The 247,132-nt window shown below is 40.1% G+C and overlaps 5 long non-coding RNA genes and 1 other non-coding gene across 6 annotated transcripts in view; 3 read left to right on the forward strand and 3 right to left on the reverse strand.

The window, feature by feature from the left end:
* Nucleotides 1–46,287: 46,287 nt before the first annotated feature.
* On the reverse strand, nt 46,288–49,017 carry LOC144365839 (uncharacterized). Its single transcript, XR_013424572.1, has 2 exons — nt 48,824–49,017; nt 46,288–47,693 (listed from the first exon to the last, which is right to left on the reverse strand). It is a non-coding gene; the product is annotated as an uncharacterized LOC144365839 (long non-coding RNA).
* A 13,443-nt stretch (nt 49,018–62,460) lies between these two features.
* Trnap-ugg (transfer RNA proline (anticodon UGG)) lies at nt 62,461–62,531 on the reverse strand. The gene has a single exon. It is a non-coding gene; the product is annotated as a tRNA-Pro (tRNA).
* A 28,193-nt stretch (nt 62,532–90,724) lies between these two features.
* On the forward strand, nt 90,725–234,222 carry LOC144365842 (uncharacterized). Its single transcript, XR_013424575.1, has 3 exons — nt 90,725–90,836; nt 230,083–230,229; nt 233,974–234,222. It is a non-coding gene; the product is annotated as an uncharacterized LOC144365842 (long non-coding RNA).
* On the reverse strand, nt 93,661–100,963 carry LOC144365840 (uncharacterized). Its single transcript, XR_013424573.1, has 3 exons — nt 100,829–100,963; nt 96,719–96,939; nt 93,661–93,844 (listed from the first exon to the last, which is right to left on the reverse strand). It is a non-coding gene; the product is annotated as an uncharacterized LOC144365840 (long non-coding RNA).
* On the forward strand, nt 97,597–111,286 carry LOC144365841 (uncharacterized). The gene is made up of 2 exons (XR_013424574.1): nt 97,597–97,715; nt 111,143–111,286. It is a non-coding gene; the product is annotated as an uncharacterized LOC144365841 (long non-coding RNA).
* Nucleotides 234,223–245,263: 11,041 nt separating the features above from the next.
* Nucleotides 245,264–247,132, forward strand: part of LOC120889170 (uncharacterized) — a 6,213-nt gene continuing 4,344 nt past the window's right edge. The window contains exon 1 of the long non-coding RNA XR_013424734.1: nt 245,264–247,132. This exon is cut by the window's right edge and continues 45 nt beyond it. This is a non-coding gene — a long non-coding RNA (uncharacterized LOC120889170).

Consider the following 247,132-nt stretch of genomic DNA (forward strand, 5'->3'; position numbering starts at 1 on the left):
ATCATCTGGTGGGACTGACCGTACTGAAGATCCAGGGTCAGGTCAACTTGATAGCAAAGTTTCCAGAGAAGTGTGCCTTGGAAATTCTGAGCAGAAGGAATGAGTAGGACTTTGCTGGTTAGTGTAGACATTTGAAACACCAGTGACGGTTTGGTCTCAAGATTCTGGTCGTGAATCTAAGTCTGGGGAGGAAGTGCTCTTACTACTTAATTGACGTATTTTTGTTGTTGTTGTTACAGGGTTCATCTTTTTTTTAGAGCACAGCTCTACTGGCAGCTATATCATGAACCTCTAGTTTGACAGTGAGATGTGTGTGTGTGTGTGTGGTGTGCATGCACACGTGTGGCATCGGTTGGCTTGGTGAGGAGAGAGCAAGATGGAGAACAGGTGATCATTTGAACTACAATTTTAAATCAAAGAATGCAAGGCTTAGATCATGAGACAGAAGATGAAGAATGGTTGTTTTCCCACCCCAAACCTCTGGCAGGCTTTTGTGAAGTACGTCATAATAGATGTCTCAATTATCTGAAGGACATATTTGGAAAACTTCATACCACCAGCATTCCTCATTTTTCCTTTCCGTCTCACACTGTCTAAGAGAATGGCTCGAAGTAATGGTTGTTTTATAACTATGGGCTGCCCACATACGCTGTGTCCAAACCCTTTCTCCAAACCACGTCATCTTTTCCAACTCTGTATAAAATCCTTAGCGTAGACGTCACTGTGCTCCCCGTGGGTTCTGGAAGATATTTATTTGCTAATAGTGTTCACTGTTGATGGAATATTGAAAACTCTAAAATTTCCCTCTCTCTGACACGATGAGCTAACTAATAAATCAGTAAAGCATTTCAAATGGTGCAGTAGACGCTGGGAGAAGAAAATGGGATTCAGTTCAAATTTATGCCAAGTAGTAACTTGGGGTGCTCTTGGGGAACACAGTGTGTTCATCTGGAATTTCTTGAAACTTTTGAATGATATTAATAGGAAGACAAGGAAGGAGAGATGATCTCTCCGTAAATGGTTATCTTTTTGCCTTGATAAGATTTTATAACTAGAAATAAGAAAGATTTCTCATGGGTGTTGAGATAAAGGTTTATGTCAACATAATCTGTTCAGTTAGTCATCATAGTAGCTGTTAGAGACTCAGGCTTCCTGCTAGGGTGGCTGAAATGGTCTGTATGGGCCTCTCTTCCGAGAGGAATTTGATCATGATACCTTAGAAAAATGAATTTCCAGAAAAAGAATTAAAGGAGTTCCTCTTTGGCAGCAACGAGACTGACTAGCATGTTGATTTTAATATAAAGGCACCGATCGCACTGCTAATTGATTTGGATGTCATTTTTCGTCAGGCCATTGTTCTAGGTGCTAGGGGTGGACAAAGATAACCAGGATAGACCGTTGCCTGCAAGGAGCTTGTAGTCTGGAGAGCAAAGTGGGCCTGGCATGTGGGGTATTTTTATATAATACAAAAGTAAGTGGTGTAAATGCAAAAAAAAAAAAAAAAATGCACTGTTCCAATTGAGTGCCCAGAGGTCCATGTAGGCCATGGTCCTCTTGCTTTCAAAAATTAAAATCCAGTGGAAGAAATGACAAATTGATATTCCGTTCTTGAGCAGCAAAGGCCATGCAGCTGGCATAATAGTAATCACAGTGGGCATTCCCCAAAGAAAAATGTCCCTTCCACCTGGGGTGATGAGAGAAGACCTTGTCACTGAGAAAGACTTGAGTTGATTCATAAAGTTTATCTTTTCCATATGTGGAGGTAACAGAATAAGGGGTGCGTCTTAAGCAGAGTGGAGGCAACAGCAGCATATGCTGGGCTCAGTGTCTCTGTTCCCACAAGGACGCCCTCACGGCTGGCCAAGCTGACTGTGCACAGTTATAGAGTATGAGTGGGTAGGTTCCTTGGATCCTCAGGACGAGTGGGCACTTTTGCAAGTATTCTCAGCCCTGCTTCCCAGGCCTTCAGAACCCTTAAAGGAGGCGTTTCGTAGGGGACTGAAGAAAGTGAGATGACAGAGACCAACTGGGGCAGGTTTGAAGAGCCTTGGGAAGTAGCCTGAAGACTTAGGTATGAGAACTTGCTGATCCCTCTTTCCAGAGGCCTGACTGGGCCCGTCATGATGGGCTGGACCAACATTGACTTAATTTGGAGAGGTAATAGAACATTGCCCAGCTCTGGGAAGCTTGGGGACATACCTGGGGATTTTTTACTTGGTTCCTGAAATGGGTGTTAGGGAGATTCAACCCCCTTGCAATCTCCTGTCTTGCTGAGTTGCTTCCTTAGCCAAAGACCTTCAGCCAGTTGCCTGAGGATCTCAGGTGTCAGGTTCAGGGTCACTGTGAACCACACTGGGCATTCAGGAAGGGGTGAATGTTTGAACCGGCCCAGGGTTTTGTCCCAACCAGCCGGATAATGGCCACCACGTCATATCTGAATTCTTTTATATTCTCTTTCTTCCCCTCCAGCCTCCCCCTCCCCTGCCAACCCCTTCCTTCGCTTCTATGCCTCCTTTTGCAGTAGCGCTCACACAGTCACACAGAGACACCTCCCCTCTCTAATACAATGAATGTTGCTGTCAGTTCAGATAAGAGCACCCGCTGGATAGAATGGCAATATTTTCAGTCCTGGCAAACACCATCATAAGTTCAGTTTATTAATATTGCAACAGTTGCACTAAATGAGATCACTTGGCTAACAAAACATTTATCAACAAAACGCTGCCACCTACTGAAGTTTTGCAAACAGCCCAGATGATTGGATAAGATCACAAATTCACTCTGTCACCAGCTTATGGTCTTTTCTGAAATCGTTCTGAAACAAGAATGATAACCAGCCAAAGCAGACAAGACATCCCTTTCACGCAGTCTGTTTAGAAAATGTCAGGGTAGATCCTGCAGAATGGCATCCGCACAGGGAAGGGAGTGTGGGCCCCTGATGTTTAGTTTATCATGGAATCTTCTAGCAGGGTTTGGGGATGCTCCTGAACAAACACAGGAGACAGCTGTGCCTATTAGGACCCATTTTTACAAACTGATTTGCAACACTGGTGTTCCACGTAGAGTAGAGGCACACAAAAACAACGGGATTTAAATTTTTATCTTCTAGAAAATGAATGTATTTGATACCAAAAGACATGCTATGAGACCTATGATGAAAAATAGCTGTTTTCTATGTAAATCTGTAGGTGTTGGAAATACACTTTCATTCAAAGACTCCTTGAATTGTGGAAACCACTTTAGAAAGGGACAATGAAATTCTACTGTGTTGATAAGTTCAGACTACTTTAGTCAGTCATGTGAGAGCTCATCTGTAATGCCCAGGAAAAGTTCAGGGCTGGGGGGAAACAAAATAATGATGATTTATGCATGATTTTCTTGCAAAGCCAATAGTCCCTCTCCTCCAAACCATCTTTGGATCTCATTTTGAAATGCTGGATGACAAAACAGGGTTTTAAATACCACCCCTCGCCTCCCCCAGCTCAGTTCTGCAGCAAGCTCTGGTAGACTAGGGAAGACAAGAAAACACGCAACACTCCCGCAGGGCGAGGGGCCGGCTGTTCACTCCATGCTATAAATGCCTCAAAATACCATTTCCCCCGTAGTACTGTAAGGTTCTGGAGAGCAGGGCCTCAGCTGCAAGGGTCTAGGATAGCACCTTGCTTATTGGAATGAAGTGAGATGCCTGAGTTCATAGTCTGAGATGTGGTTGACGGAGCTACAGTAATGTTCAAAGATGAATGTTCCCCAATCCCAGCAGAAGGGGTTTTTTAAGGATTGACTTTTTCCCCTCCTGGAAATCTCAGTACTTCCCCCACAACCATGGGCAGGGATTGGCAGCTGAACGACCTTTAGTGGGTGAATACAGCCTTTCCCATGTGAGAGCAGAGGGTGGGGGGGGAGGGAACCTGGCCCCTGAGCATGTTTATGACAATGTAAGAAAATTCCCATCCTGGGCTTCTCTTCTCCATGTCCACACCCCTGTTCCGCCCTCTTTCTAAAGTCATCCAGTAAAGTGGGCTTGGGAGAGAGGAAATGGTGGGGTAGGGATAGGAGAAGAGAAGTAGGCCTGATGTTGGGCTTAGGGCCAACCAAATACGAAGCAACAAATAATGCAATTTATCGAACATCATGCAGGTGCTGAGTAAGGTAAGTCATCTTACCTGTGTTCTATCCCATACAATCCCTCCAGGTGGATGTCAATGGACCCATTTTATTTTATATTTTGGGTACCGGTAATTTAACCCAAAGGTACTTTACCACTCGGCTACATCCCCCAACCCCTTTTATGTTTTATTTTGAGATAGGATCCCAGTAAATTCCTCAGGGCTCACTTAAACTTGGGATCCTCCTGTCTCAGCCTCCCAAGTCACTGGGATTACAGGTGTGCACCATGCCCAGCCACTGTAACCACTTTGATGAAGAAACTGAGGCCCCCAAAGTTCCCACGACTTGGCCAAATTTACCGAGATGAAAAGTGGCAGAGTAAACCCAGATCTAAGAAGACGTCTGCTGGCTTGAGAGACCCTGATGTTTTTAGGACACCTTTGGGCCCAGCCAGCATCTTTTCTTCTGAGCTTGTACAGAGATGGTTAAACAGAGAGGGCAATAGAGGAAGTTCCTCTCTCTCTTCTACCCAGGGAAGTTGCACTTCTGTTGCACGTGGGAGAACAGAGTTCACAGCGTGCTAGTAAATGAGATCGTGGGGAGGAAGCCCTTGGACCTTCTTAGAAGTAAGTGACTATAAAAAAATCCAAGCCATTTGTATTACTCTTGTAGGTGATATGATTTCAAATGGACAGAGAGCACAGTTTGTCTCCTGTTCAAATTGGCATCCCTTCATGCCATTCTGGGAATTAGTTCAGAACTGACTACAGGAAACATAAATCACCTTTGATACCCTGCACTATTTCCTAGCAGGCCCATATTTTCCCAGGAGGTTCTTTCTCTGTAGTAGATAAAAGTTTGCCTGCATTTCATGTGATCTCATTTCATTTTCCTCTTCAGTAGATTCCAGCCTATGTCCATCATTCTTGGCAAAGCATGATCCTGTCCTGGGCACTTAAATTCAAGGTGGTCCTATCGGAAACGTTCTTTTTTCTACTGAATACCTCCATCACTTCTATTGTTATTGGGGGAATAATTCTCAATATCATTGAAAAGAAAAGCACATTCTGAATATGTAACAATAACCTGCATGCAGCTCTCTGATTATAAATATCAAGTGTTATAAAAGCCCCATCGGTGTAGTGATCAAAGGCATACGGGACTCACTGCTGAAGCAGCAGGTGACCCAGTACAACTGGAATAAAGGGAAATGCTGAGCAGACGCGGGGTCCCAGGAAATCCACATTAAAGATTTTTGTCTGATGTATTTTCAGTTGTGCTTATGAAAGGATTTAATGAAAAGCTAACAAAGCAGTTGATTTTGCAATGCTACCTGACAATTAAAAATAAGTTTGAGATTTACTGATCAGGAATAATTCCTATTTTTAACCACTAATAAAGCCAATAAGTGTTTGTTATAATAATTAGTTTCGTCTCTGGGGGAGAGAAAGTTACTGAAAGTGTTCCTGTTGACCCCTTTCCTCAGACAGAGACTGCTCCCCAAGTCTGGGAGAGACAGATCAAAGAGCGGAACCCAGGAGGAGCTGGTGACCAGCCAGCCACTGGGGGCATGTGCCTGGGCCATAAATTCCTTTTTCTTTCTGAAGATAAATAATTCAGGCTGACGAACCATTGACCACTCAGATGGAAGGTATCCATTGTTATCTCTCCAACACAAGTTTGGGGATGCATCTAACATGGGCAACGCTGTCTTCAATTTTTTTTTTAATTTCATTGATTAAATTCTTATTTAAAAATAAATTTGTCTCTTACTAAAGCATTTTGCAGAGAGAAAAATTCACTAAGGACTGACCACGTTAGCTCCAATCCAAGGGAGTTCCTGAGGAACCTGAGTCAATTTTTGACCACTTTATGACGTGCATGTCCTCTGGAGGCTAGGAGAGTATCAGATTAAAATAAGTGAGGAATAAAGCAGAATAAAGGAACATAATCTAACCTAATCATGAAGTATAACTTTCACGTTTTTCTTGAAAGAAGCAAGACTGTGCATATCGCTACTTAGTATTCAGGCCATTTTATATTATTAAGTCACATTGGTGTAATGTACCAGTACATATTAGTAGTCACATGTATGACTCCTTAGTCACATTGTTGGTAATGTAACCTATTACAATATAAAACATTACATCTCAAAATCTTAATTTGGTGAACAGTATTGTTTCAGTTCTCCTGAGCGCAAAGTATTACAACTATTTCCCAATGAGCGAAGAAGGCTGGCAGGCTCTGTGCTGCTCTCTGGCCTGCCCCTCCCCTCCCCTCCCCTCCCCTCCCCTCCCCTCCCCTCCCCTCCCCTCCCCTCCCCTCCCGTGCTCTGGATGATTGGGAGCCCTGTCCCAGGTCTCTCCTGCCTTCTGAAGGCTGGGGAGGTTCAACCAATGAGTGGCCCTGGTGGGAGATTGGTGGGTGGGATCAGGGAGAGCCAGGTAGCCCCTCCTGGCTTCTTTCATCTTTGGCAGCTTCTCCAGTCACAGCTCTGCTTCCTTGGAGGCCTGGCATATGCTGGCCAGCCTCTCCCTTGGTGGGCACCATATTTTCTTTGGCCTTCTGCTTCTAGAAGTGACATGAACTGTCTGTCCTTGTCCATGTCCGAGGTGCTTCAATGTCCCTGGTTTGGCTTTGTGGTTCTTCCATTATCTAAGCAGCTCAGTCTCTGTGTTCCATTCCCCATGTTTGGCACACCTAGGGTGTGACCTATTGTGACCCGTTTCACTGTTGAGACACTGGCTGAAACAGTGTCATACCAGGTTGGTGCTCTATTAACTCAGTTTATCCTCTGTGATGGTTAATTTTTGGTGCCAATGTGACTCCATTAACACCCAGAGAACTGGTCAAGTGTTCCTTTTGGGTATGTCTGTGGGGGCCTCTTCAGAGGAGACTAGTGTGCGGGTTGGTGGATGGTGAGGGAAGGTCTGTCCTCAGGGTGGGTGGGCACCAGCTGGGAAGGGAACCCAGATAGGATAGCACTAAAAGAGGGAATAAAGGACTTCTTCTCTGTCTCTCTTTCTCTGCCTCCTGGAGCTGGGATACCCTCCTTTTCCTGCCCTTAGGTCTCCAGGCTCCCTGGCACTTGGACTTCAGAACTCAGACTAGCAGCACCCTATGTTTTCGAGTCTCCGATTGAGAGTTATACCATTTGCTTCCCTTGTTTTGAGGCCTCACACTTAGTCTGAGGTACTCTGTTGGAATCTTAGGGTCTCCAGCTTGCAGACAGCCTGGTGTGGGACTTTTCAGCTTCCATAGTTATGTGAGCCAATTCCCCTAAATCGCTCATCCATCTACCTACTTACTCTATCCATCTATCTATCATCTATCTATATATCTACCTGTCCAAATATATATCTATCTATCCTATTGGTTCTTTCTCTTCTTACAACCCTGGGTACTGTAACATCTGAGTATTCATTATGTTACTATGATCTAACTTTTACTCCTCAAATGGTAGTTGTTGTTATTGTTGTTATTATCATTGTTATTTTTCTTGATTGCATTATAGTATCTCCTTATTTCTCTTCAGGATTATGTTTCTCAGGTAGAACACCCAGAGATGTTCTTATTTTAAGAATCACGAGTCTAACATCTTGCAAAATTTTAAATCCTGAAAAACTAAGAAAATTCCAGACTCCACACTCCCTGTTTTCCAAACTAAGGTCCACAAAAGGGATCTGTGCATTTTTTCCCCTGTCTTTGTCAATATTTTCCCCCATCAAGTGCAAAGTATATACTCAACTCATAGTACATTTTCTTCCTCTTGTAGCAACAGAAACCTGTGGAGCACTTGCTGGCCAGATATAGTAGTAAATATTCAAAAGTAAAAGAAGAAAGAATGTTTGCACATGTTCTTTCTTCCTTCCTTCCTTCCTTCCTTCCTTCCTTCCTTCCTTCCTTCCTTCCTTCCTTCCTTCTTTCCTTCTTTCTTTCTTGGGAAGATACCAGGGATTGAACCCAGGAGTGCTTTACCACTGAACTACATCCTCAGAGCCTTTTTTTTTCTTTTAAAATTTGAGAAAGGTCTCATGAAGTTGCTTAGGGCCTTGCTAAGTTGTTGAGGCTGGCCTCAAACTTGCAATCCTCCTGCCTCAGTGTCCTGAGTGACTGGGATTGCAGGAGGGCACACCACACCTGGTTGCACATGTACTTTCTACTTGTTCACTGAAAGGTGAAGCTTTTTAAATATACAGACCAGGGAAAACCTGTGAATCAACCATGCTAAAGCAGACAGGGTGGCTTAATTAATAATCCAACAAGACCATAGAAGAGTATAAGTGTTATTTGTCAGTTGGGGATCATGTAGAAACAGGGTCCACAGATAGCTTTAGTGACTAGGCTACAATGGAAGATCCATTTTTGATTTGGAAAAACAAAAACAAGTTAGTTCCTAAAAAAATGTGGATATGAACTCTGGGTGTATATTGTAATTTAGAAAAGGTATAAATAAACAAAACTCTAAAGCTGTATACTTGCTTCTTTTTATTCTTTCATTGTAGTGTCAGACACAGTATAAGGTTTGCAGAGAGGTTTGGATTTCCAATGTGGGTATGTCCTTAGGGCTCATCTTAGTTACCCCAAGGGTAAGGTCAAGGATAGCAGCTGTGTCAGCCAATCACTGAGCCAGTGTCTGTTCACTGCTACAAGGGACAGGTTTTATGGTCCTGGGGCTTCAGAGCCAGACTGGATTTGAAACACTGCTCTACCTATCCTATCAGTGTGGTCAGAGGTGTCTCTTTTTCTCCTTACATTTCATTTTCTTCTGAAAACTGAAAATAATAATCACAACATAGCAGTGTTGAAATATTAAATTAAATAATTCATCTAAATGTTCCGCATGGTTCTTGGCACGAAGTTGGTGTTGAATAACAGGTGAGTTGCAGGTCTAGTGGGCTCTGGTGCCCTCCCCCCTCTCCGGCTGGCCTCCATAGCTATTGCAGTCTCTTGTGTCCTTTTTGTTTCTTTAAGCCAAAGACACCTGTCGTGGTTGGCATTTGAGGTGAAGGAGGCCCTGATAATCCCAAAGTTTCCCTGGACGAGGTGTGCGAAGCCGGGACTCTCAGCACACCTGCTACAAAGCTGCCGGAGAGGCACATTCTAAGGGCACATTTATGTCTCTCTGGGAAAAGGCCTAGTTTGAAATTCTCATTTTGGACTCAATGTTCAGTATTTCAAAACCCATTCTTTCTTTAACTCTATTGCCAATTTTAGGGTACATGTGGTATTTTTTCTACTTGGTGTCGGCTAAAGTCTTCAAGCGTTACTGGCCCTTCAGAAGGTCCCCTTGCATTTAACGAACAGATGTCAAAGGCAGCACCGTTGGTCCTGAACTGACAGCGCATCCCTGAGGATTTTCACAGGCCTGATGGGATGGTCCCTTCTCTTGCTTTTCTCAGGACTGAATCTTGTGGGCTGCTTAAGGATTTAAAAAATAGTTCATCCCGAGACTTCAGAGACCAAGGGAACAATCAGTAGAAATATGGCGCTTGGTGTTACACGGGTTGTTGAGTTGGCCTGAGGACAGAATCAATTCTCGAGAAGTCGTGAACAAGCCATTCTAATGGCATGAAGGAACCAGGGAGCCCAGGGGTGGGACGGGAGCTAAGAAGGGCCATCCCTTGGGTGAAACCCAGCTTCTGTCCCCTTCTGGCTGAAGGTCCTAGCCATAGTCCCTTGAGGGGAAATGAGAGGGGGAGCACATTTCCCTTTTATTTTCTGTTGCTTTCATTGCCTGGTTCTTCTAACTACTCTATTTTCCCTAATGGTATTTTCTCTTCTATTCCTGTCAGGTTCTTTTCTTTCACCTACTTTTGTGATTCCAAGTTTACCTGTTATTACTTCTTTCTGTCATTTCTGCTTCTCCCTATAACTTTTCCTTGGCCTGAACAGCTCTTTCACTTGCAGGCTGAGCCGGTGCCTCAGCCCTTCCTGACCAGAGAGTCAAGGTCCAGCTTAATTGAGGGTCTTTCGTTTTGATATTGGTGAGCACTCAAGAGTCCTGCACTGAGTGTGTGTCCCTAATGTCATTCCATTAGAGAACTCCGTGTCCTTTGTACCAGGGAAGATGCACTTTGGCTGTCTTGCAATCCACTAATAGCCTTTTACTGTAGGGAAACCATCTACAGCAGCATCTAAAAGTGCCCGTCCATCCGATGCCTCCCAAGAAAGAACAAATAGGGGAGCTAAGGGAAGGATAAACGCTTTGGTCTCCCACTGTAATTGCAGTAAAGTAAAGTCATTGATTGTCTGCAGAAGTGGTGGGCCTTCCACTCACAGGTTTCCATCCGTGGTCTTGTAACCGCGGCAGACGTTGGAATAAGTGCAAAGCCGGGCACATCCTATTTCCCTGACTTTCATGTCCACTAAAGATATAGGACATTTCATCGTCAGTATCGTTAATAAAATCTGGCATTTAAACTTAGAAAAAAAATCAGGCCAGAGACATGCAGTGTCTAAAGGTATTTATCATGGTTCTATTATATGTGGTGGGACTGATGTTACATGGAAATGAGCTTTCATCTCAAAAGAAAATGTAGTTTCCCTAACTTTCTATAACTCATTTCCTCTTCTGTGTGGCTCCCCATCCTTCTGTGGTTGGAGAAAAAACTGCCCCTGAAAGGTGAATCAATTTTGTTCCTGGAAAAAGATATCTTCAGAGTTCATTTGGTTTCTCTAGGGTAAATGTGTAGGCTCTGCAGGTCCCTCTCCTCTTCGCTTCTCCTTGCCCCGGTGGCACCTGTTCTCACAGCATGGAGTCCTCACAGGAGAGCCGGGCCCCACTGACCTGGCCACCGAGAAGCTCCCACGCTGGCATCTCTGCTGGGAAAACAACATGAACCTCAGGCTCACAGCACCCTTGACCTTGGCTTGGTCAGTTCTCCTCTGAATCACAGCCAAGTACTCCTTGCAGTTCCTAGACTGGGACCTCCCCAGGGGCTCGCCTTGTAATTGGCAGGGCTCCTACTGGCAGATCCCTGGCACCTCATCTCTGTATCTTTTCTCTTTTCCTACTTGGAACTCTTAGTACAATTTGAGAATGGAGGGTGACAGGAGTGTTGGAGAGAAACATTAAGTCCAGAACAAGAATTTCAAACCAGGAGCAATTCCTCAAGGCACAAATGTCCTAGAATAAGCCATTTGTAGCTTCATACAAACACAGTTTTGTGTCAAATACACTAAGAGTTTTCAGTGTGCACATCAAGTCCTAGGGAAACTTGCACACTTTTCACACTGAAAAACATGGCAAGTGTCTTTGGCCCAAAGAACCAGATCCCTTCCATTCTGCATGGGAACTGGGAGATACAGGGGAACCTATCTCAGGTCCTTGCTATGACAAGATTCCTCTCTTAGGCTGTTTGGCTACTGTGTGGATGGTGCCATGTCCTACATGTCCTACTCATCAAAGGACACTTAATGTCAAAGTTTGTGCCCAGGAAGTGATATGCAACTCTGAGTATCTCCCACTGCCCCATCTTTAACTCCTCCAGCCACAGAAACCACACACTGGTCTTTCACCTTTCCTCCAGTTCTTCCTTTCCCATCCTTTTTCCACGTCCAAAGCTAGGAAAACTCTTCTTTCCCAGGTAGGATGGACACTTCTGGGCATCAAGTTCTTTCATCCAGGTGAGTCAGGTGTCCTCTAGATAAGCAAAAGGGAGATGTGGGGACCTAGATACCACTCCTCTATTTACAAACTCAGTTCCCAAGATGATTAACTCATTTTGCACTTAAAGGTCTATTTTGAAGCCAAAGCTGAGAATAAATGCTTGTTTTTTTTTCTTTTTTAATATTCCCTTTATTTTTATACTGCATTCAGGTTTTTTAAATTTATATATGACAGCAGAATGCATTACTATTCTTACATATATACAGCACAATTTTTCATATCTCTGGTTGTACACACAATGTAGTATATTCACACCAATTCGTGTCTTTATTCCTGTACTTTGGATAATAATGATCAACATATTCCACCATCATTAATTACCCCATGCCCCCTCCCTTCCCCTCCAACCTCTCTTCCCTATCTAGAGTTCGTCTATTCCTCCCATGCTCCCTCTCTCTATCCCACTAAGAATCAGCCTCCTATATCAAAGAAAACATTCAGCATTTGGTTTTTTTGGGGATTGGCTAACTTCACTTAGCATTATCTTCTCTAACTCCATCCATTTACCTGCAAATGCCATGATTTTATTCTCTTTTATTGTTGAGTAATATTCCACTGTGTATATATGCCATATTTTTAAACTCATTCATCATTTTAGGGTATCTAGGTTGGTTCCATAGTTTAGGTATTGTGAATTGTGCTGCTATAAACATTGATGTGTCTGTGTCCCTGTATTATGCTGTTTTTAAGTTCTCTGGGTATAGACCGAGGAGAGGGATAGCTGGGTCAAATGGTGGATCCATTCTCAATTTTCCAAGAAATCTTCATACTGATTTCCAGATTGGCTGCACCAATTTGAATCCCACCAGCAGTGTATGAGGGTATAACGTTTTCCCCCACATCTCGCCAACACTTACTGTTGTTTGTATGTGTAATAGCTGCCATTCTGACTGGAGTGAGATGAAAATTTAGAGTAGTTTTGATTTGCATTTCTCTAATTGTGCTTGTTCTAATGGGAGTTACCCATTCCTGGAGTCTGCCCTTTTCCTGAACCTGGGAAGAACAGCAGTTGACTACCTGGGCACTTTAGGGCATTGTGATTTTAAGGGGAATGAAGGATGCATTGAATTATTTTAGTCCTTAATGTGAAAAACACAGTGAAACTTACATAAGAAAATATAAAAAGATATTATTTTGTACATTATTCTACAATAAATAATTTTGGTCACTATAGCAAAATACCTGAGGTAATTAAAATATGAAGAGGAAAGGCTAATTTGGGCTTCCAGTTTTGGAGGTTCTAGTTCAACATCATATAGCTCCACTTTGTGCCTCTGGGGCCATCCAGGATGGCCAAGACGTGTAGCACGTAACAGAGCAAAGTGATCACTTTATGGCCAGGAAGCAAAAGAGAAAAAGGAAGGATCTGGGATTCCATAGTCCCCTCTGGGGACATATCCTCTGTGGCCTAAGTAGCCCCCACAGGGCCCTCCTCCTAAAGATCTATGGCACCTCCCAACAGTATTACTGGGGACCTGGTCTTTGTACTTGAACCTTTGGGGGATATTCAACATCTGAACTAGAGCAATAAATATAACATCAGATTGGGGTAAGGTAGACTTTCTTATCCAACATCCCCAAAATCACACTAAGAGGAAAGCTGAGGGTTATAAAGAGGCCAAAGTAGGAGGACAAACACCCCCCCACCCCGGCTTTCTGACTTTAAGCCAACTAATGGAGCCACTTGAATAGTCTGGCATGTTCCCTTGAAATGGGGGGGAACCCAAGTGGTTGCTGTTTGAATTGTGTCTGAGAAGTAGAAAGATTTTAAAAGATTCCTGTAGGAGTGAGGAGCGGTGGGTTCATTGAGAGGAAGCACTGCTTTTTCCAAAGAAGAGAAAGGGGCATGAAGAATGCATTCATTTATTTGTTTTATTTATTATTGGTTATATTGTTTGTTTCATTGGTCGCTTTGTACATTCTTTTACCTGTGGGTCAATTAGATCTGCTGGCTGGTCTGGAGCTTAAAAGGGACTTTGCCCTGGAAGTCCCCCTAGACAGCAAGGGTCCGAAGAAAGAAAACCTGTGTGAATGCCCCAGGTCTGGGGGTTGGAGTCTTCAGCTGTCTTTCTGCATCAAAGGAATTACAGGCAGAGGCTTGCAGTAGGAACTCCCAGAGGACCCTACAAAGGGCCCGTGCATTAAAAACTCACCGTGGGAATATACCTCATCCAGAGGGCACCGTCACCCGATCACATTTGTGCTGATGAAATTAAACTCTTGCTTTTAATATTTATTCTTTTCTGCACTACTGCCCCCAAGCCTCCAACAAAGGTGTTGGAACTAGACTAGGAATCCTGGCAGGGGGTGCCTAGGACGGGTTGAGATTAAAAGAGAAATGCCAATCGCATACCTCTTTTCCTCTAAGATGAACTCGCCCATCGTCACAGATGAAGTAGCAGGGAATTTCAAATATGAGATAAACAGACAAACAAGAATTACAATCACTAAAGCAGAGGCACAGAACACAATGAACGGAAGAAGAAGCCCAGGGAAACGGAATTCAGGGAGAGTGAGCTCCCCAGAAACAGACCCTGGGACAGGGATTCGAGTTCATTTGGAAAGTGAGAAAGGGATAAAGGGAAGGAACCACAGCCACAGGGGCTACTGGACCCCAGTCCCACTGGGAACCAAGAAGGAACGAATGAGTCAGAGATATCTGGCCTGAGGGTGAGGGAGGGAGAACCCATTCCCATTAGTCACCAGGGCTGCTGCCACAGAATAATCCCTCATTACTTCCACCCTCTATTTTGGTAGCAATGTGGGCTTCAGAGCAAGAGAAGGCCCTTCGGCAAAGATATGCAGGTACTGATGATTGGCTTGGGTCCATGCCAAGAATGAGGAGCGAGATGGGCACAGGGACAGGGCATGGTGCAGAGGCATGCCCGTGACTTTTACAATGAATTAATGTCCTCAGAAAGATGTGAGAAGACATTACAGTCACTCACTTGTAAAAAAAATAAAAATAAAAAAATCAAGTAAAGGATTTGGAATTAGAAGAAAAAAGGCACAAACGAACAGTAAATTAGTGTAAAGATTAAATTGAAGCTCTTTTCCCAGAAAATAATGGGAAATCTCAAAGAGTTAGAAAGCATGAAATGAAAATTGAGGTTTAAGGGCTAGATCCCAAAGTTCCAATACCTATCTCTTCTAGAAGAGAATAGAGATAATGGGGGAGAGAAAAAATTTTATTGTTGAAAAGGGACCGAGTTCCTGGACCAATATGTCATATTACCTGTTGACATGGATGATGTTGCAAAGACAAACTCTTGGAAGAACATTTTCCTAATGGGATTCCTAAACAGGATCACATAGGAGAAAAACGTATATGACAAAGTGAAATCCAGAGACAGCTATTATTCAGCCATTATACTGTAGCAATTAACTATCTATTAGAAAATAATAAAGCAGAATTACCCTACATCATACTCAACATAAATCTAAGTAAAAATTTTTTAAATGTATAAAACATGAAAAAACATAGGGGTCTTGTGTCACTTTAATGTTTAGTCGTTTCCTACGAGGCTGCTAAAACAATTCTATGAAGAAAGGATAACCTTTTCGACAAATGGTACTGGGGCAAATGGGCATTTACGTATGGAGAATGAATTTAGACCTTTACTTCAACAAACTTACAAAAATTTATTCAAAATGGATCAAAGACATAAAAGCTACAATGAAAAAACTCTTGGAGGAGATCATAAATCTTCACAACCCTGGATTTAATAATGGTTTCTTACTGTGATACCAAAATGCAAGTGACAAAAACCAAACTAAACCAATCCAAATCCCAGATATGCTGAACTGAATCAAAATTAAAAACCTTTGTGCATCAAAGGACACTATATAAGAAAGTGAAAAGACAACTCAGTGAATGGGAGACAATATTTGCAAATCATGTATCTAATAAGGGACCGGTGCTTAGAATGTACAAAGAACTCTTAAAACTCAATAGTAATAAAAAACAATTAAAAATGGGCAAAGGACTCAAATAGACTCTTCTCCAAAGAAGATACAGAAACGATTAATAAGCACATGACAAAAATTCTTGACACCATTACTCATCATGGGTAGGTAAGTGAGAAACTGCAATGAGATATCACCTCACACCCACCTGGACAGCCAGAATCCAAAAGCCAAATCATAAGAAGGGTTAGTGGGAACATGGAGAAACTGTAAACCTCATACACTGTTTATGGGAAGGTTACATTTGCAGTTACTTTGGAAGACATAAACTGGCCAGGCTTAACTCTTAAACCTAGAGTTAGAATTTGACCCAGCAATTCCTCAAATACATGCAAGAAAATTGTAAACAGTATCTATCCACATAAATACTTGTGCACAAATTTCATAGTAGCATTATTCATAAGAGCAAAAAGCCAGAAACAACCCAAATGTTCTTCAATTGCTGATTGCCCAGATGGAATGTGGCCATCCACACAATAAAATATCAACCAGCCTAGAGAGTGATAAAGGACGGCCAGGCCCTGCACTTGGGTAAGCCCTGAAAACATCATGCTACGTGGAAGAAGCCAGTTGCCAAACATTTATATCCTAAGGTTCTGTTTGCATTAATTGTCCACATCAAACAAATCCATAGAGACAGAAAGTAGAGCAGGGGCTGTTCAGGACTAGCAGGCATGGGAGAATTGGGGATATACCTGAAGGGTTTATTTTTAAGGTGATTAAAAATTTATTGTGTCAATGATTGCACCCTGTGTGACTATATAGTTTGAATATCCCTTATGCAAAATGTTTGGGATCAGAAATATTTCAGATTTAAAAAATAATTTTATAATATTTGCACATATGTAATATGATGTTTCGGGGATAGGCCCCAAGTCTAAATATAAAATTCATTTATGTTTCAGATATAACATATACATATAGGCAGAAGGTAATTTTTATACAAAATTTTTGAAGTGCCTGAATCTTACTGTGCCCTGTCACACCAAGTCAGGGGTCTTCAGATTTTAGAGCATATCAGATTTTGGGGTTAGGTATGCTTAACTCATATTAAAACCATTGACTCGTATGCTTTGTTGAGAGAATTGTAACATTTGTGAGTTATATCTCAATAATGGTTTAACAAAAATAAAAATGGGAGTCTATTTCTGTCATCTCGAAGTATAGAAAGCTTTGCTAAGCACACAAACTACAGAAGTTAAGAACAGCTTGATAAATCAACATTCCAAAATCTACATTTGGTAAAAGATATAAAGTCAAAGACAAGTGAAAGGCTGGGAGAAAATATTTGCTATATATACATATATGTGTGTGTGTGTGTGTGTGTGTGTGTGTGTGTGTGTGTGCTCTCTACATATTCTCGATATTAATTCTTTGAAATATGCATATATGTGTGGGTATATATATTCATATACATATATATGCATATATCAAAGGATTAATATCGAGAATATGTAGAGAGCTTCTATAAGCACTGAAAACAAAATCCCAAGTGTTAAAGAGATGGGGAGGAAGGTACCAGCTTCTCCAGGGAAGATGCTGAAGCGCTGGAGGCGGGGCTGGAAGACAGACCAGCTTTAATGGAATGAAGAAAAGCATTTTGTGCTTATGAGTCTGGACTTGATGTTTTAGTTCTTGAAACAAGATTGTTCCTGTGACTGAAAGAGATTGGATAACTTGCACTTTCTGTCAGTCATTGGAAACACAAAGGGATATTCTGGGATTTCATCTGAAAGTGAAGACATGAAGAAAATGTGGAAAAAAAAATAGAGATCCAGTTGTTTGGGTTTGGTTTGATTTTTTGAGATGGGGTCTGCAATATGGCCAGGCTGCCCTAAAACACCTGGACCCATGGGTGCCTCAACTCAGCCTACCACTGGGACCACAGATGCCACCATGTCTGGGTTTTGAATGAAAGATTTGAGAATGGATAAGGTGTCTACTGCTTAGCAATTGTAGTAGTTCTATCCTAGTGAAAACAACAACAACAAAAACCCTCTCAACTTCAGCAGTTACTAGGAAAACAAATTTAAATGATACATAATGAATCCAGGAAGCTGGCCTTAGAAGCTTGGCAAAGGGGTGGCAAATTAATGATTTTCATATTAGGTGGTAATATAGTTTGATGAATTCTTCTTGGATGGCAATTTGGTAGTCTTTATCAAAATTAAAAGTCCTCATTCCCTTTGGCCCGGCATACACTACAGCCATGTCATACAAAGAAAAACTGTGGAAAAAAAATAACCCTTAAATTCTCCAAATAAGGGAATGCTAAGTGCATCTGGGGGTGCTCATGCAGCATCCATACAGCAGTGACACACGTGTGCCAACACTGGACCTTCTCCTAGACAAGGCGCTAGGTTAAAAACAAAGCCAACTTCAGTGAAATAGGTATAACATATCTTTGCTTTTATTTGTATGCATATCAGAGAAAGTCTCTGTGAATCAATGAAATATTGTGAGTGCTTTTTTGGAACAGGAATGCTGAAAGTGAAGGGGAATTTTATTTTGTCTTCCGTTTTGATGCTGCTCAAAGGAAATGCAATGAAAGCCACAAATCTGAGCCACATATTTAATTTAGAATTTTTCTCATAGCACATTTAAAAAAGGAAATAGAAGGTGGCATTAATGTCAATAGTATATATTCTTAGTCTAATATACACTACATATCATTTGAACATATAAACCATGTAAAATGATTGTTGATATTTTGTAATCTGATGTCTTTCTTGCCTTTCTTTCTTTCTTTCTTTCTTTCTTTCTTTCTTTCTTTCTTTCTTTCTTTCTTTCTTTCTTTCTTTTTTAATTCAGAGACTTTGAAATCCAGGTGTATTTTAGACTTATAGCACTGCTCAACTCAGAATAGCCACATTCCATGTGCTCAAAAGCCACCTGTAGCTGGAGGTCAGAGTCTTAGCTAGTACCATTCTATAATTTATGTACTTATGCCTATCTTTTTCATTATTGATGACTTATTTTTGCATTTATTTTATTATTAAAAATACTTCCCCTGGGCTGGTATTGTGGCTCAGTGGTAGCGCGCTCGCCTAGCAAGCGCGGGGCCCTGGGTTTGATCCTCAGCACCACATAAAAACAAATAAAGGTATTAAAAAAAATACTCCCCCCCCCAAAAAAAAATTCAAACAAATGCAAAGAATCAGGCTTTAAACTATTCCTAAGGAAAAGAAGAATAAGTTCCTGCAGCACAGAGCTGGGCCCACCCTCTGCCCAAAGCGGAGCTTTTTCTCTTCCTGCTCTGGGATGGTAATTTCTGCACTGACCGGCAGAGGCTGCCTCCGTGGGGCCAGCCATGGAGCAGAATGCCCTCCTGACCTGTGGGACTGTGACTGGGGGGAGTGGTTGCTCAGGGGGTTGGGCAGTTCTCTCTAGGGCCAGGGTCTTGCCCTCCTCCCCCCAGACAGCAATCAGATCATCTCTACCTAGTTGATGGGTTCCCCCAAGAACAGGTGATAACTTCTGAACCAGCATGAGCCAAATTCCTGCCGGACCCTTTCAGCCTGTCCATTTGTCCGTCCCTCCTGGCTCCTCTTTATGAAGCTGACACCTGGACTTACAACCGTCTCTTAGCTTTCTCCACGCAGCATAAACATCCCCAGTTGCTGGGACCTTCAGAACCCCAGCCTGTGTCACCAGGGCCTTTTCTAGTTTCTCCGCACCTCATTTTGGTGCCAAAAGCCAGCAGTGTCATCTGACTGGTGGGAACCTCATGGCGGTAGTCCTGGGACTACTCGAAGTTCCCACAGTCCGAGCCCTCGTTTGTATTTTAGGGCACTGCCTCGCTTGGTTATTTTTTCCCACATAGCCGCATTGTACTCTAACGCCTACTGCCATGTTATATTCAGAAACCTTTGAAACCAGAGTTCCTCTGTTCTTAGGCTAACTGACTCACCTGGCAGAAATAAGACCAATCGTCCTTCCTTGAGTTATCCCTCACTCCTTAAAACTTCCAACCTGACCAAAATTGGAATTGGATTTTGAGAGAGGCCCTGGATAACTATTCAGATGAGAGAGAGCTGCCCCAACTTGAGCAACACTTGTGAAGGCCGTGAGCATGAGGTTGGGCAGGAACTTTTCTAGGGGGGAGGGGGAGGGACAGCTACTCACTGGCGCTGTCCTTCTTGACCTTTAAGTACCACATCTTAATTGACTGTTCACCATATTTTCTTCTGGGGTTTGGGACATACCCAAAAGGTACATGGTGTTAGTCACCTTTTCATCACTGATCAAAATACCGGAGAAGAACCACTTAGAGGAGAAAAAGCTTATTTCTTATTTTGGTCTCATCATTTCAGAGGTTCAGCTCCCAGACAGGCAACTCCATCGCTCTGGACCTGACTTAAGGCAGAACATCATGGCGGAAGGGTGTGGAGGAGGAACGATGCTCAGCTCAGGGCAGCCAGGAAGCAGAGTGAGAGAGAAAAGCCAGGGTTACAAGATCTAGTCCACAAAGACACACCCCCAGTGACTGACTTGTTCCAGCTATGCCACACCTGCCTAGTTACCGCCCAGGAATCCATTCACATTAGGAACCCATCAAATAGATTCAGCCACAGGTTGGATTATAGCTCTCAAAATCTAATCATTCGCCTCTGAACATTCATGCAACATTGCTAGCATGAGTTTTTTTAAATGGGTCATCTCATATTTAAATCATGGCATGCACTGAAGCCAGATTTTGGTTTAGAGACTGTTAAATGAAGAGGTCTTTTGAAATGACCTGCTCCACTGTTAGTCATGATGAATAGCCTCTACATTTGGAAAAAAAGACAAGAGAACCAGCCTCACACCTAATCCAACCACATAAAAGGACCCCAGAAGTCTCTTGGGCTGCATATGAAGAAACACAGAAATTAAACATTTCATGTTTACACCCATACTGAGTTGAGACTCAACCACTCTGAGTAATGATATTTCTCTTACTAGAACCACTATTGATAAACTAGCAAAACCTGTGGATATTCCACTGAGCTCCTGGCTCCTGAAAGGTAGGGCTTTCTTCAGGTACCCTGTTGGACTGCAGTTCCTAACATAGTGCTTTGAAGTTAGTGCTTAAAATACGACTGTTGAATAAAAGATGTGTTAAGTGAAATCACAGTGGGAAAGGAAACCCTTGTTTTGGAATCCTATTTTAGACTATTGAATGCCACTTGGTACATTTGGTGGTTTTACTCACTTGGCTGTTTGTTTTCCAGGTGCAAAAGAATAAAAAAATAATAATCAGTGTATATGTTTATTTATTTTACCAAAGTGTTAGCAGGATATGTGATATTTACACTTACGAAACTTATTACAAATGTTTGTGCTGCTAATGTTTTATTACAATAATTACTAAAAATGTTGGTGCTTTGTACTCATATGGCAATTTCAATCAGAGAATTTCAAAAGCCTGCGAGTCAAGGTGTTTTCAGGAACAAATGCATATTATACTTGAGTCTTATTTCAAGAATGCTCTCGGACATTGTTCATTCTTTCCTGTTTCATTTATTTTAAAGCTTCCTGTTGTTTCTTTCCACAGTTCAATTGAATAACCTTTTCCCTTTCCAGGAATTACGCCCGATGGCTGTACCTCAGTGTACATGATGCTGGTCAACTGCTTCCTTCCAGACATGACCTTGAAATCGCTCTTAATAAGCACATGATCATTTCAGTTGGAAATGCCAATTTACCTTCCAAACGAAGCAAATACTGCACAGGGATTGAAAAATAAGGCCCAATACACACACTGGATGCAAACCTGCAATCTGATCAAGTCTCAGACACCAAGTTGCTGTTAGTTTTAACTGGAATCTTTAATTATAGAAGCCCTTATAATTCCAATGAGTGATTTTAGGTAGGCACTTGCAGTCAGTGGAAACTGGATATGATCTAATGGGTCTTAATAACAATCAGGGTAGATATACATTTGTCTTACAATGAGTTTGCTTTTCCACATAATGTATGTACAAAATATGATTTTCTAGAAGACTCCAGCTGGATCTCAAACAAGTTTGGCTCTTTCTATATTGACTCAGTTTGGAATATGAAAGGGTATTTGGAACTGAAATCATCACATGCATATTAAGGGTTATTTTATGTTAGCATTGCTGAGATTTGCCTGTCCTGTGCCCTCTATAGAACGGGAACTCAGAGTTGGAGAGAGAGAGAGAGAGAGAGATTAGTTAAATGACAGAGAGGTGTTTTTACTGTGATGATAAATCAAATCAAAGCATGCTGTGTGTAAGTATCTTTTAAAAGCCCTGCTTCTCCTTTAAACGTGGCTATAACTTTGAGTAAAAACATTTAAATTAGAAAAGAAAAATGTAGCTGGTCATCCAGATGCTTTATTTTTACAATGCCAAGATGACTGAATGCGGGGAAGTGGTTGGGAGACTAATTGGCTCGAGTGTGTGAAATAGTGAGCTTTTCAGACCAGCCACTTTATTATTTTTACTGTTACAATTATGAGTTATCATTCATATTCCTGTTTTAAAGTTTGGCAGACTCTAATCAAACTTCGTTTTCCTCATTTTTCTGAATCTAAATTTTTACCTTTCAAAATATTATTTCAGGAGGAGAAAAAAGAAGTAAATTATTCAGGCAGCATATTTGCCCCATAGTGATGAGAATAAAACACTTTTATTGAAGGATCAGTATAGTTATTTACACATCTGCATTGATATATTAATGCTATAGAGCCTCACACATTCACATTTATGAAGGGGTGTGCCATTATGAATTATCTGCTTTATGAATTAGCTTGTAAAAATAATGCGATTGCTATTGAAGCTATAATGCCGCCTGGAATTTACTTTGCTTGTTTGTTTTGACAAGTAAGGTTTAGTTTTATGATAATATTTCAGAGCACACAAGTAAATGCCCTGTAGTCTGTTTTGTAAAGGTAATGAAGCCTTAGTGATCTGCAATCTTACTGCTGCTTCCAGATATTAAATCTTTGCTTGAGAGTAGAGTGAGATTGCAGGCGCATTCGTGAGAATTCGCAGGCCATGTGAAAATGATCAGAACCCCCACCACAGATACTGTTTCAGTAAATTTACCCTGGTCATTATCCCGGTGTGTTAAAGTAAACACTTCAAGAGCATTAGCCAGGGAGCTGAGGATCTGACAGAACAATAACAACAAATATTTGTTGAGTGTGTCTCTGCATTCCAGGCGCTGCCGGGCCCTGGGAGCACAGTGGTGAGCCACAGCAGTCCGGGGACTTCCCTGGTGGAGCTTACATTCTAGTGGGAGGGCCGCCAAAGAAAACCAGGCCATGAACACACAGGGTCCAGGACACAGCCTCTCTCCCCTCGGCAGCTCCCAAATGGCATCTCTGAGCCACACTCTTCTCAGCAGCAAGAACAATCTTCCAAAGATGCAGATCAGATCTGGTTACTTTTCTGATTATATGAAACACACACACACATGCAACTAATAAGAACCCTGAAACTCATTGCCAAAACCTAGAAGTCTTCTGCCATGTCACAAACCTCACCTTTCAATCAAACTCCTCCAGCCAGTGACCTTCTGTGATGAGGGCCAAAACCAAGTTAAGATGGCGCCTGGCAGTTTGCTAGGAGGAGTGGTTTCTGAGCCATTAAGATGATAAGGATTCCTTAATGACTGACTGCTGTATCTAGTTTCTGTTAATTAAGTTAAGCTGTGTGTAATTAGTTGGGTATATGTACCTCTGCAATCTGGCAGAGAGGCGGTGCCTGCTACCTAGGGTACCCGCTACTTTGAGTTCCCTCTCAGTTCCCGCTGAGTTCACTCGTAATAAAGTAATTCCCGCTTCAACCTTCAAGTTGCTTGTCATCTCCCAGTTATTTCGCCCAGCCGGACTGCGGCACTTCTGAAGTCATCCTTGACTTTGCTTGTACTGTTCCTTTTGGTCACAATACTTTTCCTTTCATCTTATTAGACAATCAGCTCATTTTCATCTTTTCTGATTCCTCTTTGAGGTTTCTTTCTCAAACAAGTTTTACCTGACTGCCCTAGTGGACAGTGGTTCCTCTGTAGGAGGTTCTTAAAGTGGTTCCTCTCAAAATGTGATTCACTGTTTCAGCCCTAGTAGGTTCCTCTGTAGCACCTACAGCATTTACCATTATTTTCTTTGTTTTACTTTTTTTTTTTTTTGATTCTTTATTGGTGTTTTACTGCATTTCTCCGATAGGATGTAAGTGTCATACAGGTAAGGGCCAGGTTTATCTCGTCTGTCATTACATTGTTAGTGACTAACACTGTGCCAGGAACACAGTGAATGTTAAGTAAAATTTATTGACTGACTTAATCTGAATGTCTAAATTAATAAACGTAAAGGAAGAAAATGGGGATACCTAAACCATCTCCCTCCATATGGTGCTGCATTCCCCTCCCTCCTTGCTCATTACTGCCCACCCCAACCCCCACTACGTCAGGCCCCCTGCTATTTGCTCCTGGGCCTTCATACTCTGGTCACCACTTTGATTTCACCTGGCCTATTTTCATGTTGCAATTTTACATTACTTTAAATACTATTCACTTAATAGCTGACCTGTTAGAATTTTTGAGCATCACAAGGCCAAAATCATAAAAGTTTTTGATCACGTTTGTATCCACAAAGCTGTTCCAAAGCTTTACAAGTTACAGGTACTTGATAAAAATGTGTTGAATGAATTAGTTTAGTTTCTGTCAGGGTATGGGAGGTACACAACTTGCCAGTTTGACCACATTTGATGTGTATAGAATAATCCAGGATTTAGAAATCAGAGGAGAAAGCCCCTCCACTCCACCTATTAAAACCTCAAAGGCTTGAGCACTTTGAAGAATAGATGTTTTTCTTAAATGTTTACTAAAAGTAACTAGAGGTTAAGTAGAAACTCCTTCTATGATTTCATCCTTGATTTCTAATATGGATTATCCTTGTCCTTGCCTTAGCAAGGAGAATATGATCTGCCTTATCTAATCTTCATTGAAAGGCATGGACAGGTGGGCAGAATGGTAATGCGGGGGGGAGGAATCAAAAAGGGGGTGAGGACTAAAGAGGTGAAGATCTATCCCATCTAAAGACATCAAAGTGAATCAAAATGAAACAAATAAGCAAAAGATCCAAGAACAGAACAAATCATCAAAACAAACATGACCCAAATATCCATGGACAGATGAATAGATAAAATGTGCTATGCACCTACAATGGAATATTATTCAGCCTTAAAAAGGGAGGAAATTCTGACATGATTCAGCCTACGTAGAATTTGAGGCAATTAGTCACAGTAAGACAAACACTGTCTGAGCTCATTCACATGTGAAATCTGCTTGACTTCACTCAAGGGAGGTACACAGAGTAGACAAGATCGTAGAGACAGAGACAGGATGGTGGTGGCCAGGCCTGGGGGAAATGGGGGTCAGGTGTCTAATGGGCACAGAGTTTCAGTTTTGCAAGATGAAGAAAGTTCTGGAGGTGGATGGTGGTCACACAATGATGCCACTGAGCTGTGTGCTGAGAAATGATTAAAATGGTGACTTATATTATGATATGCGTATTAAGAAAAACAAGCACAAAGAACACAGTGTCTGAGGGGCAGCTGGCGCCTGGTGACGTTTCTCACTAGGGGTGGATTTCCAGTTCAGCGGGAGGCACCGAGCTCTGGAGACACACAGCTGGATTCTGAGCCGTTGTGAAGAGGCAGGCAGCCGTGGAGGCCAGCCAAGCAGCAGAGGCAGGAGAGGCCAGGCCTCCGTTTCCAGAACATGCCTTCTCACCCATCAACAACACTGTCAACCAGAAAATAGCTGCTAGTTGCTCAGGGCTCAGAAAGTTAACTGTACCCCACATTCTCGCTGGTTTCTTGCGATTTTTACTTTTCCTGATAAAAATATCCTCTTCGTCTCTTTCACACACGTACATATGTGCACACACTCGCCCTTGTTACATTTGGGCTGCGCTCAGTTAACCCACCTTTTACTGTAAGTGGTCTAAATTGTGGCAATGTTGATATTTTGCAACACATGTCTTGTTGTTTTGGTTATAGAAAATAAGATGCATGAATAATAAATTAAAGTGTGTAATAATATAACGAAATCACATTTATGTGATGCTCTTTGTTTTGCAAATTAAAATGCACAAACAGCTGAATCCTTTTGTCTTTATTAAACAGTTTGCTGGATTGCCTCAACTTGGAGCATGTACATAAATATTCAAATTGAGTTTTTCACTCTGAGGCAATTTTGACATTTCCATATTGGGTTCCTCGGTGTTTTATCTAAGAAAAATTAACCACATGTGACCAAAATATGATGGCTTATATTTGTATTACAGTTCCCCCAGTTTATACACCTAACAAAGTGGGTGATTTTACCAAGTCCTTCTAAATGAAAGCATGGTTAAGGGCTTCATGTTAACCACTTACAGAATTAATAATAAAATGTTTATAGAAAGACAAAGTAACCATTAGTTCAAATAGTCCAACTGACATCTTTACAGCTCTGTGTCTCTCTTCTATCTTCTGAGTGTGAAGGACATTTATTCAAAAAGAAGGCCGGGCTAGCCAGCAGCACAGGGATTTCCACCGGGCGCATGAGCAGCCATGGGAAAGGCCACTTGGCAGCCCAGGGGACACAGGACTGGAACCTGGTGCGTCCTCCTGCATTGTAGTCGATCCCTCAGGGCCCAGCAGCTCCCTCTCCACGCAGGGCCTTTACTGCTTGCAGGTAATGCTGGAGGAAGGAGCCATTGCATGCAGACAGGGCAGGGATTTTCAAGTGGGCAGCAGAATTGGACCCGAGTGACAAGGTGCAGCGTGGAGGAGAGGGAACGCAGGAGATTCCCCAGGAGGGGGTGGGTAGCCTGGTTTGGGGCCTTGATCCACCACCTCCCCGGCTCTGTAGGAGCAAGCCCTCATCCACCATTCTGGGCTCCCTCGTCTGGAAGACAGATAAGGACAATGACGTTTCCCCCCACAGTGTCCTGGTGAGCAAGTGGGCATCGGGCATAGGAGAGTGCTCCACAGGTGCTGGTGGGACTCGGAGCCTGCTGGGGTCCTCTCTGTTACCGGGGTGAGTGGCCTCCTCACAATGCTGCGCTCCCTCTGCTGTTGTTTTTTTGAAACCTCACCCAGACTTCAGCGGAACCTGCCTGTGGATTCCTGCAGAAGGGCGGGTCCCTGGAAGGCCCAGGAAAGTCCAGGGAGCACCGCCCACGGATACAGCAGAGAAAGCCCCAAGTGAGGTGAGGTTTATTTGCATAGAAGAAGCATCTTTGGGTAGGAAACACACACACACACACACACACACACACACACACACACACACACACGGCACCTCCAACCTGTTGTGAATCTGCGCCTCCACACATTGGAATGCATTCTGTTTTCAGGGATTCTTACTATAAAGCTAGGTCAAGTTCTCCCTTGCTGACGGCCTTTTTCTGAGCAAACCCAAGGGCAGCTTTGGACCTGATGCTATTAACTCATCATGACTGAAAGATTCATTGTACAGTGTTAGATCATGGGATCTGAGTTATGGTTATTTGTGTTCCATGTCCCTGTGGCTGTCTGACTGTCTGTCCCTCTGTGTTTAAAATATTCATGCCCCCAAAAAGCACTATTTATTTCACCTATAAGGACTAAATTTTTAGGCTATAAGTTTGGCTCTTCTTGGGTTTAATGTTGCCTTAATGCATTTTTGTTTGCCTGAGTGAGTTATCCTCAGCCTTCACTTGAATCTGCTCATTAAGATTTCATGAAGTCAGCTCCTGATGAATTCACAAGCCGAAACTGCAACTTTCTCCCTGTTTTTTTTTTTTTTTTTCCTTTTCTTTTGGTCGTAGGTAAAAAGCATAGCATCCGCTTTTCATACTGGTGGCTGTGGAGATAAATCCTACCGTGCCAGCCTATCACCTGGGGATGACGGAGCCCTGCTGCATTTACATGAATCCTTTATTATGGGAAGTGATTTGAGGGAAACAAATGGGTGATTTACTGTGCAGCAGACTAAGAACTGATCCTTTTAAAATGGTAAACATTACAGTACATCATATCTGGAAAGGTTTTTTTTTTCCCTGTGTGTTTATCTGAGATTTCTGCAGTTGATGTGAAAGCTGCAAATGGGAGGCACAGATTTCTTCAGAGGGGAGAGAAGGAAGGGGGGAGGAAAGCATCCCTGGGGATGTGGGGAGGATGTGGCCCGTCACTGGTCTTGTTCCTGTTGAGAAGTTATTTTCAGGCATTTCCTCACTGAGGGTTTTAAAGCCACAGAAATCCGATTTGGGGGATCATGGAGGCATTGCTTTGTCTTCAGTGTGTAGCTTCTTGATCTAAAGGGAAAGTGCCTGATTTGAGAGCAGGAGGCAGCGTGTTGTCACCGAGGCGCCTGTGAAGCCATGCATGCTGGGGGTGGAAAATACCTTGGTTTAGGTAAGGTTAAGGGCTGGAAGAGGCCCAGGGGAGCCGTGGAGACTGCCCTCCTGACCTCTAGACAGCCCTCCCAGCTTGGCGTGAACGCTTGGTGGCAGGAACTGAGGAAGAAGGGTGTGACAATGGGGCAAGTTGACCCAGGGACTGTATTCCTTCCTGAATTGTTCAAGTCCTATCACTTCTGATAGGCATTTGTGTGTGGCCAATAAAATCAATAATAAGCGTATCCCATTGGCTGAGTAGATGCCAAGGATCCGCCACTGCAAAGCTCCCCAAACTGTAAACACACGGCCTTCAAGGTGTGAGGGACAGACAGACAAGGACGGTGGGAACATGAGAGTAAGAGAAGAGGCCCCCTGGGCTGACCCCCACATGCTTCCTTTGCCAAAAAGCAGTTTACCCATAGCCCTGCCTGGCCTGAGTGGACAGGAAAGGTCCTATTCCTCAGCAAACTACCTGATATCTGCAGGAGAAATTCAGGCCCAAGATAATGCTGACGGGAGGAGCCCAGGAGAGTTTTGTGACCAGATCCTGGAATTCAGGGAGACAAGAAGAGTTTCTCCCAACAATAAGATTTATAAGAATGTACGGTTAGGTATCCAATGAGAACTGGTCAGCATGAGCCAAAGTGACCTAGAGTTGTCATGGCAGTGGATACTTGGAAGCCTGATATCATCTTGCTGTCAGCAAAAGTTAAGAGGTGGACCTGGGCAGGACTCTCTGGAAACATCTCTGGGATCCCAATAAAACTGGATGCTGGAGAGGCACCTTGTCCCTCTCCTCTCTGAGAGGACCTCTCTTGAGAATATCCCCTTCCTCTTATCCTCTCCCTTCAATAAACTCATGCTGTTACTCTGAGTGACATGTGAAGGGTATGTCAAGTTTGAAGGACCCAGCCCTGCAACAAAGGAGGATCTTAATATGGTTTTCACTTTAAGGAAACACAACTGGGCCACACAGGCCCGCTGAGTGGTCAGTCCGGGCCGTGAACTTGGGGTTTTTCTGACTCCAGTCTGCACTTTTCCTCTATGCCATTGTGCATCACAGCATGCAGGACACCAGCACCCAGCTGTGACGGAGACACGAAGGAGGAAGCCCATCTGTCTCATGGACCAGGCAGAGTGGGTCATAGGGATCCAGCCTGGCTCGGGGACTTTGCTGTGCTCCACGCAGCAGACAGGAGCCGGTCCACAGCAAGCACACCTGAGGTGGCCAAGGAGGTGAACACACCGGCCACACTGGACCCCCGGGGCCTGAACCCAGTCACCAGGCATCCCTGCCATCAGTGGGTGAGCAGCACTGCTCTCTGCAGCTGGGTGGTCTCTCACCAAAGGGAAACCCCAAGGCTCTCCAGTGAGAGGGACATTGGGAGACAACTGCTCCCCTCAACCGAGGTACCTGCTTGGCGCCTTTGCCTCCTAGGTTAGAGGGGGAGTCAGTAGAGGGATAGCTGGGGCTTCAGGAAGAAAGGTGGTGGGGAGAGCAGAGCTGAGGATGGCTTCTGGCATCCAGGGTTTCAATGTCATTTCACTTTTAATGACAACTGCACAGTTGTCAGGATATAACATGTTGGCCCCCAGTTTCTCATTTCAGATGAGATACTTCACTCTTCCACATGACTCAACTGCTCTGCAAGGTCACCCCCCAAGTTAGTCAGCTTTGGTGTCATCAGGGCGCCCACGGGTGGTACCAATGCTGTCCCTGGACTCTCTTCCTTGTGTTCTATTCGGGTTCTTCTCAGCAGAGCCACACATGTAGAGTCAAGGCTTCATGGGCAGCTCTAGACCTTGGACCTTGGGACATCCAATGGGATATCTCATCAGTTCTCAGCCCCCAGCTGTGAGAGACTCTTTATGTCTCACCCAGACTGTGCCCTGGGGCCACGGAGGCGTCCCCAGGGCCTTGTGATCATCCCCTATATTTTTTGCACCATTTTCCTTTTCTTCTTGTATTTCTTTTGTTTCAAATTTCAGTATCATTTTAGCTCTTCTTGGCTCTCTGTCTTTCCAGTCTGATAAAGTACAGGGATTTTTGTTCATTCAACACATTTAATGAGCACATAGCACATGCCAGGCACTTTTCCAGGCACTGGGGATTCAGCATTGATATGACTAGAACAAATCACTACATTCACAGACTTGACCTTCAAGTGTGTAGGGCATTGGTGGGAGCAGGGGGGGGGGAGGTGGCAGGTCATACTCACTGTGTGCCACTTGGTAACATGTGTTATAAGAGAAGCAAGGTAAGGGGTAGTCTTCAGTGTTGTGGGGTTGGGTGATTTTAAACAAGTAGTCAGGACAGACTTTGTTCAAGTGACAATATGCGATCGGCGAGGTAAAGGGGCAAACCAGGCTGATTTCAAGATCAAGGCAGATTCAAGGAGTAAGAAATCAATGTGCCCACAAGGTGGGGAGAGAGGTAGAAGGTGAGTTCAGCATGACATTCGTCAAAGATGTTACTAAGCCAAGGTAAGGACTGTGGATCTTATGGAGTGAGCCAGGAGGGTTTTCAAAGGATCTGATCTCCAAACTATGAGGACCACTCTTACCTGGACATCATATTCTCTCTTGTTTTGGTTTGGATATGAGGTGTTCCTCAAAAGCTCCTGTGTCACTGCAGGAAAGTTAGGAGGAAATGATTGGATTGTGAGAGCTGTCACCTAACAAGTCCATCTGAGTTTGAATGGACTCACTGGGCGGTGACTAGGCAGGTGGAGCATGGCTGGAGCAGGTGGGTCACTGGGGGCAGGCTCTGGAAGGGTTGACCTTTCTTTTGCCTCTTCCCCCCGCCCCCTCTCTGCTCCCTGGCCACCATGAGGCGAGCAGTGCTCCTCCATCACATCCTTCTGTCATAATACGCTGTCTCCCTGTAGGCCCAGAGCAATGGAGAAGGGCAGCCAGGGACTAAAGCTCTGAAACTTGGGACAAAATAAACATTTCCTCTTCTAAGTTTTGCTTCTTGGATATTTTGTTCACAACAAAGAAAAGCTGATTAACACACCTCTCTTCTGCTATGTACTGTTGGTCACATAAACCAGTTCCAACTCAAGGGGAGGGATCTACATAAAGAACTCAGCACCAAAAAGAAGAAAAAATACTGGGATTACCTTGAAGGCTGGCTAGTACCTGGGTTTATTATTGTCTCAGCACCTTTCGTTGATTAAAAACTATCCTTTCCTCCATTGAATTACATACTCACTCCTATAAAAGTTTATTAGCCATACACTTGTAAGTTTATCGCTGGAGTTTCTATTCTGCAATATAAATCTATATGTCTAAATGATGCCAAAATCCACTGTCCTGAACAAAGTTATAAAATAAAGTAGCACAAAACCTGTAACTTCATTCTTATTTTTTAAAATTTTTGGAGGTTAGTTTAGGTTCTTTGCATTTATACATTTATAATTTAGAATCAGCTTGTCAGTTTCAACAACAAAAGTGCCCATTAGAATTTTGATTGAGAGCGTATTGAGCCTACAGATCAATTGGGGAGAATTCACATCTTAATACTGTTGAGCCTTCTGATCCATAAACATGATGTATTTGTTTAGATCTTTTAAATGTCTCTGAGACATGTTTTGTAATTTATAAGCAAAGGTCTTTTCTCATGCTTTGTTAAGTTTATTTATAAGTATTTTATGGTTTTGACTTTACTCTAGATTTTTCTTCATTTCAATTTTCAATTTTGTGTTGCCTACATATGGAAATATGATTAAATTTTTATACTGACACTTTATCTTGTGAGCTTGCTAAATTCATCTATTTGTTCTTTTAACTTCTTTTTTAGACTTTTTTTTAAAAGATTGTGAGTTCGTACAATCATATCTACAAGTTAAGACAGTTTTACTTCTTTCTTTCCAATTTGATGCTTTTTATTTATTTTTCTTGCCTTATTGCACTGACTAGGTCCTCTAGCACAATGTTGAATACAAGAGGTAAGTGCAATTCACCTTGTTCCTATCCTCAAGAGGAAAGCCTTCAGCCTTTTACCATTTAGTATGACTGTAGGTATAGGATTTTCAAAAATACTCTTATTTTTTTCAGATTTGGGAAGTCCCTCTCTGTTCCTAGCTTACTGAATTGTATTGTATTGAATTCTTTTATTACATAGATTGAAATAAACATATATTTTCTTCTTTTTGTAGTCTCTTGATGTAGTAAATGAAGTTCACTTTTTAAAAATGTTAATCAATCTTCAACACCTCAAATAAACCTCAACTGATATTTGAATTTTCATTTATTGCTGAATTGAAAGTTTTAGAAATTCATTAAGAATTTTTTATCATTATTTTTGCTATAATATTTGCCTAGAGTTTTGATTTCTTTTAATATCTTCATCTAGTTCTGATAGAAAGCCAGCGGGTATAGACCGAGGAGAGGGATAGCTGGGTCAAATGGTGGTTCTATTCCCAATTTTTGGACACAGCCACATCAATGTTTGTAGCAGCACAATTCACAATAGCTAAACTGTGGAACCAACCTAGGTATACTTCAATAGATGAATGGATAAAAAAAATATATGGCATATATACACAATGGGAATATTACTCAGCATTTGTAGGTAAATGGATGGAGTTAGAGAAGATAATGCTAAGTGAAGTTAGCCAATCCCAAGAAACCACATGCTGGATGTTTTCTTTGATATAAGGAGGCTGATTCATAGTGGGATAGTGTGCAGGAGCATGGGAGGAATAGATGAACTCTAGATAGGGCAGAGGGGTTGGAGGGGAAGGAGGGGTCAGGGGGTTATTAATGATGGTGGAATGTGATGATTATCCAAAGTACAGGAATGAAGATAGGAATTGGTGTGAATATACAACCAGAGATATGAAAAATTGTGCTCTATACGTGTAATAGAGTTGTAATGAATTCTGCTGTCATATATAAATTAAAAAAAAAAAGCCAGTGGGCTTCATGAAATGGGTTGGTAAGTGTTCTTACCTCCTGACTATTTTCCAGAAGACACTGTGTAGATATATGTTCTGTAGAACTCACCAATGAAGTCATTTAGATCTGGAGTTTGCTTTGTGAGAAGTTTTTTAACAATAAATTCAATTCATTCAATAGATGTAGGACTATCCACTTTATCTATTTCTTTTTGAATGAGCTTTGGTAGTTTGTGTTTTTCTGGAATTTGTTGCCATTTCACCCAGGTTATCAAACCTATTGACATTAAATTATGTATGGCATTCTCTTATTTTATTTTTTTTTACAAAATAAGCAAAATTGTTACAGTAGAAATTGTTGTAGTAATTTTCTTTCAGTTGGTATTGATAATTTTTATTTTCTCCTAATTACTCATTGGAGGGGTATCAATTTTATTGCTCTTTCATATACATGTACAAAATCAACAATGAAAATCTCTGAAATCAATTATTTGAACTTACACATATAGACATTGGAACAAGAAAGACAATTGAGGGGCTGGGGATGTGGCTCAAGCGGTAGCGCGCTCGTCTGGCATGCCTGTGGCCCGGGTTCGATCCTCAGCACCACATACCAACAAAGATGTTGTGTCCGCTGAGAACTGAAAAACAAATATTAAAAAAAAAAAAAAAGACAATTGAAACCTAACGTAAGCAGAAGAAAAGCAATACTAAAACTAAGAACGTCAGAAAGATATAGGAATCTACAAAAGGAATGATATTGCCCCCTAGTAAATACGTATGTGAATATAAGACCTTTCCTTCACTGTTTTTAGATTTATTTAAAAGATAATGGATTGATCAAAGAAAAGCAACAAGAATGTACTGTGGGACTGTCAGCTATGTAAATATCTAATAACAAAGAGGGAAGAGAGGGGCTTCAAGGTACTGTTGGGAGCTAGGCCATAAGTGAAGGGGTGCAGTATCAACCCTTTTGAAGGTTAAACTCTGGTAAATTAAAGGTTTATTGTGAACCAGTCCTGAGCATTTTTAGTTCAGAGATTTTGCCTGGTGCTAAAACCTGGGTTTGTGTACTTTCTGTGCCTCTTCTCTTTTTGGTCATGTTCTCTTTGATAGCCTTGAACATGTTTTACCATTTGTGAGCAGAGCAGAACTCCACCAGGCGCTGGGTGCCAATGTCTTGGCTTGGCACTGAATCACGAGCCACCACACAGCTTTGTAGGTTCAAACAGCAATTCTTTATTCCCGAACTCACACCAGTCTCTACAAACACGTTCTGGGGAAATCCAAGTTCTGCCGCCAATTCACGTCCCAAAAACTTTCTCCCCAGGAGAACTCAGCAGGAACTCAAGGAGAACTCAGCAGGAACTCAAGGATGGGGCGTGCCTGAGGCAGCAGGATACACCCTATTCCCCCCCCACACACACCTTAAGCTTGGAACTTCCCTAAACCCAAGGACAGGATACTCCCTAAAACCTGATCAGCTCTAAACCTGGATCCGCCCTGGTCTTTGAGCAAGGTCACCTTACTAAAGCATGCATGCAATGTCCCATTGAATGTCCTCTAAGCAGCATGGGGTACGCTGGCAAGGAGATTTCGATGCATCATTCCTACTTGGCAATGGCCCTCAGCAGCTGGGTCCTCCCATCCCAACACCCACTTTCTCTCTGTGGCGCATCCTTCTCTCTGGCCCTCAGTCCTCCGAGTCCACACCTGCCTTGGTGTGTGCTGATGCCATCCTCCATGGCCTTCACTCAGAGAGGCCTCTGAGCTCGGAGCTGTCTCTTCCTCTGCTTTGACCTGAATCTGCCGTGTGGAGCATTAGGCAGATTAGGGCAGTCACAGGATCATCTTGCTTTCTTTCTCTTTGAGATCACAGGTCAGTGTGGGTGGTTACCTGGTGTTTGAAAATCCCTGTTTCATAGATTTGGTCCATTTGTACAGCTGTCTAGGACCCGTGGGCAACTTGGGTAGCAGGTGGTCTTTTGCCGAAGGAAGTGGACTCCCCCAGACTCTGTTCTCCCTTTCTGCTGGCGAACTCGTTCCTCCTAATGCTCTCCCAGCTCTGCCATTGCACCTCTCGTTCAGCTTTCTGTCTGCAGGCCCATGTCTCCTTCTGGTCTGTAAGCACCGTGAGAGTAGTGGCCACCTTTTTCATCTTTGTATTCCAGCACTTGGAATAGTACCAGGCTCACAAATATGCTCAAAAATGGTTTTGCAACATTTCTGGTCTTCCCATCCCTTTGCTTGGGTCGGGACATGTGGCGTTGCAAACTCTTATGCATACCAAGGAACGGTAGAAAAGGGCCACAGTCTTGCCATTTCCCTTTTCGGAGCCCATGGCAGACATCACCAATCACCGGTTTTCAACTTTTCACCCGAATGCTCGTGTGGCTTTCAACTGTTTCCTAGCACAGTTTCTGGTATCACCTGCGGATGATTGTAAAGTTCACTCCTAGGCTGAAACTTCAATCGTAGTACCCTTTCTTGGAGACGGCATTTTTACTTATTCTGTAAACATTTATGTAATATTTGTTGTTTGCTGCCACCATTCTCAGTACCTCAAAATAATAACTATTATTACAATTATATACTATATAAACTTGCATTATCTCCATTTTACACATGAGAAAATTGAAACAGAGAAGTTAAGTAACTTGTCCTTCATTGCACAGCTGCTAAATGGTATGCAGGGATGTCTTCCCCCGGGCATCCAGCTCCCTCATCCATGCTCTCGTTGTTAGCACTGTGCTTCCTCCCAGGCATAAGCCAACTAAGATGTGTCTGTTTAGAAGAAGCTGAGAAAATAGTTAACGCCTCCTTTCTGACAGGCAGCAGTAAGGGACAGGCAGGAACAGATGGGCTTGGAGTTAAAAGCACCTTGGGCCTCTTTGTACACACGGGAATGATACCAACCATGCTCTTGATTTATTTAACAAATATCTGTTTTGTCCTTTCTGTGTTCTGGGCACTACTGGGAGGAAAAAGCAAGTACTAAGCCAAACAGAGCTGCAATCAGTTACATAGCACCAGGTCTCTCCCAGACACACAAACAAGAGTGTGTGAGAGAGCAGAGCTTCAGTCCTGACCTGCAGCCACCACCACATGCACCACATGCCTGGGATGGAGTTTGGGGGAAAACAGAATTGGGAAAGTCCTAGCCCTGCTGTGGGAGGGGCTGGGACATTCGGAAGGTGACCAATACCTTCATCTTCAAGCATCAGTTGACTTGTCGTGGGGGACATCTTTATGCAAGGGGCCTCTCTGCCTCTTTCAGCTCTTTCCTAGGCACACAAATGGTGTCTGATCCCCCAAAGACCAGAATCGAGAGTCAGCACAAGACTGAGCAGCTCAAGAGGCGAGTATCCCATGTAGCACTTATGGTCAAACAGAAGAGTCAGAAAACAGACTCAACACCTCTGCAGGAGGACAAGAGGCCCTTCTTTCTGTTGTTTTAAACACTCAGCTGCCTCAGGGATATGGATTAAAACAGTACTGGAGGAATTTGCTCTTCCATGCAGGAGATACTTTGGGCTTTATCATGGGAGACTGGAACTCTTTGGATGAAAAGACTTTCTTAACCATTCACATTTTGAGAACTGGCTTGGCAGCCTGACCCTTGTCCACGAGTCACCCCTGGGTGCCCCACAGAACTCTACAGAAATGCTGAGCATAAGTTTAGACCACATGCTTAATTATTAAACATGGCAATTATCCAGGCTGACTGGGAGGGGTGTCATATTGTTTGTCATTGCCCAAGGTCATTCATGCTGTGCTCTGGTAGAGGGCCACTGCTCCATCAGATACTTTTGGGGGAAAAAAAATCTCATTTCATAGGAATTCTACTTCTCACTTCAAAGCCTATTAGAGGCTATGTTTTTCAGCAGCCGAGAGCAATATATTGTCAGAACATAGGTTTTTAATGGGTTGCTCTTCTCCTCCTTGATTTCCTGTGCTACAGAACGTTGCCTGTGCGTGCACGTGCCTTCTCGGAGCAGGAAGTGTTGGGAGAGGGGTCTCTGCTGACAGAGCCTTGGTACCCTTTCTGCCTGCGGACATGAGGTGAAGGAGGGAAACCTCCATCAGCCCCATTAGGTGCTGGACCCTAGAATGTGAGCTTTGCTTTTGGAAGCACAACAACTGGTTGACTTCCGAGGAAGCTCCAACTTGCTCCATTTTACCTTTTCAGAAAACAAATTAAAATGTAGAATGAATGTATGCTCACATCTGTGTGTAAGAAAAGATTAGTGGAGCCTAAGTAAAAAAAAAAATTAGATTTTGTTTTTATGTTTTATTTTCTAATTTTTAAAAAAACAAGAAAGACAAAATAAAGTGAAAACAGCTTTCCTTCCAGAAAATAAGTCCTAATATCTGTTATGCCTCAGAGATGATCATTTGTGTATAATTGATCCTTTTTGCAACTATAAACACATAGGCATATATGAAATTTAACTCATTTATATTAGTGTGAGTGTTTATTTTGTGCAAAAGGATATGAACCTTGTTGGGGAGGTGCCGAGAGGTAACCTTACATAGGACCACTGGTCAGGAAGTTGGCTTACTAAAATCAAGACAAAAATCTACTGGCTTGGATTTTATACTACTACCCTGAAGGGTAGGAGGGGGTAGTAATTGTGTCTACAGTGCAAAAGCATCATGCAAAGAATATTGTGAACACAGAACCTACTGCAAAATTTAGATGACTCAATATAAAAGTAAAACTATAGGTCTTCTTGTTCAAGAGTAAGAATTTTAAGACAAAACAGCAAAGCAAAGGCTTTTTAGTATAAGGTGCAACAGTTCAGGGTGCATACCCATGACGCCAGCCCTCTGTGTATGTTGTCAAATTCATCCATGAAACAATGGAAATGTCACCGCTTTTGCTGGGCAGATGGAGAGCTGAGATGTAGGAGTTTCCATCCTCAATCTTCTTTCCAGAGCATTTACCTGTAGGATATCATGGTTTGGAAATAGCATCTATACGAAGACAATATCAATTCCCCAAAGAAAGAAAATATTTGACCCTGATATTGGTCATCTGGACAATGTGAATTTTCTATGTTAGAGCTGTTCCAACTCCCAGCTACCAGATGTCTGTAAAAATTCATAGCAGGCTATTAAATTTAGCAGATCCTGTCTTAATTAGATTAGCTTTTGCACAGCACGACGGCTGAATGTCTCTCTGATGGAGGGTTTATAAAGATTTCTGGTGGGAATTCTTTATGGAAGATGGAGTCTTTTATCCACAGAGACTGCCGAATAGAGAAGAAGGGGGAAAAAAAGACACCCCACCTCATAATAGTATAAAACTGTGGTCACGGCGTGTCAAAGCAGAAACACGGGTCTTTATTTCATTGATGTTTCCTTTTTATTTGGCTTCAGAACAGGATGGTTGGGGATAAAGATGGGGGAGGGGTGTTCGAAACGACCAGCTAGGAAAATAACATAAGGGAGGTGGAAATCTACAAGCAAATCTTGTCATCAAATCCTCCAATAAATCCTGCACCAAAGGGGTGCTCAGTGTTCAGTTGCCTGTTACAGGCTGAGCTTTTTGGTTTTTTTTTTTTTTTTTCTTTCCTTTTCAAAGAGGAAACAAAACGGCACGGTTTATCTTGAGCTGGTCTTACGTAATTCAACTCATCATCTATTCTTGCCCCCTGTTTAAGGTCACCGCAAAGGCTCACGCGACACAACACCAGCAGCCTGAAGCCCCCTCTTAATTTTCCCCTCTGCATTCTGCCACGGGCAGAGGACCTGGCCTGCAGTGTTTAATGGACACATTTCTTGCTTATTGATATGGGTGCACACATGGTAACCGTTTTGAGAGCCAAGTGTCTCTCCTCAGCGCCTGGTGTGCAGACCATTCTGTAAAGGCAAAGGATGTGGGTCATTTATCTTGTCTTAGCATGCATCAGCTGAAAGCCCGTGTCCAGGCCGACCTTCCCTCGGCGGTGGGGTCTGTGGAAGGAGACAGAGAGGACAAGAGGAAGAAGACACGCATTTGTTTCCACCCCACAACCCCCCTCATAGTGGGCATGGGGGAATCCGGGCTTTCCAAACCCCAGAGCACATGAAAGCGGGCTGGGAGCGAGGGTGGCTGGGAGAAAGAATGGCCCATCACGCTGATCAGATTCCCATCATACACAGGCAGGGTTACTAGGCAACTGATTAAATAAACGTGCTGGTCCGACAAGCGAGCTTGCAATTAATTAACTTAGCCATTTTCATTTCGACTGTTTTCTTCCCTTCTCCACCTCAACTCGCTTTGAGATTCTGAAATGGGAGAGGCATTGGGATCTTCTTGCATGCAGGAGGCGGCTGGGAACCATTTGCCTTCCTGCCCGATTCCTTCCCAGGCTCCCAATGGAAGAACCTGCTTAGCAGGTGATTAACGCGTTAAGTAAATAAAGCATGTGTGTAAAGGCCAAAAAGTGCTGCACATACATGGGTTCAAAATCCGTTATGCTTCCTAGTCCTGCTATTGCTGGATAGGACAAGGTGAAAAGGAGCATATGCTATGGAAAATCATTTAAATAGATTGTTTCAATTCAATATGGCAGAGGCTGGGGAAGAGCCCTGCACAAGCCACAGGCACATCCCCTTCCATGCTATGGGACAGAGATGCTTCCAAACCTGAAAGAATCTTGGAGGGGAGGAGGCCTAAGCCATGTCTTGAAAACCCAGAGGGTGAGGAGCAGGTCTGCTGTGAACAAAGACCAGGTCAGGCTGGTACCATTGCAAGCAGCTTGGTTCTGTGACCATGTATTTGAAGTCATCAATGAACGGTTAGGAGAGGAGTTGGAGCAATTGGTGGGGCCAGACTGCAGTGGCCTATTCATGTCTCTGGCTTTATCCTGTGAGTAATGGCAGACACTGAGGGATTTGACAAGGGGTGACATGTAATCAGGATGTCACTCTTCAATCGTATAGTATTTGGTCACATGGCATGAGGACTGGAGAGGGCACCAGGACAGAGAAGCAACTGAAGATGCTTTTGTAATAGTTCACAAGAAAGACTAGGGGATTAAGCAGGGGAGGGGGGATTTGGTGGGAGAGACGGCGTGAGAGTGGTTTGGCCCTTGTCCCTGGATTAGGAGTGGGTAGGAGGGCGGGAAGGATGGCGGTCAGGTCAGCCAGATTTGAGGCAGAGCCTATGGTGGGAGCCTTCACAGAAACCAGAGAGGAGCAGAAAAGAGGGAGGGAGGAAGGAACGAAATGAATTCTGCTTTGTACTGGTTAAGTGTGAGGTGTCTGTGTCCAGAAGGCTATTCGATTAAATAAAGCAATTCCTTAATAATTCCCTAAAGACAGGGAATCTCCGTTGCAAAACAAACCCCCATATAGGACTCTATGAATTTCCATCGCAATTTTCTAGAGTAGAGAATGGGTACGGAGAAGGGATGGGGCCAGACCTTCTGAGCCTTCTCCACTTAAGTGTCTGACAGTAACAGCCAAAGAAAATAATGGCTGAATCGACCTTTGACGTCATGGTTCATCTCGGCTCCTCCATTCACCCTCCCCTGTGCTTCTAACTGCGGGACACAGCTGACGTTCAAGGTGGCGTAGGCAGAATTAGCTACAGGAAAGGGATCACCCTGAGAGATCTGATGCGCACAGTCAAGCTCTGCCACCAGCCCCTACGACAGCCCTGCTTCCTGCTTCTGATGACAGGAGGCTGGTGGCAAGTGGGACCAGGGGAGAAGGTCCTGGCTGCCCCACTAGGGACAGATCACTTCTCCTGGCCCTGGGAACCAAAGTTCTGTTTCCTTTGACAGAAATCAGATTTACATCCTTGCTTTCACCTTTGCCTTAAACATTCCAGCTCTCTGTGTAGCCACCACCACGTCAGGCATCTTCAGTGAATGTGAAGATACACAAAGTACACAAGCACAGTGGGCTCCACAGAAGTTTCTTTGGCATTTAGAGGTAACATGGGACACAGAACTGTCACGGTCAGGTGTATACCTCTTCTCCCTCGTTAAAAAAAATTATGTATGTATTCATAGATTACTTCATAAGGTTTAGTGGTTTCATCTGTGGACGTGGGCATGAATGGCCCAAGGCTGGGCTGCTGTGACAGAATGCCCTAGACTGGGTGGCTTGCCTACATTGTATGTATCTTGATTATATATGTACATATACAGACATATGTGTGTTTGTGTATATGTGTGTATGTATATATATGCATACACACATACGTGTACATAATCAATACTTATTTATCTTCTTGGTGGTGACTATTTAGGTTGTTTCAAGTTTTTCACAAATGCAAACTATACTGAATGTTTTAAGTTTCACCTTAAAAGTTCTGTTGTCTAAACCAAGCTTGGTGGCACATGCCTGTGATCTCAGCAGCTTGAGAGGCTAAGGCAAAAGGGTTCCACTTCAAAGCCAGCTTCGGCAACTCAGCAAGGCCCTACGCAACTTTGTGAGACCTTGTCTCTAAAACAAAACAAAACAAAATTTAAAAGGTGGGAGGTGTTGAGGATGTGGCTCAGTGGTTTAGCACCCCTGGGTTCAATCCCTGGTCCAAATTTTTTTTTCCTATTGTCTGATATTAATATGACTGGACCAGTTTTGTTTTGCTTGTTTTTTTTCCTTATATTTTCCAGCTTCCTGTGTCTTTATGTTTTAGTGGACATTTCTATAAAGAGAACATAATTAGAATTTATTTTCCTAGTTTTTGGTTTTGTTTCTATAATAATCTATTGTGATATCACTAATCTTTAACTACAGAGTTTATTCCATTTATATTTATTATGATTGTGAGTTTTTGAATTTATTTCTACCAACTTATTTTGTTCTTTTTATTCTTTCTTTCCTTTTTTCTGTCTTTTTGAACTGTGTTTTTTTTCTGATGGTTACTCTCTAAATGTTAACATGAATCACAGAGCTGAGAAGGTCTCAAACAGTATCTCCAACTTTTCCTGAGTCATATGTACCTTGACGTATTTTCTTTTGTATGAACCCTTTCCATCCTGCATGCTATTAAAGTGTTTTGTGTCTACCTTTTGATACCACTCAAAATTAAATACTGTTTTTATTTTAGTCAATTTTTACTAAGAATTATCTACATGTATGTCAATTTCTTTGTTCAGAGTTGCTCTGTTCTATGAGATAATTTTCATTTTTCTTTAAATATATTCACTAGGAGTTCCTTCAGTGAGGATAAATTTTTTTCTGGGGGTAAATTTTTTTTCCTATTTTAGACATGACTTCAGTCCACTTTTGATTTTTTTCAATGCAATTTTTAAGTTTTTTAAACAATTATGGATTTGCAGAAAGTTGCAAAGATGTGGGTCTGTTCACCTCGACCCCCAGCCTTCCCCAAGGGGAACATCTTGCCCAGGTACAGTACAGTATCAAGCATCAGAAATGGGCATTGGTACAGACCAGAATTCATTCAGATTTCTCCTCACACCTACATTCATCTCCCTCTCTCCAATCACATGTATGGCTTTGAGCAACACCCGGTGAAGATACTTAACTGGACCACTGCTCAGGTTCTTGCTGTGCTACTTTTTATAGAAACCCTGCCCCATTCTCCCTCCCTCCTTAAACCCTAATCACCAGCCACTAATCTGTTTTTCCTTCTGTTTCCATGATTTTCTCATTTCAACAACATTATATAAATGAAACCATGAAATATGTAATCTTTCACGGTTGCCTTTTTCTACTCGGCACGTTTCTCTGGAGAGTCATCCGGGCTTTTGTGTGTAACAATGCTGCATTTCTTCTTGTTGTGCAGCAGCATCCTGTGGCCTGGATGTGCACGAGTTTAACCACTCACGCTCTGAAGAAGGTGTGTGAATTAACAGTCTGGGCTCCTGTGCATGACAGAACATTCACATGATGCTCTAGGATAGATGCTCCAAAATTTCATTGCTAGGTCGCATTCACACTTGATTTTTTTAAAAGAAATATATAGTTTAGCTGTTTGTTATTTTTTGTATGTAAAATTTAGATTTTTTTTTTGTCTTTATCTTCATTGTTGCTGTTGAGAAATCATTTTTCTTTGAAGTACCTTTCTGTTTTAAGTAGAGTGTTTTTCCTCTGGCTGTTTTTAGGAACATTTTGCTTTGGTGATCTCAAGTTAGTTATTCTTGGATGATGCTGTGGCACATGCTTAAAATCCCAGCAACATGGGAGGCTGAGACAGGAGGATCACAAATTTGAGGCCAACCTCAGCAACTTAGTGATAGACCCTGTCTCCAAACAAAAAATTAAAAAGGGCTGAGAAGAGGATGTGGCTCAGTGGTTCATCCTGATTTTGGTATCAGGGATTGAACCCCCTGGGTACAAAAAAAAGAGAGAGAGAGAGAGAGAGAGAGAGAGAGAGAGAGAGAGAGACTTTTTCCCTTTTGGGAATTTTAATTCCATGAATCACAGGATTAATATGTTTCATTATTTCTCAAAAATCCTCTGTCATTATCCCTTTCAGTTTTCCTACCTCATTTTCTTGTAGTCTCTCCTACTTGATACATTATGAACTTTTCTTTTCTAGGTCCTTTAATTTCTCTTTCGAATTTTTCAACTTCTCATTCATTTTGGATTACTTCATAAATTACATTTTATAGTTTCCAAATGTTCTCATACCCTGTATCCAAACTCCTACTTAACCTGTATATTTTGAAAGTTGTTTTCATATATGGTGATCCCTGTATTAGTTTCTCTTGACTTACTCCTATTTTTAATTTTGTAAATTCTTCCTGTTGTCTTCTTAAGTAACAACAGATCCGTCCTTAAGTAACAGAAGATCCGTCCTTCTTTGTCTATTTTTAATAACTTGGTGATGTGGATTGCTCAAGCACCTGATTCTCCTCTTTGTTGTTTTTGCTTGTGGAGGATGACTCTCCCAAGTCTCTGTCAGCTTGAGCGCAGGCTTTGGGGGGCCTTATCTCTGGGCTCTTTTGCTGCCTGGATTGAAGAGGTACCCCTCCCGGGAGACCGTCTGTTTGCTGAAGCCAGATTCCCCAGGGCATTGCTAGTTTGAGACTGCTTTTGTACCGATTCCTTTGCCTGGGAGTTCCCAGACCAATTAAAGAGTATGAATTCAAGCCTGAACCCCATGTGAAGTCAGACCTTCTTGTTAATAATTCTGGGGATGTCTTTTTATTTTGCGGTTCACCCAGGCTGAGAGAGACAGACTGTAACAGTATAACACATGCTGCATCTGCCCTACCACCCCAGGAAATTGACATTGATAGAAACCATGAAGTTGAAGTCAGATTTCTCCACTTACATGTCCACCTTTGGGCCCAAGGGATTAATTCTTCCAGCCACTGGGAGTTCTACTGCTGAGGAATTGTCCTCAGTGCAAGTTCATGCCCCTTTCCCAGGGGCAGCCTGCCCCTAATATGGTACAAAAAAAAAAAGCTGGGCCCCCTGTGGCCCTACTGAAGACAGCTGTCCGTGCTCAGAATTCCCTGTGGGGTGGCCCAGACCTGCTGTGACTACGTGGCCCTTCAGTTTCTCCCTCTGCCCATCCCGCTTTCAACCCTCTCCCCACAGGCATGGATCCTGAGAACTTGCACAGATAAGCCATCCTGCATGCTAAGTGGTGTCTCTTTCTGATTTTCATGGAGAGCAACCTGTGACAACCTGCGTGCCATCCTCCCTTGACCCTGTCATCCACCCGGGTCTGGATTACTGCAGGTGTCTCTGGTTACACTTCCCACATCATGCGACCATAGTTTCTGTCTTAGCCTGGCTGATAAAGCCCCTGGTAAAGTTTTGGAGGCGACATCTAAAACCAGTGCCACTGAGCTAAGATCAAGCATCAGTAGGGCCACGTTGGTTCTGGAGGCCCAAGAGGAAGGTCTGTTCCTCACCCCTTCCCGCTCCTGTTGGCGTTCACTGGTTGGTGGCTGCACCAGTCCAGGCTTCAAGCCAGCATCTTCAAATCTCTCAGAGCTCTGCCCTCACATGGTCTCTCCTCTGTGCATGTGGTCATATGTCTCTCATTCCCCCCACTTCACTCTCTCTCTCTCTCTCTTGAGTTTGCTTATGTGCATTTGGGGCCCATCTGAGTGACCCAGGGAAATCTTGCCATCTCACCATCCTTAAGTTAATCCATCTTCAGAGACATTGCTCCATCTCTCCCTCCAGTCCTCTTTATATAAAGAGCTTTCTACAGATTATAGGAATCAGGATGTGAAGATTCAGGGAGACATTTTTGGCCTGCCATGGAGGGTAATTTAGATGATTTTCAACGAGAGAGAGGAAGCTTTGGAGAAGCTTCTCGGAAGCATGATCAAGGTTATCAAAGCCTGTAGAGATAACAAGAACGAGGAAAAGGTCAAGTGGACCACATTCGGAACGGCTGGGAGGCCCCTAGGGACATGGTCAGAGCACTTCTGTGAGATGCTGCTGGTGGGAGCCCCACTTGAGCATGCAGAAGTGAAGAGGAAGTGGAAAGAGAAGGACCCCCTTCAAGTTCCCTTTCTATGACTCAGTGCTGACTCAAACTACATTTCCTGCATGTAGCCATGCATCTATAATAGATTTCATGTGGCCTTTTCAATATAAACAAGAGACAACCCACTGGACTAGATTTATGCTTCTTCTTTACTTGTTAGTATCTGATTATATTTCCCCAGGCCTACTGCCCTCAGTAGGCACGAGAGCTTTCTACCTGTCCTCTGATTTGGGCTCATTTCCCTGAGTCACAAAGCCCTGCCTTCATCCTTTCTGTCTCTCACATTCGGTTCAGTGTTCTCTACACCCGGCCTCCTTCAGCACCCCTGGCCTCCTTCAGCACACCCTTCAGCACACACTTCCTTCCCCACACCTGGCCTCCTTCTGCAGCACACCCGGCCTCCTTCAGCACAGCCGGCCTCCTTCCCCACATCCGGCCTCCTTCCCCACACCTGGCCTCCTTCCGCACACCCGGCCTCCTTCCCCACACCCGGCCTCCTTCCCCACACCCGGCCTCCTTCAGCACATCTGGCCTCCGTCACTACACCCGGCCTCCTTCCCCACACCTGGCCTCCTTCTGCAGCACACCCAGCCTCCTTCAGCACACCCGGCCTCCTTCAGCACACCCGGCCTCCTTCAGCACACCCGGCCTCCTTCCCCACACCTGGCCTCCTTCCCCACACCCAGCCTGTCATTTGCCTCCCGATGAGGAGCACTGAGGCACGGCCCTCATCTAAGCACAGCCAAGCAAGAGTCATGAAGCCAGGGAGGAGGGAGTTTCCAGGACTGGGAGAGACCTTCTGAAACTTTTGTTGGAAGGAATAAATCAGTCAGAAGTCAGAAGAAAATAGTTTCAAAACCATTTCACATCAATCACAGATATCCACGTGTTATCAAATTTGTAAAAACATGACAGAGTTAGCTAGAAACAAAACAATCAAAATAATATTTGTAGGCTTCTTCTCAAAAGCTCATGTTTGTTGTTTCTTTCTCCCATACATGGCTTAAATATTTGCTCTTAGATAAAATGAAAACTCAGTGATGTAGCATAGTCTAATTTGTCTCATCTCAGAAATACCCTAGGGGGTTCCAAGAGGTTGAGGCTTCAGAATCCTGATTATTTTGAAATAGGAAAAAAAAAAGAGTTTATGGTGAAACTTAAAGTTATGTGTCTTTAAAATACGCGTTTACAGCAGCTTTTATTCATAGCCCAAATCGTAAACCACTCAAATGCCCATCAGCTGGTGAGTGGATGAACAAACTCGGTGCATTTATATGCTCCACAACAACCCAGCCAGAGAGCAGACGACCCATACATCCAGCATGGATGGACCTCCAAAGCATTATGCTAAGTGGGAGAAACCAGGCTTGAAGGTGCACTACAATCTGTACAATTTCATTCACACGACAGATGCAAAAGATCAATGGAATCAATACTGATAGAAAGCCTATGGTGGTCACCCATGGCTGGGGTGGCAGGGCCTGGGTGAGGAGGAGCACAGCCTGGGGAGCCTGCAGAGAGCTGGAATGTCCCCCCTGACATGGTGTTGGCTACACAAGGTATGAAACATTCTTATTTTCTTCTCTTATTTTCTTTTAAGCCATCCAATTTATGGTCATTTGTTACAGCAGCCACAGGAAACTAATACACACTCAGATAGCTCCTTTTCTCCATTTATTTTTCTCTTCTTTGTGAGGACACCCAAAAGGCAATGAGAATTCAACTTCCTGATCTCATCCAACTTTTCTTCTACATTTTCTTAGTATCTATGTTTCATCCTGGGTACCCTGATGCCGTGTGGAGTCATGCACACTCGGTTCCTAAGCCAAGTCTCTGATTGCCAGTGGGCCAGCAAGTGGATCTTCCATATTCTAAACCCTGTGCTTCTGGTTTCCACTGACTGAGTTCCCTTTGGAGTTGCGCGGTTGAGCACAGTGAGAAGATGTCAGTCCTTGACCAAAGGCCTTCCCCTGCAGCACATCATGGGATTCTCCTGGGCACTGGCTCCTAGGGCAGTGACGCAATGCAGGCGAAACCCCAGTTCCTGTCCTAAAAGCCTGCACACCCAGGCTTTTCCTGGAGAAGCCTGTCCCCCTCCATACTTCTCTGTCCTTGTCCTCTGCAGAGCTCTTCCTTTCCTCTCCATGCTGGCCGAAGACCATGGCCTGTGGTGGTGTCCTGCAAGGAGCTGTCTCCATTCTTTTCCACGCCAAATTCTAACTTCCACTGGAGTCCACGGTCCAGTCTGTGAGGCTATTGGGGGTTGAAGACAGGAAACATTTTTATTTTCTTCTCATCCCAGTGCACAGGGAACGATCAAATCCAGGGTAGGAAGAGAGAGGGTCCAAATTGAGAAAGTAGCAATGGCAATCTTATATTAAATCCCCAGAGAAATGCTAAGTCACCTTTTCTTTAAAATCAAAACACCATCCTTTAAAATGTGAATGGCTAAGGTGACAGTAGGAAAGGCGCGAAGGGTAGACGTGGGCAGTAATTTAAAAATGAAGCTCAGCCACACAGAGGTAGGTCCTCAACCTCTCACCAGGTAGACCTTCTCAGCCCCCCTGCATGTCTGCCAACACCCACAGGGACTGTGAGACTTTCTGGGGACCCATAAGTATCTTCCCCTGAGCAAAATGACCTCCTTCAAGACCAGCATGGCGTGGCCTGAGGCTGCCTTCGATGCCCTCAGGTATTCGTGGCTGCTAGAGTCTCTGCTAGGAGCATCCCAGCATGTCTGTCCTAGTGTCCCTGCACCCCCGGGGACTTGGGTAGTGATTGGACTCTTGCACTGTTTCCAACACTTTTCAAAGCTTAGCGGGAGCCTGCTGTGAGGACAAAATACAAAGACCCCATCTTTGGCGGTGGGAATCTTTTAAAATCAGTTATGCTAATTTAAGTTAGTTCACGACAAGATGAAAAACTCTGGCCACCCTGTATGTTGCCCGTGAACACCGACGACGACGCACATTCATCAGCAAGCAATCAATGTTGTGTGGTTTGCAGACAAAAATCTGTGACAATGTGCTTCCTACTGGGAGCCGTAATAAAGGTGGCCTCGGTGGCGAGGGAAATTAGAGATTACGACTGTAAATCTTTCCAGGGCTGTCTTTATACAAAATCTCTCTCAACCTAATTACTCACTTTCTGTTTTACTTATTTTTTTTTAAATCCTTTCATAAATATTATACTGCCAGCCATCTACTCTCCTCCCCCTTCTCCCTTCTCGCCACACAATGGGAGCCCAGTGAATGATTCACAGCGCGGTTCTGGAGACCTCTTAAAAATGATGACATAAAGGAATGACTCCTACATTACGGAAGTGACTCAGCGTACAGAGACCCAGTATGGGAAAGGACCTGTGTCTTGTCATCTCAGCTCACCTCCTCGATTCTTCTGAATCTGCTTCTCCATCCCCACTCCCAGCAATAAGCTGCCCCTTAGTGGACGGATATGGCCAAGGGCAGGGACTCATCTCCTTCTATTTCTCAGGTCTCCTGCAGTACCCAGAGCCTCCTGAGCACCTGGTAAGATAGCCAAGGGCTCCTGGAATGACGGGAAACTGCCACCATGGAACTTAAGATGCTGTTAAGTAAGCCAGGGCGATTAATAAATGATGAAGATGGGGCTTGATGACTACACGGTCACTTGCCCAAGGTTTGACCTTTGCCTGGGTGGCTTGAAAAGGCTGCGGGGAACAACCAAGTGTTCTGGTACAAATCTGGGGACAAGGTGAGAGACTGTGAGAGAAGGAGAGGGTCTGAATTCAGTTACATCTGCAGGCGCAGCTGCAGGCCTGGTGGTGTGCTTAAGAGGTCCTTACTGTGGGTTTGAGGAAATTTCAGTTCATGTTCAGCTTACAGCCCTGGTCACTTTAATATGCAGCCTGGCGTGACCGGACACCTCATTTGTTTTTCCATGTGGCACAAATAACATTCTATGTTAATGAAAATCGAAATGAAAGAAAAAATCTCGCCCCGGATTCACCACAGAAATAAATGGCCGTTTTCATTCTTTCATGTTCTGTGTTCTTTTACCCAAATGAACAACCTTCTGTGTGGTTATAGCTGTCATGTCGGCACAGTTCCGCATTCTGGTTTTTGTTGGACATTTTTATTCCATCCATTTTTCTCTGTTGTTGTGAGAGCTCATCGCTTTGCAGGCTGGAGTGTGGGTTGCACCCGACTTTGTCATTTCCCTTGAGGAGGTTCTGGTTGGAGCTGGTGAAGTCTGTTGTTGGGGGTCAATAGGGTCCACTCTGGCAGAGAGCTTGGTGGGGGCCTGTATGATCATGGGCTGGGAGAAGAGGGTCATTGAGATTGCGCAGAAAGGTCAACCCCTTCATCTTCTTTCCAGCCACAGCCTTGCTGGGATTTGTAGGGATCATGGTGCTGGTGGGCCTGGTGGGCAAGAGGTGGGCAGGCCCTGCAAACCTTAATCGCCAGACATGGGCCTTGGGAGTCTACAGCCTCGTCACAGGCCCAGGAAGTAGGTCTGAATGGCCGGTGATCTATGCAGCCAACTGTGGTAGCACAGGCTGGCTAGCCCTGCTCAACACAGGAGCCCCGAGGGCCTGGCCTGTGTCAAGAATTGATAGGCTTGAAGAAGCTTGGGAATCATTCCAGTTTTCGCTTATTTATCCTGATCTCAGTTTACACTGCCTAGGCCATTCGGTCTATTTATTCTGGATTCTTACTCTGCCTCCTTCCATAAAAGATTTGCAATGTCTTGCCCAAGACGCCACAGACTCTGATATTCCACCTTGTATATTAGCAGTTGTATCCCTTTGACTTAGACCTGCAAGGTGCAGGGCACATAGAAAGAAAAAGAAGAGCTGGGGGAAGACAAACAAAGCTTAAGGAGGGTTGTAAAACACGCAGAAGTAAACAGGTGAGCATGGCCATTATTTCTGAGACGGGACACACCAGGAATAAAAAACACTCAGCCTCCTATTCCTCTGAGGAAATGATGCATGAAATAAATGTTATTAGAGGCCCAGGGGGGTGCTTTTCCTTATTTGTTAATGTACCTCGTGCTGAAAATATGCCAAGGGCTGTCAGCACTGGGCAGCAGAATTATAAGAAGCCTTTCCTCCAGATCCCGTTCTGTGCAAGGCACGCTCACTCCTCTCTCACCGAGAGCCTGCGCCAGGAGGAATTTCTGATTCCCCTTTCTCTCTCCATTTCTTCTGACCCTCCTCCTGGCTGGCGGATCTTTGAGGAGGGAATGCCAAGGTTAAATACGACACTTGCCTCCACAGCCTAGAACTCCTTCAGTGGACCCCCTGGAACATCTTTCTTGCCCTGAATGAGGAGGCCTCATCCTCCAGCTCCCTGGGTTGTGGTCATTGTGCAGGGAAATGTGCACACAGCAGAACCCTGGCAGTGCAGGGGATGGATCTGAGTGTCCCGGATCTCCTGCACGACACTGCTGAGCAGCAGCAAGCCTGTCAGAGCGGAAAGTCGCGAGTGATCCCACCCAAACACATCGAAAAGATCTGGAGGTGTCTCCTCAGGCTCATTAAATCCAGCAGAGGGGGGGGGGGGCGAGGAGGGTGGAGGCGCTGAACACCTGGGATCTGCGCACTTGGGCTGACAGGTTGCAGCCTGCTCCTCAGCTCCCCTCTGATAACTAACGCTTCCTATTTAATACCCTCTAATTGCACTCGCGCTTCCTCTCCTCTTTCATCTCTCAAGGTTTGTGCCCAAATATGGCTTGATTTCAGCCCTGATTTTCCACTTCACTTCAGATTCTCAATCCTGTGGGTTGGGCAGAAAAGGCAGTTTGCCAAGTCTGGGGTAGGACTTGTGGTCTAAGGGAACTGATGAGCACCTTGCTCGTGTGTGTGTGTGTGTGTGTGTGTGTGTGTGTGTGTGTGTGAGAGAGAGAGAGAGAGAGAGAGAGAGAGAGAGAGAGAGAGAGAGAGAGAGAGAGAAAGAAATAGAAGAGACCCTCTAGTAAGGAGACCAGAGCTTGCATCTTTAACAGTGATGCTAGTGATCCCGTCCATAGATGCGTTGATGGTCTAAGACTCACCGTATTTACTTGGGCATTCACCTATCCATTTATGCATTAATTCAACAAATATTTACTGGGCGCAACTGTGTACAGCAAGCTGTTCTTGAGGATGAGTTTTCTCTTGGTTTTTCTGTTTCTGCCCAGAACTTACTATGGTACTACGCTCAACAGTGGAAAGTCACCAGGTGATGGCTGTTGACTTTCAACCATTTGGTCCCTTTCTTTGCAACAGGAGCTACACAGCTATTATAACTCCATATCCGGAGCAAGTTCTCATACAAAAAAGGGCCTCAGGGCTGGGGCTGTAGCTCAGCGGTAGAGCACATGGTTAGCACATGCGAGGCCCTGGGTTCGATCCTCAGCACCACATACAAATGAATAAACTAAAAGTGTTGTGTACAACTAAGAAATAAATAATAAAAAAAAAAAGGCCTCAGCCTTCCACAGCACAGAGCATCTTAACTTGTCATATGCAAACATTCCTTTTGGGGTTGACCAATATAGATTTGAATCCTGCATCTGCCACATTTTGTGTGGGAGCCTTGGACACCTCCAGGACTCTGGCCTTGCACCTATACTGGCCCTGACTGTTGTTGTTTGTGCTGCTCTGTCTGGTAACTTCTCCGCCTCCTTCTCTTCATTTCTGACCACGACACACGTCCTCGGGTTATCTTTGGCTGTTGCCATGAACTTCTGCTCTGAGGCATGGTAACTCATCAGACAGGTACTCAGTCCATACTTACTCACGAACACACTCTGACCCTTGTAGAGTTTTGACTCTTCTAGGAGTTGAGAGACACAGCACCACCCTCTTGGCTCCTCTCCATGAATCTTTGAGGGTCCGTGGAAGGCCCTTTACAGAATTAGCAAGAGATTGGCTGAGTGTGGTACGGCTTGAGAGGGAACACTGAAGAGCCTATTTTTTAATATGATAGGAAAGTGCTGACTTGTTTTGCAATTAAAATTCTCTTCCCTTGAAGTATTTGTTTTGAGACTTAAAAATATTTTTAGAAAATGAACTATTCTAGTTTGAAATAATTTTCCCAAGTGGAGAGTTTTGTTTTTCTTAAATAAAAACACAGGAATACGTGGTTGTGGAGAATGTGGAATGTATGGTTCTGGTGGTTGAAGTACTTTAAGTGCTATTTTGATATTTCCATCAGTAGTGATGTATTGTTTGGGGTTTCAACCTATCGGAAGATGTACGGAAGAACTGTGTGTTCTCAGAAATAGCCAGTTACTCAGGCCTTATTTCTATATTCAAATTGGAAAGAAATTCACTGGTTTATGTGTTTTTCCCCCCGATGGTCTTTTTACTACAAATGTGGGGGCAAAATGACCAGCTCTATGTATCTATCTATTGTTTCTTTTTCCTCTTTTCTAAAGCCAAAACCACGACCCAGTCTTGTTAATTGGAAAGTCAGAGGATCTAAAACTCAATTTTATAGGAATTAATATGTGGCTGGTGGGAAAGCAGAGAACTTGAACTTGGTCCTGTTTGAGAGCTCATAGGAATCACCAGAAGGTGTAAGCAGAGGAACGATAAGATGAACACATGGGGAAATGCTGCCTTGGTCCACTTGTGCCCCTTTGTCCCTTCTGTTGATGGCTGTTTTTTTAATGGACAGGAGTTTTCCATTGATTGCTGACTGAGGGGCTGGAGCCAATGCAAACATTTTGCAGGCACAGCCCAGGAAGACAGCACCTCTGACCAGCTCTACCTGGGAAGAGTCTCTCCAGGTGCAACGCACAGTGTCTCCAGTTTGGAGTCAGGTATTTTGTGTTGAGTTTATGGTGTGCTCAGTTCCCCCCAGGACAGCACATCTATTTCTATGATTACATGAGTCATCCTTTTCAGGCTAATTCTGAGTTCTGCCGTGTATTACACAAATTGGCCTAGCTAAAACCTAGCCCTTGGAACCAAGGTGGACCGTGGTTTTCCTACACATAATGACACCTACCCAACAACTCATATTCACTTTAAAGGATTTGGGGATAATTATTGAAATTGAGTCCCAGAGCAGCATCCCTCTCTCCTTAGCTAAGTTTTATGTCACATTTGTGACTTATTTCTACCCTCCTCACAATTTCTCCTAGCTTTGACAAACTATGCAAATTATATTTTATCAGCACATTTTACACTCTTGGGTTGTTAATAAATATACTGAAGGAAATTAACATTAGAGGATTTGCTACAATCAGATTCTTAAGGCAGTGACTATTAACTTTGTTTGAGGTTGAGAAATGACTGTTGACTTCTGCTCTTTATTTTATGTTTTTTTTTTTTGACCAGTTCAAAAAATCCACCATGGGGTTTTACATTTTGCTTTATGAATTAACTTAGTTCCCCTAACAGTTCACTAAAATCTTTGGTAGGCCCAAAATTATTTTGTAGACTTATTTTTTTCTTTATCAATTTTTAAAAATAGACCTTGGTAGAAAATTCACCAACCTAAGCAATCACAATCTTCCTAATACAAAAATGAGTACATCTTTATTTTGGGAACTTATTTCACACAGGTGTGCTATAGGATCTAAGTTATTATCCCTCCATTCCTAGACCCTCCCACTGTAGAAATTAAGGCAAAGACAGGCCTGTTTTGTGACAATCATCTAAGGGGGTAATTTAAGCCTTACTGAATCGTGAGCTAAGGAAGGAGACAAGGCAGTTAACAGGCCCCACACTTTTCTCAAAGATCTTTAGAAATAAATGCAACCTAGGGTATTTAGACTGTTGGATATACTAGACTTTCAAAAAGGTTTCTGAAAAGCCTTGTCTACATAATTTCAAATTCTGCAGCATCAGGTCCATTTGTAAATCTCTACTCTCTGTCACTCTTTATGTAAAGACCCAAACCCAAACACAGGTCCCTGGGTTTAGAAAAAGAAGTATTCAGGTTGGTGGCAATCTCCGTGTGGCTTTCTGACAAGTAATCACCTCTTTCTAGGCATCAATGTGATTTCAAATTGGAGCCAAAAGACAATTCCAGTGAGAGATCAACCCAGGGACAGAGACCAAGGGTGGCCCACTGGTGCTGGTCAGCAGCAGGAGTGGGGAAATTGGTTAGGATGTGATAAGAAACCCCTTGGACCTGCTGTCAGGGCTTCCCTGGAATCATTGTTCTCCCTGGATTCTGAGTGTGTCTGGTCAGTCCTTGTTTAAGGCATGCCAAGAGAACCCCCCCACTCTGACTCCCATTCTCTCCAGTCAGAGGAACCCCCACAGACCTGGTAAGAGCAGCTCCCCTCTTGTCTGCTGTGTGTGGGGGTCCTGGATCCTTGCCCTGTCTGCTATGTGTGGGGGTCCTGGATCCTTACCTGGTTTTACTAGAGAGCATTCATGAACTGATGCCTGTGCCTTTTCTCGAGGCCTACAGGTTTGGGATCCTCTGGGACTGACTGTGGACCTCCATCCCCAGCAGCTGGGATGGCAATGATGACACCTTGTCCGCCCATCAGTCTTTACTTCTTCCGAGCTAATAACCCTCCTTGTGAGACTGCCATGGCAGGCCCGGGACTTTCCCTGGGGCAAGTCTATGGGAGTAATTAATTTTATTTTTTTTTTTGAGGTAAGAAAAGAAAGCAAGGCTAGGAGAATTAAGGGATCTACTCCACAAATCACTGCACTCTGTCCTCTCCGTCGAGTCTTAGGAGCCTACCACGGGTCGCCCTGGGCTTCCCTCTGAAGGATTTGTGGTGACTGTCCCTTGGCAGCTCTAGAACTGTGGTGATCCAACCTGATTGGCAGGGGAACGGGGCTTCAGAGGGATTACTAAGAGCCAGGGAGGCCCTCAGCAGGATCTGCACAAGTCTCATTTCTGGAAAGTAGGCACTGAGGCCCTAGAACCTATTTTATTTCTTTTCTCTTATGTGCAACTTCCATCAGAAAGGTTTCTTTGGAGGTTCTCATCTGAACTGTAACAACTCTGCTCTCCCTTATGACTATCAGAGCCTTCTGCACGTTCACTTTTAATAATCAGATATGCTCTTAGGGACTTGGGGATGCATATCGGAGATGAAGAATTGTTGCTGCTTTGGCTTCCAGATCCCTAAATAGACAGGCTGGCCTCCCTCCTCCACTCTCTCTTCCCACCCCTCCCTTTTTATATCTCTCTAAGTGAGAAACTAAATGGCCATCGATTCGATATACACTGTTAATAAGGACATCAAAATAATTCAAATGATGACGAGCCTTGCAAATTGTCAGCCCTCTATTATGTCAGTCTTGTTAGATAAGGTTAGGAATGACAGAGATGATTTCTAGCATGTAGTAGATAATACATATTTGTGAAATTAATTGAAAATGCCCAGTTTTGATGGATTAATATGTATATTTGGAAGTTTCTGGTTTTTGTTGTTGTTGTTATTGTTCATTCTATATACATCCTTATTCCTAAATCATCAGATTTATAGATCAAGGGAAGCATCATTTTTAAATTTTATGGACACAATACCTTTATTTATTTATAAGTGGTACTGAGGATCAAACCCAGTGCCTCACACATGCAAGGCCAGTGCTCTACCACTGAGCCACCTCCCCAGTCCTGGAAGCATTCTCTCTTGATCTGTGTTGTTGGTGGGAGTGAATGGCTGCCACAGTAGACACTGTGGACTTATTGGCTCAAAAGTCTGTGAAGTCTATGTTATTATTCATGTTTTAAAGATAACGAAGTGTGGTCAGAAACCACTTAAGAAATTATAGATAAGAGGCCATGGAAATGTGAATCAAGTCTAAATTGGTATCATCCCAGGGTCCCTTCTCCTCCAACTTGGTGGCCATCCCTCTACTGGTCTAACCCCAACATCTCACGTGTATGTATGCATATCCATAAGGGTGGTGGTGATGCCAATGGTGGGAACAGGGAGGAAATTAAGAGAGGAAGTCAAGGAGAGGAGAGGACAGTTCTTTCTTCCCCATTTCGATTCTATGTTTTTTCCCACCACCTGCAGGAGTTGATTATAGGACCTACATGGCGTTTCCTGTGTTGTCATCTACATCAGACTCTCAACCAATTGCCGTAGAGATTTCTTTAGCATTTGTTAGTATTCTCCATGTGGATATACTGGAGCACCTTATTTTGAATGATGAGTGAGTAGACATGTAAGGAATAATATATATCTAGTTTCAGTTCTTCTGCCCATTTATCATAGGGTACTTAGCTCAAGCATATGCATAGATTTATGCGTTTGCTTTAGAAAGTGTTGGTTTAATGGTATTCATCTCCCTGTGGTTATAACAAGATCTGTCCTGTCACATCTTTCTGTGCCATTGCTTTTAGATTGTATTTGTTCTGTTTAAAATATTCTAAAAATGTTCAGACAAACTTACCAGGGTTGCAATGCTATTTCTGCCTCTTATTTATTTATTTGTTTATATATCTTATGCTGTCACTCTTTTTCTCAAGAGGAAGGTACAGTGTAAAGTGTGTGACAGGATGGGGGTGGGGGAGGAACACTTAGCCTCTGTAAAGTTTCAGTTCAGGAGGAAGGAGAATTGCTTTAATTAATGTGTCTCCTAGGAAATCTGAGCTGGAGTGGGACAATCTCATCACAATCAGAACTGTCCCCTACCTAATTAGTGAAATATGAAAGCAGAATTGCTTAAGTCAACTAAGCTCACATTCATAATCAAATGTGCACCCCAAATTTGCATGCATTCTGAACCAGTCTTTTTGTTCTTAATTTATTCTGGGGTCTGGGGGTGAAAATTATTTCAAAAAGAATTGCCCTCCCCAAGAAATTTGCGAGCAGTCCTCATGCCACATTAGTTAGCTGAGCAAATTTGTGCTCTTTGGGGTCTTATCTTTTCCTCAACATCAATCCAAAATGCTTTCATCAAAATCCTTTTGTTTGTTTTCTTAGTTTAATCTTTAAAGCAAGAGCTAGGATCTCATAAATTTAGAAATTTTTTAACATACAAATCTGACATAAGAAGACATAAATAATTTTTCTTCATGATTTTTTTTTGCCCTTTGACATAATTTATTATTCACGATAGAAATCTGTAGTTTGAGTACAGTCTGAGCATGTTCTCAATGTTCACACACTGTTGTTTCGGTTAGAAAGACAGATATCTCATGATAGTGGAGTCCTCTGAGATTTTGAATTGAATGACTTTCTTCCACAACATAGAGATGCTCAAAGTGTGTCAAATTTTAATTTCACAGTGCTTCTGGTTTTAAAAGCAAAAATCATCAAAACAGACAAAAATAAAAAGTGCAATAGAAATAAAAATAGTAATGTAATTTTATGTAATAACTTATAAAGTATACTTTAAGACCTAATGTGAATATATTATATCACAAAACAAGACTTAATAAGGCTTAATAAAGTTAATAAGATTGAAAATCATATGAAGCTTCTTTTGCTCCCAATGTTAGGAAACTAAAAATCAGTAACAAGGAGGTAATTGGGAAATTCACAAATATATGGAACTTAAACAATGTATATCTTTTACAACCAACGAGTCAGAGAAGAAATCCAAAGGAAAATCAAAATACATCTTGAGACAAATAAAAATGGAAATACAATATACAAAAACTTACAGGATATAGCAAAAGCAGTTCATAGAGGGAACTTAACAGTGATAAGTATGTACATTAAGAAAAAAGAAAGATGATCTCAAATGAACCAACTAATAGTGTACTTCAAGTAAGTAGAAAAAGAGGAACTAAGCCCAAATCAAGCAGAAGGAAGGAAATAATAAATATTAGAGCAGATGAAAATGATATGAAGACAAGAAATAAAAAGAAGAAATTGGCAAAACTAAGGGTTGGCTTTTGCAAAGCAAAACAAAATTGATAAAATCGCAGCTACACTAAGAAAAAGAGAAGACTAAAATCAGAAATGAAAGAAGAGACATTACAATTGATTACACAGAATTACAAAGAATCATAAAACTGCTATGAACAGCTATAAGCCAACAAATTAGATGACCTAGAAGAAATATATGAGTTCCTAGAAAAGTATAACTTTCCAAGACTTAATAATGAAGAAATAGAAAATCAGAACAGACCAGTAATGAGTAAGAAGATGGAACTGGCAATCAAAAACTTCCCAATAATGGAAAGCCCAGTATCAGGTGGCTTCATGGGTAAATTCTGCTAAACATTTAAAGAAGAATCAACACCATTCCTTTAAACTCTGAAAAAGATAATGACAAGTAGATAACATTTCCAAACTCATTTTATAAGGCCAGATTTACCCATTTAAGATCAGAGAAGGATATCAGGAGAAAAGAAAATTAAGAGTCCAAATCCTTAACGAACATAGATACAAAAATCTTTAATGAAATGCTAGAAAACTGAATTCAATAGCACATTAAAAGTATCATATGCACTGATCAAGTTGGATTTATCTCTGGGATACAAAGATAGCTTAACATAAGAAAATTAATAAATGTGATATGCCATATTAATAGGATGAACAATAAAATTCATGTATCTCAATAGATAGAAAAAAAAGCATTTGATTGAACTCATTAACCTTTATCACAAAAATTTTTAATGAAGAACGTGTAGAAGGAAGGTACTTCAACATAACAGGGCAATATATGACCAGCCCACAGCTAACACTATACACAACAGTGAAAAGCTAAAGTTTTCCTCTAAGATCAGGAACAAGGGAAGAAGGTTGCCCACTTTTACCACTTCTATTTAACATAGTCCAAAAAGTCCTCACAATTAGGCAAGAAAAAGAAATAAAATGCATTCACATAGTCAGGAAATAGTTTACTTGTTTCTGTTTGCAGATCATATGATCTAATGTATAGAAAACACTAAAACCTCTATAAAAAATCTCTTAGAACAAATAAACTAATTTAGTAAAGTTGCAGGATAAAAAATTAGCCATGTTTCCATCACTAACAACAAACTATCCCCAAAAGAACTTAATAACATGGTGTCATTTCCAATAGTATCAAAAAGAGTAAAATATGTAGCAATAAATTTAATCAAGGAGATAAAATAGTTGTACACTGAAAACTATAATATTGATGAAAAGAATTAGAAAAAGACACAAGTAAATGGAAAGATATCCCATTTTTATGGGTTGGAAGGATTGATATTGTTTAAATATCCATACTACCCAAAGTAATTTGCAGATTAAATGCTGTCACTATTGCAATTCCAATAACATATTCATGGGAATAGGAAAAAAATCCTAAAATTCATATATGACCAAAAGCTAACTTTGACTATCCTTAATTGTCAAAGTAAGTTTGAGAGAGAAGAACCAAGTGGGAGAAGCCAGGCTTCCTGATTACATACTGTGTTTCAAAGCTCTTGTAATTAACACTGTTCCAGTACTTGTATAAAAACAGACACATGAACCAATAGACCAAAATACAGCCCAGAGCCCAGAAATACACATATGTGGTCAAATAGTCTTTGAGAAGGGTGCCAAGAATACACAACAGAGAAAGGACCATCTCTTCAAAGGGAAAACTGGATATCCACAAGGAAAAAATGAAATTGGATTTTTATATTGTACTATACACAAAAATGAACTCAAAATGGATGAAAGATTTATATGTAAGGCCTGAAACTATAGAACTCTTAGACGAAAAGATAGGAACAAAGATTCTTGACATTGGTCTTGGCAATGATGTTTTTGATATGACACTAAAGCCACAGACAACAAAAGCAAAGATTTTTAAAAAATGTATCTAACTGAAAAACTTCTGCACAGCAAAAGAAATAATAAAATGAAAACGCAACCTATGGAATGGGAGGAAAAAAATCACAAACCACATCCTGTGTCTGATGGGGGTTCATATCCAGATATATGTTAAAGAAATCTCAAAAATATTAAGAACAAATAATTAATTTAAAAACAGGCAAAAGTTCTGAACGGACATTTCTCAAAAGAAGACATATAATGCACCAACAAAGCATAAAAGAAAGGAGACACATAAATAGCTTACAAGTAATACCCACCAACACTAATTATCAGGGAAATGCAAATCAAAACTGTTAGAGTCTGTAAACAAGTCTGGATGGCACCTGGCATTTTGCCAGGGGGAGTGGTTTGTGAAGTAACGCCAGCGAGCCATTAAGTGTGGAGATTCCTTATTGGTTGACTGCTGTATCTAGTTTATGTTAATTAGATAAGCTGTGTGGAATGTATATATACCCCTCCTGTCCTTCAATAAACGGCTCCCACTCCTGCTGTATCAATATACACAAGTTGTTCGTCACCCCCCGGCTATTTTGCTGCAGCCGGACTGCGACACAAAACCACAATAAAAATCACTTGGGGTGGCTATGATCAAAAAAGCAAGAGATGACAAGCTCTATCCAGAATATGGAGAAAAAGAAACCTGTGTACCCTTGGTAGGAGAAATGGAAAACAGAAAGAAGGTTACTCAACCTATTAAACATGGAACTACAATATGACCCAGCAATCCCACCTCTGGATGTGTATCCGGAGGAAATGAAATCAGTATCTCCAAGAGGTATCTGCAGTTCTACCTTCATTCCAGCATGTTCACAATCACCAGATTATGGAAATGAGAAACGTGTCCATCGACAGATGAATGGATGAAGAAAAGTGGTATCTAGAAATAATCCAATCTATTCAACCATAAAAAGAAAGGAAAATCCTACTGTGCTAAGGGAAACGAGGCAGGCACAGAAGGACAAAGACTGTATTATGTCACTTTTACAGAATATAGAACGTACAGTAATGGGACTTACAGAAGCAGCAGAGTAGAATGGTGGTTACCAGGGAATGGGGATGGGAAATAGATGTCAGACGAAGAATACAAACGTTTGGGTATAAGATAATAGGTTCTGGGATTTGCAATGTGTTGATTCTTGTTAAAAATATTATATTGTCTACTTGAAATTTACTAAGGAATCAGATCTGAGGTATTCCCACCATACAAAATGTTGGAACCCATGTAAGCTGATGCATGTGTTAATCAATTTGATTGTGGCAATCCTTCATGATGTGGACAAGTTACATGACATCAGATACCTTGAACATTGACAAAATTTATCAATTGTATCTCAGTCAAGGTGGAAAAAGTCACCCTAAAATAAACAAATACCAACCCCATAAACAATAAAATGTCCAATGTAGAATATGTTTTGTATTCCTTGTTAAAAATGCTATTTATTCTAGGTTTGTTCTAGGTGTGAGTCTAAGTGCCAGCAGTTCCACCACAAATAAAATCCAAGTCTTGGACCTCCTGATATTCACTTCTGATTGGAATGGAGGGGCTCCGACAGCGACTGAACAGAATGATCTCTCCATCAGGGGCAATAAATTTGTAAGTCAGAACCATGCTGAGAGAGAGGCATGGGGAATGAGGGGCTGCTATTTCATGAAGGGAGATCAGAGATACCTGAGAAGACCCCTATTAAACAGAGTTAGAGTCACATTCATGGATGCTTGGTTTACCAATTGGAGGCACCTATGTTCAGTAGCACCTGTCACTCTACCAGGGTAAACAAACAGCCACCCTCTCCATTCTTACCAAAGGGGCAGCTAGTTGCCTCTTCTACATTGAACCTGAGGTCATCTTCCTATGCTGGAGATCCATGAAGTTTCCCAGAATCTGTCCCCTCCAGCACACATCTCATCTCTCAGAGGAGTCTGATGGAATCACAACTCACGCCTTTGGCCCTGGAGTTGATCAGAGTTCATGTAAAACATTGTTCATTATTGAATTCCAGATTTGAAATTCCTGGTAAATTTCTACTTCCCATGGGGTTTCCTATTCTATTGAATCTTACACATTATTTCATGTGTTTTTCTGTAAACTTTTCATGAATTAATCACTAAACCATCCACACAACTGTGAACTCTTCTCAAAACCTCAATCTGTTTCAGAAAGTCTTCCTGTCTCTCTGGACTGAGGGTTCCCTGGGTCTGGTATGTGGCTGTCCTTTTGAGTCTTCCTTGAACATGTTGTCTGGAAATTCCTGGTACCTCTGTTGACATTCATTGAATCTCACCAGTGTCCTCCTTTCTTTCTTTTTTTTGGGGGTGGTGGTGGTGGTGCTGCTGGGGTTTGAACCCAGGGCCTTGTACATCCAAGGCAAGCACTCTACCAACTGAGCTATATCCCCAGCCCTTTGTTTTACTTTTTGTTTGATAAAGCACAAGTTCTAGGAACACACTAAGACCCTACTAATAAATTTGTATCATCTAAAAATCCGTTTATGCTACACTCCCCTTGATGGGTATTTTGGATAAATTAGAATTCTACATTAGGAATACTTTCTCATAGAAGAAGATCTTTAAGGTCTTCCAGTGGTCTCTTTACATTCCAGGTGCCTTTTCCTGGTCTGTTTTTATTTTGTTCCCTCCTCCCTACCAAATCGCTAAGATTTCTTTTCAAAATAATTTTTAAAATATATGAATTAGTGGGGCTATTTTAAATTTAGTGGAATGGACACTGATGGTATTTCTAAAGGGAGAAACGAATACCAAGATCTTTTATGAGGTCTTCCCTAATTTTTCTTTATTCTTTCTTTCTAAAATTTCTGATATTTAGATTGTTGGACTTCTAATTTTATATCTCTTCATGTTGGTAATTTCCTTGTCTTTTTGTCTTACTTTTTGTGAGATTTTCTTAGCTAATTTTTCATACTTCTAATTGATATGTTTTCTAATTTTCTAACATCATAATTTGACATCACATGCATTTTTCTTACTCACTGAATAATAATTTCAGAGCTTCCCATTCTTATTTGATGGGTGAAGATCTTATCTTGGTAAGAATATTTTTGGAAGATTTTCCCTCTTCCTCTCCGTAGTCATTATGTCTTTATGTCCAGACCCTCTCAGCTTGTTTGGCTTTGTGTCTGTCTTTCTTTCCTGTTGTAGCTTCCTTCAAATGTGAGGTTATCCTGTGTGTCTGTTTATCTATAAGTGTGAGGTACAGAAAAATGCAGAGTTGCTGACTGGTGGGCCCTGGGGCGCTGGAGTAGAGACCTGAGCTTTCCATGGGTGCCACTCTAAATGTTAGCTTGTCTTTTTTCTTGGGCTCATCAGTCCCTTGTAGAAGAACCTCCCAGGCATCTTCCTGCACAAAGTAAGTTTCTCTACCAGTATTCTGGAAGGCATCTGGGGAAGGGGCAGGGACCCTTGTGGTTGGTGTACAACTTCCACTTGAACCCCACTTCTGAGATGACCCCAAACCTGGTCCAAGAGGTGTCTGGTGTCCCTGAGCCCAGAGAACATTGTTCCGAACCCCTTCTAAGAGTGTGTCTTCAGCCCTCCACAAGGTCTCGAGGCCAAGGGCTGGGTGCTTAGGCGTAGTCTTCTAGGTTAAACACAACCCCTTTGGAACCGCCTAGTCTGAGTTCCAGTAGGTTCTTGACACCGAGTTCCTGGTGAGACAACAGATACTGATCTAATTCCCATTTCTGTGGCCTGTGTTTCTCCCCGTGGAAGGTGCGGGCACGGTCTCCTTGTCCTTGGTGTTCAGACGAGGCTACCTATGACTGTGGAGATTCATTGTGTTGGGGCTCCTCCTGGGATCCTGCTATCTGGAAACCCCTGTCTTTCTACAGCTCTGTCTTCTGGTTTTACAAAGGCGTGGACTTCAATGGCTGGCTGTCCGACAGTCCACTTGCCAGAGTACCAGTAAGGGGTAAGAAAATCCAGTGTTGCGTATCGTCTTTCATCTAATCTTCCAGTCTGTTCTTGGGGTTCAGGACTGTGGGGCACTCTGGGGTTTTGCAAGGTTGTCCTCTGTCTGCTATTCCAGCCTATTTCTATTTCATCTTATTTTTCTGAGGCTTTTACTTTCACTGCTAAATTAATGGAATGCTTTATTTTATCACACTTTCTTGTCATCGTGACACTAGTTCTACTGCTTTGGGGTGAATAATTTTGATTTCCTTGGTGTACAATCACATACATACGCCCTTATCACCTGGGAACAATCTAGATGCCAATGGATGCCTGAAACTGTGGGCAGCACCATAGCCTACCACTTAATACCTTTCCCTTTTACACTGAGCACTTACCACACGCTGTGGCCATCATTTTTGTGGCATGGGGTGTGTCAACCATGCTGTCATACATTTTTTTTTGCTTCTTCACTATATTGCTGTTAGAAGATTTGTTCTTACTGTAGGTCTTAGCAACTTCAGCTTATACTGTTTTTATTTTTATTTATTTATTTATTTATTTATTTTAAGTCAAGAGCTTCCAGGTTTTCACTTGAAGCACTTCATTATTTTTCCTGGGCATGTCCAAGTTGCCAGCAACACTACTGTTGTGTTTGGGGGTTATTATTCAGCAAAATAAGGCTCCTTGAACACAAGCCCTGTGATATAACAGCAGCACATGTGGTGACTATCTAATGAAAGGACAGTGTATATGGTGGGGACAGGTGGACAGTTGTCAACCTAGGCGGGTGGAGCAGGAAAGCCCAGGATTTCATCACCCCACTCAGAACTGCATGCAACTGAAAATGTATACATTGTTTATTTCTGGAATCTCCCATTTAATAATTGTACCACTGTAACTTATACACATTATCTCCCTTATTGATGTTTATACCTACTTGAGTTTTTCTGTTTCATTATATTAGCTATAATTTCCAAAACAATAATTATTAGCAGTAGAGTAGGTGCCTTTCTTATTCCTGATAGTAATGTAACATTACTAGTATTTCACTCATTGGTCAGGTGTGGGTTTAAAGTAAGTATTGTTTATCTAACCAGCTACATTATGTTCATTATAATTTCTGCGACAACATTTTCTTGGGGAACGTTATTGTTGATGTGATTATAGAGTCAGGAGGAAAAAAGCAGCTTAGATTCAATCCTTCATTGACTCCATTTGGAGACGAAAAGGCAACTCTTATATTGAAGGACCACTTGGTGCATGTCAGTGGGAAGAGATGCATCTGCAGAGATACGTTGTCGACTTGTTGATTCATCTATGGAATTTAAATTTTCACTGATCTCCTGGGGCTGACAAGCATAACTTGAAAATTAGGGCACCATGTTTTGATCAGCTACAGAATAAATAAGGAACTGAAATCAGTTGTTTGAAGGAAATATGACTACCGGGCTTGCGTTTGATCAGCAATCTTCAAGTTTTTAGGTGAATGTAAGTTATCTGCATAAAATTCCTGTTTGCTCTTTAAAAAAAAATTTTTTTTTCTTCAAGAGTAGCAATATTCTTTAAAGGGAGATGATCACATCTTGGTTGATTAGCAGCTTAACCTCTGATAATCCACGTAAGATCTTGTCTCAAGAGGATTGCTAGAGTTTCCTAAGGGACAAGAGATACGAGACTGGTCCAGTAGCCGTCTCCATTCAGCACCACTCACGTTTGTTATTTCTGGACAGAGAGTTTGGATTCCCAGGGTGAATAATCAAAGCTGCTTCTCCTTCCCCTGTCTTTAAACTTTCCGGTACCTTCCTTGGGTTTCCTTCTCCATTGTTATAACCCAGGCTTGCTCTGCGGCCGCCCTCGATAACCTAAAGCCTGCTTGTGTTGGATGCATGCCAGAGAGAGGAAGCTCGCTGTGATGCCAACTTAAAATAGGCAAAGATGCTATAGAAGAGATTTCTGGGCTCTGGTGAAATTGTTTTTATTTGATTCAACCAAATAACCATATTTACATTCTGGAACATTCTGAAATGATCCAGAATATTTTCAGCCCGAGAAAAGAGGGAAGAAAACAAAACAAAACAAACCTCATTGCTAGAGTGAGTCCCAAATGGGAGCCAGGACCTCAGCTGTACTTAGACAAGGCTGGGACACAGTGTCCTCTGTGATCTTCCTGACCCTCCAGCACCACACATTTTACCAGGGTCATCTGGCTGTGGGTGATTTCAGCAGGGGTCCACAGCAGGGAACCAGCACACTGGCCTACCTTTGTGCCCTTTCTGCAAATCTCTTTTGGGTTTCCCAGCTTGCCATGGGCTGAAGGGTGGCTTGGGTGGACGTGATGGGGAGCCAGGCTGTTCCCACACAGGTTTTCCTTGGAGGAGCCACAGGTCCAAAGATGGCACTTGTTATTCTGTCCCCATGCAGCCTCTGCCTCCCACTGCCCTACACCAGGAAATGAAAGCCAAACGCTAACTCTGCATGTCATTGGATTTTCTTCCCCTTTCCACATTCCTCAGGGGCACAAAATGCTGATGCAGTTGAGATCTCGAAATAAGTGATTTATAACTAAAACGGCCCTCTGCAGTGAAAGGTCTATGAGAGACGGGAGAATTTATTTGCTGAGTTACTATGCAAATTTCACAATTAAATCTTAACTCAGCTCCTGAGGGAATATCAAGGATTACTGAAGGAAAGGGGCTTTGACGCGATTTTTAAAAAGGAGAGAGAGAGAGAGAGAGCAAAGAAGTAGCAGCGCACCCCACCGCTTCTCAGCTCTGCTCCCCCACGCCTGCCTCGCAGTGGGATCACCATGGAGAGAATCAGGGAGAATGGAGAACAGGGAAGATGGAATCAGGGGAAATGAAAGAAACCCACTTTCTTATTTGTAAAACTGAATTAATGAATTTAAAAAATATATATGCATCTCCACAGCACGCTCTCCAGAGGGAAATGCTTTTGGAGACACAGAGCCACGTGAATTCCTTTATTCCTTCCCTCTCTGCCCTCATCTGCCTCCCCTCTTGCTGTATTTTGGTGGAGGTGAGTCAAACCTTCCTGCGACTCCCCCTTTCTCCAGCCTCGGCCCCCCTGACTCCCCCAGCTTTCTCGGCGAGGTGGTTTTAGCAACAGACTTCTGTTTGACAGGCAGTCTCTTGGGTCCCTCCACTGAAAAGGCCAAAGCTCCCAGTGCAGCTCAAATCTTTGCCTTTAACAGCTTCTCCTTCTCCTGAACTGCATGCAAATAGGAGGCAGCTCAGGGCTCCATGGCTCACCCAGGCTTCCTGGGGATTTTCTCATCACTCGCTGGAAGGCTTTTGAAGGACAGTCAGTCCTCAGCCACTGGCCCGGGGATGACCGCAGGCTGCCCTCAGAGTCCAGTCACAGTGGTCTCTGGTGGGTCTCTGTGTTCTGTCCATGCAGGAGGGAAGGCCTTCCTCCTCTGGCTGAACACCAGATGCCCTGGTTTGTCCACACGGGCTGGTAACGGACAGCACCATGACAATGCCCTTGCTCATTAGTTCTGCATCATCTGTAAGAGGGAAACCTATTTCCTCTTCCAGCCAAGAGCAAGTGTCTGGGCAGCCCCCACAAAGGCTGCTCCTGAAAAGCCCTGCAGCCTGAGCATGAGCTCTCCGGACCTTAGACGATTAGGGAAGGGAGGGAGGTTGAAGGTTCCCATGACTCAGGAGCACTCATTTGTGGTTTCTTCCTTGGAGCCCCCTCCGCCCATGGGAGAACCCACCCCAGGGAAGGCAGTTGGAAGTAGCTGGAGTCTCGGGGCTTTTCTACGCCTCTGGCTCCTCGGTTGTCTCTGAGAGTAGACAAGAAAGACAAGAAAGCAGCAAAGAGCAATAGAATGTCAGGAGTGAGTTTTTCCTCCAGACCATGCAGGCCAAGAGGGAAGAGAGCGTTTGCAGACTTGTGTCTTAGAGTATCTCAGAGTTTCCTGGTTGGTTACATTTGGTGGCATGCGCGTCTCAGAATAGCTATTCTGCCTCCTCGAAGTTTATTTCAGTGGGGAAAAAATATACATATATACATATATATGTGTGTGTGTGTGTGGATGTGTATATATATATATGTGTGTGTGTATATATATATATATATATATATATATATATATAGAGAGAGAGAGAGAGAGAGAGAGAGAGAGAGAGAGAGAGATGTTCCACCCCCCCCATGTAAAATTAAGTTTGAAAATCTTGTTATAGTTTCTCAAGATTGATACTAATAGTATATTGGTATTAATCTGATATTGAGGAACATTAATTCAACTGTCACTATGTTTATGACAACAGCAATGAACTACCATTGTACCTTTTCCTCATCCCAGGGAACAAATCAGAACCTTTGTTTTTAGCATAGCTTTGGTATAAAAAAAAAAAGTACAATTGTGCCCTGGTGCCTCATAAATGGAGGCCTCATTCTGTGGTATTGCTATAAAGAGGTTGTGTATTTTTTTAAAAGGTGCTGAGCAGAGGGCTCATTGCATAGGAGGGTTTTCATGCCATATCTATGTTACATTTCTGCTGAGCGTGTTATTCTTTCAAAGTGCTTTCATAAGTATCTTACTTGATGGTTCCCACAGCCTTTGAAGCAAGGGGGATAGGTAAGAGGTAGCTCATGTGGTAGAGGACATTTTCATCATAACATAACCTCTTACATGTGCTACTAAGTGATCAAAAGAAAATGGGGTTCATTCTCGTTCTTTCCTAGAAATGAATGCAAATGGTAAGGCATCTAACATAAATAGTGAGAAGCGTGGACTTCCATTGTAGGACGGCACCTTGGGTATCCTTTATCCTTGGTGCTCTACCATGTGCCAGTACCCCCACCACAACACCTCTTTGTGGTTGGCAACTCTCCTCCCCCCCCAAACACTTCCAGTTACAGAGAACTTTCCTGTCTCCCCAAACACCTTGCATGACTGGTTGACTATTTCTTAAGTGGAGCCTCCTTGTGACTTCTTATTCCTCTGTTTGACAAAGAGACCAAACCCTTACTTCACTTATTCAACAAATATTTATGACTCAATAAGTTCTATCCCAGGCATTGTCCTAGGATCCAGGGTTACAGCAGTGAATAGGAAAGGGGAAAAAGAAAAATCCTTGTCTTCAAGGGATCATATTCCAGTGGAGGAAGCTGGTAAACAAAACAAGAAACACATAGGAAGACACATTAGGATGCTATTGAGAAAAATAAGGCAGCAAGGGGATTGGCAATACGGGAGGAAGGTGCTCAAATTTAAATAGTGTGCTAAGAAGGTGACATGTAAGCAAAGACCCAGGGCGAGTGACAGAATAAGCCAGCCATGCAGGTGCCTGGGTGAATCCCATTTGGTGAAGGGGTCAGTTCAAGCAGAACCTTTGGGAGAAAAGGTGAGGGATGGCCAGGGCCCTGGCAGTGCTGTTGGGTGGCCTGAGCCAGAGGAAGAGTAGTGGGTATGTCGGCAGAGGGCTGTGTAGGCTGTGTCCCTCTTACTCAGAATGGGTGGGAAGCCACTGGAGGGGCAAGGACAAGTGCTGTGATCTGTTACAGGAGCGTTATAGGCTCCTGGTTTTAAAGTAGCCTTAGGCCAGGATAAGCAGAGGAAGAGGATGAGTTTAGAGGCCACTGGAATAATCCAGGACTTGGACCCACGGAGATGTTGGCAGGTGGATGTGTTTCGAAGGTAATCATCAGGAGATGAGGTCAGATGAGGAGGAATGGAGGATAATTGCTGGGTTTTCAGGCTGAGCAAATGGAAGGATGGAGACACCAATGAACACAGGTGACAAGAATTGTGGTGAAACAAATTATGGGGAAATAATCAGAAATTTAGTTCTGCGAGCATCAGATGTAAAATCCTCAATCTATGGTATTCCAAATATTTGAAGACCATGGCCACCTACCCCCCCCCCCAGCTAATAATCAAGTCTAGTCAATTCTGCTTTAATGAACATACATGTCCTGAAAAAAGAAATCATTGTGCTATGCGAAACTGCACAATAAAAATCCCAGGGCTTAAGGAAAGGATAACACTCAAAAAAGTTTTCATGGATACATCAAAACTACAAGCACAGATGAACTTGTGTTAAAAGCTTATGGAATACACAATTCAGTCATGTAATAAACATGGCTCTTTGCCCTGGAAATAACCAGTAGTTCGCCCGTGGAAGTGGGCTTCAGAAGCACTGCTTCTGGGAGTTCTCGTGAAAGGGTGGAAGGAATTATCTGAAACTGATTGGAAAATTGTAGGGCCAGATGTGCTGGAGTGTGGTTCAGTGTTCTACGTTCAGAATTGGCACTGAACATCACAGTTAAGCCATCTATGGCAACCTTAAATCCCGGGGCATATTTTTCTGCCTTTCAGATGAAAGTCCTTCAAGGCATGCCTTTATAACAGATACCTGTTTCATCAAAATTGGAAATTTGATGCTGTGTGTGTCCTTTCTTTAATTAACTTCTGTATCACCGCTGGAAATTCTTTTATGGATTTGAAGTTGTGGCAGTGTTTCCGAAACCACCAAACCAGCCACCACTGGCATCAAAAGGGACCACTGCTGGATGTAGCAATCTCCACTGAAGGCCTTTGAACAGAGGGTTTTCTTTGTTGCATGCATTGCTTGGCACCTTGAACCAGGACACACCGAAAGCTTTGGCATGTGGAATGAGTGTATGTTTATTTGTTGTGTCCTGCTTTTGTGGTTTTTTCTAAATAATAAAGTTCACAAATGTGAAAGGATTGTGGGTATAGCATATACTGCGAGACAGAGTGGCCAGTAGGGTATTTGAGGGATGCGTGTGCATATTCTTTTTATATATATATTTTATTTAGAGACAGGGTCTCACTGAGTTGCTTAGGGTCTTTGCTAAGTGGCTGAGACTGGCTTTGAACTTGCAATCCTCCTACCTCAGCCTCCCAAGCCACTGGGATTAGAAGCAAGCGCCACTGCATCAGGTATCAGTATTTTATGCAGCTCAGCTCAGCTGCATGCTGTTTTCTGTTTCTCAGAGACAAAATTGAGCATCAGCAAATGAAAATTCACATTGGACCCCAACTTGTTCCCTAGTGTATCAATTGCGCTGGAACGAATCTACCATTTCAGGACAAATTCATGCAAGGCCCAATGGTACACATGATAACACAAGAAAATTTCAAAATACTAGAAAATTCTGTCCTGTAGATGCAAATTCAAGAGTGCTTTGCATCTCTGGTATAAGGTTGATGTACAGTAGTGGCATCTGTGGTCTAAAGCCCAAGGTGGGTTGTCAGTTTGTGGGAAGGCAGGGTTGCAAGGAATCTGCATCTATGTCATATGTCTATGGCAAGAGAGCTCCATAACTCTCCATCTCACAGACTCTGGAACAGAGTCCTGGGCAGCTGGGAAACCCCTGACCCCTCCTTCCAGTGAGATCTCATGGCCTTCCAGCTCAGCCAGGCTGAGGACTAGGGATTGCTTAATAATTGCTTGCCCTGTGCAGAGCTTTCCCTTGACCCTAACCAGACACATTACCATGGGCCCAGAGGCCCAGCACCAAAATGAAATGTAGCTCAACTCACAAGGAACCTGGGTCTCTGCAAATCAGAATCACATATAAAAATGAAAACTTGGTCCCATACGTCTTTAAACCCATGACGGTTACTGCTGATATGATACTGCAGGGGAAAATGACTTAGATTTTTGTTGGGTAGATGGATTTTTGGGGTCTCTCTGTGCAATTTTCTTTAACATAGTGGGGTCTTTGTCACTGTAATGAAAGCTGCCTTCAGCTGGAAGGAAGAAAGAAGAGAGTGAGAAAGAGAGAGAGGAAAAAACTACAGCCTGGAAGCAAAATTTTCCAAATAAATTAAACACTTTTGAGACACAAGATTTATATTAGAAACACTGATAAAAGCTTATCCTTGAAGGTGTGAAGATCTAGGCTCTTAAAATTAATGTAAATAGCAGTATGACTGCCGAAGGCATTAATCGAGATCTTTGAGTATATGAGAAGACACGCATGAAACGGGGGACAACAAAGGAAAGGGTCACATCTAATAAAGAATGTTTGCAAAATCTTGGGGAAATTTGTGCAGCTTTGAATAATAGCACCGTTCGCTCTTGCAAAAAGAAAGGAGAAACAGAGTCGAGTTCGCATGTGTTTCACTGACATGAGCAAATTCAGATTTTTCAGCGTGTGTAAGCACTAGGTTCTGTGGTTCAGCTCACACCCAGGGCCAACCATCCGGAGGTCTGAGATCTATTCTTAGCCAATCCTAGATGTGACCTTCCAGGAGTCTGCTACTCGTAAATATAAAAACCACTCACTGCTCTGTTTGTTGGTAAGATTGGATGAATTGATGCATATGAAAATATTTTTGAAGCAATAATATGCTGATCCAAGATTAAGTATAATTAACATGGGAATAGGGGAGGAGGAAGAATGGTCAGAAAAAGCAGAAGATTGCTTCGGTTCATCCGGCTCCCGTGGGAAATGCATGTTTTGCTAGTGGGGAAACTGGGGCAGCTGGATATGTGAAAAACAGAGAAAGACAGTGTGCACATGTTCAAATGTTTGCGAATGCAAGGGGGACAGCCCTTTATTAGGCAGTGGATATGCTGAGTTTCAGGTTTGCACTACCAGGAGACTCGGAAAAGTTGAAACTCAGCCTAACTAGGGCTGCCAATGGCCTCTAATGAAAATTTCCATTTGGAGAGACTAGATGTTGACTTGGCATGACACCAAACAAGCAGCCTGCTGCAGAATTTTACACCAATTGTATTTCTCCTAATTAAACCCTGTCTGACCTCAGCATTAAGAAACAATTTGTTTCAGGATATAACCAGCACACATAAGCAATTACATTCTGTTTGCCCCATTAGCGTTATTTGGCTCCTTTGCTATCCGGGGCTGCTACTGCAGGGAATGCTGCCCAGGAGCCAGAGCTATAAAAAGCCCAGAGTGTTCAGAGGCTTTTTCCACCCCCCATACTAAGAACTAAGAATATCATCATATTTCAGCCAAGCCAAAGATTCTGGGAACAGTGTGCTTGCTTCTGTGTTTATTATAAGGGAGTGTCTATAAATACATATATGTATATATAAGAATATTTCTCATGAGTTAAAAATGCTCTACTTATAAAAAACCTGAGGAAGCTATAATAATCTAGGTTTATAATAATCTAGGCATCTTTGATAGGCTGTGTTTCATGTTCCTGTTCAACTATAATTCTTTTACTTTTTTTGTAGCTGTCAGACTGGGGGAATTTGGGATTTTAAATGGAAAAATGTGAGGCCCTGCTAAGCTTCTGCAGTGGGGGTGAGGGACAAATGCTGTTTTGCAAAAGAAGCATCCAACTCATATAATTGAGAGACTAAGAGGGAAGGACCCTCCAACCCGAGAACCTTCTCCAGAACCACTGGGAAGCTTATTCCAGGATGGGAACTCTGGGATCAAGCAGAGATTTGGCCCCTCTCATCTGCTGGATCTCAAGTGCATCCCTGACCTCTTTGATGAAATGGGACAGATGATACTGGAGATATTTATTGTGTAAGATTATTGTAGAGATTAGTTCAATCAGGGGTTGTCTTTCTACTTGGCCCTTGAAAGCTACAGAGCACTAAATAGATATTAGACCATTCTAACCTCCTTCTGATTGTTTTCCTTTCGGATTTCCATTCTGCTGCCATCCTTGATTTGAGAGCTCAAGTGAGAAAGTTAGGAAGGAGGGTCCAATGTGCTTCACACAGGAAGGAGAAAGCTGGGAATGAGGAAGGAGTCCCAGGAATTCCAGGAATTCCACTCTTGGAGTTAGCCAGGAAGTGGGGATTTGCTCTCATTTGGGACTAATGTTTATCTCTAGTGCCTCAAAAGAAAACTTACTCATCCTTTCTGTCTTGGTCTTTCGACCTGCAAAATGGGAATAAAGTCCTCTCCTGCTTCCGATATGATGGGGAAAAGCAAATGTTGCCAGTGAAGAGCCAGAGCAGCTCCCAGCGCAGGTGCTGTTGAAGGGAGCGTGATTTTCCTTCCGTGTGTAGTGGCAAGGTGTGTCACCGTCTTCAGAGCAGAGCTCTGTGCATCAAGAGCACCTTCTGTTGGCAGCTGGGTCTCAGGAGCCTTAAAATAGAGGCACACACCAGCATCAGATCAAGCTCGCAGAAGACTGAGAATAAAGCACTGGTGCTTATGGACAGGCACTCTTCTCTGCTGGCAAGGTTCAGCCCATCATCATACAGCTCGTGGTCACAGGGTCTCTGCTAGGTGCCCAGCGCTGACTGATACGTGCGCATGCGCACATGTACTTGGAGCAAACACGTGTCCACAAGCGGACATCTGTGTACACTCATACACTCATGTTCCGGGGCGGGGGGGGGGGGGTGTTGAGGTTCTGGAATGACCAAGTTACAGTGGAATGAGAGCTGCACTTTGAAATAGAAAACGGATGCATGTCCCATCTTAGACTTCCACAAGCCACGAGGCGTAGGCCAGGCCTTTACCTTCCCTGGTACCAGCCTAACCACATTTAGCGTTCCACACGTCATGGGCACATGCTGCTTTTCTCCTACTTACTTCTCATAAGTCAAGGACACTGACATATCTACTCACATTACACAGTTGATAGATCAGTGATTCTAAATCCAAGGACCATCAGAAGCACTTAGGAAAATGCAAATATCCAGATTCCCTTATGGGCTGGCCCACCCCCCTGCCCCTGAATTGAAGCCAGGGGTGCTCTATCACTGAGCCATATCCCGAGCTCTTTCCATTTTTTCTTTTGAGACTAAGTTGCTGAGGCTAGCTTCAAACTTGAGATTCTTCTGCCTCAGCCTCCTGAGCTGCTGGGATTAGAGGCTGGTGCCAGAAGTCTGCATTTTAAGAAGCCATTTTAGTGTATTTGATGCAGGGGGGCTGCGTCCAACATACATTTGATAAGCATAAGCATGTCTGCCCTGAGAACACTGATGCATAGCAGGCACTCCATAGATATTTATTGAATCAGTGCATAAATCATTACCTAGACTATCCATATCAAGAAAGGCTACCTGCAGAGTAGGAAGTACCAAAGCTTACCAACTGGGAAAACTATCTAAATATCAAAGTGTCCATTTCCTGTTAGGAGGAGAGGGAGGATGAGAATTGCTGAGAATCAAGGTGGAAAGTTTCAGAACTTCAAGAGGAACTCCAGATAATAAGAGCCTCTGGCTGGCTTTAGGGTGAGACATCCTCCTGGCACTTAGTGATAGGAAACACTTCCTGTTCTCTAACTTCCTTTCCTGGGTCTTTGTTTTCACTTCATATTCACAGTTCTAACATGGGTATTTGCTCTTGGCACCTCCAACCACAGTGGATCTTACTTTTCTCTTTGATGCTGCAAACCCCTCCTAGCCCCTGCTTTTTCTAACATCTCATTGATAGGAATCTAGTGTTGCCACAAACTACCAAATGGCTAGTGGATTAACCAGACAGGGTCACTGGTAAAATATAAGCTATCCAATTAAATCCAATTTCAGGTGTACTACAGATATCTTCTCAGTATAAATACTTCCTAAAAAAACTGCACAGGACATATTTATATTAAAAATATATTCAGTTGATGGGAAATTCATGTTTAACTCTGAGTCATGTGTTTTTATTTGCTAGATCTGGGACTGCTAATTCCAGGCAATCTAGCTTTCCACCTCTGGTTCTTGTTCATCTCTTGAGACTGGAGTGCTAAAGTTAGCCTGGTCTTCTGTTAACTCATTTAGCATTTTTTTTCCTCACATCTGTGTGGATCCAAAGTTTTTGTGTTTTATGTTTCTAGTCTTGCAACTTATGTTTTCATGGCTCTTGTTACCTTTTGGTTTTCGTCTGTCATGTTTCTCTTACTGGTATTGCCTGGATAGACTGGAGGCTTCTCCAGTTCTGAATTTCTAATCTGAATATAGTCTCTGATGGGTCTCTGGGGTAGGTTTTACCCCTGAAATTCCTATCTGGCTCCTACTTCTGGAGAAAAGGTCGGGGAGCATTATGTAAGTTGCCAGAGAGAGACATAGCACTGGTACTAGTTTGGGTGACTCGGGGCTTCTCCTGACCAGCCGTGCTCCTACCTGGGAAGAAGGATGCCAGTTCTGCAGTTGTATTCCCTGTGTGTGAGGAATCAGGAAAGGGGAACCTGGGCCTCAGTGGGAGACTCTGAGGATGATTCTTTTCAATCTTTCTCATTCCTCTGACCTCTTCTGTTGCCACATTTCCTTAATTCATCACAGTCTAATTATCTTTCATAATTTCTTCTTCATTTTCAGTGTGTGCCATGTATGTGATCCATGCATCACTTGCTGATTGTCTGTTTTCTTGATGTCAGAGACTATTCCCCTTTTAATAGTAAGAGTGCTAGTCAGTAGTGATTCAGTGTCTCTAAGTGCATATGCATGACCTCATTTCAGTCTTGCAACATTTTTATCTTCATGGTACAGAAGAAGAAGTAGATGCACAAAAGTTAAATTACTTGTGCCGATGTATACCAATGTGGTGAAGTCGAAATTTGTACCCAATTCTGTTATGGCAGTCCCGTTTGAACATCGTGCTGTATTTCCCTCCTCATGAATAGATTCTAAGAGGGTTAAGAATTACTGGATATTTAAACTACTTACAACACTTCTTTATGTTTGGAGTTTTTAAAAAAAATCAACTGCACTCTAGGTTTGGAAGTCCAGGCAAGAGAGACCCCACTGGGAGGTCTGATATTCCTTGATTTCTGTCACAAACCTTTCCTGACTCCTTGACCTAGCAGTGTCCCCAGAATCCTTCACTCATACTTCCACCTGTGAGAGTATGAGCTGCTGTCTCCTCACTGTCAGGTATTATCATATGTAACTGAAATGAACCCCTTCCCCAAGAAAATGACGCCCCCCCCATCCACAGGATTCATAAAATTCTTGAGGATCAGACCTAAGTTTGGAGCCTGCTGAGACAGATCATGTAAGTCTGGAATGTTCCTAAGGTAAATGGTATTCTGTTGTAATTCTACCAAAGTCGAAAGGAAAATACTTTTCTCTGTTTTATAAACAGAAGTTCAAATTGACCCCAAGTCTACCCTGACAGGGAGCCTGATGGCAGCAGGTGTGGGCCAGACTCCTATTACTAAGGAATTGCCCAAACCCACATCTGTAGGCGTTTGCCCGCTCTCTGCTCAGAGTGTTATCTTACTTCCAAGAAACTGTGTGATCTGTTGACTTTATTAGAATCAAGGAAGGGTAAGGAACATCTAAAGTCACAAGGATATTTTATTTTTACTATTAAAAATTTATCAGTGAAAAATGCTGCTATTTTTTTCTCAAAATCTTGCATATTTTCCACGGAGTATCTTCCTATCTGGGGTACTCACTATCTAAAAGCTAAGGGACTTCTATTCTCAAGGGACCGCATAGTATGTACTTTTAAAATCCCTTTGCACTCAGCCTTTCTGGTTAGCTCTGGGTTAAGATATTGAAACATGAAGGCTATGTGTGGGTTGTGAAAACCAGGATGAAGGAAGCCTTCAGGAAGCAATAGTGTCTTCCTAATTAACACACACACACACACACACACACACACACACACACACACACACACACAGAAAGAGAGAGAGAGAGAGAGATTTCTCAAGAGGCAGCTAAAGCCAGGCCTCCCCTATGGCTACTATGTGGGCACCTCACGCTGAGATCAGGTCTACAATCTGAAGACTGGAAGGTGGATCCTCAGGCTTGTAAGCTCACGATCTGAATAGGATGGAAATGTGTCAATGTCCGAATCCCTGGTGAGGCAGCAGGTGACAGCTGGACTTTGGGTGACATACAGAAATGTCTGTCGCATCCAGGGATGTTACTCCCACCCAGACATTTTCTTTCTTTTCTAGTTTATTGTGACTCTAGCTCTTGGACAAGAAAGAACTAAGCAAGAGTTGGTCTGGAAAAGGCCATGATCCCATGAGGCCAATAGAGCAAGGAAAGAACACTCCCAGCTAGAACCTGCAGAGGGAGAGCTGTGTGAGAATCCCTGGGGGACCCGAGGCAGGGGAATTGAAGGAGGTAGAATCCCGGTCCAGACTGGCCTAGAGTCAGGCTGCCTGGATCTGAATTAATCTTTTACACACACGCACAAACACACACAATCTCTGTAATCTCTGGGCCTACAGAGTATTGGGAGTATTCTTTCTTTCCTCCAATTGCCTAATTGGATCATGGCCTGTCCCAGATCAACTCTTGCTTAGTTTTTGTTGTTGTTGTTGTTCTTCAAGATATATATATCTTTATATATATATATAAAACAAGATGATGATGATGATGATGATGTGTGTGTATGTGTGTATCATCTATCCTCTATTAACTTCACCCCACGGCCTATAGAATCAGGGTATTTGTATTATCCAGCTTGTGGCTGGTGTCAGGATTAGATGAGATGATCATATAAAGGGCTCAGCACAATGTGTGGAATTTAGTAATGATGAAAGTGATGGCAATTGTATTAGTTTTCTCTTGCTGTGTAACAGTTACCACAAATGAAGTAACTTAAAGCCACATGAATGTATTACTCACTATTCTGTGGCTCAGCTGAGTTCTCTGCTAAAGGTCTTGGAAGGTGGAAATCTGGGTGTGGACTGGGCTGAGCTCTTATCTGTAGGCTGCAGGGAAGTCTTGGCACCTGAGCTCATTCAGACGCCAACCAGATTTGGTTTGTTTTAGTAGGATGAATATCACTTGTGTGCTCTGAGTGGCCCTCTCTCAGTTCAAGGTCATTGCACGCCTTCTCAAGTGTGAGATTCCATCTGCAAGCCAGCAACAGTGTGTCATCTCTCCTCTGTGCTGGAATCTCTGGCTTCCTCTCCAGCTCCGAGCCAGAGAGAAGATTCTAATTTGAAAGGACTCGCCTCATCGGGTCAGGGTCACTACACCCCAGATGACCTCCACATTTTAAGGCCAACTGACTCAGGGCTTTATCTACATCTGTAAAACCTCTTCCCATCACTGCCATCACGAGTGGTCGACTGGGTAACAGAGGACAGGTATCTTGGGGAAGCGTGTGTGGACTTTGCTGCCGAAATGATGGAGGAGGCTCAACCTTTGACTGGTCGTCATGTACAAAGAAGGGCCTGCAGCTATATTTGGAGGCAGACAGTAGTAGATAGAAACTTCTTACTTGTTCTGCATCAGAAAGCAGAATTTATTTCTTTGCTCCTGAAAAGGTAGGGAAGAACTGTCAAATGAGAAATAGATGGAGTAGAGAAAGGAAAGAAGAGCTACACTTAAGGATTTGTTGCAATCTTGCCTGGTCTGAAGAAGCATAGCAGTCACGAATTTTGGTTTCCCACAAGGCATAGAGCTCTGCAGGACATGTAGAAGTTTTCTGTCTTAGACACCTATGTTCTGAGATCAGACAGTATAGGGATTTCTTCTTCCCCTTAACAAGTTCATCCATTCATCCATCCATTCAGTCCTTCAACAAACATCTACGTAGTGCCTGACATATCCAAGGCGTGGTTCTGGGGGGTACAAAGTTGTTGGCCTCCTTGAGCTTATGGTCCACTGGAGGAGATGGACAATAAATACATACATACATACATATTTAACAATATAAGTTTAGTTTTAACAAGAAAAAAGAAATAAAGCAGGGTAAGGGAAAAGATGCTAATGGCAGATACTACTTTAGATGAGGTGTTTCGGAAGGATATTCAACAGTGACAACAGGACAAGCCCTGACTGAGGATGGAGAAGTTCATCATGTGTCTGAGAGGCTCAGCAGTGCTGGCCCCAGGAGAAAGGTGAATACAAGGGAGCTCCAGACACTTTGGGGACTTATATTATTTCCTTTCTTGCTAAGTCTGCTTTGAAATCACTTAGGTAAATGTGTCAAGGACCCTTAATTTTGAATAAAACATGTTCTCAATTAGGTGCATGGAAAAACAAAACAAAACACAAAACAACTGCTGCCATTTCCAGATATCGCCAGCATTGCCTAGGAGATCAAAGTGGGCTTGTCGAAGGCCTGCTGAGAGCAATATTTCTGAAAAGGTCTCTCACCAAAACTGCCTGGTGCCTGAGTTTAGCCCCCTCCAGTGGTATTGGCAAAAGGGGATTGACTGTATTAATCAAATCCAGCCCTTCCTCTCTCCTGGCTGTGTCCCTCCCTTTCTTAGTATTTAGGAACAAGAAGAAATGGGTTTCCTTAAACAGAAATGAAATCTGCAGACACTAGTGTTCCCTGCCAATGCTAGAAGAAGCACAACAGGGCATAATGTCAAGATCCGTTCTCTCTCTCTCTCTCTCTCTCTCTCTCTCTCTCTCTCTCTCTCTCTCTCTCTCTTTCTCTTTCTCTCTCTCTCTGTAGTGCCTGTCACTGGCACCATGATAGAAGAGTCGTGCAGAGGGTAGGAGGAGGATTTTTTTTTTTTTTTACTTTAGGAAGCTTTGAAGGACATGAAACGGTTGATCTCCAGAGGAGCAAATGAAGGGAAATATGACATTTAGCATCGTTGTCATTTCTCCTCCCTGAATTCTGAGGTCTGTGAGGATAGGGGCACCATCATCTCCATCACTGCGGCTCGGCTTCCAGCCCAGATCTGGCCGAATGTCAACGCTCAATAAATATTTGCGGAATGTATGTGTGATGAGTAAGCAATAAAAATGCCTGGTTTTCTAAGTGGGAAGAGCTATTTTTGTGAGGAGTGAGTAATTGTCTTTTGCTTTAAATGATATGCTGAAATGATGAAGTCCTAGGAACAGAATTTAACTCCAGGAAGCAAGAATTGTGTAATAACTGTTGCACAAAGGAGAAGGCTGACTTCCAGGCACCGAAGGTATTCGAATGGAGGACGACCCGTATCAGTTGAGTACTAGAGGGCCGTCCTCCAATGAACGTGGCACTTTCCGGAAATATTTAGGATCACTTTAATTGCTGATATTGAAGGTGGGCAGCATGTATTCTGGAAGGTGGAACTCTCCCCAGGGGCGGCCTAGGGATCTTATTATTGCAAAGATGAGAAATAAATTAGAGTGTTCAATGTGGCCATCTGGCATCCACAAAATTCATGTTTCCCTCATTCCTTTCCTGAATCCTTGGATGTCACTCTCTTCATGTGATTTCTGTTCTTGGGGTCCCAAAGCCTGGCCTACTAGGATCAGAATGTGCCAGCAGGTAGCCCTGGCTGTAGTCTGCCATCCCTCTGGATGATAGAAGGCCCTTCCTATCCCTGGCTCTTGGTCCATGAATGAAGAGCTGATGAAATGAGTTTGGGGGCAGATGAAGGCCCTAGAGGTGCTGTGGCCCCGTCCTCTCCCTCAGACCATTTTCCTTGAACTCTCTCTTGAGCGACCGTTCAGTAAAGTTAATAGCTACACGCTCTTCAGGGGAAGGTTTGTTAAAATCGTGTCCAAGAAAATAAATATAATGAATGAACAATCTCTGGAGAAAGGCTTGACATTTAAAAAAAAATGTAAATTAGTCTCAAAAGGATCTGCTATGAAATAGGCAAAGTGCATTAGTACAAATGAGATATTTTTACAGCGATTATAGAAGCCATCTCCTGGGGACCACACCTGAACTCTTAAAAGCTGAACCAAAAACCAGTTGTGTACCCAGGAATCTAGCGTGACAGATTTGAATGTATTCCACTAATAACTCTCCTCACCCCAGGCCTGCATTTCAGTGCACGGTTCCCCTGTTGCTCAATGAGCTTTGATACAAGGATGCTGGAGCATGGCTTTGAACTCCTCTGAACCCAATTATATCCAGCCATTTGGAAGTGCCATGGTGGGACGATGGTAGAACAGTGCTCTCTGAACTAGCACACAGAGAGTTCAAGAAGGAGTTGACTGCGGCAGGTCTGGCAGCCAATTCAGACATGGAAGTCGGCTGCCAGTGGCACCGCTGTCTGCCAGCCTGAAACGAGGATGGAGGATATAAAAGGAAAATTCAATTAGTTAACCAAAAATGGACTGAGCAAAGTGGAGGGGCAGCTGGTGGCCGCTCCTGCGCTTTGATTTGCAGGAGAAATGCCTTGCTCCAGCGCATGTTCCTTGCACCGGGCAAGCAGGTTAAAGGGGAGCTCTTCCCTGCAGTGAGGGGGAGGCGTCTCCCCTCCCCGAAGCATTTCTCAGCTCTTCAGTCATCATCGAAGTCAACCCTCCAGGTGAGGATCCCAGTCTCTTTCTCTCTAAATCAGCTTGGGACCAATTAAGATGACCCCCATAGAAAAAAGAGGAGCCAGCAGGCAGTCTATTGCTTTTTCCCATTGGGCAAGCGGGGACGCGCTTTCCTTCCCCACAAAGGGCATTGGCCCCAAAGAGTAAAGTACCCAGGATAAAAAAGGAAGGCTTTTTGTGATCAGGCTCCAAGGAAAGGAGTTGTCTTTTATTTATATCATAAATCTGTTTTGTTTTATGGTCAGACCATAAAACCTTAAAATGACATTTTAAATCTAGACTCTGCAACACGGATCTGCTTTCGTTGATTGAAGCAGACATGACCCCCAGCCCCTGACACTGGGCGGCCATTCACTCTCGTCATCTTTAAAGTTTGGAGGGGGTCATGAGGTGAGGAGCTAGAATGGTTAATTTCTCCGTTCTGCTGGTGGTAGGAAATCATCAAGCCTTTAACATTCTGCACTGTATTGTTGGACTCTTCGACACTTCCAAGAATGGCAAAGGGTTGCTCTTAGGCTCCCCAGGTAGGTACGAGTAAAGGTGGTTTCTCCATCTTCACAGGGAGTGAGTTGAGGCTTTCAGTAAAGTGACCCCCTACTCCTGCCCCCCAGGGTCTGTCCTGGAGGATGTGTGGTTTCCAGGATACTGGGACTGAATTGGAGGGACAGCACCGCTCCCAGGCCCCACTCTTGGGGTGTAAGAGATCCAGGGATTAGACACTCTTTCCTGCTCTGTCATATTGGGGTTCCCCCAGGCTCCTCTCTCTGCCAGGACCAAGCCTACTGTCTGGCCTCTGTGTTCAGCACCCCACCTCCAAGTCTGGGCAATATTGGTCTCTGATTTTGTGTCAACCCAGAAGAAAACCCTTTAGCTTTTGGGGCTATGGGAGGAGGACTTAGGTGCCACCCCTCCTAGAACCACCAGTACCCAGGTGGCCTTGAAACCTGCCCTCTGTCCTCTTTCCTCTTCTTGGCCTTTTATCTCATTCCATACCCAACCTAACCCTAACTTCCCCAAGCCACAGCCTGAGTGGGAGACTGCCGTGTGTTCTAAATCTGTGCTTTTAGCCCTACAACAAAACGCTGTGAAATTGCCCCATGAAAGTTCAGAGAGGCCAGACTCAGAGCACAAAGAATTCTTGCTTTGGTGGCTGGAAAACACCTCTCACTTGCTTCTGCCAAAGTTAGAACAAAACGCAAATTAATATATTCATGAAGTTTCCTGCCACCCTGACATCAGCGTTTCTCTGTGACATGATCAGAACGAGCATCATTGGCTCTGCCATCCCCTCCCTTCCTGTGTGTGCAAAGCAGCCCGTTCTTTTACTCGTCTGGTGGCTCTTACATGTTTTCTGTTAAGATGATGAAAACCTTCCTTTCATCCAGCTTGCTTCCGGCCTGCTTTTCCTCTCTGCACTCAGCAAAAGCCTCCTAATTGGGCTCCCTACCTGCATTCCTTCTCCCTCTCAGTGTATCTTATAATAATGGCATTCGCGCCTCTGTGCCAGGAACTGGGCTAAGCACTTTGCACAAATTATCTCAGTGTGTCTTCACCAGGGCCCTGAGGTTAGAGATTGTTACTGTGCTGACAATTTATTGATTTTCCTTTAATTCTTTTGAATTTTCAGTAGTGTTAGTTTGTCTAGTGTATAAAATCCAAATGCCTGTAACTCCCACATAGTCTGACTTCAACTACCCTTCTCAATTTTTCTAACAGTGACCCACTCCTAGATCTGAACCCACTTGGATGACAGAGACTTCTCTGACTACCCCAGTTCCTTTTTGAATACCTGTGGTTTTGTTTTTGTCGGTGTTTCCTTTGTGTCTTCTCTTTGTTCTTTGGAGTGATTTTGCTTTCCACCCATCCATGCCTGTGTAAGCCCTAACAATCTATGGTTGGCATGGGTCAACCATATATCAACCAAGTATCATTTCTATTTTCCTTCTTTCTTAAAATACAGCCCCCACTTTCTTTGTAGTTAAAATGGACCAGTTAGAGATATGTCCATCCTCAGAATCTCTTGCCTCTGGATTAGTGATGTTGTATCATTCAGGTACAAAAGATCTTTAGGGACTTCTGTGAAATTTTGCTTTTCCAATACAATAAGCCACACTCCTTCTTCTGAATTGTTTCCTTATCCTGTCCACCTGGAACGTAGTAGTTGCTATGTCAGAAGGTGGATCTGCCATCTTGCAACCAAGAGGATGAGAGGCACGTGCTGAAGGCGGGGGTGTAGGAAACAAAAAGGAGCCTGAGTCTTTGGTGACTTCTTTGAATCCTGCACTCTAGAGCTTCAGACTTGTAACTTCACAGAAAAACAATCCCATTTCTTGTGTGGTGGGTTCCTTAAGTCCTTGTAATCTCATTTCTACATTCCGATGAATGTAACCCGGACACCCCATCCTTCAAGGCTGTGTTCAAATGCTACATAATTTATGAAGACAGCCACCCTCGCCTAGTCACCAACATCTCTAATTTAGAATAGAGAAGAAACCTCTTAATCTCCCTGCTCAGCTCATCTCGCCAATATTTACATTATGTAGTATCTACTCCACAGGAAGAATAATGCTTTAAAAATATATACCAGGTCTTACCGTTCTCCAGTTAGCAGTCCAATCCTGTATTCACACCCTCTGGTCATATTAAGATAACACCCAAGCTCCTTTCCATGCATGACTAGGCCCTGAACCTCTCACTTCCATTCCCCTTGCTATTTTATAGTTCCTTAAACTATCCAAACACGTTTTAACATCAGAGTCCTTGCCCTGGTTCTCCCTTCCCAGTGTGAGATTCCTCACCTCCTTAATTCCTTCAATTCATACTCTCCCTTGATCATCCCTGCTAAAACCACAGGGACCTATACTCACTCTCTCTCTGGTAACATGATAATATATTTTTCATAGCAGTTGTCACTACTTCCACTTGTGTTCTTTATTCATTTATACTTATTATCTGTCTTCCTTATTGGAACATGAGCCCCATGAATCAGGGATCAAGTCGGCTTCACCCACCACGCTATCTCCAGCACTTAAGACTTTCCACCCTTCTAACACATAGTAGATGGTCAGTAAATAACTGGGAAATGATGGATTGGAGGAAAGCAGTAAGGAAGCAAGGTAGATCCCAGATAGGGACCTCATAGCCAGGGTGCTCCTTAAGTAAGAGAAAACAAAGGACTGATTTAGGAACTACAATTCCTCGGAGAATGTTTTTCCAAGAAGCAGCCGGCAATTACTTGAGATAACATCTCCCTGGACTCCCCCTTCCATCAGAAGATGGTAAAATCACTAAAGCATGTTATGTCGACACCTTGCTCTTACAGTTGCTGGAGGGAGTGGTGCCGTGTTGCCATGGCAACAGCACAGCCTATGTGAATTCTCGGGCTTGCTGCAGATGTGGTAGCCAGTTCTAAAGTTTTCCTGGAGATTCAAAAATATATGCTGCTTTTCTAACCACTTGCTAATTGTTAACAGCAAACTAAATGTGGTGCGAAAACTGCTTTTGCGCCTCGTTCCTCTGAGGGAAGAGTAAAGAGGACATTGCCATTTATATGCAATCGTGTCCAAATATAAATTGTTGTTATAAGTTCTAGTGCCATCGAATTAAGATTGGGAGGTTGAGACTTATAGCGCGCTACAGAGAGGATGACCTTGTGTCTGTCCATGTGCTACTTACTTCTCACTAAGCCCTGCCTATCCCGACACCCGTCGACCTGCTTCTACCCGGGAGGACTGTCTGTTTACCTCCTTGGGGTCTTTGAACTTTCTGTTTCCTCTCCCAGATACACACAGAAAATTGCTGGGTTTACTCCTTTTCTTCTTCCATGTTCCTGCTCAGTAGCGATTTCTCACAGTTCACCTAAGTCGTCTTACCTGCCTGTACCCTAAACTTTCCATGCCTCGATCATTATAATACAGTTTACTGTCTGCCAATATCCATATATGTTTATTAGTTACTTGTCTCACTTTTTTTTTTGAGGGGTGGGTGGGTACCAGGGATTGAGCTCAGCTGCATTCAACCACTGAGCCACATCCCTAGTCCTTTTTTTATTTAGAGACAGGGTCTCACTGAGTTGCTTAGTGCCTGGTCTTTGCTGAGGCTGGCTTTGAACTCTCGACCCTCCTCTCTCAGCCTCCTGAGCTGCTGGAATTACAGCAGGTTTTGGATGTGCACCACCACGCCCGGCACTGTCTCTTGAAAACATAAACTTCAAGCAGGTACAGATGATTTTTGTCAACCATTTATGAATAATGTTCCATTGGATAGATTCTTTAAAAAAATTTTTTATTTTAATTTGTTACATATGACAGCAGAATGCATTGCATTTAATATTACATACACGGAGCACAATTTTTCATATTTCTGGTTCAACACAAAGTAGAGTCACACCATTCATGTCTTTATACATGTCCATCTCATTCCACCATCTTCCCTACCCTTATGTCCCCTTCCCTCTCCTCCCTCCCCTTTTTGCTTTTGCCCTATCTAGAGTTCATCTAATCCTCCCATGCTCCCCCCACCACCACCATATTATAAATCAGCAGCCTTAAATTAGAGAAAACATTCATCATTTGTCTTTTTGGGATTGGCTATCTTCATTTAGGATTATATTCTCAAACTTCATCCGTTTATCTGCAAATACCATGATTTTATTCTCTTTTAATGCTGAATAATATTCCATTGTGTATATATATAGCACATTTTCTTTATCCATTCATCTACTGAGGGGCATCTAGGTTGGTTCCAGAGTTTAGCTATTGTTGTGCTGCTATAAACATTGATGTGGCTGTGTCCCTAAGTATGCAGTTTTTAAGCCCTTTGAGTATAGACCAAGGAGAGTGATAGCTGGGTCAAATATTGTTTCCATTCCCAGTTTTCCAAGGAATCTCCACACTGCTTTCCATACTGGCTGCACCATTTTGTAGTCCCACCAGCAATATATGAGTGTACCTTTTTCCCCACATCCAACACTTATTGTTGTTTGTCTTCATAATAGCTGCTATTCTGACTGGAGTGAGATGAAATCTTAGAGTAATTTTGATTTGCATTGCCCTAATTACTAGAGATGTTGAACATTTTTTCATACATTTGTTGGTTGATTATATATCATCTTCTGAGGAGTGTCTGTTCAGTCCCTTGGCCCATTTATTGATTGGGTTATTTGTTTTGGGGGTGTTAAGATTTTTAAGTTTTTATCTACCCTAGAGATTAATGTTCTACCTGACATGTGTGTAGTAAAAATTTGTTCCCAAATTGTAGGCTCTCTATTCACCTCACTGATTGTTTCTTTTGATGAAAAGAAGCTTTATAGTTTGAATCCATCTCATTTATTGATTCTTGATATTAATTCTTGTGCTACAGGAGTCTTATTAAGGAATTTGGGACCTAATCTGACATGATGGAGATTTGGACCTACTTTTTCTTCTAATAGACACAGTAGCTCTGGTTTAATTCCTAGGTCTTTGATCCACTTTGAGTTGAGTTTTTTGCATGGTGAGAGATAAATTTCATTTTGTTGCATATGGATTTCCAATGTTTCTAGTATCATTTGTTGAAGAGGCTATCTTTTCTCCAATGTGTGTTTTTGGCACCTTTTCTAATATAAGATAACTATGAGAAATATCATTAGGATTTTGACTGGAATTGTATTAAATCTGGATAGTGCTTTTGGTAGTATGGTCATTTTGACAATATTAATTCTGCCTACCATTGGATAGATGTTGAACCATTTATTTATCCCTTTAACAGCTGATGGACAATTACATTTTATCCATTTGGGGTTCTGTTACAAAGTTAGTAACAACGTTTATGAACAGGTCTTTACATAGGCCTAATTTTTCATTTCTCTTGGGTAAATTACCCAGGAATGGAATTTCTCTGTCACATGGTAAGAGTATTTAAAATTATAAGGAAGCATCAAACTGTTTTCAAAAGTTCTTCTACCATTTTGCATTCCTACTAGCAAGGCATGAGAGTTCAAGTTGTCGCACTCCTGCCTATCTTTGGAATCTCAGTCTTTAAACCTTTGGGATGGATGTATAGCAGTATTTCACTGAGGCTTGCATTTGTACTTCCTTGATTACTAATGATGTTAAGTGTCTTCTCATGAGCTTATTTACATTTGTACATGTTCTTTGAGGAAATCTCTGTTCATGTGTTTTGCCCATTGTTATTGAATTGTTGCCACTTTCCAAATGTTGATTAAGACTTGAGGTAGGAAAAACTATATGAAAATTCCTACAGACTTCAAAAAATCATTTAAACTATATCCTTTATATTGTTCAAATATAGTTTCTTATAGAAGGAGATTTTATCACACCTAAATAATTAATATAAGACATTCCATTATGAAATGGGAATTGTATTCTTATCACATTTCCAATTTTGCTTTGGACAGAGAGAATTAAGTGCTTTATTTAATGCTTAATCACAGAAATCATGTTTTTCCTATATTTCTGATATATGTGTTACTATATGCTTTTCTGTTTTTCTATTAAATAATTATGGTTTTATTGTATACTTGCTTTAATTTAAGAAGCTCCAAATTTGTTTTGAAAATAAATGGCACTTTTCTCAGCGTCTTTCTATTTGAATATGGTTAATGCTGCTTCTGACCCAACTCATGAGGATGCTAGAAATTTCATTAGTGTCCTGGCATCGTTAGAACACATTTAGTCTTATTGGATGGATTTAATCCCAAAATGACTTTTATACAAAACACAGGCACTGAAGTAATTATTCTCCTATGTTTCTCTAAATAATTACTTTTTACCTTTACTATATGGAAGTATTTATACTTGGAGCAGAATTTTTCAATAGGGTGTATAGTTTTACGCTATTTCGGAAGGCATGGCATTTATTTTCTGAAAGAGAATACATAAACTCGTTCCTGTTTAAATTCATATTTGTGTGTTTTCATGTCATGGCCACATATTACACTTCTTTACATTTCTCCTATTCTCCAAGGAACTCCCTGTGTGTATAGTAAAGCATTTAATCAGCATTGGTTAAATATGTGTTGGGCAAAGGAGTCACAGGAGCTTGACTTTAAAAAAAATGTTTTTGTCGCTGTAGATGGACAGCCTGCCTTTATTTTATGTGTTTATTTTTAATGTGGTGCTAAGGATCGAACTCAGGGCCTTGCACATTGGCAAGCGCTCTGCCACTGAGCTACAGCCCTAGCCCCAGGAGCTTGATTTCTGTATGTCATTTATTCGGATGCTCATCTGTCCGTTGTAAGTAGACATGTGAGCTGGCCTCAGGCAGCTGAGGTGGGCTGCAGAGCTGGAAGGTATAACCATACTATTCTTCAAAGGGAGTTTTATTTCTAGAAATTCATGTCCACTTAGTGACCAAAGACATGAAGTTAGCGAGAGGGTACAAAGGATGTAGAGGGAAGCTGGGCTGGGGTGGAGGAGGAGGGGGCACGGGGACCCTCAGCCCTCCACCCCCAGGGTGTCTTGGAGCCTCCAGCAGCTCTGAGCTCTCTCCAAGCCGGACACCACGGGTTAATTTGCCATCATAAAATCAGCATGAACACTGCCAAAGAGGCCTGAGCAGACCCTCAAGTAAGTAATTAATTCTGGCTGCTTTCCGCTCTCTGGCTTTCATCATCCTTAATGTCATCTAATTGTAAAATTATTCTTCCAACCTTCCTGGCATAAAGGAAGAAAATGCCCAGATCTAGCCTGCTTCTCTTGAGGGCATGGGTGCCTCCTGCATCTTGGTGGAAGTACCCACTAAGCTACTAATTAAGGATGTGCGAAGACTTGAAAACTTTTGATCAACTTTCATAAAGCAGCTTACAAAATAGTCGGAGCAGGGCATTTCCTGTGGGCCGGAAGCTGCTCCTCCGAGGGAGGCGTGGGGCTGTCTTCATAGCTTCTCTGGCCTTCAGACCCTCACAGTGATTTTCGGGAACCCAAGATGTGGGAGTATCTAAGACAAGAATGTGCAAAGCAGGAGGAAATGCCCGGCCTGCCCTCCAGTGACTGCCGTGTTGTGACTGAGACTAAGGATGATCTGGGGGACTCTCCCATCACTACATACCAAGACTCCCCTTGCCAAAGGTTTTAGTTGATGGAAAAGCAACCAGATGAGTCAAGTCCTCACCTTCCAAGGACATTCCTGTATCCTGTATGTCGTTCTGCTTTAAACATGGCAGCCCTTCTGCAGTCCGATGGTTCCCATGGGCTCTTCCCATGACCTTGACAGGGGGACCAAGCTGTCTTCCATTGTGATTACCTGCAGAGGCCTTGGGCTTTAGGGTCTCCAGGTAACCTTAGCAACAGAAAGGCTATTAAAATAATGACTATTTTCTTTAGTTAAAAAAAAAATAGAAGGGACAGATTTGGACGGCATCCTGGTCCTGGGGGAAATATTTCATGTGTCTCTGGGGTGAGATATAAAACTGAGGGCTTGACCCCTTTGGGCCATTAAAGACCTTTGAGTCCTCTCCTGTCTCTTTGTTTCCTACAAGAGTAGTGGTAGTATTAATTCTGTGGCTGGTTAAATTCTGACTGGGATAATTATACTGTCACCCTATGTTCCCCTGGAGATTCAGTTAGAAAAGTTACTCTTTGATCATGCTCTTAAATCCTACTGTGCTGGGCTTTGTAACGTGGCAGGTGAAGAATGGCTACTGGATCCCACTGCCTCCCTCCACTGGGTGAGTGATGCTAATTCTATGTATATATTCTGTCGAGCGCTTGGGGATCTTTCTGGGTGAAGTTGCTGCACTGAATATAAGCTATTATTAGTTGAGTCTCAAAAAAAAAAAAAAAGAATTTGTTGTTGTTCTAGGCTATATGTCTTTGATGAATTTAGTTAAATTTCCCAACAAACAATTGTCAAAATAATGAAGAAGCTGGTTAAAGTCTTGGGAGTTTGTGTAGTGTGTGTATGTGTGTGTGAGTGTGTGTGTGTGTGTGTGTGTGTGTGTGTGTGCGCGCGCGCGCGCGCGTTCGTACATGTGCATGCGCATGTTGGGATACACACACGGGGCTGAGAATAAATCCTTTATACATGCAACCCTTTTCATCATAGATATTCCAGCAACCTCTCTGGTCACTGTTAGGTTTGGATTAAGAGTTTCATGCTGACCTGACCAGGGAAATGTTGGTGTTAGTGGTGGTACATGAGCTTGGCACCTTTCAGAAGGTTGTTTTTTAGAGCAAGAAAAAAAAAATACAACTGAAGATGCTTTAATATTATGGGGAGGGAATCGTGGAGATGGATTATTATAGAATTCAGTGAAACTTCCCAAATGCTCCATTATTAAACTCTGAAAAGGAACAACCTACTCTACAGAGAGTATACAAAGCTTAAGGGACTCATGTGTATTGATTGCATAAATTAAATGAATGGCTTGAATTGGACCCATATACATAACTTCTCACTTAGAGCAAAAGACACACCCATGTGTATAATTTTAGGAGCAAACCTCAACATATAAATGTTTGTAATTTTCAGTCTATTCTTTTAAGTCTTTTCTTTCCTCATATTTACTTCCGTATCTACGTTCAGAGTAATATGTTGGCAGTTTTTATAATCCTGTGTGGAAAGAAATCTAAGTGTTCAAGAAGGGATTTGTTTTTATCACTCAGAATATACAGCAAATAATGAAGACCCCTACTTGTGGTCATGGAAGTATGCTGATTAAGAGATCCAGTGACAAAATATTACTTTTATATAATTTCATATTTGTGAGAGTATGTATTTGTGAATGCAGAATGGTACAAGACATAATTCTTGTCCCAAATTCAACTGCGATTATCTTTGGTTGGTTTGGCCATTTTTATCTTTTTTTTTTAGTTTTGCTGTTCATTGTAAGTTACATTTTATAATTAACATCAAAAACTTTGTAATATCCATTAAAAACAAGACTATACAAATATAATCCCAATTATAAGGTACTCTATCACAAAGAATAATTCACTTTAGAGGGCTGAGTGAGCAACATTTTGTCAAAACCGGTGTGAAAAATTGGTTTATTCTGAATACTACTTTGGGGAAAACATGCTGAAATATTGCTCTGAGGTGATACTCGATTTCAATTCTGAGGTTGGCAGCAAAACCCTCCAATCTGATGATACCTTTAATGACCAGAAGACAAATGCCCTGAGACCGTGGCTGCAGGTGACCATGGCTGCTCTTCAGGTTCAGGACACCTGGAAAGGGCTGGGGAGGACTAAGGCAGAGACCTCAGAAACCTTTGGTTCTGAGGTCTTATGCTGCTGGCAGAAAGTAATAAATGAAATATCAAAGGAATGATCAAATGTTAATCAAATGGATGTTACTACATAGAATCTTATCTATACTTTACTGTGAGAGACCAAAAAATATTTTCAGATGATGCTTTTTAAAATATTCCCTTCCTTGAAGTCTGCAAATGATTCCAACAGTTGGAGTTCAATGAGTGCTTATTATTGCCAAACATTCTCCCAGGACCTTCACATGTACTGACTCATTTAGAGCCACAATGAGCAGAGAAGGGAGATGATGTTGTTATTCCCCAGATAGGAGGACTGGGGCACATGAAAGTCAACATATTTCCCCAAAGTTAGATGCATCACATAAATACAAGAGTCAGCCCTGATGCCTTTCCCTTCTTAACCCTGATCCCCTGAACTGCACTGGATTCCAGAAATTGTAGAGAAGTGCCTTTGACAGTCGTCCTGAGATTCTTTGGTACCTTTGTGTGTGCGTCGAGTACTAGGATGGCAGCTGCGGAACCGTGAAGGCTTATCTTGGTAAACATCCAAAGCAGCAGAGGTGCTTCTTGCCTCATGTCAAGGTCACATCCTGATAAACCCTTCGTAAATTGAAAATACTAAGTTGGAAATGCGTTTAATACACCTTGCCTCCAAACATCATGTTTAACTGAGCCCACCTTTAAAATGCTTAGGAAACTAAGTTTTTGCCTAAAGTTGGGCAAAATTATCTAACACAAGCCTATTTGATAATCGAGTGTCGAATATCTCCTAAATTTGAATACTGAACTGACTGTGAAAACCAGGACTGGGTCATTGTGTAGGTGTGCTTCTGCATTATCAATAAGTTGAAAAGTCATTAGGTGGGACCATCATAAATTAGGGACCATTGACACTGGCTCTGTTACTCTAGATAGGTGTCCATCTGGAGACCAGGCACATTGTGGCTACTGGTTGTAGAAACCTATCTCTATCTTCCCAGTTTCTCTCTGCAAAAATTGAAATGGGTATATGTACCTGAATAGGCTTCCAATCTGTTTTCCACACATATAGCATGGTTCCTACCAACACCATGACCAATTTTTCCAAATAACAAAAACTGAATGCATAATCTAATAAATTACCTTTTCAGATTTTTAAAGTTATATATACATACATGTCTACATATGTGACTATAAATCTCTTAATTTTACATCATATAGAATGTTATAGAAGGACATTACATTGAATTATTTGTAATATTTGAATGAATCATATTTATTAAAAATAATAATATGGCATAACGTTTACAGTTGCCCTGGATAATCCACCAGACCTTGAATGGGTATTCTTCATTATGTAACAGGACTGGGGTACGTTAGTAGCTGGCATCCGCCTTCCTCTTGGCATCTTTCTGGGGAAACTTTGAGCATGGATTGTCCCTGAGGAGGTGAGAAAACACCCCGAGACATCAGGGAAGTGGCTCCTGCAGGAAATAGATTGGTGTCACCTCCCAGAAGAAAGGGGGAAGACGATGACTCGTCCTGAGCATGAGGGAAGAAGACAGAGAACTAAGGAACCCTGAGAACAGTCCTTCCCGTCTTGCCCTGGTGCTCTTCACAAAGGCATCTTCGTATTGGGCTTTGTGTGAGTGGAGGGACTTGAAAACTACCCAGGGGCTGGATGAAACCCTGGTGTCAATCAGGGCAGAGCAGAACACAGAAGCAGCAGAAGCCCAGGGGGCAGGATTCATAGAGGGCCTACCTTCCTGTCTCCTTGCTTGGTGGATTCTGGGAAATACGAGGGAGGCCTCAGGCAGTGGAGTCCGTGCTGAGTGGGAAGCCTAGAGGCCAGATGGCCTGGATCAGAGGGTAGGGAGGCCCTGGAGACACTGGAATCGCATCCCTGAGCTCACTTTGTTTAGGGGTTGGCAATGTTTAAGATAAAAGTAGGAGGAAAAAGGACTCCTTGTCTCGTGGCCTGGGGTCTGAGTTGGTGTGATTTTATGACTTCTGTGTAAAACAAAACATAGCACGCTCGACTCATGAGCAGAATATTGGTCTCATTTGGAATAACTTTTTAGGTGACTGGAAATTTGTTTTTTAAAATATGGCAATATGGCTTCCTTATGATATAACCCTAATATAGAGTCAGTTTCTAAACTAAACATTGTTTCATAATGATCAACCTGGATTTTAGCTGTAAATGGCAACATAATATAGAACATATAATATAAATGGCACAAGTAATTTATAAAATCCATCCATCTTGCAGAGCCCTTGACTTTCTCTTTTAAAAAAAAAAACCCTCTTTCTCACTCTCTCTTCTCCTCCCCACAACTCCCCCTTGAACTATAGCTGTCTAGAATAATAAGTGGTTTCTTGGGACAGGGGTTATAACCAGCATGGAAGCTTATCCTCCAGCTCCCAGATGCCTGGCTGGGCATGTGACCTTGGGACACCAGTTCTAGGTGGGCAGCTCCATCCGCCTCAGTGTTCACAGAGCCACATGGATAGTAATAACTTGTATACTAGAGGCTGCTGGGGTCAGAGAATCTTAAAAAAAGTCAGAGAAGCAGCATTTCTACTTCATTACATCCCATTCATTCCAGTTCCTTGTAATTTGTTACCATCCCCCAAAACTCCACTAGCAAATCCAAAGAGTATCATTGACCTCCTGATTACCAATCTCAATGGCAAATCTTCATCTTTATTTTACTTGACTTCAAATATAACAATACTGATTTTTCGGTTTCTTGATCATATTCAGAGTTCCCAAATGAGACTATTTCATTTGGTTTTATGTTCCTAATTATTCACACTAACCTATTTGGATGGTTATTTTGCTTTTGTTTTACTAACCTAATGTATTACCCTGCCTTTATCTGTCATTCCCAAAACATCACCTCTATTTTTGAAATGCCCTAGACTGATATGTACAATTTTTCTATCCCTGTTTATCCTTAATTTGTCTCGTACTCCCTCACCCCTCACCAAGTTTTATTTATTTGACCCTGGCAATGGTTCTAGTCCATATTATTCTGTGTTTGAATATGCTTCCTCTTTACCTTTTTCCTGGAATATAATAACAGTTATTTAATAATATCCTTCTTGACCCTTTCATAAGGTCCTCCATAGTGTGGTAAGGTATCTTGTAGGCTTCACGTCAGCAGCTCAATATGTCATGTCCCCCCGGTATTCATGCCTTGAATCTTCATGACTGACATTGACTCTGGGATTGACCAGGCCTATATCAGCAATCACGGAGCAGCTGGAGATTAAGTGCTAGCACATCTGGGTTTCTCTTCTAGAAACTTCCCTTTTGGAATCCTGCCACCATACTGTAAAGAGGACGGCCTAGAGTTCACAGTTGGAGGAAGAGGGGTCACGTGGGGAACAGACCCTGGGGCCAACAGTCAGCACGCAGGCCCCAGGCTCGCGTGAGGCCTCTTGGATTTCCAGCCCCTCCTGGCTTCCCAGTTGGATGCAGCTGCATGAGAGACCCCAGCCGAACCCCCCCGGGAGAACTTGTCTGTTGACCATGAAATCATTACAGATTAGACATTGCTGTTATTTTTAGCTCCTGAATTTTGAAGTGTTCTGTTATGCAGGAATAGAAAGCAGAAAGGTTGTGTGTAAGCTTAAAATCCTTTGTTGGTCTCTAATTTCCCCAGAATGAAGTTAAAATCCCTCTCCACATCCAGCCACCCTTTCAACACCAGGACGTCCCTGCCCTGCGGCCTCATCTCCCATCTTTCTCTCCTCACACCCCGTACTACACCAGTGACCAATCGGTCGTGGCAGCTTCACAGGGCAACTCTGTGTGGTCAACACCTCTCCTCCAAAACACGACCCAACTCCCACCTCCAGAGTGGCTTCTTCCCGGGGAAGCCAGTCTCTGACCTTGGTGCTCCCGCAGCGCCTCCTTCATGGGTCTTTCTTGCATTGGACACGATTGTTTATATTTGCTTTGATCCTCTCTCTGTGCATATCTGCATTTCTCCAACTCAATTTAGAGATTGAGGGATCTCTACTGGCTTCCTGTGCCTTAGTTTTGCTCTTGCACTCTGGATACTGCAGCCACCTTGAGTCCTACCTCCCCGCGCCCTCCCAACCTGGGTCACTCCTTCTGTCTCCCTTCCTCCCACAATCTTATTTCCTGGACCTCTCAGATGTCACTTCTTCAGGAGAGACTTTTTGATGCCGCCAGACTATGGCACTCACTTCTTCTAGAACTTCTTTTTATAGCAATTCCACTTAGCCCAGAAGCTATCTTTTACCTCCCTTGCCCTAAGTGCTGCTTTATTTGTACCTTGTAATAGAACCAAAATTCTCAGGATCGGAGAGTGATCCTGCCTTACCTTTGTATCTAGAACAAAGCCTGGCACGGAGTGTGTATTCAATAGACGTCTACTGCAATAAAGGAACAGATGAGTGGCTGGATGAATAGATGGCTATTCTTTGTATACTGTAGCCACACGTCCTGGCTTCTTACAAACAGTTATGTTTTCAAATGTTCCATGCCAATTCTTCACATGTACAACTTGCTCAGTGTTAGCTGGGAAGAATAAGATCCATGTACCTATAAGCATAAAGTATAGTGGGACTATCGCCTGCCTTTATTTGGTCTATTCACTTAATGTAGCCTAAACTTGCATTAACTTTTATTAACACCATATCATATTGTTAGCTTATAATGAAATTGTGGTCAAATAAAATCCCCAGGTCTCTTTCACATGAACAATTGTCAAAATGTATAAACAAACTGGTTGAATTAATAGCTGGCAACAGCTAATAGGGAAACCCTAGTGCTTAAAATGCAATTCTTTCCAGGCCAAATGTTCGCCCATCTTAACAGTAATTGCACAATGCATTTGCAGCTAAGGTCTCATTAAAACTTCATGCTCACCTGTGCTCCAGCAGCACAGAGGATGCATATGGGTTAGGGCAATGGCCAGGTGATTGCCTCCTGGGCTTGCCCAATTGTGAATTTCAGTTAGAGCCACATAAGTCTGTGCCTTTGTGCCATGATTTATTATAGGGAGTTTGTATCCCAGGGGACTCCAAGCAATTCAGAAGCAGCAGGAAGAGACAGGGAGGCAGGTGAGCAAAGAATTGAGTGACTGTGAGAGGTTTTGTGACACCTTGTTAATTATTAACTCTGGCAGTAGGTAGTCAAGTTAACCGGAAGGGGAGGGTGGACCTAATTAAGAATCCAAACAGCATTTCTAAAGAGCAAATACAGCCCCCAAACAGGCAGTTCTCCTGGGGTTGACCACAAATAAGTCGTGCACCTTGCATCCAGCTGCCTCCATCACAGGAGACATAATAGGTTTGATGGCCAATTTTTAGCCCAAGGTAAGATGAATGGTACACAGAAGGGAAGGAAAACATAATTATTCAGACTACATGAAAGTAGTTGTTTAAATTACTCTTTTGTTCAGTGTAAGTCCTTGAGGGAGCACCATGGACATGAGTGTTTTTGTCAGGACTCAAATACAAAGCAACTCTGTTCTTCACTACAATTCTGTGGAAATTATCAGAGGGCCTGGAGGGGTCAAGGAGAACAGAAAGCAAAAGGTTTGGTGGATAAACAGCCCTGGGAGGAGAAAGGGGAGCCCAGGTCCCCTCTGAGAATGCACAGACCTGAGGCTGGGTCTCTGGGGCTTTCCTGTGCGGGGAGGGGCTCATCCTCCTGGGGACCCCTCTTCCTTCAGGAGCCACCTGACCTCACTTCCTCCTGGATCTGCAGATGTGGGATAAGGGATGGTGTCTACTTTGTAGAGTGCTGAGGATTAAATGAAGAAACAGAAAAAAATTTTTCCAGAAAAACCACGTCTCCATAGCAGGAGCTGGATCAACAGCAGGTACCCTGTGTGCTCCTGCCAGGAAGCTGGTGAGATGGGCCTAGAGGAGGGATTTCCAGAGCAAGAGTCTCAGGAAGATGGCCAGAGCCCACTCGGTTGAGCAGTTGGAGGAACGTAGCTTGTCTACCCGACTGGCCACTCACTGCCCTGCCTTTCACTGGGCAGCCACGGGAGTCCCCTTTACAACTACAGCAAGCCCTTCCCAGGCATTCCCCTGCCTCCCAAAAATCACTCAAGAGGCTTGGAGACTTTTCTTTTACCTTGTCTGTGAGAATGAAGTGTACCCACTGTAGGAAACTCAGAGAGTAAAGAAAAGCCAAATGATGGAATAATTCAACTGCTCTGAAGCAACCCTCCTTACAAGGCTGAGGTTTGGCTCCACTTCTTTCCAGATTTTTTTTTTCTTTACATATTTATCTCTGCCTGTTTGAAAGTTACACACTCTGATTTCCTCTTCAAATCTTTAACTTAACCAAAATTTACAGACTCTTTAATCATTCATATTACAAACAAAAGGAAATCTTTAGTGACTCCCAAGTGGGATGATAAATTTGGCATCTTTTACTTCTTGCTATTTCTTTCTTTCTTTCTTTCTTTCTTTCTTTCTTTCTTTCTTTCTTTCTTTCTTTCTTTCTTTCTTTCTTGTCTTTTGAATCTTAAACACTAGAGTTAGTTACTGATAGGTTTTCATTAGATATTATCTCTTTAAGATTTGTTATTTTGATATTTGCCTGCCATAAAATGCAAGGAAATTCTCAAAGAAAAGGAGACAGGGCTGAAGCACCCTCCACTGAGACAGGCTTAGAATCCACAAAGAGACATTATTCACAACCCAAACAAAACAACTCCAAAAAGTTTCCAGGAGAAATTGGAGACAGTACTGGTAACTGGAAGCCCTTATGCTTCTCTTAAAAGCAGTAGCGTGGTGCAAATTTGAAGTGAAACTTGAAATTGTGTTCATGGTTCCTTTTCATCCAGCATCACCAGTAGTTACTGTGCAGCTGCTGCCTAGTGGGGCTGGGCTCTACGTCTTCAAAACAAATCTCCAGGGTGCTTTATAGTTTGCAGTGTACATTTACTTAATGCTTTGCATCTGCTCTCCATACTATCCTCTGAAAACTAGAAATCACTGTGTTCAGTTTTACATACCCAGACACTGAGACCCAGAATAGCTCCAACTATTTTCCCAGCTAGTTACATGGCACAACCCCAGTTCCTTGCCTGAGTCTTCTCCAAACCTGAATGCTCCCAGGGCAAAACAGCTCCTCTTGTCAGAAAGACCTGGAAGGCCAGTGAATTCCAGCTTGGGGCAGAGGTATGAATTGACCAGTGTCTCAGTCTTTAATTGAACAAAGCACAGTGCTTCATACACATGAGGGTTTCTAAATCCCAGGTTTCCTTATTCGCAAGGGAGTCTGTGAGTGTATATAATTGTCATCTGGAGAACACATTTATATACTTCTCCCACTAGTGATTTTTTTTAAACCAAGTTGAACACATCTAAACCTCAATTCAGTCTCCTTGCAGAAAAAATACATTTATTTAAATTGTTCAGCCTGAAGAATAAAAAATGGAATTTAAAAAAGTTATAGACAGCAGCCCCAGAAAGTGTATTGACCTCAAAGTTTGAGGGGCAGAGGGGTTTAAAAACTGTCTCAGCTTTATCTGCTTCTCTCTCCATGATCATTTTCCTTCCATGCTGCAGGTGCCATCTCTTTCTGTCATTAAAATGGCTGACACCCCAATTCTCCAAGATCTAGCTGAGTCAGACCCTGAGAACTCTGCTCATACAGTGACAATATTGTCCTTCTCTTTCTAAGCACTTAAGAGTCTTGATCTAAGTCTCTTCTAAAGGATAAATAACTCCAGAAATTTCTCGTTCCCAACAAACTATCTTTTGTTAAAGAATTAGGATAAAAAGGAATGCAGTATTTCCTCAGTGGGAAGGAAACAGGGAATGATATTCCAGTCCAAAGCAAGAAATTCAAAGAGGTTGATTCAGAGGTGTCTGTAATCATCTTCGGTTTTGGAACAAGTGATCTACCTTAATTTAGGGTGGAAGACCAAGTTCAGTCTTCCTCCTCTATTAATTGATTTCCACATCTATTTCCAATGGATCCTGTCAGTGTGGCTCTATCCTGAGGAACAGGAAGTAGGAGTTTAGTTCTCCGTGCCTTTGCCAAGTGTGTTTTGATCTTTGGATATTACAGGTGATGAAAGTCACCTAGCATCATTACTTTTTCAGTGGGAGGTAAAATTTAACCTGTAATGGCAAGAGTTTACTGAAACTGTAGAATTTGTTAGGTTAGGAAATGGTTGCTGCAGAGAATAGCTACATTTGAAAGGAACCATTGTAAAATACTGTACTTACGGTTCAATTTGGGAAAGAAAATAGCAAGCCTTTCAAACAAACCACTGTGCATATTTACTCTTACCTACATAACCCGTCACTGAAGCTTATTGATTTACATGGAAGTAAAATTATTTATAACTTTATTTATGTCATTAATAGGAATCACATTAGCTGGCCACCACCTTCTAGTTTTCACTCTTGTGAGGTATACATTTGGAGATACTGTAAATATGCTGAAATTCTTTTCTTACCTTGATTTCTCCTTAGATATTAAGGGATGTCAACCCTGGAGAGGCCCCTACTACAGGTCAGGCAATGAGCTAAGTGCTCATGATGAGTTATTTCACAACCTTCTCTAACCCAACTGCTGTACTCTTCATTTTGCAGATGGAAAGCTTCAGATGAGTTAATCAATAACTAATGAGTTAAATAATACAAACCAACTAAGAAATGTCAGAACTGGCATCTCAATCCAGTTTTTGTCATTTTTTAAAAAAATCAACATTGTTCCGAATTCCCCAAGAATTATCTCTGGGGAACCCTAGGGAGCCCAGGGTTGCAGTGAGGACTCCGTTAAGTCTCCGAGCCCCTTGTGGAAGTTCATATGCCTCCATTGATCAGTGCTGACAAACTCACGCTCCTGGAGCCCTGGGGAGAAATCAGGGGCACGCCAGCATGCACTTAATATAAGCATGGCATTTCCATAGCTGCTGATTGCATTTCCATTTCCTCACCTGTCACTCCAACCTCTGCCCAATCAGGTAATATAGCAAACATCCAAGAGGAGAAGGCATGGAGAAAAGATCCGCCCAATTTGTGTCTTTTAAAAGAATAAATTTGTGTCATTTGCAGAAAGAAAACGAAGGGTAAGGATTGTCAATTCTGTCATTTTTTTCTCACTTTGAACTCTGAGGGTGCTACGGAGCAAAGGACACATTTGTCTGTGTTAGTGAAGTAGAGGGGCTGGAAGAAGTCTCTGCTTTTGAGAAGTCCTCGGATGACAGGAGCCGGTCCCCTGCTGCACTCCATGGAACCTTGCTTCTCTGTTAAGGGGCCAGGCCGGGGCGCTCATGTGTTATGAGCGTGCACGCAGCATTGCCATCTGTCTGGGTTGGAATCCTATCTTAGTCTCTTTGGGCAAGTTATGGATCTATGGATACTCTCAGTTTTCTCATCTACCTCACAGAGGGGGATTCAAAATACAGCGGGCCCTGCACTAAGACTACAGTTGGAAAAATGCCAGTCACCCCAAGGGTAGCCGGGTCCTTTCCTGCCAACGTGTGCTATGACGGTCGGTGGCTTTGATGTCCTTGATCTCGCTGTGCCCTCATTTTCTAATGATTGGGATCAGGCTCTTTAGTATTTTTTCCTTGTTAATTGAATGACTAGTTCTGGATAATGGATAATTCTCCGTTTTCTATTTTTAGAAAGTGTATAAATATCTAAATTAGATTTAGGCAAAGTGAGCTGCGCTATTTGATATGCCGAGAACATAATTAGGTTGCTCCGTTTACCTACACAGTCGCAAGCAAACTTTAACTCATTAATCTGTAAAGGACTTTGATGAACCTTTGAACTAGATAAAAATATGCCAGTCATGGCTAAGTTCTACTCTATTCTTTGAGAACTTTCAAAGGACAGAAAGTGACTAATATATTTGGTTTTATAACATCATCTGCCAGCTCTGATCATGCCACTTTGAGATCTTCAGAGGATTCTCACTCATTTGGGGTGAGCTAAAAGCACTGTGCCAGGGCTTGGAACACCTGTGCTCTCGTTTCTGTTCTTACCTTTACCTTCCGGGATCTCGGGCAGGTGTGCACAGGCTTCTAGGCCTCAGTTTCCACCTGTGTGAAATAAAGTACCAAGCCTCAAGCCAGAGAAAGGTTCAAACGCCATCATGTCGGTGGAGATACAGTGGCGAGTCCAAGTGTCGATCTGATGTCAGGCGTGGCCACGTGCCGGGGAGCACCAGGGCCTGACTTCCGGGCCCTGGCTTCTCTCCTCTGCCTTCTAAGGGCCTCCTGATTTCTGCATCAGGAAAGTTCTCTGGATTTTTCACCCTTTGTCTCTTGTGCTCCTGGTTCCGAGAACTAGACCTATCATTGTGCCTCCCGTGTGGCTCTGGTTAGCCTCCTGTGAGGTCAGTGCCATCCCAAAGGCCACTCTTCTTCATTTTCATCTTGACCCGACTCAGCTAATCATGCAAAGGTGCCTGAGTCCGGAGCTCTACCACCCTGCCTGGGCCTGGCTCTTCAGGCGGGACGAGAGCGCTGAGAGGGGCTGTCTCCATTCCCTCACCTGCTCGCTGCTCAAGGCCTCAGCTCACTGCCCAGAACCTGCCAAGTCTCTGTGAAACTCCCCTCTGCCCCCTCCAGTTAGCCAGCCCTCTGTGACCTATGCGGAATTGTCCTCTCTCCAACTCATTCTGGATTCCCCTGCTAAATATTTCCTCAGGCATGATCCTTCCTATGTAACTTTCTTCCCTTGCAGAAATGTTTTTTTAAAAACAGTAACATAAATGGTAAGTCCTCAAAAGAGAAACTCAATAAATGGCCAATACCTATCTGAAATATAATATCAACTTTAACAGAAGGCAAAGAAACATAACTTACAGTGAGACCCATTTTTCATCTTTCCTATTGATGAAGTTTTCTTTATTTTAAAATACCCAATATAATGGAGTTTAAGGATGAACAAACATATCTTGTGAATAGTGGTTTAAGTGTAAAATGGCCCAATCTTTAAAAATCCTCCTAAATCACATGTGCATAATTTCAAACAATTACATTTTAGAAATAAATAGTAATTTCTTGTTGCAATATTATTTTGTTCCTAATAGATACAACTTGATAACAATTTGTGACAACCAAAAATTGGGAGCTGGGAATGCGACTCAGTAGTAGAGCCCATAGTAAGCATGTATGAGGCTTTGGGTTCAATCCCCAGCACTAAAACAAGACAGACAAAAAAATCAGTGTCCATTCAGACAATGAAATGCCACATGAACAAGCACTAAGAGGATGGTAATACACATTTAAGTGAAAAGCATCAATTTATAAATAGGTATGAAAAAAATAATAATTGTAAAAATTTTACCCCAAAATAATTTACTGAGTCCCTACTATGTACTAAGGTGTACTGGGGATATGAGGATGTATAGAAAGTTTGGAAGAATGCACACTACATAGTAATAATAGTGAAGGCTTCTAGATGGTAAAATGCTTTTCAGAATTTCATATTTTAAATGTCTTTAGAATGCACATGAGGTCTTCTAAATTTCAATTCAGTTAAATTCCTTTGCCAACCCTATTTCCCATATCTGTCCACTGAACAATATATATATACATATATATATATATATATTATACGTAATTACACATAATGCTATATTTATTATATATAATATGTTATCTATGTATATATGCATATATGTGTATATATTACATATTATATATGTGTAATATATTATGTATATATATTTAAATCAGATGTTTGCATTTTTAAATATTTCACATATATCATGGAATGTTCCTGTTCCATATTCTATTGACCAAATCCCACCCAGCCTCCTTTATAGGGGCCTTCCAGAAGGTTATCTTCCCTGTGTGTGAACCCTCATACTCTCCATCTCTACCTTTCTGGAAACATTCAGACCTCTCTTCTTGGAGTGAGTAGATGATGATCTTTGAGGGCCAGGCCATATTGCAGTCATTGCTGTATTCCTTTCACATGACAGCACTTTCTGTAGTCTGTGGAATATATAAGGCCCAAAGTACTCACAGAAGGAATCGACACATGTGTACGTTCCTCTCTAAGCTATACATTCCTTGAGGGCAGAGAATCTCCTCCTTCTATTTTAGTGTTCGCCAAGAGCTGCTGTTTTTCTGAACGTGAAAACAGGCACGGAGAGCCTGGAAGGATCACCACCTAGGTCCTCCACTTCCATGTGTGCCCATTCGCAGAGTGAGGAGCAGGTGTTATGGTTTGGATGTGAGGTGGCCCCAAGCTCCTGTGTCACTGCAGGGATATCTGGAGGTGACATGATTGGATCACGAGAGCTGTGACCTCGTCAGTCCATCCCAGTTTGAGTGGACTAACTGGGTGGTGACTGTAGGAAGGTGGGGTGTGGCTAGAGGAGCAGGGTCACTGGAAGTGTGCCCTGGACAGTGTTCAACCTCCCTGCCAACCTCTCATCCTTCCCTGCTTCCTGGTTGCGTGAGCAGAGCAGCTTCCCTCTGCCAGGCCCTTCCACCATGACGTTTTGCCCCACTTTGGGCCCAGAGCAAAGGAAGCTGCTGGCCATGCAACAATATCTCTGAAACGATGAGCCAAAATAAAATTTCCCTCCTCTCAGGCGTTCTTACCAGGTATTTTGGTCACCGTGAAGCAAAACTCGTTAACACCACAGGCTCAGGGTTGAGGTGTCCTGGAACTTCTTACCTCTCTTTTCCTAAGCATCCTTACTGAACAAAGTGTTCCCCTCACCCATTCTCATTCTTTGGAGCACTACCTTATGATGTAAAAGGCTCCTGGGTACAAAGAAAAAGATTCTGAATTTCTTTCACATGGAATCACATCACTTTTCTCAACTCCTTCACTTAAGAGGCAGCCATGAGGGCAGGGGCTTCTTTCCATCTGCCCATCCACACAGCAGTTTCGTGGCCTGGCTCTGAGCTCGATTTATCTATCATTTTGTCTTTCTGTCTTACAATTAGAATACAACTGGGGCATGGTTGTCATGGAATGCATATTAATGTATTTTGTTGAACCAAAACATAAAATTGCACATTCTCAGTTAGAAGAGGAGATTGACTTGACCTGTAGCTTCAACAAGAGAGGACTCATTTGTCATTTAGCTTACGTAGTTGATAGTTCTCATAAATTCAGTGAGCTGAATCTGAATCTCCAAATGCTGACAACAATGTGTTTAAAATATGTGATAAGGTAAAAAAAATTATATTGTGTTAGCAAGGGACTTTTGAGATGAAACATTACTTTTTAAAAAAAAAATCTTTCTTAGCATATTGCATATAAAATATTAGCATATTTAGCACAAGATGCCTCCAAGTGAAATAACAACTGGTAGAAGTGATTGTTATTTGATAGGCTTGAAACTGAGAAAGACATGTGTAGTGTCTGGATTAAATTTTAAAATATTCCTTAACAATCCTTTTGCAAGTCATTTTATTTTTAAGAAATATTTTTCTTTCCACAAAATTGAAGGCAATTCTAGACAAGTTTTCAGTAATCATAAAAATATATGGTCATTCTGGCATTAGGCAAATAACTTGGAGGAAGGTAAGTGACCTCATTGTTATTTAGTTAGTCAAAAATTATATTTTGCCATTGCATCTACAAAAAAAAATAAAGATGGGTTTAATGCTAGACAATATCAAATTTCAGCAATAATGAAGGCATTTGTAAAATTTAATTTTTATTTTAAATTACCAGAGTTTGTAATAAAATAATGCTAATGATACGTCAATGCAGAAAAATAATTTAGTAATTAACTCCTGGTGCCCAGGTGACATAATAAATACACACATGAATTTTAAGGTACATTCCTATTTTAGGTACAGAGATGAATGATTAAGTATAATGGAAACAGAAGTTCAAGAAGAAAAATGAACAATGTCAAATTACTTACTGTGGAACAGCTTGTTAATATTTTTAAATTGATCATGGTGGATAGCAAATTGCTCTGGTATTTATACTCAATTTGATACATTTCAAAGACTGATATAATAGTTTTCTTTTTAAATGTCAAGAGTTATAATCTACCAGAAATTAAATCTTTTGCAATAATTTGAATTTGTGATTAAAACTTTAGAAGTCGACCTGAAACATGCATGAGGGTGTTCTGTAGTTTTCAAAATTCCTTGGGATTCATGAGCAGAGGTAGGTGATGCTCAGTGCTAGAGAGGGATGGATTCTCAAGCGATCATTCCCAGAAGGTATAAACCAGTCATGCTGTTTTTTCAAAACCTTGTGCAGAAGAAGCCGAGGTCTTGGCTAATTTCCTCCTGATGAAGAACCTGGTCCACTAGCCATGGGAAGAGAGCCAAGACTGACACTGCTCTTGTCACCTCCTGCATGGCTCAGGAGTATGTCTGGGTTCACCTAAAAGTATAAATATAAATTCCCTTGAAAATGTATTGTTCTCTGAGCAAATTTAATCCTTGTATCGGAAGCCTCTTTAAAATGTGTTCAAACCTAGGCTCTAGAACAAAGGCCAGGGAGAGCTGTGGCCAGGAGAGAGCCTTGCCAGTCAGGGTGGGCCAGAGAGTCCTTGCTCTGCCCTCCACAGTCGGCAGGATCTGAATTCACTCTTCCTAGAGGAGGACACATCTCCTTCACAGCCAGAAGGTGCTCTGATCATGGCATCCATAAATAAGTATATGCAGTAACAAATTCTGCTGACCCAAGCTCATCATGAATAGCAGGGGGGAGGATAAGGTCAAGTTCACATTAAATTTGTTCTAGCATTTCTAGGAAACTGGGATGAATATTTAAGTAACATTTTCCCAGGATTCAATCTCATCTGATCCCACACCCTTGGCTCTGCCGGAGTCACTCTGCTCCAGACACAGGCTCCTTCTGCAATTCCTCAAACACTCCCAGCTCCACTCATTGGGCTCACTCCTTCCTTGCATTCCAGCCTCTGCTGGAGTTGCCTTCTCCAAGGGGGCTGGCTCCCCTACTGCCTGCCTGAAATAGCACGCTGCCCACCATTCTATCGTAGAACTCAGCTACTGAGTACGGAGGGCTTTGGAGCCTTCAGCTAGAACCCTCACAGGCAAAAGGGGCTTGTGAACATATGATTTATAGCATTTGTCACCAGTGAGTGGCCTTTGCCTTCCATAGAATTTCCTTGAAGACTCAGGTTTGTTTATACACTGAAACAGTGCTCAGCACACGGTGGGTCTCTAATAGTTAGTGAAACATAATAAGATTGGCTTTTACATACTCATTGCTCCATGTCATTAAATATTCTTTGACAAAATAAATTTTAAAGATTTTTAATACATATTGCCAAAGCACTTCCCAGAAAGTTTATCTTTTCATGTTTATAACATCAATCAAATATTAAAATACATTATTATCACTAATTTGATAGTTCCAATGTGCTTTTCTCTAATTACTAGGAAGAAGGTGTATGTTTTCTACATTTATTTGTTATCTACATCTCTCCTGTGATTATCTTTCTATAACTTTTACCCATTTTTTAGCCAATATATGCTTTATATGCTTTGAAAGGAGAAGGTAATAATAATAATTCAGGCTGTAATCTCTATACCTTAGATGTTATTTTAGTTTATGAAAAAGTAAGTTATATAGGTACTAATTACTATGAGAAAGCTTATAAATTGATTTAATTAGAAAATAAAGAAAAATATTCAAAAGCTTTAAAAAGAGCAGGATTGGAAAAACTTCTGATAAAGTCCTCAAGCAGCAACATTTAGTTCCTGAGATGTACATCTTTAAAAATATGTCCATTGTTTCCTAAATGCCGCTGCTACATGTGCATAGTGGTTGGAAAAGAAGCAGAGACTTAAAAAGAGGAATACTCCCACTCCCACTGATCATAAAAAAGGAATAGAACAGAAAGGAGCCACCTATCACCTTTCTCATTCCTCCTGAAAATAATGGAATGGGTTAAAATTAACTATGCCAAATTGTCACTATGATAATTGAATTGCAATTAAGGTGATTATCCTGTGTGCTATTTGGCAAGGGAACTCAGAAATAACTGAGTCCTGCCTTTCCTTAGATACCTCTTGGAAGTGAGCTCCCAAGGGCAAAGCAGTCACAAGAGAAAGCCAGGCATGTCCCACACCTTTACTGCTGGGCTCCGCTCTCCATCTCTAACACAGATGACCAGACAGCTACTCACGGAGCACTCATGGAGTCAACGAGTTGGCTGTTCTTGGAGGCATTCTTTCTGGCAGAGCCACGGGGTTATTTATTCCCTAGATCCAAACTTGGATGTCTAATTTTACCTTTCAGGTAGAAGGGAAGGCTGAATTAAAGCAGACCTCCTAAGATGGGAGGGAATAGAACTGGAAGAGAAAGGGGGGAGAGAGGGAGGGAGAAAGAGGGGAGGGGAGCGGGGGAGAGGGAAGGGGCCTCCCCCCGTGCTAGGTCTCTTGCTCCAAGCTTCCTCATGCCCAGCCCCCCACACCCCATCTGCTGCTGCTGCTTGAGGCAGGGCAAGTCCCAAGTGGGAGGCAGAGCTAAAGATACCAAGAGATGACCAGATTTCTCCAAGGGGAATTGGCTGTGGCCCTCATTGACATTCTTCCCTCCATGGAAGAAGAAGCACACCAGAGAGGAAAAATCCACTTGGAGCTTCAACTTTTATCTACTTGAAAGTTGTGCTAACACAAGGTCCTAAGGTTTGAACAATCGAGATCACAAGTCTTTCTCTTGGGGGTAGGGAGTTTAATCATCTTGCTTCATCTTTGAGGAGAATGGAGTGCGGGTGTGGAGAAAGGGGCTGAAATATTTAGTGAGTGTCTCCTGGAGGTCCCATGCTGCCATGTTGGTCAGAGGTTAGGATGGCTCAGGAGGAACCGGCCGATGTGTAGGACGCATTGCCCTCTTTTTAAATGAGGTGAGAACACTTACAGAAAAATCAGGTCTAAAGCTCAGAAAGATACTCTTTGCTGCAAAGGGTAACACTTGAAATAGGGCCACCTGGGGATTGATTAGCCTGAAATTTTCCAGAACTTCAAAGGAAACTGAAAGTTAAGCAAGAAAGCCTCAATTCTCTGTAGAGTTAAGAAATTTAGGGAAATAAGATCTATACATCAGAGAGAAGCGATATTTTACATCCAGATTTTTATTCATTTGTTTTCCTTGATTGAAAAGGATATTTAACCTCAAACTGAAGTGGGAAATTTTAAACCAGGAATTTGAAACTAGAATGAACATTTAATCGTACTCCCAATTCTCCTACATTACAGAGGAGGAGGCCCATGTGGGCTTCCTAAACTAGAATAGCATCCAGGTTTACCACCTCAGATGTAGTCTTGTTTCACTCTTCCAGCAGGGGATTTATATGACTGCATCTTATCAGAGAGCAAATTTGTTTAAAACTGAAAGATTGGCTAAATAAATAAATAAATAAATAAATAAATAAATAAATAAATAAACAAATAAATAAAGAAAAGAAAAGAAAAAGAAAAAGAAAGGAAGGAAGGAAGGAAAGAAAAAGGAACAGAATGTATATGGATTTTTCAGAATTTCCATATCTATGAATTAATGATGAATTGCACTATTAGAGTAACCAACATCACACTTAACAATCTGCAAGTAGGGAAAGGGTGTGAGAAGCCCTTGCCTAGCATGCACAGGCCCTGAGCTTGAGCCCCAGCTCTGTACAAATAAATTTGTAAACAAATCAAACAACAACAACAATAATAGAAATTTTAAAATAAAAAAAACAAAATGAAACAAAAACCCCTAAACAAAAAGCAATCTAAAAACAAATAATCTCTGACATACTAGAGAGAGAACTGTGTTTTCTTGTTTGTTTTTGTTCAGGTTTATTGGTGCTGCTACTAATCGAAGAGTACATACAGCATAAATATATAAGGCCATACAATGTAATATGATTGCACTTTCTATTTGTTAGGCAACACCAGAAGCATTTAACGCATGTTATTTATTGTATGCTACCCTTGCAGTAACAGTAAGCTAACTGTGGTTGCCATCCTCATTTTACAGATAAAGACACTAAACGACAAAGAGGTTGAGTCACTTGCACAAGGTCACACACAGGGAAACCAGGATAAGCTACAGGAATAGCGTTGACAGTAAATACTAGTAGAACCTGAGTTGGGGGCAACTGTCACGCCCTGGAGTGGGATCTTACTCTAAATGTACCACATCCACCCATGAAGCATTGTCTGGGACATTATTTGGTCCCTGGTCCATGAAGAGAAAAACCTTACTAGACATTTACCCTGGAGAAGCCTTACTTGTCCTGTGATAAATTTTGTCTGAGATTGTCCTTCTTTTCATGTTGGAGGCCAGGGATCTCAGGATGGACTTTGAAAATGACCTCTCGTAATTGGGGAGGACCACTGTGGCAGAGGCATCTGCTCTCATTGCTCCGGTTTGGGCTTTTACATTTATTTACTTTCCTCTTGGATACCGTTCTCCTCCCTCATGCCTTCTCATCCTCCTTGTTACCAGGTAGGGGATACATTCTGGTCTGGGATACATTCTGCTGAGGCTGGTCTGGAACATGCAATCCTCCTCCCTCAGCCTCCCGAGTTGCTGGGATTATGGGCATGCACCAGTATGTTCTTATTGTGATCCACCTCTTACAGTTTGCACCTGGAATGTCCCCCAAGGGTTCATGTGTTGAGGGATTAGTCCCCAGCTGATGGTGTATTTGGGAGGTGGTGGAAGCTTTGGGAAGTTGGAGGAGATGTGTCACTGGAATGTGTCCTTGAAGGGTATGTTTTATCCTTTCTCTCTTCTCTACCCCCCCTCTTTCTCTCTCTCTCTCTCTCTCTCTCTCTCTCTCTCTCTCTCTCTCGTTCTACTTCCAGGCTGCCATGGGGTGAGCAGCTCTGCTCCACCACGTGCCCCTTTCGTGATGTGCTGCCTTAACATAGACCCAGAAACAATGGACCAGGTGGCCACCGACTGAAACCTCAGACATCATGAACCAAAATAAATCTTTTCCCCTTTAAGTCATTTATCTCAGATATTTTGTCACAGGGATTGAAAGCTGACTAATGTACTTCCTTAAATCCTTTGTAGAATCATGATACATAAAAGTAAACTAATTTCTAGGATCACTTTTATTCAACAACAGTAAACCCCTAGAGCTTTTATTAAATGTGTAATTACACAACATAATATAAACAGAACCACATAAGTATGAACATCAGTGTTACAAAGACCTTAGAAATAATTCCATAGATGATAAAGTCAATGCTTAAAGAGGCTCAGTGATCTGCCCCATGTCACTCAGCTAATTAGTGGCAAAGAGAAGAAATGTAAGAGTAATACTAAGAAATAGAACTCTTTTAAAAAATATATAAAGTATCTGAACAATTAAAAACACCAAAAAGTAAAATTTGATTGTAGACTAACAAGAAAGCCATACGAGTGGTTTACAGTTATAGATCCAGGTGATCTGATCTGTAACTGCAGGATGTGTGGGGAACTAATGGGAGACAGAGGGCAGAGACTCACCTTCGTGAGGGATGGAGATAGCTTTGCAGGATGTGACAATGGAATTGAGCCTCCAAGAGAAATGGGAATACCAAGTAGAGTGGTTGGGTGAATGAAGAAAGGGAAATGGGATCAGAACATAGTGGAACCTTTTCCTGAAGTTTGTGAAGGTTCTGGTGAATCTTCAGTAGGAAAGCCTGTTTTCATGCTTTGGGATTATCTCTACAGAATGGGCAACTGATTAACTGTGTTCATCCATCTTCTGTTACTGTAGTAGGTCACCCAAGGCTGGGTAACTTATTGTTTAAAAGAAGTTTGTTGAAATCACAATTTTAAATGAGGAAATTCCAAAGAGCGTGGCAGTGGCTCTGGTGAGGGCCTTGTTAGCTGTCACATCAAGGTGGATGACATTATGACAGGAGTGTGAGAAGAGAGATCACAAAGTGAAAGAGGAAGCCAGAGAGAAGGGAGGGGCCAGGGTCCACTGTTATAAAGGGTCCTTCTTTATGACAATGCACCCCCGAGAGAACTTTCTGAGGTCCCATCAGAAATGCTCAGTCCCTTTCAAGGACATCACCCCTGGTGACCTCCCTCTAGTCTCCACCTCCCATGAACCCAGAGAGGACCAACCACTCCCAGACCCTAAGAACTGCTATGATAATAGTTCAGGTGACAAGTAAGAAGAATCTGAACCACACGGTGACACTGAGGACAGGGAGGAAGGAACACTGCTTTAAAATAAGTAAATCAGCACTGAAATCTGCAGGCCATGGGCATCAGATCCAGTCGGTAGGGAGGAATGAAGGTCATTCCTCTGGGAGAAAGACCAAGAAGGACTCTGAAGACAATAGCTTGGGTGACTGTGTACAGGGAGACACCATTTGACAAGAGAGAAGGAAGCAGAAGGGTGGGTTTGGAAGGTGAGTCTGCCCTTGGACGTGACAATCAACTCTCACATGAGTGATCAGTATTAACCTAGCGGTTTCATGAGCTGTTCTTAGACCACCTGGTGGAGTCCATTTGCTTTGGTGTCTGTGGCCCCGGATGGTAATAGAGCAAGCTTAAGGGCAAAGGGAGAACCGGAAGTGTCTCTCTGGGATTTCTCTCCATGATTTTTAAAGTCGTGTGTATTATATTGCAGGAAAAAAAAAATCCTCTGGGATTGTGATGTAGAGTTTCCATCCTGACAGTGGCAGGTGAAGTCAGAGACCGTGCAGGGAAAGTGCACATAGCGAGAGAAATCTGAGATATTAACTTTCCACATGTAAATGTTGGGTGGGGAAAAAGAGGGATCCCAACTCAATTGAGAAGTACTCGTAAGAGGGGCAGGAAGGAAACCAGAGCACCTCCTGTCAGACAGCCAAGAAGAACACTGTCCAGTGCACACTGGGAAGACTGAGAAAAGAAAAGTCATGATCTCCAACAAAGGAGAGAAAAATATTGTTTTTAAAAAATGGAATAGAAACCTGCCTTCAATTGTGGTAATTAGGAACCCATTGATAATCTTATCAAGGATACATTTTCCTAAGGCTCTCCCAATATATGAAGACCAAACTAGATACACACTAGATACACAACAACCACTTACTGAAACAATGACAGGATTTTCACTGCAGATTGCAAAAAGAAATTCAGTTGTTTATATGAATTCTATCAACTCTCACATGATCAGTATTAACCTAGCAGTTTCATATTTTATATCAAGCCAAATTATTAAAGCCTAAAAGTGGGTGACTTTTAAGAAGGGTTAAGAAATTTTTTTTTTAAATTCTCAGTCCTTTTATCATACACAAATTTAATCAATGAAATAAAGACTCAGACTGGGGAGGAAAGCACAACTTTTGGAGAAATCATATTTTGAATCACAGTGTGACTCTGGGCATGTAAGAGATGCTCAATAAATGGTATAGCTATCATATCATTTGTCACATTTCTGGAATAAAAATATTCTCAGTTCAAAGGCAAATTGTAGAACTGAATAATTCCTGCACAGTATGTGCACATGGAACTATGGGGGGAGGATTAATCTCAAAGAATTAATATTTTTTTTCTGTTGAAAATATGTTCAAAGTAACAGTGGTGTGGATAGAAATAAAGTTGAATTATTGCCACGATAGTTTTCTATTTCCTTGAAATCCTGCTATTCTGGAGAGATTGTCAAAATTATCCTCTCAGGCATTTCATCTTGTGATAAATATCACATTCCCCAACCTCAGTACATACTTAACTACCCTTGGAAGGGGGAGGATAGAATGAGGGAAGGGAACAGAGGGAGCTGGGGACTGCTGCCCCTCCTTCTGTCGGCAAGCACTACAGGTATTTTTTAGGGGCCTGTGTTGGTCTATTGCTTGCTACAGCAATATGAAAAAAAAGATGTAATTATATTCCACAAATAATTGATATAAACATATAAAGAGTGAATCACAATCCCACCTTGTTTTTTTTCTCTCTCTTTCAAGTCTCTTTTTACAGTAGCTGCATGTTGGTTCTAGGCTGAGTGCCAGTTGTATCAATTAAACAGTAACTAATTCAAGTACATTTGCAATCTGTGTTTGAAATGCCAGCCCATACAGTGGTTACCAATTAAGCATGAGGCAGATTAATGGGCGCATTGTTCTCCTGGGCTAACTCCACCACATTGTCATTAAGCCTGTGAGCCCCAGTGAGCCAGAGACTTCCATTTAAAGGAAAAGGAAAACACACGCTTGCAAAAAAAAAAAAAAAAAAAAAAAAAAAAAGTTGGGTGTTTTACATCACACAGAATTATTTAACAGGAGAGGTGGTGGGTAACCTTTTGAAAGAAGAAGAAATTACGGCCGTTTACTGTTTTGCTCCATCCCCTTATTTTGTGTATATTTGATCAATGGAGAAATATAAAGGTGCAAAATGGGGAGAAAATAATGGGAACAGATCAGACAGACAAATGGCTCCTGTAAGTTCATAGTTCTTAAAACAGATGTTCTTTTCAGCTGGCTATAGTATATCATTATCTCCAGGAGCCCTGAAGATCAGGTACAAAGATTCACCGGGGACAGTGGAATGCGGTGTGTGGAAGGTGTGAGCCCTTGGCTCGCTCCCCCTCCCCCTTCTCACTGGGGCCCATTTAAGCACATAAATATTTGGGGCAAAGATTTGGTCCATTTTAAATCATACACTTACAATTTTTTAAGTGTAATCATTGCAAATAAAACTATTTTCATCACTCACTAAACATTTAATGATTGTTGCAGTTTGCATCAGAACAAATGGAAAATGGTTGAGAATTTAGAAAGTAGCAATGCATTTTATTTCTCTAAAATTGTCCTCCCTCTCTTTCTCCTCCTCCTCCTCCTCCTCCTCCTCCTCCTCCTCCTCCTCCTCCTCTTCCTCCTCCTCTTCCTCTTCTGCCATTTTATCAGGCTGCCAATAAATAAATGCCTAAAACATATTATCTTTCTCTTATTACCAAAAAAAAAATCCACTGTCTATATTTTATGTGCCATTTTCTTCTGGGCATGGTGTGGTTAAATATGTGGAGGCCAACTTCCCTGTTTCTAAAATTTTTAAGAATTACACAGTAAGTTGTATGTAATGTTCATTTGATACGTAATTCAGAGGTGTGTGCATGACTCTGACTGCACATCCTTCATGAGGCCAGTAATAGCTCATCAATATGTGTGTTTACCACACTTCTCTGCCTTTTCCTCTCTCTCAGCAATGGCTGTGTCCACTCTTGTCCAGGTCCACAGAGACTCTGCTCACTCCTCTGAGTGGACTAGGAAGTGTGGATGGAGGAGAGCTCACTAAATCCCAGAGGAAGGTTGCTGGTTCATCTCCCAGCATGGAGATGGGCACATGGCAGGGTCTCTGGTTTCAAAAAGGATGTGTGTGTGTGTGTGTGTGTGTCCCCATCTGGTGTATGTGTGCCTCTCTCCAGTGTGGAAATGAAAGGTTGGTCTAGTTGTCTTTAGCTGATTTAATCACCCACCATAGGAACATTCCAATTTGGTTGTCATTTCTGCTTTCAGTGCATTTAAGATGATTGAGGTTTCTCAGATAACTGCAGTATGTGATTTTCCTACTAAGGAAGGCACCGGAAAGGCTTTCACCTCCTATTCCCTTCCTCACCTCCTTTCTCTCTCTTCTCCATCCTCCTCACACCTTCTGGTCCCCTCCCCTGTCACCGGCTCATCGGTGGAGGAATAGAAATGTTCAAATCAATAGGAGAATAAATTGCCACATGGTCCTTATTGTGGAGGCAAGGTTCCTACAGAAAATCCTTGTAATCAGAAAAGAGGGAAGATGAGATTAAACTGATTAAACTGAGAAAGTCAAAAAAGGACAACTTGGAAGATTAGCTCTACAACGCCAGGAAAGCGTCACCCTCTGTGCATGCTAAGTAGCGCGTCCTCGCCACTATCAGCCCCTTCATCGGGTGACCTTCTGTTGCATCAGCACAGAGCGACTTGGTCCAAGGCAAACACTGGGAACTGAAAAGCCAGAGCGCCAGTGATTACAGCAGGTATCAATATTATTGTAATGATGCTTCGTTATCGTTAGGGACTTAATTACTTAGAGAGAATGAGAAGGCCAGGAAGTCAAGTACCGAGTCACAGCTGAGCCAGCATCCAAATCAGGGCAGATATTTGAGAGCTGCCTCCAGTTCAGATGGGAAGGGAGCCAGGGAATGAGAGGAAGAGGACAGGTCAGAAGACTGTCCTGGGCACCAGGGGCCATGAACAGCAACAGCCACAGAAATGCAAAGACTGGGTTATCCGTCTCTAATGTCATCTGGCACACCATAGGTGCTCCATGAGCATCAAGTGAGTAAAGCAAAAAATGAATAAGTTAAAATGAACCACCTGCCATCACTCTGAGGGCATGCTAGAAATGATTAGCTTCATAAAATAAAGATGCTAATATATTAAATTTGGGGTACTGAGCATAACCAACCCACTCCTTTTGAATGCAAGGCTGATCTTTATTTCAGTCTCACACTGCCTTCCAAACTCAATCTCTCGCTCCCTCTCCACCTTCCCTCTCTCTTTTTACATAGAGGTTTGCAGTTCTTGGCCTGGCTGTTGTGACGTTGTAATTCTGAAATGCAGAGTTCAAGCTGGGCACATGTTTTCTTTTAACTCTGACCCCTAAATAGAAACAGAGCATTTCTGAACACTCCAGGGCTGCCGCTGTGCTGAGCCAAGCCAGAATTAGCCCCACTTATTGACCTACAAATAGACCTGACCCAGCCTGACCTGCCTCTGTCCAAGTGCTGTACAAAATTCATTTTTCCAAATTTAATGAATCAAATTTATTTATTTATTTATTTATTTGGAGTAGGCACAAAAGCCAAAGTAAACTCCAAACTGCATTGGAGTGAACTCTTCCATTCAGACAGTTGCACCAGCTACACATTTTTCTGTTGAACTCACCACAGAGACAGTTATGTTCAGGTCAGAATGGAGCATTGTGAAGGCTGTGTAAACACTTGCAGATGAATTTAGAAGTCAGTGCTATTGCAAGGTGCAGGGACTTGCTCATTCCTTGGTGCTTCTTTATATTTACACTAAGGAGACTGTGGCTTGGGACAGGGAGGAACAGTGTCCAAAGCCATGATGCTCTCTTGCACAAAAGCAGGCACATAGTTTTATTTAAAACCTCTCTTTGACTAAGAAGTGGAGAATATAAAGGGTGGGTATTTTTACTCCAGCCAATATGAATACTTTCAGAATCCACAGTCCAAATCTAGCTTCAGGGCTTCTCATGGTATTGGTCTACTGCCAGTTCACTGCCCAGATTGGGATGATCAGGCATTTCTGAACCCCAGTGTTGAGGCTAATTGTAACCTGGACCTCAGAGAGACAAGGACGGTCTTGCTTCAGGCCAAGGTTTGCCTACTTATTTCTTCATTTCTTGTTTTAGGATTAAGCTATTCCAATATTGATTGAATGTGGCTATAGTAGTCCCACCTTACCTATTGGGGGATGTGTTCCAAGACTCTAGTGAATGCTGCAACCACACATGGTGGTAAACCCTGTATGTACTGTTTTTCTTCCTATACATGCATACCTGTGATAAAGCTTAATTGGTAAATTAGGCACAGTAAGAGATTAACAACAATTATAACAAAAAATGAAAATGAAAATTGCATAAAATTTATGAATTATTTATTTCTGGGATTTTTTATTTAATATTTTTGGACCATAATAGACTGAGGGTTACTGGAACCACAGAAAGTGAAGTCATCGATAAGAGGGGATGGCTGTGCATTGCTTCCCCTCGAGAGAACCCCCATCCTCTAAAGCCCTGGATCTAAGAATTTAATCCATTGACTAAAGTCCATTTTTCAAACCCTCAGACACCAGTATTGCAATGTTGCCCATGTTAGACCTGTGGTTCTCCACCCTGGTCTCATAATACAGATTTTGATAAATACCTTCCTCCCCATATTCTGATTTGGTTGATTTGGAACGAGGCCCAAGTCATCGTCGTTTTCTTGACCATAACAAGCCCTAGGGTGCTGTGGTCAACTGTGGTCTATGCATCCTGATTCTTCCTCATTGTTAACCAGGTTTTCTGGGCTCTTTTATTTTTGAAACTACCATGTCCAAAGAAACAAGGGTTCTCATGGTTTTGCTGCCTTTTACGTCTGTAGTCTGCTCGTGATCCCAGCTGCACAAATACACGCTGGTGAGGTTTCAACATACATGGGTGCATGGGCCCTCCCCAAGATATTGATTGGATTTGAGTGAGTAACCAGTCCTTTGTTTTTGTTTTTGAAGTGAGAGCCTCAGGGTCATAAGCATAAACTGCTGAGTTTGAAGGCCCCAGTGGCCCTATGGAAGGGTTTATTTGGCTCAGTTTGGGAGGTTCCAGTCTATGACTGAGTAGCCTCCTTTGGGGCCTGTGTAAAGTTGCCCATTGTGGTGAGGGTGCATGACTGGAGAATGTGGCAGAGCAAAACCACTCACCTCATCTCTAAAAAGCAAAAAATAGGAAGAGGACGGAGCCAGAGCCCCACATCCTTTTGGGGGCATATCTGCAATGCCCTAGGACCTCCCACTTGTTCCACCTCGCAATGGCGCCACCTTGAGGTTTGGGCATTTAACACAGGGGCCTCCAGGAAGGCTTAACAGCCAAAGGCCACCAGGGAGACCATGATCCAGTCCACACAGGAGGGAAGATAGAACTGAGAGTTGCCCAGGAAGCTGGATTTCGTTTTTTAATTGAAAAATATTATCTTTAAAAATAAATTTTGTTGTATGTATTTGAGGTTTACATGATGTTATGAGATACAGAGAGTTTGACAAATTAGGATGGATCGTATGTTTATGGGGTACAATAAGATGTTTTAATATATGCATACAACGTGGAATGAAATCATCGACTCATTAATATCGCAGTCACCTCACTTTTGAGAACAAGGTGCAATTCTTGAAAGACCCCACTCTCTATGAAATGGTGAAATGAGAGAAAGGTCTACCACTGGTAAAAGGAGCTTGGGCATCTGATCTTGTTCAGCATTAATTCCATCCCTGCCTGGTGTGTTTGTCTACACCACAAATGCTAGGGTCAAACCCAGAAAGGCTTTGATTACTCCTTTCCCGTGCTGTCCTTGATGGTTTCACACCAACCCTGTATTTACATCATAAAACAAAAGAGAGCATGTGCTCTTCTCTTGGAGAGAATCTATACAAGATTAGAAGATTCTTTTCTTTCGCATATGCCGAATACATTAATATCTAAAACTGTTGGATCCTAGGTTATTTCTATTTTGAGAGTTTCATTTTAATCCATTGATTCTATTTAATGTGATAGGACTGTATTATATTATTTTCTTGAGGTATTTTTGATGTGTATTTTTTTAAGCAATCAACAAGTTGCTTGCTAAATCAGAAAAGTATGCTGACTTTTTCTGTTTTCATTTTGCACCAGCAAAACACATTTGGATACCTATGAAGCCAGTATCTGGATTGTGAAACCTCTGACATAACCATGTTAGAAAACCCAGATGCATTCATGATTTACTTGCCGAAGTGGCGTCAACACTAGACGTGTAGCCTTCACAGATGGTGTTGATTCATATTTTAAGTCCCAGGTCTGCACATCACACACAGAGTCCTAGCCACAAGGGAGAAAATATAGTTTCTGTATAACCCATAGACTTAACTAATAATGTGCTCATCAAGATCACTGGACATGTGAACAACAAATAAAGACCAGTTGTAATTTAGAAAAAGTGATAAAATACAATGGTATAAACATATAAGGTAAGCGGGAATTAATCCCATAAAATATATGCATAACCTTTTTGGAGGAAATGATACAATTTTATTGAAAGATAATAAAAATGTCTACATAAATGGAGCCATATGCCATGTTTATTAATATTCAGTATTAATATCCTAAATATATCAATTTATCCCATATTTTAACTATAAACTTGAGAGACTCTCCTGCAAATTCTAAGAATTTTTTTTCCCAAGGAATTTGAAAAAGTGAATCTAAAATGTATGTGGACAATCAAAGGCCTGAGAATATCCCAAATAGTTGAAGAAGATCAGATGGAGGGGCTTGCCCTACTAGACATCAAAATATATCACCTAAGTAGAGTAAGACAGTATGAGATTGCCACAGGATAGATAGAGGCCCTAATGGAACAGAGAAGCAGCTATATACAGTATACACCGAAATTGGATTATGGGAGAGATAATCTTGGAGATCAGTGAGGGAAAGTGTTAGCAGTAAAGTAAGCAAAACTGGGCTAAGTGGCCACTACTGGAAGAAAAGAAAACTAACTCTTGGTATCACAGCTTACTCCGAAACATAAATACTGCCAGGTCACTTAAGGACCCAAGTGTGAAAAACAAATTCTGAAAGTTTTCAAAGGAAATATTGAACCATGTCTTCACTACTCCAAGGTGTGAAGTCATTTCTTAAGATGCACAAAGCACAAACCAGAAAAAAAAAGAAAGAAAGCTGACAAATTTAACATCAAAACAAAGAGCTCCTTTCTACCCAAAGTTCCATAAACCAAGGGAAACGGTAAGTTACAATCTGAGGTATTTACACAATGTGACTGGAGAAGCTTACTATTGAGGATATTTGAACAAATTCTACAAAGCAATAAGAAGATGAACAAAATAACCAAGGAGAAAGTAAGCCCAACAGATAAATAGATATTTTATATACCACATGCTTGAAGAAATGTTTGAACTTACTCTTATTGGGGAAAGGCATATGGAAAATGTGAGACACAATTGCATCAAAGTAACAATGATATTAGTGGTTCTAACACCAATGTGTGAGCATAAACAGCTATAATTGCTCTTGAAAACAAACTGGAGTCTTGGTGAAGACTGGCACACATTTGTAATTTCTTCCAATAGTAACATTCCTCGGTATATACCCCAGGGAAAATCTCCATGTGCACACAAGGAGGTATGTAGAAAATGCTTTCAGTACAATTATTTATAATTGTAAAAAATCCAAAAACAGCTTAAATATGCATTCGCAGAAGAATAAGTTAAAGTTACGCAGTAGTACTTCCAGATAGTTTTCACAGCATGGCGCCAATAAACAAGAGTTGTATGGCATGGAATAACCTGGAGGCGATGTGGGGTTACTAGTATGTTTTGATATGAGATGCCTCCCGCAAATGCTCATATTAGACAATGCAGCAATGCTCAAAGGTGAAAGGATTAAATTGTGAGCACAGTAACCCAATCTGTGGATTAATTCACTTGATGAATTAATAATTTAAATGGATTTCTGAGTGGTAACTGTAGCGTGGTAGGGCATGGCTGGAGGAAGCAGGGTGTGCTTTGGGGGTTGTATTTTGTCCCTGAGTTCTTGAGATCTCGCTGCCATGAGGTGAGTGGCTTTCCTCAGCTGTGCCCTTCCTATGTGATAGTCTGCCTCATCTCAGGCCAAGAGCAATAGTGTGGACTGTTCATGGACTGAAACTTTGAACCTCTAAGTCCCAAATAAACTTTTCCTCCTCTAGGATATCCTTGCCAGGTATTTTGCTCACGGAGTTGAGAAGCTGACTAGCACAATGGCCATACATTCTGGTTTGCCCAAGATTTTCAAGGTTCCATCTATTGTGCCAGTACGGTTATTAACAGTGCCCTCCTGAATTTTCAAAATATTCTAGTTTGAACAATAAAAACGACATAGTCATCCATTGTGTAGGGAGCTCAGTGAAACAAGCTATCATCTTTTCATTTTATCTTATGAACATGATAAAGATGAATACTATGAAAGCTATAAAATTTTGAATATAGGCAAATTGATTTTTTTTAATTTTAGTGAAAAATTAGAACTTATTCCTGTTTAGTATTTTTTTTTAAATTGGACTCCCTTGCAACTATAAAATGAATAGGTGTCAAAGATTTCATCTAATTCATTAATTAATGAGGGATCCAATATGATGTTAAAGCAAATACAAAAGAGAATTCAAACAACAGCCTCATACATAGGCAATGAAGAATGCTGAATAAATTTAGCAATACATGCAAACTGGTCAACAGCCAAAGGACAATAAATGAATGTTTGGAGACATTTCTTCCACATGGGAAAAACTAATTGTATCTTCATAAAACAAAGCCCGTTTGGGTCTCTATGAATAGGACCACTCACATTACCACCCACCAACAACTTCATCACCATGGCCCTCTACATGTTCAACTTTATCTCTACAGATTTTCAAAGTAGCTCAAAGGCAGTTAAAGGTACAGACATTAGCAGTCAACCCCAAGGAGTGCACCAATCAAGGTCAAGCATTCTTCAAATGCCATCCAGAAACCTTTCTATGCACTTGTCTACATAGCATTAACATAGTCTAGAATATAGAATATTCATTTGGTAGATCTTCCGTTTTGGTGACATTAGTTTTTACAGATGGATTCTTTGGTGAATTAAGCATCGGCTTTCGGGTTTCCAAAGTATTTGGAGACAAAGCCTTTGTGTCTGTCTTTTCAGCTGTGCCATCAACACAAATGTACACAGTGTTTGTTTAATACCTTGTTCCAAAGAGCTTATTTATTGCTTTCAATATTCCACACTCCATAGTTTGTTTTGGTGTGTCTTTGCAGAACTAATAATGTTCTATAAAGCATTTCTCTCGAGGGCTTCTAATTAGTGCTATTAACTGAGCTCTCTTAATAATGCCTGCAGATTCATCCATCTGCAATAAAGCCATTTTGCTTTTATAATTTTCTGGATCAGGGTTAACCCAAGTATACAGTATGTTGGCAGTGTGCGCACATTAGTGACTTTAAGTCACTAAGTGGTAGCATGCTTTCTAGTACCTAGGCTCCATTGGTCCAAAACATAATATTGATCATTTCTATTTAGGCTGGTAAAGCCCGTGACTCTAATCGAGTGAGGCATTTTGTAATCTTTAGCTATTAATTTAACAGTCTTGAAAATAGTTTCTCATAAAACAGCTTTCTTTCTTTTCTGGTTTTGGGGCATGAAGACATTTAAAGGTCTATTTCTTCAGCGTGTGCAAAAGAAGAATGTTTTCTTCTGTGATGCTGGTGCGTATTATCATCATTACTTTATTTAATAATAAGATATTTAAACTGATAAAAAAGAATTAATGGGACTTAAGATTAATCCAAATTTGAGAAATTGACTTATTCTTTTTTTAAATTCATTATCTTGTGAATGTAAGATTTTATAATTTCTATGAGAAATTTCTCTATCATGGTGAACATAAATCATTTAAGCATTTATTACCTAAAGGAAACTTGGCTTTTAAAAATTCAGGAAATTAAAGTAACTCTATTCTTCCCTAGCCCCACTTCCCATTGTGAATTAGTATCTGCATATCAGAGAAGACATTTGGCTTTTATTTTGGGGGGACTGGTTTATTTTGCTTAACATGATATTCTCCAGCTCCCTCCATTTACTGGCAAACGCCATAATTTCATTCTTCTTTAAGGCTGAGTAATATTCCATCATATCTCTCTCTCTCTCTCTCTCTCTCTATATATATATATATATATATATATATATATATATATATATATATATATATATACATATCTCACATTTTTTAACCCATTCATCTGTCAAAGGGCACCTAGGTTGGTTAAAATAAAAAAATAAGTGGTAAAAAAATTTTCAGGAAATTATATTTCCAAAAATATTTCTTTTATGTCACCTGTATTCCCAAGAACTTTCTAAAACAAAGAATAATTGATAATAATAATTTATTAATGGTTATTAATAAATTTTGAAAAATACTGATGTGGTAAGTAGAACTTAAGGAAACATGAGAATATGATTAAAATTTCTTTGAAATTTTAAATTCTAAATCTGTGCATAGTCATAATCATTTTTATTCGGTAAGTGAAAATAAGTGTGCTCCATTATTATTGAGTTTCAGAAGTAAGCATTTTGTTCTAAAAACAAATTTTGAAATTATCATTTATTTCTATCAGAAATTAGACTTTCTCTCCCTCCTAGCTTCAAGTCATAAAGAAATATTGAATGCTTCCCCTGTACTCTCCTGCAGATGAGAGCTCTTCATGTCAATCTAAGCTGAAAATTTTCCTGATGTATTTTTTAATTTAAATTATCATGCTTTTCACATTTAGAAGTTTGCTCTTGAATGTGTCTGAACTTTAGAAAGTTCAGAGTCTCTTACTCTTTACTTACAGTTCCAGCTCCTTACTTCAAGCACATCAGACCTTTGACCTTCTATGTCCCAGAAGTCCCCTTTCTTATTTTCGTGTGTGTTTGCATCTGAGGTCTGTTGTTCTTGCTGGCTCTTTCTTGGGGTGCCTTGTTTTATGTGAGCATGTTTGCTTTATTTTTATCTTTTTTAAAAATTTTTATTGTTAGTTGTTCAAAACATTACAATGCTCTTGACATATCATATTTCACACTTTGATTCTAGTGGGTTATGAACTCCCATTTTTACCCCGTATACAGATTGCAGAATCACATCGGTTACACATCCACTAATTTACATACTGCCATACTAGTGTCTATTGTATTCTGCTGCCTTTCCTATCCTCTACTATCCCCCCTCCCCTCCCCTCCCCTCCCATCTTCTGTCTCTACCCCATCTACTGTAATTCATTTCTCCCCCTTGTTTTTTTTCCCTTTCCCCTCACTTCCTCTTATATGTAATTTTATATAACAATGAGGGTCTCCTTCCATTTCCATGCAATCACCCTTCTCTCTCCCTTTCCCTCCCACCTCTCGTCCCTGTTAAATGTTAATCTTCTTCTCATGCTCTTCCTCCCTACTCTGTTCTTATTTGCTCTCCTTATATCAAAGAAGACATTTGGCATTTGGATTTTAGGGATTGGCTAGCTTCACTTAGCATAATCTGCTTTAATGCCATCCATTTCCCTGCAAATTGCATGATTTTGTCATTTTTTAATGCAGAGTAATACTCAATTGTATATAAATGCCACATTTTTTTTATCCATTCATCTATTGAAGGGCATCTAGGTTGGTTCCACAGTCTTGCTATTGTGAATTGTGCTGCTATGAACATCGAAGTAGCAGTGTCCCTGTAGTATGCTCTTTTTAGGTCTTTAGGGAATAGACCGAGAAGGGTAATAGCTGGGTCAAATGGTAGTTCCATTCCCAGCTTTCCCAGGAATCTCCATACTGCTTTCCAAATTGGCCACACCAATTTGCAGTCCCACCAGCAATGTACAAGTGCACCCTTTTCCCCCACATCCTCGCCAGCACTTGTTGTTGTTTGACTTCACAATGGCTGCCAATCTTACTGGAGTGAGATGGTATCTTAGGGTGGTTTTGATTTGCATTTCTCTGACTGCTAGAGATGGTGAGCATTTTTTCATGTACTTCTTGATTGATTGTATGCCCTCCTCTGAGAAGTATCTGTTCAGGTCCTTGGCCCATTTGTTGATTGGGTTATTTGTTTTCTTATTGTTTAATTTTTTGAGTTCTTTGTATACTCTGGATATTAGGGCTGGCTCTATCTGAAGTGTGAGGAGTAAAAATTTGTTCCCAGGATTTAGGCTCCCTATTTACCTCTCTTATTGTTTCTCTTGCTGAGAAAAAACTTTTTAGTTTGAGTAAGTCCCATTTGTTGATTCTAGTTATTAACTCTTGTGCTATGGGTGTCCTATTGAGGAATTTGGAGCCCGACCCCACAATATGTAGATCGGAGCCAACTTTTTCTTCTATCAGATGCAGTGTCTCTGATTTGATATCAAGCTCCTTGATCCATTTTGAGTTAACTTTTGTGCATGGCAAGAGAAAGGGATTTAGGTTCATTTTGTTGCGTATGGATTTCCAATTTTCCCAGCACCATTTGTTGAAGATGCTATCCTTCCTCCATTGCATGCTTTTAGCCCCTTTATCAAATATAAGGAAGTTGTAGTCTTTTGAATTGGTCTCTGTGTCCTCTACTCTGTACCATTGGTCCACCCACCTGTTTTGGTACCAGTACCATGCTGTTTTTGTTACTATTGCTCTGTAGTATAGTTTGAGGTCTGGTATCGCTATACCGCCTGATTCACACTTCCTGCTTAGAGTTGTTTTTGCTATTCTGGGTCTTTTATTTTTCCATATGAATTTCATGATTGCTTTATCTATTTCTACAAGAAACACCGTTGGGAGTTTGATTGGCATTGCATTAAACCTATAGAGAACTTTTGGTAATATCGCCATTTTGATGATGTTAGTTCTGCCTATCCATGAACAGGGTATATTTTTCCATCTTCTAAGATCTTCTTCTATTTCTCTCTTTAGGGTTCTGTAGTTTTCATTGTATAAGTCTTTCACCTCTTTTGTTAGGTTGATTCCCAAGTATTTTATTTTATTTATTTTTTTTTGGATATTGTGAATGGAGTGTTTGTCCTCATTTCCATTTCAGAAGATTTGTCACTGATATACAGGAATGCCTTTGATTTATGCGTGTTGATTTTATATCCTGCCACATTGCTGAATTCATTTATTAGCTCTAGTAGTTTCTTTGTAGACCCTTTTTGGGTCTGCTAGGTATAGAATCATGTCACCTGCAAACAGTGATAATTTAAGTTCTTCTTTTCCTATTTTTATGCCTTTAATTTCTTTTGTCTGTCTAATTGCTCTGGCCAGTGTTTCAAGAACTGTGTTGAACAGAAGTGGTGAGAGAGGGCATCCCTGTCTTGTTCCAGATTTTAGAGGGAATGCCTTCAATTTTTCTCCATTCAGAATGATGCTAGCCTGAGGCTTAGCATAGATAGCTTTTACAATATTGTATGTTCCTGTTATCCCTAGTTTTTCTAGAGTTTTGAACATAAAGGGATGCTGTACTTTGTCGAATGCTTTTTCTGCATCTATCGAGATGATCATATGGTTCTTATCTTTAAGTCTATTGATGTGGTGAATAACATGTATTGATTTCCGTATATTGAACCAGCCTTGCATCCCAAGGATGAATCCTACTTGATCATGATGCACGATCTTTTTGATATGTTTCTGTATCCGATTTGCCAGAATTTTATTGAGGATTTTTGCATCTGTGTTCATTAGAGATATTGGTCTGTAGTTTTCTTTCTTTGAAGTGTCTTTGTCTGGTTTAGGAATCAGGGTGATGTTGGCCTCCTAGAATGAATTTGAAAGTTTTCCCTCTTTTTCTATTTCCTGAAATAGCTTGAAAAGTATTGGTATTATTTCTTCTTTAAAGGTTTTGTAAAACTCTGCTGTATACCCATCCAGTCCTGGGCTTTTCTTAGTTGGTAGTCTTTTGATGGCTTCTTCTATTTCCTCAATTGATATTGGTCTGTTTAGGTTGTGTATATCCTCCTGACTCAATCTGGGCAGATCATATGACTTAAGAAATTTATCGATGCCTTCACTATCTTCTATTTTATTGGAGTATAAAGATTCAAAATAATTTCTAATTATCTTCTGTATTTCTGAAGTGTCTGTTGTGATATTGCCTTTTTCATCCCATATGCTAGTAATTTGAGTTCTCTCTCTTCTTCTCTTCATTAGCATGGCTAAGGGTTTGTTGATCTTTTTTATTTTTTCAAAAAACTAACTTTTAGTTTTGTCAATTTTTTCAATTGTTTCTTTTGTTTTGTCTTCATTGATTTCAGCTCTGATTTTAATTATTTCTTGCCTTCTACTTCTTTTGCTGTTGTTTTGCTCTTCTTTTTCTAGGATTTTGAGATGAAGTATGAGATCATTTACTTGTTGTTTTTTTTCCTTTTTTAAGGAATGAACTCCAACCAATGAATTTTCCTCTTAGAACTGCTTTGTTATATAATCTATTGTTCCCATAGATTCAGATATGTTGTGTCTGTGTTTTCATTTATCTCTAAGAATTTTTTAATTTCCTCCTTGATGTCTTCTATAACCCATTGATCATTCAGTAACCTATTGTTCATTCTCCAAGTGATGCATGATTTTTCCTTCCTTCTTTTATCGTTGATTTCTGGTTTCATTCCATTATGATCAGATAGGATGCATGGTATTATCTCTATTCCTTTATAATTTCTAAGAGTTGCCCTGTGACATAATATATGATCTATTTTTGAGAAGGATCCATGTGCTGCTGTGAAAAAAGTGTAACTGCTTGATGTTGGGTGGTATATTCTATATATGTCAATTAAGTCTAGGTTATTAATTGTATTATTGAGTTCTATAGTTTCTTTATTCAACTTTTGTTTGGAAGATCTGTCCAGTGGTGAGAGAGGTGTGTTGAAGTCTCCCATAATTATTCTATGGTGGTCTATTAGACTCTTGAACTTGAGAAGAGTTTGTTTGATGAACATAGCTGCACCATTGTTTGGGGCATATATATTTATGATTGTTATGTCTTGTTGGTGTATGGTTCCCTTGAGCAGTATGTAGTGTCCCTCTTTATCCCTTTTGATTAACTTTGGCTTGAAATCTATTTTATTTGATACGAGCATGGACACTCCTGCTTGTTTCCGAAGTCCATATGAGTGATATGATTTTTCCCAACCTTTCACCTTCAGTCTATGTATTTTTTCTACTTGTTTCTACTATGTTTCTTTCTACTTGGTGAAACTGTTGTGTTATTGAATTTTCCCCCTATATATTTATATTGCTCTTTTCCTATCAAATGCGTCTCCTGTAGGCAGCATATTGTTGGATCTTTTTTTGTTTTTGATCCATTCTACTAGCATGTGTCTCTTAATTGGTGAGTTTAAGCCATTAACATTTAGGGTTATTATTGAGATATGGATTGTTCTTCCAGCCATATTTGTTTATTTATGTTACTTAACATGGTTTGTGTTTCCTTTTTGATTATTTTTTCCCTTTACTGTACTACCTCCCACTGTTGGTTTTCATTGTTATTTTCCATTTCCTCTTCCTATAGTGTTTTGCCAAGGATGTTTTGAAGAGATGGTTTTCTAGCTGCAAATTCTTTTAACTTTTGTTTATTGTGGAAGGTTTTAATTTCATCTTCCATCCTGAAGCTTAATTTCGCTGGATACACAATTCTTTGTTGGAACCCATTTTCTTTCAGCGTTTGAAATATGTTGTTCCAGGATCTTCTAGCTTTCAGAGTCTGTGTTGAAAGATCAGCTGTTATCCTGATTGGTTTACCCCTAAATGTAATCTGCTTCCTTTCTCTTGTAGCTTTTAAAATTCTCTTCTTATTCTGTATGTTGGGCATCTTCATTATAATGTGTCTAGGTGTGGATCTCATGATTTTGCACATTCAGCATCCTGTAGGCTCCTAGGATTTGGGATTCTGTCACATTCTTCAAGTCTGGGAAGTTTTCTCATATTATTTCGTTGAACAGATTGTTCATTCCTTTGGTTTGAACCTCTATACCTTCCTGTATCCCAATGACTCTTAAGTTTGGTCTCTTTATGTTATCCCATATTTATTGGATGTTCTGCTCATGGTTTCTTAACAGTCTCACTGAGCTGTCTATGTTCTTTTCAAGTTGAAATACTTTGTCTTCATTGTCTGATGTTCTATCTTCTAAGTGTTCTACTCTGCTGGTAGTACTCTCATTTGAGTTTTTAATTTGGTTTATTGCTTCCTGCATTTTTAGGATTTCTGTTTGTTTGTTTTTTTATAACCTCTATCTCCCTGTGTAGTTGATCTTTTGCTTCTTGGATTTGTTTATGTAATTCATTGTTGAAGTGATCTTTTCTTGTCTGATTTTGCTGTCTAATGTCTTCCTTGAGACTCCAGATCATCTGAAGCATGTATATCCTGAATTCTTTATTTGACATTCCATATGCTGCAGATATTACCTCTTCTAAAGTTGAGTTGAACTGCATTGCTTGTGGTCCTTTCTTTCCTTGTCTTTTCATACTGCTCGCGTTTCTTTCTACTTGGTGAAACTGTTGTGTTATTGAATTTTCCCCCTATATATTTATATTGCTCTTGTATAGTTGCAAAGTCTCCCTTTTGTGGAAAAAGACAATGTTAACAGTTCTCAATATCAATAGTACATCATCTAAGCACACGTTTTCCTTATTACTACATTTATAGCTAGACTCTATATCTACAAATGTTGGTTTCAATTATCATTTACCAATATAGTCATTAGATTCATGAAAGGCATACCGTTTCTGGTAGCTTGAAGAAAACTGAATTTCAGGTGTAGGATGTTATGTTTATGGGGAAAGGAGTGAGGGTTTGGGGTTAATCTAAACTTGGTAACTTTGGAGAGCTCTAACCAATAGATGGGTAATTTATGGAAGAATGTATAGATTCAAATTCCTATCTGTATTTATAAGATTTCCGTGCTTATGAATAGTAAAATTTAGGGGGTTGTAAGTGGGATAGAGGGAGTAAGAGGGAGGAAAACAAATAACAAGGAAAGGAAGAGAAAAAAGAGAGTGGGAAAAAGAAAATATGAGAAAAAAGAAAAGAAATAAAAAGGGGGAAGGGAGGTGGGGCATATGCAATTCCTCTATAGTATATTATTCTGGTGATTCAGTTGCTAAAGACCTTTTTTGTTCACAATTTTGGTTTCACATATGTTGAGGTTGCAAAGACCTGAGGGGGAAGGGTAGAGGAGACTGGGTGAATGGCTGAAAAGAGAGAGAGAAGAGAGAAAAAGAAAGAAAAAAAAGAAGAAAAAAAGTCTCTCAGAACTCTGTTTCCATTTCTTCCAGTTGGTGGCGTTGTCTATTCCTAGCTTGAATCTCTGGGTTCAGGATGGTGGTGGTAGTCAGTGTGAGAGGACTTGAGCTTCTACCTGTGGCCTCTCTGCTCTTATTCTCTGACATGTAAACCAGGTGCCTGATCCGCTGCAGAACCTCACTGGTAGCCACGCCAGCCATCTGGTTGGTGGGTTTTAAGGGTTGGTGGGATTTTCCAAGATGAGTTCCATCAGTTTTTCTCATAAGGTGTTTGATGAGGTGGGGGTGTTGGGGAAACCTTATGTTTGTCAAGAGCTTGGTCAGGTGACCGCACAGGCGGGCGGCAGGGCCCCTCCTCCAGTTGGAGTGGTCTGTCTACCACATGGGTGGGAGGCTGGGCTCCTCCAACTGGGGAGGTCTGTCTACCGTGCAGGGGAGCCGCTGGGCCTGTTCTCCAGGTCGCAGGTCTGCCTACCGTGCAGGCGCAGGCGGTGGCTGGGCCCCTCCTCCAATTGGGGTGATCAGTCTACCACGCTGGCGGGCCGCTGGGCCTTATTTTTATCTTTATTTTTAAATTTTTTACTTTGTGCCCTATTTAGACTGTTATCACGTCTCAGAAAACCTGAGAGGGGGGACTTTTTATAAAGAACCTAAACTTAATGCTCAGCTATGAAGGAGTCAGAGATCAAGCTGCTGGCATCTGGTCAGGGCCTTCTGGCTGCATCCTCATGTGGCAGAAGGTAGAAGGGCAAAAGGGGGCTAAGACCATGTCCTCATGTGGCGGCAGAGACCCAACCCTTCTGTAAGCTCTTTTCATAGTGATATTAAAAAACAAGAAAAACAACAAAAAACTTGCCATTATTGCATCCGCCTTCATGAGCTATCCCTCGCTCAGGCCTCACCTCCCAATGCTGTCACATTGGGGATTAAGTCTCAACACATGGTTTGGGGACAAAAACTTTCAAACTATAGCAGGGCCTAGATTTGATGAAACAGTAAAAATGTAATTTCTTTGCAGGGTGCTGTTGCACAGACCTCTAATTCTAGCTACTCGGAGGCTGAGGCAGGAGGATTGTGATTTTTGAGGCCAAAAATCACAATCCTCCTGCCTTAGAGGATTAGAAAGACCCTGTCTCAAAATTTTAAAAAATACAAAGGCTGGGGATGTGACTCAGTGTGTGAGGACCTGAGTTCAGTTCCTGGTACTGAGAAAGAAAGAAAGAAAGAAAAATGCATTCTCTTTGAAGTCTGTGCTAAAGTGAGTTCCTCAGAATGATTTGTGTTTTTCCCAGGCACCCTGGGAATCCCGCTACCCTGGAAATACTTTATTCTAAACTCTTAGCTTAAGGATTTCATTCAGATTATCAAAGTATTATCAATTCAGGTTACAAATTCCCATGAAGTCTGGCTGTTTACAAATTCTCAGGCGGATATTTTCCCCCCTTATCCTAAGTGCTCGTGTTTGAGGCAATTTCCCTGGCAGTTCTCTGATGTGGAGGCCAGGAATTTTTAAATTGATATTCACACTTAAGATAGAGACTTTGGGAGCCCAAATTTACAGGCGACACTCCCAGAAGACTCATCGTTTTGAATAGACCCTGGACTTTGACTCCTCTCCCTGAGTCCAGAGGGACTCTATATACATAGCTCGACTTGTTGTCCTTTGGCAGACACCCTAAAGCCAAAGCTGGGTTTGGAGGTCACTTGCCTTTCTGGGTTCTTGCTATCCCTTGGTGCCCTAGCCAGGGGTCTCTAGAGAATCCAAAGAATCTACACATATAGAAAGAGTGAGATTAATTGTAAAGAGTTGGCTCATATGATTATAGAGAGTCTCCAAGTCTAAAATCTGCAGGGTAGAGGAACAGGCTGGACCCAGAGAAGAGTCACAGTTGAAGACCAAAGGTGATCTTCTTGCAGAACTGCTTGTTTTTCTGGGGAAAGTGAGTCTTTCTATTAAGGCCTTCATCTGATTGGACAAGGCCCACCCCCATTGTGGAGGGTAAACTGAATTACTCAAAGCCTGCTTATTTAGAGATCTCATTCCCAAAACAGGAAAAACTAGTAAACAAAAAACAAAACAACAACAACAACAACAACAACAAAAAAAACCCCAACAAAACCTTCACCATGGAAACATCTTCCATGTGTCATTAAATATTTAGGGATCACGGCCGGAGTTGATGTGTGAAATTTACCATCACGCTTGGTTTTTCAGGTTTGTTTGTTCGGACATTCATCATTGCTTTCTAGTTTTTCATAACAGTAAGCAACTATCTTTTTAAAAGTAAATCATTTAGCATTGTTCTCTGGAGGTATGATTTACATGCACTGAAAGTGTGCAGAATTAAAAGGCAACTAACCTCAATACAAAACAAGATGCATATTATTTTCAAACATAATGTTTCTAAACAGAGAAAGTTGTCATTTATCTTTTTCTAGTTGAATTCTACTGCTCAGAGGAAACCTTTCTGATTATTATTGTCACAGACTAATATTACCTGTTGTGGGGCTGAAAGTTAATAAACTCAGAGTGCGTTTGTGTCTCCTGCTTTTGAGATGGAGTCTTTTTATTTGCTGTATTAGTCGTTTATCACTCTCATTGCTTAGGAGCATTCTATCCTTTGGATAAACCATAAGTTGTTTATCCATTTTCTTATTGATGGATAGTTAGATTGTTTCCAGATTTTAACTGTTATGGAATAATCTTCTATTAATATTCTTGTACAAGTATTTCTTGTGAACATATGGTTTCATTCCTCTTGGATAATACCTAAGAGTCAAATTGCTATTTTATAGGGTGAACATATGTTTAACTTTATAAGAAGCTGTCAGTTATTCTCTAAAGCAGTTATATTATTATACATGACCATGAACGATATACCAAATTCCAGTTGCTCCATATCCTCAATATACATATAAGTTCCATATATTTATATTAGCTAAAAACCAAAATGTCAAAATATTAACAATGCCATATAGAATAGCATAAAAATTCAATTAGTAGCAATAAATCCAATAAAAGATTTGTAAACAACTGCAATGTAAACCACAAAGAAGTTTTTAGAGACATTACAGGCTTAAATAAAGAAAGAACCCTACTGTGTTCATGGATTGGAAGCAATGTTGATGTGGAAATGGTTCCGAATGTCTCCTGAAACTCAATTGTGCATATCTATCCTGAATTCACATTCAATGACATCAGGTTGATGACTTAATATCCTCCATGGTGGGAGTATTTGCACGCAGAATTATCAAATACCATGAACTGGTACCCTCTTGCTTCCCAGAGATCCCCTTGTTAGACATTTACTAGAAAATTATTGATTAGAAGATTAAATGTTTTAAAGATAGTTGTGCTCCACAAACTGATCTATAAATTGGACACAATCCTAATCAAATTTCAGCAGGACTTTCAAGTAAATTGACAATATAATTGAACATTCATATGGAAATTCCAAGAGATTTAAAATAGCACATTCTTGAAAGGCAAAATATTGAAGAACTTACATTCGTTGACTTCAAGAATTACTATTGTTCAAAATATTTTATAATCCTTTTAGTTTCTATAAGTTTGGTAGCAATACCTTTCTTATTTCAGTGATTTGACTCATATTCTTTTATCTTGGTCAATATAGTTAAAGATTTGGATATTTCATTAATCTTGTCAAAAGACCAGCTACTGGTCTCATTGTAATCCTTAATTTTTCTGTTATATATTTTGAGTTTTAGATCCATTAGGAAATTAAAGTCATAAAGAAAACTGCTGCTTTAAAATTTGAGAGACAGGGAAGAACAGAGAATCATGGCACACAAGAGCCAATTCCTGCTTTGGAAGCCAATCGGTACATCATATGTCATACATTTGACCTTCAACAAAAAATTACAAGGCATACTAAAAATCACAGCAACAACAGCAAAGCCCCTCATCTTGAAGAAACAGATAAAGCAACAGAACCAGACATTAGGGCATTATCAGGCCAGAAATTTAAAATAACTATAATGAGTATGTTAAAGATTCTATGAGAAAACAATGTGCAAAACTGATAAATAACGTGGACATGAAAAAAGAAGCTCTAAGGAAGGATGGAAAGGAAATGTTAGAGATCAAAAATATCATAATAAAAAGGAAGAATGCTTGTGATGGGCTCTGAAGTACACTGGACTCAGGGTAATGAGTAAGCCACTAAACTTGAGGAACTTAAATGCAAAGAGGAAATAATGAAAAATTTAAAAATCCAAAAATGATGGAAAAATTACAATGTAATATCTTCACAATTGGAATATCATAATAGAAGAAGAAGGAGGAAGAGGAGGAGGAGGAGGAGGAGGAGAAAAAAAACTGAAGAAAAATAGTTAAAGAATCAGGATTGATAATTTTGAAAAGTTAGTAACAGACACCAAATCACATATTTATGAAATTGAGGTAATACCAAATTAATTCTACATATAGATATATAACCAAATACATTAAAAATACTTTTTTTGTTTTCAAACTGCAAAAAATACAATGCAAAATGAAAATCTTAGAGAAAGCCAAAATGCAACAGAAACATAGCTTAACTATTAAGATTCAAGGATAAGCATGACATCAGACATCCCTTTAGAAACCATGCAAACAGGAAGAGCATAAATAAAATACTTAAATTGTTGAAAGGAAAAAAATGACCACTTAGAATTTGTCACCCAGTGAAATTATTTTTTAAAACTAAATGCAAGATAATGAATTTCTCAGACAAATAAAAATTGAGGAAACCCCATAAGACCAACAGTAACTTAGCATAAACAATGGTGGCCAGAAGACAGTGGGGGAATGTATTCAAAGAGAAAGCTATTAACCAAGAATTTTATATCCAACAAAACTAGCTTAAAAATACGTAGTGAATTAAAGGATGATCTAGGTAAATAAAAACATAGAGAGACAGGCACAGTGGTGCATGCCTGTAATTCCTTCAGCTTAGGATACTGAAGCAGGAGGATTACAAATTCATGGCTAGCCTCAGCAAGGCTCTGTCTCAAAAATAAAAACAACAATAACAACAAAAAGAAAAGCGTTGAGGATGTGGGACAGTGGTCAGGCACCCCTGGGTTCAATCCCTGGCACCAAAACAAAAGAAAACTGAGAGAATCTATTACTAGTAAACCCACCTTACAAGAAATACTAACAAAAAAATTTCAGGGTGAATGCAAATGATCCCAGTTAGTAATTTAAATCAAAGAACACTAGTAAATAAAATTGCATAATAATAATAAAATAGGAGAGAGTAATACATTTAATTTTTTTCTTTTTGGATGCATGTATTAGTCAGCTTTGTATTGCTATAATGAAAATTTGAGGTAGGTATTTTCTTTTATAAAAGGAAAAAAGGTTTAGTTAGCTCACAGTTCAGTTAGTTGGAAATTCAAACAGCATAGCACAGGCTCTGGTGATGGTCTCCCTTGACTGATCACACCATGATTGAAGTGTGTCTGTATTTTTCTATCTATGTGCTTTCTTTTCCAGCTTTTATAAAGCTACCAGAATTCAACCATGGGTGCCACCCTAAAGACCTAGTCTAATTTAATCACTTCTCAGAAGCCTCCCCTCTAAATACCTTGGTTGGAATAAGTTTTTCATCCTCTTAACACCATTAATAAAGAATTTGTTAATTTGGGGGATAAATTTTGGAGATAAATCCCTGCATCCATTTTTTGGGGGTAGCCATATTCAAACCACAGAAAACATTTAAAAAAAGAAAACAATTATATGTGATAAAATATATAAAGTATAATTCTGAACCTTTGTCATATAGAAATATATTTGCCAATAATAGCACAAGTCTATAGCAAACATAATAAAAAAATAATATTACAACAGAAAATAGGGAATATAAAAATAGAAAAAAACTGATAAAACAAAATGTTCTTAAGGATCAACAAAACTGACAATTCTGCATCTATATGGATGAAGAAAAAAGAAGAGAATATTCAAATCTTTAGAACCAGAAAAGAAGAAAGGGACATTACTATAACCTTCCAGTAATACAGAAATCATAAAGAACCATTGAGTAATTGGATATCAATAAAGTAGAGGAATTAGATGAGATTGACAGATGCTTAGAAAGATGAAAGTTCTGAACCCCTGTCAACAAGTAATAGACAATATAAACAGAGCTGTAACAAGTGTGGATTTGAATTAGCAATCAAAAAGTTAACACTTCCCAATTCATTCTATGAGGCCAGCATTACCTTTAACCTAAAACAGACAGACATTGCAAGAAAACAACACTATGGACCAATATTTCTTATAAAATAGAATGTAAACATTCTCAAAAAGTCCAGCAAATCAAATCTACTAAAATTCTAGAATAATCATAGGCAATGACCAAATGAAATTTATTCCAAGAATGAAAGATTTAACACCTGGAAGTCAACTATAATAATATATTGTATTAATTGAATAAACCCCCTGAATCAAATGGCGATTTCAATAAATGTTCTTATGGCTTTAATCTGGGATGTCCCTTGTAAAGCTCATGTGTTAAAGCATGATCTCAGCAAGTTTCAGAGACGGGGCCCTTCGGTAATGCTTAGGGCTCTGACTTCATGAGTAGATTAACCCATTTATAGCTGAATGGACTACTAGGTGGTAAATGTGGGCAGGTGGAGCATAGCTGGTGGAAGTAGGTCACTGCGGCAAGGTCATGAATTATAACTTGTCCTTGGCTTCTCTCTCTCTCTCTCTCTCTCTCTCTCTCTCTCTCTCTCTCTCTGCTTCCCTGCTGCCCATGATCTGGGCAGATTTCCTCTCCCACTCTGACCCCCCATGATGTTCTGCCTTACCTCAGGCCCAGAGTAATGGATTTGGCCAACCATGAGCTGAGATTTCTGAAACTGTAAGCCCCAAATAAGCATTTCTTCCTCTTGTTCTTGTCAGGTATTTTGGTGACTGCAGTTAAAAGCTAACATGGATGTATTTGACAAAATCCAAGAACTTTTGTGATTAAAAACACTCAAACAAATTAGACTGGAAGGGAATATCAACAACTTAATAAGGCATCTGTAAAATACCCAGAGTTAATATTGTAGTTTGTGGTGAAAGACTTTCATTTAAGATCAGGAACAGCACAAGAATATTCATTCTCATCAATTTTACTCCATAGTATACTAGAGTATTTAGCCAGGGGGATTAGCTCAGGCAAGAAAAAAAAATTAGAATTATATATTGTAAAGTAAGAAGCAAAACTATCTCCATAGAAGGCATGATCATTTATATTTAAAATCAAAAGAAATTCACTGAAAAATATTAGAACTAATGTACATGTTCAACAATGGCAGTACACAAGATCAGTGTACAAAATGATTTACATTTTTTGTACCTGCAATAGACGATCTGAAATGAAATTCAGAATACAATCCCATTCACGATAGCATCAAAAAGAATAAAATACTCAGAAATAAGTTTAACAAAGTGCAAATCTTATACTCCAAACATTGTTAAAAGAAACTAAAGTTCACAGTAAATAGAAAAGAATCCCATGTTCATGGATCAGAAGATTTTACATTTTTAGGATGACAATGTTCTCTCATCTACAGAATCAATGCAATTTCTCTCAAATCACAAATGGCTTTTTCTTTTTTAGAGGTGGACAACATGTTTTAAATTCACATGAAAATTGAAAGAACCCAGGATAGTCAAAATGATCCTGAAAAAGAAGAACAAAGTATGAAGACTCACACCTCCTGATGTCAAAACTTACTAGTAAACAATAGTAATCAAGACGGTGCAGTAGAGTAGAGGCTCAAGGATGGACACATAAATAAATGGAATAGAACTGAAAGCCTAGAAATAAACATATACATCTGTGATCAACACATTTGGAACAAGGGTGCCCAGACCGTTGGGAAGGCATCATTGTTTTCAACAAAAATAATACGCATAACAACATAACAAAACATAAATTTGGACACACACCTCAATGATGCACAACCACTAAATTAAAATAGATCAAGGACCCAAATATAAGAACTAAACTATAAAATTCTTAGACTAAAAATTAAGACTAGTCTCCATGATCTTGAATTAGTAAAGAATTCTTAGATGCACCAAAAACATGAGCAACAAAAGGAAGAATTAATAAATTGGATTTCATCATAATTAAGATCTTTTGTGCATCTAAAGAACATCACCAAAAAAGTAAAAGAAAGCCTAAAAAATAGGAAAAATATTTTCAAATCACATACATAATAATTAATCTGTATCTAAAATATGTAATATGTAATGGACACTTATATCTCAGAAATAAAAAAAAATAACATCAAAATTTGACAGATGACCTGATTAGAAATTTCTCCAAGGAAGATTACAAATGGCTCCATTGAAAGATTCTCATCATCTTCCATCATGAGAGTCGAAACCACAAGTGATACTACTTCAAATATACTAGGATAGCTAGAATGTTCAAAAATCCAGATAACAAAGTGCTGGAGACATGTGGAGGATATTATGGACGGCAAGGTAAAATAGTGCCACTCCTTTGGAAACAAATATGGCAGCTCCTCAAAATATTAAATTTGTGGCCCAGAATTACTACTCATATGCCCAAGAAAAATGCAAATGTGTCCACACAAAAACACGCACATGACATTCTGTATCAAAATTATTCTTAATAGCACAAAGGTGGAACAGCACAAATGTCCATCAATAAGTGAACACGATACTGTGAAATATTTAACCACTAAAAGGAAGGAAGCATTGGTAAATGTTCCAAATTGTAAACTAGCCTCATAGGATATTAGGGAGTGCTCCTCTTTCTCTGTTTTCTGAAAGAGTTTTTCCTCTAATCCTTCCTTCCTCCTTACTACCCATTTTGAAATTCTGTAGATTTGGATTTTGTGGTCATTTGTATTTATTTCTGTTTTGTTTTATCCCGTTTCTTCAGTTTTTCTCTTTCTTGCTTTCCTTTAGTTCTCAGCTGAGGATTTTCTTTATTGTCTTCTCACTTGTACATTTTTTTCTCCTCCCAAGTAAGGCGGTAAACTCCACCCTTAAAGTTGGCATACCTATACTTTAGAATGCTAAAGTAAAACCGTGCAATACCCCCTTCTCCAAAAATAAACTGTTTTTAGAATGCGTGTCACTGGCCATAATACATAGGGCACACTGAGCATTTTGCTCTGACTTCCGTCTGATAGGTCAGCCCCACATATTGACTCTTACCATTTTTGTTGGGTGGCACCTATGTTCAGAGCTACAGGCACGTTTTCCTTGTCAGGACCATCTCCTGCCAGCTCTCTGCTTCCTGTCCTTTGAAAGTTTCTTGAGTGAAGGTGTTTGGGTGATGAGCTCTCTGCCCGTGTTGGTTTGAAAATGCATTCCACCCTTGCTTTTAAAAGTGTTTCTGAATATCCTGTTCTAGATGAACACTTGCCATCTCTCTGCACTCGATGGCCTCTGATGGTACTGCTGGGAAGTCACCTGATTCTCCCTTTAATTGTTGTGGGGTTTTTAATATAATTTTTAAGAATTTTTTTAAATAATCTACCTGCTTTTAAAACCATCTCTTTTTTGGTAGTCTACATTTTTACTATCATTTGTCTGTAGCTGTCAGTTTATTTTTTATCCTGCTTGAATTTTTTTGTTTCCTGAAACTGGAGATTTATCTTTAAATGATTCATGAAAATTATCAGCTGTTGTGGGTTTGAATATTGTCTTCCTCCTGCATTCTCTCAGATTCTCTTTTTCTTTGGAGTTCTCCTTAGGTTTGCTGGTCATCTGTGCCCTGCAGGTCTCTTAAACTCTTTCACACCTTATACCATGTATATAATATAATTTACTCATTCTTCACCTGTCTATAATCTGCTATCAAACCTTTTTGGATTTTATTTGGAATGATTAAATACTTTCATTTTTAATAGTTTTTCTTAATATTCCTATCAGTTTTAAGAGCCTATCTATAATATAACTCCCATTGTCACTATTAATACTCATCCAGCAATTTTCTAGCATCTGCGCAACTCCATAGACAATGGCGCACACATTCCTGCTGAAACTTTTAACCCACTTTGTCAAAACCCCCGAGAGCCTGCCTCTCAGTCTCTCTGGCCTTTGTGTGGTTCCTGATTGAGCTGCCTGGAGAATGCCGTCTCTGGAAACATCCAGACTTGAACAAAGAGGCATAGACAAGGAGACAAAGCTCAGTCAGAGACAAAGCCCGGGACTTCTAGAGTCCTCTGGGAAAGTCTGTGAACTTTAACAAATGCATGAGCAGACACAAAGAAGAACGGCTTGTTTCAGTCTGATAGACAGATAAATCCAGCACTGGGCTGAGAGATCCACGTGCAACCCTTATGGGAGGTGAGAGCCGCAAAAACAGAGCTGGGTAAACTAATAGGATGCCTCGCGCCAAACCCTGTGTGGCTTGGTATGAATGGGGAGGTGCCTGAAGCCTGGGAGTGTAGAAGTTTCAACATAACAGATCAGTGCCTTCACTCATCTGCATTCTTCCCATCAATGTCTTATGAGAACATTTGGTGAGAGAATTTCAGCACACCTACTTCATCACCTTTGTTAATGCCAAAGTGCTGGTAGCAACACAATCCAGATGCCAATTCACAGCGCTGTCCCAGTCACAGTGCACACAAGGCCAGCCACAAAGTGGTCTCCTTGATACCCCTGTCATTCAGCAGCAAGTGAGAGGGAAGCAAATCCTGCCTCTCCCCCAGGAAGGGAGGAGGGAAAAGCCAGAGCTGTCTGTTCCTTCCCCAGCAAATTCTACTGGCTCTTTCACTTAACCTTCAAATGTCTAATAACCTTGAACCTGAAGCCTGTATAACCAGTTTGAAATTCTGCTCATGTGAGTATGGTAGCGCTCTGTCTTCTGGATTATGTTGTTTGAGTGTTGTTTATTTTGTTCTGTTTGTATTTTGGAGATGTCAACCAAAACTGAAGCAGACATTGTTCATCCATGACATCTAAGTAGTTGCATTCCAATCAATATCTGTAAACTTCAAAAAGTATGTTCTATACATTAAATAATTTGAAGTATATCATTGCATTATATATTATAAGCATACAAAGAGATGGAGTTTTAAATGGATGATACAAAAGTAAATAAAAATAAAACTTTTCACTTTTCTTCCTATGCCAATCAAATTATTTTGTAATCCTTACTTTGGAGACCAGTGATCTAAAAATAATGATTTGATTTTATTTGTATGTTACCAAAGCAATAAAAATCAGAATTTTTTTAAGGCCATAAGCTTTTTCAGGTTATTATTCATAATAGTAATTTAAGCTTTCTCCATTGAAAATCCAAAAAATGAACTCTAGGAAAATCTCTATAGCAACAGGTGGATTTGGAATTCTCCACCAGTGTGCTTCTAGTTGTCTATAACCTCTTCAATAGAGTCTCAAAAGAATTGCTAAATACACCTGTTTTTCATAATTTTGCAAATTTTTTTTTTTAAAAAAGGACACCACATAGACTGGTAGACTCAAAGATTTCACAGGATTTGCTGCTGGCATATTTTCAAGCTGTGTTTCATGTGCACAAATTATATCAACAAAAAATAATCAAGTTCACCCTGTATGATCATACATGGGAATTTCCATCATGGTTGCCTTCAACCAAATGACAGGTTTTCTTAGCAAAGCATTCCAGCCCACAGGGAAATTTAATACAGATGATTCAGTAATTCTTCTTTAACCAAGCTGTACGGTTACAGATATGATTGAGGCAGGGGTGCAAAAGGACAGTCAGGGTAGGTAATGAATGATTGGGGTCAGGAAGATGGGAGATGATTCAAGAAGAAATTAAATTCTAATACCACCAGAGCCCTTCCCCCTCCTCTAGCCTGTTGCTGAGGTTACCTATCTGTAGGGAATTGCTCCTTCCTGCAATGAGTTGTTAGTGAATGCCCCCGGACTGCTCCCTTCCTGCCTGTACTCCAGGGCTTCTTTCCAACCTTCTGGTCCACCTTTTGGTCAAGTAGGCTAGATAAGGGGCTGAAGGGGTATGAGAGCAAAGGAAATCTAAAATCTGTAAAAGGGAAGGACACACCCACTCCCTTGGGCACCAACTTGTCCCTCCTCCTCTGTGGAGGATCCTCCGTCCCTCTTTCTTTCTGTCCTATCCTTTAAATAAAACGTTGTTGCTCTTGTTGGGACTGGAACCTGATTCTCAACACTGGTATCACCATCAGAATGGCTAATCCACAGACCAGGAGAGATTATCAGTAACTGATCTGCTCTGAAACGTCCTCTTTTTTTGGAAAAGCAGATTTTAGTTTTAAAAGAAAAGCTCTATGAACGCATCAATTACACAAAATCTTCATTTTTCACTTTCTCTTTTTGAAAGCAAAGCAAAGTATGGCCAAATATACTGGTGAATACTTCAACAATAAAAATAGTTTTCTTTCTTGATTTTTTTAAAGTCATTTAAATTTTGTAACAAGACCTAATTCTGGAAATTAGTGCTATTCCTGCCCTGGCTTCCCCTTCAATCTGAAGTTTCCAGGGTGTATCAGGTTCTCATTTGGTCTTAAGGTAATTATTATTATTTTTTTTTTGCCATTTCTGGCAGGGATTAAGTGCTATAAATTGCACATTAGCTTTGTAGACATTAAATAATAAAGACTTTGTTAAATGCCCATAGATCCTCACTGTATATTTCAATGAAGTTAAGAAATTTTGAACTGTTAAATAATAATGACTTTTCTTTTTTTGCCATGAAGTGCTAGACTAATGTTAGTTAAGATGAAATGGATCAGCTGCCAGCTTCCCCCATGTTTTAAATAATAAAACTGAGGCAGAGAATTTAGGGGATTTGTGGAAAGCAATGGTAAAAATCAAGTAGAAATAGAATCTCAACATCTTCCAGGTTCTATTTTAGAGATTTTTATAATTCTGTATATTATTTTCTTCCCCCTCCATTCCCTTAAGAAGAAAGAAACATGTTTTTAAAGAACTATGCCCATTAATATTCTTCAATTTTTAGAACTCTCATATACACAGGGTTGCCTCGTAAGAGTTGAAATCTTCAGAATTAACCTAGTTACTCTAGGAAAAAAATACTCCTAGTTATGATTTAATTCAGAGCGAGACAGTGGACATTCGCCTTTAAACCCCCATGCCTTTCCATCTACTTCTACATTTCTCCCTTTAGAGTAATTTGTGCAAAAAGGCAGGGAACGTCATCATTATCATTACATTGTTTATGCCCTAATTCCTTCTGAGAAAACTTCCTCAGCCCCACCTACCTTGCATGGGTCGCTTGCGGCATTTTCAAATTGGAGGAGTTACACATAGGTTTCTGCAGTAGGGGATTCTACTGAGGGGTGGGCTAAGCCCAGCCACATGGCTCACTTTCTGCCTCCACCAAGTCCCAGGTGAGCATGTGCACCTCTCCAAACATAATGGTCCTTTCCCAGATCAAGGGCATGTGGCACAGCTCTGGGCAAAGCTCCAGAAGACAAACCTAATGGCTACAGACTCAGCTAATCATAAAAGAGATCAAGAACAAAAAAGACAGAATTAGGAAAAAAAATGGAAGAGGAAAGCATTTAAACTGAGACTTTAAAAAAAATAAATGTTATCATAGAGAAGAAAGTAGGAATTTACATCCTAGGTGTTTTGTCATTATCACAAATATATATTTGTGATTTCTATTCTGAAGAAGTTGTAGAAAATAGAATGTGTGTACACATGTGTGCTTGTGTGTTTTAAGTAGAAAACTATGCGAGAATTAAAGTATTTCAATGGTTAGAATAAAATCTAAAAGCCTTTGAGAAATTTCAAACGTCATACTTCATTTCAGAAATGTTATCCTAGGTACTGTCTTGATCATTAAGGTCAGTTTATAAATCATTTAATTCCCAATCAACCTCAAATTCCTCATGTTTTCAGTAAGTAGAAACAAGTTGCGATTAAATCAGCTATGTTTTGTAAGCAGCATGACACTGTTTTTTAAAAGCAAACTGTATTTGCGACATCCTCCTTAGGCATCAGACCCAGTAGCTAATCAGTTCTTCAGACCCTCTCCACTGGCTCCTCTGAAGACATAATGAAACACCATCCAGTCTCACCAATGTTAGTCAAGCACTTCATGGTGGTGGTGGGGGGGGTGTCACTATTACTTAATAAAAAGGTAATTGTTATAATTTGGATCTGGGATCTCCCTAGAGTTCCTATGCTGAAGGCTTGGTCCTCAATGCAGCAGTGTTCAGAGGTGGGGCTCTTGGATCATGAGGGTTCTGACCTCATCACTGAATTGATCCATTGATGGCTGAATGGACTACCGGAAGGGGTGGAAGTGTAGACAGCGGCCGTGGTTGGAGCAAGTAGGTCATCAGGGGGGTTCCCTGAAAGGGCATTTCTTGTCCCTGATCCCCCACCCCACCCCACCCCTCTCCCTGCTTCCTGGCTGCAGGACTGAGGACCTTCCTTATGCCACACTCGTTTGTCATGATGATCTGCCTCACTCAGGGCCAAAGCCATGGAGCTGGCTGACCACGGAGTGAAACCTATGAAACAGAATATATCTTTCCCTCTTTTAAGTTGATTATGTCTGGTATTTTGGTCACAGAGATGAAAAGCTGAACAACGCAGGTGTGTCAAAATTGCTTAATTCCAGTGGGAATATATTACCAATATCTACAGGCATTTGATTAAATATTACTTAATGCCAATAGAGTAAATGCATGCTCTGGCATTTAATCGGCTCTAAGCATGAATAAAATTAACCACCTTATGGGTAAACTATAACTGGGGCATGTAGCCAGCACCGGAAAGTTGTTGCCTTTCCACTGAGAAGTTGGGCTTCCTACAATAGTTTTGACCAGGAAAAGAGGAAAGAAATGGAGAGAGATGGAGTAGATTTTCACAGGAGTATCAACCTCATGGATGGAGTGTTGATAAGAGAGAAACCCAGGAGCAGAGTGGGAAATCCTCAGGGGTAGTTCACCTCCTGCTGTCTTCCTGTACTAGTCCCTGTAAAATGTAGCAACGCATCTGCCCTATGGTTCCTTTTAGCTAGTTCTCACCTCTCCAGTCTTGTATTGGCTGCAATAGGTAGATGCCAAGAATAGGAGTTGAGCTCATGGATTTCCTAGGAGCCGACTAGACACAGGACGCTAGAGAAGTTCTGTGAACCAGAGTTAAGCAAACTTTAGGAATAAAAAGCATGCTTCAAAGACACCATCCAGGTTGGAGTCTCTGGGAACAACAAGCAGGGCTGTCCATATAGCATAAGCACTTGACTGTGGGTCCCCAGATTTCAATTAAACACCAGTATGGGTTTATCAATTGGCTCTTGTGTCTCTCTGCTATAATCCTTAGAATCTTAGCAGTACTTCCATAGTTTTTACTTTTTTGGTTCCCATTTAAAAAATAAAAAAACTCATGTTTTCAAAGTGGCTCATTGTATCTGATTATATCAAGTAGAAATTTTGTGAATATCTACAATATTTATAAGCATGATTTTATTCTCCAAACTGCTAGAAACTGTTCCTGAATATATTTCCAAAACAAATCAAATGTATCAAATGTAGTATATTTAACACCCTGCCTGCCACATTCTGTCTATCAAAGGGACAGGCCAAGTCTGTCATAATGTAGAAATATATTGGTCTGATTTTTTGCTTTGATCAATAGTTTTATCACTAAATCTTGACTCTGGTGAAACTTAAAAGGAACTCAAATTTGGATAAGTTCTACAAAGAAACAAAATAATAGGGATATTTTTCTTTTCTTTTTTCCTTTCTTTCTTTCTTTCTTTTTTTTTTTCCTGGTGGGACTTCAGGTCATAAAATGAACTATATCATGTACAACTGTCTCCTATGGAAAAAATAACAAGGTTGGGGACATTGTCTCTGGCTTGCTCAAACTCTCTTTCCCCTTTCAGCACTCATAGTTTCTGCTTACGTATCTCTCTTTCAAAAGATAAGTGTGACTTGTATTAGTCAGTTCTGCCTGCTGTAACAAAACATCACAGTCTAGATGACTTAAACAACAGAAATTTATTTCTCACAACTCTAGAGGCTGTCAAAGCACAAGATCGAGATGCCAGAGAAGTGGGTGTCTTCTCTTGACTTGCCGTATGGTCACATGGCCTCTGCATGCTCTGTGGTGTCTCTTCTTAGAGGGGTTCTAATCCCACCAGACCAGGGCCCCACACTCATGACTTCATGCAATCCTAAAGTTTCCATCTCCAATCACCATCCCATTGGAGGTTAGGGCTTCAGCATAGGATTGAGGGGAACGTAGCATTCAGACCAAAACAACTTCCTCACAGAAGACCCGGTGAACAGGTTGTTCCTCAGTGGTTCAGGGCAATTATTTTCTGAGTTTATGACATTTTCTTCAGTTCATAAAAATAAAGGGTCCAATGCTGTTTGTTTATTCCTAGTGACTTAGATTAAGCAGAGACCAACTAGTATAGTCTCTTAATCTATGTTGACTTCATGGCCCGTCACATGTAAGATTGGAACTAATATGCGGATGACACTAAGAAAGCTCTCAGAATCACTTGGGGGGTAAAAATAAAGTTAAAAGCACTTACATGTTCTAAAATCACAGAGTAAGTAATGGATTTTTTGTATCACTCTTCTGTCTTCTGTGCGGTAGGGATTTTGATACCAAGTATTCTTGTGTCTGCCACACCGCAAAATACCTCAAGGTATGACAAAGATGTCAGAATGTGTTATCAGTATTTGTAGAATAGATAACCAGATTTTCCATGTAAAAAACTACCAACTTTATTAATTATTATAACTTGTTACACATGGAATCTATGATATTATAGGAATATTTAAAAATATAAATAAGACCACAAGTCAACCATAGACATCCACCACTATTATTCTCTTCCTCTTTCCCCTTATATATGAGTATACACATATATTACATATTTATGCCCATAATGATATATTTAAGAGAAATAAAATAATACCTTATTGTACTATGACCTGATGTTTCTACTATTAATGTATCATATTTTTCCATATAAAGAAGTAAACATTTGCATCATTATTTGCATAAAAACTTACTTTAAGACACTTAGATTCTTTTAAAGATTATCTCTAAGTTGTGTGGTGAACACACTTCATGTATATTTGTACACTTGAGCTATTATATTCCTAGACTAAATATATAGGAGTCAACTTGCCAGGACAGAAGAAATAAACCTGTTCAATAAATATCATGAAATTTTTTTTCTCTGAAAAAAATTGCCATGGTTTATATTTCTTTGGTAATAAAGGCAAATTCATATTTTTCCATATGTATAACAACATATTATTATGTAAAATTTATTTTTGTCAAGCAAGGAAAAAAAGGAGTTTAATTTATAGGATCTTTGGTTACCTGTAAGAATAGCCAAATATATATAATTTTATATGCAATTGTAGTCTTATATTTTTATTTTCATTCTTTTTATTGTTATTCTTGATGGAAGAGTTGGGTTTTCCTGGTTTGTGTGAAATATTTATGTCATTTATTTTTCTCATTTTTTACTTTTAAATTTATCTCATAATAGGAATTTTCAAACATATAAAATTGTAAGGAGTGCTTGGTGAGAAATGATATATTTTTCAAATGTTTTCTTCCCAATTTATTCCTGGGATTATTTTTTAATTAATTAATTAATTAATATCTGTGTGTGTGAGATGAAAGCCTTGTTTTGTTTTGGTGAATTTTATTTTCCTTATGTTATTTGGGGGGGATTGATATTGTACCTTCAGCTCTGGAGAATTTTAGAATAGATATTCCATTTTTAAAAGGGAATCTGATTGTCAGGTTATGTGGACACAATGTAATGGAAAAGATGACTCACCTGAATTCTCCAGTTACATATTTGTCAGTACTGTAGATGTTATTTTGTTTTCTTTTGGAGAATGTTTATTTTTCCAAATATCAGTGTCCAATCTCTATCTTTGGGCCTGATGCATAAGATGTACTTAGATGTGATACACTAGTCTATTTAGGGCATTCTAAAATATGCTGAGGAAAGACATCTTTGTTATCTAAAGACATAAAAACAGTATCTAAGCAAAGCAAGCCTTACCCCAGATAGCTCAGCAGGCAATTAAAGAAAATGATTGCTAGAAAGAAAGGCCTTCAATTGCATGTTTAAAAGACCTGGGAATCCTAATGTATACTTCCTGCCCCTCTTCCATTATGTTGCTTAAAAAGTCCAGAGTTTTATAAGTTGAGAAATATACAAATAGATGTGTTTGCTGAAATGTTTGAGGGTAGAGTTCTTATGGTCTGGCAAGGAGTTCCCCTCTTCGGACACTAATTGCCTTATTCTAAATACATGGATTACTAGATTTTTGTAAAAGCATGATTTGTTTTCTTTAAAACAAGAGTTTACTGATTTATATTGATGCTAATGGGAACTTCATGATAAAATTGCATTTGTTAAAGTTTTGATAGTCATGCAGATTAGATTTTGCAAGCTAACTCTCACCCTTTGTAGTCTTTTTTGCTAAAAAAAAAAAAAAGAAAATCAAGAACATTATGCTAAGGAGTAAAAGGACAGTGTTCAAATGAATGACTGTGTTACTCCAAAACTACACTTATAAATTTAAATTATTTCCAGAATTTTTACAATTCCTCTGGTTCTTCCCTAAAATTAAAAAAAAAAAAGAAAACAAGAAAGTATACAAAGTAGCTTTAATGACTCAGACTTTATCCTCAGGCTTTATATGGTTTGTCCACCTAGCTAACTGACAGAGAGACAGCTGGCAGAAACAGGTTTAATAGGAATGCATGAAACTCAGAGCCACAACTTGATAATGTTAAACCAGTGGAAAGACCTCAAAGGCATCCACTATTCTACAAATGCATCCATTATTCTTTCTAATTTCACTTAGCTGAGTAGTACATGTTCTCAGGTTTAAAACTTCCCCTTTCACAGAAATAAGTGGGTCAGCTTTTCAGAGGCTCTGAGGCAGTCAAGTTGATCTGCAGAATCTGCTCCATTAGGTCAACCGGAAACTGCAAGAAGCAGAAGAGATGATTTGGAAGCAAGTATCATTTCAGTTCTGGATCACACTGACATCGGTTATAACATATTATCAAATGCAATGCCCCAAGTCGAGATAGAAATAATATAAGGAAAGAAAAATGCTACAAAATGCAAACCATTAGGATTTTGTCACAAACGGATAGTATCTAAAATCAACCAGCTGATGTCATACTTGTGTAATAAAGAAAATAAATAAATCAGAGTGTGACAATCTCACTAATAGCTTAATTGGATAGTTTTCTTCCGTGGCTCTTTTTATTCACAATTGTCAGGTGTGCAGGCCTGTTCTCTACAAGAAAGGTGTCCTGGGCTTTGTGCCCCCTGTAGGAAATGGTGCAATCGCCAATCTCGGTAGAGGTATGAATGCAAAATGTATGAGCAGGAAAAAAATGACATGACTGTCAGAAGAACACTTAATGACTGGAGGACTGATTTTCTTCCCAGATCCTTTGCTTTTCCTTCTCTTCCTTTTAGGCGCTTTTCAACAAATTCACTTTTCAGCAGTCATGGAAATAAGAAATCAAGGCAGGATTCATTGCAAATTGGCAATGGGTTATTATATTTCACCTTACCTTTCTGTTCTCTTTAGACTTGACTTACCTGGAAGTTTGTTGACATGTGAACTCAAGTCCAATATAGAATTAAAGCTGAAAGAAGGCCCTGCCCTGAGACAGCTCACAAGGGTGCATCTCTACAGGGGCCCCGTACTCGAAGCCTAACAAGCCGGGGACACTTATGTAGCTTGAATCTTCCTAAGGACAGTGTTGGAGGAAAGACGTGGTTGAACCACTGTGGAGGAGCATGGCTTTCCCCTCGGTGATCTCTGTGCTAGTAGTTAGTGGACTGCATTGAAAGAAACGAAGATCTGGTCAGATTAGTTGGAAAGACTTGTAAAATTTAAGTATGTATTTTTTAAAATCTGATGTAAGAGCTAAGAAAACAATGGTGAGTTCTTCATTTTCCTCACTTTCCCTGTACAGCGTTTAATCTTTCTTCTAAATATTGTTGGAAAAAATCTTAAAGAATATTTTTTAAGTACTAAATTGGTTACCTACTCCTGAGTCTCAAGTTGCTTTACTGGCTCTGGCTAGAGAGAGGCGTATGTCTTATTAGTCCATTGTTATACAGAGTGTATTTTGGAAAAGGTCACTGGAAAATATAAGTCAAATGTCAACCAGGCAAGCACAGAGCATTTTCTGGCCATGAGATTTGAACAACATTGGGTGTAGTGAACAATGTTGGGTATGTGACCAATGGAGACTGAATTCTCTCCATGTGAATGTTCTATGCAGGGCATAAACGAAAGCTGAAGTTAGGCATGGTGTACAATGTTCAGTTGGCTTGCGCCTTCTCCAGTGTCAATAATTGAAACTGAATCCATGATTCTGTGATGTATAAAGATAAACTCACTATCTTACATTAGAAGAACTCAGTTTGACTTGCAAAAGTCATGGGAACATGTAAAAGATTCAGCTTCTTTAACTACACAGCAGGAAAAGGGAGCTTGTGTTTGTCAATTTGCACCAAATACAAAGACTTTATGTTTCTCACATTAAGAATAAGGAAGCTGCTTGGATAGAAATTTGGAAAAAATGTTTGTCATCTTTACTTATCGATGTGTTATTACATGAATATATCTCTCACCTTCTATGGTTATGCTGTATACTATCCTAACAGCTTTATTATAAAATAATTTGTATACCATATAATTTTCCCTCTTCAAGTATGAAATTCAATAACTTTTAGAGAATTTTCAGAGGTGTGAACTATCATCATGATCTGATCTTATAACAGTTTCATTTGGCCCCTGAAGATCCCTTATGCCTGTTCACAGTATTCTCCATCTCATCCCAACTCTCCTGCAACTACCAATGTACGTTCTTTCCCCGTGAAGCCACCTTTTCTGGATACTACTCTAGGGGGTCTCTTCCACTTCTAGCCCACCTGTGAGCTTCCTAGGGCAGGGGCGATGCCTTCTGGGATCCTGCTGAAGACTTTGATAAGGGAAAGCTTCCCACTAGAAGGGATGACCGTGAAAACCTCTGTGCTCAAAACCATCTTTGCAAATCTCTTTCAGGAAGGCAGCATGATTAAAGTCTGAGCTCTGGACTGAGGCACACCTGGGCCTAATTTCTAGCTATATACTTTCCAGAACAGTGATCATGGAAAAATACTTCATCTTCACTAAGCATATTTTTCTTCATGTGCAAAATGTTGGAATAGGGCATGAGCTCACCTCAGTGCCCAGCACCTTGCATGAACTCAGTAGAAACGTTACTCATGACCATCAAGCAAAATATGCCTTATTTTTTGACCCCTTGTTTGACTTCATAATTTATCTGCAATCCACTGCGGTATCATTATTATGTTTCCTTTGCAAACCTCTCAGGCTGTTCCCTAAAGGATAGCTGCTTGTCATCATCTATAATAAGTTCATATTACATTCATAAAAATATTCCGATTTCACAAACAACATACATTTGCTAAGATGTACCTGTGATGGTTTTGTGGGTGATACAAAGAAGACCTAGTCATGTTAGGAAACAAACAAGTCACTGGAAAGCCAAGATAAATGAAATAGATATCTAGAGATCCAACCAGTAAGGCCTCTATTTGACCAGCTAGTTTGCATTTGAATACCTACTGGAAGGAAAAAATTCTTAAATGCAGAAAACACTTATGGACAGAGGGACTTAGCCAAACATTAATTATTGCTATAAATAATAGGAGATGGCGATTGAGCTATCCCTTAAAGGATGAATGGGGTTTTGATAGGCAGAAGATGGTAAATAAATAAATAAAGGTGCATTTCAGGAGAAGTGAACTTAAATTCATCCATTCATTTATGCTTTTATTGACCACATCTGTGAGTGCCTGCTTATATTAATCAGTATTCATAAGATTATTTCAAAGTAACAATACCAAACATCAGTGACTTATGAAGAAATAATTTCTTACACATAATACTTTCTCTCTCTCTCTCTCCCTCTCTCTCAGTTGTTTTTACTTTTCTGCAGTAGTTCCTGGCCTTGTTCTTCACTCAGCACCCACACAGGCAGGGAGGGCTGTCTCTCTCCCTGGGTCTCACTGTCTCATGGCACAGGGAGAGAGCAGTGGTGGTACCCGGAACCACATTATGTCTATGGCTTCTCTCCTACAGAATTTCTTCTCACATCTCACTGGTCAAAGCAAGTAATATGATCATATAGGATGCCCAGAGATGAGCATGGCAGACATGGCCTGATGAAAAGTCTGAGCAAATAATATAATATAATATAATCTACCCCACTCCTACATATTAAGCTGAGAGCTTGAGATAAGAATCACTGCTTTCAAAAAAAAAAAAAAAAAGAATCACTATTTCCTGGAAAGGTATAGTTCAGCGTAAATCAAAACGTGGAGCAGTAGATATACCTCTGTAGGGCAGAAAAATGGTGAGGAAACTAGTAACATGAAAGAATGTAAAGGAAGAAGAATCCAGAAAGAACACAGTAGGTCAGATTGAGAAAGACCTCAAAAACTATGCTGTCAAGATTGGATTTAGTTTTAGAATCAGTAACCAAGTTGTCTGAGATAGAGGTGGGACATTTACTGTTATGTGTCACATTGGCTAACAGTAGCATTCAGTGGTTTCATCAGCCTGATCAAGGTATTGCTGTAAAGGTACTTTGGAGATGTGGAGAGTATGGCAATCAGTGGATGTTTGGTAAAAGATGTGGGTAGATTTCCTCCAGTCAGCTGAAGGCCCTAAAAGCAAAACGCCAAGGATTCCCAGAGAAGAAGAAATGTTGTCTCAATAGAAACATTGAATTTCCAGCCTGTTGATCTGCTTATGGGTTTTGGACCTGACAGTTCCCACAGTGGCATGAGTCAATTTCTTCAAATAAATCTCTTTATAGATATTGATACACACAGAAAGGTAAACGTGAACCTGTTGGTTCTGCTTCTACAGAGAACCTTGACTCCTAAGAGGATATCATGGTTCAGTGAAAAAAGAGATACTGCCAATTAGAACAGAGAGACATTGCTAACTGTTTAGAGGTCAGAATGAGAAAGACAAGGTAATGATGAACATGATCATATTTTGTAATCTAAATAATTCTACTAATCCTGTCATTTCTTCACACTTCCTCAATGCCTATCCTATTTCTACAATGTGGTGCCACGTTGCTAAGACTTCAATTTCTTTATTGTTCATTATGTTTTAGTCAACTTTTGCAGCACTGTAACTGAAGGATCTGACCAGGAACAACAGTAGAGGAGGAAAAGTTTACTATGTTTTTAGAGGTCTCAGTCCATAGACAGGTGGCTCCATTTCCCGGGACTCCAGGTAAGGCAGAACAACATGGCGGAAGACTGTGGCAGAGGGAAGCAGCTCATGTGATGATCAGGAAATAGAGAGAGGAGTCTCCACTTGCCAGATACAATTATATACCCCAAAGCCACACCCCTAATGTCCAAGTCCTCTAGCCACACCCTACCACTTCAGTTGCCACTCGGTTAGTCCCTATCAGGGGATTAATTCACTGATTGGCTTAAAGCTTTCACAACTCAATAATTTCTCCTCTAAACCTTCATGCATTCTTCACACATGAGTTTCTGGGGGACACCTTATATCCAAACCATAACATATTGAAGTGCTTATATGAAAAAGCATAAGAAGCTGCAAATGTACATTACTTTTCTTCATAAATATACTGCTGCTCACAAATTTCTCTAAACTTAAGTGTTCTCAATTGGTGGGAAATAGACCAGTATGTGGTCGGAGTATGTGGCCTGGCAAGGGTATGACATTTATTAAATTATTAAACTCTTAAATTTTTTTTTTCCAAAATGCATTAGTTAGTTGTAGCAAATGAGTGAGAACATGTCAGAATTTCTTAGGGATTTTTACCAAGAGGGATGAGATCCCATCCAACACATCTGGAATGCAGGATCAGTGTTGGGGACCACATATCAAGTCAAGATGGCACCTGGCAGTTTGCTAGGAGGAGTGGTTTGTGAGGCAATGCCACCAAGCCATTAAGATGGTAGGGATTCCTTATTGGCTGATTGCTGTAACTGGATGATGCTAATTGAGTCAAGCTGTGTGTAACCAGTTAGGTATATATACCACTGCTGTTTTGCAATAAGGAGGCTCCTGCTACCTTGGGTACTCGATATCTTGAGTTCCCGCTGAGTTTCCCCACAATCAAGCAGTTCCTGCTTCAACCTTCAAGTCCCTTGTCACCTCCCGGTTATTTTGCCCAGTTGGACTACGGCAGATCAGAAGAGGCGGGACCACACCCTATGTCTAACCTGAGCAATTTAATTCTTTCCACCCTTACTGTATTGTCTACCTCTGTAACTCTTCAGTTTCTCTTGAAATTTCACATGATCCCAATCTATAACTGGGTCGGAGATTTTAGGGGAATTATTATCATATAGTAGTTAAGAATGCATTCACAATATTAGATGAAGTTACAAAATTGAGAAATTTAATTTTGCCATATCCCTCTGAGATAATTTGCAATATCCTGTGATTGAGGAAATTTAAAAAGTCATGTAGTTTGACCAGGTTCACGCACACACACACACACACACACACACACACAAAGTATGACTAAGGAAATGAAATGCTAATTACCCCAATTTGATCATTATACAATGTATTCTCTATCAAATTATTGCATTAGAACCCCCAAAATATGTGCAATTAAAAAAGTATGTTGATAGATCTATAGTCCCATAGATATTGCTAAGTTAGCAGAGTGGGCAAAGCTCTTTCCAAGGGATAAACAACAACAACAACAAAAACACACAAATAAATGGCACTATGTACACTTACTATGGAGAAGTAAGGCTTTGGTCCCAAAGAAAACCCTAATTTGAATCAATCACCCGAGCACACTATTCTGCCCCACAACAGCCCTCATTTCCTCACCTTTGCTTCTGGGTGCCCATCTAGGTTCCTCATTCTGACCTGACTCCTGCTTCCCTGTCTTGCTTACACGGCTGGAGCAATTCACTTTAGATCTTTAAACACATCATGATTTTAATCCACCATGTCCACAACTAAAACCTAGATCTTTCTCCCTAAATCTTCCCTCATCCAGTTTGTGTCCAACCCGTCCTTCTAGTTGTTCGGATCAAAAACACGGAGTCATCTTTGGTTACTGTTTTCCTCCATTCCATATAGAATGCGCCGGCACATCAAATTGCATTTGCTGTTCAATGCATCCAGTATCTAATCAGTTATCATCATCCTGACCATCCTGGTGTGAGAGAAAAATATACCATGGGGCTAAAAACAAAGAAACAAATGAATAAATGCCGTTCCCTCCCGCTGGCTCCAACTCAAAAGCACGCAGTTGCATACGTGAATTCAGATGAAGGGACTATAAAGTATTGAAGGGTAGTTGGTTATTGGGCTATAACCAAGCTCTTCAAATGCTTCTAAATTATCACAGGTTTTAATCATTATCCTCTAAATTAAGTATGACTGTCTTGGGGGCAGGTGTCAACTCTCTCTGAACAGACCTTGCAGTTTTCAGCCTCTGGCTTTGTTAGTAGTAAGAAGTTTGTGTACCATCTTTCACATGGTCACAGTGACAATAGCCAGTAAAGTCCACTTTCTCCAATGGTTATTATGTTGCCAGGTACAGTGCTAGGTACTCAGAGTCATTGTCTCTAATTCCCATAAGACCCCAATGATGGACATATCGCTGTTATTAATGTCCTATTTTATCATCATCATCATCATCATCATCATCATCATCATCATCATCATCCCCATATGGGTGAGCACTCCAAGACTCCAGGAAATTGTAACAGCCCCACGTCACATTTACTGGACCTACAGGATGCAGCCAGGATTCTGCTCAGGTCAGTCTGGCATCTGGCCTAGAAGCCAGTCTCACCTGTAGATTAAGCTACTCCCAGACCCTGAAGAAGGAGTTGAACTGGATATTTTTAAGATCCCTACTCATTTAAGTTAAATGGGTCTAGAAAGTTCTTGGTGGTTTTGGGATAAATGTTTCATGTGTGTTTGGTGAAAACAGAGATGATTTTTTTTTTTTTTTCCTAATGAGCTTCAGTCAGCCACTGTTGTCCTTGTTATAGGGGAATTGTACCTGATGGCTTTCAGGGAGGTCACTGGTCCCTCTTCCAGGTTTTTAAAAAAAAGTCTGAAACTCAGTGAAACAATCAATTTGGTTGATCCTAGCCATGGCCTGTGGATAAGATGCATACAGGTATTTAAAAACCCCGTTGGACTAATCTGATCAGGCTGTTGTTGCAGGTATCATCACCTGGGTGGCCTAAACAAAAGAAATCCATTTTCTCACTCTGTGAAGAGTGGAAAGTCCAAGCTCAAGCTGCAGGCAGGGTTGGTTTCTGGTGTGGCCTCTCTTGTTGACTCCCACATGACATCCTGTCTGTGTCCTCATGATGAGATAGTGTGTGTGTGTGTGTGTGTGTGTGTGTGTGTGTGTGTGTGTGTACACAAGTTCAGAAAGCTCTAGGGTTTTTTTTCTCTTCTAACAGGGACACCAGCCCTACCATATGAGGGACCCACCTTCCTGACCTCATTTAACTTTACCACCTTAAAAGTTATCTCCAAATATAGTCATGTTGGGAGTTAGGGCTCCTGCATATATATTGTGGGTGGGGGGGGGTAGACACAGGACATAATTCAAACATAACACCTCCTATAATCTTTAATTTGACTTATTTCAGTTTTTGATTTTGGAATAGTAGATAATATATATTCAAAATTTCCCTCTGAATATTGCTAAATTTAAGAGCTACAAATGTAAGCCATGCATGAATTTATTATTCATTAAGACAAATTACTTAGAAGCCTGACACTTGCTGATTTTTACCTACTTAGGAGCTAATGTGCAAAGTTACCATTTTCAGGGCACGAGTACAAATGTATCACCTAATGTATAAACCTGAAGTATTTAATTTTAATTACTATGCTATACCTTTGAAGTAAATGAATATTTTGTGTTATTCCTCTGTATTAACAACAGCACCACAAAATGGCATACTACTTTTAAATGTCAGTGAGGTTTTAATGCAAATCATTTATTAAATGTTGTATACTCAGTTTAAATCTAACTGGGTAACTAAACATTAAGGGGAAAAAATCTATATTGGTCTAATTTGAATTATATGTTCTTCTCAACAAGCATAATTGCTATTGACTGCCTAAAGCACTATTGTCTAAGTCATGAATAATCATAAAACATTACAATTGGCATGAAAAGAAACCCATCCAAGAGAGAGAGAGAAAGAGAGAGAGAGAGAGAGAGAGAGAGAGAGAGAGAGAGAGAGAGAGAGAGAGAGAAGCACAAAATACCAACAACCTCCCCCTCCCTTCTTCTTGGCCCAAAAGAATAAAGCCATGCAAAACATAATGACTTTATTACCTGAGAAAATGTGCTACATAGTAATCATGAGGAACCTCATTTATTATAGATAGTATTTCATTTCACTTCAGGTTTGACATTTTATTCTGGAATGAAGCTCACTTGTTACTAAGTATGTGTCATAAAAAGAGAGAGAGAGAAAGAGAGTCCCTTCGTACCTTGCCATCCCCTCTCATTAACTGAATTCTTAATTCAGAGCTAAGAATACAAATTTTGCGTTAACTGAATATTTTTCCAGAAGCTCTAGAAGTTGGATGTCACAAGTGTCACAAGTTGAATATGGTGAAGAGTTTAAAGTCAATAAGCCTCTTGCCTGAGGGACATCTAGAACCACTTTGCCAAGTATATTCATCAAATTATCAGGCACTCAATCTCCAGCATCCGTGGATCTAGGTTCTTGCAGAGCCTTTCCAAGAAGGTGATATTAGAATAACATAAAACACAGGATTTTTTAAAAATCCATAGGTTAAACTTAAAGTTAATTTCCTTTTTTAAGTCAGCGTTCGTTTGATACATAAATATCATAAATACACCTGCATATTTTGAAAATGCTTATACTGCTCTGTTTCTATTATAGTGCATAAATTTTAGGAAAGAGTCTCTTGGCTTGGGCCCTGTGGACATTTTGGGTGAATAATTTGTTGTCCTGTGGGGCCATCTGGTGCACTTAAGGACACTGGGCAGCCTCTATCCACTGGATGACAGCACTCTCTTGAGTTCTGACAGTAAGCTGTCTCAGAATATCTACCTCCTCTTTCTCAACCCCTCACTGCCCAACCCCTCGTGAGAACCACGGTCTTTGAAGGTAAGTTTATTTCAGGATGATAAAAATGCAGAGCCAAGGTAAGTCACCAGTTTGAAAAGCAATGAGCATTGAATATCCCTTCACATGTCTTAGCCAACTAGGAGAGGCATCCCAGCATGGCGGCCCAGCATTTCCAGGGTCCCTTTGATGGTTCCCATCTAGGACTGTGAAGTCCCTAGGAGATAACTGGAAGTTTTCCATGATCAATGATAATTAGGATTCTGATTGACCAAACTAAGGGCAATCAAATACACCATTTAAGAAACAAAGAATTATTGGACTGGGCTGGCAGGAATATCTTTTAAAAACGAACTGGTTATTCCAGAGTTTTCTTTAATTATAAAGAGATCCCTAATTCCTAAGTGGAATGTGTATTTCCCACCTCTGAGTTTCACAGTCATTTTCTAATGCCCACAAAAGCTTTCTCTCTTTGTATTTGGATTATTGCTGAAGTATCTGTCTCATCCACTGGGCTATGTGCCTTTGACAAATGTGATTATTTTTAAATTATTTTTATATTCTCTATGTCCAGCATATGGAGAAGAGGAATCATTAAATAAATATTTTCTAAATAAATAGTAAATACCGTATCTGATGATATTTAACATTGACTGAGTAGTATAGTATGGCAAAGATTGGTCTAGACCTTGGGAACACACAGGTAAGTTAATTTTGATACTTCTTCTTTGAGAATTCATGACAGGGGGAGAAAACAGTAGATTAGAATTTCTCTCTCTCTCTCTCTTTCTCTCTCTTTCTCTAATGCTAAGGAGAATATTATAAGGCACTGTAAATAACACTAGTTAATTACTAAGCCCTATTTTTTTGGAGTGAAGAAAGCAATGGATTACTTTAATACTTTATCTTGCAAACTATATACTCATCTAAACGAAATCCTATGTAAAATTATGGTTGGGATATTAATTTCAGTTACATAAATAATCAGGATTATTCTCTTCTCCAAGCATTAGAGAAAAAAAAAGAACAGACTCACTAAATGGAAGGAGAATTAGAAGGTCTGAGTTCAAGCTATGATTTGAAACTATTGAGGCAAATCATTTAAGCTCCTTATTCTAACAGGTTCTACTAGAGTTGGGCTCTAATGCTGCTATCATGAAATACCAAAGTGCTTTAGACAGTGTAGGATCTTACTTTTGTGTAGGTCATAAGTCTGACATGGGTCTTACCATATTACAGTGAAGATGTCAACAGGGTCAGACCCCTTAAGGCCTTTCCCAGCTTATGGATGCTGTTCACATTCCCTGGCTCATCTCTTCTTCCATCTTCAAATCCAGCTCATGTCTCTAACCTTGTGTCTCTTTTACTGACCATGACCAGGAAATTTTTTTTTTATTTTTAAAAGAATAATGCAATTCGTTTGTAATTTGTAGTTCATCAATCTCAATGAAAACTTTAAAAAGAGAAAATGGCTTAAAAGGAAGCATGGATGATTTGGCTACTATTAAGTGTTTTTTCAGTATTGAATTTGGTGGAGTACTATTAAAGATCTGTAATTGCAGGAACTTCTCATTGGTCGGAGATGCATCTGAGATGTGTAAGATTAAAGATAAAGACATGATTATTACCTCTGTGGGGAAAAAAGTCATCAACTACAACCAGAATGCAGTATTATCAAGAGCAATTCCTGTGTAATAGATACACCCGTGTTTTCTAAGTTGAGACAGATTCCAGGGAAAAATGCTTTTGTTTTGTTTTTGTTTTTGGCAGTTCTCAGCTTTTTTGCATTTAACGTGCTGACACCAGCATTTCTTTGGGTTTTAGGTTGTTGAAAATGTGCATCACCCACAAAATACTCTTTGATTTTGAGTTAGTTTTTCATTGTTGTGATGGAAGAAAGGAGAAAAGAAGTTGAGTGATATATTATTCTTTGTATTTATGAAATGTCCTGAAAACATGCGTTTTCTTTCTAGAAAAAAACAAAAAACAAAATAGAGTTCTCCACAGTTAGCAATTTTGTAACCAGGAAATTCGGGAACACTTATTATGTTTTTCTCATCCTACTCTCTAGTTTGACAACTTTGTGGGAATTACTATACTTTGAAAAATGCTATTTGGACATTTTCATTGCTATGTTTTCTTTTCAGAGATACCTATTTGATAGAAAGCAGTGAAGAACTATTGAATCAATAAGATAATTCTTTTTTTTTAAGGAATCAAATAAGTGCCTTAAATTTTTATTTACTTATTTTGAGAGAGAGAGAGAGAGAGAGAGAGAGAGAGAGAGAGAGAGAGAGAGAATTATTTATTTATTTATTTTAGTTTTCGGCGGACACAACATCTTTGTATGTGGTGCTGAGGATCAAACCCAGGCCTCAGGCATGCCAGGCGAGCGCACTACCACTTGAGTCACATCCCCAGCCCCTCAATAAGATAATTCTAAAGTCACAGAGTTTTGGAGTTTGAAGTCATCCTAGAAGTGATTGAGCTGAGCTCTCTAGTGGGCATGATCTGCTTGGCGGCAGCCTAGGGGAATCCTGGGCACAGGATCTGGTGGGTGTCTTGGTCCTCACATGCCGGGTGCAATTCTGGGCTCTAACTCTGAGGACCCTGGCTTGGGTACATTCTAACTTACTGCTCTGCTGGGCAGTGCCCATGAAGAAGCCCAAGGTCCTTGCTGGGAACCCTGTCACCTTTCCCTAGGCACCCTAAGCAGTTTGTTCTTCCATTTGTGTTGGCAATCACATAATGGTGACCACACACATCGAGGCTGCCACCCAGCCATCTCCCACGTGGCCATGTGACGTGCTGCAGCCAGGCCTGTTTGACATCTTGCTTTTGAATTTTTCGCTGATCTGTTTGAACTTCACTTCCAGAGGTGAGAAAAATATGAATACGTCATTCTGTTTGTCCCTCATTCCTCCCAACCCCATGATATCCATCAATTTGGAAAAACAAAAACTTCCTGTGCCACTGTCCCAGGGATCCTCTTGCTGCTACTGGTGTCCACAGCCAGGTTGGCGGCTACCTTGCTTTGCTGCACATCTGGATACAAATTCATCCGACTGCCCATCCTAGATCAGCCGGTCCCTGGGAAAACATGAGGCAACCGAACATGTGCTTTGTTGAAATCCAGAAACATAATTTTCCCCAGTAGAGTTCATGAATCTGTTTCATACTTATTTTGCTACCTGCCAACAGGATACCAGAGAATTGAAAAGGCACACACGTAGGGAAAAAGGTCCAAGTCATTGAAATGCTAGAGCCAGCTTTCCTGGTGTGTAAGCCAGGCTGCCTGTGCCGTCCTCTGGATTCTGATTCCTGAAAGGTCTCTTTCAGCTTAGAAGGAAGCCTCGGCCGACTGTGCAGTGATGCTTCCAATTCCTTTAATTTGTAGCTGCCACTTAATTAGAAGTAAGCTTTAGATTAATATAGGTGGAAAGTTAACATATTGACATGATTCACACCAACCAAGAAACATCTAATACCTGATTTGTTCCCAGGCAGATTTGATTCAGAGTAGTAAGGTGAGGGTGAGAGAGGATTGTTCTCAATTTGGTTCTGTAAATAGTTTGTGACAATTCATTTATCTGTGCAGCTGAAGTGAGTGATTCAGGACTAAAATTAAAACCAACGTTCATGTGCTTCACAGATCCTGAGGCAGTTTCTTCTCACCCCTTCCAAACTACTTTTGAAGACGCAGAAAGGATGAAAATTCTCCAGGAACAGAGAACACGGATATGGTTGTTGGATTAACTTCCAGAATTTTGGAGAAAGTTCCACCAACCATAAAGTCTACTGAGAGGAATAGAGAAATCTAATCAGACACACTCCCAGATTTTGCTGCTTCGAGAAGCAAACCTGTCCCCCTCCCAGAAGATAGGCTAGAACTTTGTTTCTCCCTCACTGCCAATTTCTTGGGCCAGTGTTCTGAATCTGAAGTTTCCACCTAAGAACTGGCTGTTCCTCTGACCTACACTGGTGCCACTTTAAAGGTGACCTGAATATTGTCGGTGCCTCTCTTCTACTAGCTACGATTCCCGATTCAGCCACTATTAGACTTCAGGGGGAAAAACACAAAAGGATTTAAGAAGATAGGCTGTGGTATCTATACCCCAGGAAAGTAGCTTGGATTAATAAATCAGAATAGATGGAAAGACACCTGGAAAGCCATTCAATTTCTCCATGTTCTTAATAACTGCCATGCCTGTGTTGTTCAACATGTTACAGACCATACCACATTACATGTATCCTCAATCAGTTTCTGCATATCTCCTTTTTTTTTTTGGTCAAGCGTTGTGAAATTTAGTTACAATCATATGAAATGCAGTTTTTCAAACACAGAAGTACTTGACTCCTGTCCCTACTGTGCGAATATAAAAAGCAGAGCTGGACACTGAACTGAGCTAATCAATGACCATCAATATGTTCTTCAGGATTAGATTTGATTAGATTAGGATGCAAGTCACCACCAACTGGACAAGAGTAGAAAGAGCAAGAAGAGGCTGGATATTCCTGTCCAAAGACACAGTTGCTCATTTCAGAAGAAAAAAAAAAAAAAAAACGGAATGGGAAAGATGCAATGTGCAATAATTGGTACATCACCCAAAAAAAAAAAAAAAAGAAAAGAAAGAAAAGAAAAAAACCCTGGAAATGACTTTCTAGAATTCTGAAGATATGGTAAATTTCTTTGAATCCTCAATATCATAGAAAATTTTATGAGCTCCATGAATCTTCAATTCTAAGAATGAAAAGAGACTATGTAGACAGGAAAAAGAGCTGAAGGAATTAAGGCAGAGTATCAATCATTAAACTCGAATTAGTGCCAGGAGCAGTAAAGAACAGAACTGATGTTGTGGAAAATTGAAACATTAATTTGGAAAATAATTTGGGCTTCCCTGGAATGAAGAATAAAGGGAGAAATATAAAGTGTAGTGAGAAAATATGATAAAAATGGAATTTATAAAGACCAAAACTGACCAGAATCTAACTGGGGTGCTTAAGGAAGAGACAGGCAAAGCTTAAAACAATCATAAACTTTAAGCAACAAATAACTTTCTTGGATTGAAGACCTAGATCTTCCAATTTAACAAGCTGGGGTAAAACTGAATAAAAATCGATTCACATAAAGACCTGTAAGAACAGTATATAAATAGGAAGAAAAACAAAACAAATAAATGTCCTAAACATATCTAGCATGGGGGAAGACAAAACTGTACATCAAGTAGACCTCATTCAGTAATTCCATATGCCAGAGAACAGTGGGGAATTGTACTTATTATAAAAATTTGGAAGCAGAGAAAAGAATAGCCAAGATTTTTATACAGGGCAAGCAGTCTTTCATATGTGGTCACAACCACAGGCCCTTTTATGCAATTATGAGATACAGCGAACGCATGTTTCACCTTACCCTTGTTAGAATCTATGAAGTCATGAATGGGACACTGGACTACTACCGCGTTGTGCATAAATGCAGGTTCGTTCCCACTACCTGAGTGACAATCAGGTTTTACTAAGGTCCAAGAGGAAGCAGGTACATGACAGAGCTGGCATGCAATCGACTTTCCTTGATGCTTATTGAACCTGATGGGGGGGTGCCTGCTTCCCCCAGGGCCCTCTGACACTGAGGATGAGGTATTTATCTTCCAGGACTGAGAACTTGATCCAGGGCCTTAGACTTTCTGAACCTCAAGTTTTCTCTTCTGTAAAATGAGTCACTGGGGCTAAATTGTTCTTCTGGCTCTACTGTACCGTGTCATAGAGAATCCTAAGGATCTGTAAGTAGGCCACTATATTAATAGAGGTCGTACTTTGATTTTTTTTTTTTTTTTTTTTTGGTACCAGAGAGTGAACCCAGGGGCTCTTAACCAATGAGCCAAATCCTCAGTCCCTTTTGTGTTTTATTTTGAGACAGGGTCTCACTAAGTTACTTAGGGACTTATTAAATTGCTGAGGCTGGCTTTGAACTTGCGATCTTCCTGCCTTAGCTTCTCAGGTTGCTGAGATTACAGGGGTGAGCCACTGTGCCTGGCTGTATTTGATTTTTTTAAAAAAATTGTTCTATTTTTTTGCTTTAGAGACATAAAATTTTACTTTAAGATAGACACACTGGGTAGATGAATGTGGATTTCAAATCAATAGCATTAGGCTTTTGCCTGACTGGCCAAAAAGACCCAGAAGTCATATGCAAAAGGAGAAAATCTATTAACAGATTAAGTTCTGGGTGTGTATCTAATGCTTTAGCAATTATATTTAAAGCCAAATAAAAGTTTGAAATACTCCATTCCACAATAACGTAATATTTGGGGTAGACGGGAGAGGATATGGCTGTAATGGGGTTAAGGAGGAGCCTAGTGAGGTTTGTTAATGGAATCTCTACGTGGACTGTGTAGGAACTTAAAACACATAAATAATAAAAACTCTGCTTTAAAAACTGACCTTGTAGTTGAAAGATATGCACTTGTATCATTACCAATTAATGTGTTAGGTAACATAACTTGTACTTGGAAAGCAACAAGGAGGAGTATCTAAATGATATTCACACATCTTAATTAGTGTCATTAATAGTTCTTTTGCCATCTTTCATGAAAGCAATGGCATTACACTGCTAGCATCTTGTTATAAGTCAAACCAGCAAGTTGGATTTGAAGCCAAGTCCTTAAAAGTGGTTTTAAGTTATGGTGTCTACATGACTAGAATGCTTCTCCAGGGTCTCTTCTCAGCTGTAGAACCTTTGAAAGCAGTTGGCAACCACCAGGCCAGAAGATAATGACTCATGGGCAGGATCTCGAGAGCTCTGTGCAATCAGAATGCAAAAACAAAAGGAGAAATAAGCAAATGGAATTTTTCTTATAATCCCCCCTATGACTGACGAGTGATTTTTATAATGTTGGTGAAATAATATTAAATGTTTCATCTACGAACTCAATGTCTGCCACTGAACAGCAAGGATTTTAAAGCAGGTTCTGAACGCTACTGTAAAAGAAGTCCCACTAGTCTGCCTTATCAGGAAAGACCTCCACCTCCACGTTAGCTGATGTCACAGCCCATCCAAGCAGGTACAATGGGACCCATCCCCTAATAGGCACATGTTAATGATTTGGCCTTCTCTGGAAACTACAGTCTATATCAACTACATTGAGTTTTCTACTGACCTAAAGTGTAACATCCCTGATGTGGGGTTGTGGGAGGGATCCGGCAAGTTAAAAAACAGAATGAAATGAACAAGAAAAAAGTTTGATGTGTGTCCATCCAGTGTTTTTTTTTTTCTGAATAAGCTATGTAGTTATGAATACCTATATATTCATTAGTGCAGCAATTAACTTATATGTATATTTTTCTTATTGTCACTTTCTTGGGTCATTAAATTTTTCAAAAGCATAATGAATACCAAACAGCCTATTTTGTGAATGAATAAACTCTTAAACTGCTCCGGCAGCTATAACAAGATCTTGGAGACAACAATTGAAATATGCTTCTCACAGTCCAAGATCAAGAAGCCAGTGGGTTTGGTGCCTGGTAAAGGCCTGCTCCCTGGTTCACAGACAGCACCTTCTCCCTTGGCCCTCGCAGTAGAAAGGGTGAGGGAACTCTCTTGGGCTCTTTGGCAAAGACACTAATCCTTGGATGATGACTTTGCCTTCAAGACTGACCTAACTACCTCCCAAGGGCTCCATCTCCTAATATTATCATACTAATGATGAGATCTCAACATTTAAGTTGTGGAAAGGATACGAACATTCAGATCAATGCGTGCTCTTACTTAATTAACCCAAAACTTATTTTTGGACATTCAAGTCATTCCTAATTCTTCACTTTGAAAATAATCCTATGTCAAATATGTTCACAAGTTGTTTCTATAATTCTAACTATTTTATTATCTAGATCCCTAGAAGCATGATTTCTAAGCCAAAGGATATATCCATCCTTCAAACTCCTCAAATATATTGTGAAATGGTTCTAAAAAATCTTAATAAATTATACTATTGCCAATTTTATAGAAAGGGATCCAACTTTGCAAACTCTTTCATTTTTATTTTTAATGGTACTCTTCAATAATAGTGAAGATGAATGTTTTCACATTTATTAGCTCTTTGTATTCTCTCTTCAAATCATTATCTGTTTATATCTTTTTAGACACTAGTATATTTATAGTAATTGTTTCTTGGGATCAATTAAGCCCCTATGCATTAATAAGCGCTTAAATTTAGGATTTTAAAATGACAATGGAACAATATGCATCTCATTCTCCACTACAGAATGACTATAATATCATTAATATAATTCTACAAGTAACTAGCCACAAATAATAGGGTGTAGCGAAGTAAAACTGAACAATGTTGCAGTTTGACCATTTAAAGCTTGTTTGTGGCACATAGCAACACAGTTATTTAAGCTTAATTGATTACAACTCTAGAAAATAAAACTTTTCTTGGAATCATGAAAAGGACTAAAACAGAGTGATTATAACTAAGTATTTCTTACGATACAAACCATCCTTCTTTTTTAAAGATTTGCAACATTAATATTTGTGTCCCCAATCCCTGACCCCACTGACCCCAACTGGTTTGTTGTCATTGCACTTTTTCCCCAAGCAGTACAACTATATTCATTTTAAGGCAACTCTTTGTTTCCAACCTAATTTAAGTATCCTAGACATTTAACATTTTTTTATAGAAATAATTTTTTGAGTGTTAAAAATATAAAACAAAAATTATGGCTTTTAAAATTCCTTCTGCGGCAAGTGAGTGGTTTCATTACTGAAACAAAATACAGTATTATAAAGCTGTGTTAATATTTTTATTTCTATGAGTAGGTCAATTAATCCAGTTCACAATTGAGATAAAAATAACTTTACTCAATTACATTCATACGTCTTTCTTATTTTTGCATGTAAATGCAAAGTTAAGTTCTAGGATAGTTATTATGGCAATAGTATATTCATATCTCCCTTGTGAAAATTTTTAGATAATATGGCATAAATTTTCTGTTGGAAACGCCTCCCCCCAACATATTAGAGACCCAATGAGGAAGGCATTTTTAAGGACAGCCTAACTTTGTGTCTACAGTTGTAAAAGTATAGAGTTGAAATGGTTTTTCTAAAACTTTTACCTATTCAAATTTAACCAAAAATACCCCCCCACACCCCTGCACCCCGTCTTTTGATACTGGAATTAAACGCAGAGAACTTTACCACAGAGCCACATCCCAGCTCTTTTTACTTTTTGTTTTGAGACAAGGTCTCACTGAGTTGCTTAGGGCCTCACCAAATTGCTGAGGCTGGCCTTACACTTGCAATCCTTCTGCCTTAGCCCCCAAGTTGCTGGGAATATAGGCACGCATCACCATGCCCAGGCTGTAAGGCTTCATTTTTATTTAGCATTAATTATTCTGTTATTTTTCTACTTGTTGCCTTTCTTTAAAAAAACAAAACCCTTTATTACAATAGCCTGCCCTTGGAGACACACGCACACCTCCTGCTGGAGCTTTGGTCCTAAGGTCCTGCAGCATAGAATTGAGAGTTGTTTCTTTCTCCTTGTCTGTGTACAAGTGTTTTAAAAATTCTACCTTTTATTCCCTAGACAGTTTTTAAAAAACTTATACCACTTTTTTTTTTCATTATATGGTAGAGATGAGTCCATTCAACATACGACTTTGTATAATCATTGACCAAGAGAGATTTCTATTTTATTCCAGTTCAAATAACTGATCTTCAAAAAAAAAAAAAAAAATCTAATTTGGAGATGTCTCTCAGATCTGCTAAACAGAGCAAGAAATTTTTAGGAGAAATGTCGTCCATATGACCATGAATAGAAAGCAGTCTGACTGTATCCCACACAAAAATATTTTCGGACAACTTAAATATATATAAACATTTAGATATGTGGAAGGAAGAGTTAAATGTCTTCTTAACTTGTTAATTTATCTAGTTGCTCACATTTACATATTTAAGTTCTCTTGTTAGAGTGTGTGTGTGTGTGTGTGTGTGTGTGTGTGTGTGTGTGTGCATGTGTGTTTGCATACGTGCGTGGGCTCATTGTCCTTTGCTACCCTGACTTTCTATAAAAACAAGTCAGCATCCCCATAAAAAATCCCAGGCCTTGGATCAGTATCTCCATTTTTAGAAGATCCCTAAATGTTGAGTATGCACAGTCAAGTTTGATAATTGCAGGGCATTCCATCTTCATTTCTAAGTGCAGTTTTTAAAGTAGAGAATTGTTTTAATTCAAGTATTATGCTGGCATTCAAAGTTTTATTTGGGGTTAGGAAAACTTTCATTTGAACACTAAAAACCACTTTCCATTCTTGTCCTGCACAATGTTAAAACTGACTCTATTACTTTTTAAAATGAAATTTGATTTATTAGAATAACATCTAGCCCTGCAAAACTGGGAGATTATTCCTCCAAGGGAAAAAAAAAGGTTAAATCTGCTTTAAAATGATTTTCTTTTAGAGTTTTAAACCTGTATTCAAATGATCTCCACGAGCATCCAAAACGAGGATTATTTGAGGAGGTTTCAAGGTAACACAGTTTATCCAGAGAGTGCCCAGTTGTTTGAAAAATAAAAAAAACAGGAGGGAGGCATTCAGTAACTCAGCGGTAAAAAAAAAAAAAAAAAAAAAAAAAAAAAATTGTTAAAATGAAAACAAGGTGGGGATAAATTTTGGGGTGGTAAAAGCCTGGCCTTACACTTGGAAATATAAGGCTCCTGTTGACTATATGTAGATGTAAATGCAAGAAGAACACTTCATTTCTAGTTCTCTGGTGGGATGTTCAGATGTGATACAGCCTGATGGGAATGAAAAAATATATATATATTTCTCAGCAGTATAACTGCAAACAAATACTCCTCATATGCATAAATACACTATTCAAAATAGATGTCTAGTCACATATTACACACCCATTACTCAGACACACGTGTGACAGGGAACAAGGTGAAGTCCAGGCCCTTAAAAATCTAGTTTACCATTAATTTCAACTACACAGTAGAAGATTCAGGTAAATCCTGCTCCTCCTGAATTTAGATGGCTTCCCCCTTGTAATTCATGAGAGCTGATGAAGCCTCACAGTGTGACTCCTGCATGCCTTTTGTTTCTGTTGTTTCCCTCAATCTTGCTGGCTAAATAATGTAGCAAGCCTAATAAATTCAAATAAAACTTCTGATTGGTTTGGCAGCAGTTTAACAATCTAGAATAATTTACCGATCTCAGAGACTTCATGTGAGTCCATAATGTTTAGACTAGAAATAATAAAATGCACTCAATTGATTAAGCTGTTTGTAGACGTCTAAGAATTAGCATATTGTATAATTGCAAATATTTTATAATTACCAAGTGGGGCTGATAAAAGGGTTCAGTGCTATTGACTGCTGGACCGATTACCTTGATGAGGGGAGAATCTCAATGAAAGGTGAATTCACTGTGGGTTGAATACAGAGTGAGCTGGGTCTGGGAGCCAACTTGCCTCCTGTGGATGCTGCCAGGATTCTCCAAAGCTCTCGCTGCAGAGGAACCCTTCTCTGCCACCCTGCAGAGGAGCTTTGTCCTGTGCTCCTACTGAGGGAAGAGATATTTAGAACTGAAACACTAAAAGCAGAGAGTGCCAGACCCATTAGGAATCTCATCAGCTTTCTAATGAGGCCTGTTTGGCTTTTGTTTGTTTGTTTTTAAATCATTCCTCAGATTTTCTAGTTTGTTTTTGCAAAACTTCAATTTATTATTGTCACTAACACTTGTGCTTTCTAAGTAGCTCTAGTTCAATGTAGAATAGAAATGGTGAGAAGAAATATCCTTATCTTGTTCCTGGGGGAATTTTCAGTCTTTTGCCATTAAGTATGATGCTGGCTTTGGGGGTTTCAATCAGACTATGGGATCTTCCTTTGATTCCAAGCTTTGTCTCATTTTAGTAACAAGGTAACACCAGCTTCATAGGATGAGTTGAGAAAAGCTTCCCCTGCTTCTATATTTTGGAAGAGCTTATGAAGAATTTGTCTTGTTCTTCTTTAAATATTTGCTAGGATTCCCCAGTGAAACCATGTGGAACTGGGCTTTGTGGGCAGTTTTGAAATTACAAATCAATCTCTTGTTGTATGTTATTAATTATCCTGGAGACAATTCAAAACCAATTTCTCTCCACCATGAACTTTCTAGGAGCAAGGCCTCTAGATAGCTCCCAGCCTTGTTCTTTTTATTGATCTGGAGCTGGATTCTAGGCTAGTCCAGTGGCCAAGAGTTTCTTACTCAGGCAGCCACACACACCTGTGTCTGCTACTTACTATTGTATCTTCTAAGTCTTTGGCTTGTTATCAATAGTGCTATTGTAAGGAGAGTATGGCTTGGTGGTAGAAGAAGCAGGCTATGAAAGTACTGAATATTCTATTCTGATTGAAGAGTTTGGGTGAACAGGGATAAGGAAACCACCTAATCTTATTTACTTAATAAGGTTATAAAACTCACTCTGCATTCAAAATGTTGGAAATAGTTTACTGTGAATTCTAGTCCAGATTAAAATATGACTCCTTTAATGGGAATTTTTAGCAGGAAAACAGATCATATGGGGAGATAAATGCTAAGGACATTGGCAGAAGGGGAAGCCTCATGAGTTTTAAGTGTCTGACTATATAGACGGACGTTGCATACTAAATCTTCACTTTCAGATGGATCAGAGTCATGCCAAACTTATTGTAGTAAAATATGCTAGCTGGAATTGGGGATTATGCGACCTGCATTTATTTCTGAATACATGTTTGATAGGCAGAAGAAACAGAACACATGTGTTCATCCATTCTGAACTCATTAACAAAGCAGAAACATTAGTAAAATATGTCTTTTGCTGGTTTCTGGAATGGAAGAGGGAACAATTAAGCTGTAAGACACTCCAGGGTGGGTATTATGACCTAATCATGACATGCCCTGGTAGTTTTGACTGAGTGCCATTAACTGCCAAGGCAGATCATTGTTCGTCTGTAATGCTCACCCCGGAGTGTCTTGTGGGAAGGATATAAATGTTAATTTCTAAAGAAACTCATTCAGCAAAAGAAGGCACTATTGCTCTAAGAAGAGGGAGATGTCAAAATTTCCATGTTGAGTTCAGTTTTTGGAGGCAGACTGGATGGAGCTGTTTAAGGATTTTTCCGGGAGGTGTGTGTGGGGGGAGTACCTGAAAGAAACAGGGCCCAGAATCAGAGATGCAGATTTGCCTTCCAGCTCTGCTGATTTCCAGTGCTTGTTCCCTATGTTTTGGTTGCTCTGAGACTCGTATTCTACTCTCCTCTCCTTCCAAGTGAGGTTGATGATGCAGCTAGCTTATTTTATAGTGTAGCTGGGAAGTAAAATGAGATAAAAATCCTCTAAAAGTCTTTATAATCAACTCTGAACTGCTTGACAAATGTATAATAAGCCACGGTAAAGTTGCAAAGAACCGTAAGAGAATCAGAAAGCACAAGTTATCAAGTGACGCAGGTTCTATTTTTAAGGAAGGCTCTGTGTAAAGATGTGGGATTGAGTTCTTTGTTTCAGTTGACCTTTGCAATCAGCACTCACTACCTGTGGGCTGGTTCATTCTACCCTTTCTATTGACATTCAACTTCCCTCCTTGGCCTCCTACAACAAACAGTTCACGACCACAAAGATATTTCATGGGAAGGAGCATGATGTGGAATTTCTGTTTCCCTTCAAGCCAACATGTTACTTGAGACCCAGGATAATACTTTCCTGGTATTTTGGTCAAAATGAGATCTCTATTTCAACTCTGAGGCTCAGTTTTTGTATTTTCTATTTATCTGAATTTTGGCTAATTATAAAAGCTTTGCCTCATTTTTGATATTGCTGAGAATATAATCCTCTAAAATGCAAAGAATCTTGATGAACATTTATCCAGCAGGGGTAGAAGACACAGAGAAATATTTCTACACCTTGTAAGGTCTCCCCAGTCCCTTGCTTATGTAGGCTAAGCACATAGCAGAAAGGAAAAAAAAAATGGCAATGTTTATTTTGATGTATACAGTACTGGTAAGATCACTAATAGTAACTAAATTAGCAGCATTCACATTTATGAAGATAGATAATAATATCCAGTGTTTATGTGCACATTATGTCAACACAATAAATACAAGATTATTGTATATTTGAATCCCCAATAAGTAGATGCACAGAAACAAAGCTGTGTGGGTTGTCCACTGTTTGCATTTGGAGCTTCTGTGTAATGCATAAAAAAGATGCTCCATTAATAGATGAGAACCTTTTTTGGTAGAGAACATAGTTTAGCCGACTTGGGGTAATGAAGCAACATTATTGGTTTTCTCCCCCTCCCATGGATCCGTTGACTTTTCCTGCTCATGAGCAAAGTATGCAACCCTCCTTCCAACCAGGAATTTTGCCAATTCCTGAATGAATTCATGAATGGATCAATGCCAATTTATCACACCACCAAACGCAGAACAAAATAAAGCATTTTTTTAAAATCCCATACCTAGATCACGAGCAGCAGTTTTTTGAAGTTTTTTCTTGCATCTTCCCACACTTGCTCTGTTTAGAGAGCATAACCCTGACTGGAAGAGAGAAGATGTCAAATGAGGAGGAGACAGTTACGCACTGTAAGTCCAGGGGTGGGTGCTGGGAGGAGAAGTCAGATGCAAGTCAGATGCAAAATATCTGGGAAGATGCACATAACTTTTGCAGAGAAAAGATGCTGTTTTTGTGTGTTTGCTTTTTAAGTAGATTTATCCATTGGGCAACCAATATAAACTAAGATGTAAAAGGACTCAGTAATTATATTTTGCTGAAACAGGGGGTTGTTGAGGAACAAAGAAAAAAGCCAGAGAAGAATAGCAGGACAAAATTAATGTTTTTTTTTATTATTATTCTGTATAAAAGCATAAGTGAGTCGATGTGACTTAGGGAAGTATAAAAGTAACATCGTAGGACTCTTGGCTTTCTAGGACTTGTCGATGTATTGAAAATGAGCTAAGCACAATAAAAATAGCTTCGAAAAACATACGTTGGGTAAGTACCATGAAGGCTGGGAAGAGCAGGAATTCAGCTGGGGCTCTGCTGCTCCCAGGAGAGGAAGAGGGGGCGGTGCCCTAGAGGGAAGCAGAAGTGAAGGACCCTTCAAGGGAGAGGCAGTGGCTTCTCTGCATGAAGTTGCTGAACTTGGTTGTCCTGGTAAGTTGGACCAAATGAGGCTTTACAACGGGCTTCTACAAGTAGCAAGGCAGGTTCTGCTGAGGAGCTGAAGATCTCCAACAGAGACATTCTAGGTACAGTGACAGAGGACCTGGTGGTTGCCGGGGTCCCTGTATCAGAACTCAGGAGCAAGCAGTCAGCACCAAGCTGGCTTGCTAGGAAGGGACGCTGAGAGGAATGAGAAGAGCCTCTCTAGACTTTTATGTCAACTGGATTGAGCTAAAGGACGCCCAGACAGCTGATGTCTTTCTTGGTGGGTCTGTGGGGGGTCTCCAGGAGAGATTAGCACCTTCACCAATGTGAGCAGGAATCATCCAGTCCATAGATGGCCTGTCTGAATAGTAGAAAAACATATTGGAGAGGTGACATTTTTTCTGTCTTCTTGAGCTGAGAGCTCTATCTTCTCCTGCCCTCAGTTCCTAGCTCATGGGCCTTTGGACTCCAGGACTTAAAGCATCTCCCTACTCTTCTCCTCCCCAGTTCTCAAGCCTTCCTCCTTGGACTGGGAGTTACACCATCTTCTCACCTGCCTCCCAAACCTTCAAATCCAGATTGAAAGCCAACACTGGCTTTCCTCATTCTCCGGCTTGCAGACAAATTGCTGTGGGACTTCTTGGCTTCCATACTTGCATGAGCCAATTCCCATGGCAAATCTCTTCTTTTGTATCTATCTACCTATGTCTATATCTCTATCTATCTATCTTTCTATATCCTATTGGTCCTGCTTCTCTGGAGAACCCTAATACAAGTGGGTTATTATACTAAAAATACTTCAAAGATGGAAACACAAAACAGAAATTCAATTACTAAGTCTATTATAGATATTGGCAAAATGGATTTTTTAAATTTAATCATAATTTTTATTTGGCTGTGACATCCAGGAAAGAGGAAGTTCAGAGATCAGTGAGGTGATCGACAGGTGGAGTAGGCCTCAAGGATGGATTGAAAGTGTTGAACATTCTTTCTTGGTAATTGAAATATATCTAAAATTTAATGATTTGTTTTTCTAGGACATATAAAAATATCTGTATCAAAATGTCCCTTTATCAAAATAATCACATTAAAATATCAGGTACCCAGCATGAGACCACTGCAGAAGTTCTGTTATTATAGCTGACATAAAGGTTTATGGTTAAAATAGCAGCAATGCTGACTTAATCCCGAATATCAAAGTGTTAGCTGTATTAATTTAAATCCCTCCTGCCTGGGTAAAAATATATAGAGATCCTACTTATAGAAGCAAAGACGAGGCTCCAGGTGGGATCCAAACCAAAGGCTTTGGTTCTGAGCCATCAGTAGCTATGGTTGCAGGTAAATAGCCCAGCTTCAGGCAGAACTGGGAAAGAGAAGCATTGAAGATAGCCATTGATTCAAGATAAATGAAGTTCATTCCCAAATGGAAACAGTAAAAACATAATAAATGAAAACACCAATTTATATATTAGCATCTCTATAAATACATCTTTTAGGTTTTAAGGCAAATTAAGAGAGCACTAAGAGTATAGTAAGAGTGTCTACTATAATTTCTTTTGTCTGCTAAAACAATATTAAACCAAGATAGAAAGAAAATATTTACCCTAAAGATGACAAAGGACAATGCCCATAGTTTATAAAATGTTCATATGGGTTATTAAAAATATTAAAATCTTGAATAATTAAGAAGTGTTTATTGATAACACAAATATCTATTGAATACTGTTGATGCAACAGAGCAGTGCTAAAGTCTTCTATAGTCCAGAAAATGAGACTGACACTGCTAATGGCCTTTTGAAATTTACAAATTTATCCCAAAAGTGATGTAAATAATTTACACAGAAAGATAATTCAATACTTAAAGTACAAAAATTACATTTCCTAAAATATGTATTTAATTAAAATATGAAAATAAACCAGTTGTAGTGGAACACAACTAATTTAAGCAACTTGGGAGGCTGAGGCAGGAGGATTGCTAGTTCAAAGTCAGCCTCAGTAACTTAGTCTCAAAATAACAGAAACTCTGTCTCAAAATAAAAAGTAAAAAGGACTGGGGATGTGATTCAATAGTTAGGCACCCCCTACTTCAATTCCAAGTTCCAATAAGTAAATTAAATGTAAAAATTGATATATTAGTGAGGTATACTTTTGTTTTCTTTTGAGCAAACAAGTATGTAATAAAAATAATATACTTGTATATGTTATTGATGGCCATAGAAATTGATATAAACTTTTTGGAAACAATTTGTCAGTATACTTCAAAAATACACAAAAAGTATACCTTTAGCCCAGTAATTTCAATTCTGGAAAATTATCAAAAGATATTAAAACCAAAGGAGAATGTTATACATGGAGCTATTAATTACAGCACTATTTATAATGGCTAAAATTTAGAAACAACCAGACTGGCCATCAGTAGAAAAGTATTTAACTGAATTATGGCACATCTGTTGGCTGGAAATTATGCAACTATTAAAAACAAAAACTCTGACAATTATATAGCCAAATGGCAAGGGCTCATAGTGGGAATACAAAAATGTATAAAATTGATACATTTTATGAAGATGCATATGCATATGTAAAAGAGAAAGGAGAGTATAAAAATTAAATGACTGTTAGGAAAATAGCATTAAGTAGTCAGATCTGCTTTATTATCCTTTCAACAAGTGGAAATGAAGAGCAATATAGTGTATATGAAAGAGTAGAACAAATCAAACAGAAGCATTCTGGGTTCAAGTGCTTGACATAGGAACAATTCCTACTTTGGCTCAATCATAGAATATGACCATAAAAATAGAATAAAATAATTTGCAATGTTAAATGTGTTCAAATTATTGAGAGCCTTCCAACTCTGGAAGGACTTTTGACAACTTTACAGAGGCAATTAATCAAAAGTATGATTTTGTGAAAGTGAATAATAGGATAAGAGCTGTGAACCGGAAAGGTTAATTCGAGCTGCACTGAAAGATGAGTGGAGGAAGTAAACTGGGGGCTAGCAGACCAGACCAAAGGGCATCGCGATAATTTAGATGACTTCAGTGAGGAAGCGGGCATGGGGGGGGGGGGGTGAACAAGAGAGATAATAAATCTGAGATGGAATATGAGGCAATTGACAATCGAGGGTGTGACTGCCCATGTGCTTTAGAACCTGGATTGGGGGGCATGGGAGTGCACCCAGACGTGCAGAAATTGGTGGACAAATGCAGAGCTATGGTCTAAATACCCTTACTGTTCCCCAAGGAGGCACTGTGATTGATTGAAGGTTTGGTCCACAAGGTGGCACTGTTGGGAGGTGGTGGAACCTTCAGGAGGTGGAGCCTGTGTGGGGGTCTTTAGGTCACTGGGGTAGTTCTGTGGGTCTCCTTGGTACTGTCTTGGGAGGATTGTTTTAAATGCCTGAGTTTGAACCCACCTTCTCTCTCTTTAATCCTGACTTGAGATATAGTCTTTTACTTGCCGTCTACACCAAGCAGGTGTGCAGCCAAGGGATAGCCACTCTTCAAAACTGCATGCGCAAGAAACCCCTTCTTTACACAAACTTGGCAGTCTGGGGTGTCATTGCGGGAATGCAAAGCTGACTGGCACATACAGATTCACTAGTTTCTAGGACACATTATTAGAAAATAGAATTCAAATATGTTTTAGCCACTGAACTGCAGCATTTCAAACGGACTCAGCAGAGAAGCCCTTTTTGGAAAGGGAAGCCAGATTCCAACGTGACGGGATTTCGAATGTGTCGCTGAATCACAACAGAGACTTTCAAATTTTGGGCTCCCTTTCAGAAATGTAGGTGGAGATGCCTCTACTTTGGAAGAGTTGGGCTTAAATGTGGTTTGTATTCCCTGTTTGAATATGATTCTCAACAACTTTCCATGCATTTCTTTTTTGGACGAAGAACTGCGAGCCCTTTAATGTCTTGACCTACATGTTAGTTTTACCTGAGCTAAACATTGCACTTTCGAGATCTAATTCCTGAATGCTAAAAGTGGATCTCCCAGACCTAGTGAGTCAGAGTCTTTGAGGAAGAGGCTCAATGTGGGACAAGATGTGTACAAGAAACAATTAGCCTGGCCTTCACTCTAGTTTCAGAGGAGAGGAAAGGAGACCAAGCGATTAACTAGCTATACGGAGGCTTCCTTGATTCCAAGTCCTCTTTCCACCACATCAGCGCACACCCTTAAATCGGTCTCTGGAACTTGAAAAAAACAAACTGCACTTGGGAAGCATTTTATTTTCTTTTTCCTTTAATAATAACAAACACCGTTGCACAGTTACTCATAAAATGTTAATTACTCTCCAAACGATTAGCTTGAAACATTAGGCATTTCAACAATAAAAAGCTATTCCCCTTTCAATATACCTTCAATTTTTTATTTCTTATAAATATTCAATTGAATATTTCCATTTGTGGTGTATGTTTGCTAATTTACTGGAAGTTGATTCTATTCCCCGGAAATGTCACTTGGGTGGCCCTGCTGGGCTAAAATGGAAAGTCTTAGTACTGATTTTTGAACCCTTAGTTCTGCGTAGGATGCAACAGCTGTTTGTTTCTCTAGGACATTTGAGAATAGCTGCAGTTTAAAAGTATTCAGAAAAGACTACTCTTTGAAAATAGAAGCTTTCCCTAAGTCTGGGTTCCTAGTTCTAAATGATAAGGAATTTAATTTTGGTGGGATAATTACCTACAATTTATATTTTATTGGTAACCCACCATGGAGGCATCTTCTATCAAATTAAACTATAGCATGTCAATAGATTAAAAGCCCAACATAAGCTTGTACTTCTCTAGCTGGTTACATAAGGATTTAACCAAGAGAGCATTTGTGAGACATTTTGTTAAAGATCTGCATGTACTTATCCACTTCCACTTATTCTCCTTATTCTCTGTGAACCCTCAAATAGGAATTAGAAAAACTCTAATGTTATTATTAGATGACCAAGGAAACAGTCTCATCTTCATAGGCAAATGACAGTTTGCCTAAACTATTGTCACTTGCTATTTCAAATTCAGCCAAGATGCCTCACACCCTTCACAGAGAGGTGGAAGAGTTCGATAAAAATTTAGATATAGAATCTCGAGATAGATATAGAATTCGAGGTCTGCCACGAATCTCAAAAGAACAGACATTTTCTCTTCTAGCAGATAAATATACCAGAAGAGTATCTTAAGAGTTCTTTTAAATTACACTCAGTGCAGGGGGCAAAGTTCCATTTATGAATCACTGGATTGCCTCATAATCCATTTAAGAAATTACTAGAGGATTTTTGGGTGCAAATCAACATTGTACTGGAGCCCAAAGAAAATCCTTCACAGATGAATCCATGTCTATTTGTCTTTCCTTTGCTATAGACTTAGCACTTCTGGAATTTCAATGGGCCCCAATCTTCCTGATGTCAAGGCATCAAAAGTAACTTCTAGCCCCACTGTAGCTACCCTGGAGTCCCAGCCAGATGTGAGGTAAGTGGAGCCACAGGGCAGCTGGGATGGGGCACCAGCCATCTGCTATGGTGGCAGTACCATCTGATCTCTCTCATCTCCTGCCAGGGCTGCAGGATTCCAGGGAAGATCTATGCAAGACCGCGGCAGCAGCAAGGAACCCAAATAAGCCTAGGAGCTAATGAGGGGTGAGCTTTGCGATTGTGCATGTGCTAGACTGCTGGGAAGTTTTGACTTGGCCTTTGTAGGAAAGAAAAATACCACAAATGTGCATTTTGAAAAACTGAGTTTCCAACATGGCAACCCTCCTCTTCCTGCCCGACTCCCAGACACTCATTTATCCTAAGAAAGACCTTTATTCCCATATGAAATTTTTTATTTAAAATTATCTTAATGAGCAAATATATAAGATGTTTGTTTTCTTGCTTGCTGTTTAAACACATATTAATCAGAACTATCTCTTTTTATTACCCAATTTAAAAAAAAAAAATGTTTTCTCACAAACCAGTTCACTGATACCAGTTAATGCTTTTCCTATGAGGACATAAGACCTTGGTTCTCCATGCTCAGTACAGCCTAGAAGCATCCAGGGGTCAAAACTCTTCAGGAGGACCCCGGGCACAGGATGTTTTTCAGAAGCATCCTGAATGGTTCCACTGGGGAGCCAGACTTGAGATCCTCAGCCACAGACATTGGCTTTCTACTTTAAAGCATTTTCATTTAACATAAAGAGATTTCTATTGGTTGTGGCATAGCATGTAGTACTCAAATTTTCTCTGCAATTTGTAAATTCAGGGCACTAGACTGTGGAGGGTGGATGGCGAGGAAGGTGTGTCCTTATTCTGCTTAGATGATTCATTGCTGTTATTTACTCCCTGTGTGATCTATGGTCATAATCAGATATTTCTGCCTTCACAGTGCATCCTGTGCCCTGTTGCTGTAGTAACAGTTAATTGCCACCTCATTTTAAGGAATAGCACCATGACATAACAGATAAGGTTCCAGTGTAGATGTGCAAGTGACTGGCATCTGGTGAATGAGAAGTTCCATGTCTCCTTCCACCTATCTCAAGCTGCACGTCCCAGTTCTTTCCCCCAACCATTCTCTTTTTATTAAGGAAATAAGATTGCTTTCTGTGAGATAAACACAGGTTGGATAAAATCCCAGATATTCATCTTCAAGAGCAGAATGAATGACTTGACTCCAACATAATTCAAATACTGTCTACGGGTGTGTTGTCTCCTCTGCCTCCTAGCTCATCCCTCCTGCAGAAATAGATGCCCAAGGGTTTTTGGAGTCAATTATAAGTTTAATCATTTTTTTAAATAATTGTTGTTTGTTCATCATCCTATAAAGTAAAATTTAGTATTTCCCTGAACGCTGCCCTTGCTGGGTGACAATTTCGCCAGCCTCAGCTCTAGGTGCCAAGTGCCTGGCACTTCAAAATGGTGAGGAGGGAATGTAAGCCCAATTTGAATATAAAATGAAGCTGAAATGAGAGATCCTGGCAGATGCACTCTGCAGGTCAGGGGAGCCTCCTCTGTGGAAGCAACCACGAGAGTGAATTATTGCTTCAGGACAATGTTGGCGTTTGTGATGACCGCCATAGCCCTACCAGACTGTGGCACTGCCATTAGCAAGACCGCTGCATGCTGGGTGCTTCCCCTATCTGCATGATGGGTGCTTTCCCTCTCTGCGCAGTGCCACACATTTTACCTACCCACTTTAATGTATTTCCCCCAAATGACCTGCTTGGGTACATATCCTTAGCAACCCTTTACGGATGGGGACACTGAGGCTCAGAACAGAAAGTTCACTCAGGTTGTCCCCGTGGGAAGCTGCTGAGAAGATTTAAGGCTGGGCCCGTGTGAGGTGGGAGCCCACACTCTTAATCACTGCCCATGTGCTCCAGCACATTTATCTTGCACACTCCGGGATTTTATTGCAGATTTCTTTGGGGGATAAACATGTGATAAATTACAATATTTGAGATCTGCTGAAACATTCGTTACACGGTTTTAACCAAAGCTCTCAGGAAGCAATTTCCATCTTGTTTTGGAACAGACTCTGGGACACTGAGTTAAAACGGTCGTCTTTCCTCTGCGCCACACTCCATCACAGGCTGGGCTCCTGGGTTTCGCCAGCCAGATCTGAGAGATGAAGTTCTAATGAATTCTCTTAAGAGAGTGTTGGAACTTTGTCCTTTTGAGCTTGCATATGTCACAGAGTTTCAGCATCTTTAGCTGGAATTAAGACCACAGTAAGTGGCATTTGCAATGGCTGGGTTAGATGCCTTTGGTGTCATTGGGATGGATTTAGAAAGCTATCCTGGTAGTCTGTCTTTCTTTTTGCCTTCTCATTCTTTCCTGCTGCATTTCCTAGACATGGTCTTCAAAAGCACTCTGTAACAGTCTGTCCTTCCCTCTCCTTCTGTCTTTCTCCAGGTCTCTCGCTAAGCCCTTCATATCACAGTTTTTATTTTTACTCTCATTTTACTCTTGAGTTCTTGACATTTCCTTTCTATCATTCTTTGGATGTTTAAACTATGTTCCATTTTACATTCTTTTTAAAATTCTATCCTCATACTTGTAACTATGTTCTTCCGACCTACCCATCATTTCTAAGTTCCCCCTTCATTGGTGAATTTCATGCTCACAACAGTGTAGTTACTTGGAAGTTCGACTAGGGCAGGGACCTCTAAGTCATCTTGCTGAGCTTAAGTGCCTGGAGGGAGCCCGACCACGTACACGCCCCAGAAAGTGAGGGGAGGAGGGGCTGGGGTTGTTGGGAGATTTCAATCTAAAATGATACAGCTTCACCATAACTCATATAACATAGTGCTTTAGGAAATTATGGAAGAGGAGTTCTGAAATTGCTCTTGAGCAATCGGAATATCGCTAGAAGAAATGTTTAGTCTTTAGCCAAAGTACTTTTAAAAGGATGTCATTTGCTTTAGATTTGTAAGTGTGGGCTAAGTAGTTTTTGAGTAGCAAACTGTCTGAAGCCACCTGTTTAAAAAACATTTGTCTAACTTTGGTAATTTGGGCAAGAAAAAGGCTCTCTTTCAAATGTTATTTTTAAGTCTGAATTGTTTCAAATATACAACAAAGAACAGAAAATAACACATCAAACATTCATGCATCTACCATATACCAGATTTAACGAATAGTACCGTATTTTCTTCAAATCAGTGTTTTTTGAAAGTAATGAGGTGTTTTATGTAGCTAAAGCTCCATCCAGTTCTTTTGCTTCCTTCTCAGAAGTTGCAAGTGCTTTGAAGCTGAAAAGTTTTATATTTTGTACTTTGCTTTCTGAACACCATATAGAAGGCACACACAGCACAATTCTACTTGTACATTTTACAAAAATAATGTCACACATTCCCTTTACAGCCTACTTTTTTTCACAACACATTCTGAGCATTTACCTATGTTAATCTATATATGTATAATTGATTTATTTTATGTATATCATGTCGTGAATAAACCAGTTTATTTACCACTTAATTTTCAGCCTTTTCACAACCACAAACAATGCTGTAATCAAAAACTTGTATACTTTATTATTTAATTAATTTATTTATGTTTGCATCCAAGTTTTCTAGGATTGAGCTGCCTAGTCCTAAAATATGCATAAGAGAATACATCTTGTTTTATTTATATTCTTTCTCCATTTACTTTTTAAGGTGACTTTCATTGAATTTTTTTGCAAGTTTTATGCTGAAATTTTGAATGGGACAACTTGAATTAACAAAGTTTAACTTAACCAGGTTGTCCAACATCCTTCTGAATAAAAAGAAGACTTTAGATCACTTTAATTCCAAATACCTTTCTCCCTTTTGAAATGTTATCAGATGTTATTTTAGTTCTGTTCTGCTTTTCCATCCCAACAAGTTATTGTCACTATCTTGACTATTATTGAGTCACTGGATTTTTGTTTTTGTATTTGTGGCATGCATTCCGAATTTCTTAGCCCCAGAATTGCTTTGAATACAACTTTACTCTCACTTTGTTTCTTATTACTTATGTTGGTGAGAATTTAAGCAGTAAAATCTCATTTTGTCTAAAATTCTTTTTACCTTCAAACTTAAATAATAGTTTCATTAATATGTAAAATCCACTTTGTCCCAAAACTTTGAATTTATGATTTCATTATCTTTTGGCTTGTTGTTTCTGTTGATAAGTCTACCAGACAGTCTAATTTTTATTCCACTGGTAGTGAATTATTTTATTTCTGCTTATTTTAAAGATTTTTTCTTCCATTCTTTGATATTATTTTTTGTCCTGTTCAGGACTCATTATGATTTTTTAATTAAATAATTTATATTTTTCATTGATGCTGGAAAAAATTTTCAATCATATATCTTTAAATATTGATCCTTCCACATTTTAATTTTTGCCTTCTTGTAAACTCCTGTTACATAGATTTTGGCATGATTTATTCTATATTTCACATTTCTAAACTCTTCTTCAATATTTTCTGCATCTTTATCCTTGTGTCTATTTTCTTGGTGATTCCTCAGATTTATCTTCAAAATCATCAATTCTTTCTTCAGCTTTATCTAATCTGTTGTTTGGCTTATTTGCTTGCTGAATGCCAATTCATTTCATTTTGCTGGTGGTAGTTTAAGTTGATATGACTTCTCAGTCAGGCAATGTAGCAATATCGAATTTTAAAATGCACTCATTAGACAATTTACTCATTATATTATGACAGCATATTTATTTCAGCATTCCTTGTGTAAAATAGAAATGTCTATCAGTAAGGGAATCACTTATTCACTATCCATAGGAGAGATACCATTCAAACAGTAATGTTACAGAATAAAATGCTCTGAGAAATACTTGATGTATTTTAAATTGAATACAGGGTGTTACAAAAGTATAGCAATCAGCTTTTCAACCCTGGGATGAAATGCCTGAGAAAATCAACTTAAGAAGGAAGGATTTATTTTGCTTCACAGTTTTGGAAGTTTCATTCTGGGCTTGGTTGGTTCCATTTCTTTGGGCCTGGGGGGAAGCAGAATGTCACAGCACAGGGTGTGGCAGAGGAGACGCCTCATTGCATGGCAGCTAGGAAGCAAATGACAGAAAAGAAGGACAAGCCCTTCAAAAACATGCCCCCAGTCATCTACTTCTTCCAACTAAACCCCACCTCCCACAGTTACTGCCATTCTCCAGTAGTGCCTCCAGCTGTGGACCAAGCCTTCAACACACGACACCAGACCCAAACTGCAACAAAGGCCACGAGCATGATCAGGACAAAGTTTTGTGAAAGGAAAATAGGCATCAGCTAAGAAAAAATGGCATTAGGATACAAGTCATCATGGTAACTCTGGCTATTCCTGGTTAAGGTATGATTTGCATACTTTTCTACGTAACTATTCCAATTTTTCCATAGTAGCTAAAATTCTTTTGTTATAAGAAAACAAATCTGTTTTTGTAACATTCTTTTTTGATAATGCACAGAACAGTTTTAACCAAAAAGAAAATTAAGTCTATTGAAGATTAGAAAAATTAATGTAGTAATTAAGACATTATGTGATATACAATGGCAGCACAATTTGAATTGATGAGAATGAGACTGGTCGTGAAGGCAAATCTAGTAACAGATTGGCTACATAGAATAGGAGGACAAGTCAAGAGTCTCCAAAGCTTTGTCACTTGGAGAACAGCAATAGCAGAAACTGAAAACTATAGAACTGTATTTCTACATACATAGACCCAGACTAAAACCTCACTCCTTAAGGGGCAACTGTCCTGTGAAAATCTACTTCAAAGAGCCAGCTGGCTTCCCCCATTTGAGATTATTCTTTGGTGATTAAAATTGGGGGAAAAAAAACAAGAATTCTGTCATTAATTCAGCAATAGTGTTTTGAGCAACAGCTATATGATACATACCATTCCAGGACCCAGGGATTTAGCTAGAAGCTAGCATTTTGAGATCACTAATAAGGTTGTAATCTCCCCATGCAACAATGTTCCAATGACTCCCCTCCTTTGTCTGCTCTTGTCCCTCCAGCTCCTTCAATGTGTCTTCAACTGAGTGCTTGGGGAAACCCCCCTCTATCATCAGTAACCCCCGACTAGTTCCACTTCCAATGCCAAGCATAGTTAGCAGGTTGCGGCAGCCTCCATCTTTGTCCAGTGGTTATCTGGGCTTCTTGAGGAACGACCCCATACTTTGATCTGCGATGCTCAGCAAGGCTTCAGTAGGGAGAAGTGTCAGCAGATGTACTAGCCATGGGGCACATCATCCCATTGCCTCCAGCCGGCCGGGTGTCCCCTTCCCATGTGTTAAGAGTGTAAGCTTTTAAAAGCATGGCCGGAAAAACATCTCCCACTCTCGGAGCACCCATATTAGAGGTAATGGATGTGACACTAGCAGTCTGGGAAGCCAGCATTTGTGCTCTGTTTCCTGATGGAATTGAAGGACTCCAACCTCTTAAGAGCTATTGTGCTTAGTATTGCGCATTTCTCTCTAGGAGAACGGAAAGGGATAATGCCTGAAAATTATATGCATCATATAAATGTTCTTCCAATCTGTCGGGTCATTTTGTTTGGTCATTGATAATCAAGGCTTTGATACAGGGGTCTTGGTTCTGACCCCAGATAATTCTTCCATTTTTATTCAGCCTCCTGGGCTTGACCTGATTCTAGGACAAATGCTATCAGAATTAGAGGCTTTCTGGCCTCCCTCTGGTGAATAGGCTGCTGTTGATTGAAGGTGCCTCCAGGCTGAGGCTGTTAGATGAAATGGCTGTTGTGTGTGTGTGTGTGTGTGTGTGTGTGTGTGTGTGTGTCTGTGTGTATGTGTGTGTAAGTGCTGGGGTGTATGTGTAAGTGGCTGAGGTGTATGTGTGTGTGTGTGTGTGTGTATCCTCACTTGACAACTTTGAATGAATCTACAATTATTTCTAAATAAAAAGTTAATAAATAAATAATTACTTTCAAAACGTGCTCACAATGTCTTCCATTCCTTTAAATCTTTTATTTTGCATGACCAAATTCAGACCCTTATGCACATCAGAGGAAGACACATAAGTGCTCTCAAAGAGGGAGACTGGTTTGGAATGACCTTTTGCAGCGAGAACCTCTCAGAACAGGCAGAGGAAATGCAGCTCCACACTTTGATCCCATGCTGCAAAATTAAACCACTTCAAAGAGCAGGGCTGGACATTTGACTGTTTTCCCCATTTTTAATCAACTGTAATATCTGAAAACAAATGCAACCTCTAGTGTAAATTTTTTCTCATTCTCTTTTTTTTTTCTGAAAAAAAAAAAGTTCTTGATCTAAATGGAAAGTCCTAATAATACACCATTTTTTTTTAAGTTTGGAATTTAAAGATTCTAATGAAAGCTTTTTCAGCTAGGTTACTTACAAAATCCTTTGCTCTTTTCTCCATTTAAATCTGTCTCACATACAAAAAAAAAAAATCCCTGGAATGTTAAGAAAGTGTGAGCTCACTTGTTTTAAAATGTATATATGCTTTTTCTTTCTTTCTTTTTTTTAACATTTCCATAGACCTTGGGGTTTTTTTAAGTTCCGATTAAGATAAAAACCCATAGTCCTCATAGTCCAAAACAATTTCTCTCTTTTTGGAGGCACAGGAATTAGAAGTTCTCATGAGAAACAATCGTTGGTTTATCTCCCTCTTCCATCACTACACAAATTATATACCGTTTGAAAACATTGCCGCAAGTTGTCACACTGTTCTGTTTCATGCACATAAATACATTAGGGATGTTCGACATATGTGGGTTGAGCATTCCTGATCCAAAAATCTGAAACCAAAAGTACTCCAAAACCTGAACACTTCGGAGCACTGACACGACAGCAGAAGGAGAAGATTCGGCACTTGGCTTTGCATGGAGGGTTGCCGTGGGAACAGAGGTGCACGTTACAGGTCATGCGTATGAAGGGTATTCCAAGCATTGGAAACATAACGAATCTCAGCTTTAGTCCTGGGTCCGTTCCCCAGGCACCTCATTATGTATACACAAGTATTCCAAAATTTGAAAAAAAAATATATGAAATTCAAAACACTTCTGGTCCCAAGCATTTTGGATAAGGGATTCTAAACCCTTATATGTATGTGTGTGTGCATGGGTGTGTGCTCACATACATATCTTACACATACTTAAAAATAAATATAAAGTTATAAAACAGATTTTAACCTATTCAGCCCACCAACGGCACTTGACTCTTTCTTCCTAATGGTGATGTTCATGGAGAACTCACTCTGTCCCAGATACGGTGCTAAGCACTTGCACTTGACTGACTTATTTCAGCCTCACAGCCTCTTGCGGGAGTCCTTGTCCACATCTCCCTTGTGCTCCCATCATCGAGCACTTGCAGTGCCCAGAGGTGGAGTACGTTAAGCATCTTGCTGGAGCCACTCGCTCCTGGGTACGAGGGCCTCTTCCACACAACTGTTATGCTCTACTTCCTGCTCTAAGGTGGTTGCATTAAGGTTTTTATGAATTTTTCCCTCCTGGACTCCAAGGGGAGTCCCTCTGCTGCAGGGGTGTTTCCAGAGGGTGTCAAAAGAAGTATGGGAGGGTGTATTTGTATACTCAACATTCTCATGGCTGTGCTAGTTATAGTCAAAAGACTAGAAGCATCATAATTCAAGGTACACCACTTCCTCCACTTCCTACTAAAATTTTTCTCAATCTTTATGTGTATAGTTCTCAAAACTAAAAGCTAATGTGCTTGGTGATATGCAAAAGTCCTGTGGTCAGAATACAGGTAGGTGGGCTGGTACACAGCTAAGTATTTAAGGTCATAGGCATAGCCTTATGCAGAAAAGCTGTCTCTCATTCTTCATGGACCTCAGCATCTTCCCCTCCCTCTGCCTCTGCCCTTCCTTTCAATTCAAACCCACTATGTCCCAACCTGGCTTCAGTTCAATTTAAATCTGATTAAGAGAAAAAGAAAAAGCCCTCATGCTTTCAGATGCTGATTTGTGTCTGTCCCTTTACTGACTCTTGAAGCGTCTGCTTGAGAAATCCCGAGGAGCTGTTTTCCTAAGGCACTTCTGGTACTTCCTGTGATGATTCTCTGGCAGTACTCGAGACAGTCTTGCTGAGAAGGCATTTGCTAGTTTATATTCCCAGCCCCGTGCCACTCCATGGAGAAGAGGTGCACCTGAATGGCACCTGGTGGGATGCCGCCGACAGAACGTGTGTGTTCTCTCCAGACGCTGTTGAATTCCTAACCCCCACAGGATGGCATTAGGAACAGGGATCTCGGTAGAAGATTCGGTCATCTGTCCCTAGGAATGAAATCAGTGCTCTGATAAAAGAGACCGTGAAGAGCTCCCGCACACCTTTGACCACACAAGGATGCAGAAAATGGCCATCTGGGAACCAAAAAGGCCCTCCCCAGACATCAAATCAGGCAGCACTTGGAACTGAAAGTTCCTGGCCCCCGGAACAGTGAGTAATAAATTAATGTGGTTGATAAGCCCCAAGAATAACATACAAGAAGACCACAGGTGCTCTGCTTCTGCAGCCCAGACAGACCAAGACAGACAGCCAGGGGACAGAGGAGACCAAGCCAGAGCAAGGACGCCTCCCGTCATGCTCCTTGTGACCTCCCAACATCAGGGTCATGTCATTGCTGTGAGTAGAGTCCAAATGCTAAGTGGATGAGGCCATATGTAGTCTACGAGGCTCACAGGCAGGTGGGTCTGTCAGAGCTGGTCCCTCCATCAGGGAAGGACATCGGGGTGTCTACAGTCAGAGTCCTTGACCAAGTTTGTAACCACTAAGGACCGAAAGAACCTCAAGTACTCTTCAGTTCGCCTTAGGCTTCTTAGTTTCAAACCTCCAGGAGTGTGACTTGGTGCATATTTGTTAAGGCAGTACTCTTGTCTACAAGAAAGAAAAATAAAAGAAAGACTTTCAAATAGGCACAACTAGGACTAGTTACTTCGTGAAAACTGCTTTTAATTATAAATGGGAAGAAGCCTGAACAAGATTTCCCTGTTCTAAGTGACACCTATAATCATTAAAAATTGGCTACAATGGCAGTCTCAATCTTAGGAACACATTAAGTTCTGAAAGTTTTTCCAAAAAAAAAATTATTGACATAATGTTACCAATCATGTTAATTTCCAATATAAATGCACAAATCCAGATTATTTTATAATGTAGAATAAAGACTGTGAAACTCAACAATTTAAACACTTCATAATGGAGTGGCCCAATTGAGACTAATGCTTACAGTTTTCCTTTTTCACGCAGCATCCATCAGTTAATACATTCAACGTTAATTATGTAAAACTGACTTGAATAATCCTATTCAAGCAGTATCTAAACAAAGATTGAAAACACAGTGTAGATAAGGAAAAGGTGACCGAGAGAAATTAAGTAAATTACCCAAGGACACACAGCTGTAAGGTAGTTTAAGGATTCAAACCCAAGTAAAGAAGGTTCTAGAGTCTGGGCTCTTAATCCTTATGAACCTATGCTGCCTCTGCTTGGTATAATTCAATGCGCTGTTCATTCCATGTTTTTACCTCTTGTCAATTTTCTTCCACGCCACCTAAAACATTTCAGAGTCTTATTAAACCATGTCCACAGAATTCATCCACCAACACCGGGCCAGTAACCCAGACTGACACATTAATTATCTCCCTACAGATGGTGTGATTTGTAAATGTGGATGCAGGCAAGAGCATAAGGGTCTCTGGTGGAGAAGAGAAATAAACAGAGCTGCAGGAGCACAAGGAGACAGGGATGATGCTCAGCAAGGGGATTTGGTGCTGAGCCTGAAAGTGGTGTCCTTGTCCAAGGAAATGAGTCAGAGCGGGACCCTCCCTGCAGAGGGCACCGACATTCTTAGGCCCCAAAGTCTGGCTTCATGAATGCGGGAATCAACCACCCAGAAGAGCAATAGGGACCAGCAGTAACCTGTGTCAGAGCAGAGCAAGGAACATTGATAGAGAATGTCATGCCAGGATTATTAATGAGCATGTCACGAGAGCCAGGATCTACACCTTGCTGAACTTGAGATAGATTATATCCATTATTTTTCCCCAATCCAGCAACCCTGCCATTCTGTCATGGAAGATTAGATCAGTCTAGACCTGTTTGCAACAATGGCAGTGACCTGTTCTATGAATGTCTTCAAATTGATTTCTGGGTGATTTATTATACAGTCCTTTCAGTCCAGAAATTATTATCCAATAATTATTTGGGTTCTCTTTTCCTTGCTGTAAGGGAGGGATAAAGAAACACAGCATCTTTTTCTTAAGACACCTAACTATGAATTCTTAAAAATGGAAATGTTTCGGCTTTTGATGACCCCACCAGTCCAGAGAGTTCTTTGGTGGCAAGTCATCAGGGCCTGGAGACAAGTGGGGTCATGCTACTTTATTACCCTCCACTCTTATCCAGACTGGTGTGCCCCCTCCACCTATGAACTCTCATTTCTATTAGAGAATGTCTAATTCAGAGCTAGCAAAGCTCTCTATTAAGGTCATCACTAAGGGGCTGTAGTGTTGTGGCTCAGTGGTAGAGTGCTTGCCTAGCATGTGATCCTCAGCACCACAAATAAATAAATAAATAAAATAAAGGTATTGTGTCCATCTACAACTAAAAAAAAATTAGTCTAATGCTAAAAAACAACCCACTTCACTAAGATCAATAACATTAATGGTGCTTCAGTAGTTTTTCCTAGAGAAAATTCACGATTCCAATTGCTTAATGTGAAAATGTCAAAGAATAGAATCTTGCATTCCTTTATACTCAAGGGAGCAAATAAAGGGTGGGGGGGGGAAGAAGCAAGTGGAAAATTAAATACGAATGATGGCATTAAAGGTGACTTGACCTCTTAGAAAATACAAGGCAAAGAGAGTAATATTGAAACAGAAAAAACTATAAGACCCACTGATGAGTAAGACAGAAGGAGGTGTTCTTTCTTCCAAATACCTGGGCAATAACCTAGCTGTGACCAGGAACTATTTCCCCTATGCACCACTGATGTCTCTACTGAACACTGCCTTATAGATCTGCCAATGAGGCTGGTCACCAAAGTTCCCAGGAGGCCATGTTTCTCTTTAACAGGGAAACACCACCCGACTTTACAAGCTCCAATGTCACCTGCATGCTCCAGTTAGACTTCTCTCATATGCTTTTTCTTCTCAGGTGATCTCCTCCTCAACCTCAAACACTCCCCAGAGGTTTGTTTCACATCCTATGCCCTAAGACATGAGCAGGGAACTCACTACCTCACCCAGATATGTTGAAATTTGTTGGGCTTATGAAAAACTTACATCAAAGGAATAATCCCAACTAACTCTGTCAAACACTTATTCTGGAGCAGTCTTTATTTAATTACTTGTATACATCAACTCATTTTATTCTTTCAACAACCCTATGTTATAGGTGCAAGTGATGGCCCAACGGTATAGATAAAAGACTGGTGCAGAAATGTACCTTGCCCAAACTACTCATATAGCTGGCCATTGGGTGGCTTCCATAAATTCCTGTGCTCCAAACTGTATATTTCCTTTTTAGAAAAAAAAAATGGTGCTTGGAGTTTTGCTCTTTCTTATTTTTTAAGAATTCTGTCTCATGAGCTTTTTCATGTTCGGTTTTAATTACATAGAGAATATTGCTAATAGAATTCCCTAAGAGATGGTTGTGTTCAAAGAACATTTCTGCCCTTTACTCTTTTATCTTTTCTGTGCCTCTTGCCCAGTCACCTCATCCTCTGGTAAACATTGCCTCAGACTCATCAGGAAAAGTATGGAGTTGTTCAGGATCTCCCAATAAGTTTTGGTTTTTTGATGGGATGAGATATACCATCACCTTTCTTGGTACATGCTGTGCTCATAAAACAGAGATAGCTAGGATAATTATCCATAAATGGTTACTTTAGTATACAAAGACAGATCCATTTCTTAGGTTTAAAATGCTTTGTCTATTTGTCATATTGGTATTTTCCTCTTGACAAATGGAATTTTAATGTACTAGATTTATACAAGAATGAGTAAACCAAAACTTCCATCCACTTTTATTCTGTTCCCATTTACATTTATGCCTTTGGTAAAGAGAAGCAAAATTCTAAGTTTCATACATATTTTCTGACACAGGATTAAGAACTGGCTGGAAGAGTTCTTTGAAGAACACCTTACGAGTCTCTTAGCGATTTATAAATACATGTGAGGTAGGAATGTAAGATAGATGCTTAAATCTTTCCAATTCAGTGTTGGTTTTCAGAGAAAAAGCTTATGTTCCATTTACTAGTCACTGTGTATAAAACCAACTTTTCCCCCTTTCTCTCTTTATCATATGATCCAAGAGCACTATGATTTAAATAATTATAGCAATCATTTTATTAATGGTCAAACTATCCCATGTTTGATCAATGGGAGGAAGGCCCCAGCTTTTTTTTTTTCTTGTCACATGTCCTGAAGCTAATTAAAAATCTTCTTGTTTGGGTACAATAAAAGTGTCCAGGATATACTGGCATTTATTTAGCTCAACCTGGTGGAAGCAGCAAATTCTCCAAAGAGTCCTCATTCTTGTGGTGGAAATGGGACTTAGAGTCCATATTCAGAGTCCTTTGTGTGTATATTGGATTGTCATTTAGTCTAGACCTCTTCAACAGACAAAGCTAAGAAAGAAATATTTTTGAAAAAAAATCATTTTATTAAAATTTCCATTCATCAGTAAATATTATAATCATTTGCAACTTTTGTAATCATATCTATCTTTTCTCTCATGCTGAATTTTCTGTTTCTCGTCACATTAGCATAATTTTTAATTTGTATTACATTATAATATATAATTACCGTGAATAATTATGCTTTTAAATGAGGTCTAGGATTTTCTCATGTCCTTCTTATGAAGCCTAAAAGTACATAACCAGAGCCAGGTGCAGTGGCACAAGCCTGTAATCCCAGTCATTTGGGAGACTGAGGCAGGAGGATCACAAATTCAAGGCCAGCTTTAGCAATTTGGGTAGGCCCTAAGCAATTTAGCAAGACCCTATTTCAAAATAAAAAGTTAAAAGGGATGGGGTTGTATTTCAGTGGTATAGTGCCCCGGGTTCAATCCCTAGTATCAAAAACAAACAAACAAACAAAAAAACAAAAACAAAAACAAAAAAACCTTTAAAGATAAAAAGGCAAAATTGTGTGCTCTAAATAAATTAGAATAATTATTTTCTGGATGGGTATGATATTAACTTGGTGTACAATTATGTTAATTTATTTTAGTCTTTTATCAGTTTTTAGAGACTAATTTTCAATAGATTAAACCACATAGTATAGTAAAGGAATTCTACCTCAGAACAAATTAAAAAAACAGGGGGCTATATTTGTCCTTTCCCTGAATCAACTAAATATCCAGACCCCCCCCCCCCAAAAAAAAATACTGCTTCACAAAACACTAGCTATCAGGCTTTGAAGGAAAACCGAAATTGAGAAAGAAAAAAATAAATGAAACGGAGTCTATGAATTGACCAAGTTTGTCGCCAAATTGGGAGAAACCCAGGCAGGTCATGAAAGACTCCCTAACTTCATGAATGAGTGTTGTAAAGAGAAATTCCAATATACTTGAGATTGCTGTGCAGTAAATGTAGGGGGAAAGAGCTACACAGAGGGAACTCTAGATATCTACAAAGATCCCTCCCAGTGTTCAACAGAGAACTGATCAATGCAGGAGTGAACCCCTGGGCCAGGCCTGGGAAAGCATGTCCCAGTGGATTCCAAGTAATAGTACTCAGTGCACAGACAGGACGTGTGCCTGCCAGCCAACCCACAGAACTTCGTAATGCCCAGCACATTATAGTACCCAGAAGGGTTTGTCACGATAGTTGGGAAATATGAGCTCTAAACTGAACTGCGACCTGGCCCTACCTGATAATATGAAAAGCAAGAATCAAAAGGACCAAATGATTTCCAAGTAACTTAATAAAACTGTAGACCACTAATAAGAATGCAAAGACAGTGAATATACAAAAAAGTAGAAGTCACAACCTCTGGCATCTAGTAAAGCGACCAGGCATGCAAAGAAATGGGAAAGTAAAATTTATCAGAGAAAGAATGCAATCAAACCTAATGCAGAAATGATATGATTTTAAAATTAGTGAACAAGGACTTAAAAAGATAGGACACTTTTATTCTATCATCATAAATTTAAAAGTTAAAGGAAGATATAAAAGATGTGAAAAAGATCCAAAATGAACGTCTAAGGACCAAAAATGACCGTGTTTGATATTTAAAACATGCTGGACGGGATTAATACCAACTTAGAATTGCACAAGAAAATATCCGTGGTCATGAAGGCATAGCAGTAGAAATTGTACACACAGAGGAGAAATATTTTAAATAAATACAAAGCACATCAGTGAGTTGGGGAACAACTTTAAGCATGCCAACTGAAGTCCTCAAAGGAAAGAAGAGGGAGATTTAAAAGCAATAGTTAAAAAATAATATATAAACATTTAAAAAAATTTGACAAAAATCATGAACCTGCAGATTCTGGTACTACAGAAAACCCAAGCCCAAGAACCACAAAGAAGTATATTAAGGACATTATCATCAAACTGCACAAAGCCAATGGTAAGGAAAATGTTAAAAAGCAGTCAAAGAAAAGCCAGGCATTAGGTACAGAGGAACAAAGAAAAGAAAAGGATGAAAGAAGATTTCTCCTCTGAAACAAACATGTATATTTAAATATCACAAATAAATATTATAAATAAACATGTATATTTAAATATCATATGTATCACCTGATATACAATATATGTGATCTGTTTAAGTATTATATAATTTGTTATAGTATTAATTTGTGTTTGTTCTGTTTAAATATATTTCATACATCTTATATTTTAAAAGATAATTCACTTTTTAAACAAAAATAGCAATGTAATATAGGGTTTCTAATATCTATAAAACTGGAAGTTATCACAACAATAGAATAGAGACAAGTAGAATATAATGTATCATAAAAGATTTGCATTCAGAATACATAACAAGCTCTTAAAACTCAATATGAATAAAATGAACAATCTAATTTAAAAATGGACAAACAATTTAAATAGATGCTTTACCAAAGAAGAAATGTGTGTCAAATAAATATATAAAAGCATTATAAACATTATTATTTATTTGAGAAATGCAAATGAGACTACCATGAGTGAACTTTAAATACCTAATTGATGACTAAAATTAAGGCAATTGGCCTTCCCAGTGTTGTCAGGATGTGTAGCACCCATAACTCTCACACACTCTCATCATTCACGTAAAACAATGCATTTGCAAAGCATCCCCGCCTTTTTATACATTCAATATATACCTACCACAAGATCCATTGGTTCCACATTTGGTATTTGCCCAAGAGAAATGAAAGCCTATGTCCACACACCCTTATGAATAGTCTTAGCAGGTTTATTTGCAGTGGCCACACCTAGAAGATAAATGCATTGAACGGTTAAACACCAGTCAGTGAATGGACAAACTGGGGTATATCTATAGAGTGGAGTACTATTTTGCCTTAAAAAGAACTATTAATACATGCAACAACACGTATGAGTCTCAGAATAATTGTGCTGAGTGAAAGAAGCCAACAAAAAAGAAGATCAGTACTGTAAGAGTTCATTTATATGCCATTCTAGAAAACACCAACTGATCTATAGTGACAGAAAGCAGATCTATAGTGACAGAAAGCAGACCAGTGGAGACTTGGAGAACGCAGGTGGGATGGAGGAAGGAGGAGAAAGGGGCGGGGCAAGGAAAGAGCTGAAGGGGAGTGTCAGAAAGGGCAGGAGAAGACTTTGTGTTGGTGGCCACGTTACTATCTTGATTACAGTGATGGTTTCAATAGTCAAATCTTGTCAAATCATGCCCTTAACTATGTGCTGCTTATTGTATGTGAGTTATACTTCAATACAGCTATTTTAAACCTGAATAAGTATAATGCTATTTTCAGAAAAGTCTCACTTCCACCCAAGTCTCCTCTATTCAGAGCCCTGACTCCTCCTAGAATAGGTGGCTATTTGCAATAGTATTTTATTACATTCCAATACTCCTTTGCATAAATAAAAGTAAATGTGTGTGAACGTTTCCCTCTTATCTTACTCCACAACCAAACACCATGATTCTCCTTCACCCTTCTCTTCTCTCTCTCTTCTTTCTTCCCTTACCTGTATATTCCTGAGGATCACTCCACACTGGAATATAGGTGTTTTATTCTTTCTTACATATGCATAGAATTCCCTTGAACAACTACACCAGAGCTTATTGAAGCACTCCCCTGCTGAGAAGCATTGGAATTATTTCCTTTCTTGTGTTATCATAAATCTTCCAAGTCTTTTTATTTTTAAGAATTTATCTTTGAGATTGATTCTGAGTTTGATGATAGGTCAAGAGGTAAAGGCATAGGTAAATTTTCTAAATAGTAACATTCTCAAACTTAATATTCTTGATTTTCACTGTTTTGAGGCAACCTTGAGTGGGATGTGATCATTGGTTATCTTGATGAGACCCAAATTTGAACAATGCTCACATTTAGGGTTATGTAAATGTGAGCATTGTTCAAATGTTAGAGGTTCATGGCTTGGCAGTCCATCAGTGGCGCTCACTGTTCCACAGACTCCTGTCTACCCAGTAGACATAATTTGCTGTGGGATCCAAGAATAGGCTTCAAGGGTTCTGAACCCTGAGCCTCTAGCAGGTCCTACGCCTGTGAACTCCCACTTTGCTTAACCTCAGGTTCAGCAAGTGAACCACATGCAAAGTGCTTAGAATGATTCCAGGCACAAGGTAGGAACTCAATTAATGGGAGTCTTTATTTGTATAATGACTATCGCCTTGGGACTTCTATCCACAGACTACATGAAATTAAAGGACATACTTCAGTGATGTTTGAAATTCGGGGGATTTTTGTAAGCCTGCAAAGAGCATCTTTGATAAGAGGGAGTCCTATTGCACATATTATTATTCATGTAGTAAATAAAGACATTGCTATGAAGGATGTATAATGAGTCTGATATTAGAAACCAGTTCTTCCTCCAGAAAATCTGGATTAAAGGAATCCTAGTCCCCACCCACGGTGGTTCCTCTTCAGTGGCCTCCAGAGTGGCACTCTCTGTGGGGCCAGCCCTCGGTGACTCTCAGTTTTGTTTCTGGAGCTCTTGCCTAAGGCCCAGTGTTTAAGTGTGTAGACTTTGCTCCTGCCTCTCCACAGAAGGTTGGCTGCCTCCCACCTGCTCTGGAACTCGGCCTGTGTGTGGCTGCTGCTCTTTGTCTTCCTGTTTCCCCTCCTCCATCTGCCCTGGGCTCGCTGGGGGGGGCTGCATCATCCTGGGTAGGCCATGCCCTGCTCTACCTGGAGGAAATGTGAAAGGCTCTGCTTGGTTTGTGGTAGAAGGAGAAACTTCCTGCTGAGAGTCTCCGGAAAACAAATCCAGCCCTTGTGGGACCATGACACTTCCTGTTTAACCCCAGTAGGCACAGCTTGGTGGGTTGCAGCTCAATACTGTATTTCCCTGTAGATAACCCGTTATGCTCAGAGAGGACTGTCCTGTGAGGATCAGGACTGATTTGATCAGGAGTGAAAGAGTGTGTGTGTGTGTGTGTGTGTGTGTGCGCGCGTGTGAGAAATACCAACAGCACCAACAGACATTGATGATAAATAGGTAGATGGATGGATGATAGACAGCAGGGCAATTCCATTTAGAGGACCTTTTTACATTTCTTGTTAAATTCCTATTGAGGGTGGTTGTACTGTTTTTACTTAAGCATTCCACTCAGGTGGAGTCAGGGAGAACTTCTTGTAAGATGGAAATTTTAATACGTGTGTGGTGCATTTTAATCAGATCACTTCTAAATACCTGTGAAGTGACTGGAGAGAAGAGTTAAATGCATGTAGAATGCACATACTAATGAGATGCTCTTTCCACCATACATTAAGAATCTTGATTTTAAGTGTTAATGCCATCGTTTGTTCTGGAGGAAACCTGGTCCCCAATTTATAGTGGATGTCAATAGGGAGATGTTCTGTCTCTAGAAAGATGCCAGGCACACAGCAAGCACTCAATAAATGCAAGCTATTGTTTCCATAATGACCACCATCTTTGGACAACTGTCTTACTGAACATGTATAATATGAAACAAAAGAACATTTTTTTCAGTGATTGTTATAATTGGGGGCATTTTTGATTTATAGTTATTTATATTGTGAGCAACTTTACAAGACTTACCTAATGACAACGTTTAACACAAAACATGTGAGAGAGAGAGTAGCAAAAGACCTGGACTTGAGTTCCAATCCTACCACTCCCTGTGTGGGCTTGACTTACATGGCATTTTTTTTCTTATCTTAAAATGATGAGTTTAGGAAACATTCTCTCTATGTGTATTTCCGCATGAACTACTGACTTTAATTTATAAATTAAGACCAACTTGCATTTGGAAGTTAAGACTCCTATATGATGCATTTAAAGAATTGTGAGAAATATTCTTTTCTCTTTTCTTTTGTTTCAGCACACAGGCACTACCTTGGTTCTTCTGAGTGGTCTTTGGGAACCCTTGGTAGTAGTGGAATGTGTGTTGCTCCTGCTTTCTGTGCAACTGCTCTCCAACACGTCTCCATGCACCGTGCTGTGGTTTTGCCCCGTTCAGTGGCTCCTCTGCCTAGAGCCTAGGGAGAGCTGAAATCAGGAAGAATCGGGTCTGACTCCAGTCTATGATCTACACACAAACACCATGAGTCTGGATGCAGAAAAAAAATGCCTCCTCCTGCCACATAAATTAGCAGAGACGCTGCATCTTGCTTTAAACCCAACCTCAACCCCAACTGCAGCTCAAGGAACCGTTACATTCAATATGTTAGGAGCTTTTGGTTCCCCTGGAAGTAGGAAGCTTGAATTAAGAAATTCAGCTCTTAGCAAGCAAAGTGTGCAAGTTACATAAAATTTTCAGAATGATTCCTAGCCCAGAATAAGATTGAATTATGCCCAGATCAGTGGGCTTCCTTCCAGTTTCCCAGCTCCTCTTTCCTATTCATCTTGCAGAGTACGGACAGTCAGTACCTCCTCCACCTTAGCCCCCGCGTGCTTCAGCATAGAATTAGGCCAGACTTCCCCATGGGTGAAGAGCCAAGTGGGAGAGAGAGCGAATCCAGGCACTGGGAACACCTAGTCACCATAGAGGTGCTCTTATGGAAAGATAGGAATAAAACCCTGGGCTGTACCACAGCCTGCGTGAATTATAGTCCATATTTCTTAAACATCAGAGACGCTTTGAGATCACTGAAATGACTTTCTGGGAAATTTAACATCATGAAAGGGCTCACTGTAGATCTGGGAATTGGGGTTTGGGGTCCCCCAAAAGGTAAATTAGAATGCTTCATGGTAAATACATAAATGAAGATTTTGTGGTTATATTTCAGTGAAATGGATTTAATTGGCCTCTCTCTGTTGACTTGGATTGAAGTAAACATGGAACTTTGATGAGCTCGAGCCCTTGGTTCTAAATAGCTCAGGAGCAGTGCCTCCACCACGGTGGGTCCAGCAGGGTTATTCCACCTCTGAGACACAGGGCAGTCAGCTACCCGTGGCGACACCTCTAAGAGAAGCCACAATACAGTCCTGTTCACCAGGACAGGGGCTTTATTGTTGTTACCCTGGGTTCTTCTGAGCACTGTCCGAAGCCGCTGTATTTTCCAGCCCTGTTATGGAAGTGTCTGTATTGTTTGGAGGGCTGGGTTTCATCATTATTATTAAAGTAATGAAATAATGCCTCGTTACCAACTCTCTGACAATGCCCTTTATGGTAACAAAACATGCATTATTCCATCTTTGTCTAATTAATATCATGTTTAATAGGTATCTCACTTCATGCTAGATTCCAGCACTCTTTTCAAAAGCAGCAAGCTTAAGAATTTTTACTAATTTAATTGAGAGCAGTCTTAAATTAATTGTATAATTAATCTTGTCAAATTAAGTAACATTTCATACACTACCTTATTAAAGAAACTTGAATATTTTAAATTGCCATGCTATTAGGCATTAATAAAGAAGTTCTTCTTCTGTATTGTTCTGCTTTATAACACAAAGAAGGTAATTGCAATATAAATTGCAATATAAAAGCTAATTTCTATAGTACATTAATAATTAGATACACATTATTTCCCATTATATCTTTTTAAAATTCAATGGATGATCTTTTTTTAAAAAAGAAAACATGATTCCCAAATTCTAGGATTTAACTATTTTATTGATGATTCGTTTTAAAACTGGACCTTGGGATATTTTTAGGAGTGTTCCAGTGAAACCCAAACATGTGGTTGTAAACTGAAAAATATCAGCTATCCAGAATTGGAAACTTCTGTATCATCAGTTACTCTGATGTGTGTGAAAATGCAGCCTATTTATTAGATATAAGGGAAGGGCCTGATCTTTCACAAGTGCTTGGGGATTGCAAAACACAATGTCCTCACATCTGGAGTCAGGGGGCTTTTCTCTATAGAAAATTGGGTGACCATAGGGCAGTGCAGGGAAACAGGGATTCTAAATTGGAGATGAGACTTGGGGTGGGCAGGAAGGAATGCATAATGCCTTATCAATATTTTATGAATAGACAGAGCTGTTTCTCAAGGTCAAAACCCATAATTTCTTAACTTCTGTGAGCACATACATTTTCATAAGTATTTGTCCTAATTTTAAGTTTCTGGGTAAGTGCCTGTGTTAACTTCAGGGAGCCAGGCTCATGCCACATACCATATCCTCCAGGCAAGGACTCTGTGCTAACATAATCCAGAAACTAGTTTATGCACATTTCCAGACAGATTGAGCCTATATCTTATTTATTTATGATGCTTACATATTAGTATTTATGACAGACACCCGAAAGATTGATGCTGAGTACTTTGGACCCAGATCCACAACTCTTAGTGGGCATTCAAAAATCCTTTGTCAAATAAGCCAATTAAGTACAAATATTCATTTTTTTTTAAATCTTGCTAACGGCAGGATCTAATACAAATCTATTTTTTTTTAACTAGTAATTCTCTAGATTTACTTGGTAGTACTGTTATGTGAAAACGGCCAATTAGCTTAAGGTTTTATTTTTTCCTTTAGAGAAAAGCTTAATAATCTCTATCAAATTCCGTTTTCAAGAACAATTTCAGGGCAATAGAAAAAAAGTGTCAAACTTTTTATTACCATGCATTTTGAAACAAATCTGTTACATGCAAAACGTATCTTCATGGGCTAAATTCCTCCTGTTTTTACCAATGTCAGTTTCTGACTATTGTACCCTTCTGGCTGGTTGTCATAGTTTCTGTTCACAAAGGTTTTCACTGTTTCTTCTGAGCAAATGGTAGGATTTCACTTTTCTGCCTTTTGGGGGTGAAAGATGGTTTCTGGCTTATGAAATAGGAGAGAAGGAGAGTCACACCACCTTTGCCAATAGTGTGACTCCTCACATTCCCTTTTCCCTGCCTTAATGCACCTGAAAACATGAGGTTGACTCACCTGGTTCCCGTGGGAAGCATGCGGTAATGTGAGCAAGGAACAGGCAGTTTCTCTTTTAAGTTGCTGGCCTTGGGGTTGGTTGTGATAAAACACACGCCGCACATCTCAGCTCTGTGATCACCCTTGAACCATGCGACAGTGAACCTAAATAATCCAGAATGCGGGGGAGAAGGTTCACTGATCTGGGGTAATGGGATGGTGAATGGGATTTTTAAAAGTGCTTCTACTCGATTCATAAGTTTGAAACAAATCTCTCACATTTCTATGAATTTCTTTTTGACAGCTTAGAAGATTAGGTTCGACTAATTAAAAAGATTTGGGATTAGAACATGTGTGTGGGTAGAACTTGAAAATGGTTAATTCTTAATTATAGTGAAGGCGTTCTATGAAAGGATGCTAGGGCATAGATGGGGGTTATTCTAGTCAATGGTAATTTTAACAGTGTTTTACTGTTCACAGGTTATACTTACTTACTATAGTATTTTCGGTAGTGCAGAAAATCACAGAAGATAAAGTTTACATCTCTTTTTATCAGGCTAAGAAGCCAGTGTTAACGTCAGTAGGTGCCTTTGTCTTTTCTTTCATTTAAAAGAAATTGCATGTTTAACTTTGAGATGGAAAGTATTTTCTTAAATTATAAAGCAGAAAGGGCCTCTTTTATCACTTATTTTTCTCTTACAAGCAAACCTACGGTTGAGATTATCCCATTAATGTGTCCTATTTTCCTATCTTTACACACATGTACATGTAACTATCTATATTGCTGTAATGGTTTAGATATGAAGCATCCCCCAAAGACTCTTGTGTTGAACGCTTGGTCCTCGATGCAGCAATGTTCACAGTGGGAATTTGAAGGTTCTGACCTCATTGGTGGATTAATCCACTGATAGCTAAAAGGACTATTGGGAGGTTGTGGAAACTGTGGGAGGTGGGACCTGACTGAAGGGACATGTCACTGGGGCATAGCCTGGGAGGGTATATCTTCTCTCTGGCCCCTTCTGGTGCTAACACTCTCGCTCTGACCCCCCCACCCGCTTCCTGGCTGCCCGGAGTGGACAGCTGCCTTCTGCCACACCCTTCCACCCTGACCTTTTTACCTTGGAGCCAGACTACTATGGATGGACACCTCTGAAAACCATGAGCCCAAATAAATTTTTCCTCCTTTAAGTTGTTTATCTCAGGTAGTTTGGTCACAGGGACAAAAAGTTAACACGATTATCTATCCATGTTATTATGTACTATATATAAATTCACATAAATTTGTGGGTTTTTTTTAGCATGACGGATTCATTCAGAACATATTCTTTAGCTCCTAGACAAAACCAGGCCAGTGCACGAAAAGCTATCTCCTGTTTAAGGGCTGTATAGTATATATTTTATATACTAAAGGTGTGCCTCCAAGTTATATGTTTTATATAAAAATGTTTCTTTTGTTTGTTTTTTGCTGAACGGTCCATCTGGATATGGATATTCATACTATCATGCCTTTGGATTCTTTTTATTTTTCTTCATTGAATAATGTTGTCTAGACTTCCTCTCAATGTGTGAGCTATTTTAAAAATGCACATGTCCTACATAAAAATTTCAGACTGTCCTTAGATCCCTCTCCACCCTCCCCTTCCCCATAAATAGCGGAGGTGGTGCCACATTGTCCACAGGTGCCTCCCAATTGTAAGGGAAGGGCCGGGGCCTGCGGGCCGCAGTCAGGTCTGCTCAGCAGGGCTGAGGGCACCACGTTTCTACCACGGTGGGTGGTGGGCTGCAGCGGGGCCTGCTCAGGGTGGGCAGCTGGGCTCCCCCCTCTCAGCTTCTCTGTCACATGTAGACTTGTTTGTCACGGTCCTCCTGCCGGGAGCAAAACTCTGGAAATGCCATCAGCAATAGGATAAGGGCCAGGAATAAGGATCAAGATTCAACAACTTCTGCTCACACCAGAGTTAAACGTGTCCAAGTCTCCACTTTTCAACAAGAATTGATTTTAAATGTTTCTAGATAGCACTACACTTTGGACTAATATCTGCCCTCTGGTTTTAAGGTATGTTATTTTATGGTTTACAGTACCTTTTTATTTTAATATAATTCTTTTAATTCAGCTACTGCAAAAATATATTTGTACCGGTCTACGTGTTTTTAACACAAGGAAGAAGTCACCACCACCACAATCAGCAAACGGAATGGTCCTATCGCCTTGAAGATGCCCGCTGTACCCCATGCTAGCCCCCTTGTTCATCACATCCTCTCCCAGCCCTGAAACCACGGCCGGTGCTCTCTTCTCCATCCCTAGACCTCTGTCTTTTCAAGGGTGTCATATAATGGAATGGTTTGGCATGGAATGTTTAGGAACTGGCTTCTTTCACCGATCAGCAAACGCATTTGATATTAACTCAGTGTGTTTCTGGTATTGACAGTTTATCACTCCCTATTGCTGTAGTGTTCCATTGCGATGACAGAGTACAGTTTAACCGTTCGTCCAGTGAACAATTTTTATTTTGGATAATTATGCAATTATGAGTGGAACTGCCTTGAATGTTTGTGTACTGATGTTGACATGAGTGTTATTTTCGCATCTTCAGGATAAATAACCAGGCACAGGATTGCTGAATCTCATAGTGAATGCATGCTTAACTTTACGAAGCACCGACAGTGTTTGCCCTGTTTAGGTGACCTTCCATCTCCCACCAGCGCTGTTTGACAGTTCCGTTTGCTCTGCTTCATTGTCGGCATTGATATCGTCATTTTTCCCGTTAGCCATTTTAATAGCTGTGTAGTGGTTTTTATCATGAGCTAACTTTCCCATTTCCTTAAGAGCTAATGATGTTGACCATCTTTCCATAGGACCACTTGTCTTCCTTTTATCTTTTTATCTACTTTGGTGGAATGTATTCAAGTTTGTGTCTATTTTTAAATTGAGTGGTGTGCTTGCTATCAAGTATTGGGCATTCTTTATATATTGCTACAAGGCCTTGGTTGGGTATATGAATTGCAAATGTCTTTTTGCAGTTTGTAGACAGTCTTTTAATTCCTCAATAGTTGCATTGACGCAGCAAAAGGATTTCATTTTAATGAAGTCCAATGCAGCAGTTATAATATGGTTTGTATTTTGTGTTTCATGTTTAAGAACTCTCTGCCTAACAAAGATTTGCTCCTGTTTTCTTCTATACTGTTGGCTTTATACGCAGATGCATGGTCTATCAAGTTAATTTTTGCATGAGGTGGAGGTACAAATGGAGGTCCATTGTTTTACATACCAATTTTGATATCCAGTTTTCCAACAATTTGTGGAAAAGTCTGTTGTTCTTTATTGAATAACCTTTATTCAGTTTTCAAAACTCAATCAGCCATATTGGTGTGGATGTGGGTCCCCATGTGGACTCTTTATTGTGTTCCCATTGGTCTGTGGAGGTATCCCGGTGCCAGTACCCCATACCTTATTCATTTAGCTGTACAGTAAATCTGAAAGGGTAATTCATGTCCTCCAAATTTATCCTTCCTTTTCAAAATTGCTTTGGCCATTCTCATTTCTTCACTTGGCACATAAAGTTCACACACACAGAGAAAACTCCTACTGGGATTTTGATAGAAATTGTATCAACTCTGTATATCAGTTTGGGAACAATGAAAATCTTTAATATGCTGTCTTCTAGTTCACGAAAAAGGTGTACTCTTTTGTTTTCAGCACATTGATCTTGTTCATGTGTTCTTAGATATGTACTCAGAAGTGTTAGTTTTGGAGCTGTGGTAATCGCATATAAGAATTCGGTTTCCAACTGTTCTTTGCTAGTACTGTATATAGAGGTACCATTGAGTTTTGTGTGTTGACCTTGTGGCCTAAGTACTTACTGAATTAACGTAGTTCTAGGAGTTTCTATGGAGACCATCAGGTTGCCTGTGAACGGGGACAGTGTGACTTACTGCTGTGCAGTCTAGGTGCCTTATTTTTCTTGTTCCTCCTGCATTGCTTTGGGAGGGGCATGGAGTGGAAGGTTGCCTGGTTGATAGGAGGGTAGACATATTTGATTTATTCCTGACTTTAGGAGGAAAATACTCAGTTTTTCATGAATAAGCATGAAGTGAGCTGTGGGTTTTAGGAAATGTCCATGATCAGGTTGAAGAAGTTCCCTTTTATTTCTGGTTTCCTGATTGCTTTTTCTTTTAACTCATGAATGGATGTTGATTTTTTTGTCAAATGATTTCTTCACGTGAATTGAAAAGTTCATGAGCCATGAGATTTTACTTGTTCAGACTGCTAATACGGTGGATACCATCGATTGATTTTCAAATATTGAACCGTTACTTCATTCCTGTGACGAATGCCAATGAACCATGTTATATACTTTGTTTGTATATTGATAAATTCATTTTCCTAAATTAACCAGTAAAATGAAATCAACCAGTAAAACCACATGGATGCAGAAATTTTTTAAGGGTTCTTTAAACTATGAATTGAATGTTTTTAATATTTATAAATCTATTCAGGTTATTCCTTTCAAAATGTATGAATTTGAACAGTTAGTAGTTTTCAAGGAATTGGTCTTTTTTTTTTTTTTAGAAAGCCCATTGAACTTTCATTTTATTTCTTAATTATCATGAGAAAAAATAATCAAATACATAATTTAGAAATATAACTTTCTAAGACTTTAATAGGTTCTTGTAATGAGGAAGGAACAGGAAGGGGACAGAATTATTTGGTGGCATTTATACATGTCAAAGCAAGTAATGAAGACCCAGACTGGATTACAGAAGTGGGAATAAAAAGGAGAGGATCCATTAGAGAAGCACTAACAAAATCAGGGATTTTGTGTGCATTGATCCATACATGGTATCCTCTTGTTATATGTTTAATGGCTACAGAGTGTAGGATTATGTTTTCTTTTATTGCTGACTTTGGAAATTTGTATTTTATCCTTTAAATTTTTTGTCAGTATTGCTAGAATTTGTCCATTTTATTGATTATTTTTAAAGGAACCAACTTTTTTATTGGTTGTTTCTTACTGGTTTCATGTTTTGATTTCATTAACCTTTGTTCTAATCTTTCTCATTTCTTTTTTTTTTAATTTTTAAAATTTGTTCCTTTTAAATATACATTACAGCAGGATGTATTTTGACATATTATACATATGTGGAGTATAACTTCTTCTGATTAGGATCCCATTCTTGTGATTGAACGTGTAGAGTTTCACTGGTTGTGTATTCATATTTGAAAATAGGTTATATCTGATTAATTCTACTGTCTTTCCTATTCCCATTCTCCCTCCTTTCCCTTCATTGCTCTTTGTCTAATCCACTGAACTTCTATTCCCTGCCCGAGCCCATATTGTGTGTTAGCCTCTGCATATGAGAGAGAACATTTGGCCTTTTTGGGGGGGATTAGTTTATTTCACTTAGCATGACAGTCTCCAGTTCCATCCATTTACTGACAAATGCCATAATTTCATTCTTCTTTATGGCTGAGTAATATTTCATGGTGTAAATATACCACATTTTCTTTATCCATTCATTTGTTGAAAGGCACCTACATTGGTTCCATAGCTTAGCTATTGTGATTTGAGCTTCTATAAACATTGATGTGGCCACATCACTATAGTATGCTGATTTTAAGTCCTTTGAGTATATAACAAGGACTGGGATAACTGGGTCAAATGGTTTTTTCATTCCAAGTTTTCTGCAGAATCTCCATATTGCTTTCCAGGGTGGTCACACCAATTTCAGTCCCACCAGCAACCTATGAGTGTACATTTTCCCCACATCCTCACCAACATTTATTGTTACCTGTATCCTTGATAATTGCCATTCTGACTGGGGTGAGATGGAATGTGGTTTATTTGCATTTCTCTAATTGCTAGAGATGTTGAACACTTTTCAGATATTTGTTGACCATTTGTATTTCTTCTTCTGTGAAGTGCCTATTCACTTCCTTTGGCCATTTATTTATTGGGTTATCTGGGTTTTTTTGTTAAGTTTTTGACTTATTTATCTATGCTAAAGATTAATGCTATATCTGAGGTGCAGGTGGCAAAGATTTTCTCCCATTCTATAAGCTCTCTCTTTCTATTCTTGATTGTTTCCTTAGCTTTGAAGAAGCTTTTTAGTTTGATATCTTCCCATTAATTGATTCTTGATTTTACTTCTTGTTCTCAAACTGACATGATAGAGAGTTGGGCCTACATTTTCTTCTAGTAGGCACAGGGTCTCTGGTCTAATGCCTAGGTTCTTAATCAGCTTTGAGTTGAGTTTTGTGCAGGGTGAAAGATAGGGGTTCAATTTCATGCCACTGCATATACATATGGATTTCCATTTTTTCCCAGCATCATTTTTTAAAAGAGGCTACCATTTCTCCCATGTATGTTTATGATGTCTTTTTATAGATTTGTCTCTGTGTCTTCTTTTCTGTTCCATTGGTCTTTGGGTATGTTTTTGTGTCAATAAAATGCCTTTTTGTCACTACAGTTCCATAGTATAATTTAAGGCCTGGTATTGGGATGCCTCCTCCTTCACTGTTCTCACCAAGTATTGATTTGGCTATTCTGGGCCTCTTGTTTTTCCAAATGAATTTCATGACTGATTTTTCTATTTCTATGAAGAATGTCTTTGGGATTTAATAGGAATCACATTAAATCTGAACAGTGCTTTTGGTAGTGTGGCCACTTTCACAATGTTAATCTGCCAATCCAAGAGCATTGGGACATCTTTTCATCTTTAAGGTTTTCTTCGATTCTTTTTCTTTAGTGTTCTGTAGTTCTCACTGTAGAGATCTTTCACCTCTTTTATTAGATTTATTTCCAAGTTTTTTTTAGGATATTGTTAATGGAATAATTTTTCTAATTTCTCTTTCTGTTGATCATTGGTGTCTAGGAATGGGATTGATTTTTGAATGTTAAGTTTATAGCTTGCTACTTGGCTGAATTCATTTATGAATTCTAGAAGTTTTCTGGTAGACTTTATGAGTATTCTACATATAGAGTCATATTGTTGGCAAACAGGGATAGTTTGAGCTATTTTTTTCCTATTTGTATCCCTTTATTTTTTTTTCTTTTGTCTAGTTGCTCTGGCTAGAGTTTTAAAGACTATGTTGAATACAAGTGCTGAAAGAGGGCATCCCTGACTTTAGAGGGAATACTTTCAATTTTTCTGCATTTACAAAGATGTTGGCCTTGGCTTTAACATATATAGCTTTTACAATGATGAGGTATGTTCCTACTATCACAAGTGTTTTCTTCTTTCCTCAGATTTGCTTTAGATTTATTTATTCATATTTTCTACTTTTTTATCATTGAAATTTACTTATTTAAGACCTCCTTATCAAATATAAGCATTTAATGCTAAGAACTTCACTCCAAGTACTGCTTTGGTCTCATTGTACAAATTTGGATGTTCTATTTTCATTTTCTTTCAATTCAAAACATTTTATAATTTCCACTAAGACTCCCTACTTGACCTATGGATTATTTACAAGGATATTTTTAGTTTGCAAGTGTTTGGAAATGTTCCCGTATCTCTGTTTGATCCTGGTTTACTTCCTTGATAGTCTGGTAGCCTACTTTCATGACTTAATTTCACAGATGTTAAAATGTTTGCTCAAGCCCCCAGGTGATACTTATCTTAGTACTGTCTAAAATGTATTTGAGAAAAATGCATGTTCTGCTCTTGTTGGGTGGAATAACATGTATAATTCATTGGTTAATGGTGATATTAATTTATTCTATATGCTTTCTGGTTTTTTGTCTTCTACTTTTATAGATTACTTTCAAAGTAGTGCTAAAGTCTTATAAGTATAATTTGTAGGTTTGATTATTTCTCCTTTAATTCTTTCATTTTTGTTCCTTGTGTTTTAAAGATATATGTGCATAGGGAACTATTATGTTGTTTCATTAAATTGATTCCTTCATGATTGTATATGTTTTCTTTGTCTCTTTGTATTTTTCTTTGCTCTAGAACCTACTTTTTCTGATATCAATGTTACCACCCAAACTTTCTTTTAATTAGTGTTTTTATGCCATCTTTTACCTACCTATATCCTTATATTTAAAACGACTTTATTATAAGCAACAGTATTGGAGTCATTGCCTTTATTCACTCTGAAAGTCTTTATTTCTATATTTTAATTAGTGTTTTAGACCATTAATATTTACTATACACACTTATATGTTTAGATTTAATGATAACATTACTTAATTTGTTCTTTCTGTTCTCCCTTCCTCTTTTCTCCTTCTTTCTGTGTCTTTTGGACATTTTCTAGAGTACCACTTTAATTTGTATTGCATTTTTGCCATATCTTTTTGCAAGGATGTTTTAGTGGTTGTTCTGGGGCTTGTAATATACATACTTCATTCTACACATTCTCCTTAGAATGAATGTTTTTCCAGCTTAGCTGAGATATTCTGATTCAGGGACTTTTATGAGGCACAGTCATCCCATTATTCAATTGAGGTCATGAAATCAGCTTCCAAACAGTGTCTATGGGGGAGGGCAGGCCACAGTTCATCTCAGCTATGAGAGAGAGAGCCTCGGTTTCACATGTGGGACTCTGTAGGGCTGCTCGCGATGTGTTAGCTACACCATGTGTTAGCCCATGGTTTGTGTGTGCGAGAGGACCAGTAATGTAGGGGGTGACCACAGGGATGTGGACAGCCTATGTAGGCTATGACCTCACTGCCAGCTCCATCACACAACGCTCCCCAGCCTCGCTGACCATCCCCAGTCAAGGTTGGGTCAGTTCGCTTAAGCCAAGCTCATTACTGCTATGGTCCCATTGCTCACCCTGCTGGGAAGAAGCACATGGTTTTGAGTCTGCGCATTTATCCCAGCCATTCAGTAGTTGAGAGAAGTTCAATCTATTTCCTTAAAGCTTACAGAACAATAAAAGTAAGTAAATAAATAAATAAACGGGAGCCAAGAGAATCCCCCCAATTGTGGCATATATGGTATTTAATTCATTAATGCTTTCAACACGTATAAAAAATGTAATGAAGTAACCCTCTTTGAAGTAGCCTTGTTGAAACAATTTCTAGGAACTCATCAGGAGTAATTGGGACTCCACTTTATTTTTCAAAACCTACCAGTAAGGCTGGCAAATTCATGTGTCTGGAAGTCAGCCAATATTTCCCACTTTGGTGTTCCCATGGAGTCTGGATGCGAGATCCAGCTTTTTAGCTATTCTAGTACAAGTGGGCGCCAAGTATGCTGGTCTGTCCTCTTGGTCACTAATGATATTTGGGTTGGAGCTCAGGAGTTGGGGCCAGACAACTGAGTGGACACTCAGTGGCATTTATTGAGTTCAGTCCATTCTGTTGGAGCTACAGATAAAGGGAAAGAGAAGGGGCAGCTATTGAGGCTCCTCAGGGTCATGACTGGTATCATTCATGGTTCTGTGTGTTTTGTAGTCCCTGCGCCATTTTGTTTGAGCTTGCGTGTTAAGCCACACCACCTGCTTCACAAGGGTGTTTGTGGGCGAACCGCCTCAGGCCTCAGTACCTAGGCAGTCTGTGTGCACCGTCTGTCCTGTGCATCGATTGATTGTTGCTCATTTCTTGCAGCCTCCCTGTGCCAAGCATTCAAGACCTCACCGCTGCTTTTCTCTTACTAATGTGGCCACAAGCTTCATCTTACTTTCCTTCTATTTTCTTTATTTAGCCACCTAATTTCCAGCTATTTTTTTCAAAAACCACTTGAATTTATATTTTGATAAAAAAGGTCAGGATAAAAGGAAAGGATAAAAAACAGAAGGAAATAGATTTGTAAGTCTCATAAGAAAGCCTTTGAACAGTAAGGATGTGTTTGGAATACTTGAGAGTTCTGCAAGCTGTGCTAGCCACACATCCAACCCCATAGAGGCCGCATCACCCAGACTCAGGGGAGTTTTCAACAGGGTTCAAACACATCCATGTGGCCATCAATTAAGTATGAGGCCCCTATTCAGGGAGCTTAAACATAGATCAAATTAGCTTCACTTCTTTGTCTAATGATTTCCTGTGGTGACAAATACTATCCATAAGTGATGTTTAATTTGCTGTAATTAAGTTTATCTGATCCCAGAGATGGCCACCTTCATATGCTTCTGTGTATAGTGACATCTATAGTAAGCACTATACCTTTCGAATCACAGCCCCCCAATAAAACATCTTGTGGAGTTTTAATAATCTATTTCATTAAAAATCAGTGACATAGTAAGTTGTTATTAATCCAAGTGCCCTTCCTCAGCACTGGTAGATACTGTAAGACTCACAGGTGCCAGGTCAGTTGAGACCTCCTTGTGGTAGCTGATGCTATTTGGTTTTGTGTATGAAGAGTCCCCATGTTTTCTACCAAACTGCTTCTCAGAGTGGTACTTGTATCCACCTCCTCTTTCCTATTCTGGGATTCACAGTGAACAACTTTTCAGGAATGTCTTTTCAATGAGAGGTTGGGCTCCTGAAACCAGTGCTAACTTTTGTTTTGTTGTGCAAGACAGATGAGAAGAGACCATTCAAGGAGTCTCATGTTCTTGTTCTGTGACACACATGTTGGAATTTCTCCTACCTACTTTTTGAAAAGCCTACAGTAGTCAGAAATGTCATAGTCTATTTTTTTTTAATGCCAAGTATGGCTTCCGTGTGTATTTGATATATTTCCATTACATACAGACGGTTTCATTAGCTCCTAAGGATGGCAGTGCACTGACAACGGCTCACTCGTATCTCCTACCAATGTGTCGCCAGCAGTGAAGGGAAGAACCAATCTGCCTGTCATTAGGTATTGCATAGTAAACACACCTCAAAACTCACAGAAGAGCAAAAACATGTTAGGAAGAGACAAGTCCAGGGGAAACATCACCACGACAAAGCTAATCCTTCATTTGGGCATCTACTGAGCAATGATAAAGACACTTTATAGGATGTTTTCTCCAAACTGAACAGTAGGTTGTAGACTGGTAATTTCTGTTGTTCTGTAGTGCATGAACTCCTAGTGGAAAGTTAAGAACTCTTGCATGTTTGTTTTTGATTTTAAGAGGCCTCAAGAAGTGAAGGTAAGATTTTTTTTCCCATACAGATTTGTCTCCTGTAGTAAATCACCTGTAGATTCTGATGGAACAAAGGAGAAATTCCCTCACCCCTTTTCATTGCATAAGACACCACAAGGAAACTATGAAATGCGTTCATGTATGCTCTGAATTTCTGGCAGATTCATCAAAGGCCATAAAAATTCACCAAATGAATACTTCTGGTTCCCCAGCATTTTGAGGGCACAGGTAGTAGCTGAAAAGCTGGTTTGGGGTGAAATTGGAAGCTGTGTTCCATAGCATTTGGGGCTGGCTTACAGGAGTCTTCTCAGCGCCCAACATGAGAAAGCTCAGCGGTGACAATGGAAGACTTGCGCTCTGGGTTGTGTTTTCCCTGAAGGCTTCCAGAGAAATGGCATCACCACTGTGAGGACTTCAGTTACATTTCATGAGCTGCTTCTTCAGGAGGCAGCATTTGACAGCAGATTCGATTCAACCATGTGATCCAGGCTACACTGCAAACTAGATTAGGATTAAAAAAAAAAAATGTAAGGAGACATACAGGGACAACTCTGTACATAGATGTGTTGGTAGTGGGAAGAGAAGATTGCAAGGTGTGTGATAATTTCATGGACTTTTTACATTTTTATTCCTACAGATTTGATTAGTAATAATAAATTACATTTCTAAAGGAATTTAGAGTCCCTCGTACGGTGCCTAATTTGATACTCATAATTCTGTGAGAGCAGGTATTATTATTGCAATTTTATAGATGAGGTGAAACAGAGTAATTTAAGAGACTTGCAATAATAAAATTGTAGAGCTAGAAAAGAAATTAAAGATGATCATTTAGTTTGTGAAAGATTTTTTTTTCTTTCTCTCTACTTGGCCAAGAAGCATTTTTCTTTCCAACTAGACTGCTCATGTACAAACTTATAAAACAGATTAAGTGCTATTTTATTTACTTTCCAGTTCAAATTTATAGCATTTTCTAAATATAAAATAAAATTAATGTTATAGCAATGAGACTGCTTTGAAAATTTCAAAATGTGAAATTGGTTATGAATATCAGCAGGCATGTTGTATTTTTCACAAAATCCTTCTTTACTTCCTTTATTTATGTATAAGTTGCATGCATTTCCCGTTTCCTGTTTATTTTCTAATTTTTAGTGTACAGAACTAGAGATAATTGTCATTTGCATTAATTAGAACTTGTAGGTGGTAACCTATTTTTTTTCTTTTAAATTGACTGCCTTATGATTTCCAAATTCAAAATACTCATAATTGAAAAAAAACTTTATTTCAAAGCTGAATCACTAACAATCTCCATCTCTTACTTTAGTCCTTCTTATAATTATGAAAATCATAAAGTGTCTCAAACATACCTTACAATTTTATAATCTTGCATAATTTGATGCTATCCACTGCTAGCTATCACACAACTTACTGTGAGGCTGCAAAAAAAAAGATCATGCAAGAAATAAATGCAACTCCAGCCTCTCTTGGCAATGAAATATTCATGCTGGGACTTCCAGGAAAAGAGGCCAATTGAACATGTCCTTTCATGATATTCCACTAAATAATAAGTGGCTAATTTAAAAAATAAAAACCCTCAAGGACAAAGAGGATGGGTGAAGAGGGGGAAAAAAGCCATTAGGAAATATCACAGAATTCTGAGAAAACAGAAGACTGACTGAGGGCTCGTAATGATATAGCAGAAGGAGAAAATGAACCCCACATTTCTGCAAAGAAGAACAAAAGCAATCCACCACACAAAGCCATAGAGAAGCCTATGTGCAGGGTGAATGGGGTGAAGTAGAAAGTGGTGGTAAGTTCAAGGTTGAATGCAGAAGGATGAACTGAATGACCATGTACAGAAAGTTCAGATACCAGATACCCTCTTCTCCCCCACTCAGCCAGTGACAAGTGTGCCCTGAACTCTGTGCTCTGGAAAAGCTGACCTTGGGGAGCCCGCATTTGGAAACAGGCAGTCCTGTGTGAATGGCTGGTGGTGGTGGAGGGGGTCTATTGGGCAGCAAGTGTTCCTTGGAAAAACTAAATAGTCCCAGAGTGGACCATGCATATGTGAAAACACAAGCTGATGTTTTCTTCATTCTAGAGCACAGTTCACTGATAACAAGCTTGTCCTGGTAAACAAGCTCCCCCAGTGGTCCTCTTAGTGGCCAGTTCTTTCATCTGAATGGTAGCCAAGAGCATGAGAGAGAGTAGGAGAAGCTCCCACATGGAACACAGAGGCCACCATTTTAACAATCTCAAAAGAGGGAACAGGGACAATCCAGGGTACAGAAGTAAAATTCCAAACATGCTCACTGATATTGAAGGAGAAAAAAAGGAGAATGTTACTCCCCTTTATGAGAAACAAGAATATTATAAGGGATATTCAGAGAAAATATTAATAGTCATTAGTCAGACATATTGGACAATTACTCCAGTAAACATATAGAAAACTAAGCAAATTACTAGAAAGTGATTGCTAACCCCAATGTCAAAGTCAAAGGAAGAAGATGAGGAAGGCAGAAGAAGAGTAGGGATAGGGGGATGGATCAAAAGGAAATGGAGAGAGAATGAAGATCAGTAGTTACAGGCGAGAGGAACAAGTTCTCTACTTGGCTTTACAGTGAACAAGGCTTCAAGGTCAAAATACATTCAATCTTCAACAATGTTTCAACAAAAATAACAATGTAACTTTTCATAGGAAGAAGATAGGTAGTTAGAATTTTTCCCCTCCTCCCTTAAAACAAGAAGCCAGAATTTCTAAAGTGAAGAGATTGTGAAATAGTACATTAGTAACAAGCATCTGGGGAGTGAGATTGGGAAAGGGTGAAACAGGGAACGTTCTGTTTGTTATAAGATTTTAGAGCTCTTTGCTTTTTTTTTTCTTTCTCAAATGTATGCATGCATTGCTTTGATATGCCCACAAACAAATAAAATTCCATATGTAAGGGCCACTCTGGAACTGGTAGATGGATGGCAAAAATGTTCTATTTTCTGGGACATTTAAATAACTTGTAGAGACTTTGGAACAAAATATTTGGGAAGCATAGAAAATAGAGTCACTAAAGCTCATGTACTTAGTCTGGTAAGATTTGCATCTTTGGTTCTTCGGTAACTATGTCCTTCCTTTATCTCATCTGCCCATCTTGTGGTCATTCAGTTGCTTATGAGTAGGATGGAGGATTCCAAAGTGTTCCTGGGTCCACTGTCCTTGGTGTTCACAGACTCACAACATACCACGAAGATGCATTCAAATGCTTCCTGAGCAATGGGTTGTGATGGCACACCTCTAATCCCAGCAACTAGGGAAGCTGAGGCAGGAGGATTGTAAGTTTGAGACCAGTCTCAGAAACTCAAAATAAAAAAAAATAAGAAAGGGGTGGGGATATAGCTCGGCGGTAAAGCACCCTGGGTTCAATCCCCAGTGCCAAAATGGAAAACAAAATGCTGCTTAATACAAAAACTCTGGTCCTAGTGACTCATCTTCAGGGAAGCAGTTTGCATTTTTGACAGTGATGTCCTGGGTAAGATGGGGTACTCCTCTTCATAGTCATATAAATATTGGTCATGTGCAACTATTATATAGAAAAACTCGTCTATTAGTAGATACAATGGCATTGCCATAGATAATCCATCCAAACAGCAAGTAGGAAATCAGGACTGCAAGAGAAGGGACAAGGATGTCTACATATCGGCATGAGAGAAGATCTTGTGTAATAGTAGAAAAAACTGGATTGATCACAGAAAGAATGAGGCCATTGGACATTTGATAAGAATAGTGTTACTCAAGAGCAAAGAGGGAGGAGATCCAAAACATGAAGGAGAAGCAGGTCAGACCCAAGGTCATCTTCAACTAGTTTCTTATTTTTCCTAAGAGTTGCTTTCAGCATCTGATTCAAAGCAAAGTTTCCCTGTAAGTTTACACTGTAACATTGAATAAGGAAGTTAAGTATAGTATTCCAAAGCTAAAAAACTGTGACCAGTACAGATCACGTGTCACATGTCAGATACATCCTCCCTGGGGGCAAAATGCTGCTCCCGGGCTGTCCTCTGAAGCATTATCCATCATTATGGGTTTTCTGAACTTACAATAAATTGTGTCATTCCCAATAGCAAACTGGACATTTTTCAGAAGCGGGGGGAAAGTTGACACTAATAATGAGCTATAATCTTCCAAGAAAATGCATTTAACCATTTTGTTGAGTGGACAATTTGTTGGGTAAATAATACAAAATAATAGAAGGGATTTGAAGTGAGGCCAAAAGTGATAAACTATTAAAACCTATTCTTGATCATCCGAGAAGGAGTGCAAAGAGCGCACATGCGCAAATTGTTTCAATAGGCCACATTTTTTGTAGGTGGAAGAAACTGAGATGCATTTCCAGACCCCAAATTGATACTCTAATCAAAAGTCCTGGTCCTGAGATCAGGAGTCCCTCCTTCCTACTGTCCGGCTCTCCAAGTGCCTCTGGGCGACCCTGGGCACGTCATTCAGTGCAGAACACGGGTGGCCTCATCTTCAAATGTGCTTGTCCTTGGGGAGCAGATAAAGGAATAAAGGAAAATTCGACTGGATGGTGGAAGATACTCTGTAGTCTCTAGTTAATGAGGAAGACTAAACAGATAAAATTATGCCACGCATTGCCCTTCAGATACACACACACACACACACACACACACACACACACACACACACACACCGGTCATAATATACATATATGTGTGTGTATTTATTTATTTATCTGAGATTAATATCTTATTATGGATGATATAACTGGTAATTTTGACCTTTTGGAATCTTGCTACTTTAATAAATTAATGAACCATTTACTTCCTACTGCTCCTGACTCTGCAGTGGCAAAATCACAAGACCCAAGCCTCAACACTCACCAGAAATGAATGTCTTTGCTCTCAGAGAAAGCCATTACCGAAGTGTTGCTTTGTCAGCTATCCCCCCTCCGCAGGCTGGAGGACTCACCTCTGGTCCATTGCTTCTTAGCTGCACTTTGTAAGTGCCGTGCGATTTTGAATGCATTTGGGTCTGTCCCGTGTCTCTAACTGACATTAGCTTTGGAAGAAAGGAGACAGCAGGGCGTTGTTATATCTTCCAAGCATCCAAACCCTTGTTTGTTGATGAAATCAATTGAAGATGATTTAGCAAAATTCAGAACACAGACACCCTATGTGAAAAGGACTAAGTACCACTGAATAGCACTGAGACCCAATGAACTTAGAAAGGAAACATCTATGACCCAATGGCACCAACTGGGCACTTTTCCAAGTGGTTTCTCTCTCCATCAGTAAAGTGGCATTGAATACATGTGCATTGGCCCCATTTCCCACCCCCAGTTGGTCATTGCATTTGAAAGTTGTCTGGGGCCAGGGAGTTCTGTCAACTGAGAAAGCCCATGGAAACCAGTTCCAAGTGCAGCATGTGGAACCCTGAGGTAAGGGTGCAAACTTGACCTTGAGTGCAAACTACTTTGTCCATGCTTTTAACCAGCAAAATGGAAGATGGAGAAGAACACATGTTCCTGTGTTGTTAGCCTCATACTCCTTCAGCTCCAAGGAACCACTGCATGTCAGACGTGTTAAACTGCAAGGTAAAGAGAGACTTCTTCAAATTGCTGAAACAGAGTATTTGAAAACAACTCTGGACTATGCATTGCTCGCCATGAGCCATTAGCGGTCTTCTTCGAAAAATAAAAATAAATGCCAGTATGTGGCCAGTGGGTTGTAAGTTCCTTGGGATTAAGGACTCCCTGTGAATGACTTCAGTGATGGATCAGGCAGATACCATTTTAAGGTTTCTCTGCTGTGACAAATCTCATTTTAGCTTTAAAATGCCTCGTGATTACACAGTACTATTTGCATGGTGCCCCTTTGAGCTTTTAGGTCGCGTACATTTTGTCAATCAGTCCTAGAGTGTTATTTATTTATCTATCACTTAATAACCATGCAGCAGAGAATAATTTCCCGGGCCTAGCATGGTAATTTGTACTCTAATTTCACCCCTGCTGCTGTAAACTTGAATTCAGCCACAGCTATGATTGCTAAAATGAAGATTTCTAGGTCACGTTTCAGCCTCTCTGGTTCCTGTCTTTCATCATTTCATCCCACTCCATCTTCTTCAGTGGAAGTATGGTTCATCAAACACATGAGCAAAGAAACATCAGTGGTTTCTTTCAAGATGTGGTGCATACTTGATAAAGGAAGCAGCATTCAAGTACCTATGTGAACTTGAATTTTATGCTGCTGTACAGTATATTCCCAGGTTAAGTTCAGGCAAATGTGAAAGGGTTTTTGATTTAGAGGTTACTTCTAAAAAGTTCTGCACTAGGAAAAAAGAAAAAAACAAATGGATAAAGAAAAAGGAATCAATATTACTGGGAAGACCAAATGCATGCCAGAAATAAGTAGTTGCTAGTGACAGGATTTATCCAACATGTCACATTTAAGTGGCATGGTCCTCTGAAAAGCGTTAGCTTTCTTTTGTTCTCTTTTTGTATAGGAACTAGCCTTTGAATTGTGCCAAATTGAGTAGCATATGGATAGTGATTGGGCACGTGGTTAGAGTCATCTGAAAACTCGCTCCAGTTGATATTTGGGAGTAAGAACTGCGGTGTGTGTTGTTAAAGAATTCACCACCAAGATGGGAGGCACAATTCCTGAAATATTAAATCTTGGTCCTTTATTTTTCTAGACTCAGTTTTCAGATGCTATTGAAAAGGAAACTCTGGATTCCATTTCTCTCAAACTATTCAATATTTTCAGTGATAGGTTCTGATCATTTGCTTCTAATTGTGGGCTTTTCTTTTGGGGGGCCAAGTCTCTGGGGTCTCTGTTTTTTACCATTGTGGTCTTTTAAATGGTTGGAACAGATTTATTATCAGTCAGTCTTGTTACCCAAAAGGATGGGAATCCCATCTGCAAAATAATTGAAAGGAAGGGTCATTTCCTCCTTAAAAATGATAATTGAAATTTTTTGAATGCCACCACTATAGGCAGTTTAGAACAGAGTGAATCAAGTTCTTAAGTGTTTTTGATGCCAAACACAGAGACCCAGGCCACAAGACCCTGAAGTGCTGCCTATTTATAAGTTACAGATGTGAGGTACCTTACAGCTTAGCAACAGCCCCTGTAGAGAAGTGGCCATCATGAAGAGTGGGAGGTCCTGAATTTGGAACTCATCTTCAACACTTCCTGGTTGGGACATTAACTCACATTTTCTAACATCTGTTTTATCATGTGAAATAAGCAAGAATAATACCTCTCTCTTAAATACATCATGAACACATTTTTAAATGCATAAAAACTTCAGGTTTCTGAACTGCACATAGTCAGCATACAATAAATGTTGGTTTTCTTCTCCCTAGGTAAAGAGGACCACTAAACAAATTGCTTTATGTGAACATGAGACATCTTTATTACTATTTTGTTGCTTCAGGATTCGTATTTGCACAAAGGAGTTTTAAGAAAGGGAGAGAAATTTAGTCATTGTCTTACAATACCTGCCATAATATAAGCACACAACAAAAATCATCTTTCTCATCGCGTTCCAAACTTTTTGTCACTTATTAGCACAGATCTGGCAAGTCAAACAAAGGATTTCCTACCTCAAAGCAATTTTCTCTCTTTGCTTTGTCTTTCTTTCCTAACATCAAAAGTATCCTTTTGAAAGTTCATATACATGGTAAAAAGCAATACCAAATCTAAAGCTTTCTCGCTTTCTGGGGCAATAAGGAAGATTGTATGCCTCTGGAATTCAAAGGAAAGGATTAAAACAGTGTTTCCATCCATCACATGGAATCTGCAGGCCTGTGTGTGCACTTCTCTATGTGGACTTGCAAGCCGGTTGTGATTTCTCTCTCCATCTTTACAGGAATTGACAGGAGGAGGGCGGCACTCACTACCATGTCAAGGCCAGTGTATACCACACAGTCTTTCTAGCATCTTCCTTGGATCCATCATAACTCTTATCCAAGACTGACAATCCATATTAATCTTTTGCTGAATCATTTAAAATTAATTATTTGTATAGAAACAAGAAAGTTATCTAAGTGTGTTTTAAGGCTGTATTGCTTTTTACTTTATGCACTTTTTAATCTTGTCATTATAAGAAGCACACTTCAAAACAGGTGTTTTATTTATTTCATTGGCTTGCTCAATGGCTTTTTATAAGTGGTGAAAGTGTTTTGGAAGGAAATAACATATGCAGTCTTTACATTGTGTCCGTTCTTCCCACACAGTTTCCATGTAATTCAGCCACATAATTTTGGATATTGGATTGAATTTCATGTTCATTATATATGTACAATTGCAGAATTTATAATTGACTTAAATGTATCAAGTTAGGCTACTCTTTTCATTTAAAAAAATCACTGAATAATTTTTAACTATGTAGACACACACACACATACACACACATACACACACACATTACATAAGTACTTATTCTAACACCATAGCCTTCTAAATAGAAAAATAAAAATAATTCAGAACCACGATGCCCCTTTCCTGTGTAAGTCAGGTGTCTCTGCATGATTTTGGTAGCACTCCTAACATGTCAAGTCCCATCCCTTACCATTGGGAAATTTCCATGAAGTCCAAGCATGATAAAGGCAAATTAGCATCATATGAGACTAAGCATTGTAAGAAATATAAAAATGTTATCTTGTATTAGACTATATAGGGTATGTCGGCTCTCCATCTGGCCAGTCTAAGTTATCATATGGAACACTATTCAAAGAAACCTAGAAAAAGAGTGGAAATGTTTCAAGCAGATTTTCCCTATGAAACCATCTTCATAAATCTTCTGTATTTTGCTATATGTAAAACATGAACTGGAAAAACCACAGGACTATATAAAGCCTTTGGGTATAATAATCATCTCTCAAATAATTAATGTATTTCAGTATATAGTGCTGTACACTTTTCACAAAAAAAGTTAGGTCTAATAATTTTTTTTTATTGTATCTCAAATGTGTCATGATTTTCCCCACTTTTTATTAATAAATATATGAGCCATGAAGCATGACATTAAAACAGGTGCTCATGAACCTACCACTTACTTAACCTTAGAAACACAGCACAACCAAAGTTTACTAGCTTACATGGGCCCCTCCTCATGCTGTCCCCTGCCTCCTTCTCAGAGGCAATTGTTGACCTTAATCTTGGTTTATTTTCATTCTCCTGTTCTTCTTTAAAATTTCATATATACGATATATGTATAATATATATATTTATGAATCATGTTAGCATATCATTTAATTTCCTCATTTTTGAATTTAATAAAACACTGTATATGTTTTTACCATCTTTTTCCATTCAACATTATGTTTCTAAAATTTATTGAGGTCAACTAATTCGTCTATAGATCACTAACTTTTACTCACGCACAGTATTTCATTAAGTGACTCTATTGCAAGGTATCTGTTCTTCCACTAGCAGGCATTGAGCCATTGACAGACTTTCTCATCACTTGCTGCTGCAAACAGCATCAACATTTTCCCTTCGTGCAGGCGTGCAAGAGTTCCTTGAGGCTGCTTATCTAGGAGTGGACCTGCTCCATCAGAGTGTTTTAGTTGAGTTCTGCAAAATGTAGATCCTGAGTTTATTCAGGAGGTTATTCAGGCACCTCAGTGAGGGAGCGGGGAAAGGAGGTGGGGGAGGAAGGAACACCAGTAAATGGATCAATGAGTGGTTGCTGTGTGGGAAATTGGAACCAATTCTACTGAGAACCTTTGAGAGACTGTTTAACCTCCATCAGAATCGCCCCCAAGGGCCAAGGAAGCTGGACCAGTGCTCCTGCACATCCAGTCTCTCACTGCTCAGGGTCCTCGGTGGGGGATTAGTGCTGATACTTCCAGCCTGATCCAAACATAAGCTGAACAATCCTGGCGGATGCTCGAAAAGCCCTCAGTGTGTGTGGAGCCTGCTCGTCTCACCTGCAGCTCACCTCTAGAGCTGGTCAAAGCTGTGATGGGGCAGGGGACTGACAGTCTCCATTACATGAGTCAGACCCATGTGTAATGTTGTAAGACAGTGGTAAGTTGACTTCTAAAGCAATAAAGTCAGTTGAAATTCCCATCAATGGAGGATAAGAGATCCTGTCGCTGGACATCCCCATTGCAATGACACACTTTGAAACACCAATCTAGTATGAATGACAATAGAGTTTAAAAGTCATTATATATTTTTTATTTCTAATGAGCGTCTTTATATGAACTTACTAAACAATCACACCTTCTCTGCTCCAAATGCCTTTGCATCCTTTGTCTACTTTAAACATTCCATATATTTTAAAATAACTTTTAGAAATGATATGATTCTAACTTTGACAGTACATATATGTGCAAAGAAGTTCTTAATTTTAACAAAGTTGAATTTTTCAATCTTTTGTGGATGGATACTGACTTTTGTATGTTTTGTTTAAGAAATCACTCCTGTATCAAGAATATAAAAATGTGTTTGTTATATTGTAAACTTTCAATAGTTTGATTTTAAAGCACAGGTATTTAATCTTTCTGTAATTTAACTCTAGATGTGTTATAAAGGACACAATTTGGTTTGTTTTCTTATGAACAGTTTCCCAGAACTGTCTATAGGATGGTCCATCTTTTCCTATCCATCTTGAAAGCCATCTTTGTACTGTCAAGTTTCCTGGTATATCTGTTTTCCCTTCACCAAAACCTCACCATTTTAATTACTTTAGCATTGCATATAGTTTTAATATCTGTTAGGCCAAATTCTCTCACCTTTTTCTTCCTAAAGGAAGGTTTCTGCTACTATTAGCCCTTTTGCTCTTTCCTGTACACTTCAGATCTGATTTTGAAGCATAAAAACTCATGCTGGAATTTTGACTGCAATTCCCTTGTATCTAGATATCAACTGAGAGCAATTGACATGTTGACGATACCAAGTTCTTCTATTTGAATAAAGATTATCTTGTGATTACATTTCATTAATTATCTTGAAGAGAAGTTTTATAAGGTTTGCTGTGTTTTATTTTCCTCCAAGTTACCTACATCAGGTTAATAAGATTCCTGTCTTCCCTACATTGCTGGAAGCCTTCTATTTGAGTTTTTTTTTTTTCCTCTTTTACTCATTAATAGGGTGGATTATATTAAGAGTACTTCCAATGTGAAACAGCTATTATTCTGTTAGAATAAATATGACTTGTTCATGATATTCTGTTTTTCTGAGCAGTAAGTTTACAGAAAGAAATCTAACAATTTAACAAATCTAACAAAGAGGAACACCCATCTTTGCATTTGTGAAGTTCCAGTGTAGGGGAGAGAAACTGTTAAATAAACAGCTTGAGATATTATGCACTGTCAGGCACTGTATTCAGGACAAGACATACAGATGTCACAAAACCAAAAAGACACCTGCTAGTCAACTGAGATAACCGAACATATCTTGCTCATGTATCTGAATATGACACTCTGCAAGAAATCCTTGCCTATGACCCACTGACCCCAGGGGCCAACAGAAATTGAACCAATTTAAAGAGCATGGAGAGACAACACTGCCTGAGGACAACGGGAAGGAAATGGGAGTAGGATGAGTTGCATATGATAACCATGAAATGGTGACCCAACTAGATCAGAGTCATTCCTCAAGTTACTTTTCTTGGCTTCATGCTTCTTAAAGGTCTTCTTTGGACATTTTTTTCTTTATAGTTTACAGTATAAGTGTAAGCAGCACTAAAGGGAATTTGTTGCATTAATTTCATGAAATTACTATAAAATAAAAAACCTAGAGGGTAGTTATGCAGTCTTTTTTTAAAGTACCCAGCAACAGGACATCAGTAGCTATCAATATTTATAAACAAGTTTATCCTCCTCACATTAGCTACGAAATAAGCATCCCCTGGGCTCCTCTGGCTGTGATAGATAAACCAAGCCCATCTTTCTACGCCGTGGCCCAGGGTTCAGGAACTGCATACAGAGGAAAGAGAGGGCATAAGTTCACAGCAGAGCGGAGCCGGGCCGACCCCTGGACAAGACGTGATCAGATGAACACAGCGCGCGCGAGGCAGAGATCCGAGCGCGTTTTCAGCCAGAATGGATAAGATGTGCTTGGCTGAGAAACAGTCACAAGAACTGCCTGGACTGAACTGGCTTCCATTCCCAGCTTCCTGTCTCCTCAAAAGGAAGCGAACCTTGGGAGGAGGCTCTTTAGCTTCCGGGAGCACCAAGATGACTCCAAAGACCCAGAGAGGCCCCTGGGCAAAATCTGGCAACCGAGGGTCAGTTGTATCTGAGGTGTGTTGACAATTCTAAACTAGAGAGGCTGCTCTGGGAGAAGGAGGGACCAAGATGCCACACGGAATGTCCTGTTGTTATCTGCCAGCATTCTCCAGAGAAGCAAAAGGCCTACAACGCAGTGATAAGAGGAGGCTGACCTGCCAACTTCCTCACATGATTGTGAAGGCCAAGGCATCCCCAAATAAGCTGTGAGCTGGAGGAGGAGGAAAGCCAGGGGTGCGATGGTCAGAGCGTAAAGGCCTGAGAACCAGGAGGGCTGATGGCACACCCCCAGTTTAAGCTGAAGACCTGAGAACCAAGGAGGCCACTGGTATAGGTCCCGGAGTCCAAGGCCTGGCAACCTCTGATGCCCCAGGGCAAGAAAAAGAAGACAGTCTCCTCACTCAGGAAGAGACAGAGACAGAGAGGTTTCCCCTTCTTGTACCTTTCTGTCCTACCAAGATGCTCAACAGAAGGGGTGATTCCTGCCCAGAGGGAGGAGGGCAGATCCTCTTTGCTCAGTTGATTCAAATGTCAACCTCTTGTAGCAGCACCCTCACGGACACACCTAGACATCATGTTTTAGCAGCTCTGTGGGCACCCCTTTGCCCAGTCAAGTTAACACATGAAGTTAACCATCTCGCTTATCGACAACCCCTGAGCCTGAGCTCAGCTGCCCCTCGGGGAGACACTGTGATGTGGATAATGGTGGCTGGTTCTGCTGGCTGGATTACAAGACACACGGTGGATGGAGACACTTGGAGTCCAGCAAGGATGAGGGCACCCAGTGTCAGTGCATTGAGAAAAATTGGTGCTGGGTGGGGGCAAAGGAGGCAGGGAGGGCCTGGACTGACTAGAGAAACAGTCTGCATGTGGTCTCAGGGCAGCTCCCAGAGCCCCTGCTTGCTGTCTGTTAAAACCCTGACAAACTTTGCTCAGCCACTGTGCCTGTCTCCAGAAAGAGACCTCAGAGACATGACCCAGAAAAGAAAAAGCCATAATGTGAAGAAATAATGTTCAGAGCTTATCACTGCAAATACTGAATAATGTGAGAGAAATGGAATTCAGAGTTCCCTTTTAAATAACATCTGAAAACCAAGTCTAGGGAAAAAACAAAACAAAACCAAACCACCAAGCTTTGATATTTCAGGAATTGCACCTCCCGTCTTGGTAGTGAATTCTGAGTTTGAAGTCAGACCTACCTAAGTTTAAATTCTGTATTTGCTTATACTAATGGTGTGGCTTAGGTACATTATCAAACTTTTATTATCCTTGGTTTTGTGATCCATGCACTCCTATCTCACTGGGTCATTTTGGGAGTATGAGCCAAAATAATTCACATCAAGTACTTACAAGAATGCTTAGTCAAGAAATCATAATTTTTAAAAATCATTCCAAAATGACAGGTCATGTTCATCACAGGTGCTGGAGGAAGGAAGAGGGATGTTCTTCACAGGTGCATAGTGTGGTTAGGTGTCTGTTGAAGGGGTGGAAGATGATGGCAGGGTGTTTGGGGAAGGAGTCCTGGGTCAGGAATCCAGGGGTGAGCTCTGTGGAATGCATCTGTGCGCTTGGCCTTCTCCTGCCCTGGAGCTCAGCAGGGAATGTAGCCTAAGAAACACAAGGAAGGTCCGTTTAGATTTAAAAAGCAGTCAAAGGTCACCTGATCCTACGTCTGTCCAGTGTTGGCACCGCTGGTGATGCTGTTTTCTCTCTTCAGCTTCGGTGTCCCTAGTGAAAGGTGGCTGTAAACTGGTCACATAGCTATCTCTTATTGATGCCAATCTTGAGTAATTAGAAGATTTTCTTACATGAGCTGAATTCATTTTCCTGTTACTCAACCCGTCACCCTGGAGCAACACGAAACGAATATCTTCCTGCTTCGACATGTGTGCACTACTGAAGGAGGCTCTTTCCACCTCGTGTTGGGGATGGTGAGGAGCTGGCTCACAGTAAAGGGGGGAAAGAAAACCTTGGGCAAGACTCTTATTACTAGAGCTGTTTAAATTGATTTATCGGGGACGTTTAATGAGAACAGAAATTGAAATTGTACTTGACTGAATTCAGAGCAGTGAATTTTTATTAAGCAGCCAGAAGGGGTGCAAGATACTTTCAAGAATAAAGGATATCAACCCTGCCCTTAAGGAGCTTAGAATCTGATTAAGTTAGCCACACTAATGAAGGAGCTAGAAAGCTTGAGCAAAGACCACAGCTCAGATTCCACCACAAAAGACTCCCTGCAAGTCTAAGCTTGTGAAAGCTAAAAGCTACATTTTTAAATTAAGAAGATTTTTTTAAAAAATTTTATTATTAAGGCACTTTATAAGCATTGTAGAAAATCCAGAAAATTAGCAAAAAGGAGAAAAGTCTAGAAATATCTAACCTCACTACCCAGATACAGCTACAGTTAATCTTGTATTTAAGCTGGGGGGACCTTTTCTATAGATTTATATGGATTTTTGTGGAATGACACTCTTCCTGCTGTTACATAAACTACCTTTTCACAACATTTCTTTTGAGTATTTTTAAAAAATTGATATTCACATGCAATGTCTGATAGCGAAATAATATTTTGTTGAAAGACTATGTGGTCTTTTATTTACTCATTGAACATGTTAGTTGAACATGTTGGTTTCTTCAGAATTTTATGAGTGTCAGCACCTTTCTTTAGCTGAGTCTATATATGGCCTTAGTTCTCTGCTTGAAATACATTTCCGGGTGTAGTAGGACTGCCAGGTCAAGGCATGTGCACATTGTTAAGCCTTTTGGTAAAAAAACACCACATGGATTTCAGGAAGATTGTTCCACTCTGGGGAAAAGGTGATAATTTATCCATCATTTACAGAGGATGTGAGCATTGTTATTTTTTAATATCAGCTGATCTGACAGATCATATGTCATTGTTTTAACTGAAGGTCTTTGATTACCAAACGTAAAGTTCTTTGCATATAATTGTCCGTCACTTTCTTCACAAAATGGCACTGTTTAAACAGGTTATTATTATTTTGCATTCAGCAAATGTTTTTGAGCATTGACCCTGTGCCACAGAGCTTGGATGCTGAGGATACTGGGTGATCAGGACAGATACCACCACTGCCCTGGGGCTACCCCAGGCTGGTGTGCGCTTATGTTCTCATTGTTAACATGGGAAGGACCCATGCCTTTGTTCGTCTGTTCTTTTTCTTACCCCCTGTCATCTGGAAGTGGGCATGCATGTGTAGGCAAGAGGGTAAGTGGAGTGACAGAGGATGAGGATCTACTGGACCCTGAAGGTCAAGGAGTGAAACCCATTCATTTTACACATGAGGAATCAGAGCAGGCCCCTAAGAGAGAAAGCGCATCAGATGATTTGATAGGCAGGCAGAGGGGGGATTCCCAGGACAGGCGCAGCCCGAGTCTGGTCCCTGCAGGTCAGGCAGCTTATGAAAAAATATGGCCTTGAGATACAAAAAGACAAAGAGAAGCAGAACTGTGAGGATCCGGAGTCACGAAGGGGATGTGGAAATTGGTGCAGGGCAGTGCCACACTGTGCAACTAGAGGAACAAGCACGTGGGACAAGCCACCGACTAGGAGAAGATGGTCTCCTGCACAAATAGAGTATGTGACCAAACTGTGGGAGGATTCCTTTAAAAGCTCTAAAAAAATAAGTCTCCAATTGAAAAATTGGCAAATGATATGAGAAGACATTTCACAGAATAATAAATCGTTTTAATCATTGAAATAAAAGTTAAGAAGGCTTAAGAATACCAAGCATTGGCAAGGATGTGGAGCTGTTGAGTGCATGCGCAGAGGGGTATGAGAGTAAGTGGGTACACCCAGTTTGGAAATACATTGGCATTATCTATTAAGTTTGTATAGCCGTGTACCTTTTGATTCCATAATTTTATTCCTAAGTGTAAATCTAGAAAATCATTTGTGCATGTGGCACCAATGGATATTTGTAGGAATGTTCCAGAAGCTTCATAGCAAAGATGGAAGGTATATATCACCAAGAGAAGGAGGAAATTAAATTGTAGAATAGTCTTGCAGTGGAATATTAAATAAAAGTGAAAAATCAAGGATGATAGCTATATAAACAACCTAGGCAAATCCTAAATTAATATTGAATGAAATAAATATGTTGCTTAAGGTTCAGCACTGTCCTAATGCATTCATTTTAATGGAGAGGCCCCCATAGGCTCAAATAGATATAGAACTGAATGAACTGAAAACCTAATGTGGCACGTATGTATTTTTAAGCAAGTCTTTCGCCTGAGTATCTGTTTGCTCGTGTCATAACTATATACTTCAATGATGTAAGACAGACAGGTATTCGTCCCATTTAGTTTTCTATTTTGGAGTCATTGTCATACCACCCGACGATAACTAATCTAGTAACATCATCCAAGAGGAGGATGAAAGTAGTAGCAGGACAGAGATCTTGCTGCTGCACATCAAGTTTGAGTGGGTTTGCTAAGACTTCTGTGGAGAGGAGATCGGCTGGAACCAGACCTGAAAAAATACATTCACTAAGTCTACCACTGTATTTTATTCATATATAGAGATACTTATTATTATACTATTTTATTATATATGTGTGTGCATATATGTGTAAAGGTGTGTGTTTGTGTGTGTGTGTGTGTGTGTGTGTGTGTGTGTGTGTGTGTGTGTATGTATTGTGGTGATAGATGTGAGTGAATTAACTAGGTGGAAAACTCCCAAATAGTAGCATTATCTTGATTCTTGTAATTTTCACTCTTTTGTCTACAGGCTTCAAGCCAAAGAACTCCATTGCTGATTAAAGCAGGAACAATGAAACTCTGTGGCCCAAACCCCACCTGCTCAGAACTTTGGCACCAAGGCCTGGAGACCTGGGTCTACCGCTGGTCCTGGAGTTTCACAGACAATATCCAAAAGGTAGATATTGGTGACTTGATTGTTGCCAGGCAATTCACAATTGTACAAGAAAAGAAGAGAATTTAAAATAACAGAATTCATATAGTGATTATTTATTTATTTATCCTTTCCTGTGAGAACTTGGAATTGATCTATAGGAAAGAAATTCTCCACATCCCCCATTTTTTTCTAATACAGGGTTCATAATGTTTTGGAATCACCTGGCTGTTCTCATAGGTCTCCAGGTATTTGAAACACAGTGTTATTAGGAATCATGTTTTATGCCCTGGTAGACGGCTCAGTGAGCAGATTGACCTCTCTATAGTATCACCAGCTGATTCAGACTAAAAAGTATGAATAGATCTGTGGTTTTCTCCACAGAGAATTAGAAACTTTCTGGTTTTATTTTGGTCTAATTATAGGTTTTGACATTTTAAGGGATAAAATCGAAGCCTAGCCCCTGTACAATCTAACGGAGCCATGCTTCAAAGTCCACAGAATTGAGCAGGTCATTCAAAGCACCATGGAGCTAGTGGGTGCAGATGCAGGTACCCTGCAGGTAAGGGGGTACTCTCTCCCCTGTGAGAAAACAGCTATTACAGACATGTTCAAAGTTCAGTGCAGGAAGGATTTGAATACCAGCTGGTCTGGTGGGAATATGTAGACCACAAATTCCTCAGGCAAAGAAATCTATGAAAGAGAAGAAACAGTTACCACCTCATGGTGATAAACCAAACAAAATCCCACAATGATTGGGATTATTCTGAGAGTAAAGCAATCCTACAAAGATGGATTTCCTAAATTTCAACGTGGATGACCACATAATAGAAAAACATGTTTGGGGCCATGCTGAGACCAAGCCACCCTGGAAGATGAGACATGAAGGCAGTGGGTGTATTGGTTGAGGGTATTTGGGGACTGGGCAGTGGGTGTATTGGTTGAGGGTATTTGGGGACTGGATGTGAGTTCTATCTAATTGACTGTGAAGAAGTTGCTTCTGTTCTTGACAGTTCAGTTTCTCTCTCTGTAGGTATCTCAGAGAGTTATAAAATACTTAGTCTAGGATCTTGTGTATAAAACTTAGTGCTTGGCTAATTAAATGCTGAGAACACCGCACACTGTCATGGTTAAGACAGAGCGGTTCAGTGTAAGACAGACTCTTATTGAGTACTTTTCCTCCTCTAAATTGTGCATGGCTCACCTCCTTTAGGCAAGAGTAGGGTTGCTCTAAGACCTTGTATTTCACAGGAGTAATACCTATTTTATTAGTCTTTTTTAGTTATATATGACAGTGAAATGCATTACAATTCTTATAACACATATATAGCACAGTTTTTCATACCTTTCATACACACAGTATATTCACACCAATTCGTGTCTTCATACCTGTACTTTGGATAATAATGATCATCACGTTCCACCCCGAGTCTTTTATTCCCCTTTAGTACGTTTGGCTATATCTTACTTTCTTTGCTTTTCACATAACTGAAATCAGCTTCCAGCAATCACTCTGTGCCCATCACCCAGATTCCATAGCTGAGGTCTGTTGCTTATCATTTTTTGTATCCACTTTCTGATATTAAACATCTGGCATCTCCCAGGGCTTTTTAGCTGTCTTAACACTTTCTGGTTAGACATCTTTGGAAAACGAGCCAACATGTTGTTGTTTTAGACTGTCATTTATCCAGGGTTTTCCCACAAAGGCATAGTCCTGAAGTTTATTCTAGGATACTAAGCATGGCAGATATCAGCAACAGGAACTTTGGATTCCAATCACCAGTTCCGCTATGCTTAAAAACAAAATAATTTTCGTTTGGACAATCTGTTGAGCAATCTTTTGGATGATGAGTGAGTAAACAAAATTGTCAAGGAAATTAAAAAAAAAATCCCCAAAACTCTGGATAAAAAGTCAATAGAAGGAGATCTGTCTTCTCCATCCAGGTAGAAGGTGAAGCTACTTATTTCTAAGGCAAAGCCTTTGAACCGCTTCTTGTTTTACATAATTCATAGCCTTGCTCTTTAGCATGGGATTTGTGGCCGTGTACAAAGGTCAAGCTAGAAGAGTACAAAATGTGTAAATCTGAGGGCGGAAATTCTTTTCCCCATTACTTATTTATCAAACAGGTTGGTGTCAGAGGGAAGGCTGGGCGACTGTTTTCCCTTTCTTCCTCCCGTGCACATAATCATCTCTGTGTCCTCCCTTGTTAACCTTTTCTGTTTATTTCCTTTTCCCTGCGACTTCTTATTATAGTTGCCAGTTAATCACAAATATATTAAAAGACTTCTTTTTAATCTAGTCATCTTCATTGCTTCGCGGTATCTACGCCAACAGCGTGCCACCACTAGGAGAGTGCCCAATTACAGTCACGGCAGGGAAAACGGAGACATCAGCAGTAGACGATGCTTTTGTCTCAGGTATCAAATGTGAAAGCAAATTAGGTATCTAAAAATAAAAACTAAAATTAAGACTAATAAAATGGAGCTTTGACTTTTCTCATCACAGACTCATTTGTACTTAATGACACAGACTGACGGGATAGGTAATTGTTATAATCTCTCTTGAAATGGATTTTAAAAATGGCTGATCTGTTCTTCCTTTCAGGTTGGGTAAATGGGCACCAAGACAACAGAGAAATAAGAGCATTTTTGTGCAGTTATATATATTAATTTGTTTGCAGTATTGACTTGCAAAAAGAAGGCCAGGGAGAGGAGAGCTAGCCAGTGTTAGACACGGCAGCGTATAAATTCAATCTTTTACATTATTTTGCTCACAAAGTTCTGCATGCCAGGTCAAACATCCAAAGATCAGAAAGAGAAAACCAAAATGTTCAAAATTTTCTTGCCAAAAATTCAACCCATTTTGCTTTAATCAGAAAAGGGTTACTTAATTCAATTTGTAGAGTCCTTCTCTCCCCAGGTTTTACGTTTCTTCCTTGTGTTTTGCAGACACTCCCAAGTTTCAGGCACAGCTTATTAACATCTCCCCCAGGTTGAAAACTCCCCACTTTTCTCCTCCCTCCCCAACCTGCCCTTCACCCTTTCTCCCCTCCAGCCCACAGCTACCACTGGTTGGTGGGAACTCACCTCTTAAGGGATAATAGCGCCATCTGAAGGCTGTTGCAGGAAACTGTCTGATCCCTGTGGTGGCCCTCAGCTCATTCCCCCCCCCCCCCCCCCCCCCCCCCCCCCCCCCCCGGCCCCAGGGTTACATCTCCTCACACACCCTAGCATCTTTTCTAAGATCTTCCTTAATGTCTGTTGTTGCCTTTCCCAGTATCAGGAATAAAATCTACTAATCACAAGAAATAGCATGGTTGTCTTCATGGAGTGTTTTTCTTTTTTTTCTTAGAAAAGCTCTAAGCTATTTAAATAGTCATCTTTTTTAAGAATAATACTTTGTGTTTATTAAGAGCCAAACCTTCTTGCACTCCACGTACATTAATTTCACTCATTTAAGTGGAACTCATTGAAGGGCATCTTTTAAAATTCATATAATCCTCCCCTATTATTATATGTAAGGGTTGTTATTCCATTTGACTAGTACAAACTTTTGGGAAAAACTAAAGATAGAAAGGATAATTTATGAAGGAAAACTAAATTATACACACACAGACTACAGGAGATAAAAATGGCTATTGTAGTGACACAATTTGAAAGGCAACTGTCTTCTGCCTCCTAGCCTTATAAATAAATCAGTTAATAGACTCCTTGTTCACATGAGTGAGTCCGCTCTGCTAGTTTGTCCTTTTTATTTCTCCGATCCAGCACCACCACGATTCAAATCTCTGTTGACAAGTGTTTATAAATGAATCAGAAATGCTGCATATATGTGGAATCAGCACGGCAAACAAGCAAGGGCTCTAGTTCCACTGCAAAAATTGCATACAAAAGAAACTCCCCTGCAAATTCCAGACACCAGCGAATTCCTGTGTATCCGGCAGCAGTCAGTTCATCCAAACATTAGGCTTGGCTCGGGCAATGTTTGCAGGCTGGCTGAAAAAACTCCTGTAAGACTCCTATGTAAGTAGATGGTACATGATCTCATCAAAATGTTTCATATGGTATCAGTATTTTGTTTTTAAAAAATTCTATAAAGCTGCCATTTGAGCAAAAGTATAATCTCCCAAGAAACAGCAGCTGCCTAAGTAAATTATTTTTGAAGAGACGAGCTGAGTAGGGAGAAGTAAAAAGTCCTCCTTTCAGAAGAAGTCCAACCCTCCAGACACATCCTGCTCTGCTTGGAGAAGCCACTAGTCATAGATGAGTGTCCAGTTTTGTCCTTGGAAATTTTTCTTTCTTATAATGTGGATGACTTGTTCATTTACTTTTGATATTTAGATTTCTCCTTGCAGTCTTTCCCTCCTAAAATCCACTCCTCTGAAGACCACAGCAGGAATGATGTAGCTTCTTACTGCTGGCCTCTGGCCTTGCGGCTCCTGCAAGCGCTGCATAACATCTGGCGTCTTTCTAAAGAGAATTCTAGAATATCTGATCTCTTTTAACTTGGTTAAATTTTTAAATAACTACATTTTTCTTTCAATTAGTCTAAGTTGTACAGCAATTTTTTTCCCCTTTGCTTTCTCTATGTAATTGTTTTTATCTGAGTAAAACTAAAGAAAGAGATCAATATATTTTCCAGTAATTGCTACCAGCTCCATCTCTTCCCCAACAAATGCAGATGGCAGGACTGGGCCTTGAGATTTCAGAGCTCGCAGCCACAGCACGTTACGCTTCTGAGGGAGACACCAGGCACAACCCCAAGGTAGTCCGTGCCACGTGGCTCTGAGGCCAGTGAGGAGCCACCAAGGGTGTCCACTGCCAGCAGCGAGGCCACAGATCACACCCAGCACCCAGTGGTCCTCGATGGAAGAGACCTGCATGTCCCCATCTTTCTTTGCGAAGTGTAAGCCAAGTCTTTCCCACCATATTTTCTTTAACTTCTGAATTTTTCTATAATTTCAAACTTATTAAAAAAGTGCTAGAACAGTACATGAAATCCCCACATAGGCTTTTCCTAGACCCCACGTCTGTGCCTGTTGCTCCATTTTCCTCTTCCTCCTCTTTCTCTCCCCTCCCTCTTTCCCTCTCTCCTTTTGAAGCCGGAAATGCAAGGACCTTTTACCAGCTACTCCCATCCTTTAATATTGACTTCCTAAGGAAAAGGACATCCTCTTCAATATGGAAAACACAACGTTCAAAATCAGGAAATTTTAGGATAATGCTGACACGATGTATTTTCTAATCGGCACTGCTTATTTATATTTGTTGATCATCCCAATAGCATATTTTGTGGAGCTATATAAATAACACACACATATTTACATGATACACATTATACACACACATCTCCCAGTTCAGGATCTAATTGAGAAGCATGCTTCACCTGACAGATCTTCAGTCTCGTCCTGACCCTAACATCATGAAGAATGCTGCCCCGCTATGGTGTAGAATGAGTCTCAATTTGGATTTGTCTGGGATTTCTTCACTATTCAATTCTATTCTATGCTAATCTCAGGAATACTACTGGAGTGTTGTGTCTTTCTCACTGAATAGTATTAGAAGGCATATGATATCAGTTTGTCCCAGTGTTGGTGACGGTAACTTGGATTGCTTGGCTCAGGTGGTAATCAAAAGCTTTGTTCCCTATAAGGTACTACTTTCCCTTGGTAAACAATAAATAGTTTGTGGGGAGATATCTTGAAACTACGTAAATATCCTAGACCCATACACATCTCACCTAACAGTTTTAGCAATTATTCATAATTTTCTGACCCTTTGCCCTTTGATATTTATAATTTGGCATTGTAATGTAAATGGGAGGCTTCCCTTGCCCTGTTTGCTTGTTCATTTTCTCACTTATTATTAGTATCAGAGGAGACTTGGGGGTTGTTTTTGTCAGTGGATTAAAATCCATGACATTCATTATTTATTTAGATTCTTAATTTGTCCCAGATCTGGCCAGAGAGAGCTCCTCTGGGCTGGATCCTGGGTCCTTTTGATATTTCTTCTGTCATTCTCTGAGCCTTTCTTAACTTTGTGACACAAAAGAGTTTCAGAAACACTGTGTCCTGTCTGTGTGCCATCCCTGGACTCTTCCTTTCATTCAGGGAGCTCTGGTCCTTTTGGAAGAGAATGGTATTTAGAAACCAAGACCAGCATGGGGTGTGCTCATCACCACAGGTGACTCCCTGGTTCCAGGTCCCCTGCTTATTAAGATTTGGGAAAAACGCACATAAACACACTTACACAGACACCTGTGTTTGTCTTTGCAAAGCTCCGAGTTCACACTGATGCCTCCGATTCTAATTCAATACCACTGGACACATTCTGTGTTTTACTATTATAATAGGAAACTCTGTTCCCCAGTGAAAAACCTGCCTCATTATTTTTAATATATGCACTCATTTGTTCAAGTCTAGAAAATACAAAAAGTACTTTCACAAGGGCTAAACCATGATACTTCAAAAAGCAAATCTAACAAGAATTCAATTTTTACTTTTACCTTTCTTTTAAAGGTAACACATAGAGTAAAATATTCAAACCTGAGTTATCAAATTTAATTTTCTTTCCTATATGCATATATCTATGTAAACAATACAGAATGTATGCAGCTCCTCATACAATCAACTCATACTCCACCACCGTCAAACCTTCTCACCCAGAAACAGCAACTTGCCTGATTTCTTTACAGAAAGGAGTCATCTTGCCTAATTTACATTAATGCAAATAGGATTTTACAGAACATAGTCTTTTGTGTCTGACTTCTTTTGCTCAGCATTGCATTGTCGAGAATCATTTGTTATTATACGTTATCAACTCTCTGCTCTGTTAATAAATAATTAGTATTTCCAATGGTACATTGCATATTTCCCATATATGCCACATATATACTACACTTATATATACACATATCTGTCCATCCATTGTGGTCTCAGGGTTTTTGACATTATGAATAAAACATCTAGAAACACTCCTCTAAAGATATTTTTATGATCATATATTTTCATTTCTTTTGAAAAAATGGGGAAGAGTCGAATGCTGGGTCCTAGACATATGAATCTTTCTCCTTGTAGAAACTATCAAAATGTTTTCTAAAATGGTTGCACCACATGCTCTCCCAGCATCCACGGAGAGTACCAATTCTTTTTTTTTTTTAAATGTCCAGTGTTTCATTTTTTTTATTGGTTGTTCAAAACATTACAAAGCTCTTGACATATCATATTTCATACATTAGATTCATGTGGGTTATGAACTCCCATTTTTACCCAAAATACAGATTGCAGAATCACATCGGTTACACATCCACATTTTTACATAATGCCATATTAGTAACTGTTGTATTCTGCTACCTTTCCTATCCTTCCAATTCTTCACTGCCAAAATTTGGTATTTCCAGAATTTTAAATTTCAGCTGTTCTTGTCTCTCTGTATGAGTGGTCACCTGCACTTCCTTGAGGAAGACCCTTATCACATTTGAATGTGCTTATGGACCATTGTGTATCTTTCTTCTTGAAGGGACTGTTTAAATGGTTTGTCCATCTTATATGATGATGATGTGGTTTAAATTGAAGTAAAATTGAAGCTACTGAAGTTTTTATATTTTCTGGCTCTGTTGTTAAGTGCCCCTGGGTTCAATCCTCAGCACCAGGGGAAAAAAGAAAGAAAAGAAAAGAAAGTTTGTGATGAACTCTAATTTATTATCTCTTTTCTTTTGTGATTATTGGTTTTCCATTCTCTCTATGAAGTTGTTCTCTCCCCAGTTTGAAAACAATATCTCAAATGTTGTTTAGAAATTTATATTCCTGAATCTCATCTAGAATTAATTTTTGAGTATGGAATGAGGTGGCAGTGAGGTCCCCCACTAGTTTGTCCAGTGCCCTTTGTTGAAAAGACTATCTTTTCCATTAAATTACCTTTGCATCTTGGTCAAAAATTAAAGACAAAAATTTGAACAATAAGTAAGATCTTGTATATGTCTATTTCTGGACCCTATTTTGATCTAATAATCAATTTGTCTATTAAGCAACTAAAATTATGGCAACTAAATTACCAGAACTTTATAGTAAATCTTTCACTCAGGTATGATAAATTGTGCATCTTGCTATTCTCTTTCAGCATTGCATTCCTTGATTACAATTTCATATAAATTTTAGAATCATATTTTCAGTTTTTACCAAAAAAGGAGAAAGAATTAAATAAGACAAAAAACCTAGTAGGTTTATAATCAGGACTGTGTGGAATCTATAGTTTTATTGGTTTCTTTTTCAAAGAGCTGAAATCTTATTAATTAATAGGAGTCTTCCAATCCATGAACACACAATAGCTTCTCATATATTTACATCTCTACAACTTTCAGCATTATTTGCAGATTTTAGTGCAAAGACCTACATACTTCGTACTGAACACACTTCAAGTTTTCACACAATGATTTCATTTTCTAAAAGTTCAGTAACATATCTAGAGGAACACATCAAAATTTGCACTCATTTGTATACTAGAGTTTTGTTAAGTTTACTCACTAGCTCTAGTAATTGTTCTGAATATTTCTTTGGATTTTCTTCATACATATTTTATAAAAATGTGTTTGAATTGGTCATATTTTATTGAGGACTTTTGTATCCATGTTTTTGATGGATGGTGGTCTTGTCTGGCTCTGGTACCATGTTTATGCTCACCTCATCCCTTATCTTATATTTTGTGAATGGTTCATTTAAGGTTGTGATTATTTCTTCCTCAAATATTTGTCCTGGAATATTCTCTGGAGAAAGGTTTTTAAATATAAATTTAACATTTTAACCAATATAAGGCTCCTAAAATTTCTCTTTCCTCTTGTGTAAGTTTTGTGACTCTTGAGGTATTTAGGAATTTTAAGGTAGTTGCTCAATTTTCTGGTAAAATGTTGTCAATATTCACCTTACTATTCTCTTCATACCTGTAGGGTCTGTAGAAATAGACCCTTTTCATCCCTCATACTGTCCTTTGTACTTCTCTGTCCTGTCTCACTTTCTGTCTCTCAATCTTCCCCTCCCTCTCTCCTTCTCCTTCTCTTTTTAGGCATTCTCTTTTCTTAGTCAATCTTGTTGTCAAGTTATTTTCAATAATATTTTCCAAGAACCAACTTTTGGTTTGGATGATTTTCTCTACTATTTTGCCATTTTCTGTTCCACTGATTTTTTTTACTCTAATTTCAATTAAAATCATCTTCTGTTTATTTTGCTTTTTATTTGCTCTTGTTTTCCTAGTTATGAAGTTGATAACTTAGAGCAGTGACTTGACCCTTTTATTCTTTGGAACATAAACCTTCCAGGTTCATACTCGGGGCTCTTTAATCACTGCTGAACTTCCATCCCATCCATCTTAGCATGCTGGGTGTTCACTACAATTCACTTCAAAATATTTTCTAAGTTTAATTGTGATTAATTCTTAGTCCCATAACTTATTTAGAAATGTGTTTATCAATTTTCAAGTATTCAGTGTTTCCAAACATGCTTAGTGACATTGCAATCCTTTGGCATTTATTGAGACATTCTATGGATTTTAACTCAAATATTCCCTTTATACTTGTGCATTCTACTGTCCTGGAATATATTGTTCTAAACATGTGGATCTTTTAATTGGTTTAGGATGCTATCCAAGTGTTTTATATTATTTCTATTTATTCTATTATTAGCTGAGAGGAGAGGCGTAAATTTTTCAGCTATAATTATAAATTGGTCCATTTTTACCATTCTTATCTCATTTTTTTCTTCATATGTTTTAAAGCTCTAGAGTTAGGTACACTTTAAGATTGTTATGTCTTCATGATGTATTGACATTTTATCATTAAAAAATATTTCTCCTCACTGGGCATGGTGGCACACACCTATAATCCTCACAGCTCAGGAGGCTGAGGCAGGAGGATCACAAGTTCAAAGCCAGCCTCAGCAAAAGCAAGGCACTAAGCAACTCAGTGAGACCCTGTCTCTAAATACAAAACAGGGCTGGGGATGTAGCTCAGTGGTTGAGCACCCCTGAGTTCAATCCTCAATAGCCCCCCCCCAAAAAAAATCCCCCTTATCTCTGAACTCTATGTAGTATCTCTTTGTTCTAGTATACCTGAACATTTAAAAGTGTTTTTGCTATCTATGAAACATTTCTGTTTGTGATGTTTTTTAAAAAAATACAATTTGTATGTTATTAAGATAGGCACTCCAGCATACTTATGATTGGTGTTTTTTTTAATTTATTTATTTTAACCCATGTTCATACTAAGTCATTCTTAAAAACAACACACAGCTGGGCTTTGCTTTTTAAATTCAGCCTTAAGATCTGTGCTTTTTTAAAAATCAGTTTGTTACTTTTACATTTAATATAATTATAGATATGTTCATATATTTAAATCTTCTGTCTTGTTATTTGCTTCCACTTATCCCATTGGTCCTCAGTTATTTTGTTCTTCTTTCCTACCTTCTTTGTCATGACTCAAATTTTTATTATTCCCTTTATAGCTCCATTGGCTTTTCAGCTATATTTTCCTGTTTTAAAAAGTTATTTCAATGGTTTCTTTAGAAATTGCACTATGCATCCTTAACTTGGCTTATGACATTCCTTAATAAACTTTATAAATAGCTATTTCATTTTTTGTGTATGTATCTTATTACTATGTGATTTCACTGAACACTTTTACTCACTGATATGCTCTTATATACCAGTGTTTCACTTCTGCATTTTACAAAACCTATCACACATTTTTATTGTTCCTAATCTAATGATCACTAGTCTTACAGATGTGATAATAGTGAAAATAATTGTCATTTTATATTTGTCCCACTTTTTGCCATTTTATGATTCTTTTTTATTATTCCTGTAGTTCTGGTCTTTTGTTTAATATCATTTCCTTTTACATAAAACAACTTTCCTTAGCATTTTTCACAGTGCAGATCAATTAGTAACTGATTCACCCAAACTTTTGACTACCTAAAATTTTCTTTATTTCTGCTACAAATGAAATTCTCATTTTCTTTTCCCCTGTTCCTTCCTCATGTCTTATGTGAAATAGTCCATTTTTACCATTATTTCTCTCTCTCTCTCTCTCTCTCTCTCTCTCTCTCTCTCTCTCTCTATATATATATATATATATATATATATATATATATATTATATGTATTGTTTTTCTATGCCATTTCCCCCTCTGTACATGTTTTATTAAGCTACTCAGTAGGTGTTACAGGAGGGACATTCAGAAAACAGGTGGCATCTCTTTTGGTCAGACTCTTGCATAATTGATCAGTGATGCAGATATTTGGTGTCTAGTGACCCTCTTCCCTAGCCATATGTCCAAAATATTCTATAACATTGTAAACCTGACATAAACTGGTCATCACCTTCATGTAGACCTCCCAACAATTTCCAAAACTTCCAACTGACCCCACATTTTGACTCCTGTTGGCCTGCTCCTCTACCCCTGCCACCCCAGAAGTTTTTCTTCTGTGGACTTCTCAGTATAGCTACTGTACACTCTAGACCACCCGCCGCAAGAGCACCCTAGCTCTCAGTGTCCCTGGGTCACTGTGGCTAGAGGTATGTTCCCTACACCTTCTTAGTGCAGATATTTTGATTTGCACTGAGCACCTTCTTACCAGTTAAGGTGCTTGTTCTGTGACTATGGACCAGTCTGACCTGGGAAATCCAGAAAACTTCTCTGCAATTCAGAAGGCTACAACCGCGCCTTCTCTAACAAAATCTGAACTTGAGGCTTTAGGTGGGCCTGCTTTCCATGTCTGTCTTTCTTTGTCTACCTTTTTCTCAGTCCTAGGTTACTCTTTAGAATTATTTTGTATCTTACAGTCTTCTGTCATAGCTTAATCATTTATGTTATCTTCCTCTGTTTAAATTCCTTGTGATTTCTGTCTCTTTAGTAGACTCAAATACCCATTTTTGACTTCACCAATGTTTTTTCACTGGTGTATGGTTTACTGTTAAATCCATTCATTACAATTTTCTTTTTACATTTCAAAATTATAAAATTTAAATTTTCATAGTTTTTGTTAGGCTTCCTTTTGTTTACTTCTTCTATCTTCTCTTTTAGTTATTTATTCCTGATACTTTATATATGTCTATACATTTTTTATTTATATTTTTGATTTGATTTTTTTATTTATATGCTAAATATTATTAGTGCTGCATACTTGAGCTTCTGTATTATTATTATTATTATTATTATTTTATTTAAAGAAGGCTGTCTTTTGTTCTAGCATGCTTTACACGGTTAATATTTGGTTGAGGACTTTAATATATTATACCTGGGGCTAATATATCTCTTGTCTTAAGGTACAAACTTTTTGAGATCTCAATCTTTATTCTGGATACTTGGAAGCTTGCATCTCTGAGCATTGTCTAAACTATATATTTTCTAACTTAGTTTTTCTTTTATGAACCCCAAGTGGCTCTTCTGCCCTGAACCTCATTGTTCTACAACATGCAAAACTTCATATTTTTTCAAATATTCAAGGTACCCCATGAAGTCCTCTGAGGTTCCTTCTCTACACAACTTCATCCTCTCTGGGAAACTGTCCTCAACAGCCACCCCCTGGCTCAACACTAATATCCACTTCTCCACCAAAATAAATCACTGCTTTCTGATTGGCTTGATTCTCTGTGATAGCTTTAGTCAGTGTTGAAAAAAGCTAAAGTCAATGTTGAGTGTACCTTAAGATCACAACATTGCTCTGCATGAAAAAAAAAATATATATATATATATATTTCACTATATAGATTTTTTTAATAGTAAATAAGTTTCATGGCTATTATTTTAATAGTTGGAATTTGAACTTGTTATTTTTCTTTTAAGATAACTTTTTGTGTTGGTGTTCTCGATTTCATACTAAAATGAAATTGTATGTTATAAAATTTGTTAAAACAAACAGAAATGCACAAAGGAGAAAATAATTGATAATTCCAACATTCAAGATAACAGCTGTTAACATTACTTCCATTATTTCTGTCTTTTCATTATATACACACATATATTCAAGTAACTTTGAAATCCTGATATTTTATAATATCTACTGTTGTTATAACCTCTTTTGACTCCAATTTTATTATGAATACTTTTCTATGTCATGGAATAATTTTGCACAAGCAAGAAGCCAGTATAATTTTTAGACACTAAATCTTTCCTGAAATGTGAACACTTCCCATAGAATTATAAGTGACTTTTAACATGTGATAAAAACTCTAAAGTTCTACTTCACATATTAAAAGAATAATGTCAAATGAACTTATATATCTATAATACTTACATATACCTGTTTTATTTTTTTCTTCTGGTTAGATTTAATATTTCCTACAAGCCTTATATTTTAATTGCATTTGAAAAATTCAGCTAAAACCATTGTAATTGAGTCATTTCTGATTTAGATTGGTAAAACTGCAGAGGTTTATGGTACATGGTTCAGTACATTAAATAGCCTGGTTTGGGTTCATTGCCTAAGTTACCATGGTATCTTCTAAAATCATAAAAAAAATGCAATATAATTGAAGCTTTAAAGAGAGGAAGCTGTCCTCAATTCAGAAGTAATAAAAGGTCAATCTGTTTCATGGCTGTCTGCTTTAAAAATCTTTAAAAGAGATTGAAAAGCATCATTTCTCTCCCTTTCCCCTTCTTTTCTTTCCTCTTGCACACATATACACACAGTCTTGGATGTCAAAGCACCGGCAAACAGGTTTTTACCTAAGTCTACACCGTTTCCGTGTTGACAGGGAGGTGTAAATGAAGGAGTCCCGATGCTTCACTGTGCAGAAGCCACCTCTGAGCTAATTTCACAGGCAAGACCACAGCTGCTGCTCACCCACCTTTGAATTGGCTCAATATATCCTGTCTACTTGGGTGGATGTTATTGACTTGCCTCATTTGTCTGGGCTAACAGGATCTTTTTGGAGAAAGAAAGAGGAGTGGAGATGGAGGAAAAGAAGTAAAAGGAAAATAATAATTTGAAATTGTTACAGGGACCCAGAAAGCCATTTCCCGCAGTGTTTCTGCTTTGATGAGATTATTTTGATACCATGAACCTGTGTGCATTTCCTGCATCTTAAGTGATATATTACCTTCAAGAAGAAATCCACTTCTGTTCGTGTGGACACACCCAAGCCCCTGATCACTCAGCTTAAATAATTTGACTTGTATTTGGGAGCTTTCTATTCACTGGGTTTTTATTAATGGCATTTTCATTCTTGAGCACATTCTTTCATTTAAGGACTGCATATTTCATCACTTAATTTTGCTTTGCATAGAGAAAATATTAACCAAAATTCATAGAAATGATGATGTGTCATTCCCGTTTATGGGCTCAGTCCATCCCCTCAGTCAAAAACCTGTATTTTTGCAGAGAAGATTAAATTTGTAATAAATTTCTGTCTGCTCAGTCATCAATCAGATTATGATGTACATGGAGCTATCAGATCCCACTTCAAATACAACAGACACTAGTATGGCAGTATGTATAAACGTGGATGTGTAACCAGTGTGAATCTGCAATCTGTAAACGTGGCAAAAATGGGAGTTCATAACCCACTTGAATCAAATGTATGAAATATGATATGTCAAGAGCATTGTAATGTTTTGAACAACGGATAAAAATAAATTGTGACTTAAACCCACTATTTTAAAATATATTCTATAGGCTGTAGTTAAGTCTTAGTTAATCCTTTGACTTGTGGTTTTTCTCCAATTTGATACAAATGTTCTGTATTGAATACATAGGTACACAATCTTACCATAGGAAATCAAAAAAAATTATCACATTTGTGTCACCCAGATGCTAGCTAGAGTGACATGCCCTTCGGGATATACAATAAATTGATTAAATATTCTTTCCTAATTTGTGAAAAGTCTATAGGTTTCCTAAACACTGCAAATTTGCAGAAAAGTTAGAAACTTATGATCACCTCTGCTCTGGCAAATTAATTCTTTTGGATATTTTCTCAATCTACATACACAGTGTTGCACACATGGAAGTCACTCATCAGTTCAGATCAGTCCTGGCCTTTCCTTTTCTAAATGTTGGAGATACCCAGAGTTTACCTTCCAGCATCTTCTCTTTGCTATCCACACTTGTTCCCTTGGCAACCTTATCTAGCCTGTCCTTAAACATCATCCATGTGCTACTGTACTCATTTTGTATTCTGCTGTAATAAACTGCCACTAACTTGGTGCTTTAAAAAGACAGAAATTTATCTTGTAGTTCGAGGGTCCAGAAGCCCAAAGTCAATTCCATTGAGCCAGCAGCAAGGGTGTGGACACCTTCTCCAGAGGCACCAAGGAGAATGTGTTTCCTCTTTCAGTTTCTGGGGGTTCCTTGACAAACATTATCATTCCAGTCTCTGTCCTGTGGTCCGATTACACCCGATTCTTCTGTGTGTGAAGAACCTCTTTCTGCCTCTCTTATAGGGACACTTGTGATGGCATTTAGTGTCCACTCAGACAACTCTAGATAATCTCTCCATCTCAAGATCCCTGACTTCATCCCACCTGCAGGTATCCTCTCTCCTTAGAAGGTACCACTGATTGATTCCAGGAATTAGGACCAGATATATTGGAGGGTTTCTAAGAGCTAATAATTCAAGTTGCATATCTACAATCCCGTCAAATTAGAATAAGCTGTCATCCCCCCGGTCCTTCATGACACCTCTCTGACCTCATTCTTTGCCATCTTCTCATAGCTTCCCTGTGCCAGGCGTTCTGGCTTCTCTGTGATTCTGTTCTCGGGACTTAGACTCGCCCCCTCACCTCATTCAGTCTCTGGTCAATGTGGCCTCCACTGAGAGGCTGCCGCTATCCACTGTTTCTCCCTCTACCCATCCCTCGCCCTCCTTCCCTTTCACCTGTTCTCCCTCATCAGTCCTCCTTCCTGAACCTTGAATCTTTCTGCAACCCCCTCATCTCCTTCTCATGTAACATCACGTCCATTTCTAAGTGCAAATGTCTCAATTTGCAGTAAGCTCTCATGATACACAAAATATATGAAAAGGTATGTGGCCACAACCAGGACGGGAAAACACAGTTGCTATTGGTGAATTAATCATCCAATTACGACAAAACATTTCATGCGAATTATAGATATTACAAAAACAAGCCTCAACTGATTATTATGAAGTCATATAATTTTTTCTAGTCTTTAAAAAAATATTGTTGCATTGAAAGACAGCCTTAGACATAACTCAAGTATGGAAACGGCAGGGCCTTCGGATACCTAATGCATCCTTTTTCTGAGTTCTTTCTGCCCATCCTCCCCCTTACCCAAAATCTCCTGCTCTGAAACCTCCTAATCCAAACTCCCTTTCTTAAATAACAAGAACCCCATGGAAAACGGCAGGAACAACTACATAATCTGTGGCTCCCAGCATGAAATAAATATATAGGGCCCTTGTTTAAAATATTAAGAATTTTGAAACCAATTGCCAGACTGTCTTGAGCAGGGCCCCCAGGAGACTGGGAAGGTGTCACACACTTGGAGTCAAACACAGACAACAGGCTGTCCCAAGGAGTCCCTCAGTATCATCTTTTTGTTATTATTTATTTTTAACTCTTAATTTTGAAATAATTATAGACTCATGAGAACTTGCAAATAGAACCAAGATTTCCCCTTAAAACCTTCACCTCCATTTGTTTTTTAATAGCATATATTTTAGAGCCATATGCTGATGAGTTTAGGGTGCCTGACACCTGGTGAACTGATTCTAGTTCCCACAACACATCATGCTCAAGAGCTCTTCCTTGACCAACATATAACCATGCTTTCTTTCTGCTTCTAGAATATCCCCCCTTATCAAAGCAGATGCCAGAAAGAGCCACAGTGACCTGCTGGCTTATCTCTCACTCTGGTGTATTATTTATATGCAGCGAGGAAGCATAACTGTTCTGCTTTCAGGCAATTCCAAGACCTTG

Source organism: Ictidomys tridecemlineatus, chromosome 8, assembly GCF_052094955.1.
Source record: "Ictidomys tridecemlineatus isolate mIctTri1 chromosome 8, mIctTri1.hap1, whole genome shotgun sequence".
Lineage (NCBI taxonomy): Eukaryota > Metazoa > Chordata > Mammalia > Rodentia > Sciuridae > Ictidomys > Ictidomys tridecemlineatus.